Raw genomic sequence first — 288,358 nt, 5'->3', positions numbered from 1 at the left:
GGTTTCTATGGTGTGGTGCGGGTTCCTGTGGTGTGGTGCGGGTTTCTGTGGTGTGGGTCTCTGTGGTGTAGTGTGGGTTTCTATGGTGCGGTGCAGGTTTCTGTGGTGTAGTTCGGGTCTCTGTGGTGTGGTGTGGTGCAGTGGGCTCCAACCTTTCCTCCTTTCCAACTCCAGGCTTGCAGGCAGGCCCCATCCCACTAGGCCTCCTTCCTCCAGCCTCACATCTTCCACCTGACTGCTCACACTCCACTCCCCACTCCTACTACTCAGCAGGATCTTACACTACTAAGGGAGTCCCAGCCCCTTGTCAAGCCTTCTGTTGGGGATTGGCTGAAGTCTCTGAAGAGTGCAGCCTGGCTGGCTCCTCAGATCTGCCCACTTCCTCCAAGACCCTCTTCCAAAAGGTTCAAAACAGGGATATTCCAGAGGGGCTGCCTGCAGAATCTCTCAGCCCTGACCACAATCTGACCCCTCTGGCTATGACACCATTAGGGTGTAGCTCCCCCTGGCTGTACTAGGAGGGCGCTACAATGTATAATGTTGTGTCTCAAAAGTCTCACTTCACTATAATTGTTGTATGTCTATATGAGCTAGAAGGAATCACTCTCCTGTGGTCGACTCTAAACATTAGAGCTCCCCCTAGCTGCAGCCTGGTAATGACATTGCTAGGAGGTCTGTTCAGTTACCTGCTCCATACTTCCCATCTTTAAATTATAATACAATAGAATATATTATATCTCCTGACATTTAGGGGTCTATTGATAAACCCTTTGTCTATCAGTGCGCTCAGTGACAAAGCATGTACATTCCTTCTGTATAAATGGGGAACAATTTAAAATGATTTTTGACCTAAAACGGAAAATGTTGCCTTTTGTTAGAATTTCTATGAGGAAGATCATATTCTCATCGTTTCCCCGGGTTGAACCATGGGAGTTATTATACCAAATAATAGACAAGGGTCATTTTCAGGTCTCAAGTCCCGCAAGGGACACACTTTTCCCCAACTGAAGTATTTAGTTCTGTGTATAGAGAAGGAATGGAAGCCGGGACCCCTCAGTGCAGGAACAAGGGGGGGGGGGTGATTACAAACACCAAATAATCCCGTGGTGGTCCCCACATCCTCTAGTCTAGCTGAGATGTCATTGTTCTGCCAACGAGAAGGATGAACAAGATGAAGAGACACGGTATATGGAAGTATTCTCTACGTTTCTGCAGACACAGCGGCCATTATTCCAAGCTGAGGGATTCTGGGAGAGCTCGGGAATAAACGTCACAATGGAAGAGTTTCTGTCCTCCAATGTAATGAGGACAAGAGAAGTCCCACATCATGGATTATAGTAGGAATGACAACTCTACAAAGCCGCACACCTTCCTCCATGTCTATGGATCCATCTAGGGATCTTCTCATGATTCTCATATCTATAGATGACTGGCTGACATGGCTGGATGATTGCTGGTCATATTAGTTCATCTATTCTCTAAGTGGGGCGGTATCTATTGGGCCAGTCCCTTTTACAAACCACACATAATATCGCCCTTCAAAGTGAAAACAGAAACTATTTGCACAAAATCAAAGAGTAGAAATATTTTCCGGTGGATCCCCTCTACCCAGACCCCATATGTAGACATAGAACAACAAGCTGTGTTCCCTCTCGTGCCGCACTCCTCCAACCACCCAAACCCACACAGAAGCCAAGGGAAATAATGAGAGGAAAGTTCCCCCCTAGTTTGGGGCGGAGTTCTCCTTCCCTCCTGTTGGGGGATGGGAGAAGGATGGACTGAAGACAGAGAGACGCTTCGGGGTCACCACTGTTCTGTAGAGCCTTGAAATGAAGGACATCAACTTCAGAAGTTCTTGTTGTCTGTGTAAAGTTCCCCGATAACGAGATCTGGGCTCTCCCGGCTTCTAGCTCTGTAACCCGCTATATCAATATCAGGAAACGCAACTCCGACACCCAAGAAGGGCTGAAGTTGTGTCCTTCATTTCCAGGATCTACTGACCACTCTGCACCCCGACATTTACTGCACTTCATCCATGTCTTTGGGGGCCTCTCATCTCCTTATCAACTGTTTCTTCCATGATGAAGATCAGCCATGGAGTATATCTGAGGTGTATATCAGGGTGTGCTTCTTCCCCACATGAGAGCTGGGATGTCCAGCAACATTCATCTAGAAGACATTTCCCGCACTCAAAGCACTAATACACCTCCAGGGTTGTGTGGGACCCCTGATGTACAGGAAGACAGGACTTCAGTGAGGAACATTTCCCTCACTCAGGACAGGAAAGTGGCTGCTTCCCCGTGTGAGATCTCTGATGTTTGGAAAGATGCGACTTCCATGAAAAACATTTCCCGCACTTAGGACAGGAATACAGCTGCTCCCCCGTGTGAGATCTCTAATGTCTATAAAGGTGGGATATCTGTGAAAAACATTTCCTGCACTCCAGCCAGAAATATGGCTTCTCCCCTGTGTGAGATCTCTGATGTGTGTGAAGGCTAGACTTCACTGAAAAACATTTTCCGCACTCAGAACAGGAATTTCTGTGTGAGATCTCTGAGTGTGTGACATTTCTGATGTGTGTAAAGATTGAACTTCCATGAAAAACATTTCCCGCACTCAGGACAAGAATACATCATCTACCCTGTGCGAGACTTCTTCTCCGTGTGAGATCTCTGATGGTTGGAAAGACTGGACTTCAGTGAAAAACATTTCCCACAGTCAGGACAGGAAAGTGGCTTCTCCTCCGTGTGTGATCTCTGATGAATGGAAAGACTGGTCTTAGCTGAAAAACATTTCCCACACTCAGGACAGGAATATGGCTTCTCCCCCGTGTGAGATCTTTGATGTCTGGAAAAATTGTACTTCTGTGAAAAACATTTCCCGCACTCAGGACAAGAATACATCATCTCCCCTGTGTGAGATTTCTGATGATTGCAAAGAAGAAACTTCTGTGAAAAACATTTCCCGCACTCAGAACAGGAATAAGGCTTCTCTCCTGTGTGAGATTTCTGATGTGTGTGAAGACTGTACTTGACTGAAAAACATTTCCCGCACTGAGGACAGGAATACGGCTTCTCCCCTGTGTGAGATCTCTGATGCGTGTGAAGACTGTACTTGAAGGAAAAACATTTCCCGCACTCAGGACAAGAATACGGCTTCTCCCCTGTGTGAGATCTCTGATGTTTTGAAAAATTGGATTTTGTTAAAAAACATTTCCCGCACTCAGGACAGGAATACGGCTTCTCCCCTGTGTGAGATCTCTGATGTGTGTGAAGACTGAACTTGTCTGAAAAACATTTCCCACAATCTAGACAGGAATAAGGCTTCTCCCCTGTGTGAGATCTCTGATGTATGTGAAGACTGGACTTGACTGAAAAACATTTCCCACACTCAGGACAGGAATACGGCTTTTCCCTTGTGTGAGATCTCTGATGTGTGTGAAGATGGGACTTGCCTGAAAAACATTTCCCACACTCTAGACAGGAATAAGGCTTCTCCCCTGTGTGAGATCTCTGATGTGTGTGAAGATGGGACTTGCCTGAAAAACATTTCCCACACTCAAGACAGGAATACGGCTTCTCCCCTGTGTGAGATCTCTGATGTGTGTGAAGACTGGACTTGACTGAAAAACATTTCCCACACTCAGGACAGGAATACGGCTTCTCCCCTGTGTGAGATCTCTGATGTATGTAAAGATGTGACTTCTGTGTAAAACATTTCCCGCACTCAGGACAGGGATATGGAATCTCCCCTGTGTGAGATCTCTGATGTCTGGAAAGATGATACTTATCTGAAAAACATTTCCTGCACTCAGGACAGGAATACAGCTTCTCCCCCGTGTGAGATCTCTGATGTCTGGAAAGATGATACTTATCTGAAAAACATTTCCCACACTCAAGACAGGAATACGGCTTCTTCCCTGTGTGAGATCTTTGATGTGTGAAAAGACTGGACTTCACTGAAAAACATTTCCCACACTTAGTACAGGAATACGGCTTCTCGCCCATGTGAGATCTCTGATGTTTGTAAAGATGGGACTTCTGTGAAAAACATTTCCCGCACTCAGGACAGGAATACGGATTCTCCCCCCGTGTGAGATCTCTGATGTGTGGAAAGACTGGATTTCTGTGAAAAACATTTCCCGCACTCAGGACAGGAATACGGCTTCTCCCCCGTGTGAGATCTTTTATGCCTATTAAGAAGGGATAAATAATGGAAACCTTTCCCGCACTCAGAACAGGAGAAGATCTTCCCTGTTGGAAGGCCGGCCCGGTCCCGCACAGTCTGAGGTTCCTCAGGATATGAGGAATCCGATGGTCCATCTACACTGGGTGGTGCCGGATGGACATTGGAGGGAGCCGGGTTTTCTCCTGGTCTATACTGTGTGATGTCCTCATCTTCTACTTTCCAGTCTGGAGACAAAGTGAGACAATCCTCTGAGGTTTTCCTCATCTCCCGGCCATGGACTAAAATACAAAGACAAAAAGGATTACTAGACAGGAGATGATTGGTTCCCCCAAACCAGGACTCCGCCCACATCAGGCAGCTCTATCACTCATCGCCATCTTCCCAACACAAGAAGTACTGCACTTCCTTATTTAGTCCATGATTTAGTCATGAAGAACAGCGGGGCTGAGCCCCACCAGAGGTCAGAGAGTGAGGATGGGGGGAGAACAACCAAGATGAAGACTGGACTGATCCTGAAGACCACCATCATTGGGGTATTGACTCCTCCCATATTATCACTTTCTGTTTAAGGGTCCAAAGTTGGAGGATGTTATCACATTATTATCACCATGTAAAAGTCTGTGCTCCAATCACATCATCCGATATAAAATGTCCAGCTGGGAGGAAATGGGTGTAACAAAAGAGAATCCATATTATGTGTATATAAAGCAGTGGGGGGAGGGGGGAGAGCAAAAGTCAGGACTATGTAATGTACAACATAGAGTATATAGTGCAGGGGTCAGGAGTATGTAATGTACAACATAGAGTATATAGTGCAGGGGTCAGGAGTATGTAATGTACAACATAGAGTATATAGTGCAGGGGTCAGGAGTATGTAATGTACAACATAGAGTATATAGTGCAGGGGTCAGGAGTATTAATGTACAACATGAGTATATAGTGCAGGGGTCAGGAGTATGTAATGTACAACACAGAGTATATAGTGCAGGGGTCAGGAGTATGTAATGTACAACACAGAGTATATAGTGCAGGGGTCAGGAGGATGTAATGTACAACATAGAGTATATAGTGCAGGGGTCAGGAGTATGTAATGTACAACATAGAGTATATAGTGCAGGGGTCAGGAGGATGGAATGTACAACATAGAGTATATAGTGCAGGGGTCAGGAGTATGTAATGTACAACATAGAGTATATAGTGCAGAAGTCAGGAGTATGCAATGTACAACATGGAGTATATAGTGCAGGGGTCAGGAGTATTAATGTACAACATGAGTATATAGTGCAGGGGTCAGGAGTATGTAATGTACAACACAGAGTATATAGTGCAGGGGTCAGGAGGATGTAATGTACAACATAGAGTATATAGTGCAGGGGTCAGGAGTATGTAATGTACAACATAGAGTATATAGTGCAGGGGTCAGGAGTATGTAATGTACAACATGGAGTATATAGTGCAGGGGTCAGGAGTATTAATGTACAACATGAGTATATAGTGCAGGGGTCAGGAGGATGTAATGTACAACATAGAGTATATAGTGCAGGGGTCAGGAGTATGTAATGTACAACATAGAGTATATAGTGCAGGGGTCAGGAGGATGTAATGTACAAGTTATATAGTATAAGGGTCAGGACTCACAGTATTAGTATTCTGTAATCAGCGGAAGCTTAAATGTTTACTGTAGACAACATGTAGAGGTGAGCTGGGATTAAACCATCATGAAACAGGTTAGATTGGAGGTGAGCAAATCCTTGGACAGAGGGGTGGCGGTGGACGTGGTATACTTGGACAGAGAAATCTGAATGTAAATGGATAGAAAACTGGCTAAAAGATCGTATTCAGAGAGTAGTGGTTAATTATTCATTCTCTGAATGGTCTGGGGGTGTCAGTGGTGTACCCCAAGGTTCAGTGTTATTAGTGGGGTACCCCAAGGTTTAGTGTGATTAGTGGGGTACCCAAAAGTTCAGTGTGATTAATGGGGTACCCCAAGGCTCAGTAATATTAGTGGGGTACCCCAGGGTTCAGTATTATTAGTGGGGTACCCCAGGGTTCAGTGTTATTAGTGGTGTACCCCAAGGTTTAGTGTTATTAGTGGGGGGGACCCCAAGGTTCAGTGTTATTAGTGGGATACCCCAAGGTTCAGTGTCATTAGTGGGGGACCCCAACGTTCATTGTTATTAGTGGTGTACCCCAAGGTTCAGTGTTATTAGTGGGGTACACCAGCAGTGTTATTAGTGGTGTACCCCAAGGTTCAGTGTTATTAGTGGTGTACCCCAAGGATCAGTGTTATTAGTGGGGTACCCCAAGGTTCAGTGTTATTAGTGGGGTACCCCAAGGTTCAGTGTTATTAGTGGGGTACCCCAAGGTTCAGTGTCATTAGTGGGGGAAAAATAGAAAAACAGCGCAAAACATAGACCTCTAAATAAAATCAATATGCAAAGTGCAAACAATAAAAAACAAAAAACAATTTAAATGGTGCAGTCCATCAAATTCTTATATAAATAGTGAAATCCATCAGAATAAACTAAAGTTCAAAAATATTCAAAAATATATGTGCAAAAAAGAAAAAAATCTTTTCAAATTCTTCTTGTAAAGAAACTTCCACCTTCCACCCGTGAAAACCAATATCAAATGCACTCACCAGATATAGGTGAATAAAACGCCTTTTAGGAATTTTATGGGATCCTACACCCTCTTTCGTATCCACTCTATAGGAATCCTCCCCTCCAGCATAGGCTCCACCATCCGACCAGGGAGAAAAAAATCTCAGATAGTGTGATATTGTAAGACACCATTCATAAGTGAAATCAAGGATTAAGGCCACTCACATTAAATTCACTTTAAAAAGGCATATTTATTAGGACAAGCTTCTCTCCAGATGAACAGTAGATGCAAGGCAACCTCTCACAGAATCTCACATCACAGTTCCAGGTTCCAGCAGAAGCCCCACAGAGACCACACATGTATAAATCCCACAAAGATGGCCGCTGGAACGCACCGCTCAGCGTGCGCTCCACTCACCGGAAGTGACGTCGGACGTGCGAAGTAAAAACCGGAAATGCGTCAACGCGTTTCGCCCCTCCCATAGGGCGTTCTCAAGACCAAGGTCTTGAGAACGCCCTATGGGAGGGGCGAAACGCGTTGACGCATTTCCGGTTTTTACTTCGCACGTCCGACGTCACTTCCGGTGAGTGGAGCGCACGCTGAGCGGTGCGTTCCAGCGGCCATCTTTGTGGGATTTATACATGTGTGGTCTCTGTGGGGCTTCTGCTGGAACCTGGAACTGTGATGTGAGATTCTGTGAGAGGTTGCCTTGCATCTACTGTTCATCTGGAGAGAAGCTTGTCCTAATAAATATGCCTTTTTAAAGTGAATTTAATGTGAGTGGCCTTAATCCTTGATTTCACTTATGAATGGTGTCTTACAATATCACACTATCTGAGATTTTTTTCTCCCTGGTCGGATGGTGGAGCCTATGCTGGAGGGGAGGATTCCTATAGAGTGGATACGAAAGAGGGTGTAGGATCCCATAAAATTCCTAAAAGGCGTTTTATTCACCTATATCTGGTGAGTGCATTTGATATTGGTTTTCACGGGTGGAAGGTGGAAGTTTCTTTACAAAAAGAATTTGAAAAGATTTTTTTCTTTTTTGCACATATATTTTTGAATATTTTTGAACTTTAGTTTATTCTGATGGATTTCACTATTTATATAAGAATTTGATGGACTGCACCATTTAAATTGTTTTTTGTTTTTTATTGTTTGCACTTTGCATATTGATTTTATTTAGAGGTCTATGTTTTGCGCTGTTTTTCTATTTTTCATATATTTGTGTTGTTCACATTGCACAGCAGCAGGACATTACCTGTAGTAGAGTGTTTCACTAGGCGCAGGAAGATATCTTATATCATTAGTGGGGGACCCCAACGTTCATTGTTATTAGTGGGGGACCCCAACGTTCATTGTTATTAGTGGTGTACCCCAAGGTTCAGTGTTATTAGTGGGGTACACCAGCAGTGTTATTAGTGGTGTACCCCAAGGTTCAGTGTTATTAGTGGTGTACCCCAAGGATCAGTGTTATTAGTGGGGTACCCCAAGGTTCAGTGTTATTAGTGGGGTACCCCAAGGTTCAGTGTTATTAGTGGGGTATTCCAAGGTTCAGTGTTATTAGTGGGGTATCCCAAGGGTCAGTGTTATTAGTGGGGTACCCCAGCGTTCAGTGTTATTAGTGGGGTACCCCAGCGTTCAGTGTTATTAGTGGTGTACCCCAGGGTTCAGTGTTATTAGTGGGATACCCCAAGGTTCAGTGTTATTAGTGGGGTACCCCAAGGTTCAGTGTTATTAGTGGGGTACCCCAGGGTTCAGTGTTATTAGTGGGGTACCCCAAGGTTCAGTGTCATTAGTGGGGGACCCCAACGTTCATTATTATTAGTGGGGTACCCCAAGGTTCAGTGTTATTAGTGGGGTACCCCAAGGTTCAGTGTTATTAGTGGTGTACCCCAGCGTTCAGTGTTATTAGTGGGGTACCCCACCGTTCAGTGTTATTAGTGGGGTACCCCAAGGTTCAGTGTGATTAGTGGGGTACCCCAAGGTTCAGTGTTATTAGTGGGGTACCCCAAGCCTTAGTGTTATTAGTGGGGTACTCCAAGGTTCAGTGTTATTAGTGGGGTACCCCAGGGTTCAGTATTATTAGTGGGGTACCCCAAGGGTCAGTGTTATTAGTGGGGTACCCCAAGGTTCAGTGTTGGGACCCTTACTTATTAATATATATATAAACAATATGGGGTGTGAGATTATAAACCCCATTCCAGTCTTTGCAGATGACACCAAGCTGTGCCGGGGAATAACGTCCTTACAGGATGTCTCCAACTTACAAGCCGACCTCAATGCTCTGTGTAATTGGGGGACTATGGGGCCAATGAGGGCTAATGGTGATAAATGTAAGGTCCTGCACTTGGGGGCTAAGAATATGCACCATACATACTAGGGGGGTACAACTGGGGGGGGCAATGGTGGAGAAGGATCTGGGGGGTCAATGGTGGAGAAGGATCTGGGGGGGGGGCCAATGGTGAAGGATCTGGGGGGGAGTCAATGGTGGAAAGGATTTGGGGGTCAATGGCGGAGAAGGATCTGGGGGGGTCAAAGAACATTGGGGAATTGGAGAAAGTACAAAGAAAGGCAACCAAACTGGCATGGAGGAGATCAGCTATGAGGAGAGATTAGAGGTACTGAATGTATTCTCTACAGAGAAGAGGAGATTAAGGGGGATATGATCTCCATGTATAATACATAAGGGGGATACATAAGGGGGATATGATCTCCATGTATAATACATAAGGGGGATACATAAGGGGGATATGATCTCCATGTATAATACATAAGGGGGGATATGATCTCCATGTATAATACATAAGGGGGGGGATATGATCACCATGTATAATACATAAGGGGGGATATGATCTCCATGTATAATACATAAGGGGGGATATGATCTCCATGTATAATACATAAAGGGGGATATGATCTCCATGTATAATACATAAGGGGGATATGATCTCCATGTATAATACATAAGGGGGGGGATATGATCTCCATGTATAATACATAAGGGGGATATGATCTCCATGTATAATACATAAGGGGGATATCATCTCCATGTATAATACATAAGGGGGATATGATCTCCATGTATAATACATAAGGGGGATATCATCTCCATGTATAATACATAAGGGGGATACATAAGGGGGATATGATCTCCATGTATAATACATAAGGGGGATACATAAGGGGGATATGATCTCCATGTATAATACATAAGGGGGGATATGATCTCCATGTATAATACATAAGGGGGGGGATATGATCACCATGTATAATACATAAGGGGGGATATGATCTCCATGTATAATACATAAGGGGGGATATGATCTCCATGTATAATACATAAGGGGGGATATGATCTCCATGTATAATACATAAGGGGGGATATGATCTCCATGTATAATACATAAGGGGGGATATGATCTCCATGTATAATACATAAGGGGGGGGATATGATCTCCATGTATAATACATAAGGGGGATATGATCTCCATGTATAATACATAAGGGGGATATGATCTCCATGTATAATACATAAGGGGGATATCATCTCCATGTATAATACATAAGGGGGATATCATCTCCATGTATAATACATAAGGGGGGATATGATCTCCATGTATAATACATAAGGGGGGATATGATCTCCATGTATAATACATAAGGGGGATATGATCTCCATGTATAATACATAAGGGGGGATAAGATCTCCATGTATAATACATAAGGGGGATATGATCTCCATGTATAATACATAAGGGGGATATGATCTCCATGTATAATACATAAGGGGGATATGATCTCCATGTATAATACATAAGGGGGGATATGATCTCCATGTATAATACATAAGGGGGGATATGATCTCCATGTATAATACATAAGGGGGGGATATGATCTCCATGTATAATACATAAGGGGGATATGATCTCCATGTATAATACATAAGGGGGGATATGATCTCCATGTATAATACATAAGGGGAGATATGATCACCATGTATAATACATAAGGGGGGGGGATATGATCTCCATGTATAATACACAAGGGGGATATGATCTCCATGTATAATACACAAGGGGGATATGATCTCCATGTATAATACATAAGGGGGGATATGATCTCCATGTATAATACATAAGGGGGGATATGATCTCCATGTATAATACATAAGGGGGGATATGATCTCCATGTATAATACATAAGGGGGGATATGATCTCCATGTATAATACATAAGGGGGATATGATCTCCATGTATAATACATAAGGGGGATATGATCTCCATGTATAATACATAAGGGGGATATGATCTCCATGTATAATACATAAGGGGGGATATGATCTCCATGTATAATACATAAGGGGGGGATATGATCTCCATGTATAATACATAAGGGGAGATTTGATCACCATGTATAATACATAAGGGGGGGGGATATGATCTCCATGTATAATACACAAGGGGGATATGATCTCCATGTATAATACACAAGGGGGATATGATCTCCATGTATAATACATAAGGGGGGATATGATCTCCATGTATAATACATAAGGGGGGATATGATCTCCATGTATAATACATAAGGGGGGATATGATCTCCATGTATAATACATAAGGGGGGATATGATCTCCATGTATAATACATAAGGGGGATATGATCTCCATGTATAATACATAAGGGGGATATGATCTCCATGTATAATACATAAGGGGGGGATATGATCTCCATGTATAATACATAAGGGGGGGATATGATCTCCATGTATAATACATAAGGGGGGGATATGATCTCCATGTGTAATACATAAGGGGGAGATATGATCTCCATGTATAATACATAAGGGTGATATGATCACTATGTATAATACATAAGGGGGGATATGATCACCATGTATAATACATAAGGGGGGATATGATCTCCATGTATAATACATAAGGGGGGGGGGGATATGATCTCCATGTATAATACATAAGGGGGATATGATCTCCATGTATAATACATAAGGGGGGATATGATCTCCATGTATAATACATAAGGGGGGGATATGATCTCCATGTATAATACATAAGGGGAGATTTGATCACCATGTATAATACATAAGGGGGGGGGATATGATCTCCATGTATAATACACAAGGGGGATATGATCTCCATGTATAATACACAAGGGGGATATGATCTCCATGTATAATACATAAGGGGGGATATGATCTCCATGTATAATACATAAGGGGGGATATGATCTCCATGTATAATACATAAGGGGGGATATGATCTCCATGTATAATACATAAGGGGGGATATGATCTCCATGTATAATACATAAGGGGGGATATGATCTCCATGTATAATACATAAGGGGGATATGATCTCCATGTATAATACATAAGAGGGATATGATCTCCATGTATAATACATAAGGGGGGATATGATCTCCATGTATAATACATAAGGGGGGGATATGATCTCCATGTACAATACATAAGGGGGATATGATCTCCATGTATAATACATAAGGGGGGATATGATCACCATGTATAATACATAAGGGGGATATGATCTCCATGTATAATACATAAGGGGGGATATGATCTCCATGTATAATACATAAGGGGGATATGATCTCCATGTATAATACATAAGGGGGATATGATCTCCATGTATAATACATAAGGGGGATATCATCTCCATGTATAATACATAAGGGGGGATATGATCTCCATGTATAATACATAAGGGGGGATATGATCTCCATGTATAATACATAAGGGGGATATGATCTCCATGTATAATACATAAGGGGGGATATGATCTCCATGTATAATACATAAGGGGGGATATGATCTCCATGTATAATACATAAGGGGGGATATGATCTCCATGTATAATACATAAGGGGGATATGATCTCCATGTATAATACATAAGGGGGGATATGATCTCCATGTATAATACATAAGGGGAGATATGATCACCATGTATAATACATAAGGGGGGGGGGATATGATCTCCATGTATAATACACAAGGGGGATATGATCTCCATGTATAATACATAAGGGGGGATATGATCTCCATGTATAATACATAAGGGGGGATATGATCTCCATGTATAATACATAAGGGGGGATATGATCTCCATGTATAATACATAAGGGGGGATATGATCTCCATGTATAATACATAAGGGGGATATGATCTCCATGTATAATACATAAGGGGGATATGATCTCCATGTATAATACATAAGGGGGATATGATCTCCATGTATAATACATAAGGGGGGATATGATCTCCATGTATAATACATAAGGGGGGGATATGATCTCCATGTATAATACATAAGGGGAGATTTGATCACCATGTATAATACATAAGGGGGGGGGATATGATCTCCATGTATAATACACAAGGGGGATATGATCTCCATGTATAATACACAAGGGGGATATGATCTCCATGTATAATACATAAGGGGGGATATGATCTCCATGTATAATACATAAGGGGGGATATGATCTCCATGTATAATACATAAGGGGGGATATGATCTCCATGTATAATACATAAGGAGGAATATGATCACCATGTATAATACATAAGGGGGATATGATCTCCATGTATAATACATAAGGGGGGATATGATCTCCATGTATAATACATAAGGGGGATATGATCTCCATGTATAATACATAAGGGGGATATGATCTCCATGTATAATACATAAGGGGGATATGATCTCCATGTATAATACATAAGGGGGGATATGATCTCCATGTATAATACATAAGGGGGGGATATGATCTCCATGTATAATACATAAGGGGGGGATATGATCTCCATGTGTAATACATAAGGGGGAGATATGATCTCCATGTATAATACATAAGGGTGATATGATCACTATGTATAATACATAAGGGGGGATATGATCACCATGTATAATACATAAGGGGGGATATGATCTCCATGTATAATACATAAGGGGGGGGGGATATGATCTCCATGTACAATACATAAGGGGGATATGATCTCCATGTATAATACATAAGGGGGGATATGATCACCATGTATAATACATAAGGGGGATATGATCTCCATGTATAATACATAAGGGGGATATGATCTCCATGTATAATACATAAGGGGGATATGATCTCCATGTATAATACATAAGGAGGGATATGATCTCCGTGTATAATACATAAGGGGGATATGATCTCCATGTATAATACATAAGGGGGATATGATCTCCATGTATAATACATAAGGGGGAAATATGATCTCCATGTATAATACATAAGGGGGGGATATGATCTCCATGTATAATACATAAGGGGGGATATGATCTCCATGTATAATACATAAGGGGGAGATGTGCTCTCCATGTATAATACATAAGGGGGGTATGCTCTCCATGTATAATACATAAGGGGGGGTATGATCTCCATGTATAATACATAAGGGGGGATATGCTCACCATGTATAATACATAAGGGGGATATGATCTCCATGTATAATACATAAGGGGGGATATGATCTCCATGTATAATACATAAGGGGGGATATGATCTCCATGTATAATACATAAGGGGGGATATGATCACCATGTATAATACATAAGGGGGATATGATCTCCATGTATAATACATAAGGGGGGATATGATCTCCATGTATAATACATAAGGGGGATATGATCTCCATGTATAATACATAAGGGGGGATATGATCTCCATGTATAATACATAAGGGGGGGATATGATCTCCATGTATAATACATAAGGGGGATATGATCTCCATGTATAATACATAAGGGGGGATATGATCTCCATGTATAATACATAAGGGGGGATATGATCACCATGTATAATACATAAGGGGGGATATGATCACCATGTATAATACATAAGGGGGATATGATCTCCATGTATAATACATAAGGGGGATATGATCTCCATGTATAATACATAAGGGGGGATATGATCTCCATGTATAATACATAAGGGGGGATATGATCTCCATGTATAATACATAAGGGGGGATATGATCTCCATGTATAATACATAAGGGGGGGATATGATCTCCATGTATAATACATAAGGGGGATATGATCTCCATGTATAATACATAAGGGGGATATGATCTCCATGTATAATACATAAGGGGGGGATGTGATCTCCATGTATAATACATAAGGGGGGGATATGATCTCCATGTATAATACATAAGGGGGGATATGATCTCCATGTATAATACATAAGGGGGTATATGATCTCCATTTATAATACATAAGGGGGGGATATGATCTCCATTTATAATACATAAGGGGTATATGATCTCCATGTATAATACATAAGGGGGGGATATGATCTCCATGTATAATACATAAGGGGGGATATGATCTCCATGTATAATACATAAGGGGGGATATGATCTCCATGTATGATACATAAGGGGGGATATGATCGCCATGTATGATACATAAGGGGGGATATGATCTCCATGTATAATACATAAGGGGGGATATGATCTCCATGTATAATACATAAGAGGGGATATGATCTCCATGTATAATACATAAGGGGGGATATGATCTCCATGTATAATACATAAGGGGGGATATGATCTCCATGTATAATACATAAGGGGGGATATGATCTCCATGTATAATACATAAGGGGGATATGATCTCCATGTATAATACATAAGAGGGGATATGATCTCCATGTATAATACATAAGGGGGGATATGATCTCCATGTATAATACATAAGGGGGATATGATCTCCATGTATAATACATAAGGGGGGATATGATCTCCATGTATAATACATAAGGGGGATATGATCTCCATGTATAATACATAAGGGGGATATGATCTCCATGTATAATACATAAGGGGGATATGATCTCCATGTATAATACATAAGGGGGGGATATGATCTCCATGTATAATACATAAGGGGGGATATGATCTCCATGTATAATACATAAGGGGGGATATGATCTCCATGTATAATACATAAGGGGGGATATGATCTCCATGTATAATACATAAGGGGGGATATGATCTCCATGTATAATACATAAGGGGGGATATGATCTCCATGTATAATACATAAGGGGGGATATGATCTCCATGTATAATACATAAGGGGGGGGGGATATGATCTCCATGTACAATACATAAGGGGGATATGATCTCCATGTATAATACATAAGGGGGGATATGATCTCCATGTATAATACATAAGGGGGATATGATCTCAATGTATAATACATAAGGGGGGATATGATCTCCATGTATAATACATAAGGGGGATATGATCTCCATGTATAATACATAAGGGGGGATATGATCTCCATGTATAATACATAAGGGGGATATGATCTCCATGTATAATACATAAGGGGGGATATGATCTCCATGTATAATACATAAGGGGGGATATGATCTCCATGTATAATACATAAGGGGGGATATGATCTCCATGTATAATACATAAGGGGGGATATGATCTCCATGTATAATACATAAGGGGGATATGATCTCCATGTACAATACATAAGGGGGGGATAAGATCTCCATGTATAATACATAAGGGGGGATATGATCTCCATGTATAATACATAAGGGGGGATATGATCTCCATGTATAATACATAAGGGGGGGGGGATATGATCTCCATGTACAATACATAAGGGGGATATGATCTCCATGTATAATACATAAGGGGGGATATGATCTCCATGTATAATACATAAGGGGGATATGATCTCAATGTATAATACATAAGGGGGGATATGATCTCCATGTATAATACATAAGGGGGATATGATCTCCATGTATAATACATAAGGGGGGATATGATCTCCATGTATAATACATAAGGGGGATATGATCTCCATGTATAATACATAAGGGGGGATATGATCTCCATGTATAATACATAAGGGGGGATATGATCTCCATGTATAATACATAAGGGGGGATATGATCTCCATGTATAATACATAAGGGGGGATATGATCTCCATGTATAATACATAAGGGGGATATGATCTCCATGTACAATACATAAGGGGGGGTATGATCTCCATGTATAATACATAAGGGGGGGATATGATCTCCATGTATAATACATAAGGGGGGATATGATCTCCATGTATAATACATAAGGGGGGATATGATCTCCATGTATAATACATAAGGGGGATATGATCTCCATGTATAATACATAAGGGGGGATATGATCTCCATGTATAATACATAAGGGGGGGATATGATCTCCATGTATAATACATAAGGGGGATATGATCTCCATGTATAATACATAAGGGGGGATATGATCTCCATGTATAATACATAAGGGGGGATGTGATCTCCATGTATAATACATAAGGGGGGATATGATCTCCATGTATAATACATAAGGGGGATATGATCTCCATGTATAATACATAAGGGGGGATATGATCTCCATGTATAATACATAAGGGGGATATGATCTCCATGTATAATACATAAGGGGGGATATGATCACCATGTATAATACATAAGGGGGATATGATCTCCACGTATAATACATAAGGGGGGATATGATCTCCATGTATAATACATAAGGGGGGATATGATCTCCATGTATAATACATAAGGGGGGGATATGATCTCCATGTATAATACATAAGGGGGGATATGATCTCCATGTATAATACATAAGGGGGATATGATCTCCATGTATAATACATAAGGGGGGATATGATCTCCACGTATAATACATAAGGGGGGATATGATCTCCATGTATAATACATAAGGGGGGATATGATCTCCATGTATAATACATAAGGGGGGATATGATCTCCATGTATAATACATAAGGGGGGATATGATCTCCATGTATAATACATAAGGGGGGGATATGATCTCCATGTATAATACATAAGGGGGGATATGATCTCCATGTATAATACATAAGGGGGATATGATCTCCATGTATAATACATAAGGGGGGATATGATCTCCATGTATAATACATAAGGGGGGATATGATCTCCATGTATAATACATAAGGGGAGATTGCTGTAGGAAAGTCCTGGATTCTTTCTTGGATACACAGAATATAACTGGATATAACATTTATAGGGAAAGTTGATCCAGGAAATATCCGATTGCCTCTCGGGGGGATCAGGAAGGAATTGTTTCCCCTGCAGGAGCAGATTGGATCGTGCTTTGCTGGGTTTTTGCCTTCTGGTGGATCAGCTGTGGGTGTCGGATTATAACTTTTATTTTTAATGGTTCAACTAGATGGACTGTCTTTTTTCAGCCAGACTAACTATGTAACTATGTAGGTCCCACACCGCTGCCTCCCATCTCCTGAGACTGCACTCAGTGACTTGGGTCTGAGACACTACAGACATATCCCTCCACCCGGCACAGCCAGCAGATAACAGAGAAGGTCCCCTGGAGGAGTCAGGCACAAGGCAGGAGACCCCAGTCACATGTCCTGGGTGCCTACATTATGCAATGCTTAGAGTAAAAATCAACATTTTGCTGCCAGCTGAACCCCAGAACCTCCATAAATCCAGTCTAGATACATAAATTGTGTCTGCAGCACAGAGAAGGAAGATTATCCGAGAGAAATCCAGGAATACAGGACGGGGAACACAGCTCAGGAAAGTGACCAGGGGATTACAGGCTGATATCACCCAGTCCCCGCCCTACTCTGGACCAATCAGTGAGCAGTATGGGTGGAGGAATGGATTTAGTGTTCATGACCCACCTGTGCTGATCTCTGTAGGAGTGTCCTCCTCTATAAATGTCCCCGTTATTCCATCCTCCTCCATAGACTGCTGATCATCCCTCACATACGCCTCTTCTTCTTCTGCTTTCACCTCAAATTCTATATCGATTGGATCTCCACTCTAAATCAAGGAAATGAGAGAAAATGTCATCTTTAATTTATAAGCAAACATTAAAAAAATCCACAAATTGTCTCCATGAGTCCATGTTCTAGATCCTCAATCCCACCAACCTTGCAATGGTGAGGGATGGTGTGATCTTCCTGTGTGGCATCCTGGGAATACAGAGGACGGGGACATCTCTCTGGTGGGTTCCTGTAGCTGGATGACTCCACCATGATATCCTGGTACAGATCTTTGTGTTCCTTTAGAAGCTCTGACTCCTCCATCCCCCCGTCCTCATCCTCATCCTCTTTTATCTCTTCTTTAACCTCAACTTTAGGATCTCTCAGGTTTCCACTCTGAATATATAATAAAAATGACATCAATGGTAACAATGCAGATAATGTACAGATCCTAATGATACTATCAGTGATTGTTCCTCATCTACCTGATGATGGTGAGGGATGGTGTGACCTTCCTGTGTGGAATCCCGGGAATACAGAGGATGGGGACATCTCTCTGGTGGGTTCCCATGACTGGATCCATCTGTAGGAAACACACACACTGACTGAATCCATTGTTTCTATGTGTTTATCAGATGATGGGGGATCTAGGTGGATCCTCCGTACTGCTCTCTCCTTTACAATAAAGTCTCCTCTTACCCGGTGATGTGAGGGGCGGCTGATTGTCCATCATGACGTCCTTGTAGAGATCCTTGTGTCCTTCTAACTATTGATGTGTATCATCATCTGCTGGAGATAAAAGATGTCACAGTGACTATGGAGATAGAGGACGGACATGACTATGGAGGAAGAGGACGGACATGATGGGGGTTACTGGGTGTAAATAGAACATAACATCTTATTACCGTTTTATGACTGTGGCCTGTGTCTTGTCTGTGTTTGAGAATCATCCCCCCTATTCATGTGATCCTTATCAGTTCCTTATTGGGGCGGAGATGAGTGCTCATTTGGCCATCTCCCTATAAATTTAGATCAGCTGATGGGGGGAGATCACTGATGGGGGGGCACAGTCACTGAGGGGGGGGGGGGGCTGCTTTTCAGTGAGTGCTGCGTTGATGGAGTGCTAAAAAGCAGTTGAACTAAAGCAGAACTCAAGCAGCAGGAAGATATAACAAGAAACTCTCCTGCATGCTGGACAGACTGCAAGCAAACACCCCGGGAAACATCTCCTACAAGTCTGAGTGCCACTCTGTGTACCTTTCATATGTCCCCTCTACTCCTCCTTTTCATATTACTTTCCTGTTTTCACAAAATCTCACTTCTTTACCCCTCTGCTCCACCCCAAAACTTGTACATCTCCCCCTCACTGCTACCATCTCCCTACTACTGCTCTCATCACCTCCTGCTGATACTTCACTCTCCTGCTGACCCAAACACCAGGACTGGAAGGCATGTGCGCTCGTGTACATCCCGCTCCCATCTTACTTTCCTCACCCTCCTTCTCCTAACCTCTGGGGATATCTCCCCAAACCCTGGTCCTCCACTATCTCACCCCCACACCAGGCACCCTCCTTCTCCTAACCTCTGGGGATAGCTCCCCAAACCCTGGTCCTCCACTATCTCACCCCCACACCAGGCACCCTCCTTCTTCTCCTAACCTCTGGGGATAGCTCCCCAAACCCTGGTCCTCCACTATCTCACCCCCACACCAGGCACCCTCCTTCTTCTCCTAACCTCTGGGGGGGTATCTCCCCAAACCCTGGTCCTCCACTATCTCACCCCCACACAAGGCACCCTCTTTCCTCCAGGAATAGCCGCAATCGCCTCCATTTAATATCAGTCCCTGTGCTCCCAAAAACCACCCTCCCTTTTTCATGTGTGCTCTGGAATGCCCGCTCTGTCTGTAATAATCTCACCTCTGTCCATGACCTTTTTGTCTCCCGCTCCCTTAACCTACTAGCAATTACAGAAACCTGACTCCAAGCAGCAGATTCTGCTTCCACCCAGCACTTCCCTATGGAGGCCTCCTCTGGATCCACTCACCCAGACCCAGTGGTCAGAAAGGTGGTGGGGTTGGTTTGCTTCTATCCCCACTGAGCACCTTTCAAGTCCCCCCTAACCCTCCCTCTCTATCCTTCTCTTCTTCCCAGACTCACTGCATCCGGCTGTTTTCTCCCATTTCTCTGAGGATTGCAGTGATCTATCGGCCTCCTGGACCCGTGTCCCGCTTTCTTGATGATTTCTCCGCCTGGCTACCCTACTTTCTCTACTCTGAGCTACCCGCTATCATTCTCAGAGATTTTAACATCCCTGTTAATGCCAACAACCCGGCTACATCCCAACTCTTCAACATAACCTCATCTTTTGCATTAGCACAATGTATACCGTCCTCCACTCACTCTGATGGGAATACATTAGACCTTGTTTTCTCCCATCTTTGCACTCCCTACAACCTCACAAACACCCCCTTTCCTCTGTCTGATCACAATCTCATCACCTTCACAGTCTCCTCGTCTTCAAACACCTATCCCTCCAAGCAGCCAACAATTACCCGCAGAAACCTTCACAACTTGAACCCGGCTCCTTTCCACTCTGCAACTGACCAACTCTATGACAGAATCTCTCCCCTGTCCTGCCCTGACCTGGCCACTGCTGTCTACAACAGTTCACTGTCATCCACACTGGACTCACTTGCTCCTCTAACAACACGAAGCCTCAGGCCCCGACCATTACATCCGTGGCAGACTGACCACACCAGACATCTTAAGTGACATAGTTGTGCGCTGGAGCGATTGTGGCATAAAACCAAATCCCGGGCAAGCATTCCCCCGATATAAATCTGCTTTCTTCACATACAATTCCTCCCTCCATGCTGCCAAACAAGACGACTTTGTCACTCTCATCAATAGCTTGTCATCCAGTCCTCGTCGTCTCTTCTCTACTTTTAACTCTCTACTTTCTCCACCTCCACCCAGTGCCTCACTCACCACTCACGAGATTGCAAATCATTTCAAAAACAAGATTGACGCAATTCGTAGGGGCATCTCCACTGCACAGACATCCATCCCACTTAGCATACCTTATACTAAACCTCCCTCAACACTTTCCTCTTCTGACCTCGCTACTACTGAAGAGGTCACTAAGGTTTTCTCAGAAGCAAGTCTCACCACCTGCCCCCTGGATCCTGTCCCCTCACAACTACTACGGTCACCCTCTTCTTCCATCCTATGCTCCCTCACTCACATCTTCAATCTCTCCCTCTCTAATGGTGCCTTCCCCTCCCCTCTAAAGCATGCGCACATCACTCCCATACTTAAAAAGCCCTCCCTGGACCCCACCAACCTGAACAACTTAAGACCCATCTCCCTGCTGCCATTTACCTCTAAACTCCTAGAACGCTTAGTCTACAATCGCCTGAGCTCCTCCCACCTCACCGACAACAACCTTCTTCACCCTTTACAGTCTGGCTTTCACTCACTACACTCCACTGAAACTGCCCTACTAAACCTCACTAATGATCTACTAACTGCTAAAACCAATGACCACTACTCCGTACTCATCCCAACCAATGGCCACTACTCTATACTTGTCTCAACCAATGGCCACTACTCCGTACTAATCCCAACCAATGGCTCCTACTCCGTACTCATCCCAACCAATGGCCACTACTCCGTACTAATCCCAACCAATGGCTCCTACTCCGTACTCATCCCAACCAATGGCCACTACTCCGTACTCATCCCAACCAATGGCCACTACTCCGTACTCATCGCAACCAATGGCCACTACTCCGTACTCATCCCAACCAATGGCCACTACTCCATACTCATCCCAACCAATGGCCACTACTCCGTACTCATCCCAGCCAATGGCCACTACTCCATACTCATCCCAACCAATGGCCACTACTCCATACTCATCCCAACCAATGGCCACTACTCCGTACTCTTACTTCTTGACCTCTCTGCGGCTTTTGATATGGTTGACCATCCCCTCCTCAAAAAAAAACACCACTCTTGGCCTCAGAGACTCTGCTCTCTCCTGGTTCTCCTCCTACCTATCACAGCGCTCCTTCAGTGTTACCTATAACTCTGCCTCCTCCTCTTTACTCCCTCTCTCTGTAGGGGTCCCTCAAGGTTCTGTCCTTCGGCCCCTTCTCTTCTCCATCTACACCTCCTCCCTTAGTCACTTGATAAACTCCCACAGCTTTAAGTACCATCTCTATGCTGATGACACACAAATCTATCTTTCTACCCCTCACCTCACCCCTTCAGTCTCCTCCTCACCTCACCCCTTCAGTCTCTTCTCACATTACTAACCTACTAAGTGACATATCGGCATGGATGTCACTCCACTTCCTCAAACTCAATCTATCCAAAACTGAGCTCTTAGCCCGTGCCCCCTCCCCCGACTTTTCCATCAAGATCAATAATACAACCATCAGTCCCTCCCCTCATGCCAGGGTACTAGGTGTAATCCTAGACTACCATCTGTCCTTTCAGTCCCAAATCCAATCACTGTCCAAATCTTGTAGACTTCACCTCCGTAACATCTCGAATATACGCCCGTTCCTAACCTCGGAAACCACTAAGCAACTTAGTCACTCCCTGGTTATATCTCGCCTTGACTATTGTAACTCCCTCCTCATTGGCCGACCTCATCGCAGGCTATCCTCTCTTCAGTCTATCATGAATGCTGCTGCCAGACTCATCCACCTTACTAACCGTTCTGTATCTGCCACCCCTCTCTGCCAATCCCTCAAATGGGCTACATTCAGGGTCCTCCATCCCTCTCTGCCAATCCCTCCACTGGGCTCCATTCAGTGTCCTCCACCCCTCTCTGCCAATCCCTCCACTGGACTCCATTCAGTATCCTCCAACCCTCTCTGCTAATCCCTCCACTGGCCTCCACTCAGTGTCCTCCCCCCTCTCTGCCAATCTCTCCACTGGCCTCCACTCAGTGTACTCCACCCCTCTCTGCCAATCTCTCCACTGGCCTCCATTCAGTGTCCTCCACCTCTCTCTGCCAATCCCTCCACTGGCCTCCACTCAGTGTCCTCCACCCCTCTCTGCCAATCTCTCCACTGGCCTCCATTCAGTGTCCTCCACCCCTCTCTGCCAATCCCTCCACTGGCCTCCATTCAGTGTCCTCCCCCCTCTCTGCCAATCCCTCCACTGGCCTCCACTCAGTGTCCTCCACCCCTCTCTGCCAATCCCTCCACTGGCTTCCCATTGCCCAACGGATAAAATTCAAAACATTAACAATAACGTATAAAGCCATTTATAACTCCGCCCCAAATTATATCACCAATCTTGTCTCCAAATATCACCCAAACCATCCTCTCTGCTCCTCGAATAACCTCCTGCTCTCTAGCTCCCTTGTCTCCTCCTCCCATGCTCATCTCCAGGACTTCTCCAGAGCTTACCCCATCCTCTGGAACTCTCTACCCCAATTTATCAGACTATCGCCTACTCTGCTCACTTTTTGGTGATCTCTGAAAACCTATCTCTTCAGGGAAGCCTATCCTGGCTTCAGCTAATAATGGAAACTTCTACTCTTCCAACCAGTCCATCCCCCACAGTTACTACCTTTTATAGCACTAGCCCCTCCCTCGTACATTATAAGCTCCCAGGATCAGGCCCTCCTATCCCTCTTGTATTGAACTGTATTGTCTCCCATTATATTGTAAAGTGCTGAGCAAATAGTTGGTGCCATAAATTCTGTATAATAATAATTACCTCCTCTACTGCCACGTCCAACAACATCTCTGATCTCCTTCACATCAAATGTAACTTCTTATCTTTATTCCAGATCACTTCCTGTCTGTTCCTGACATCACTTCCTGTCTGTATTCCATAGAGAAGTCCTGTCTGAAAAGTAGAAATGAGATCACCATCTTGTGGAGTTCAGAGGAACTGCAGCCCCGAGAAATGTTCCCTAATAACCATTCCTGCATTGTATCTACCTTACAGAGATACCAGGAAAGTGCCAAAATAACTAAAAAAAATAAGAAACAATAAACCTAACTCTTATGCAACCAACTGTTTAAAAAAGATATTTTACTACAAATAGAAAAGTCTTAAAAACACAGAACACAAGATAAAAAATAAGGTATACATAATAAAACAGAGAACTCTAAAATCAGACACACTACCCAGAATGTCCAATCCTCCATATCAGAGACCAAGACAGACTACCCAGAATGTCCATCCTTCATATCAGAGAGAGAGACAGACTGCCCAGAAGGTCCTGTCCTTCATATCAGAGAGACAGACTACCCAGAATGTCCCGTCCTACATATCAGAGGAGACAGACAGACTACCCAGAATTTCCCATCCTTCATATCAGAGACAGACTACCCAGAATGTCCCATCCTTCATATCAGAGAGAGACAGACTACCCAGAATGTACCTTCTTTCCTATCAGAGACTGGGACAGACTACCCAGAATGTCCCATCCTTCATATCAAAGACCGAGACAGACTACCCAGAATGTCCCGTCCTTCATATCATAGAACAAGACAGACTACCCAGAATGTCCCATCCTTCAAATCAGAGACCGAGACAGTCTACCCAGAATGTCCCATCCTTCATATCAGAGACCGAGACAGACTACCCAGAATGTCCCATCCTTCATATCAGAGAGAGAAAGATCACCCAGAATGGCCCATCCTTAATATCAGAGAGAGAGAGACAGACTTCCAAGAATGTCCCATCCTTCATATCAGAGACCTAGAAAGACTACCAAGAATGTCCCGTCATTAATATCAGAGAGGGAGAGAGGAGGAGGGACAGACTACCCAGAATGTCCCGTCTTTCATATCAGAGAGAGACAAACTACACAAATGTCCCATCCTTCATATCAGAGAGAGAGAGAGAAAGACTAGACAGAATGTCCCTTCTTTCACATCAGAGACCAAGAGAGACTACACAGAATGTACCGTCCTTCATATCAAAGAGAGAGAGACAGACCACCCAGAATATCCCATCCTTCATATCAGAGAGAGAGACATACTACCAAGAATGTCCCAATCTTCATATCAGAGACCTAGAGAGACTACCCAGAATGTCCCATCCTTCCTATCAGAGACAGGGAGACAGACTACCCAGAACGTTCCGTCCATCATATCAGAGAGAGACAGACTACCCAGAATGTCCCATCCTTCATATCAGAGAGAGAAAGACTACCCAGTATCTCCAGTTCTTCATATAAGAGAGAGTCAGACTACCCAGAATGTCCCGTCCTTCATATCAGAGAGAGAGAGACTACTCAGAATGTCCCTTCCTTCATATCAGAGACAAAGAGACAAACTACCCAGAATGTCACGTTCTTTATATCAGAGAGAGAAACACTTCTCAGAATGTTCCCTCCATCTAATCAGAGAGAGAGACTACCCACAATGTCCTATCCTTCATATCAAAGAGAGAGAGAAAGACTAGACAGAACGTCCCGTCCTTCCTATCAGAAACAGACTACCCAGAATGTCCCGTCCTTCATATCAGAGAGAGACAGATTACCCAGAATTTCCCGTCCTTCATATCAGAGAGACAGACTACCCAGAAGGTCCCTTCATATCAGAGACCAAGACAGACTACCCAGAATGTCCCATGCTTCATATCAGAGAGAGAAAGAATACCCAGAATGTCCCATCATTCATATCAGAGAGAGACAGACTACCCAGAATGTCCCTTCCTATCAGAGAGAGAAACTACCCAGAATGTCCCATCCTTCCTATAAGAGACCGAGAAAAACTACCCAGAATGTCCCATCCTTCATAGCAAAAACCGAGACAGACTACCCAGAATGTCCAATACTTCATATCAGAGAGACACAGATTACCCAGAATTTCCCGTCCTTCATATTAGAGACAGACTACCCAGAATGTCCCTTCCTTCATATCAGAGACCGATACAGACTACCCAAAATGTCCCGTCCTTGATATCAGAGAGAGACAGACAACCCAGAATGTCCCACCCTTCATATCAGAGAGAGACAGACTACCCAGAATGTCCCGTCCTTCATATCAGAGAGAGACAGACTACCCAGAATGTCCCATCCTTCCTATCAGAGAGAGACAGACTACCCAGAATGTCCCATCCTTCATATCAGAGACCAAGACAGAAAAAACAGAATGTCCCGTCCTTCCAATCAGAGAGAAACAGACTACCCAAAATGTCCTGTCCTTAATATCAGAGACCAAGACAGACTACCAAAAATGTCCCATCCTTCATATCAAAAAGACAGAAAAGCCAGAGAGAGACAGACTACCCAAAATGTCCTGTCCTTCATATCAAATAGAGAGAGAGAGACAGAATACCCAGAATGTCCCATCGTTCATAAATGAGAGAGACAGACTACCCAGAATATCCCTTCCTTCGTATCAGAGAGAGACAGACAACCCAGAATGTCCCATCATTCATATCAGAAACCAAGAGAGACTACCCAGAATGTCCCGTCCTTCATTTCAGAGAAAGAAAGACAGACAGACAGACTACCCAGAATGTCCCGTTCATATGAGAGAACAAGACAGAATACCAAGAATGTCCCGTCATTCATATAAGAAGACCGAGACAGACTACCCAGAATGTCCCATCCTTCATATCAGAGAGAGACAGACTCCCCAAAATGTCTCATATTTCATATCAGAGAGACAGACAGCCTACCCAGAATGTCCCATCCTTCATATCAGAGAGAGAGAGAAAGACTAGACAGAATGTCCATTCTTTCATATCAGAGACCATGAGAGACTACACAGAATGTACCGCCCTTCTTATCAAAGAGAAAGAGAGAGACTACCCAGAACGTCCCGTCCTTCCGATCAGAGAGAGACAGACTATACAGAATGTCTCATTCTTCATATCAGAGTCAGAGAGAGACAGACTACCCAGAATGTCCAATCCTTCATATCAGAGACCAAGACAGAAAACCCAGAATGTCCCATCCTTCCAATCAGAGCGAAACAGACTACCCAAAATGTCCTGTCCTTAATATCAAAGACCAAGACAGACTACCAAGAATGTCCCATCCTTCATATCAGAGAAAGAGAGACAGACTACCAAGAATGTATCATTCTTCATGTCAGAGAGTGACAGACTATCCAGAATATCCTGTCCTTCCTATCAGAGAGAGACAGACTACCCAGAATATCCTGTCCTTCACATCAGAGAGCGACAGACTACCCAGAATGTCCCTTCCTTCCTATCATAGAGCGCGAGAGACAGACTACCCAGAATGTCCAGTCCTTCATATCAGAGAAAGAAAGACTACCCAGAATGTCCCATCCTTCATATCAGAGACCAAGACAGAAAAAACAGAATGTCCCGTCCTTCCAATCAGAGAGAAACAGACTACCCAAAATGTCCTGTCCTTAATATCAGAGACCAAGACAGACTACCAAAAATGTCCCATCCTTCATATCAAAAAGACAGAAAAGCCAGAGAGAGACAGACTACCCAAAATGTCCTGTCCTTCATATCAAATAGAGAGAGACAGAATACCCAGAATGTCCCATCGTTCATAAATGAGAGAGACAGACTACCCAGAATATCCCTTCCTTCGTATCAGAGAGAGACAGACAACCCAGAATGTCCCATCATTCATATCAGAAACCAAGAGAGACTACCCAGAATGTCCCGTCCTTCATTTCAGAGAAAGAGAGACAGACAGACAGACTACCCAGAATGTCCCGTTCTTCATATGAGAGAACAAGACAGAATACCAAGAATGTCCCGTCATTCATATAAGAAGACCGAGACAGACTACCCAGAATGTCCCATCCTTCATATCAGAGAGAGACAGACTCCCCAAAATGTCTCATATTTCATATCAGAGAGACAGACAGCCTACCCAGAATGTCCCGTCCTTCATATCAGAGAGAGAGAGAAAGACTAGACAGAATGTCCATTCTTTCATATCAGAGACCATGAGAGACTACACAGAATGTACCGCCCTTCTTATCAAAGAGAAAGAGAGAGACTACCCAGAACGTCCCGTCCTTCCGATCAGAGAGAGACAGACTATACAGAATGTCTCATTCTTCATATCAGAGTCAGAGAGAGACAGACTACCCAGAATGTCCAATCCTTCATATCAGAGACCAAGACAGAAAACCCAGAATGTCCCATCCTTCCAATCAGAGCGAAACAGACTACCCAAAATGTCCTGTCCTTAATAACAAAGACCAGGAAAGACTACCCAGAAAGTCTCATCCTTCATATCAGAGAAAGAGAGACAGACTACCAAGAATGTATCATTCTTCATGTCAGAGAGTGACAGACTATCCAGAATATCCTGTCCTTCCTATCAGAGAGAGACAGACTACCCAGAATATCCTGTCCTTCACATCAGAGAGCGACAGACTACCCAGAATGTCCCTTCCTTCCTATCATAGAGCGCGAGAGACAGACTACCCAGAATGTCCAGTCCTTCATATCAGAGAAAGAAAGACTACCCAGAATGTCCCGTCCTTAAAATCAGAAAGAAAGACTACCCAGAATGTCCCGTCCTTCATATCAGAGACCGAGACAGACTACCCAGAATGTCCCATCCTTCATATCAGTGAAAGAGACAGACTATCCAGAATGTCCCATCCTTCATATCAGAGAGAAAGAGAGAGAGACAGACTATCCGGAATGTCCCGTCTATCATATCAGAGAGAGACAGACAACCCAGAATGTCCCATCCTTCCATTCAGAGACAGAGACAGAGACAGACTACCCAGAATATCCCATTCTTCATATGAGAGAACGAGACAGACTACCCAGAATGTCCCATCCTTCATATCAGAGAGAGACAGACTGCCCAAAATGTCCCGTTTTTCATATCAGAGACCGAGATAGACATCACAGAATTTCCAGTCCTTCAAATCAGAGAGAGACAGACTACCCAGAATGTCCCGTCCTTCATATCAGTGACCGAGACAGACTACCCAGAATGTCCCGTCCTTCATATCAGAGAGAGAGAGATAGACTACCCAGAATATCACGTTCTTCATATGAGAGAACGAGACAGAATACCCAGAATGTCCTGTCCTTCATATTAGAGACCGAGACAGACTACCCAGAATGTCCCGTCCTTCATATCAGAGAGAGACAGACTCCCCAAAATGTCCCATCTTTCATATCAGTGAGAGAGACACAGACTACCCAGAATGTCCCGTCCTTCATATCAGAGAGAAACAGACTACCCAGAATGTCCCATCATTCATAACAGAGACCGAGACAGACTACCCAGAATGTCCTGTCCTTCATATCAGAGAGAGAGACAGACTACACAGAATGTATGGTCCTTCCTATCAGAGAGAGAGAGACAGACTACCCAGAATGTCCCATCATTCATATCAGAGACCGAGACAGACTACCCAGAGTGTCCCGTCCTTCATATCAGAGAGAGAGACTACCCAGAATGTCCCGTCCTTCATATCAGAGAGACAGACTACCAAGAATGTCTCATCTTTCATATCAGAGAGAGACAGACTACCCAGAATGTCCCGTCCTTCATATCAGAGAGAGACAGACTACCCAGAATGTCCCGTCCTTCATATCAGAGAGAGACAGACTACCCAGAATGTCCCGTCCTTCATATCAGAGAGAGACAGACTCCCCAAAATGTCCCATCTTTCATATCAGTGAGAGAGACACAGACTACCCAGAATGTCCCGTCCTTCATATCAGAGAGAAACAGACTACCCAGAATGTCCCATCATTCATAACAGAGACCGAGACAGACTACCCAGAATGTCCCGTCCTCCATATCAGAGAGAGACAGACTACTCAGAATGTCCCGTCCTTCATATCAGAGAGAGACAGACAACCCAGAATGTCCCATCATTCATAACAGAGACCGAGACAGACTACCCAGAATGTCCTGTCCTTCATATCAGAGAGAGAGACAGACTACACAGAATGTATGGTCCTTCCTATCAGAGAGAGAGAGACAGACTACCCAGAATGTCCCATCATTCATATCAGAGACCGAGACAGACTACCCAGAGTGTCCCGTCCTTCATATCAGAGAGAGAGACTACCCAGAATGTCCCATCCTTCATATCAGAGAGACAGACTACCCAGAATGTCCCGTCCTTCATATCAGAGAGAGACAAACTACCCAGAATGTCCCATCATTCATAACAGAGACCGAGAGAGACTACCCAGAATGTCCCATCCTTCATATCAGAGAGAGAGACAGACTACACAGAATGCATGGTCCTTCATATCAGAGAGAGAGAGACAGACTACCCAGAATGTCCCATCATTCATATCAGAGAGAGAGACAGACTACCCAGAGTGTCACGTCTTTCATATCAGAGAGAGACAGACTACCCAAAATTTACCATCCTTCATATCAGAGAGAAAGACTACCCAGAATGTCCCATCCATCATATCAGAGACCGAGACAGACTACCCAGAATTTCCCATCCTTCATATCAGAGATCGAGACAGACTACCCAGAATGTCCCATCATTCATAACAGAGACCGAGACAGACTACCCAGAATGTCCTGTCCTTCATATCAGAGAGAGAGACAGACTACACAGAATGTATGGTCCTTCCTATCAGAGAGAGAGAGACAGACTACCCAGAATGTCCCATCATTCATATCAGAGACCGAGACAGACTACCCAGAGTGTCCCGTCCTTCATATCAGAGAGAGAGACTACCCAGAATGTCCCATCCTTCATATCAGAGAGACAGACTACCCAGAATGTCCCGTCCTTCATATCAGAGAGAGACAAACTACCCAGAATGTCCCATCATTCATAACAGAGACCGAGAGAGACTACCCAGAATGTCCCATCCTTCATATCAGAGAGAGAGACAGACTACACAGAATGCATGGTCCTTCATATCAGAGAGAGAGAGACAGACTACCCAGAATGTCCCATCATTCATATCAGAGAGAGAGACAGACTACCCAGAGTGTCACGTCTTTCATATCAGAGAGAGACAGACTACCCAAAATTTACCATCCTTCATATCAGAGAGAAAGACTACCCAGAATGTCCCATCCATCATATCAGAGACCGAGACAGACTACCCAGAATGTCCCATCCTTCATATCAGAGAGAGACAGACTACCCAGAATGTCCCATACTTCATAGCAGCGAGAGAGGGACAGACGAAACAGAATATCCGTTCTTTCATATTAGAGACCGAGAAAGAGACTGCACAGAATGTACCGTCCTTCACATCAAAGAGAAAGAAACAGACCACCCAGAATGCCCCATCCTTCATATCAGAAAGAGAGACAGACTACCAAGAATGTCCCATCCTTCATATCAGAGACCTAGACAGACTACCCAGAATTTCCCATCCCTCATATCAGAGAGACAGACTACCCAGAATGTCCCGTCCTTCATATTAGAGAAAGAGAGAGAAAAAGACTCCCCAAAATGTCAAATCCTTCCTATCAGAGAGAGAGACAGACTACCCAGAATGTCCCGTCCTTCATATCAGAGAGAGTCAGACTACCCAGAATGTCCCATCCTTCATATCAGAGACCAAGACAGACTACCCAGAATGTCCCATCCTTCATATCAGAGAGAGACAGACTACCCAGAATGTCCCGTCCTTCATATTAGAGAAAGAGAGAGAAAAAGACTCCCCAAAATGTCAAATCCTTCCTATCAGAAGAGAGAGACAGACTACCCAGAATGTCCCGTCCTTCATATCAGAGAGAGTCAGACTACCCAGAATGTCCCATCCTTCATATCAGAGACCAAGACAGACTACCCAGAATGTCCCATACTTCATAGCAGCGAGAGAGGGACAGACGAAACAGAATATCCGTTCTTTCATATTAGAGACCGAGAAAGAGACTGCACAGAATGTACCGTCCTTCACATCAAAGAGAAAGAAACAGACCACCCAGAATGCCCCATCCTTCATATCAGAAAGAGAGACAGACTACCAAGAATGTCCCATCCTTCATATCAGAGACCTAGACAGACTACCCAGAATGTCCCATCCTTCATATCAGAGAGAGAGAGACAGACTACCCAGAATATACTGTCTATCATATAAGAGAGAGACAGACTACTCAGAATGTCCTGTCCATCATATCAGAGACAGTGAGATATAATACCCAGAGTGTCCCGTCCATCATATCAGAGAGAAACAGACTACCGAGAATGTCCCATCCTGCTTGTCAGAGAAAGGGACAGACTACCAAGAACATCCGGTCCTTCATATACCAGAGAGACAGACTACCCAGAATGTCCCGTCCTTCATATCAGAGAGAGACAGACTACCCAGAATGTCCCGTCCTTCATATCAGAGAGAGACAGACTACCCAGAATGTCCCGTCCTTCCTATCAGAGAGAGACAGACTACCCAGAATGTCCTGTCCTTGATATATGAGAGAGAGACAGACTACCCAGAATTTCCCATCCTTCATATCAGAGATCGAGACAGACTACCCAGAATGTCCCATCCTTCATATCAGAGAGAGACAGACTACCCAGAATGTCCCATACTTCATAGCAGCGAGAGAGGGACAGACGAAACAGAATATCCGTTCTTTCATATTAGAGACCGAGAAAGAGACTGCACAGAATGTACCGTCCTTCACATCAAAGAGAAAGAAACAGACCACCCAGAATGCCCCATCCTTCATATCAGAAAGAGAGACAGACTACCAAGAATGTCCCATCCTTCATATCAGAGACCTAGACAGACTACCCAGAATTTCCCATCCCTCATATCAGAGAGACAGACTACCCAGAATGTCCCGTCCTTCATATTAGAGAAAGAGAGAGAAAAAGACTCCCCAAAATGTCAAATCCTTCCTATCAGAGAGAGAGACAGACTACCCAGAATGTCCCGTCCTTCATATCAGAGAGAGTCAGACTACCCAGAATGTCCCATCCTTCATATCAGAGACCAAGACAGACTACCCAGAATGTCCCGTCCTTCATATCAGAGACCAAGACAGACTACCCAGAATGTCCCGTCCTTCATATCAGAGAGAGACAGACTACCCAGAATGTCCCATACTTCATAGCAGCGAGAGAGGGACAGACGAAACAGAATATCCGTTCTTTCATATTAGAGACCGAGAAAGAGACTGCACAGAATGTACCGTCCTTCACATCAAAGAGAAAGAAACAGACCACCCAGAATGCCCCATCCTTCATATCAGAAAGAGAGACAGACTACCAAGAATGTCCCATCCTTCATATCAGAGACCTAGACAGACTACCCAGAATGTCCCATCCTTCATATCAGAGAGAGAGAGACAGACTACCCAGAATATACTGTCTATCATATAAGAGAGAGACAGACTACTCAGAATGTCCTGTCCATCATATCAGAGACAGTGAGATATAATACCCAGAGTGTCCCGTCCATCATATCAGAGAGAAACAGACTACCGAGAATGTCCCATCCTGCTTGTCAGAGAAAGGGACAGACTACCAAGAACGTCCGGTCCTTCATATACCAGAGAGACAGACTACCCAGAATGTCCCGTCCTTCATATCAGAGAGAGACAGACTACCCAGAATATCCCGTCCATATCAGAGAGAGATAAAGACTACCAAGAATGTCCCGTCCTTCATATCAGAGACCTAGACAGACTACCAAGAATGTCCCGTCCTTCATATCAGAGAGAGACAGACTGCCCAGAATGTCCCATCATTCATATCAGTGACTGAGAGAGACTACCTAGAATGTCCTTTCTTTCATAACAGAGAGAGAGAGACAGACTATCCAGAATGTCCCATCCTTCATATCAGAGACCGAGACAGACTACCCAGAGTATCCAGTCTTTCATATCAAAGAGAGACAGACTAACCAGAATGTCCCATCCTTCATATCAGAGAGAGAGAGACAGACTACCCAGTATATCCTTTCCTTCATATCAGAGATCAAGACAGATTACCCAGAATGTACCGTCCTTCATATCAGAGAGAGACAGACTACCCAGAATGTCCCATCCTTCATATCAGAGAGAGAGAGAGACAGACTAGACAGAATGTCCCTTCTTTCATATCAAAGAGAAAGACTACCCAGAATGTCCCATCCTTCATATCAGAGAGAGACAGACTACCCAGAATTTCCCATCCTTCATATCAGAGAGGCAGACTACACAGAATGTCCTGTCATTCATATCAGAAAGAGAGAGAAAGACTACACAGAATGTCTCTAACTTCATATCAGAGACCAAGACAGACTACACAGAATGTCCCGTCCTTCCTTTCAGAAGCAGAGAGACAGACTACCCAGAATGTCCCATCCTTCATATCAGAGATAGAGAAACATACTAGATAGAATGACCCTTCTTTCATATCAGAGACCGAGAGAGACAACACAGAATGTACCGTCCTTCGTATCAAAGAGAAAGAGAGAGGCTACCCAGAATGTCCCATCCCTCCTATTAGAGAGAGAGACAGACTACCCAGAATGTCCCATCCCTCAAATCAGAGTCTGAGACAGACTACCCAGAATGTCCCGTTCTTCATATCAGAGAGAGAGACAGACTACCCAGAATGTCCCATCCTTCATATCAGAGATTGAGATAGACTACCCAGAATGTCCCATCCTTCCTGTCAGGGAGAGAGACAGACTACCCAGAATGTCCCGTCCTTCATATCAGAGAAAGACAGACTAAACAGAATGTCCCGTCCTTCATATCAGAGAGAGACAGACTAAACAGAATGTCTCGTCCTTCATATCAAAGACCGAGATAAACTACCCAGAACGTCCCATCCTTCATATCAGAGAGAGTCAGACCACTCAGAATGTCCAATCCTTCATATCAGAGACCAAGACAGACTACCCAGAATGTCCCGTCCTTCATATCAGAGACCGAGACAGACTACCCAGAATGTCCAATCCTTCATATCAGAGACCAAGACAGACTACCCAGAATGTCCCATCCTTCCTATCAGAGAGAGAAAGACTACCCAGAATGTCCCGTCCTTCATATCAGAGACCGAGACAGACTACCCAGAGTATCCAGTCTTTCATATCAAAGAGAGACAGACTAACCAGAATGTCCCGTCCTTCATATCAGAGAGACAGATTACCCAGAATGTCCCATCCATCATATCAGAGACCAAGACAGACTACGCAGAATGTCCCATCCTTCATTTCAGAGAGAGAGAGACAGACTACCCAATATATCCCTTCCTTCATATCAGAGAGAGAGAGAGACAGACTAGACAGAATGTCCCTTCTTTCATATCAGAGAACGAGAGAGACTACACAGAATGTACCGTCCTTCATATCAAAGAGAAAGACTACCCAGAATGTCCCATCCTTCATATCAGAGAGAGACAGACTACCCAGAATGTCCCGTCCTTCATATCAGAGACCGAGACAGACTACCCAGAATGTCCCGTCCTTCATATCAGAGACCGAGACAGACTACCCAGAATGTCCCGTCCTTCATATCAGAGACCGAGACAGACTACCCAGAATGTCCCGTCCTTCATATCAGAGAGAGACAGACTACCCAGAATGTCCCGTCCTTCATATCAGAGAGGCAGACTACACAGAATGTCCCGTCCTTCATATCAGAGAGAGAGAGAAAGACTACACAGAATGTCTCTAACTTCATATCAGAGACCAAGACAGACTACACAGAATGTCCCATCCTTCATATCAGAGATAGAGAAACATACTAGATAGAATGACCCTTCTTTCATATCAGAGACCGAGAGAGACAACACAGAATGTACCGTCCTTCGTATCAAAGATAAAGAGAGAGGCTACCCAGAATGTCCCGTCCCTCCTATTAGAGAGAGAGACAGACTACCCAGAATGTCCCATCCCTCGAATCAGAGTCTGAGACAGACTACCCAGAATGTCCCGTTCTTCATATCAGAGAGAGAGAGACAGACTACACAGAATGTACCGTCCTTCGTATCAAAGAGAAAGACTACCCAGAATGTCCCGTCCTTCATATCAGAGAGAGAGACAGACTACCCAGAATGTCCCGTCCTTCATATCAGAGAGAGAGACAGACTACACAGAATGTACCGTCCTTCGTATCAAAGAGAAAGACTACCCAGAATGTCCCATCCTTCCTTTCAGAAGCAGAGAGACAGACTATCCAGAATGTCCCATCCTACATATCAGAGAGAGACATACTACCAAGAATTTCCTGTCCTTCATAACAGACAGGCAGACTACACAGAATGTCCTGTCATTCATATCAGAGAGAGAGAGAGACAGACTACACAGAATTTCCCTACCTTCATACCAGAGACCAAGACAGACTACGCAGAATGTCCCATCCTTCATATCAGAGATTGAGACAGACTAGACAGAGACCGAGAGAGATCCTTCATATCAGAGACCAAGAGAGACTACACAGAATGTACCATCCTTCCTATCAGAGAGAGAGAGAGAGAGAGACAGACTACCCAGAATGTCCCATCCTTCATATCAGAAAGAGACAGACTACCCAGAATGTCCCGTCCTTCATATCAGCGAGAGAGAAAGACTACCCAGAATGCCCCGTCCTTCATATCAGTAAGAGAGAAAGACTACCCAGAATGCCCCGTCCTTCATATCAGAGAGAGAGACAGACTACCAAGAATGTCCCATTCTTCATATCAGAGATCGAGATAGACTACCCAGAATGTCCCGTCCTTCATATCAGAGAGACAGACTACCCAGAATGTCCCATCCTTCCTATCAGAGACAGAGAGACAGACTAGACAGAATGTCCCGTCCTTCATATCAGAGAGAGACAGACTACCCAGAATGTCCCGTCCTTCATATCAGAGAGAGACAGACTACCCAGAATGTCCCATTCTTCATATCTGAGACCGAGACACACTACCCAGAATGTCCCGTCCTTCATTTCAGAGAGAGACAGACTACCCAGAATGTCCCATCCTTCTTATCAGAGATCGAGACAGACTACCCAGAATGTCCCGTCCTTCATTTCAGAGAGAGACAGACTACCCACAATGTCCCGTCCTTCATATCAGAGAGAGTCAGACTACCCAGAATGTCCCGTCCTTCATATCAGAGACCAAGACAGACTACCCAGAATGTCCAATCCTTCATATCAGAGACCAAGACAGACTACCCAGAATTTCCCGTCCTTCCTATCAGAGAGAGACAGAAAAACTGCCCGGAATATCCCATCCTTCTTATCAGAGAGAAACAGACTACGCAAAATGTCCCGTCCTTAATAACAGAGACCAAGACAGACTACCAGGAATGTCTCATCCTTCATATCAAAGAGACAGGGAGAGGCAGACTACCCAGAATGTCCCATCCTTCATATCAGAGACAGAGAGACAAACTACCCAGAATGTCCCATCCTTCCTATTAGAGAGAGACAGACTACCCAGAATGTCCCGTCCTTCATATCAGAGAGAGTCAGACTACCCAGAATGTTACGTATTTTAATATCAGAGAGAGAGACAGAGACTGACTACCCAGAATGTACCATCCTTCGTATCAGAGACAGAGAGATAGACTACGCAGAGTGTCCCGTCCTTCATATCAGAGAGTGACAGATTACCCAGAATGTCCCATCCTGCATGTCAGAGAAAGGGACAGACTACCCAGAATGTCCCGTCCTTCATATACCAGAGACAGACTACCCAGAATGTCCCGTCCTTCCTATCAGAGACAGACAGACTACGCAGTATGTCCCATCCTTCAAATGAGAGAGAGACAGACTACCCAGTATGTTGCGAACTTCATATGAGAGAGAGACAGACTATCCAGAATGTCCCGTCCTTCATATGAGAGCTATAGACTACCCAGAATGTCTCATCCTTCATATCAGAGAGAGACTACCAAAAATTTCCCATTCTTCATATCAGAGAGAGAGAGAGACTACCCCAAATGTCCGATCCTTCATATCAGAGAGAGAGACAGACTATACAGAATGTCTCATCCTTCATATCAGAGACCGAGGCAGACTACCTAGAATGTCCTGTCCTTCAAATCAGAGAGAGAGAAAAAGACTACACAGAATGTCCTTTCCTTCATATCAGAGAGAGAGAGACAGACTAGACAGAATGACCCATCATTCATATCAGAGAGAGAGAGAGAGAGAGAGAGAAAACTACCCAGAATGTACAGTCCTTCCTATCATAGACCTAGACCGACTACCCGGAATGTCCCATCTTTCATATCAGAGACTGAGACATACTACCCAGAATAACCTATCTCAGAGAGAGAGACTACCCAGACTGTCCCTCCATATCAGAGAGAGACAGACTACCCAGAATGTCCAATCCTTCATATCAGAGAGAGAGACAGACTACCCGGAATGTCCCGTCCTTCATGTCAGAGACCACGACAGACTACCCAAGATGTCCTGTCCTTCTTATCAGAGACAGACTACCCAGAATATCCCATCCTTCGTATCAGAGACAGACTACCCAGAATATCCCATCCTTCCTATCAGAGAGAAAAAGACTACCCAGAATGTCCCGTCCTTCCTATCAGAAAGAGACAGATTACCCAGAATGTCTTGTCCTTCATATCAGAGACTGAGACAGCCTACCCAAAATGTTCCATCCTTCATATCACAGAGAGAGAGACAGACTACCCAGAATGTCCCATCCTTCATATCAGACACCAAGACAGACTACCCAGAACGTCCCATCCTTCATATCACAGAGAGAAAGAGACACACTACCCAGAATCTTTCATCCTTCATATTCTAGAGAGACAGACTACCCAGAATGTCCCATCCTTCATATCAGAGAGAGACAGACTACCCAGAATGTCCCGTCCTTCATAACAGAGAGAGACAAACTACCCAGAATGTCCTGTCCTTCATATCAGAGACCGAGATAAACTACCCAGAATGTCCAGTCCTTCATATCAGAGAGATAGACAAACTATCCAGAATGTCCCATCCTTCATATCAGAGAGAGAGACAGACTACCCAGAATGTCCCGTCCTTCATGAGAGAGAGAGAGAGAGAGAGAGAGAGAGAGAGAGAGAGAGAGAGAGAGAGAGAGAGAGAGAGAGAGAGAGAGAGAGAGAGAGAGAGAGAGAGAGAGAGAGAGAGAGAGAGAGAGAGAGAGAGAGAGAGAGAGAGAGAGAGAGAGACTACCCAGAATGTCTCGTCTTTCATATCAGAGACCAATACAGACTACCCAGAATAAATGAATATAAATTGTGTAGCGCTAATACTCATTAAGCTAATACACTACAGCTAGTAAATAAAGACAACAATGATAAAATAAATATACATATATCAAATGAAATGCTCCTTATGACCTTGGGGAATATGTCATAACGTTATAGGTGACACTTAGAATAAAATAAAAGGAGCCGGGGAATCACACAGTGCACATAAATCCACATCAATGAATGACAAAGTAGAGATAACAGTCACTAGTGCAAATGTAGCACACTCAGCATGTGGTAAAATGTGATAAATCAGTCCACTTTGCACACAAGTGAAAAAAACTATTCATAGACGTGAAGGTGCCATAAGCGCGATGGATCCCAAAATGGTCTGAGTGCCCCCTCACCTCCTTGCAGTGACCACAAGGGCCAGTAAAACTTGTAGTAACCACCAAACGATATCCCAGGGATCACCTTCCCATTTGGACTTTAATGGGTGTTAAGCCCAGGATACAACCAGACCTTCTCCTGCACTCCACCGTTCTGCCAATACCTCACGTCCTCTTACGTTCCATTCAGAGACACAAATAGATACGCTCCATAGTGAAATATTGTCACTTTATTTGATAATAATTAAAAATGCCCACTCACATGTTTGCAGGTATCATAAGCATAAAACGCTGGCTGTCAAGATAACATGTGGCTTCATGGAGTAAATATATTGCGTGCACCAGAAGTGACGTCACCGCATCCTGGAACTGACAACAGGCATAGCAACGCGTTACGTCACGAGTAACACGTGACTTCATCAGGGTGTCCCGTCCTTCATATCACAGAGAGACAGACTACCTAGAATGTCCCGTCCTTCATATCAGAGAGAGAGACAGACTACCCAGAATGTCCCATCCTTCATATCAGAGACCGAGACAGACTAACCAGAATGTCCAATCCTTTATATCAGAGACCGAGACAGACTACCCAGAATGTCCCATCCTTCATATCAGAGACCAAGACAGACTACCCAGAATGTCCCATCCTTTATATCAGGGACCGAGACAGACTACCCAGAATGTACCGTCCTTCATATCAGAGAGACAGACAACCTGGAATGTCCCATCCTTCATATCAGAGACCAAGACAGACTACCCAGAATGTCCCATCCTTCATATAAGAGACCGAGAAAGACTACCCAGAATGTCCCGTCCTTCATATCAGAGAGACAGACAACCCGGAATGTCCCATCCTTCATAACAGAGACCGAGACAGACTACCCAGAATGTCCCATCCTTCATATCAGAGACCGAGACAGACTACCCAGAATGTCCCGTCCTTCCCATCTGAGAGAGACAGACTACCCAAAATGTCCCATCCTTCATATCAGAGACAGACTACCCAGAATGTCCCATCCTTCATATCAGAGACAGACTACCCGGAATGTCCCATCCTTCATGTCAGAGACCGAGACAGACTACCCAAAATGTCCCATCCTTCATATCAGAGACAGACTACCCAGAATGTCCCATCCTTCATATCAGAGACAGAGACAGACTACCCAGAATATCCTGTCCTTCATATCAGAGAGGATAAACTACCCGGGAATGTCCCATCCTTCATATCAGAGAGAGACAGACTACCCAGAATGTCTCATCCTTCATATCAGAGACCAAGACAGACTACCCAGAATGTCCCATCCTTCATATCAGAGAGACAGACTACCCGGAATGTCCCATCCTTCATGTCAGAGACCGAGACAGACTACCCAGAATGTCCCATCCTTCATATCTGAGAAACAGAATGTCCCATCCTTCATATCAGAGAGAGACAGACTACCCAGAATGTCCCGTCCTTCATATCGGAGAGAGAAAGACTACCCAGAATGTCCCGTCCTTCATATTGGAGACCAAGACAGACTTCCTGGAATATCCTGTTTTTCATATCAGAGAGCGAAAGACTACCCAGAAAGTCCCATCCTTCATATCAGAGAGAGACAGACTATCCAGAATATTCCATCCTTCATAACCGAGACAGCCTTCCCAGAATGTTCCATCCTTCATACCAGGAACTGAGACAGACTACCCAGAATGTCCCGTCCTTCATATCACAGAGAGAGACAGACTACCCAGAATGTCCCATCCTTCATATCAGACCAGTCCTAGGTTGTTAATATGGGTCACATATATGTGTATACCAAACCTGCCAATAACCTCAGTACAGTATATATGTGCATATGTTAAAGCCAAAAGCAGAATCATTGTTGTAATTTATGTCTTTGAATGTTATATGACATTTATATATTCATTGTGTTAGCAGAAGCAGAAAAGGAAAATATGCCTTTAAGAGTCAGTATATGGGTGAGCCAATCACAGCCACCCTCACACTGTACAGAGTCTTAACCAATCCCAGCCAGTTTCACATTTGTGCCTGTGTAAAACTCCCTGCTAGATAGTTCTAGAGTCACTTGCTCATCAGACAGAAGAGGAAACAGACAAGTTCCAGTCAGAGAAGCTCTATGGAAGCAGAGAAGGCTAAATAGGTATTTAATGCACTTGTGCGTTCCTCTGTTGTTTAACAGTGCAAGTAGATCTGTGTGTACAATCTGTTGTATGTGTTGTATGTTACTTGTAGTTCCACCGAGATAAGCTATCGAATCAACCCAGTGTAAAGTAAATACGAATCAAGTCACTGTAGAGTAATAGAAATATACAGAACAAAATAAGTTATCGATATAATCCACCGAATCGAACCACTGTAATATGAAAGAAATAAGCTACTGTATGATAAATGAAACAAGCCATTGTAAGCAGTTATATGAAGAAGATTGAAGTTATTAAAGAAGTTAACTAAAGTATTCGGTGTGCTCTTTAAACCTACTGCATCCATAGAGCGGCATTGGAGGAATTACAGAGTAAAGTCAGCCCAATCAAATAAAAGAAACAGCAATTGCATAATGTTCCTAATTCCACAGCGCACTAGGCACTTTATAGTGCTGCGCCTGCCACAGTGGAACTATTACCCTCAGAGGTCAAGCAACAGCGCTCCTCAACTTGCACAGTAAAGAGTACACTAGAGAAACAGAACGCCAGCATATACCGCCACGCGGAGACACCTCAGCGGAACAACAGTACAGGCCATAGCACGCGCATTAGTCAGACTGCAGCCGACACTTAAAGTGGCATACCGGCAAAGGCAAGACAGTCAGAGAAAGAGCGCCAAACCTCCTGCACCCCTAGAGAGAAAGATTCATGGGGGAGCCAGAGTGCAGAGCTAAAGTGTCCGCACCGCTATTCATCAAGAGACCACGTGTTGCATCCAGAGAGTTCACGCAGAGCATTGCAAAGTCACCGCAGAGCATCGCAAAGTCACCGCAGAGCATCGCAAGTCACCGCAGAGCATTGCAAAGTCACCGCATCAAGAAAAGAAAAGTCTCCTTTAAGACTGACGTTTGTTTCTGCAACCTTCAGATCACAGTATCCTGCTTTCCAATTAAGGTCAGAGCTTTCCTTTATTACTTACTTATGCACATAGGTTTCTGCAAGAGACATTTTTGTGCTCAAGAGAATACAGACTTTTATTAAAAATAAAGAGAGAAAGGAGAGAGAGACAGTTATAGTATATGATGTATTTAAAGTGAAAGTCATTTATTGCCTGTGTTTTGGTGCTATTACATGTAAAGTGAAAGTCATTTATTCTTGCATTTGGTAGTATTGCATTTAAAGTGACAGGTCCTTATTATTCATATTAATTGTATAGCATTCAGAAATGGCTGAGCCTAGCATTGCCACCCCATTGTTAGCGGATCAAATGGTTGATCTAGTAGAAGGTGAAGAGCAAGAGAACCCGTCTGAATCTGAAAGGTGCAACGTAACGGTAGTTTCACCCCAAACAAATATAGCTGAAACAGGTGAACTAAGACGTTCATCACGGGACAGAAAACCGACCCAAAAGGTGCAAAAAAATTTGGAGCAAGAGGCAGCACTAAAATGAAAAAAGTTTGTCCGAATGTATGAGAGGTGGAAAGCATACATCATAGACATTTGCAGAAAGCTAAAACAAGAAAGCATAAAGGAGAATTTGAGTGAAATAATAGAGACGGTAAAAGATTCTGAGTCAGAGCTTATGACAGCATGGCCCTGATTTACTATTGGGCGTGGGCGCATTTCCATGGGCGAACGTCTAATTTTTACAAGCGACCGTCTACTTTTACCTCGCAACGAGATTTACTATTGAGCAGCGTCCATAACTAGACGCCCAATTGAATTTACTAATGAGACACACGCCCGGAATCAGACTCACAAAGCAGACTTGCTAAGAGGCACGTCTAACACCATGAAAAATCACTGCAGAGACGTTCACTTAGAAATTTGGTTTGCCAAATATCAGGACTTCACTTTAAACAATATCTGCCATTTCAAAAAAAATTAAGAATGTGTTAAAAATAATTTTTTTTAAAGCAAATCAACACAGTAAAAAAACTAGACGCCCGTGCAGCTTATTTGGCCGATATAACTGAGCATGTACAGAACACATTTTAGACGTCCTCTGTGGGCGCTTGCTTTTTAGCCACTGCTCAATAGTAAATCTCAGTGTGGATTCCTCTGACAGCCGGCACTCGGTCACGTCTCCTGTGTGTGGAGTCCTCTGACAGCCGGCACTCGGTCACGTCTCCTGTGTGTGGAGTCCTCTGACAGCTGGCACTCGGTCACGTCTCCTGTGTGTGGAGTCCTCTGACAGCCGGCACTCGGTCACGTCTCCTGTGTGTGGAGTCCTCTGACAGCCGGCACTCGGTCACGTCTCCTGTGTGTGGATTCCTCTGACAGCCGGCACTCGGTCGTGTCTCCTGTGTGTGGAGTCCTCTGACAGCCGGCACTCGGTCACGTCTCCTGTGTGTGGAGTCCTCTGACAGCCGGCACTCGGTCACGTCTCCTGTGTGTGGAGTCCTCTGACAGCCGGCACTCGGTCACGTCTCCTGTGTGTGGAGTCCTCTGACAGCCGGCACTCGGTCACGTCTCCTGTGTGTGGATTCCTCTGACAGCCGGCACTCGGTCACGTCTCCTGTGTGTGGAGTCCTCTGACAGCCGGCACTCGGTCGCGTCTATTGTGTTTAATAAACAGCACTCGGCATATCTTCATGTAATCTAATTAGATTTCCTTAGTTCTAGAGATTCTATTTTTGTTTCTTATCCTTTATAATTATTTCTGTAATGATTTTACTTATTTCGAAGGTCTAGATAATATTTATTTTGACAGCTGAATGTAAAAATAAAGGTCCGCAATAACAAAACAAAAACAGCGTGGGTCCCCCCTCTCATCCATACCAAGCCCTTCAGGTCTGGTATGGATATTAAGGGGGAACTCCATGCTGAAATTTAAAACAAAAAACAGCGTGGGTCCCCCTCAATATCCATACCAGACCCTTATCCGAGCATGCAGCCTGGCAGGTCAGGAAAGGGGGGAGTGCCCCCCCTCCTGAACCATAGCAGGCCATATGCCCTCAACATGGGGGGGTGCTTTGGGGCAGGGGGGCTCCCCCCCAAAGCACCTTGTCCCCATGTTGATGGGGACAAGGGCCACCTCCCCACAACCCTGGCCGGTGGTTGTGGGGATCTGCGGGCAGGGGGCTTATCAGAATCTGGAAGCCCCCTTTAACAAGGGGGCCCCCAGATCCCACCCCCCCCCTACGTGAATGAGTCTGCGGTACATGGTCCCGCCACTCATTCACAAAAAAACAAAGTGTGGTGTAAAAAAAACACAGTACAGGGTCTTTGACAAGTTGTTTATTAAAACAATGTCCCCCGAAGTAGATCCAAAAAAGTTCCATTTCCGTCGGAGGCTTCCAGCCGTCTGAAAAAAAGGCTCACTGACAGCTCTTATATAGGTATGGGGCGGGGCCAGCCGGGGACATCATCCGAGTGACCCGCCCCATGTCACATGCTTGCTGTCCCCAGCTGGTCCCGCCCCTTACCTATATAAGAACTGTCAGCCTGTCTCCTGCATACAGCTAGTTAGCCTCAGTGGAGAGGCAGGGTGACAGTTCTTAAATAGGTAAGGGGCGGGGCCAGCCGGGGACATCATCCAAGAAACCCCGCCACATGTGACATCAATGATGTTACATGGGGTGGGGTTTCTCGGATGATGTCCCCGGTTGGCCCCGCCCCTAACCTATTTAAGAGCTGTCAGCGATACTTTTTTTCGGACGGCTGGAAGCCTCCGACGGGAACGGAACTTTTTTTTTTTCTTTTTTCTGTTTGTGCCGCCGCCGTGATTGATGTTGGATCTACTTCGGGGGACATTGTTTTAATAAAGGACTTGTCAAAGACCCTGTACTGTGTTTTTTTACACCACACTTTGTTTTTTTGTGAATGAGTCACGGGACCATGTACCGCAGACTCATTCATCTGGGGGCCCCCTTGTTAAAGGGGGCTTCCAGATTCTGATAAGCCCCCCGCCCGCAGACCCCCACAACCACCGGCCAGGGTTGTGAGGAAGAGGCACTTGCCCCCCTGCCCCAAAGCACCCCCCTATGTTGAGGGCATGTGGCCTGGTATGGTTCAGGAGGGGGGGGCGCTCGCTCGTCCCCCCCCCTTTCCTGACCTGCCGGGCTGCATGCTCGGATAAGGGTCTGGTATGGATATTGAGGGGGACCCACGCTGTTTTTTTTTTAATTTTCGGCGTAGAGTTACGCCTTAACATCCATACCAGACCCGATGGGCTTGGTATGGATGGGAGGGGGGACCCCACACTGTTTTTTTTATTATTTGTTTATTCACGGAAATAATTTAAAATTCAGCTGTCAGTGGGAAACCCGGATGACAGCTGAAACATTCCTTCTGTCCCTGCAGAGAGCTCCGCTATTATATTTGACATTAAAAAGTATAGAGACTGCAACATTGTATCCATTTGTATCCATTCCGGATATAGATGTTTTTATTCGGATACATATAGATTCAATGTTGCAACCTTTATACTTTTTAATGTCAAATATAATAGCGCAGCTCTCTGCAGGGACAGAAGTAATTACTTCGCTATTATATTTGCCGGCCGTAGACGGGGCGAAACTCAGACAATTTTTTTTACCATTGGTGGTAACGTCGGCCCATTGAACAACCGATTTTTCATTTTTTTTTTTTTAAACGGACAGTTTTTGCCCCATCTATGGCCTGCATTTTCTTTTTCTTCTTTTTCTTATTCTTTTTTTAATTCTTCTTTTTCATTTTCTTCTTCTTCATTTTCTTCTTTTTCTTGCAGGTCATGGCTCATGCGCAGATTTTTTATCTGTAAAAAGATCAGCCAATTTGCCGATCATTGCCGCTAAAATCGGCCGATCTGCAAAATCGGCGGATTTTTATCCAAATTTACCAATTAAAAAAAGTGGCAAAATCCAAAAAAATGGCTGACCAATTAACCCAATAACGGCCCGAAAATCAGCCGATTTTTTTTTCGGACGATTTTAGACCCATTTAAAGCAGGCCATAGATGGGTCTAAAATCGACCGATTTTTCTGCCGAAAAAAAAATTGAACGATTTTCGGGCCGTTAGTGGGTTAATTGGTCAGCCGTTTTTCGGGACTTTGGCACATTTTTTTTATCAGTAAATTTGGAAAAAAAAAATTTCCAACTGTACTGATAAACAAAATATGCCATAATCCCGAAAAATGGCTGATCAATTAACCCACTAACGGAAGAGGCCCTTGTCCCCATTAACATGGGGACAAGGTGCTTTGGGGACGAGCCCCCCTGCCCCAAAACACCCCCCTATGTTGAGGGCATGTGGCCTGGTATGGTTCAGGAGGGGGGGCACTCACTCGTCCCCCCCCCCCTTTCCTGACCTGCCGGGCTGCATGCTCAGATAAGGGTCTGGTATGGATTTTGGGGGGATCCCCATGCTGTTTTTTATTTAATTTTGGCCTGGAGTTCCCCCTTAATATCCATACCAGACCTGAAGGGCTTGGTGTGGATGGGAGGGGGGACCCCACGCCATTTTTTATTTATTATGGTGCTGGTTTTTAAATGTAATTCTCCCTTTTTTTTCTTCACTATAGCTCAGAAATTCACCTGTCACTTCCCCTCCCCCCCAGCTAAAAGAGAAAGTTTTCTTGGAATTTATATCCCTAAAGGAAACAATGTTTACTTTGAGTTTATTAAAAGATACAAAGTTTTCTGTAACTTCGGGGAAAGTGACTTCTAAGCTTGTGAACTATAGTGAAGAAAAAAAAAAGGCGGCATTTGCATTTGAAAATCAGCGCCGACATACACTTGTATTGCGAAAAAAATGATTAACAATTGTGTAAACCGAGGCATTATTTTCAATGGATTTTCATTTGTAAACCGAAAATTACGTTAACCAAGTTGTTGGTACACCGAGGTACGCCTGTATTAGTATTGCAATCCTTTGTATTGGGATACATAGAACCAACATACATCTGAATTGGCAACATAGCACAACATTTGTGTCACATTGGAGATATCTGGCTAGTTACACTGACCTTTCCCAGGGACTTAGGGTTGATTCACAGCACAGAAATACAGGCTGGATTAGTGTTCAACAGCTCCGTGGATTAGTGGTTAGCACTACTGTCTCACAATGCTAGGGTTGTTGGTTTGAAACCCAACCACAGCAATGAATTTGCATGATCTCTGTGTGACTACCCTAACATACATGTGCTGGTGGCAGCATCTTTGCTCTGTTTAAATGATCCCTAGAATGTGAATTAGAATGAGGCCTTGTCTGTTCAAACACCTTTAAAGTATCACCTTATGTGAATGTCAAAGGATGGGATGAGATAAGGGCCTGGACTAATGATTGATTGGATAATGCTGGTTTTCACTCCACCTCCTTTTGGGAAAGTTTGTTAAACCATGAGAAGAGTGAGCGAAAGAAATGGATTAAAAAAAAAAATAATGGCATGGAGTCCCCCCCCCAAATGCACCTATAAAGTAGCACCTTATGTGAATGTCAAAGGATGGGATGAGATAAGGGCCTGGACTAATGCTGGTTTTCACTCCACCTCCTTTTGGGAAAGTTTGTTAAACCATGAGAAGAGTGAGCGAAAGAAATGGATTAAAAAAAATAAATAATGGCATGGAGTCCCCCCCCAAATCCATAACAGACCCTTATCTGAGCATGCAGACACCACATGCCTTCAAAGATTTATTTCCTTTGTTGAATTGCCTGCTTGGTTCACACTAGATGTGATTTGAAATTGTGCTTTTTGTTGGCAATTTCACCGTGTTTTCTGTAGATTTACCAATGAGTTATTGCGTTTTCAATTGTGTTTTGCATTGCGATTTCTATTGTAGTCTATATGTGAAATCGCTACAAAATGCTGAAAAAGTTAGACGAGAACTACTTTTGAAATTGTGCTGCAGCAAATTGCTTACGTTAAGACACTCACATCCACATTCATTAGATCCGATATCAGGTACAATTTCAATTCCCAAATCGCACCTGAAATCGTGCACCCTGGATGCGACTTGGCATGCGATTTGCATTGCATGCGACTTGCAAATCATATGCCAAGTCGCACCCTATTGTCTGCTATTAGAGCAGTCACATGGGTGCGTTTCCGACACTGATTTCTATAGTAGTACATGTACTACTTTTGTGGCGATTTGCATAGATATCTGTGTCAGATCTTGCAAATCGTAAGGAAATCAGCATCTTCACTGTACGTCGCACAATTTCTAAATCGGCTTTGATGTGACCGCGGTGTAAGGCCTTTTTATGTTTGATTTCCTGAGTGTTTTTCCAATTTATGGAAAATCCCACATACTAGCAAAAGTGAATTGACATTTTCAGTATTGCATGCGAGATGTGGTCATGTGACTGCCTTAACTCATGCGATAATCTGGAGTGAATTGTGCCCATAGGGCCAAGAAATATTACCAATAGGGTTCCCTTTCACATTCCTGTTCAATGTTCTGTTGTATGCTGCACAGGTACACGTCACTGTGGCTTTCTTCCTGACTCTGATTTGTGGGGCCTGTATACCAAGGGTTAACGCAGGTGGGAAGAGGATTCATCAGGTGCAAACACTTTCTATGACCAAATGAATGACAGTGGTGGGTGTGGCCTACCTTATATATAGAGATGCAGTTGGGGATGATTTTTGCCTTGTACAGGCACATTATTTCTGCAAGTCCTTGTCTGTGGTGGTTTGGGGAGGAAGAGATATTGTGGTGAATTGCCCCAGGCCACACTCACGCTGTGTTTGGGGGGGGGAGATATTGTGGTGAATTGCCCCAGGCCACACTCACGCTGTGTTTGGGGGGGAAGAGATATTGTGGTGAATTGCCCCAGGCCACACTCATGCTGTGTTTTGATGTGGGCTGTAAATGTTTTGCATGTTCTTCCTTCTAAGGTGTGTTTGTGTGTTATTGTACAATGATTGTGTGTTTATTACCTTTGCATTGTAATCCTAACACATGTCCATTGCTCTGCTCTTCCAAGTTTGCTTTATTTAGAATGAAATGCAGTTTTCAGACAAACATGGTGAGAAATGTATGTGTGGCGGATTTGGGGAGGTGGGAGGTGTTTTATTTTGGCATGTATGTATTTTTATATTGATATTTTGATCTGCAGCTTGTTTTGTGAATAAGCCCAAGTGATTAATATTAACCGTTTGTTTCCTGCTGTATCCTGTGAAAGCACAGTTCATTAGAAGTATAATCTTTTAGATTGTAAGGTCTTATGAGCAGGACTGTTCTATTTTAGCAACATCAATCCTGCTTTTTTTTTTTTTTTCTTCACCAAGAAATTGAATGTACCTACTTGTTGTTGCTGTCCAAATAAATGTGGAATGTGTATTTGATCATGTAACGGAAGCGTAGGCAGGACAGAGCACACGGAGAAGATGGGGAACACACAAAACTTTATTGAAGCAACAAATTGACAGACACTCAATGGGGAAATGGCAGGGAGGGTGATGTGTGCGCAAACCAGGGACGATCCCAGGCACGGGGGGTCTTCAGCGACAGGCAGGCAATCTCCCCCCTAGGCTTGGGGCCTCAGCCGAGCTCCCTCCGTGACTGGACAGCGGATTGGAGACTCGGGCAACAGGTGGCAACCTACCACTGGGCAGGGGCCTCGGGCAACAGGCGGCAACCTACCACTGGGCAGGGGCCTCGGGCAACAGGCGGCAATCTACCCCTGGGCAGGGGTCTCGGGCAACAGGTGGCAACCTACCACTGGGCAGGGGCCTCTGGCAACAGGCGGCAACCTACCACTGGGCAGGGGCCTCGGGCAACAGGCGGCAATCTACCACTGGGCAGGGGCCTCGGGCAACAGGCGTCAATCTACCCCTGGACAGGGGCTCGGGCAACAGACGGCAATCTACCCCTGGACAGGGGCTCGGGCAACAGGTGGCAACCTACCACTGGGCAGGGGCCTCGGGGACTCAACGGGACTCTAGCTGTGGAGACTGGCCACAGCACAGCTCCCACCCAGCTGTCTAGGGTCATTGGGTTCACGGGGACTCAACGGGTAGCGATGGCTCAAGCACTCGGGCACCACAGGTAGCTATACTCCGGGCATGCCATCAGGACATGGGTGGTCAGTGCACACACAGCAGAAACAGTTCAGGACACGAGTGGTCGGTGCATGCAGCGGGGACAGTTCAGAACACGGGTGGTCAGTGTGCACAGCAGGCACAGTTCAGGACACAGGTGGTCAGTGCACACACAGCGGAGACAGTTCAGGACACGAGTGGTCGGTGCACACACCGGGGACAGTTCAGAACACGGGTTGTCGGTGCACACAGCAGGGACAGTTCAGGACATGGGTGGTCGGTGCACACACTGGGGACAGTTCAGAACACAGGTGGTCAGTGCACACAACAGGGACAGTTCAGGACACGGGTGGTCGGTGCACACACTGGGGACAGTTCAGAACACAGGTGGTCAGTGCGCACAACAGGGACAGTTCAGGACACAGATGGTCAGTGCACACAACGGGGACAGTTCAGGACACAGGTGGTCAGTGCGCAATTCAGGGACAGTTCAGAACACGGGTGGTCGGTGCCCACAGCGGGGACAGTTCAGAACACGGGTGGTCGGTGCACACAGCGGGTACAGTTCAGGACACGGGTGGTCAGTGCACACAACAGGGACAGTTCAGGACACGGGTGGTCAGTGCACACAACAGGGACAGTTCAGGACACGGGTGGTCAGTGCACACAACGGGGACAGTTCAGGACACGGGTGGCCGGTGCACACAGCATTGACAGTTCAGGACACTCACGGTAAGCAGCTTGCAGACCCTCAGCGGCAGGCGGCTTCAGACAGGAATGACCAGCGGTCAGCGTTCTAGGGACAACCAGTGATCAGCAGACAGCAGCAGCTCCCAGGGCACTCAGCAGCAGACAGCCTCCAGGGACACGCAGCCACGGACAGTGTGCAGGCTCCCTCAGCAGCAGCTCCCAGGGCACTCAGCAGCAGACAGGGTGGAAGGGTGCTCAGTAGACAGGCTTACAGACTGGCAGGGTCTCAGCTGTGGGGTTTGACCTTTGAGGAGAAGGCTCATGCAGATCTGTGGAGACTCCCAACCCTGGGGTATTGTAGAGGGCTACAGTCCTGACCTTTTGGGGTCTGCAGAGTGCACAGTGGGGATGGCTGGGGAGGCACGGTCCCCCTCACCCGAGCCTCCCAACATCTTTCTGGGAGCAAGATGGTTATAGCCGCATGGCCAGGAACAGAAAGAGAGGGGCTACTTCCTGTATGAGAGTTTTGAAAATCAAGTGGGATGCGGCTAGGTTGCCTCGGCAACGGCCGGCCCAGCAGATTTCAGAATGTGCCAGGGGGAAGGGAGGGGTGAAGGGATATGGCGGGGGATGGGAGAGGCACTGGCAGTCTGTGACAGATCAATAAACATTTGGACTATGTATTTTTTGTGGGATTATTTCATGGTCTAATTGAATGTAGCACAGTGGCTAAGTTATAATGAAATATACACAGCATGAAACTTGCACATTTCCTAATTGGCAGAAGAACAGGACGCAGGTAACATTCATCCACTTTCTAGTCATTAGGCAAAATCATAATTGATTGATCAATATTCCTGGCACTGACACAACCCAGAAAATTGATCTCCATTTTTTTAACGTTCATAAATGTCAAGGAGCTAATCTAAGGGCAGAAACTCAGCCATGTACTAGGCCCAATGAACCTAACAGCATGTCTTTTGAGTGTTGGCAGAAACACATCCATACAGGGAAAGCATGCAAACTGGGATGCAGCCACGACCCAAGTGCTGTAAGTTCTGAGCTCTAACCACTAAACTACTGTGGGAGACACAGTTTGAGATACAATGTAGAATAGTTACATTGTTTAAAAATTATAAAGCGAGCGCTGGTCACTGATATACTAAAATGGTATTACACAAGATAAATATAACCACGGACAGTAGTGCATGAACTCATGAAAGGTCATCCACCCCTGTGACAGTCTACTACACTATTGAGCACCTTTCTGGCTCCTGTGGCTGAGCCAATTCCTCCCCAGGACCATTTGGGCACCCACCCTGATGGATGGATGGATGGATGGATGGAGCTGGATGACTAACCCATAGCTGCCAGCATACCGCTGCACCCCCAGATGTGTGATGTGTATAACCCATGCACATTAATACTTTTGTTCTGGTGAGTGTAGACCAGTCCCAAGGGTGGTTTACCTTTCACGAGTTCATGCACTACTGTCCGTCACGGAGAGACCACACGTGCCATTCATAGGCCCTCTCTGAGTTGGTACTCTCACACCAAGGACATTCCATTATTCAGGAATGATTAGATGAACTTATTTTAGCACCATTTACAATATTACATCATTGTTGCAATTCTTTGCACTTTTTGGTTTTTACATGCGTTCATTATTGATCACATGCATTTATAGCGCTGCACTTGTCTATAACATAGAATAGTTACGTGATTAAAGAGAATGAAGATATATAATTATATTGGGAACTTAGAACTAGACATTCCCAATTATTTCAGATATAAGTGTGAAAATGTATAACATCTGAAAATAGAATGTATGACATTCATTAGTAAATGCATCAGTTGTCTCATCATTTTGGAGAAACAGCAAAAAACAAAATATATAGGTGTACTAATTATGTTACATTCTAAGTATTCTCTCTTGCTAACAGGAAAACGCCAACTGTACAAAGCCCACGCTTGTGCGCCATCTAGCGAACATATCCGGTATTGCACCTAAAATTGTGCCAGACGCGATTCCACATTTACTAATAGTAAAGTAGACGTTCGTCAATGAGATTGCTAGACGCCGCTCAGGAGACTGACAGGTCCTCATTGATTTAATTGACTCTGCCTGAATGGTCAGCGTCTGCTGGTAGACTCACGTCTTAGTAAATCAGGGCCCTGATGTCTCATTACAGAGAACCCGTCACCATAAAATCCTATAGGGAGATAATGGTCAATTATGTGATAGCAATAAAGATAAGTGAAAACAATGAAACTTACACAAAAACACTTAAACCCCGAACCAAAATCTTTGAATCCCCTCTTACATACAACCAAAACATGGCTTGCACCACACACATTACATCACGCCATGCATGGCAGAGTGAGAGCAATCATTCTCCATCCATTATTCAGGGTCACCTCTACACCGAGGACCAGGAAAGGCATTTATAGCGCCCCCTATGGGCCATTATTGAAGTTTTGTCATCAGCACACACAATTCTAGGGCTGGACACGTTGGGTATCTATTTACTCGGCACAACCTCATTATTTACAGAAATAACTAAGTAACAAATGTCATCTTTGTGCTCTAAGATTACAGTGAATGTATTTTTACTGAAATGTAACATTGATGAACTATTGATTTAATATCATGTGACATAAAGATTGTACCTACCACCATTTTATTCTGCAGGTCCTCTGATTTCAGAAATATATGTTTGGGGGTTTAACTAATCTTCAGGCCTAAAATGTGGATTGTAATATATCTGCTACATACTTCCCATCTCCTGACTTCTTGAAAAACACGGCATAGCAATCCCCCCCCCCCCCCCGGGAAAGTTCTTGTACGCCCCTTCTGTGTAATGGGGGATTAACCAAATGTCCTCGGGAGATTGCTGAGCTGATCAAACATTTTACATCGATTTAACATGGAAATTGTTGTGTTTGTTCACTAGTGTGATACGTGTCCTGTGTGTGATCTGTGTCCTCTGTGTGATACGTGTCCTCTGTGTGATCTGTGTCCTCTGTGTGATCTGTGTCCTGTGTGCGATCCGTGTCCTGTGTGCGATCCGTGTCCTGTGTGTGATCTGTGTCCTGTGTGTGATCCGTGCTGCTCATACTAATGGGGCTGATTTCTCTTTCTGCTTTACAAAGAGAATAAATTGCCAGATTTCTGCTCTGTGTACAGAGTCCTGTGTTGTTAGTAAACACAGAGCCCTTTACTGGAATTCACTGAGCCGATCAGCAGGTTTTTATATAAAAATCAGACCTCTAAGTGTTTGTGAAATCTCCCACCACAAAATGTACTCAGCCAATGACAGGGCAGGACTCCATTTTTATTCTTCTCCTGATATCAATGGCCAACCCGGTCCCACACTTCATCCACGTCTTTGGGGGCCTCTGATCTCCTTATGAACTGTTCCTTCCATGATGAAGGTCAGCCATGGAGTATATCTGAGGTGTATATCGGGGTGTGCTTCTTCCCCACATGAGAGCTGGGATGTCCAGCAACATTCATCTAGAAGACATTTCCCGCACTCAAGGCACTAATACACCTCCAGGGTTGTGTGGGACCCCTGATGTACAGGAAGACAGGACTTCAGTGAGGAACATTTCCCTCACTCAGGACAGGAGAGAGGCTTCTCCCCGTGTGAGATCTCTGATGTTTGTGAAGACTGAACTTCCATGAAAAACATTTTTCACACTCAGGACAGGAATACGGCTTCTCCCCCGTGTGAGATCTTTGATGTGTGTACAGATGGGACTTCTGTGAAAAACATTTCCCGCACTCAGAACAGGAATACGGCCTCTCACCCGTGTGAGATCTCTGATGTGTGTAAAGATTGGACCTCCGTGAAAAACATTTTCCGCACTCAGGACAGGAATATGGCTTTTCACCTGTGTGAGATTTCTGATGTCTGTAAAGATCAGACGTCTGTGAAAAACATTTCCCGCACTCAGGACAGGAATATGGCTTCTGCCCCATGTGAAATCTCTGATGTATGTAAAGCTTGAATTTATCTGAAAAACATTTCCCGCACTCAGAACAAGAATATGAATTTTCCCCTGTGTGAAATCTATGATGTGTATACAGAGATGACTTCTGTGAAAAACATTTCCCGCACACAGGACAGGAATATGGCTTCTCCCCTGTGTGAGATCTTTTATGCACTGTAAGACCGGATTGAAAGGAGAAACATTTCCCACACTCAGGACAGGAATATGGCTTTTCAGCTGTGTGAAATCTCTGATGTGTGTAAAGATGGGACTTCTCTGAAAAACATTTCCCACACTCAGGACAGGAAAATGGCTTCTCCCCTGTGTGAGATCTCTGATGTGTGGAAAGATTTGACTTCCTTGAAAAACATTTCCCACACTCAAGACAGGAATGTGGCTTCTCACCTGTGTGAGATCTCTGATGTGTGGAAAGATGAGACTTCTGTGAAAAACATTTCCCACAATCAGGACAAGAATACAGCTTCTCCCCCGTGTGAGATCTCTGATGTTTGTGCAGACTGAACTTCTCTGAAAAACATTTCCCACACTCAGGACAGGAATATGGCTTTTCGCCCGTGTGAGATCTCTGATGCTTGAAAAGCTGGGACTTCTGTGAAAAACATTTCCCACACTCAGGACAGGAATACGGCTTCTCCCCCGTGTGAGATCTCTGATGAGTGTAAAGACTGGACTTCTGTGAAAAACATTTCCCGCACTCAGGACAGGAATATGGCTTCTCCCCTGTGTGAGTTCTTTTATGAACATTAAGATTGCATTTATAATAGAAACCCTTCCCGCACTCAGGACAGGAATACGGCTTCTCTCCTGTGTGACATCTTTTATGCCTATTAACAAGGGATTTATAACAGAAACATTTCCCGCACTCAGTACAGGAGAACCTCTTCCCTGTTGGAAGGCCGGCCCGGTCCCGCACAGTCTGAGGTTCCTCAGGATACGAGGAATCCGATGGTCCATCTACACTGGGTGGTGCCGGATGGACATTGGAGGGAGCCGGGTTTTCTCCTGGACTATACTGTGTGATGTCCTCATCTTCTACTTTCCAGTCTGGAGACAAAGTGAGACAATCCTCGGAGGTTTTCCTCATCTCCCGGCCATGGACTAAAATGCAAAGACAAAGAGGATTACTAGACAGGAGCTGATTGGTTCCCCCAAACCAGGACTCCGCCCACATCAGGCAGCTTGGTCTCTGAGGAGCTTACAATTCTACCCTCAAGGGAACTAGGAAATGGCTCCTCTGACCTCCTACCAGGTCATTTCTTTATTCATGGACCTTAGTCAGAGAGTGAGGAAACAACCAGAACTGTCTTTTATAGGAGGGACAGTGATGAGGGGATTATAGGATGAGGGTCCCCACCCCCTCTATCACTCATCGCCATCTTCCCAACACAAGAAGTACTGCACTTCCTTATTTACTCCATGATTTAGTCATGAAGAACAGCGGGGCTGAGCCCCACCAGAGGTCAGAGAGTGAGGATGGGGGGAGAACAACCAAGATGAAGACTGGACTGATCCTGAAGACCACCATCATTGGGGTATTGACTCCTCCCTCATTATCACTTTCTGTTTAAGGGTCCAAAGTTGGAGGATGTTATCACATTATTATCACCATGTAAAAGTCTGTGCTCCAATCACATCATCCCATATAAAATGTCCAGCTGGGAAAAAATGGGTGTAAAAGAAGTAACGCCGATGTAATGTACAACTTATCATAAAGGATACAAATGTTAGGACTATACAGTATCAGAATGATGTAATGTACAACATAGAGTATATAGTATAAGGGTCAGGACTCATAATATTGGTATTCAGTAATCAGTGGAAGATTAAATGTTTACTGTAGACAAGTTGCAGAGATCCCACACCGCTGCCTCCCATCTCCTGAGACTGCACTCAGTGACTTGGGTCTGAGACACTACAGACATATCCCTCCACCCGGCACAGCCAGCAGACCACAGAGCAAGGAACCCTGGGAGAAATGTTCTGTCAGAGATCTTACTAGACCCGGACATGGGATAGAATACCCAAATCACACACCCCAGGTGCCCAGATCTAGTAAAGTCTATAGTGAAAATCCACATTTTGCTGCCAGCTGAACCCCAGAACCTCCATAAATCCAGTCTAGATACATAAATTGTGTCTGCAGCACAGAGAAGGAAGATTATCCGAGAGAAATCCAGGAATACAGGACGGGGAACACAGCTCAGGAAAGTGACCAGGGGATTACAGGCTGATATCACCCAGTCCCCGCCCTACTCTGGACCAATCAGTGAGCAGTATGGGTGGAGGAATGGATTTAGTGTTCATGACCCACCTGTGCTGATCTCTGTAGGAGTGTCCTCCTCTATAAATGTCCCCGTTATTCCATCCTCCTCCATAGACTGCTGATCATCCCTCACATACGCCTCTTCTTCTTCTGCTTTCACCTCAAATTCTATATCGATTGGATCTCCACTCTAAATCAAGGAAATGAGAGAAAATATCATCTGTAAAATGTAAGATTTATGATTGTGACATCACACACAAAATCCACACATTGTCTTCATGAGTTCATGTTCTAGATGATCCATCCCACCAACCTTGTAATAGTGAGGGATGGTGTGACCTTCCTGTGTGGAATCCCGGGAATACAGAGGACGGGGACATCTCTCTGGTGGGTTCCTGGTATTAGGTGGCTCCATCATATCCTTGTGTCCTTCTGAAAACTCCTCCATCACTCCATACTCCTCATCCTCCTCTTTATACTCTTCTTTAACATCAATATTCTCATCCCCGAGGATTCCACTCTGAAAGATATAATAAAACATTCATTGTAACAAACATGCTGTGTATAAATCACAACTACCAATAATTGTCATCATCTACCTGATGATGGTGAGGGATGGTGTGACCTTCCTGTGTGGAATCCCGGGAATACAGAGGACGGGGACATCTCTCTGGTGGGTTACTGTAGCTGGATGACTCCACCATGGTGTCCTGGTACAGATATTTGTGTTCTTTTAGAAGCTCTGACTCCTCCATCCCCCCATCCTCATCCTCCTCCTCTTTTATCTCTTCTTTAGCCTCAACTTTAGGATCTCTCAGGTTTCCACTCTGAATATATAATAAAAATGACATCAATGGTAACAATGCAGGTAATGTACAGATCCTAATGATACTATCAGTGATTGTTCCTCATCTACCTGATGATGGTGAGGGATGATGTGACCTTCCTGTGTGGAATCCCGGGAATACAGAGGACGGGGACATCTCTCTGGTGGGTTCCCATGACTGGATCCATCTGTAGGAAACACACACACTGACTGAATCCATTGTTTCTATGTGTTTATCAGATGATGGGGGATCTAGGTGGATCCTCCGTACTGCTCTCTCCTTTACAATAAAGTCTCCTCTTACCCGGTGATGTGAGGGGCGGCTGATTGTCCATCATGACGTCCTTGTAGAGATCCTTGTGTCCTTCTAAATACTCCCACTCCTCCATGGAGAAATAGACAGTGACACCCTGACACCTTATAGGAACCTGACACACACAATGATACAGTCACCATCCAGACACATCCCTTGTCTGTTACTGGAGAATGTCCCAGAATTCCCGGCACCGCTCACCTCTCCTGTCAGCAGCTCAGTGATCTCTCTGGTGACTTCTAGAATCTTCTTCTTCTTTCTCTCTTCTATCAGGGAGGGAGGTGGAGGCAATGTGATGTCATATGATCTCCAGACTTCACAGGAGGAAAACTCTACATCTGAACACAAATAGTCACATCAAATGATATTCCCAGAATCCTCCTCACCTCTCCATTCAGGTCTCCATTTTATTAAAGCCCCACTTCAGGCTGAGGTATAATTCCCCCCCACAGGACCCCCACACTACGCAGGGTATAAGGAATTCTGACGTCATTATACACAACACAGGATCTACAGTTCTGTTTTGCTTATGAGGATGCCAAGGGACCCCCACATCCTAAGACCATAGAATAAAAAGAAAGGAGCCAAATGGAGGGACATTGGGAGGAGGAGCTGTGAGGTCAGTGTGATGTCATAGGATTCTCTGACTCTGGATGGAGGGACATTGGGAGGAGGAGCTGTGAGGTCAGTGTGATGTCATAGGATTCTCTGACTCTGGATGGAGGGACATTGGGAGGAGGAGCTGTGAGGTCAGTGTGATGTCATAGGATTCTCTGACTCTGGATGGAGGGACATTGGGAGGAGGAGCTGTGAGGTCAGTGTGATGTCATAGGATTCTCCATTCCCCGCCACTTATAAAAGTGGTATAATCCATTAGTATAGACTGATGAGGTGAGAAGGTGACACATCTCCACAATGAGGAGAATGTTCCGGCCCCAGAAGTGGGGGATGTTCTGCCCCTGAAGGGGTTAATCTGGGTTCCCACACTATATATGTGTGTATCATCATCTGCTGGAGATAAAAGACGTCACAGTGACTATGGAGGAAGAGGATGGACATGACTATGGAGGAAGAGGACGGACGTGACTATGGAGGAAGAGGACGGACGTGACTATGGAGGAAGAGGACGGACGTGACTATGGAGGAAGAGAACGGACGTGACTATGGAGGAAGAGGACGGACGTGACTATGGAGGAAGAGGACGGACATGACTATGGAGGAAGAGGAAAGACGTGACTAAGGAGGAAGAGGACGGACATGACTATGGAGGAAGAGGATGGACATGACTATGGAGGAAGAGGATGAACATGATGGGGGGTTACTGGGTGTAAATAGGAAATAACATCTTATTACCTCTTCTGCTGCCACTTTCAGCAACGTCTCCTCTCTGCTTCCTCCCAACTCAGCTCTCACCCGGAACTTCCTGTCTGTACCTGACATCACTTCCTGTCTTCCATAGAGACTTCCTGTCTGGGTAGAAGTGAGATCCCCACCTTGTGGAGCTCAGAGGAACTGCAGCCCCGAGAAGCGTCTGGTAGTGTGGCCCCGGCCTTGTGCTGGGTGTGTATGGACTGTAGATCCTTGTGTAGGGGAGGAAATGACTCCTATCTGTGACTGCTGTAACCTGCTGACCGGCATCTCCTGTGAAATCTGACACTTGCACTGGATACACACAAGGCAGTCAGGGATTTCAGCCCCTCCCTTCTCCTCTCAGACCTTAATACAGAGAGAGCCAATCAGAAGAGGTATTAAAGGAGCCAATGACAGGGACTTTCTCAAGCAGGAGGTGCAGCTGCAAAGCATTGTGGAATATGCAGTCCTGAACAGAAATGGCCTGATAGGCTGGTATGAGGGATGGAACTACAGAGACCAGCATGCTTAGTGAGAGCAGAGTGAAGGACTCCATCTTGTTTTTCCTGAGGGGAGGCAGTCTGCATGTGGCAGGAGACAGTCTGGACCTGGCAGAGAAGTGCTCAGGGTCAGTTCACTCCATGTTTAGGTATCTGCATCAGTCAGGGAACATCCAACCTGAGAGATGTGGCCTACAGTACAGTGCCTACACCGACAGTGTGAAGGGCTCATCGTGAGGTGAACACAGGAGCCGGTCATTTCCAGGACCATGGTTTGGGTCTTAGTCCCAGGATCTGGTGAGAGGGATTTTGCCCCCTGGCAGATGACAGGAACACGGCACACAGAGACATGACACTTCTCCCATACTCACCAGGCACTGGGTTGTGTAGATGGTCCTGCTATACAGACACAGTGTTTGCTTTGCTATACAAATCCTGCCACGGGATTACAATGATACTTTACCATAGGAGTGTAAGTGCACCAATGAAAGTGTCTCGCTGAAGACCCCAACATTCATCCTGTTACCAAGAGACTGAAGTTACTGGTGCCATACGGGCACGCGCATGCGTATTCAGGCCTCTATATTGCATGGTGTGGGAGGGAATAGCTCTACCTTGGAAAGTAGCTATGAAGCATCAGTTGGGCGCAGTGTTTGCCTATTGGGCTTGTGGTGTCGGGGGTTAGAAGGGAGAAGTCTGACACCACAGAGAGTCATCCTTCTGCTCTCCTCCTGCTTGGACATCATAGAGCTGAGTTTATGTAAAGGGGTTTAGACCCACTTTGAGGGCGCCATGTAAGTGTTTCCTCTGCTCTTGGGGTTATTCACGGTTGGAATCCCCTGAAAGCAGCCTGAGTGTAAAAGTGAGTTATATTGCTTCCGGTCTCAGGATTTGCTGTTCTCTTGATTCACCGAACGTATACCTGTTGTTCATGTTTATTACTTCCCATAGAGGTCTTACAGTAAAGCTGATCTCTGTGTTTATTATACCGTGTGTGCTTTTCATTGGTCCTTGTACTTCACTATTGTCAGGGGTGTCAGTTGGGGCTGAGACAGTTCTTGGGGTTGGGAGGCAGAGTGCTGGAGTGAACAAACTTACCCCCTTTGGGGGGATCGTTACACTGATAGAGGGGTCACCTCCACTCCCACCAAGGGGGACAGAAATATATGACTGCCTAGTCCAGCCTTCCTCAGCCAGGGGTCCTCCAAAGGGTTCTCGGGGCTCCTTCAGCAATGAACAATTCCTGTGTGAATCTGTCAGATTACAAGTCCCCATTATCTGGGTAAGGGGGTGTCAATCATCGCACGTCGCTGACATTTACAGATCTAGAGAAGAGTTTTAAATTGCCAACAAATTACATTTCCCTCCCAGATTCCTATTTACACTCAGCCGATGCGGGGCCGCTGCATTTTTCAAAGTCCTGCTTGTCACATTTTTAGTGCAGGTTTGGTGTGGTAAAAAAAAAGCCACACAAAAAACGCACCTCCCCATTGAAATCAATGGAAAACATGGCAAACCACATCAAAAATGCACCTGCCTTGTGTTTTTGGTGCAGTTTGTGAGTCACATGCATTGCCTGTACTTGTTGGGGGGTCAAAGAACAGCCTCATTCACTTCAATGGGTCACATTCAGCAGGAGATACACCCATCAAAAGTGACATCTTGGGGATAATTCCTGCTGTGACTGCGAAGACAACCATCACTACTGGGATATGTGTAGATGCTGCCCACTGCCTCTGCAGATATAGGGGGCAGTAAAAGTTCAGCTCAACTGTGAGGTCTAACAATATAAAGGAAAACTCTGCTTCAAAACTAAATAAGTGTGGGGTTCCCCTTTAATATCCATACCAGACCCTCATCCAGCATTAGGAGAAGTATGAAGATGAAGGGGAACTCCACTTAAAAATGAACTAATGATAACAAGGTGTTATCTTATTGACAAATGGTGGGTCCCCCATATACCCCAGTAACGGTTGGCTCCCCCGAACTCCATTGTAATGGTGGGTTCCCCCACACACCCCAGCAATGGTGCCCCCCCGCGCACACACCCTGGTAATGGTGAGCCCTCCCGCACACACCCAGGTTATGGTGGATTCCTCCATACACATAAGTAATGGTAGGTCCCCCTGCATATCCCAGCAATGGGGGTTTTCCCCACAAACCCTGGTAAAGGTAGGTCCCCCCACACACCTATGCCATGGGCCCATTAGCACACCTAGGATTGACACGGGGTGATGCCAGTTAGAGGGGTGGGAGATTAGTGAACATTCTCTCCTGGATCCCCCCTTCCTTTCATTGAACATTTACTCCTGGATTTCCACTTCCCATGGTGAACATTCACTCCTGGATTTCTCCCTCCTGGAGTGAGCATTCGTTCATGGATCTCCCCTTCCTTCAGTGAATGTTCACTCCTGGATCCCCCTTCCTTCAGTTAACATTGACTGGTGGATATCAGAGGATGGGGAGACGTCAGAGGTCCATCAGCTTCATCAGATGACAGGGGAGTCATCAGAGGTCCATCAGATTCATCAGATGACAGGAGAGACATCAGAAGTCCATCAGCTTCATCTGAGAATGGGGAGACATCAAAATGTCCATCAGCTTCATTGTAAAACAAGGGAGACATCAGAGGTCCATCAGCTTCATCAGATGACAGGAGAGACATTATAGGTCAATCAGCTTCATCTGAGAACAGGGGAGATATCAAAATGTCCATCAGCTTCATTGTAGAACAAGGGAGACATCAGAGGTCCATCAGCTTTATCAGAGGACAGGGGAGTCATCAGTGGTCCATCAGCTTTATCAGAGGACAGGGGAGTCATCAGAGGTCTATCAGCTTCATCAGAGGACAGGGGAGTCATCAGAGGTCCATCAGCTTTATCAGAGGACAGGGGAGTCATCAGAGGTCCATCAGCTTTATCAGAGGACAGGGGAGTCATCAGAGGTCCATCAGCTTCATCAGAGGACAGGGGAGACATCAGAGGTCCGTCAGCTTTATCAGAGGACAGGGGAGTCATCAGAGGTCCATCAGCTTCATCAGAGGACAGGGGAGTCATCAGAGGTCCATCAGCTTTATCAGAGGACAGGGGAGACATCAGAGGTCCATCAGCTTTATCAGAGGACAGGGGAGTCATCAGAGGTCCATCAGCTTCATCAGAGGATAGGCACACATCAGAGGTCCATCAGCCTCATTGGAGATGGGAGACATCAGAGGTCCATTAGCTTCATCAGAGGACAGAGGAGAAATCAAAGGTCTATCAGCTTCATCAGAGGACAGGGGAGACATCAGAGGTCCATCAGCCTCATTGGAGACAGGGGAGACATCAGAGGTCCATTAGCTTTATCAGAGGACAGAGGAGAAATCAGAGGTCTATCAGCTTCATCAGAGGACAGGGGAGACATCAGAGGTCCATCAGCTTCATCGTAGGACAAGGGAGACATCAGAGTTCCATCAGCTTTATTGGAGGACAGGGGAGTCATCAGAGGTCCATCAACTTCATCAGAGGACTGGGGAGACATCAGAGGTCCATCAGCTTCATCGTAGGACAAGGAAAACATCTGAGGTCCATCAGCTTTATTGGATGACAGAGGAGTCATCAGAGGCTGTCACAGATCCCACCCACATGCACACGGCCACAGTGACTAGCTAACAGAGGCGTGCACATCTGGCCGTGACTTGGTGTAAAGAGGGAATGAGGGGGACTTATTTTGTCACAGCCCGCACTACCTCTTCTCTCATATTAGGACCCGTGCAGTTTATGTTGTCTATATGGAGGAGGTGTAGGGTTGGATTCATCCTAGGCTCTAAGTGTTCCCCCTTGACCAACATCGTTTTTAATCCAAGTCTCCCAGATAGTCTGGCCATTGGTCGAGTGCCTCCTTGGGCTGAGGTTAATCTATTCCAATTGCAACATTTGGTCAATCCCGTAATTCACAACCTTAAATCCTTCCCTGACATTCAAAAAGCTGCTCGCATTCCACCCCATCAGTATTTTGTTTATCTACAGATACAACACATTTTTGCCTCCAAAGCCTCTTCTCTGACTCTTGAACAACCTACCCCTTTAGAGCATATCTGCCTCCAAGGCCCACACCACCGGGACATCATTTCCGCTACGTATACATTGCTTGTAGATGTCGCCCTTTTTCTATTGATTCTCCCCTTTATATGTGTAAATGGTCCCGTTTCCTTCAATGTGATATTGGGTTGGATCAATGGAGTAGGATTTGGGGGGCCTCTTCTAAATCTTCTGTGTGTGTAATGTGTACAGAAAATCCTTCTAAGACCCCGATGTTTTGGTATCGGACCCCTGAGGTTCTCCATGATCGTAACCTGAATGTTTCTTCTGTTTGCTGGTGTTGTGGGACGGAAACTGACACTCTTTTCTACATTTTTTGGGATTGCCGGTCCATTGCGCCCTTTTGGAGGAGGTCCTTACCCCATTGTGGTTACTTTTCCTGGCTCCTGTCCCTTTTGAGCCCATTTACTTTCTGTTGGGTCTACCTTTTCGGGTCTCTCTAAATGTGCGAGGAAACTTTCCACCTACATGAGGGCAGCCAGGAGAACCATTCCCATGCATTGGCTGTCTTCTATGTCCCCCATGTTACCGGCACTGATGAAGGTCAGAGCAGAAATGAGAAAGTTGGAGTACCTACCTGCTTTACACCCTGCTACTGTCCCTGCGCTGGAGGCAGTTCAGGACCCACGGGACACCTATGACACCGATCTGTCTGCTCCGATCGTTTGTGATTGATGGCCATGTCACTGTTTTGTATTGACATTGTATGTTCTTATGTACCTCTCATCGATGAGCTGCTTTATCAGCCTTCTCTCCCTCTCTGCTTTTATTTTACATTTACCTTTGTGACTGCTTGTTGTAATGCGTCACATAGAGATGGGTGCTAATAGGCTGCAGGAGATCCGCTGAGACATAGAGAGGGAAATGGGTGCTAATAGGCTGCAGGAGATCCGCTGAGACATAGAGAGGGAAATGGGAGCTAATAGGCTGCAGGAGATCCGCTGAGACATAGAAAGGGAAATGGGTGCTAATAGGCTGCAGGAGATCTGCTGAGATATAGAGAGGGAAATGGGTGCTAATAGGCTGCAAGAGATCTGCTGAGATATAGAGAGGGAAATGGGTGCTAATAGGCTGCAGGAGATCCGCTGAGACATAGAGAGGGAAATGGGAGCTAATAGGCTGCAGGAGATCCGCTGAGACATAGAGAGGGAAATGGGTGCTAATAGGCTGCAGGAGATCCGCTGAGACATAGAGAGGGAAATGGGTGCTAATAGGCTGCAGGAGATCCGCTGAGACATAGAAAGGGAAATGGGTGCTAATAGGCTGCAGGAGATCTGCTGAGATATAGAGAGGGAAATGGGTGCTAATAGGCTGCAAGAGATCTGCTGAGATATAGAGAGGGAAATGGGTGCTAATAGGCTGCAGGAGATCCGCTGAGACATAGAGAGGGAAATGGGAGCTAATAGGCTGCAGGAGATCCGCTGAGACATAGAGAGGGAAATGGGTGCTAATAGGCTGCAGGAGATCCGCTGAGACATAGAAAGGGAAATGGGTGATAATAGGCTGCAGGAGATCTGCTGAGACATAGACAGGAAATGGGAGCTGATAGGCTGCAGGAGATCTGCTGAGACATAGAAAGGGAAATGGGTGCTAATAGGCTGCAGGAGATCTGCTGAGACATAGAGAGGTAAATGGGAGCTAATAGGCTGCAGGAGATCCTCTGAAACAATGAAATGTGTATGAAATGGATGGATGTGCAGACACTCCCAGAAGATGATGTCATTATGAGTGGATTGATATATATTTTTGCATTGTCCCCCCCAGAAGGATCAGGTTTGGCGGGATCGCTCTCATTAGCTATACATTTGTATTTTGTGTTCTGTGTTTGTAAGACTTTTCTATATGTAATAAGAGATGTTTGTTGAACAGTTGGTTACATAAGAGTTACATTTATTTCTTCTTCCTTTATTCAGTAATGTTTCATCTCCCGTAGTATCCCTGTAAGGTACATATTATACAGGAAGGGGGATTATGGGATGGATCTCGGGGCTGCAGTTCCTCTGAACTCCACAAGGTGGGGATCTCAGCTATACTCACACAGGAAGTCTCTATGGAATACAGACAGGAAGTGATGTCAGGCACAGACAGGAAGTGATGTCAGGCACAGACAGGAAGTGATGTCAGGTACAGACAGGAAGTTCCAGAAGAGAGGAGAGGCGGGAAGAAGTATAGAGGAGACGGTGGTGGAAGTGGCAGCAGAGGAGGTAATAAGATGTTATTTCCTATTTACAACAAATGTATATAAATCTGAGGCTCTTTTAGGAATGTTGGGGGGTTTAAGCAATGAAAGGGGCTTTATAGCAACTTAAATGTGTAATATGTGTAACATTGCGCTGTTTATCTCCTCCTCCCCTCCCCCGCCTGTCTCCAGCACCGCACCCGGGGACTAGCAGGGAGGGGAGAGACCTTGCAGTGTAATGAGAACCGATTGGCTGCTCCTCAGGAAAGGGGAGTGTCCGGCTTATCCTTTCTCCCTTTCACTCCCAGAGCCGTTTTGGCATTTTTGCACATTTAAAAAATCACTTTATCCTGAAGATGACACAAAACCCCCAAATATCGATTTTCTGAAAGTAGAGACTTTAGAGAATAAAATAGTGTCAGTTCTAATTTTTATGTCACAAAATATTATTACAAAGTCTAGGAAATGCCAAATTTCAGTAATAAATTATTATTATTATTATATGGAGTTTATATAGCGCCAAAGGGTTTGCTCAGCGCTGTACAATAGAGGGGGGGGGGGGGCAATACATGAAACAGAACAGCAACTACAAACAGCACACGAGGGGTAAGAGGGCCCTACTCTTAGGAGCTTACAATCTAGGAGGGAGGGGGTAGTGGTACAGGAGGAAGTGGCTGTGGGGGATGGAGTGGTAGGAGGAATGAAGAACGGCTGTTAGGTGAGGGTGGGGTAGGCTTCCCTGAAGAGGTGGGTTTTCAGAGAGCGCCTGAAGGTGAAGAGGGAAGGTGACAGTCTGATGGATTGGGGTAGTGAGTTCCAGAGGATGGGGGAGGACCTGGAGAAGTCTTGCAGACGTGTGTGGGAGGAATTCTGAAGGACCCTCTGCACACTGGTATATACTTCAGAATTTCTAGTGTTAATGTGGTTACACCCCTTTAGCACCTGATGGATAAATGCATGCACTAGCTGTATGGATTTGAGCACAGGGATCTCTTGTTTGGTGTGTGGGAGGAGGAGACCAGGGGGCAAGACAGAAGGAGGTCCTGTGAAGAGCGAAGGGTACGGGTAGGGTGGTACCTGGGAATCAGGTCGGTGAGGTAGTTAGGGGCAGTGTTGTGAATGACTTTGTAGGTCAGAGTGAGTAGTTTGAATTTGATGCGTTGGGCAACCGGGAGCCAGTGGAGGGATAGGCAGAGGGGGGTGGCAGAGGTGGAGCGGGTGGTGAGGTGGATGAGTCTAGCCCAGCAATGGGCAAACTACGGCCCGCGGGCCGTATACAGCCCGGCGGACCTTTTAATCCTGCCCGCGGATGTGGCTGTCAGGATGTGTGTAGGCGGGGCAGCGTGACGAACGTGAGGGGAGCTAGGCTCCTCTCACAGTCCGCCCTGAAGACCGGAACGGCGCGGGAACACGGCGAGAGGAACGCACGGAGCAAAGGTAAGTGAATTGACACAGGGGGGACTTGGCTTACTACTTGGGGGGGAATAGTACTGTAAGGGATAAATTACTATGGGGGATGAATTACTATATGGGGGATGAATTACTATGGGGGATAAAATAATATGGGGGATGAATTACTATATGGGGGGTGAATTACTATATGGGGGATGAAATAATATGGGGAATGAATTACTATATGGGGGATGAATTACTATATGGGGGATGAATTACTATATGGGGGATGAAATACTATGGGGGATGAATTACTATATGGGGGATGAATTACTATGGGGGATGAAATAATATGGGGAATGAATTACTATAGGGGGGATGAATTACTATAGGGGGGATGAATTACTATAGGGGGGATGAATTACTATATGGGGGATGAAATAATATGGGGAATGAATTACTATAGGGGGGATGAATTACTATATGGGGGATGAATTACTATATGGGGGATGAATTACTATATGGGGGATGAATTACTATGGAGGGTGAATTACTCTGGGGGATGAATTACTCTGGGGGATGAATTACTATGGGGGATGAATTACTATAGGGGGGATGAATTACTATGGGGGATGAATTACTATATGGGGGATGAATTACTATATGGGGGATGAATTACTATATGGGGGATGAATTACTATATGGGGGATGAATTACTATGGGGGATGAATTACTCTGGGGGATGAATTACTATGGGGGATGAATTACTATGGGGGATGAATTACTATAGGGGGGATGAATTACTATAGGGGGGATGAATTACTATATGGGGGATGAATTGCTATATGGGGGGTGAATTACTATATGGGGGGTGAATTACTATATGGGGGGTGAATTACTATATGGGGGATGAATTACTATGGGGAATGAATTACTATAGGGGGGATGAATTACTATATGGGGGATGAATTACTATATGGGGGATGCATTACTATGGAGGGTGAATTACTCTGGGGGGTGAATTACTCTGGGGGGTGAATTACTCTGGGGGATGAATTACTATGGGGGATGAATTACTATGGGGGATGAATTACTATGGGGGATGAATTACTATAGGGGGGATGAATTACTATATGGGGGATTAATTACTATGGGGGAATATTACTATACTTACTATGGATGACACATACACATCATTCATCTACTCTTGGTCCGGTCCCCGGGTCCAATATATGAACCCATTGCGGCCTTCAAGTCAAAAAGTTTGCCCACCCCTGGTCTAGACGCTGAGTTCAGGATGGTCTGAAGCAGGGAGAGTTTGCACTGGGGTAGGCCGGTGAGGAGGGAGTTGCAGTAGTCCAGGCGTGAGATAATCAGGGAGTGTACGAGTAGTTTGGTGGTGTCTGGGGTAAGGAAGGTACGTATCTTGGCGATGTTGCGGCGGTGGAGCCTGCATGTGTTTGTAAGTGATTTGACATGAGGTTGGAAGGAAAGGTTTGAGTCCAGAATGACGCCAAGGACTTTGGCTTGCGGGGTGGGATTGATGGTGGTGTTGTTGGTGATGATGGATAGGATGGGGGGGGGTGAGGGCAGGGGGGAAGACGAGGAGCTCGGTTCTGGAGAGGTTAATCTTGAGGAAATGGAGCGACATCCAGTCTGAGATGTCATTTAGGAGGTGATTGATGCGGGCAGAGAATGTGGGGGTGAGGTGGGGGGGTTGAGAGGTAAATTTGAGTGTCATCAGCGTGGAGGTGGTAGTTTAAGCCGTGTAAGTGTATGAGTTTGCCAAGGGAGGAGGTGTAGATGGAGAATAGAAGGGGTCCAAGGACAGAGTCTTGGGGGACCCCAACAGAGAGGGAGGGGGAGGTGGCACTGTTGTAGGAAACGCTGAAGGAGCGTCGGGATAGGTAAGAGGAGAACCAGGAGAGAGCGGTGTCTCTGATGCCAAGGGAGAGTAGTTTATTAAGGAGGAGGGGGTGGTCGACTGTGTCGAAGGCCGCAGAGAGGTCCAGGAGGAGGAGGACAGAGTAGTCGCCTTTGGCTTTGGCGGTTGGTAGGTCGTTAGTGATTTTGAGGAGGGCGGTTTCGGTGGAGTGTAGGGGACGGAAGCCGGACTGTAGTGGATCAAGGAGGTTGTTGTCAGTTAGGTGGGTGCTTAGGTGATCGTAGATTAGGCGCTCAAGGAGCTTGGAAGTGAGTGGCAACAGGGAGATGGGTCTGAGGTTGTTTGGGTCAGTGGGGTCCAGGGAGGGCTTTTTGAGTATGGGGGTGATGTGCGCATGCTTTAGGGGGGAGGGGAATGTGCCAGTAGTGAGGGAGAGATTGAAGATATGGGTGAGGGAGCGGATGAGGGAAGAGGGGGGTGACCGGAGGAGTTGAGAGGGGATAGGATCCAGGGGGCAGGTAGTGAGGCGGGCTTCTGAGAAGACCCTGGTGACTTCCTCAGTGGTAGCAGGGCTGAAGGAGTACAGTGCTGGGGGGGTTACGGTAAGCGGGGCCTTGGGTGTGGTGGGGGGCAGTGTGGTTGCGAGGTCAGGGGAGGGGAGAGAAGAGGGGGTGATAGGGGGGAGGTTAGGTGGGGAGGTAGATTGCAAGTTGACTATGTCCTTACGGATTGAGTCAATCTTGTTGTGGAAATGGGTGGTAATCTCGTGGGCGGTGAGTGAGGTACTGAGTGGAGGGGGGGGGGGGGAGAGCAGGGAGTTGAAGGTGGAGAAGAGTCAGCGAGGGCAGGTGGAGAGGGTGTTGATCAGGTTTACAAAGTAGGCCTGCTTGGCGGCGTGGAGGGAGGAGGTGTAAGTGAGGAAGGCAGATTTGTAGAGGGAGAATGCATGAGGGGACCTGGTTTTGCGCCATAGTCTCTCCAGCGCGTGACGGCGATGTTTGAGGCATTTAGTGCGGTCGTTCTGTCATGGTTGAAGCGGTCTAGGTTTGATGTTGCGTGTGGTAAGGGGTGCCAGAGAGTCTAGGGCAGCTGACAGTGAGTCGTCGTATGTGGTGGTGGCTAGGTCAGGACATGACAGTGGAAGGATGCTGTCGTGTAGGTGGTCGGCAGCCAAGTGGAGGGGGGCCGGGTTCAGGTTGCGGCTGGTGATGGTTTGGCGCTTTTGGGGGGGAGTTGGGGGAAGGGGAGACGGAGAACGTGAGGAGGTGGTGGTCGGAGAGAGGGAAGGCGGTGTTAGTGAACTGGTTGAGGGTACAGAGGTGGGAGAAGACGAGGTCCAGGGTGTTCCCATCGATGTGGGTGGAGGATTGAGTGTATTGTGTGAGTGCGAAGGAGGATACACTTAAGTTAATTTCAGGGCACAAAAAAGCAATAAATGACCCATTTATTTGTAAAAATATAAAAGCCGAGGTTGCAGCGAGTAAATAGATATCCAACATGTCAGACCTTAAGTTGACATGTTGGATACCTTTTGCCATGCATATATGTGGGGGTGCCTTAAAATTTTTCAAGGGGAGGAGTTATGTACTTGGGTGTAACTTTAATTCTTTACAATTAAAGAAAAACATTTTACTTAAGGGGACAAAGTCATCTATGTGATGACTTTTGATGAGAGGTTCTCTTTATTGAGACATCCAGGGTCTAAAAGACCCCCAATGTCTCCCCTGTACTCCATTGGATGTAATGTAGAGCACATCGCACCGCATTATATTCTTTGCCATCCTCGATGGTCGGGAAATCTGTCATAAAGTCACTTCTGGGTCAGGACAAGAAGGGAGTGAACATCTCCTCCATCCCCTCTACCCTCCGGGACCCACTGAACCGGGTCCACAAATGGGCAAGCAGAGCCAGGGAAGCATAGTAGGTACAGGAGAAGTTCACACACACGGGGTGGCAGAGGCTGGCACCTGAAAGGAGAGCCCTGCAGCTTGCCCTCAGCAGGGATAAAGATTAAAAACAATACTTGCCAGGTGGGGCTACAATACCTCTGGTGGGGCTCAGCCCCGCTGTTCTTCATGACTAAATCATGGAGTAAATAAGGAAGTGCAGTACTTCTTGTGTTGGGAAGATGACGATGAGTGATAGAGGGGGTGGGGACCCTCGTCCTATAATCCCCTCATCACTGTCCCTCCTATAAAAGACAGTTCTGGTTGTTTCTTCACTCTCTGACCTCTGGTGGGGCTCAGCCCCGCTGTTCTTCATGACTAAATCATGGAGTAAATAAGGAAGTGCAGTACTTCTTGTGTTGGGTAGATGGCGATGAGTGAAAGAGGGGGTGGCAGCTCCCTCAGGCCTCTGCAAAGCCTCCTCCGTCCTCCGGCACAGTGAGTACCTGCTCTCCTATTCCCCACTCTGACAGCCATGCAGAGGTTCCTGAACCCCCAGAACCATCGCTGAAAGAAATATTCACAGCAGTCCACACTTATGGCACATCGCTCACACAGCTTACTGTGGAATATAAACGCATGAAAGAGGACATTTTATTTATCCGCCATGATATGCACAAGATGACAGAGAGGGCGACCACCATTGAAGGCAGGGTGAGCACATTGGAGGATGAACTCCCTCCATTGTAACAACATGTACATTCTAACACCATGAAAACATCTGAGCACCTGGCCAGATCAGAGGACCTGGAGAATCACCTACATAGGAGCAACCTTCACCTGGTAGGCTTGCCTGAGAAAGCTGAGGGAAAGAATCCTGTGGGATTTATTGAGACTTGGTTACTGAATACATTCGGCAAAGATGACCTAACACCTTTTTGCTCAGTGGAAAGAGCCCATAGGGTCCCACCCCGTCCCCCTCCACCGGGGGCCCCTGACAGACCTTGTCTATTGAAACATTTACATTACAAGGATAGAGATGTCATCCTCCATCTTGCTAGACAACCACCTGCCATGGAAATACAAGGTGCAAAAATATCTATATTTCCAGATTTCTCAGCTGAAATCCAGCGTAAGTGAGCCAGATCTACTGATGTTAAATGCCGCCTACGTGTGATCCAAGTGTCTTACTCCATGCTTTATCCTGCGAAGCTACGAGTCAGAACAGATGGCTCCGAACAATTCTATGACTCCCCTGCAGCAGCAGCTACCTGGCTGGATAGGAATGAAAGGTGCTTATGTCCAGCTCCAGTATGACTTATCCATTGCCCGGCATTCACAACTCAAATTTCTCCTTGTCTCTCCCTTAGTATGAAAGCGGAGTTCAGGGATGAGTAGATTGCCTGTTTTGCTTTAGTAACAGATGACTCTCATGGCTACACCCTTTGGAATGTCAGATATAGTCCCTTTGCTTTCCCCTTCTGCTACCCTGCGGGGCGTTTTTGAGTTGACTCAGGTTTGCCCATGTTTGGGCCTAAGTTGGTATTTTTTCTATTTTTTTCACTTGCTATGCTGTCTCTGGACCGGAAAACATCCTACGCCAATTATCGCCTACTGGAGTGTGAGAGGAGATCCATCGTCTCTGGGTGTTCCCTATAATTGTATATATCGTGCTGATGATATCTCACCAAACACTTCCTTGGGACATGGAACACTACCCCGGAGGAATCACACTCCTAGTCTTCATAACCTCCTTCATAACTATGAGTAATCAAAAGGATATTGTCCTTTCTTGGAATGTCCGTGGCCTGCATGACCCAAAGAAGAGAACGTCTGTCTCCACATTCCTCAGCCATCAAAACCCTTCCATTGTATGCCTTCAGGAGACTCACATGACTTTGGATACTCTTCATCTTTTGAAACGCTCTGAGTTCCCCCTTCAGTTCCATGCTGCACACTCTCAGTACTCTAGGGGCATGAGTATAATGGTTGCCAGAAGAGTACTGTGACGGAGGAAAGGCAGGACAGAACACACGGAGTGGATGACAGACGCACAAAGCTTTATTGAGACAAACAGATGGCAGTCCTTCAATACGTTGGGTGGCAGAGAGGGTGGATTTGCCACTCAATGGTAACGAGGGTCCCCACCCACTTATAGTCCACTAGGAGAGCCAAGGGGGTGTCCGACACAGGAGAGGGGTGCGAGGAGTCACCACCGTAACAGTCCAGGTAACAGTGGGGAAGCAGGTACTCACGGAGAACAAGGGGTTCAGTCCAGGCAGGGGATAGATCCAGGCAGATTCACGGGGACAGCAGAAGATCCCTCCACAGTGCAGGGATTGCAGGCAACACAGACAGTCCAGGAGATGAGGAAGAGGACGGGGGATGAGAGGAGCTGGAGCTCAGCACAGCCTTACCTCACACACACAGCCAGGAGAACACACACTGGTTTTCTTGCTCTCTCTTTAAGTATTGAGCTGGTAACCGGATACTTCCTGTCGGGTTACCATGGCAATGGGTCCTGTCCAGAGAGTTCAGGAATTTGGCATAAGGGGGAAGGGAGGAGGGGTCCAGAGTAATTTAATTAGGCCATTAGGCCAGTGACACAGGGGACAATTGGAACAATACAGAGCAGGACTCTGAGGGCATGTGATACAAGGCATTAATAAGGGGATTAATAATTGGCCGGCTCCCATACCGCGACAAGTACCTTTCATAGTTATCTCATCCAAAATAGATCCGTTGGGTCGTTATATATTTCTGTTATACAATTGGGACTCTCATTTATGTGTTCTTGCAAATATGTATGTACCTCCACCATTTCATATGGAGACGGTGAGATGTCTGTTTCAATTTATAGCCACCCATCCACAAACACCATTATTGGTAATGGGGGACATTAACACAGTTTTGGATACTTCCTTAGATCTCTTAAAAAAATTCTCCCCACTTGGCCCTAGACAAATCACTCCTTTTGTCCACCACATGAAGGAAATTGGATTCTGGGACTTATGGCGATCCCTCCACCCACTAGATGCTCAATTTTCATGTCACTCAAGCTCCCACTCCTTGCTATCCTGCATAGATTTGGCATTGGGTTCCAATCTGATTCTACCATATACACCTCAGGTGACCTCTTTAGCCAGGAGCCTATCTGATTATTCCCCAATGCGTATATCCTTGTCCCTGAAAAGGTCCTCTACATTTACATTGGGGAAGCTCAATCCATTCTGGATAACTCTCTTCACTGACTTAATACATAAACAATTACAGGGCTTTCTACTTGGATACAGACATTCAACATCTCCTATGATTGTTTGGGATGCTTTGAAAGCATATATTAGAGACACGTATATCAAAGACATTTCCAGAATGAAGACTAACTCCAGACAATGGGAGGTTGAGGCCGGCCAATCTGTAACTAAGGCAGAACAAGCCTATCTTAGCAATACCAACCCTGATACAGAGAGGTGGTGCTTGCGGCACAACAGGTTTTGCGCACTGTCCAACTTCAGCATGCTGAAAATAAACATTTTTTACTTCTCAAGCCTTGAGGAGGCGGAAAAGACAGGTCATATTCTCACAATCATTGCAAAACTCAGTGACCATCTTCTCATATCTCTTCTTTAAAACTGTCCTCGACTCAATTGGTCACAGATACCCCCTCCATCTTACAAGGCTTTAGATCTTTTCATGAAACGCTCTACTCTCCCAAAGTGCCTTCAGATGACTCTAGCATGCGGGAGTTTTTAACACTTCCTCAACTTACTATTCAACAAAGGCAAAAGCTTAATACACCTCTCACTCCTGAAGACTTGCAGATGGCTGGAGCTTCATACTCCAATTCCAAGGCTCCCGGCAGAGATGGGCTGCCCATGGAAATTTACAAATAATTGGGGGAATACTTTTACCTGAACTACTTAAAATACTCCAGGTGGCATTGGAACAGAACTCCCTCCCCATGTATGAGGCAATAATAGTCGTACTTTTGAAGCCGGGGAGGGACCCAACCTTAGCAGAATCCTACCGGCCCATATCACTATTGACCTCAGACTTCATAAGTATTACTGAAGTACTGGTGACCAGACTGACTAGGGTTATCTCTACGCTTATTCACCCGGATCAGTCGGGTTTCATTCAGATCTACAGCAATCAATAGTCATAGGCTTTATCTTAACCTTCAAATCCCTTCTGATAATATGGGTGACGGCGATTTTGTCTCCCGATGCTGCTAAGTAGAGATGAGCGAATTATTCAAAAATTCGATTCGGCTGATTCGCCGAATTTGAGGAAGAAATTCGATTCGATGCGAATTAATTCGCTATGAATTTAACTTATTAAAAGGGTTTCTAGGCTTCAGAGAGCCTTTAAATTAGTGCAGAACACTGTACCTTTAATTTAAATGCCCTTGGAGATGAGGAAGGAGAAGGAGAAGGATGAGAAGAAGGAGAAGGATGAGAAGAAGGAGAAGAGGAAGGAGAAGGATGAGAAGAAGGAGAAGGATGAGAAGAAGGAGAAGGATGAGAAGAAGGAGAAGGATGAGAAGAAGGAGAAGGATGAGGAGAAGGATGAGAAGAAGGAGAAGGATGAGAAGAAGGAGAAGGATGAGAAGAAGGATGAGAAGAAGGAGAAGGATGAGAAGATGAAGAAGGATGAGAAGAAGGAGAAGGAGAAGGATGAGAAGAAGGAGAAGGATGAGAAGAAGGAGAAGGATGAGAAGATGAAGAAGGATGAGAAGAAGGAGAAGGAGAAGGATGAGAAGAAGGAGAAGGATGAGAAGAAGGAGAAGGAGAAGGATGAGAAGAAGGAGAAGGATGAGAAGAAGGAGAAGGATGAGAAGAAGGAGAAGGATGAGAAGAAGGAGAAGGAAACAAATAGATACAATGTTTCAACCGCTGTATGGAGTGAATGTCACAGAACTGTCAGAAATAGCGGAGCTCTGCAGATACACTTTTTGCCGGCTTGGAATTCTTCTTATTTTCATCCTACTTCTTCTTCTTCATCCTCATCCTCAGAAGAAGAGGATGAGGATGAAGAGGAAGAAGAAGAAGAAGTAGGATGAAAATAAGAAGAATTCCAAGCCGGCAAAAAGTGTATCTGCAGAGCTCCTCTATTCTGCAGATACACTTAGAGGAGCTCTGCAGATACACTTTTTGCCGGCTTGGAATTCTTCTTATTTTCATCCTACTTCTTCTTCATCCTCATCCTCCTTCTTCTGAGGATGAGGATGAAGAAGAAGAAGTAGGATGAAAATAAGAAGAATTCCAAACCGGCAAAAAGTGTATCTGCAGAGCTCCGCTAAGTGTATCTGCAGAGCTCCTCTATTTCTGACAGTTCTCTGACTTTCACATTTACAGCGGTTGAAACATTGTATCTGTTTCCGAATAAAAACATCTGTATCCTAAATGGAAACAAATAGATACAATGTTTCAACCGCTGTACATGTGAAGGAACTGTCAGAGAACTGTCAGAAATAGCGGAGCTCTCTGCAGGGACACTTTTGCCGGCTGATCGGGAAAAATCCGATTCGCGCACTCGAAGTAGGCTAATATTCGGATTCGACGCGAATCAAATTTTTCCTGAAATTCGAATCGAATTCCACTTCGCCTGGTTCGATTCGCTCATCTCTACTGCTAAGGTGTTTGGCAGTGTAGAATGGAGATACCTTTGGCAAGTCCTTGTGAAATGTAACCCTGGGGGACACTTTCATTTTGTGGATTCAATTATTCTATTGTGCCCATTCGGGTTAACAATGCCCTGTCCATCTCATTCACACTAGGCAGAGGGACACGGCAGGGCTGTCCTCTCTCCCCGCTGTTATTCGCTATAGTAATAGAACCTCTGGTGGCTGCCATTGGAGAGGATCCAGGTATATGGTTTTTGTAGAGGAGAGCAGATGGAGAAAGTAGCGTTCTATGACGATGACACCCTTCTGTTTTTGGGTGATACATTTGCGTGTCATTGACACACCTAATGACATTAATCAGTGAATTTGTCTCTGTCAAGAGAACCAGAGAGCACACAGAGACAGATTGCACGGAACCCAACGTGCTTTTATTGGGGAGGTTTTTGGGGCGCAGACAACAGTTCCTTTAGTCCACAGATCCACACCAGACACAGCAACACAATACAGTTCTCTGGAAGGCAATATGGAACAACAGGGGTATTGTAATCCACAGGGTTAGTCCACACAGGAGGATCCAGACAGAGAAGGGTTAAGTCCAGGCAGGTTCACGGAGAACAAGGGGTTAAGTCCAGGCAGGGGATAGATCCAGGCAGGTTCACGGACAGCAGAAGATCACTCCACAGTGCAGGGATTCCAGGCAGCACAGACAGTCCAGGAGATGAGGAGGAGGACGGGGGATTTTCGGATGAGAGAAGCTGGCCCTCAGCCAGCCTTCCCTCACACCCGCAGCCAGAAGAACACAATGGGGGTTTTCCTGCTCACCCTTAAGTATAGAGCTGGTAACCGGATACTTCCTATCGGGTTACCATGGTGACGGGCCCTGTCTCTCAGGTCTCCAGACCTGCCCAGGAATTCATGCATGAGGGGGAAGGGAGGAGATGGCCTGTTTGTGGATTCCTCCAGCAGGAGGCCAGGCTGCAAGCCAGGGGGGTGAGGGGCTGCTGAGGTCTGCCTGTGTCAGGGACAAAGAGGACTAGAAGTCCCAGCATGGATGGGACAGAAGTTTGGCAGCCAGCAAACCTGGAGGATGGGGAAGGAAGGACCAGCTCCGTGACAGTCTCCTTCTCCGGCTTCTCAATAAATTGGGATAAGTCCACCCTTCTCCCACTGGACACCCTTACACATCCCATACCACCTGAAGCTGCGCAGATTGAAATAGTGGCCTCCTTTATATATCTGGGTATTATCATTCACCCCACTCTATCAAATATACAGATCTAAACTGACTTCCTCTCATTAAAACATTTCAACAGAAAACAACTAGCTGGACTAAACTCCCTCGATCCGTGGTAGGGAGGTGTAACTTCATCAGAATGATCTGGGCCCCTCAATGACTTTATATTCTGCACAACGTCCCTGTTTGGATTCCTATACGGATCTTCAGAAGATTTGATATGGTGTTTGGCTCCTTAATCTGGTGGATGCCACGCCTTGGATTGAACTAGAAACTCTACAGGAGGCTAAATATATGGGAGGCCCTGAGGTTCCCAATCCTTCTCTTTATTATATTATGGCCCAGTTACAACACTTTCCAGCCTGGCGGGACAATCCACACCCAGACCCGGTCAGTTCACTTCTTCTAGGGATTGTGTCCACAGATCATTTAGTGGAATGCCTGGAAGCAGGTGAGTTCAAAGCCCTAGCACAGTTCCCCACTCTAGCACTGATTGACAGAATTTGCAGCAAGGCCAAATATTATTTCCAATCTCAAAGTTTTACCACATTCATACGTATCCTTAATAACCAAAACTACTCGGAGCTTCTTAAACTGGAGGGGGTGATCTCAGTGGAAAGAGTGTCTTGAGTGGGGGAGGGGTGACAACACTAAGGGAGAGAGTGTCCTCAGAAGGGAAAGGTTGTCCCCAGTGCAGGAAAGGAGGGGAAGGGGTGTCTTCAGAGGAGGAAAAAAGAGGAATGGAGTATCTTCAGTGGAGAGGGTGTCTTTAGTGGGGGAGGGGTGTCCTCTATGGGGGGAGAAAGGGGGTGTTCTTAGTGGAGGACGGGAAGGGTTTTTTGGGTAAATGACACCAGATCAAAGTCCTCCTGAGAAGTTCCTAAAAAGACAGCTGTCTTGTCTATGTAAAAAGATAGCTTTAGCTGAATCTTAGAAAGCACAGCGTATTCTGAGGGGGCTAGGAGGTAAACTGGCCCCAGCTTTGTTTGTGGACAGGGAGGAGTCTAATGGTCTGTTTGTGGACAGGGAGGAGTCCAGTGGTCTGTTTACACAAGTCCTAAACAAAAGCTCCATTGTTCTCTGAGTTTCTTTTCTCCAGAAGGAAGAACCTGCTCTGGCTGTACAGATCACACAGGTGGAGTCTACACTGCAGTCTGCATTGTCAGCCGAGCAGCTGAAGGAGTCCAACATCTAACCATCTACTAATCAGGCGTACTCTTGGAGCACCACCTACACAAGACTCACCTCGTCCATCTAGACTGCTCACTAGAGCTTCTTCTACAGCCTCTGACCCATCACTTCCCTCCTCTGCTGGAGGCACTTTATTAGGATCTATAGAGGGACAACATCGACCTCGTTTTGTACTTCGGGATCAAGGAAACAGCAGAGATCCGGCCACAGGGGAGGTAGGAAACATCAACGCTGCAACAAGGGATCTCCCACTCATCCAACCACCCCAACAGATGATTCATCATCAACAGAAATAGACGGAATTGTCACCTTCTCCTCAGCTGGACTGACATCGGGTAAGATGGACCTTCTGGGGAAAGGTTTGGGCTTTAGCCCTAAAGGTATCATGAAGAAGTTTTTGTTGGCACAGGACTTGTATAGATGTTTTAGGAATATTAGATTGAAGGGACATTATTCTTGGAGAGGCGATATTGAGGGATCATCTGTAGTCACATCACTGAGTAGGTCTGTCTGAGGTTTACAGACAAAATGGAAGTTTCCACCACCCACTACATATGCAGCAGCAGAAATGTTTCTTCATTTGGAGGATAAAGATGGTGACGTATGACAGTCTATAATCAGGAACTTTGGGGTCATATCCTAAAAATGGGACCATTGAGGAGAAAGGTGCATTGCCATCATTAGCAGCAAGGGGAGATATAACACTGAAGCCAGCTGATAAGGGGGGATGGGTGGTCATTATGGACACAGCATGTGATGACAATGAGACACTGGAGAGTGCAAAGTCTGGTGCAGCTCTGCATAGGAACCAATCAGCTTCCAGGTTTATGGTCAAAGCTTAACTGAACAAGCTGAAGTCAGAACCTGATTGGCCCCCATGCACAGCTGCCCCAGATTTTGCACACTCCAGTTTTAGTAAATCAGCCCCATTGTGTCCATCTGAGATGGTTTGTGGCAGATCCCGGGTTGTGAGTTCCATTCAGTACAATGTCTTTGGGTTCTCTTGCTAGTTGACTGCCCCCTTGTTAGTTGAGGTGTTTGTAGTCATAGAGGTGTTGGGTCATGATGGAATGATGTTGTGTCAGGTGAATGGTAGGCTCTGACCTGGTTTTATCTGCCAGCTCTGTGTTGATTCGCTGAGTTTTCTATTGTTTGTTATGTCCATCCTTGGAATTAGGGAGGACAGTATGATGTTGGAGTGAGGACATTTTTGTTGTGCGGTCTCTGTTAGTTGTAATAGTTTATTCTCAGAGGCTTCCTTTTGTCCCTGGAGGATGTTTGGGTCGGTGTGTATGATGATACGTTTGGGTCGGTGTGTATGATGATACGTTTGGATCGGTGTGTATGATGATATGTTTGGGTCGGTGTGTATGATGATATGTTTGGGTCGGTGTGTATGATGATATGTTTGGGTCGGTGTGTATGATGATACGTTTGGGTCGGTGTGTATGATGATATGTTTGGGTCGGTGTGTATGATGATATGTTTGGGTCGGTGTGTATGATGATATGTTTGGGTCGGTGTGTATGATGATATGTTTGGGTCGGTGTGTATGATGATATGTTTGGGTCGGTGTGTATGATGATATGTTTGGGGTCGGTGTGTATGATGATACGTTTGGGTCGGTGTGTATGATGATACGTTTGGGTCGGTGTGTATGATGATATGTTTGGGTCGGTGTGTATGATGATATGTTTGGGTCGGTGTGTATGATGATATGTTTGGGTCGGTGTGTATGATGATACGTTTGGGTCGGTGTGTATGATGATATGTTTGGGTCTGTGTATGATGATATGTTTGGGTCGGTGTGTATGATGATATGTTTGGGTCGGTGTGTATGATGATATGTTTGGGTCTGTGTGTATGATGATATGTTTGGGTCGGTGTGTATGATGATATGTTTGGGTCGGTGTGTATATTGATATGTTTGGGTCGGTGTGTATATTGATATGTTTGGGTCGGTGTGTATGATGATATGTTTGGGTCGGTGTGTATGATGATACGTTTGGGTCGGTGTGTATGATGATATGTTTGGGTCGGTGTGTATGATGATATGTTTGGGTCGGTGTGTATGATGATACGTTTGGGTCGGTGTGTATGATGATATGTTTGGGTCTGTGTGTATGATGATATGTTTGGGTCGGTGTGTATGATGATATGTTTGGGTCGGTGTGTATATTGATATGTTTGGGTCGGTGTGTATATTGATATGTTTGGGTCGGTGTGTATGATGATATGTTTGGGTCGGTGTGTATGATGATATGTTTGGGTCGGTGTGTATGATGATATGTTTGGGTCGGTGTGTATGATGATATGTTTGGGTCGGTGTGTATGATGATACGTTTGGGTCGGTGTGTATGATGATATGTTTGGGTCGGTGTGTATGATGATATGTTTGGGTCGGTGTGTATGATGATATGTTTGGGTCGGTGTGTATGATGATATGTTTGGGTCGGTGTGTATGATGATACGTTTGGGTCGGTGTGTATGATGATACGTTTGGGTCGGTGTGTATGATGATATGTTTGGGTCGGTGTGTATGATGATATGTTTGGGTCGGTGTGTATGATGATATGTTTGGGTCGGTGTGTATGATGATATGTTTGGGTCGGTGTGTATGATGATATGTTTGGGTCGGTGTGTATGATGATATGTTTGGGTCGGTGTGTATGATGATATGTTTGGGTCGGTGTGTATGATATGTTTGGGTCGGTGTGTATGATGATATGTTTGGGTCGGTGTGTATGATGATATGTTTGGGTCGGTGTGTATGATGATATGTTTGGGTCGGTGTGTATGATGATATGTTTGGGTCGGTGTGTATGATGATATGTTTGGGTCGGTGTGTATGATGATATGTTTGGGTCGGTGTGTATGATGATATGTTTGGGTCGGTGTGTATGATGATATGTTTGGGTCGGTGTGTATGATGATATGTTTGGGTCGGTGTGTATGATGATATGTTTGGGGTCGGTGTGTATGATGATACGTTTGGGTCGGTGTGTATGATGATACGTTTGGGTCGGTGTGTATGATGATATGTTTGGGTCGGTGTGTATGATGATATGTTTGGGTCGGTGTGTATGATGATATGTTTGGGTCGGTGTGTATGATGATATGTTTGGGTCGGTGTGTATGATGATATGTTTGGGGTCGGTGTGTATGATGATACGTTTGGGTCGGTGTGTATGATGATACGTTTGGGTCGGTGTGTATGATGATATGTTTGGGTCGGTGTGTATGATGATATGTTTGGGTCGGTGTGTATGATGATATGTTTGGGTCGGTGTGTATGATGATATGTTTGGGTCGGTGTGTATGATGATATGTTTGGGTCGGTGTGTATGATGATATGTTTGGGTCGGTGTGTATGATGATATGTTTGGGTCGGTGTGTATGATGATATGTTTGGGTCGGTGTGTATGATGATATGTTTGGGGTCGGTGTGTATGATGATATGTTTGGGTCGGTGTGTATGATGATATGTTTGGGGTTGGTGAAATACGGATCATTGATGACTCCTATCGCTTGTTCAGTTGTTGGACTTGAATTTTGTTGTCTTGTTCCTGGGAAGAGCCGTTTGGTGTTTAGATATTTCCCATTGGAGTCTATTATTAACAAAAACAATCCGGAGTTTGTTGGCTGTTCTTGTGGTTTGATGATTGTTTGTTTGTAGGGATGGGCTTCATGTTCGAGTTGAACCTAAGTTTGATTTGAACATGGGCCGTTCATGTGTTCGGCAAACACAAACAGTACGGGTGTTCAGTGAGCTGTTTGCCCACCATGCCCCACAATGCACTGCGCCCTGACAATGCATTGTGATTGGACAAAGCAATACACCTAACCACAAATCAGGTGTAATACTTTGACCAATCACAGTGTGTGGTGATATCACAATGGGGTGGGGTATATAAAAACTGTTGTCATGGCCCCAGCTGTCAGACATCCGGGAGCCAGTGTCGCAAGCAGAGCTTTTTTCCCCCTTTTTTGGGTAGCGGTGGTGGCGGCTTCGTGATTGATGTTGGATCTACTTTGGGGGACATTTTTTTTAAATGTTTATTTTTAATAAAGGACTGGTCAAAGACTTTGTCCTATCACTTTTTGCACTACAATTTTTTTTGTGAATGGGTAGCAGTATCATATACCGCCAACTCATTCAAATAGGCGGGGGGCTGGGATCTTGGGGTCCCCTTGTTAAAAGGGGCTTTCAGATTCCAATAAGCCCCCCAGGCTACAGACCCCCACAACCACAGGACACGGTTGTGGGAAAGAGGCCCTTGTCCCCATCAATATGTGGACAAGGTGCTGTGGGGGGCTCCTGACCCAAGGCACCCCTCCATGCTGAGGGCATGTATCCTGGTATGGTTCAGGAAGGGGGGCACTCACCACCCCTTTCCTGACCTGCCGGGCTGCATACTCAGATAAGGGTCTGGTATGAATTTTGGGGGGACCCCATGCCATTTTTAACCAATAGCCATCCGGCCAATAGCCATTTGGTGGCCAGGAAAAGGCTGTAGATTTCCGGGTGGAAGCCATTTGGCGTCCTCCCGCACATGCACAGTTTTCACACTTGCAGAGCGCGCAGCAGTGCGATCTGTCACCGGCCGTGTACCTCGAACATTGCCGATGACAGATCTGTGTACCAGCCCTCATTGCTGGTACCATGTGACCTGCTGTGACCAATCACAGCAGGTCACATGACAATTGTATACAATGGATGGCTTCATTCATGCCATCCATTGTATACTAGTGTGTCTAGCTGTGAATGGTCACAGCGATCACATGCACATGTCATGTGATTATCTGTGGCCAAATCACAGCTAAGCACAAAAAAAAAAAACCCTAAATGAATCGATGTCATTCAGGTAAATGCTGGCTTATAGCAAAGTAATTCTTTGCTATAAGAAAATTGTGTAACAAAAAAAAATACTGATCACTTCCCCAAAGTAGTACAATGTTACTATGGTAACATTATACTACTATGGACATAGTGAAAATAAAAAAAAATTAAAAAAGAAAAAAAGTAATAAAAAATTAAAAATAATAATAATAAAAAAAAAATATATATATTTTTTTCATACTGTCACCAGTCAGTGTCCCTGATCACCGCCATGCCAGTTATATAATGACGCTGTACTGCACTGGTGACAGTATATAAAAACATTGTGAAAATAATTTTTTTACATTTTTTCATTTTCCGAAAAATTCTGACAAAAAAAATACAACGTCACAAAACTCGCCATGCCTCTTATGAAGTACGTTGGACTGTCTACTCTGCAAAAAGGGGTCATTTGGGGGGATATCTGTACTGTCCTTATATTTGGGGGATATCTGTACTGTCCTGACATTTGGAGGATATCTGTACCATCATGACATTTGGGGGATATCTGTCCTGTCCTGACATTTGGGGGATATCTGTACTGTCCTGACATTTGGGGGATATCTATACTGTCCTGACATTTGGGGGATATCTGTACTGTCCTGACATTTGGGGGATATCTGTGCCGTTCTGACATTTGGGGGATATCTGTACCATCCTGACATTTGGGGGGATATCTGTACTGTCCTGACATTTGGGGGATATCTGTACTGTCCTGACATTTGGGGGATATCTGTCCTGTCCTGACATTTGGGGGATATCTGCACTGTCCTGACTTTTGAGGGATATCTGTACCGTCCTGACATTTGGGGGATATCTGTACCGTCCTGACATTTGGGGGGATATCTGTACCGTTCTGACATTTGGGGGATATCTGTAACGTTCTGACATTTGGGGGATATCTGTACTGTCCTGACATTTGGGGGATATCTGTACCGTCCTGACATTTGGGAGATATCTGTACTGTCCTGACATTTGGGGGATATCTGTACCGTCCTGACATTTGGGGGATATCTGTACCGTCCTGACATTTGGGGGATATCTGTACTGTCCTGACATTTGGGGGATGTCTGTACTGTGCTGACATTTGGGGGATATCTGTACTGTCCTGACATTTGGGGGATATTTGTCCTGTCCTGACATTTGGGGGATATCTGTGCTGTCCTGACATTTGGGAGATATCTGTACTGTTCTGACATTTGGGGGATATCTGTACTGTTCTGACATTTGGGGGATATCTGTACTGTCCTGACATTTGGAGGATATCTGTACCATCATGACATTTGGGGGATATCTGTCCTGTCCTGACATTTGGGGGATATCTGTACTGTCCTGATATTTGGGGGATATCTATACTGTCCTGACATTTGGGGGATATCTGTACTGTCCTGACATTTGGGGGATATCTGTACTGTCCTGACATTTGGGGGATATCTGTACTCTCCTGACATTTGGGGGATATCTGTGCCGTTCTGACATTTGGGGGATATCTGTACCATCCTGACATTTGGGGGGATATCTGTACTGTCCTGACATTTGGGGGATATCTGTACTGTCCTGACATTTGGGGGATATCTGCACTGTCCTGACTTTTGAGGGATATCTGTACCGTCCTGACATTTGGGGGATATCTGTACCGTCCTGACATTTGGGGGGATATCTGTACCGTTCTGACATTTGGGGGATATCTGTACTGTCCTGACATTTGGGGGATATCTGTACTGTCCTGACATTTGGGGGATATCTGTACTGTCCTGACATTTGGGGGATATCTGTACCGTCCTGACATTTGGGGGATATCTGTACTGTTCTGAAATTTGGGGGATATCTGTCCTGTCCTGACATTTGGGGGATATCTGTACCGTCCTGACATTTGGGGGATATCTGTGCTGTCCTGACATTTGGGAGATATCTGTACCGTCCTGACATTTGGGGGATATCTGTACCGTCCTGACATTTGGGGGATATCTGTACCGTCCTGACATTTGGGGGATATCTGTACCGTCCTGACATTTGGGGGATATCTGTACCGTCCTGACATTTGGGGGATATCTGTACTGTCCTGACATTTGGGGGATGTCTGTACTGTGCTGACATTTGGGGGATATCTGTACTGTCCTGACATTTGGGGGATATCTGTACTGTCCTGACATTTGGGGGATATCTGTCCTGTCCTGACATTTGGGGGATATCTGTGCTGTCCTGACATTTGGGAGATATCTGTACTGTCCTAAAATTTGGGGGATATCTGTACTGTCCTGACATTTGGGGGATATCTGTACTGTCCTGACATTTGGGGGATATCTGTCCTGTCCTGACATTTGGGGGATATCTGTGCTGTCCTGACATTTGGGAGATATCTGTACCGTCCTGACATTTGGGGGATATCTGTACCGTTCTGACATTTGGGGGATATCTGTACCGTCCTGACATTTGGGGGATATCTGTACCGTCCTGACATTTGGGGGATATCTGTACCGTCCTGACATTTGGGGGATATCTGTACTGTCCTGACATTTGGGGGATATCTGTACTGTCCTGACATTTGGGGGATGTCTGTACCGTGCTGACATTTGGGGGATATCTGTACCGTCCTGACATTTGGGGGATATCTGTACTCTCCTGACATTTGGGGGATATCTGTACTGTCCTGACATTTGGGGGATGTCTGTACTGTGCTGACATTTGGGGGATATCTGTACTGTCCTGACATTTGGGGGATATCTGTCCTGTCCTGACATTTGGGGGATATCTGTACTGTCCTGACATTTGGGGGATATCTGTACTGTCCTGACATTTGGGGGATGTCTGTACTGTGCTGACATTTGGGGGATATCTGTACTGTCCTGACATTTGGGGGATATCTGTCCTGTCCTGACATTTGGGGGATATCTGTGCCGTCCTGACATTTGGGGGATATCTGTACCGTCCTGACATTTGGGGGATATCTGTACCGTCCTGACATTTGGGGGATATCTGTACCGTCCTGACATTTGGGGGATATCTGTACTGTCCTGACATTTGGGGGATATCTGTCCTGTCCTGACATTTGGGGGATATCTGTACTCTCCTGACATTTGGGGGATATCTGTACTGTCCTGACATTTGGGGGATATCTGTACTGTTCTGACATTCTTGGTCCTCAAGAAATTAGATTGGCTGTCAGTACTTCAGGATTGATCAATATTCAATATATACCATAGTTTGTAAACTCTATAACTTTCCTAAAAAATAAATAATACATCCTAATTTGGGTTATTTTCACCAAAGACATGTAGCAGAATACATCTCGGCCTAAATTTATGAAGAACAATTATTTATTTGCAAACTTTTATAACAGAAACAAAGAAATGTGTTTTTTCAAAATGTTTGGTTGTTTTTCGTTAATTTAGCAAAAAAATAAAAACCGCAGCAGTGATTAAATACCACCAGAAGAAAGCTCTAGTTGTGTGAAGAAAATGATAACATTTTAGTTTGGGTACAATGTTGTATGACCGCGCAATTGTCATTCAAAGTGTGAGAGCGCTGAGACCTGAAAATTGGCCTGGGCAGGAAGGGGGGAAAAGTGCCCGGTAAAAAAAATTGTCATGGAAGGTTTCTCTCAAAATCCATACCAGTCTCGATGGGCTTGTTTTTTGTTTTTTTTTTTAATTGCTGGGCAGTGCTGACAATTCTTTTGACATTCAGCTGTCGGCAGGAAACCCCACTGACACCAGGAACATGAATGAATGTCTCACTACTAAAATACCGCGTGACTTCATCACATAACTCATGCCGGATATTAGTAACTGAGCGGTATCTTCATACTCAGATGTGGTAAGACACCTCTCAGTCCTTCGTGTTCGACATTCACTGTAGAACATTCTGTAGGTTCGGATGTTTGACCGCGACCTGAACAGGGGGGTGTTCGGCCATCACTATTTGTGGTCTCAGGATTAGTAGAGTTGTCTTGGCTATTGCTGGTCTTTGTCTTGTTACATTTCGGAAGCTGATTGGTCTCACCGGTCTGTTGTTCCTTGATGGGTACTTTGTATAAATCATCCTCTTTGATTCTCTTTCCTGATTGTTGAGCTCCATTTGTATCTTTGGTGTCATTATCTCTTCCCTCAGTTGAGGGTTTTCTTGGTGTAATTGTTACATTTTAGACTGAATTTCTAGGATAGATCTGTGGGGTATTTTTAGTGTTTTTAGCTCCTCTCTCAGCTTCTCATTTACATTTTCTCACTTGTCTTTGAAGTTTTTCTTTTAATTGAACAAAGTCTCTCCCTAGCTGAGACTAAGCTTGTAATTTTTGGATCCTTAGATGCACTTTCTGAACGAACCTGCAAATCGAATCCAAGCATTCTGGTTATCAACTCATACTCCCACCAGGCATGGATTGAGCAGGTGAACCCCATAATAATACATGAAAACCTAACTTCTCCTAGGAGACTTATGGCTCTCTGGCAGAACTGGCTGGATACTCCGGTACTCACTCCCCATACTTCATTTGTCATAGGTTTTTATAGGTTTAACTTTTTTAGGCCTCTAAAAATGGACCCGGCCAACTGTACCCTACTAAATGGTGACTACATTGGAGGCCGATACTTGGTGTATGATCCTGTAGACACAGGCCTACTTGAACGGAGTCAGCTATCTATGTCTGTACTGGAGAGAGTTACTTGCCATGTACAGGTGAATTGTTCTACGTTGCTTCTTATTTCTCTTTTCATTTGTTTATAGAAAGTAAAAGTGACACCAGAGACAAAGCAAGTTATTGTTCTGTATGATCTGTAACATTGCCACAACTGCTAGTACATGAGAATGTATGACTCCATTGTCTGGGCTGAATGTTGGATATACTGTGTGCACTTAAAAAAAAATGTCTTAAATACTATTTAATTTAATAAAAAAATATAATACACACATATATATACACACAATGATGTACATATGCTTTCTATATATATCTGGATCTGGCTCTCTAGGTTATTTCATGTGGCCCTTGCACCTCTCCTGCAGGTACCCCCTTGTCTCCTCCCCCACCTTGTCTCAGCAGTCGGCAGCAGAGAAGAGAATGGAACTCCTCTGCTAAATCCTGCACCTCTCAGTGAAGCTGCAGCATCCCCTCATCTTCACCTCCCTTGGTCTCAGCATTCAGCAGACTCTGGTAATTGACTCCACTCCTCCTCTGGTCCTCCTCCAGACCCTGCACTTTCTGCTTTCCAGCTCTGCCCCCAAAGGAGGTGCACGGTGATGTTAGGGTGGGTGTGGGGTTCTTGGCATCTGATGTAATGGGGGGGTGAGGTGCTCTGGAGATCTAGTCTTACAGTTACAACTGGCCTTTTGAGGACAACCATAATGATGACACAGCCTGCGATGATATATAAGATATATTTATTAATGATCATTAAAAATAAAAACCAACTTTAGCCCTTTTATATAGAATTCTGATTTTTATTTTTATTTTTTTTGTACAGGTGGATTGATGAGCCACGTTTTTGGTCATGCTGGTCTTCATGAATACAACTCAGTCACATGGAAAACCAAACGTCTGGGTGTTGTAATTGACTGAAAGTTTTTATTGCAGTTCACTGGAGGAGTCACACAGGACACAAGTCATATCCGTGTTCTACATGTCATAAGTGCTTTGGGTCCTCTTCAACACTGATCCAACCTCAGAGGATAACAAGAGAAAAGACATTTCAGTGTTCTGGAAGTGACAATTGCTTTACAGTAAAGTCCAACCCATGTATACATAAGAGGAGTCATTTCAAGCTATTTCTTGTTTGGAACGTGACAAAGATTTTACAATGGAGGCAAAACATATCGCACACCAGAAGGTTCACACTGGAGAGAAGCCATATCAGTGTTCTGAATGTGACAAAGCTTTTACATGTATGTCACATCTTATCAGACACCAGAGGATGCACACTGGAGAGAAGCCATATCAGTGTTCTGAATGTGACAAAGCGTTTACAAGGAAGTCATATCTTATCAGACACCAGAGGATTCACACTGGAGAGAAGTCATATCAGTGTTCTGAATGTGACAAAGCTTTTACATGGAAGTCACAGCTTATCATACACCAGAGGATTCACACTGGAGAGAAGTCATATCAGTGTTCTGAATGTGAAAAAGCTTTTACATGTATGTCACATCTTATCATACACCAGAGGAGGCACACTGGAGAGAAGCCATATCAATGTTCTGAATGTGACACAGCTTTTACACATAAGTCATATCTTATCATACACCAGAGGAGGCACACTGGAGAGAAGCCATATCAATGTTCTGAATGTGACAAAACTTTTACATGGAAGTCAAATCTTATCATACACCAGAGGATTCACACTGGAGAGAAACCACATCAGTGTTCTGAATGTGACAAAGCTTTTACAAAGAGGTCACATCTTATCAGACACAAGAGGATTCACACTGGAGAGAAGTCATATCAGTGTTCTGAATGTGAAAAAGCTTTTACACAGAAGTCAACCCTTATCATACACCAGAGGAGGCACACTGGAGAGAAACCACATCAGTGTTCTGAATGTGACAAAGCTTTTTTAACTAAGCGCGAGCTTATCATACACCAGAGGGTTCACACTGGAGAGAAGTCATATCAGTGTTCTGAATGTGACAAAGCTTACACACAGAAGTCATATCTTATCACACACCAGAGGATTCACACTGGAGAGAAGTCATATCAGTGTTGTGAATGTGACAAAGCTTTTACACATAAGTCAGATCTTATCACACACCAGAGGATCCACACTGGAGAGAAACCACATCAGTGTCCTGAATGTGACAAAGCTTTTACACAGACGTCAGCTCTTATAGCACACCAGAGGGTGCACACTGGAGAGAAGCCATATCAATGTTCTGAATGTGGCAAAGCTTTTACATGGAAGTCATATCTTATCATACACCAGAGGATCCACACTGGAGAGAAACCATATCAATGTTCTGAATGTGACAAAGCTTTTACACAGAAGTCAGATCTCATAGCACACCAAAGGGTCCACACTGGAGAGAAGCCATATCAATGTTCAGAATGTGACAAAGCTTTTACAGGTAATGCCGGGCTAATCTATCACCAGAGGATTCACAAGCTTGAGCTGCATAAAGGAAACTCCAGAAGAAGGGGCAATATTAAAGACGTTGCAGCTGTCCCATTAGGCTCACAGGCCCAATGTATTCCCACAAACTAGGGAAGACATGATGCTACTTTAAAAAAAAAAAAAAAACTTTGAACAAACAGGACTCTAATGATCGGATGCATTGGGTTTAGTGCTTATGTCCATCAGAAATACACCTAGAAGGCCTGTGAATATTTTACCTTTGGACATTTTTAAAGATAAGCAGCAATGACTGAACTGTATTCCTCATCATTCTCATCTTTATCCTTTTTTATGGAGCATTGACTGAACATGTAATGCATTTTCATCATTCACTAACTGAGCTATGTTCCCGTGTGTTTTCTTCATTGCCAGAATCTGACCAACCAATACATGACCAACAATGCCTCAGTACCAGAGTCTAGGATGGGGTCCAATGGCTTTAGGTTATGTTGCCCCTCCCCCTCATATCTGTAAGGGTAAGCCTCAATTTCTCCCAATACTCCCCTGGCCTTTCAGTGAGAAGAAACATTTTCTCTGGATTGGAGATGCTTTATGCAGTGAGCCCTTCATAGATGGGGAATCTAAGATAAGTAAGTTGAAATTGTGTACTGGAGTCATGGATCAGATAACCAATGACACCATTGATGTTATAAGCAGAGCTGACAGCAGAAGTGGCTCCACCATCTAGGGTGGTGTCACAGAACTGCTTGGCAGCTTACTATCTCTTGGAAGACCAAAGTGGAGTCTACAAACTGATGTCAGATGGAGAGTGTTGTACATTTATATTAGATAATGAGGATCTCAGAAGGGGATATCTACACAAGGTAAAGGAGTTCCAACAGGAACCTGGGTGGGAGGAGGTGGGATCCAATGTTTTGGATGGGTTTAGTTGGAACCTGGTTGAGTAATATGGTGGGTTTGCTTCTTAAGCCATTAGTTGCTACCATAGATTTGATTTTGAAATGTTATATATTGCTGTATTTTCTTTCACTGCCAGAGTTTATTTTGCTTTTTTTAAAGTTAAATTCACATTTTAGGCCTTATGATTAGATAAAACCCCAAACATTTATTTTACTTTCTGAAAGCAGAGACTCTGGAGAATATAATGGTGGTAGTTGCCATTTTTTATGCCCCAGAACATTAGCACAGCTGTTTATCAAATACATATTTCCTGTAAAAAACACTAAAGATAATGTTAGTGCACAAAGAACACAATATATGACCCAATTTGTTTGGTGAAATATAAAATATGGGGTTGGCATCAAGTATATAGATACCAAACATGTCAAACTTTACAAATTGTGCGTACTTGTGAAATGGTGACAAACTTCAGTACCAAAAATTGTTCAAAGGTGACGCTTTAAGAGCCTTTATAGGTTATCAGTTCAGATAGTTATCCGTGAACGATGGCCTCAGAATGATTGTTCTCACTCTCACTTGTGCAATGATATGTAAAATGTGTCGTGTGATTTGTTTTGTGGGTTTTTATTTTTATAGTGTTACTTTAATTTTTTTCAACTCTTTTGCACTTAGCATGACTTCTATCAGAAGGGGGGTTGGTACAAATTTGTGGTCACAGGTCCTCTTTAAAGAGACATCAGAACATTATTAGACCCCCAATGTCACCTCTGTACCCCAAAAAAGATGGTCAAGCACAGATCATGCCTAATCAGCTCCTTCCCAAACCATAGTGACTGGAGAATGACAGCACTGAAACCAGAAATGACATAATCTCCCACCTCCCACATCCATTCACTGAAGGGGAGATCAGAGATCAGATGTTTGCTGATCTCCTTCTGCTCTCACCACTGACACCCACCATGCCTGTCTTGGGCTTGCAGGAAGGACAGCTGAGCCCGGTATACATGGTGGGGGGAGGACCTTCAGTGCGGCTGAATCACTTCCACCAGAAATCTGACAGTTGGCCTAACAAATGTAGACAACCCCCGGGTGCTGTAGCTATAAGGCCGTGCTGCTGCTGATGGAAACCTTACGTTGGCCGGAGTGAAAGGGTTCCACTAATGTCCATCTGCCAAATCTATATCTGAGGAGACCATAGAAGCTGCATTAGAAAGAAATGTGAGCATGGCTTCAGTCAGGCGATGGTCCTGGTGGTCATGGTCTTGTTCTCCTTCAGGTCCTCTCACCTTGTAGATGGTGACATGGACTTGTGTGGGAATGAGCAGGAGGGGCTCGGGGTTCTCTTGTACCCAATCAGCTTGTTGTGGATAAAAGATGAAAGTGTCTTCTGGGAATTTACAGGGATTTGGATGTTTAGAGGGATACATAAGTGGGCGTGGCTTGTGTTAATGAGGGGTGTGTCATATGTTAATCAGTTTTTTAGAATAGATTATATAAATGGTATAAATAAATCAACAATTTATCTCTTTTCTTCTGTTGTTAAAGTGTCACATTTAATAAAGTTGAATTATAATTTCACCGCACAATACCGTGGTCTGGGTTCTTCTACAACACATCCACCCAAACATGTCCTCTTCCAGTTATAGGGGTCTGGTGGAATGGGACACCAGCTGATGGTATCTCTTAGGCCCCTTGTACATGGGGGGTCCAGCCCCTGTGGGTGCAATGCTGGCATTATAATACACCTGGTAGGCACAGGTACAGCGTCCAGCCCCACTGCCTGCAGCCTGTCAAAGTCTACACTACAGCTGGACGGGGCTCAATGCTGCACCACGTTTACCTCGTGTTTAGGGCGCTCCGTGTTCAGGGAGAAATGACCGCCATCCTGATCAGACAAAGCATAAAGAAGATGTAGGCAGGTGCAGTCTGCTTCTTCTACTGTAGGGGGCACCCAACCAGGGGGACATCCCAGCCTGGAGAGGGAGTCGGGGGACACTTGGTTTCTCTGTGGTTTCCCGCTTCCTGGATACTGTGTGGAATGAAGGGGTCAATGGAGACCTGGAGACATTTTTAATTCTTTTGATTACATGTTTTAAAAATAATTTATACCTTAAAATTACTTAAAACCCCCAAATATTATATTTATTTCTTCACAACAGCAGACACACTAGAGGATAAATTGTTAGTAGTTCTGATGTTTTATGATTTTTATTATTTTACACAATATTAGTGCAATGATTTATGAAAGGTACAATTTCAGTTAAAAATACAGTAAAGTGAATTTCTGGGACATAAATGTCATTTATTATCTGAGGTTTCAGTAAAATATAAAAGATACATTTCCCCGCACTGAATATAATGGGATCCCACATAACAGTCGCTGTTCATATTCAGAATTCCTTTCTTACAATGGGATCTTGTGTCCGGATAAAATCTTTTATAGATCCCTTGTGACATTGTGTTCTCATTGTAAAATCATAGATTTGTAAATCTGTCGCTGATATTTATAATGGTTTTGTCCAGAAAAAGAATGGAGTGATGTGGAGAGATGGAAACATATGTATAGATGAGAGATTGGTCTGTTGACTCCCCAGAGCTCCTTTCCATGAGAGATGTTTGTTCCCCCCCCAGAACTGAACAATGGTATGTTCCTGAATGGCCAGGCTGCTGGTTTGTTGAATCCAGAGTCTACATACAAGATGCCTCCACAGTGTACATTGATGGGGCTGGGAAGGCTGGTACATGTTGTTCATTTGCTCCGGGTGCAGGAGATAGGACAGAATCCCATTGTTGCCGGGTGTCCTCGCTTTCCTCAATTCTGTACTCACTTCATTTACAAAAGCAAACTATGTGAGTGGAGAAGGTGATTGTATCCGGCTGGAGCTCAGACCTGACAGGGACTCGGGATTTTGGGCCTCTTACGTCTAAGACAAATATAGTCTGAGTTGGAGAGAAGATAAAATATCATTTCTTCTCAGAGACATTCTGAGGGGTTTTCCACAATTTGTAATTGCTGACAATTCTTTTGTGGACATTCAGCTGTCAGTGGGGAAACCTGCCGACAGATGAGGAGTCATCGGTTAGGGGTGTGACCGCCTGATTTCCAGCCAATCATTAACAACCAGATATATTTCACACAGAATTCAGATCAGTCCATCAATTGTCAGCAGATGAGAATTCCAGAGAAAGCTCCACCCTCATTCCTTCTCCACCAATCAAGGATCTCACTCCAGTTAGCCAGTCACCATAGGCATGATTTCCTTGACATCCATCATTGGTGTCAGTAAGATAAAAAAAAACATTGTTGCTGTCAGTGAGATAAAATAAGCCCCATTGTTGGTGTCAGTGAGATAAAATAAGCCCCATTGTTGGTGTCCGTGAGATAAAATAAACCCCATTGTTGGTGTCAGTAAGATAAAAAAAAAGCTCATTGTTGGTGTCAGTGAGATAAAATAAGCTCACTGTTGGTGTCAGTGAGATAAAAAAAAAGCTCCATTGTTGGTGTCAGTGAGATAAAAAAAGCCCCATTGTTGGTGTCAGTGAGAATAAAGTGTACCCCCAGCCCAGCATTGGTGGTCAGTGGTGGTACTTACCTGATCCCACCCTCCCGCTACCTCTCTGCTGATGTCATTATTATACTTTCACTGTAGGAAAGCAGATGCCGGCTCCAAGCAGTCGGGTATAATTGCAGTGCCTGGTGATGGAACCCAGAGAGTGTTCCGGAGTCGTCACCTCACTGCCACTCTGATGTGTCCTGGAACCTGCCAGACAAGATCATTGTAGAACACTTTGAAACAACAAGAAGGTTCAAACTATGAGACATTTCTTGGAGCTGCAGTTCCTCTGAGCTCCACCAGGTGGTGAGCACCCGTCTACCCAGACAGGAAGTGATGTCAGGTACAGATGGAAAGTAATGTCAGGTACAGACAGGAAGTGATGTCAGGTACAGATGGGAAATAATGTCGGGTACAGATGGGAAGTGGTGTCGGGTACAGACAGGAAATGATGTCTGGTAGAGGCAGGAAGTGGTGTCAGGTACACATGGGAAGTGATGTCAGGTACATACAGGAAGTGATGCCAGGTACACATGGGAAGTGATGTCAGGTACATACAGGAAGTAATGTCAGGTACATACAGGAAGTCAGGTACAGATGGGAAGTGATGTCAGGTACAAATGGGAAGTGATGTCAGGTACAGACAGAAAGTGATGCCAGGTACAGATGGGAAGTGATGTCAGGTACACATGGGAAGTGATGTCAGGTACAGACGGGAAGTGATGTCAGGTACAGACGGGAAATTATGTCAGGTACAGACGGGAAGTGATGCCAGGTACAGATGGGAAGTGATGTCAGGTATAGACAGGAAGTGATGTCAGGTACAGATAGGAAGCTCTGGGTGAGAGGTGAGTCAGGAGGAAGTAGAGAGGAGACATTGCTGTGTCTCCAAGCAGACAGAAGATGTCAGTAATGAGGCTCCACCTGATGCTGGCTGCTGGGAAGGTATATAATCCCCCCGTAGTTTTCATCAGTGCCTCAGTGTTCTGCCTGTGAGCCGCTTCCCTGCTGGATCCTGTGTCCTGTATCTTGTATACTTTCCCCTGATTCTGGTTTTCTTGCATCCTGTTCCCCCATCTCTGCTCCCCTGATTCCCAGTCCTGCCCGCTGTATGTCAGCTTCCCTCCATTGTACACAGTGTATTATAGTCAGGTTGTTGGCTGTCACATTTGTCACTTTTGCTTTGTTTATGGTCTGTGGGTGTCGGAGGGTGTCGTGTCCATTAGTAAATGAGACTTAAAGTGATTGTAAAGGCAACATTTTTTTTCTTTTAAAACAAACATGTCATACTTACTGCTGTGTGTGATGGGTTTGCACAGAGCAGCCTCGATCCTCCTCTTCTCGGGTCCCCCACAGGTGCTCCTGGCCCCTTCCTCCTGTTGAGTGCCCCCACATCAAGCAGCTTGTTATGGGAGTGATTTAGTCCAGACTAAGTGTCCGATGATTATCTGTTCCTGTCCTAATTAATCATGCTAGCTCTTTAGTGCGCACACATGAAGAAAGCCACACTGACACACGTTTAGTCTGTGGTGATCTCCTCTTAGGTGTTATCTTGGAAAGAAAATATTTTTGTTCTTCAAGTTCACTCGATGGGAGGGGTTGCTGAGCAGCCATTTTTTGAGCAAGGATTTCTTAAAGTACCACAAAGCCCAGCAGGGAAAAGATATACACACAACATATATATATATATTCATACAAAGCATTTAGAAAAATAAAAAGTATAAAAGTAGATATGTATAGAAAAATGTAAATATTCAACAGGAAACCAAATAGGCATTTTACCATATCCATCACAGGGGCATCCAAGCAGGCTCGAGAGCGAGCCACTGCTCTGTGTCCACAGAGTCCCCTCTCTCTCCTCCTTGGCTCACTGGATGTGATTGACAGCATCAGGAGCCAATGGCCCCTGCTCCTGTCTCAGCCAATGAGGAGGGAGCATGCCCAGACTGCTGTAGATCTTGTGCATATCGCTAGATTGGGATGGGGCTCAGGTGAGTATTGGGGGGGCTGCTGCACAGAGAAGGGTATTTACCTTCATATATAGAATGCATGGAGGTAACAAACCTCCTGACTTTACACCCCCTGTAATCACACTCCTCCTACTCATCTTATTCCACATTTCTTAGGTATAGCCCACCGATCTGGTCATCCCTTCTGTCACTGGATACCTGCATTCCTTACAAGGGTTTATATTCTTCACCAGTGTACTCTGTATACCGGGCTGTATACCACAAAATCCTGACCATTGTACAGCAGTATATGACATACTCCTGACCACTGCACTCTGTACACAGGCCTAAGATATAATCCTGACCACTGCGCTCTGTACACAGGCCTAAGATATACTCCTGACCACTACACTCTGTACACAGGCCTAAGATATACTCCTGACCACTACACTCTGTACACAGAGCTGTATATCGTATACTCCTGACCCCTGCACTCTGTACTCTGCGATGTAAATAACATACTCCTTACCAATACATTCTGTATTCTGGGATGGAAATCACATACTCCTGACCGCTACACTCTGTACTCTGGGATGGAAATCACATACTCCTGACCGCTACATTCTGTACTCTGGGATGGAAATCACATACTCCTGACCACTGCACTCTGTACTCTGGGATGGAAATCACATACTCCTGACCACTACACTCTGTATTCTGGGATGGAAATCACATACTCCTGACCACTACACTCTGTATTCTGGGATGGGAATCACATACTCCTGACCACTACACTCTGTACTCTGGGATGGAAATCACATACTCCTGACCACTACACTCTGTACTCTGGGATGTAAATCACATACTCCTGACCACTACACTCTGTACTCTGGGGTGTAAATCACATACTCCTGACCACTACACTCTGTACTCTGGGATGGAAATCACATACTCCTGACCACTACACTCTGTACTCTGGGATGTATATCACATACTCCTGACCACTACACTCTGTACTCTGGGATGTATATCACATACTCCTGACCACTGCACGTTGTTTGCAGGGCTGTATGAAGTAGTCTCCTGACCCCTGCACTCTGGGCCATTATTCATGGTGAACCAGAGACTGGATGACCTGTAAAGTCTTGTAAAGTGTCTCCTGTGAGAAATGTTTGGGCCCCAAAGATCCCCATCGTGGCCCCGACACACACAATTCTTTTCACTCAATAAATTCTTTATTATAGTTTTACTTCTAACAAGATTGTAATCATAGAATCAGGAAATAACAAAGGAAGGAATCCGATTGGTCAGGAAGATCCCTTGTCTGGAATGTGGGGGCGGAGTCATTATTATTGGTGTACAATACAATACACAACGTGTTCCATTATTATAACAAAGTATTGTAGAAAAGATCCCAACATGTGACATGGCTGAATGAATGCTGGTCATATTAGTTCATCTATTCTCTAAGTGGGGTGGTATCTATTGGGCCAATCCCTTTTACAAACCACACATAATATCGCCCTTCAAAGTGAAAACAGAAACGATTTGCACAAAATCAAAGAGTAGAAATATTTTCCGGTGGATCCCCTCTACCCAGACCCCATATGTAGACATAGAACAACAAGCTGTGTTCCCTCTCGTGCTGCACTCCTCCAACCACCCAAACCCACACAGAAGCAAAGGGAAATAATGAAAGTTCCACCCTAGTTTGGGTCGGAGTTCTCCTTCCCTCCTGTTGGGGGATGGGAGAAGGATGGACTGAAGACAGAGAGACGCTTCGGGGTCACCACTGTTCTGTAGAGCCTTGAAATGAAGGACATCAACTTCAGAAGTTCTTGTTGTCTGTGTAAAGTTCCCCGATAACGAGATCTGGGCTCTCCCGGCTTCTAGCTCTGTAACCCGCTATATCATTATCAGGAAACGCAACTCCGACACCCAAGAAGGGCTGAAGTTGTGTCCTTCATTTCCAGGATCTACTGACCACTCTGCACCCCGACATTTACTGCACTTCATCCATGTCTTTGGGGGCCTCTCATCTCCTTATGAACTGTTTCTTCCATGATGAAGATCAGCCATGGAGTATATCTGAGGTGTATATCAGGGTGTGCTTCTTCCCCACATGAGAGCTGGGATGTCCAGCAACATTCATCTAGAAGACATTTCCCGCACTCAAGGCACTAATATACCTCCAGGGTTGTGTGGGACCCCTGATGTACAGGAAGACCGGACTTCAGTGAGGAACATTTCCCTCACTCAGGACAGGAAAGTGGCTTCTCTCTGTATGAGATCTCTGATGTCTGTAAAGATCAGACTTTTGTGAAAAACATTTCCCGCACTCAGAACAGGAATACGGCTTCTCACCTGTGTGAGATCTTTGATGTGTGTAAAGATTGAACTTCCGTGAAAAACATTTCCCACACTCAGGACAAGAATAAGGTTTCTCCCTCGTGTGACATTTCTGATGTGTGTAAAGACTGGACTTCTGTGAAAAACATTTCCCGTACTCAGGACAGGAAAATGGCTTCTCCCCCGTGTGACATCTTTGATGTTTGCAAAGATATGACTTCTCTGAAAAACATTTCCCGCACTCAGGACAGGGATACGGTTTCTCCCCCATGTGCAATCTCTGATGTGTGCAAAGATGGGACTTCTGTGAAAAACATTTCCCGCACTCAGGACAGGAATACGGCTTCTCCCCCGTGTGAGACCTCTGATGTATGGAAAGATAAGACTTACATGAAAAACATTTCCCGCACTCAGGACAGGAAATCAGCTTCTCCCCTGTGTGAGATCTTTTATGCACATTAAGATGGAATTTAAAACGGAAACATTTCCCGCACTCAGGACAGGAATACGGCTTTTCCTCTGTGTGAGACATTTTATGCCTATTAACAAGGAATTTTGAATGGAAACATTTCCCACACTCAGTACAGGAGAAGCTTTTCCCTGTTGGAAGGCTGGCCCGGTCCCGCACAGTCTGAGGTTCCTCAGGATACGAGGAATACAATGGTCCATCTACACTGGGTGGTGCCGGATGGACATTGGAGGGAGCCGGGTTTTCTCCTGGACTATACTGTGTGATGTCCTCATCTTCTACTTTCCAGTCTGGAGACAAAGTGAGACAATCCTCAGAGGTTTTCCTCATCTCCCGGCCATGGACTAAAATACAAAGACAAAGAGGTTTACTAGACAGGAGCTGATTGGTTCCCTCAAACCAGGACTCCGCCCACATCAGGCAGCTTGGTCTCTGAGGAGCTTACAATTCCACCCTCAAGGGAACTAGGAAATGGCTCCTCTGATCTCCTACCAGGTCATTTCTTTATTCATGGACCTCAGTCAGAGAGTGAGGAAACAACCAGAACTGTCTTTTATAGGAGGGACAGTGATGAGGGGATTATAGGACGAGGGTCCCCACCCCCTCTATCAGGGGTCAGGAGTATGTAATGTATAACACAGAGTACATAGTGCAGGAGTCAGGAGTATGTCATGTACAACATAGAGTACATAGTGCAGGGGTCAGGAGTATGTAATGTACAACATAGAGTATATAGTGCAGGGGTCAGGAGGATGTAATGTACAACATAGAGTATATAGTGCAGGGGTCAGGAGGATGTAATGTACAACATAGAGTACATAGTGCAGGGGTCAGGAGTATGTAATGTACAACATAGAGTATATAGTGCAGGGGTCAGGAGGATGTAATGTACAACATAGAGTATATAGTGCAGGGGTCAGGAGGATGTAATGTACAACATAGAGTACATAGTGCAGGGGTCAGGAGTATGTAATGTACAACATAGGGTATATAGTGCAGGGGTCAGGAGTATGTAATGTACAACATAGGGTATATAGTGCAGGGGTCAGGAGTATGTAATGTACAACATAGAGTACATATTGCAGGGGTCAGGAGGATGTAATGTACAACATAGAGTATATAGTGCAGGGGTCAGGAGGATGTAATGTACATAAGAGTATATAGTGCAGTGGTCAGGAGGATGTAATGTACAACAGAGTATATAGTGCAGTGGTCAGGAGTAGAGATGAGCGAATCGAACCAGGCGAACCGGAATTCGATACGAATTTCAGGAAAAATTCGATTTGCGGCGAATCTGAACATTTGCCTACTTCGGGTGCGCGAATCGGATTTTTCCCGATCAGCCGGCAAAAGTGTCCCTGCAGTGAGCTCCGCTATTTCTGACAGTTCTCTGACAGAAGGAACACATGTAAAGCGGTTGAAACATTGTATCTATTAGTTTCCATTTAGGATACAGATGTTTCAACCGCTGTACATGTGAAGGAGCTGTCAGAGAACTGTCAGAAATAGAGGAGCTCTGCAGATACACTTTTTGCCGGCTTGGAATTATTCTTATTTTCATCCTACTTCTTCTTCATCCTCAGAAGAAGAAGAAGAGGATAAGGATGAAGAGGAAGAAGAAGAAGAAGTAGGATGAAAATAAGAATAATTCCAAGCCGGCAAAAAGTGTATCTGCAGAGCTCCTCTAAGTGTATTTGCAGAATGTCATTTATGGAAAAAAATAGATACAATGTTTCAACCGCTGTATGGAGTGAATGTCCCATAACTGTCAGAAATAGACAGAAACTGTCACAGAACTGTCCTTCTTCTCATCTTTCTCCTTCTTCTCATCCTTCTTCTCATCCTTCTTCTCATCCTTCTCCTTCTTCTCATCCTTCTTCTCATCCTTCTTCTCATCCTTCTTCTCATCCTTCTCCTTCTTCTCCTCCTTCTCATCCTTCTCCTTCTTCTCATCCTTCTTCTCATCCTTCTCCTTCTTCTCATCCTTCTCCTTCTTCTCATCCTTCTTCTCATCCTTCTCCTTCTTCTCATCATTCTCCTTCTTCTCATCCTTCTTCTCATCCTTCTCCTTCTTCTCATCCTTCTTCTCATCCTTCTCCTTCTTCTCATCCTTCTCCTTCTTCTCATCCTTCTTCTCATCCTTCTCCTTCTTCTCATCCTTCTTCTCATCCTTCTCCTTCTTCTCATCCTTCTCCTTCTTCTCATCCTTCTCCTTCTCCTTCTCATCCTTCTCCTTCTCCTTCTTCTCATCCTTCTCCTTCTCCATCTTCTCATCCTTCTCCTTCTCCATCTTCTCATCCTTCTCCTTCTTCTCCTTCTCCTTCTTCTCATCCTTCTCCTTCTCCTTCTTCTCATCCTTCTCCTTCTCCTTCTTCTCATCCTTCTCCTTCTTCTCATCCTTCTTCTTCTCATCCTTCTCCTTCCTCATCTCCAAGGGCATTTAAATTAAAGGTACAGTGTTCTGCACTAATATAAAGGCTCTCTGAAGCCTAGAAACCCTTTTAATAAGTTAATTTCGTAGCGAATAAATTCGCATCAAATCGAATTTCTTCCTGAAATTCGCCAAATCAGCCGAATCGAATTTTTGAATACTTCGCTCATCTCTAGTCAGGAGGATGTAATGTACAACAGAGTATATAGTGCAGTGGTCAGGAGGATGTAATGTACAACATAGAGTATATAGTGCAGGGGTCAGGAGGATGTAATGTACAACATAGAGTATATAGTGCAGGGGTCAGGAGTATGTAATGTACAACATAGAGTACATAGTGCAGGGGTCAGGAGTATGTAATGTACAACAGAGAGTATATAGTGCAGGGGTCAGGAGGATGTAATGTACAACATAGATAGTGCAGGGGGCAGGAGTATGTAATGTACAACATAGAGTATATAGCGCAGTGGTCAGGAGTATGTAATGTACAACATAGAGTATATAGTGCAGGGGTCAGGAGTATGTAATGTACAACATGGAGTATATAGTGCAGGGGTCAGGAGTATGTAATGTACAACATAGAGTATATAGTGCAGGGGTCAGGAGTATGTAATGTACAACATAGAGTATATAGTGCAGGGGTCAGGAGTATGTAATGTACAACATAGAGTATATAGTGCAGGGGTCAGGACTATGGAATGTACAACATAGAGTATATAGTGCAGGGGTCAGGAGTATGTAATGTACAACATAGAGTATATAGTGCAGGGGTCAGGAGGATGTAATGTACAACATAGAGTATATAGTGCAGGGGTCAGGAGTATGTAATGTACAACATAGAGTATATAGTGCAGGGGTCAGGAGTATGTAATGTACAACAGAGTATATAGTGCAGGGGTCAGGACTCTAACATACAACAAATATGTATAGTATAGAGGTCAGTACTATGTAATGTGCAATATGAATGTAGAACCCCTCTGACACCCCAAAGGCAGGATGGCACCTCCAAAGGTCAGGGGTGCTCACCCCAGGGCCAAGTCCATGGGTAAAATACGGGAACTGAGAAAGGATATTGGCCACCAGTCACTATTGTCTTCTTAAAACTTTATTTAGAAGGGTTGGGGAGGTGAGGGTTAGGGGACCCAGATATCATGACAGATCACTGACAGACTCTGCAGATCAATGCCCAGCCTCACAGTATCTGAACCTTTAAGCCGACTGAATGACTCTGTAAACACGTTCCCAAATGTCAGTGCGTCCTCCAAGTGAGACCCGGGTCCTTCTGAGAGACCAGTCTTCTTCATGGCTCTCTCCTCCCCTGGGCCTCCTCCTTGGCACAGCTTCCTCCAGACCAGACAGGACAGCTTCAGGACCACTTCACACATTAGGTCCCAAAACAGGCTATTGGGCCTAACAGCAGAGCTCCATCCAGCAGCACCTCCCTAGACCTCAGCCCATGGAAAGAGCACATGGCCTGGCCCAAATATTTATTTCCTGCCCCAGCATGCTCCAGGGGCATAAACCTCCTACTGGATTGGCTGAAGAAAATATAAATGTTAACTTAATCCATATGAAACACAAAGAAAACATTTATTATATTCCAGCTTACCGATTCTGAGATGTGATGGCTGCATTAGTTTTCTTCTATATTCATCTGGTGATCTAACCAGTAAATCTGTTTTATAAAAACTCTACAGCAGAATGTATCAGTTCCAGGGATGAGGCAGACCACTTACCATGAGGCAGACCACTTACCATGAGGCAGACCACTTACCACTAACAGGGGGCTTACAATGAGCAGCTTTTATTTATTCATGTGAAACTTTTATCCCAAAAGGAAAAAAAAACTGTTTGATGTAACTGATTATGAAGTGTGATCTGGAGTTTGGCTTCAATTAGTTGCTGTTTTTATATCTGCTAATACATCTAACACTCCCCTCCCCCCAGACTGACCATGCTGCTGTCTCCACAGTGGGGGCGCTCTAATACAGAAGGTGTGTTACTGGCCAGATCACCAGGTGAAAACAGAGGGAAAAAAGCCAAAGAAAAAGAATGCAGCCGCCACACCCAATGATTGGTAAGCAGCAATATGGGACATTTGTGGTCTAATATCCCTTTAGTTTGGTTGGTGAAATCTCATCCTATGTCCAGTGATAGCAGTGACATCTACTGGCCACAGTGAGACATCACAAGACAACCTAAACTTAGGGAGAAACCAAGTGAAGAACTATACAATCAGCCTGAGCCAAGTACAGCCCAGCCACAAACTAAACCCACATAGTACCTCTATTCAGGACAAGGGGGCCACACTAATAAATAGTGTAAGGATCACATCAAATTGGTGTTTAGTAATCAGAGATCACTTACAGTGGTTGTAACCCTCAGACATGGAATATGGACAAAGCATATCCCTCTACAGTGTGTACTTGTCTCAGTCCAGAGCACGAAGTGTCATTTCTGTCTGCTGTCTCCTTCCTATACAATCAGCATGAGTCACTTCTGACAAGTCTTCCTGACACCAAGAGAAAAAGTATGATAAGGGAGGAACTCCAGCTCACAGCCTGTGATTGACAGCCTCAGCTATGTTCCTGTGTGAAGGGGGTGTGTCCCTTCCCTCCAATCATCTCTCAGAGCTCACTTTACTGAGCTCTGCAGAATGTGACCAGCTCTCTGCTCCTTTTTTTCTGACTTCTTTGACAAGCTGTATAAATTCTGGACTTTGAACAGATGTAGAGAAGAGAGGGCTGAAGATAAAAAGGTACAACGTATGTAGGAGGATTTGTTTCATCTCTGTGTATCACCTGAGGCCAGTCACTTCACTGGGTATATGGAAAGTTTATAACCACACTGCTGCCTCCCATCTCCTGAGACTGCACTCAGTGACTTGGGTCTGATACTATACAGACATATCCCTCCACCCGGCACAGCCAGCAGATAACAGAGAAGGTCCCCTGGAAGAGTCAGGCACAAGGCAGGAGACCCCAGTCACATGTCATGGGTGCCTACATTATGCAATGCTTATAGGAAAAATCAACATTTTGCTGCCAGCTGAACCCCAGAACCTCCATAAATCCAGTCTAGATACATAAATTGTGTCTGCAGCACAGAGAAGGAAGATTATCCGAGAGAAATCCAGGAATACAGGACGGGGAACACAGCTCAGGAAAGTGACCAGGGGATTACAGGCTGATATCACCCAGTCCCCGCCCTACTCTGGACCAATCAGTGAGCAGTATGGGTGGAGGAATGGATTTAGTGTTCATGACCCACCTGTGCTGATCTCTGTAGGAGTGTCCTCCTCTATAAATGTCCCCGTTATTCCATCCTCCTCCATAGACTGCTGATCATCCCTCACATACGCCTCTTCTTCTTCTGCTTTCACCTCAACTTTTATATACATCAGATCTTCACCCTAAACCAAGAGAATGAGAGAAGAGGTCATCTGTAAGACATGAGCTTCAATATTGTGGCATCACAATAAAAAATCCACACATTGTGTCCACAAGTCCATGTTCTAGAAGCTCCGTCCCTCTAAAGTGTCTTCTTATCGGTGATGGGAAGGGTGGGGGGTGATGTGTCCTTCTAAATACTCCCACTCCTCCATGGAGAAATAGACAGTGACACCCTGACACCTTATAGGAACCTGACACACACAATGATACAGTCACCATCCAGACACATCCCTTGTCTGTTACTGGAGAATGTCCCAGAATTCCCAGCACCGCTCACCTCTCCTGTCAGCAGCTCCATCATCTTCTTGGTGACTTCTAGAATCTTCTGCATGTTGTGTCTCTCAGGGTTTAGGGAGTCACTGTGATGGTCATATGGTCACCTGACTTCAGAAGAGGAAATCTCTGTATTGAGGAATCAATAGGAATATCATGTTAGACTCCCAGAATCCTCCTCACCTCTCCAGTCAGGTCCGTGTTTTATTAATAGAGATGAGAGTGATGTCATGTGACCTCCCAGAATCCTCCTCACCTCTCTGGTCAGGTCTGTGTTTTATTAATAGAGATAAGAGTGATGTCATGTGTCCTCCCAGAATCCTCCTCACCTCTCCGGTCAGCAGGTAGATGATCTCCAGGGTGAGGTTTAGTATCTTCTCAGTCATGTGACTCCAGTCCTCCTCCATCCTCATTGGTGCCATCATGTGATCTATACAGGTCTCCTTGTAGACGGATAACTTTGGGAAATGAAATTAAGAATGATTTGGATGGTATTGGTCACACAATAATAGGATGTGGATGTGAGGGGGGAATAGGAGGGTTGCTGGACATTGAAGAACTACCACCCCCATGGGAAGATGCTTATTTGGGACTGTTTAGTATTTGCTACATTTTGGAGGTCCCGGGACCCTCTTGACCTGCAGGATCAGAAATCCCCTTTAATCTGTTGGGTTTGTTTGGTCTCCGAACTGGTTTTGATGAGTTTTAGATCTGCAGACAAGGAATGATAAATCTGATCCTTCCTATGACTTGTTTGCTCTGAGGCAGTGCTGTGAGGTCAATGTCGGCTCATCATGAGGTCCAGGAAGGGAACTTGCTGACTATTGGCTGGAGTTGCTGGATAATCAGGACAATTGGCAGAACTCCGGCTGCAAGGCTCCAATCTCCAGCAGCCTGCTGACTGACAGGAGTGATGTCACTGTCACTCTCTGCAGTAAGAGAAGGGATTGGATGGGATAGCAGGAAGATGGTGCTGGTGGAGTAGAGAGCTGTGGGGGAGGAGTCTGTTCTCTTCCCTCCAATGACAGCGCAGCGTAGGTAGGAGGATGGCAGGGGGGAGGATCTTGTTTTTTTTTATTGCCAAGTATACTGTAGTACACAGAACATTGTACAGAGTGGTGGTGGGTTCCTGGGGCTCTGAACTCCAGCCCCGGGTACTGCCAGAGCCTGTGTCATGGGAGGTATTGGAGTGTCTCCTGAAGATGTTCAGCACTGACCCCTGACTACCTTTTAGTTGATAATTCACCAACAGACCTCCTCTAAGAACGAGTTCCCACCAAGGGGTGAAAGTCTTCCCTTCTTCATTCCACTTGGTATCTTGGAAAATGTTATTTGACCAGTGAGATAAGAAGGTGAAGGTTTCTTTCCTATCCTGGTAGGAGTTTTGTAAGGAGGTCTGGAAAGTAAGTGCAGGTGGGAGGACAATCAGAGACCAAGAGCCCCCCTCCCTACCTCAGAGTCCCCCTGAGCCCAACAACCTTCTCTTCCCTCAGAGACATGCTACTTGCCAACCCTATCAACCCAGATTTCACCATCTACTCTACACCCTCAGGGGTCCCAAAGTCTCTCATCCTCAGTACCCCCTTGGAGGCCCCTCAACTCCCCTTCATCCCTCACACCCCTCATTTTTTTCCTCCAACACCAATGATTGAATATATTTTTCATGGCAGGCTGGGGAATGTTTTCTTCCTGGTAGAGAAGAAAAATCAGTCCGGCCGCACATCTGATAAAATCACCTTTATTTGGACATATTCAAACCAGACCCTCCACAATGTACAAAAGAGGGAACATAGCACTTCAGTGGTGATTACTCTTCATTCATTTGAAATGTATTCTTCCTCCTTCCCAGCAATGTAAGGGGCTCTATGCTCCATACTCCTGACCCCGGCACTCCATCATTGTGTTGGCTGCATAGTGTAATGATTGCCCATTGGCTGCCTGTGTAGTGTCATCATTGCCCTTTGTAGGCCATGTATGGTCAGGATGGTCCTTGTCTTGTCTATTTATTGTCAGTGCTGTTTGTTTAGAGGACCATATTACTAGAATTTATCTCCACAATGAGGAGAATGTTCCGGCCCCGGAAGTGGGGGAATGTTCTGCCCCTGAAGGGGTTCATCTGGGTTCCCACACTATATATGTGTGTATCATCATCTGCTGGAGATAAAAGACGTCACAGTGACTATGGAGGAAGAGGACGGACATGACTACGGAGGAAGAGGACGGACGTGACTATGGAGGAAGAGGACAGACATGACTATGGAGGAAGAGGACGGACGTGACTATGGAGGAAGAGGACGGACGTGACTATGGAGGAAGAGGACGGACAGGACTATGGAGGAAGAGGACGGACATGACTATGGAGGAAGAGGATGGACGTGACTATGGAGGAAGAGGACAGACATAATGAGAGGGGATTACTGGGTGTAAATATGAAATAACATCTTATTACCTCCTCTGCTGCCACTTCCACCAACGTCTCCTCTTATTTCTGCAACATGTAACTTCCTGTCTTTATTGCAGATCACTTCCTGTCTGTACCTGACATCACTTCCTGTCTGTACCTGACATCACTTCCTGTCTGTATTCCATAGAGACTTCCTGTCTGGGTTTAAGTGAGATCACCACCTTGTGGAGTTCAGTAGAACTGCAGCCCCCCAAAATGTCTCATAATAACAATTCCTGTATAATATATACCTTACAGGTCTACCACAGAAGATCAGAAGAACAGAAGAAAAAATAAATCTAGATCATTTGCAGCCAACTGTTTAATAAAGATATTTTACTACATAAATAAAAGTCTTAAAGACACGGAATACAAGTTAGAAAAAAAGGTAAAGGTGAAACAGATCCCTCCGAAATGTATCTTTTTGTTGAAGAAAATGCAAAACTACATCCTAAAGTATAAAAATAAATATCAATCCACTCATAATGAAGATGTTAGACATAAATGACAAGGATGTAATGGTCACAGAGGAATGGTGGTGGAGATCTCTCAAAGTAAGAACACTTCCTTGAATGGTTCTATAAAGAATGAATCCTGGAGGGAATAAAGCTGTAAAGCAATAAATAATATATAAACTGGGCCATCCACTTCATCCATAAAGACATTGTGATTGAAGATCTTCTAGATCACATAGAAGGAGGACTCATCCATGATTTCATACATTTGTTTGGAAGGATAGAACAATCCTCAGAAGGGAACATGTAGGATGACAGGAAAGGCTCCTGACTGGTGAGATCCTCCAAACATAATGATGACATCCATGAACTGGAGCGAGCTCGTTGGGGTGATAAAGCCAATCTGGAAACACTGTGTAGACGTTCTCCAAGAACTCAGCACACTCCAGGTGTGGAGAAAGTCTCCAGGTGGGTTTAGCCTGTCATTTATCATAGATACAAACACACTGTAACCGGGATGGATCACTCTGCCATTTGCTTTCTTTTTTAGTCTGCTGGCATAGCTGTGTCCAAATTCGATAGATCTGTACCTATGATCCGCTGTGCTTTATTTCTCCTCCCGAGACCGACACTTCCTATACTCCATCCTACAGCCATCATACTACACTGCAGTGTGGATGGGAAGAATACTCTCCATGATGCAATGATAGAAACTGACCAGAATTCCTGGACACCATAACACCAATCATCTGAATGTGGAACTCTTTGGCGTAATCCTCTTTGGACATACTGCAAAAAGTTCTGCAATGCCTTCTCTTCTCACCTTGGAACTCCTATCTGAAGATATCAGCCTGTAAACTTGTACACAAAGGGCATTTACTCTGTCAAAGATCTGCTGAACAACACTTACATAAGAACGTTTCAGGATCCCAGCCTCACTTATTTTCCGGACCAGAAAGACTTCTACAAATTCCTCAGAATTAGACATATGCTACCTCACCTGCACTGGTGTGAGAACACTCAGCCCATGGGCCTCATAACACTCTTCAACAGCTCTACACCTTCCAGCTCCCATCTCTCTACCTTCTACCACCTACTCCAAAAACAAACTCATACAACCAAACTCCCAATGATGGGATTCTGGAAATCGGAACTTTAATTCTCTATCCTTTGAAAAAAAAAAAAAACTATATTTTCTCATTTCTGTTATAAAAAATATCCAATAAACTCAAATTTTGTCATAAATTTAGGCCAACATGTATTTTGCTATATGTCTTTGGTAAAAAAAATCCCAATTACTGCATATTAATTGCTTTGTGTGAAAGTTATATCATCTACAAACAATCTATGGGATGGATACTGGAATTTACACAGCTTTTACTTTCTGACTGCCATCACATTTTTTGAGGTGCTAAAATACCAGGATAATACAAACACCCTCAAATGACCCCTTTTTAGAAAGAAGACAGCCTAAGCTATCTGCTGAGAGGCATGTTGAGTCCATGGAAGATTTATTTTTTTTCTAAAAGTTTTTTTTTTACACAAAATTGTCACTTTAATGACATATTGCTCACACAAGCCATGAGTAAATGTGGAATTACACCCCAAATACATTCTGCTACTTCTACCGAGTATGGGGGTACCACATGTGAGATGTTTTGGGAGCCTAACTACATACGGGAATGTAACGGAAGCGTAGGCAGGACAGAACCCACGAAGAAGATGGGAAACACACAAAGCTTTATTGAACTCTGAAAGACACTCAATCAGGACAGTTCATGGCACTCCGTGACATGCAGCTTGTAGGGACACCCACGGTAAGCGGGCTCACGGGGACTCAAGGGGACCTTGGCTTTGGCGTCTGGCCTCAACACAGTGTACTAGGGACAACAGGCTCACGGGGACCCAATGGGACTTTAGCTGTGGAGTCTGGCGTAGCACAGCTCCCACCCAGCTTTCTAGGGACATCGGGCTCACGGGGACTCAACAGGACTCCAACTGTGGAGTCTGGCCTAGCACAGCTCCCACCCAGCTTTCTATGGACATAGGGCTCACGGGGACTCAACGGGACTCCAACTGTGGAGTCTGGCCTAGCACAGTTCCCACCCAGCTTTCTAGGGACATCGGGCTCATGGGGACTCAACGGGTAGCGATGGCTCAAGCACTCAGGGGCATCACAGTTAGCTATACTCTGGGCACGCCATGGGACGGTTCAAGTAAGGGTAGTCTAGGCGTGTAGTAGGGGCAGTTCATGACCCGGGTGTCTGTGCGCACAACAGTGACAGTTCAGGACACAGGTGGTCAGTGCGCACAACAGGGACAGTTTAGGACACGGGTGGTCGGTGCACACAACAGAGACAGTTCAGGACACGGGTAGTTTGTGCGCACAACAGGGACAGTTCAGGACACGGGTGGTCAGTGCACACAACAGGGACAGTTCATGGCTTCTAGGGACACTTACGATAGGTGTCTTGCAGGTGCTCAACAGCAGGCGGCTTGCAGAGGGATAGGCGACTTGCAGATGCTCAGCAGCAGGCAGCTTCCAGGGAACAAAGCGGTCAGCAGGCAGTATAGCTTCCCAGGGGCCCAACGATCAGCAGACAGGATGGCTTCCCAGGGGCCCGATGATCAGCAGATGGGATGGCTTCCCAGGGACCCAGTTATCTGCAGACAGGACAGCTTCCCAGGGACCCTCAGCAACAGACGGCGGCCCTCACAGTGGCCAGCTTCTCCAGTGCCCAGCAGTCAGCAGCAGGGGTCCTCGTAGCAGCCAGGAACAGTAGCAGGAGTCATGGCCATGGGGTCTGACCTTTGAGGAGGGGGCTCATGCAGAGCGCTCAGCAGGGATGCCTGCAGAGGCCCGGGCCCCGCCCGGACCTCCCACAACCGCAGTGGCCCAAGGGACAGCAGCAGGAGTCATAGCCGTGGGGTCTGACCTGTGGTGAGGGGGCTCATGCAGAGCACACAGTGGGGATGCCTGCAGAGGCCCGGGCCCCACCCAGACCTCCCATGACCACGGTGGTCCCAGGGACAGCAGCGGGAGGAAGAGAGCAAGCCTGGTCTCAAGCTGGCCTTTTAAAAGCTGTGTGGGATGCTTCCAGGTTGCCCCGGCAATGGCCAGCCCAACGCCGTGTTGCCGGGCAATGAGGCACACCCCTTGACAGGGGCCACACTCTTGAGAGCTTTTGTCTGTCTGAGAGTGCAGTCGCGGGAAACTCTCGTGCCCTGCACTGCACTCACCAGGGGTGTGCAGCGCCGGGTTAGCGGCCCCGCACCAGAATCCCTCAGTGGGGTGTCACTTCTCTCTGTCTATATGTCCATAGAGGTGTGAGGTCCGCCACAGGGGTCACTTCCTTCTCATCCTGCGCAGCCTGCCTTCACAGGCTGCGTGAGGATGTGAGGAGGTGACGAGGGGCAGGGGGGTGAGGTGACCCCCCTCATCCTGTGCAGCCCATCTTCAAAGGCTGCAACAGGATGAGGAGAGGGTGAGGGGACACGGGAAAGACACAGGCACCGGGGGGGTTTGGACAAGGAGCAGGCACTCCATAACAGGGAGCCTGAAATCCAATGATCCCTTTGAAAGCCTGAAGGTGCATAACTTCCTCATTTCACTTCCTCACTACCTATCAGTTTCGGGGGCCCTGAAATACCAGGATAGCACCAACCCCCCAAATCACAGGTCTGATATACAGGTTTGACCCCATATCTGGCCAGCTTATTGGGGAGAAATAGTTTGAATGCAAGGTGGCCTAAAAAATTAATGAGGGACTCATCAACACAGATTTTTTTGGTGGGGAGTATAGATATCTGCACATTTTTGGTTAAGGTGATTTACAAGGGGACAAATTTTGTAGAGCCGGTCAAATTCAGGGTCACCCCAAGGATGACAGAGTGTATTGTCATTGAAATGCGTAAATCGCATTATATTCTCATATCTATGCCTGGCCATGGCAGCAGAGAACACGGCATATGATGAATCGGGTCTGTCGACAAATACAACCGCAATTAATTTTTCTTATTAATGCCCATATGGAGGCTTAGGCCCAAAAAAAACTTAAATTCAGAAACTGTAATAGGTTTCCATGCGAACAGTCTGGCAAGGTTTGAATTTGGGTTGGTGGTGATAAACTGTTGTGCATATAAAATGCTTTGATCCACAATCAATGCATAGAGCTCTTCCGTGAAAAACAGCTCCAAAAAATCAAGGGGAGGAGTTAAATTTGCTGTTTCCACCTGAATTCTGGGTTGGGCAGTGAATTGGGGAAGTACGGGTGCTGCAGAATTTGTGGGCTGCCAATCAGGATTTGCAAGCACATCCGGAAGGATACTAGGGGCTCTACGGGCCTGTGTGCAAATTTTTGGTGGCAGCGGGACACTACTTGTGCTCACCACCCCACCAGCTTGTACTGCACTTATGGGACTCGCCATGTCACCAAGTGATACTGCAGTGCTGGTATGTGAAAGACCAGGATGTACTAGGCAGCTGGTGCTCGCCAGTTCACCAAAAGGTAGTGCGGCACTAGTACTGGCACTCTGCTGCATATGAGAGTCATCATGCGTTTGTATCACCTCAGAACCTGAGAAACGGGGTTGGGTACACCTGACCTTAGCAGGGACCTCTTCTCCGTCATCTGAGTGATCTGTCAGGGTGCCGCTGCTGTCTACAGATTCGTATTCTGAGCCTGATTCTGTCAGGGAGTCTTCCCTTTCGCTCTCACCTGACATGCTCAGAATCCTGTAGGCCTCGTCACTAGAGTACCTTTGCTTGGACATTTTGGCCACTAAATTTATAGGTACCTAGTGCGACTCACGGGAAAAAGAGCGCCTGGCTGTCAGGGACTGCTTGAACCGCTACGGAAAATTTACCGGCAAGTGCTAACAGAGATCAGGCCTGATTCTGCCAACACTGTGGTTTTGTGTGTAATATATCAAGTGACAGTTATCTACTGACACTGCACTTGCTGGGGCAGAAGGGGGGGCGTAGGGGATAAAGGCAGGTGCTGGCAGGTGTTGGAGCTGATCCCGCTAACACTGCATTTTTGGGGATACTATAGTAGTGTGAACGCTGGTATAGCGCTAATCTGATCAAAGATATTGATCCGCTCAGACACTATACTAGCAATGGAGGTTTAGAGTGCAAGTGAGCGTGTTCCTGGCAATAAAGGGGTCAAATGTGATTACTGGTGTACTAGCGGCAATCTGACGCTATCTGGGAGGGGCGCTAACTGACACTAATGCTATCTGAAGTCACCAGTGACACTAATACAGTGATCAGTAAAAAGCTGTTCACTGTAATCAATGACACTGGTGACAGGGCAGTGAAGGGGTAACTGGGGGGCCGATCAGGGGGTTAAATGTGACCTAGGTGTGTTCTAACTGTGGGTATGTGCTGTTTTACTTACAATTTGTATGTCTTCTCTCTCTGGGAAGGAATGTGTCCAGGCAGAGAAGAATGACATCATATCCTGTCCTCTGTAACTGTCAACAAAGGACAGGATAGGACAGGGACCGATCATCCGATTTCAGCCGGACATCACTGGCTGAAACTGAATGATTGATCCCTCGGGGATCAAATGGTGACAGCCGCGAGTTGGCGGGGGCGTGCGTACACCCCCCCTGCCCGAGAAAAACCTTGGGAGTGTGGAGCACGTTTAAAAAAAAAGCCGTGCCACCCTGCCACCATTTTAATGCAGTGGCTGTTCGGCAAGATGTTAGGGGACGTTTATCGGGGCTGCAGTTCCTCTAAACTCCACAAGATGGGGATCTCATTTCTACTACCCAGACAGGACTTCTCTATGGAATACAGATAGGAAGTGATGTCAGGTACAGTCAGGAAGTGATGTCAGGAACAGACAGGAAGTCATCTGGAATAAAGACAGGAAGTTCCATATGGTGTGAAGCAGATCGGAGACATTGGTGGATTTGGCAGCAGAGGAGGTAATAAGATGTTATGTTCTATTTACACCCAGTAACCCCCCCGTCATGTCCGTCCTCTTCCTCCATTGTCACTGTAATGTTTTTTTATCTCCAGCAGATGATGATACACACATGTTGATGATACACATCAATATTTAGAAGGACACAAGGATCTCTACAAGGACGTCATGATGGACAATCAGCCGCCCCTCACATCACCGGGTAAGAGGAGACTTTATTGTAAAGGAGAGAGCAGTACGGAGGATCCACCTAGATCCCCCATCATCTGATAAACACATAGAAACAATGGATTCAGTCAGTGTGTGTGTTTCCTACAGATGGATCCAGTCATGGGAACCCACCAGAGAGATGTCCCCGTCCTCTGTATTCCCGGGATTCCACACAGGAAGGTCACACCATCCCTCACCATCATCAGGTAGATGATTGACAATTATTGGTAGTTGTGATTTATACACAGCATGTTTGTTACAATGAATGTTTTATTATATCTTTCAGAGTGGAATCCTCGGGGATGATAATATTGATGTTAAAGAAGAGTATAAAGAGGAGGATGAGGAGTATGGAGTGATGGAGGAGTTTTCAGAAGGACACAAGGATATGATGGAGCCACCTAATACCAGGAACCCACCAGAGAGATGTCCCCGTCCTCTGTATTCCCGGGATTCCACACAGGAAGGTCACACCATCACTCACTATTACAAGGTTGGTGGGACGGAGCATCTAGAACATGGACTTGTGGAGACAATGTGTGGAGTTTTTTATGTGACCTTACATTTTACAGATGATATTTTCTCTCATTTCCTTGATTTAGAGTGGAGATCCAATCGATATAGAATTTGAGGTGAAAGCAGAAGAAGAAGAGGCGTATGTGAGGGATGATCAGCAGTCTATGGAGGAGGATGGAATAACGGGGACATTTATAGAGGAGGACACTCCTACAGAGATCAGCACAGGTGGGTCATTTATTATTATTATTATTATACAGGATTTATGGCACCAACAGTTTGCTCAGCGCTTTACAATATAATGGGAGACAATACAGCAACAATACAGTTCAATACAAGAGGGTTAAGAGGGCCCTGATCCTTGGAGCTTACAATCTAGGAAGGAGGGGCTAGTGGTACAAAAGGTAGTAACTGTGGGGGATGGACTGGTTGGAAGAGTAGAAGATTCCAGTATTAGCTGAGGGCAGGATAGGCTTCCCTGAAGAGAGAGGTTTTTCGGACATTGCTGAAAGTGGGCAGAGTAGGTGATAGTGTGATAAATTGGGGTAGAGAGTTCCACAGGATGGGGGAAGCTCTGGAGAAGTCCTTGAGACGAGTATGGGAGGAGGAGACAAGGGAGCTAGAGAGCAGGGGGTCTTTCGAGGAGTGGAAAGTACGGTTTGGGTGATATTTGGAGACAAGATTGCTGATGTAATTTGGGGCAGAGTTATAAATAGCTTTATAAGTTATTGTTAATGTTTTGAATTTTATCCGTTGGGCAATGGGAAGCCAGTGGAGGGATTGGCAGGGAGGGGTGGAAGACACTGAATGGAGGCCAGTGGAGGGATTGGCAGAGAGGGGTGGAAGACACTGAATGGAGGCCAGTGGAGGGATTAGCAGGGAGGGGTGGAGGACACTGAATGGAGGCCAGTGGAGGGATTAGCAGGGAGGGGTGGAGGACACTGAATGGAGGTCAGTGGAGGGATTAGCAGGGAGGGATGGAGGACAGTGGAGGGATTGGCAGAGAGGGGTGGAGGACACTGAGTGGAGGCCAGTGGAGGGATTGGCAGAGAGGGGGTGGAGGACACTGAATGGAGGTCAGTGGAGGGATTGGCAGAGAGGGGTGGAGGACACTGAATGGAGGACAGTGGAGGGATTGGCAGAGAGGGGTGGAGGACACTGAGTGGAGGCCAGTGGAGGGATTGGCAGAGAGGGGTGGAGGACACTGAATGGAGGCCAGTGGAGGGATTAGCAGGGAGGGGTGGAGGACACTGAATGGAGGCCAGTGGAGGGATTAGCAGGGAGGGGTGGAGGACACTGAATGGAGGTCAGTGGAGGGATTAGCAGGGAGGGATGGAGGCCAGTGGAGGGATTGGCAGAGAGGGGTGGAGGACACTGAATGGAGGTCAGTGGAGGGATTGGCAGAGAGGGGTGGAGGACACTGAATGGAGGACAGTGGAGGGATTGGCAGAGAGGGGTGGAGGACACTGAGTGGAGGCCAGTGGAGGGATTGGCAGAGAGGGGTGGAGGACACTGAATGGAGGCCAGTGGAGGGATTAGCAGGGAGGGGTGGAGGACACTGAATGGAGGCCAGTGGAGGGATTAGCAGGGAGGGGTGGAGGACACTGAATGGAGGTCAGTGGAGGGATTAGCAGGGAGGGATGGAGGACAGTGGAGGGATTGGCAGAGAGGGGTGGAGGACACTGAGTGGAGGCCAGTGGAGGGATTGGCAGAGAGGGGTGGAGGACACTGAATGGAGGTCAGTGGAGGGATTGGCAGAGAGGGGTGGAGGACACTGAATGGAGGACAGTGGAGGGATTGGCAGAGAGGGGTGGAGGACACTGAGTGGAGGCCAGTGGAGGGATTGGCAGAGAGGGGTGGAGGACACTGAATGGAGGCCAGTGGAGGGATTAGCAGGGAGGGGTGGAGGACACTGAATGGAGGCCAGTGGAGGGATTAGCAGGGAGGGGTGGAGGACACTGAATGGAGGTCAGTGGAGGGATTAGCAGGGAGGGATGGAGGCCAGTGGAGGGATTGGCAGAGAGGGGTGGAGGACACTGAATGGAGGTCAGTGGAGGGATTGGCAGAGAGGGGTGGAGGACACTGAATGGAGGACAGTGGAGGGATTGGCAGAGAGGTGTGGAGGACACTGAGTGGAGGCCAGTGGAGGGATTGGCAGAGAGGGGTGGAGGACACTGAATGGAGGCCAGTGGAGGGATTAGCAGGGAGGGGTGGAGGACACTGAATGGAGGCCAGTGGAGGGATTAGCAGGGAGGGGTGGAGGACACTGAATGGAGGTCAGTGGAGGGATTAGCAGGGAGGGATGGAGGACAGTGGAGGGATTGGCAGAGAGGGGTGGAGGACACTGAGTGGAGGCCAGTGGAGGGATTGGCAGAGAGGGGTGGAGGACACTGAATGGAGGTCAGTGGAGGGATTGGCAGAGAGGGGTGGAGGACACTGAATGGAGGACAGTGGAGGGATTGGCAGAGAGGGGTGGAGGACACTGAGTGGAGGCCAGTGGAGGGATTGGCAGAGAGGGGTGCAGATACAGAACGGTTAGTAAGGTGGATGAGTCTGGCAGCAACATTCATGATAGACTGAAGAGGGGATAGCCTGCGATGAGGTCGGCCAAAGAGGAGGGAGTTACAATAGTCAAGGCGAGATATAACAAGGGAGTGAATAAGTTGCTTAGTGGTTTCCGAGGTTAGGAACGGGCGTATCTTGGAGATGTTGTGGAGGTGAAGTCTACAAGATTTGGACAGTGAATGGATCTGTGGCTGAAAGGACAGATGGGAGTCTAGGATTACACCTAGTACCCTGGCATGAGGGGAGGGACTGATGGTCGTGTTATTGATCTTGATGGAAAAGTCGGGGGGGGGGGGGGGGCATGGGCTGGAGGGAATAGTAAGAGCTCAGTTTTGGAAAGATTGAGTTTGAGGAAGTGGAGTGACATCCATGCCGATATGTCACTTAGTAGGTGAGTAATACAGGAGGAGACTGAAGGGGTGAGGTGAGGAGGAGACTGAAGGGGTGAGGTGAGGAGGAGACTGAAGGGGTGAGGTGAGGAGTAGAAAGAGAGATTTGTGTGTCGTCAGCATAGAGATGGTACTTAAAGCCATGGGAGTTTATCAAGTGACCAAGGGAGGAGGTGTAGATGGAGAAGAGCAGGGGCCCAAGGACGGAACTTTGAGGGACCCCTACAGAGAGAGGGAGTGAGGAGGAGGAGCCAGAGTTATTGGTAACACAGAAGGAGCGCTGCAATAGGTAGGAGGAGAACCAGGAGAGAGCGGAGTTTGGAAGGCCAAGAGAGTGGAGTTTTTTGAGGAAGAGTGGATGGTCAACCATATTAACCTCCCTAGCGGTCTGATTATTTCAGATTTTTGGTGCTGAAAGCGGTACCATTTTTTTGCATGGAAATATGTAGTTTTTTTATTGTAGGCTGTAATATTTAGGAATAACTCACTGAAATCTGTCCGAACAAGAGTCTATTAAACATCCCGGGTATGATAAAATTTGAAACACAAAATCATAAATTATAATTTAATAAAAAATCATAAAAAACAATAATATAATAATAATACATTTAATTCAATAATATAATCAAACCGAAAACACTGAAATATGAAATATAGCGCCAAGTTCGCACATCACTGAGCAAAGTCGCAAAATCGTTTTCAGTGTCTGATGACGAATTTCCCCCACGAATCATTATCACTCAATTCTGCAAGTGGTTCTGATTTACTATCGCTGTTCTCTAGCCGCTCTAAACTGCTTTTGACCTAAAGGGACACTTTTTGGACGCCATGGACGTTTCTCAGTTTCCAGGCAGAAAGAACAGACAAAATGCAGGCAGGGCGCCGGACAAATCACTCGGGACAAAATGTATGTGAAATTGGTTGAGGCAGCAATGTTTTACTATGTAAAATGTAAAAAAAAAAAAAATGACATTTTAAAATTTTTAAATTTCCCACCGCCGGCGGTGCCCGTACGTCCGACGTCACAGGGACAGGACACAGAAGCCGGATGCCGGCATCGGCCGGAGGAGATGGCCGGGGACGCTGCAGGGGACACATCGTGGGAGCGCTGGGTAAGGTAAGTGAAGAACACATCCCGGAGCAGTGCCGCATGGTATTCCCGAGTGTAGCTCGGGGTTACCGCTATTGGTACTGAAATGTTACCCCGAGCTACACTCGGGAATACCGCCAAGGAGGTTAAAAGCTGCAGAGAGGTCAAGTAATAGGAGTATGGAATAGTGGCCATTGGTTGGGATGAGTACGGAGTAGTGACCATTGGTTTTAGCAATTAGTAGATCATTAGTGAGGTTTAGTAGGGCAGTTTCAGTGGAGTGGAGTGAGCGAAAGTCAGACTGTAAAGGGTGAAGAAGGTTGTTGTCAGTGAGGTCGGAGCTCAGGTGATGTATTATACATGGAGATCATATCCCCCCTTATGTATTATACATGGAGATCATATCCCCCTTATGTATTATACATGGAGATCATATCCCCCCTTATGTATTATACATGGTGATCATATCCCCCTTATGTATTATATACGGAGGTCATATCCCCCCTTATGTATTATACATGGAGATCATATCCCCCCTTATGTATTATACATGGAGATCATATCCCCCCTTATGTATTATACATGGAGATCATATCCCCCTTATGTATTATACATGGAGATCATATCCCCCTTATGTATTATACATGGAGATCATATCCCCCCTTATGTATTATACATGGAGATCATATCCCCCCTTATGTATTATACATGGAGATCATATCCCCCCTTATGTATTATACATGGAGATCATATCCCCCCCTTATGTATTATACATGGAGATCATATCCCCCCTTATGTATTATACATGGAGATCATATCCCCCCTTATGTATTATACATGGAGATCATATCCCCCCTTATGTATTATACATGGAGATCATATCCCCCCTTATGTATTATACATGGTGATCATATCCCCCCCCTATGTATTATACATGGAGATCATATCCCCCCCTTATGTATTATACATGGAGATCATACCCCCCCTTATGTATTATACATGGAGATCATATCCCCCTTATGTATTATACATGGAGATCATACCCCCCCTTATGTATTATACGTGGAGATCATATCCCTCCTTATGTATTATACGTGGAGATCATATCCCTCCTTATGTATTATACGTGGAGATCATATCCCCCCTTATGTATTATACGTGGAGATCATATCCCCCCTTATGTATTATACATGGAGATCATATCCCCCTTATGTATTATACATGGAGATCATATCCCCCCTTATGTATTATACATGGTGATCATATCCCCCCTTATGTATTATACACGGAGATCATATCCCCCCTTATGTATTATTGTATTATACACGGAGATCATATCCCCCTTATGTATTATACACGGAGATCATATCCCCCCCTTATGTATTATTGTATTATACACGGAGATCATATCCCCCTTATGTATTATACACGGAGATCATATCCCCCCCTTATGTATTATACATGGTGATCATATCCCCCTTATGTATTATACATGGAGATCATATCCCCTCTTATGTATTATACACGGAGATCATATCCCCCCCTTATGTATTATACATGGAGATCATATCCCCTCTTATGTATTATACATGGAGATCATATCCCCCTTATGCATTATACATGGAGATCATATCCCCCCTTATGTATTATACATGGAGATCATATCCCCCCTTATGTATTATACATGGAGATCATATCCCCCCTTATGTATTATACATGGAGATCATATCCCCCTTATGTATTATACATGGAGATCATATCCCCCCTTATGTATTATACATGGAGATCATATCCCCCCTTATGTATTATACATGGAGATCATATCCCCCCTTATGTATTATACATGGAGATCATATCCCCCCTTATGTATTATACATGGAGATCATATCCCCCCCTTATGTATTATACATGGAGATCATATCCCCCCTTATGTATTATACATGGAGATCATATCCCCCCTTATGTATTATACATGGAGATCATATCCCCCCTTATGTATTATACATGGAGATCATATCCCCCCTTATGTATTATACATGGTGATCATATCCCCCCCCTATGTATTATACATGGAGATCATATCCCCCCCTTATGTATTATACATGGAGATCATACCCCCCCTTATGTATTATACATGGAGATCATATCCCCCTTATGTATTATACATGGAGATCATACCCCCCCTTATGTATTATACGTGGAGATCATATCCCTCCTTATGTATTATACGTGGAGATCATATCCCCCCTTATGTATTATACGTGGAGATCATATCCCCCCTTATGTATTATACGTGGAGATCATATCCCCCTTATGTATTATACGTGGAGATCATATCCCCCCTTATGTATTATACATGGTGATCATATCCCCCCTTATGTATTATACACGGAGATCATATCCCCCCTTATGTATTATTGTATTATACACGGAGATCATATCCCCCTTATGTATTATACACGGAGATCATATCCCCCCCTTATGTATTATTGTATTATACACGGAGATCATATCCCCCTTATGTATTATACACGGAGATCATATCCCCCCCTTATGTATTATACATGGTGATCATATCCCCCTTATGTATTATACATGGAGATCATATCCCCTCTTATGTATTATACACGGAGATCATATCCCCCCCTTATGTATTATACATGGAGATCATATCCCCTCTTATGTATTATACATGGAGATCATATCCCCCTTATGTATTATACATGGAGATCATATCCCCCCTTATGTATTATACATGGAGATCATATCCCCCCTTATGTATTATACATGGAGATCATATCCCCCCTTATGTATTATACATGGAGATCATATCCCCCCTTATGTATTATACATGGAGATCATATCCCCCCCTTATGTATTATACATGGAGATCATACCCCCCCTTATGTATTATACGTGGAGATCATACCCCCCCTTATGTATTATACGTGGAGATCATATCCCCCCTTATGTATTATACGTGGAGATCATATCCCCCCTTATGTATTATACGTGGAGATCATATCCCCCTTATGTATTATACATGGAGATCATATCCCCCCCTTTATGTATTATACATGGAGATCATATCCCCCTTATGTATTATACATGGAGATCATATCCCCCCTTATGTATTATATATGGAGATCATATCCCCCCTTATGTATTATACATGGAGATCATATCCCCCCTTATGTATTATACATGGAGATCATATCCCCCCTTATGTATTGTACATGGAGATCATATCTCCCCTTATGTATTATACATGGTGATCATATCCCCCCTTATGTATTATACATAGAGATCATATCCCCCCTTATGTATTATACATGGAGATCATATCCCCCCTTATGTATTATACATGGAGATCATATCCCCCCTTATGTATTATACATGGAGATCATATCCCCCCTTATGTATTATACATGGAGATCATATCCCCCCTTATGTATTATACATGGAGATCATATCCCCCCTTATGTATTATACATGGAGATCATATCCCCCTTATGTATTATACACGGAGATCATATCCCCCCTTATGTATTATACACGGAGATCATATCCCCCTTATGTATTATACACGGAGATCATATCCCCCTTATGTATTATACACGGAGATCATATCCCCCCCTTATGTATTATACACGGAGATCATATCCCCCCTTATGTATTATACACGGAGATCATATCCCCCCTTATGTATTATACACGGAGATCATATCCCCCCTTATGTATTATACATGGAGATCATATCCCCCCCTTATGTATTATACATGGAGATCATATCCCCCCTTATGTATTTTACATGGAGATCATATCCCCCCTTATGTATTATACATGGAGATCATATCCCCCCTTATGTATTATACACGGAGATCATATCCCCCCTTATGTATTATACATGGAGATCATATCCCCCCTTATGTATTATACATGGAGATCATATCCCCCCCTTATGTATTATACATGGAGATCATATCCCCCCTTATGTATTATACATGGAGATCATATCCCCCTTGGGATTTTTAATATCAGACCCTATATTGTTTATAAATATATTATTAAGTCGGGGTCCCAACACTGAACCTTGGGGTACCCCACTAACCCCTTTCATACTGGGCACTTTTTCCCCCTTCCTGCCCAGGACATTTTTCAGGTTTCAGCGCTCTCACACTTTGCATGACAACTGTGCGATCATACAACATTGTACCCAAAGTAAAAATTGGGGGATATCTGTACTGTCCTGACATTTGGGGGATATCTGTACTGTCCTGACATTTGGGGGATATCTGTACCGTTCTGACATTTGGGGGATATCTGTACCGTCCTGACATTTGGGGGATATCTGTACCGTCCTGACATTTGGGGGATATCTGTACCGTCCTGACATTTGGGGGATATCTGTACCGTTCTGACATTTGGGGGATATCTGTACTGTCCTTACATTTGGGGGATAGCTGTACCGTCCTGACATTTGGGGGATATCTGTACCATTCTGACATTTGGGGGATATCTGTACCGTCCTGACATTTGGGGGATATCTGTACCGTCCTGACATTTGGGGGATATCTGTACCGTCCTGACATTTGGGGGATAGCTGTACCGTCCTGACATTTGGGGGATAGCTGTACCGTCCTGACATTTGGGGGATATCTGTCCTGTCCTGACATTTGGGGGATATCTGTCCTGTCCTGACATTTGGGGGATATCTGTCCTGTCCTGACATTTGGGGGATAGCTGTACCGTCCTGACATTTGGGGGATATCTGTACTGTTCTGACATTTGGGGGATATCTGTACCGTCCTGACATTTGGGGGATATCTGTACCGTCCTGACATTTGGGGGATATCTGTACCGTCCTGACATTTGGGGGATATCTGTCCCGTCCTGACATTTGGGGGGATATCTGTCCTGTCCTGACATTTGGGGGGATATCTGTCCTGTCCTGACATTTGGGGGATATCTGTACTGTCCTGACAATCTTAGACCTCTAGAAATTAGATTGGTCGTCAGTACTTCAGGATCGATCAATTTTCAGATATCTCCCATAATTTGTGAACTCTATAACTTCCCTACAGACTAAATCATAAATCCTAATTTGGGTTATTTTCACCAAAGACATGTAGCAGAATACATCTCGGCCTAAATTTATGAAGAACAATTATTTATTTGCAAACTTTATAACAGAAACAAAGAAAAACGTGGGTTTTTTTTTTCAAAGTTTTTGTTCTTTTGGGAAGAAAATTAAGCCATCCATTGTATACAACTGTCATGTGACCTACACTATATACTCTATGTTGTACATTACATACTCCTGACCCCTGCACTATATACTCTATGTTGTACATTACATACTCCTGACCCCTGCACTATATACTCTATGTTGTACATTACATACTCCTGACCCCTGCACTGTATACTCTATGTTGTACATTACATACTCCTGACCCCTGCACTATATACTCTATGTTGTACATTACATACTCCTGACCCCTGCACTATATACTCTATGTTGTACATTACATAGTCCTGACCCCTGCACTATATACTCTATGTTGTACATTACATACTCCTGACCCCTGCACTATATACTCTATGTTGTACATTACATACTCCTGACTTCTGCTCTCCCCCTCCCCCCACTTCTATATATACACATAATATGGATTCTCTTTTGTTCCCCCCATTTCCTCCCAGCTGGACATTTTATATCGGATGATGTGATTGGAGCACAGACTTTTACATGGTGATAATAATGTGATAACATCCTCCAACTTTGGACCCTTAAACAGAAAGTGATAATGAGGGAGGAGTCAATACCCCAATGATGGTGGTCTTCAGGATCAGTCCAGTCTTCATCTTGGTTGTTCTCCCCCCATCCTCACTCTCTGACCTCTGGTAGGGCTCAGCCCCGCTGTTCTTCATGACTAAATAAGGAAGTGCAGTACTTCTTGTGTTGGGAAGATGGCGATGAGTGATAGAGGGGGTGGGGACCCTCGTCCTATAATCCCCTCATCACTGTCCCTCCTATAAAAGACAGTTCTGGTTGTTTCCTCACTCTCTGACTAAGGTCCATGAATAAAGAAATGACCTGGTAGGAGACCAGAGGAGCCATTTCCTAGTTCCCTTGAGGGTGGAATTGTAAGCTCCTCAGAGTCCAAACGGCCTGATGTGGGCGGAGTCCTGGTTTGGGGGAACCAATCAGCTCCTGTCTAGTAATCCTCTTTGTCTTTGTATTTTAGTCCATGGCCGGGAGATGAGGAAAACCTCCGAGGATTGTCTCACTTTGTCTCCAGACTGGAAAGTAGAAGATGAGGACATCACACAGTATAGTCCAGGAGAAAACCCGGCTCCCTCCAATGTCCATCCGGCACCACCCAGTGTAGATGGACCATCGGATTCCTCGTATCCTGAGGAACCTCAGACTGTGCGGGACCGGGCCGGCCTTCCAACAGGGAAGAGCTTCTCCTGTACTGAGTGCGGGAAGGGTTTCTGTTCTAAATCCGGTCTTAATGTGCATAAAAGATCTCACACGGGAGAGAAGCCGTATTCCTGTGCTGAGTGTGGGAAATGTTTTTCAGACAAGTCTAATTTGTACAGGCATCAGAAATCTCACACGGGGGAGAAACCATATTCCTGTCCTGAATGTGGGAAATGTTTTTCAGAGAAGTCCAGTCTGCACAAACATCAGAGATCTCACACAGGGGAGAAGCCGTATTCCTGTCCCGAGTGTGGGAAATGTTATTCATTGAAGTCCAGTCTGCACACACATCAGAGATTTCACACGGGAAATGTTTTTCACTGAAGCGTATTCTTTACATCCATCAGAGATCTCACACGGGGGAGAAACCGTATTCTTGTCCTGAGTGCGGGAAATGTTTTTCAGAGAAGTCCCATCTTTACAGACATCAGAGATTTCACACGGGGGAAAAGCCGTATTCCTGTCCTGAGTGTGGGAAATGTTATTCATTGAAGTCCAGTCTGCACACACATCAGAGATTTCACACGGGGGAAAAGCCATATTCCTGTCCTGAGTGCGGGAAATGTTTTTCACAGAAGTCCCATCTTTATAGTCATAAGAGATGTCACACAGGAGAGAAGCCGTATTTCTGTCCTGAGTGCGGGAAATGTTTTTCAGATAAGTCCAGTCTTTCCAAACATCAGAGATCTCACACAGGGGAGAAGCTGTATTCCTGTCCTGAGTGAGGGAAATGTTCCTCACTGAAGTCCTATGTTTCTGTACATCTTGGGTCCTACACAACCCTGAAGGTGTATTAGTGCCTTGAGTGCGGGAAATGTCTTCTAGATGAATGTTGCTGGACATCCCAGCTCTCATGTGGGGATGAAGCACCCCCTGATATACACCTCAGATATACTCCATGGCTGATCTTCATCATGGAAGAAACTGTTCATAAGGAGATCAGAGGTCCCCAAAGACATGGATGAAGTGTGGGGCCGGGTTGGCCATTGATGGCAGGAGAATAATAAAAATGAAGTCCTGACCTAGAGCACTGGGCTGACTTCTCATTGGGGTGCAGCCTATATACTAGAGATGATCTGCACCTAAATGTAAGGGGATCTGCTGTGCTGGGGGAGGGGTTTATGGGAAGGCTAGAGGAGTATATAAACTAGGATGGAGGGGGGAGGGAGAATTTGATTATAACGGGGTAGACAGATCAGACAGGTCAGTACTTATTGGGGGGTGGAATGGGGAAAGATGGGGGGAGGGCTATGGCAGATGATAAGAAGGTTCCCATGTTACAAACAACCAGTGGAATTGGTACCATTTGTATGGAAATAAAAAATACACAAAATCCATGTGAACAAGGTGTCAGTGAATGAACAAGGCGTCGGTGAATGGACAAGGTGTCAGTGAGTGAACAAGGTGGCAGTGATTGGACAAGGTGTCGGTGAATGAACAAGGTGTCGGTGAATGAACAAGGCGTCGGTGAATGAACAAGGTGTCAGTGAATGGACAAGGTGTCAGTGAATGAAAGTGTTTGTTCCCCAATGCCAGAAGTGTGCCCAGCACAATAGGTGAGTTGGAAGGTTTGGTGCATGAAGAGAACTAGGATTGAATTGGTATTGCTGAATCTTGGCTTCATTCATCACATGACTGGGCCATTCATATTCCTGGCTAGGTTCTCTTTCGGAGAGACGGGGGGAATAGGAAAGGTGGTGGTGTCTGTCTCTATGTGAGAAGTGATCTCAGAGCGAGTGTGAAAGAGGACCTAGTTGATGGAGAGTGTGATGAGGCTGAAGTATAATGGGTGGAACTGCACATGGGGGGCGGTACTACAAAGGTCATCATTGGAGTTTGTTATAGGCCTCCCAGTGTTAATGAGGTGGAGACTCAGCTCCTCCCACAGATGGAAAGGGCTGCAAGGGCTGGGACAGTGATAATAATGGGGGGTGGTAACGACCCGGAAAGTGACTGGAGTAATGGTACTGCGGGTGTAAACACAAAACAACCCCTCCTGCCCTCTATGGCCCAGAACAAGGGTGGATAGATGGACCCGAACTTGAAGAAATTCCCCACCAAGGCATCAAAGGTTGTGCGGCTCTAAACAAGGCTGGGGAAGCCCCACCAATACTGGAAAGTGAAACAAAAAGCGCACCAACCTTGCGCATTACCTCAGTAAAATGTGATTTTATTGGATGTGAAAATATCCTCACAGAGAAGTATAACAAGCGTGTAAAGTCCTTAGTGAGACTTGACCAATCAGAGACCAGCGCGAGTCTAAACACGAGGGAAGTTTCTCAGAGTCAGGCTGACGCGTTTCGAAGGGAGTCCCTTCTTCATCAGAGCTGACTTGGCAATGACAATCCTCTTCTATATATACCCTGGGACAGAGGTTGGACCCTCCCACTTGGGTTGGGCAGTCCCGGGAAAGGAGGCGGGACAAAGGTGACATCACAACATGCTCACACAAGTAACAATACATTACACATCAAGAGGTACTGTATAGTAAGAGACATTAGAAACATTCACCGGCATTAAAGCTGTAAGAAACGCAGGGCAGTGTAATATATACATGAGGAGGTCATATAGTCTGTGTATATATATATATCCCCATATAATAAATAATGACATATTGGGAATGCTGCATTGGGGTTCATGGGGGTAATATTGTTGGATCAGCAGAATGTATAATGAGAGATGAGTTAGTAAAGGCAGCACACTGTACACACGTGACACATAATGACACACATGGATCCTCTTCATGGTCCTACCTGTTAACCCCTCCCAGCCAGTGTCATTAGTCCAGTGACAGTGTATGGGATTATCACTGATCACTCCACTAGGGGACGGCCCACAGTACATATACTGCCACAAAGCGGCCCCTGTGCGCAGGATCATGTTTATAACCGTCATCCTGTTTACTTGCTAGGGGGCGCGCGGCATGCAACCGTCCTATCTGCGGCACCGATCATGGCCACGGGTGTCAATCAGCGGGTCCTGGAGGGTGATTACTCGCAGGAGGCTGGTGATTGCCGGCAAACACTCACAGGCAGGAAGGCTGCATTGTTATCAATGCAGCTGTCCTCCCTGTCAGTTTCCAGCACACTGTTTTGGAGAGCAGCTTTCAGTTTTCCGGATCAGTGTGTTCCTGTGAAGCACACCTCTCCCCGCCCACTAGTAAAACACTCCCCTCACACAGGTAACCCTTTGATTGCCTAAACATGTTAACCCCTTCCTCCCCAGTGCCATTAGTACAGTGTCAGTGTTTTTTTTTTGCACTGATCACTGTATTGGTGTCACTGGGGATGTCAGTGATCCCAAGTCAGTTCCCCCCCCAGTGTCAGAATGTCCATTGCAGTCCCGCCATAAGTCGCTGATTGCAGCTATTAGTATAAAAATTTTAAAAATCCCAGTATCTATACCGCCATTTGTAAACGCTATAACTTTCACGTAAACCAATTAATTTACACGTATTGGGATTTTTTTTTAGCAAAGACACAGAGCAGAATACATTTTGGACGAAATTTATAACAAAATTTGATTTTTAAATTTTTTTACTAGACATGTTTTATAGCAAAAAGTCCAAAATATTGTTTTTTTTCTCAAAATTGTCAGACCTTTTTTTTCATAGTGCAAAAAATAAAAACACAGGCAATAAAATACCACCAAAATAAAGCTCAATTTGTCGGGAATAAATTACGTAAATTTCATTTTGGTGCAGCGTTGCATGACTGCGCAATTGTCAGTTAAAGAAATGCAGCGCCGTAACAAACCGATTCCTGACCGCCCTTTAGCAGAAATACTGCTACAGGCAGCACAGGTGTGCAAAAAGTCACATATATATACATGATTCGCGCTTCCGTGGTTTTCACACCCCTGCCAGATGGCATCAGATTGCCCGTCAGTACACCAGTCATCACATTTAACCCCTTGATTGCCAGGAAGACGCTCATACACAATAAACCTCCATTGCTAATATGGTGTCTGAATGGATCTATATATGATCAGGTCAGCACTATATCAGCGTTCACATTAGTATAGTGTCCCCAAAAACGCAGCATTAGCGGGATCAGCCCCGGCACCTGCCAGCACCTGGATTTAGCCCCTACGCTTACCCCTCCTCCTCCAGCAAGTGCAGTGTTAGTAGGTCACCGTCACTGATACATTGTACACAAAACCGCAATGTTCGCAAAATCAGGCCTGATCTCTGTTATCACTTGCCGGTAAAATTTGATGACTCTCATATGCAGCAGAGTGCCAGTACTAGTGCCACGCTACCTTTTGGTGAACTGGCGAGCACCAGCAGCCTAGTACATCCTGGTCTTTCACATACCAGCACTGCAGTATGACTTGGTGATGTGGCGAGTCTCATAAGTGCAGTACAAGCTGGTGTGGTGGCGAACACAAGTATTGTCCCGCAGCCACCAGGAATTCACACACAGACCTAGAGTCCCAAGTATCCTTCCAGATGTGCTTGCAAATCCCGATTGGCAGCCCACAAATTCTGAAGCACCTGTACTTCCCCCTTTTACTGCCCAACCCAGAATTCAGGTGGAAACAGCGAATTTAACTCCTCCCCTTGATTTTTTGGAGCTGTTTTTCACGGAATATCTGTATGCATTGATTGTGGATCAAAGCAATTTATATGCACAACAATTTATCGCCGCCAACCCAAATTCAAACCTTGCCAGACCATTCGCATGGAAACCCATTACGGTTTCCGAATTAAATTTTTTTTTGGTCCTAACCCTCAACATGGGCATTACTAAAAGAAATGAATTGCAGTTGTATTGGTCCACAGACCCGATTCATCATATGCCGTGTTCTCTGCTGCCATGGCCAGGCATAGATATGAGAGTATAATGTGTTTTATGCATTTCAATGACAATACACTCTGTCATCCTCGGGGTGACTCTGAATTTGACCGGCTCTACAAAATTTGGCCCCTCATAAATCACCTCAACCAAAAATTTGCAGATGTCTATACTCCCCAGCAAAACATCTGCGTTGATGAGTCTCTCATTCATTTTTCTGGCTGCCTTGCATTCAAACAATTCTCCCCAGCAAGCGTGCCAGATATGGGGTCAAGATGTAGAAGACCTGTGAGAGGACAACAGGCTATACTTATAAGTTTTGAATTTATGAGGGAAAAGATAGTTACGTGGAGCCCCCCGGATGCCCAGACTACATGGGGAGCAGTGGCAAGATAGTTTGGGACTTGGTGTCATCCTTTTTCCATATGGGGTACCACTTATACGTGGACAATTTTTATTCAAGTGTGCCACTATTTAGACATTTGTACAATCTTGGAATTGGGGCATGTGGCACCGTGTGACCTAATGTGTGCCCACCATTAGAAGTGGGTGGATTCAGGGTGGTATATTCTAATGCTGGGCATACCACACACTTTTTCTGCCAGAGATTTCTTCTTTTTTTTATTCAGCCCACACTCTACATACAAAAAAAAAAGAACATATCATATATACCCAACAAGGACCAGCGACGTACTTGTACATCACTGTACTTTGAATGGTTATACCAGGAAAATGCCTACAGCTGCAGGCCTCATCCAGGTATCACTTTTTCACCCAGCGATTGGTTTTCATGTAAAAGCAATCCTAGTGGCTAAGTAGCTGCAGCATTTCTTTAACAAACAGCAGGATATGATGCCCCCCTCCCCCGCTGCCTTCCACGGCAGTCCCGTGCCATCGTGGGAACGTGAGAATGCAGCCGGTGTTTCTGCCAGCTGACCATAGAGCTGATTGGAGACCAGAATGGTGCCAATAATCTCTATAGTCTAAAAAATCGGAAGCTATGAGCATTTCATTACTTCAGTTTTGCAGGATATAAACAGCACCATTTGTAAATTGGGAAAGCAGCTGATCACACCGATTTTGGTGAGATTAGATAATGTAAGGGCAGAGGAGATATCCAGAGTCTGATAGATCCCAGATTTCTCAAAAAAGAATCTATGACAATGCCCATTGAGGTTATAGGGGATATTTACATTCCCTGTGATAGCATTAAAAGTGATAAAAAAAAATGAAAGGGACAGTGTAAATATAATTAAAAAAATCAAAATAACTTACAAAAAAAAGTACCCTCTTCCCCTCCCCCCGCACACATGTGCACCTGTGTTCACGAGCATTGACCCTGTGCCAGTATGTAAACAGCGGTTGCACCATGAATGTGAGGTATCACCACGAACGTCAGATGAAGGGCAGTAATTCTAACATTAGACCTCCTCTGTAAATCTAAAATGGTAGCTTGTAAAGGTTTTTAAAGCATTGCCTATGGATATTAAAAATGTATGCAGTTTGTCGCCATTGCACTGGGCATGTGCAGTTTTAAATCATGTCATGTTTGGTATCTATTTACTCAGCATATCATCATCTTTTATATTTTACCAAATAATTGTACAATATATTGTGTTTTTATGCATTAAAAGTAAAAAAACTGTATTTAAAAAAAAAAATTGTGTTTGAAAAATTGCTGCACAAGTACAATGTGACATAAAAAAATTCAGTACTATGTGACATAAAAAATTGCAGCCCCCACCATTTTATTCACTAGGGTGATTGACAAACAAACTTTTTTTTTTTTACACAAAATTGCACTTAAATGATTTATTGCTCACACATGCCATGGTTATATGTGGAATTACTCCCCAAAATACATTCTGCTACTTCTCCCGAGTATGGGGGTACCACATGTGAGACATTTTGGCAGTCTAGCCAAGTACAGGACCCCAAAATCCAATAAGCACCTTCTGGCTTTTAAAGGGCTTTATTTCCTCATTACACTTCCTGACTACCTATCACAGTTTCGGAGACCCTGAAATGCCAGGATAACACCTAACCCCCCAAATGACCCCTTTTTGGAAAGTAGACACCCCAAGGAATTTGATAAGAAGCATGGTAAGTATTTTGCAGATCTCGTTTGTTGCCACATGTTTTTGGAAAATGAATAAAAAAAACAAAAACATATGTTTTCTTTTTTAATATTTTATTTTAAACCTTGTGAGAAAAAATGAGATCTGCAAAATACTCCCCATGCCTCTTTTTTAGATTCCTTGGGGTGTCTACTTTCTAAAAAGGGGTAATTTGGGGGGTTTGCTGCTATCCTGGCATTTCAGGGCCTCCGAAACTGTGATAGGTAGTGAGGAAGTGTAATGAGGAAGTTACGCACCTTCAGGCTTTCAAAGTGGTCATTGGATTTTAGGCTCCTGTATGTGGCTAGGCTCCCAAAACATCTCACACATGTGGTACCCCCATACTCGGTAGAAGTAGCAGAATGTATTTTGGGGTGTAATTTCACATATACCCATGGCTTGTGTGAGAAATATACAATTTAAATGACAACTTTGGGTTTAAAAAAATGTAATTTTCCAAAAACTTGTGGAAAACAAAATCTTCCATGGACTCAATATGCCTCTCAGCAGATAGCTTAGGGTGTCTACTTTCCAAAAAGGGGTCATTTGGGGGTGTTTGTACTATCCTGGTATTTTATCACCTCAAGAAATGTGATGGGCAGTCAGAAAGTGAAAGCTGTAAATTCCATTATCTATACCATAGTTTGTAGACGCTATAACTTTCACAAAAAGCAATCAATATACACTTATTGGGATTATTTTTAACCAAAAACATGGAGCAGAATACATTTTGGCCCAAATTTATGATGAAATTTTGTTTTTTTTATATTTATTTATGACAGAAATGAGAAAATGTTTTTTTAAAAAAAAAAGTCAAATTTTTTTTTGTTGATAGCACCGAAAATAAAAAGCGCAGAGGTGATCAAATACCACTGAAAGAAAGCTCTATTTGTGTGAAAAAAAGGACGTAAATTTCATTTATTTACCATATTTCATGACCGTGCAATTGTCAGTTAAACTAGTGCAGCGCTGTACAGCAAACAAATGGCGTAAATTGCAGTATCTATACCATAGTTTGTAGACGCTATAACTATCACACAAAGCTATCAATATACACTTATTGGGATTATTTTTAACCAAAAACATGGAGCAGAATATTTTAGTATTTTTTAATATTTTTATGACAGAAATGAGAAAATGTCATTTTTTTAGAAACTTTTTTTGCAAAACTTTTTTTCGTTTATAGCACCAAAAATAAAAAATTGCATAGGTGATCAAATACCACTGAATTTCTATTTGTGTGAAAAAAAGGATGTAAATTTCGTTTGGGTGCAGCATTGCATGACCGCACAATTATCAGTTGAATTAGTGCAGCACCGAGTAGCAAAAAGAGGCGTGGTCATTAAGGGGGCAAATCCTCTGGAGGGCAAGGGGTTAAACATGTCCAGCAAAAAGAAAAGAAAAATCAAATTTTGTCATAAATTTCGGCCAAAATGTATTCTCCTCCTTGTCTTCGCTAAAATAAAATCCCAATCCGTGTAAATGAATCTGTTTATGTGAAAGTTATAACATCTACGAATGGCGGGATAGATACTGGAATTGTATTTTTGTTACTAGTGTGATAGATATTTTGGGCCTACAATAATTTTTACCATCATTGTGAACTTTTGATAGAAGTCTCAGTCTCAGTTCCTGCAACTTCCCGGAACTGCACTTTCTAAGTGGACATTGACTGTATATAAGATTTCCCATGTGTTTTATCACCCCAACACCCCCCATGAAGGTTTCCTGTAGAGGTTTATGGCAATATGGACACCTGGCTGATGTAAGGAATAAGCCCCGGACCCGTCATTCCTAACACCTCCTAGAGAGTATTGTCATCCATCTTCCTGCAGGAACTGAATTCAGAGGAGTCATGATCAGCGATTGTCATCCATCTTCCTGCGGGAACTGAATTCAGAGGAGGTATGATCAGTGACTGTCATCCATCTTCCTGCGGGAACTGAATTCAGAGGAGGTACGATCAACGACAGTCATCCATCTTCCTGCGGGAACTGAATTCAGAGGAGGTATGATCAGCGACTGTCATCCATCTTCCTGCAGGAACTGAATTCAGAGGAGGTATGATCAGCGACAGTCATCCATCTTCCTGCAGGAACTGAATTCAGAGGAGGTATGATCAGCGATTGTCATCTATCTTCCTGCGGGAACTGAATTCAGAGGATGTACGATCAACGACAGTCATCCATCTTCCTGCGGAAACTGAATTCAGAGGAGGTATGATCAGCGACTGTCATCCATCTTCCTGCAGGAACTGAATTCAGAGGAGGTATGATCAGCGACAGTCATCCATCTTCCTGCAGGAACTGAATTCAGAGGAGGTATGATCAGCGATTGTCATCTATCTTCCTGCGGGAACTGAATTCAGAGGAGGTATGATCAGCGATCGTCATCCATCTTCCTGCGGGAACTGAATTCAGAGGAGGTATGATCAGCGACAGTCATCCATCTTCCTGCAGGAACTGAATTCAGAGGAGGTATGATCAGCGATTGTCATCCATCTTCCTGCAGGAACTGAATTCAGAGGAGGAATGATCAGCGATTGTCATCCGTCTTCCTGCAGGAACTGAATTCAGAGGAGGTACGATCAGTGACTGCCATCCATCTTCCTGCGGGAACTGAATTCAGAGGAGGTACGATCAGTGACTGTCATCCATCTTCCTGCGGGAACTGAATTCAGAGGAGGAATGATCAGCGATTGTCATCCATCTTCCTGCGGGAAATGAATTCAGAGGAGGTATGATCAGCGACTGTCATCCATCTTCCTGCAGGAACTGAATTCAGAGGAGGTACGATCAGCGATTGTCATCCGTCTTCCTGCAGGAACTGAATTCAGAGGAGGTATGATCAGTGACTGCCATCCATCTTGCTGCGGGAACTGAATTCAGAGGAGGAATGATCAGCGATTGTCATCCATCTTCCTGCGGGAACTGAATTCAGAGGAGGTACGCTCAGCGACAGTCATCCATCTTCCTGCAGGAACTGAATTCAGAGGAGGTATGATCAGTGACTGCCATCCATCTTCCTGCGGGAACTGAATTCAGAGGAGGAATGATCAGCGACTGTCATCCATCTTCCTGCAGGAACTGAATTCAGAGGAGGAATGATCAGCGATTGTCATCCATCTTCCTGAGGGAACTGAATTCAGAGGAGATATGATCAGCTGGACATTGGCCTATCATACATTCCATCTGATGAGTTACAGATGGCCGATATCTTTCACAAGTCACAGAGCCCCCCATTGAACACAAATGGCAAATACTGGAATGTATTGAAGGGTGTGCCTTTACCTGGAATGGGGGGTATAAAAGTAAGCCATTGCTCTCCTTGTGGCCCCTCTTGGAGCCCAGGTGTCAGGACCCCGGGCTGTCTGTGGAATGTACCTCCATGATTCTATGTGTCTGTCCTGTAGTCCTCTCTATGTACTGGTAATATACTGTATGTTAGACTGTGACATCATTGTTTGTGTGTATCATATCCTTTATATTTTGTTATATTCCATTCATAGCAAGCTTCTTTTCTGTGTAAACCAATCAGATCTTTATTTGTTGCACAGTTGTTATCATTTGGTATAAATATTATTGGTAATAGCCGGATGGGGATTGGCTCAATTCATGTATAGACAAAAGGTTGTGATCACTTATTATATTTACCATCAAGGGAATAAGTGAGGTAATGGAGGTGATCAGAGTACTATAGTGGGACTGCGGCTGGCATTCTGACACTGGGGGGGAGCTGACTTGGTGTCGCTGACATCTCCAGTTACACCAATACAGTGATCAGTGCTAATAAAATGCACTGACACTGTACTAATGGCACTGGGCAGGAAGGGGTAACATGAGGGGCCATCAAAAGGGTTAACTGTGTGTTGTGTGTGTGCTTCACTGTAAGTACACTGCTTTGTATGAGTCTGCTATGCAGAGCCATACAAAGTAGTGTGCAGGAGTTGACAGGGAAGAGGTCTGTGTTCTTTTTACACAGGTCTCTCCCCCGTCGGTAATCACCGGGTGCTGATGAGGAATCACCGGCTGGGACCCAGTGGTTGACAACAAAGGCCATGAATGGCAATGCAGGTAGGGCACACGTGCACGCCCCCTACCCGGAACTGCAAATCCACACATATATACATGATTTTGCACAGCCGTACCGCCCTGTAGCAGTATTTCTGATATAGTGCGGCATTGAAGCTGTTAAAGCATAAAGTTACTCAAACATTTCTTCAAAAAACAGCACAACAGACAGTACTTACTGTCAATATGGAATGCCCCTTGTACTGATGACTTCCTCTTTAGTTGAAGTCTTCCATCCTTCAATCCCCCCGACCTCCACAGTGATAACAGGAAGATAAATATTCAGAATACAATGTCCTGGAAGGGGGGATTCCCCCATCCACCTCACTTGTTTGGATGGAAAAGAGAAAAGACCCTGTCCCATTTGGGGACCAAAGATTCTTAGTGGGGGGAGTGTGTAGTCAGGTGCAGGGTACTAAGAGATGGAGGAGAGGAGACATTACAGAGTCCACAACAGGTTGTTTCATTTCCCCTTATGTTCATGGATAGATCATTGCATCACCTTTCTGCCTCTAGAGCACGGGTGTCAAACTGACGGCCCTCCTACTGTTGCCAAACTACACGTCCCATGAGGCATTGCAAGATTGTCAGTTACAAGCATGACTCCCAAAGGCAAAGGCATGATGGAACTTGTAGTTTTGCAACAGCTGGAGGGCCACCAGTTTGACACCCCTGCTCTAGAGGGAGACCACTCTTACTGACCCTGAAAGCAGAGGATCCTGGGACATGTAGTCCCTCAACCAACCCTTACTGAAGAATGAATCGGCTCAGAGACTACAACTGGCTTGAGAGCCAAAGCAACAGGGGATCCTTGGAGAGTTTATGAACTTACTGTAATTGGTGGTCTCAGGGTCTTGTCCTGGGGGCTCTGGAGAGTTCAGTTGTGTGCTGCCCTTCTGCTAGTTGCTGTGGAGAGAAACAGCGACACGGGAGTTCTACATCCAGCCTTCTAGTGACCGTCCTACGTAAGCAGCAAGCAGTTCAGTGACACAGCATTTTCCAGTGACCATCCTATGTAAGCAGCCAGCAGTTCAGTGACACCGCACCTTCCAGTGACCGTCCTATGTAAGCAGCAACCAGTTCAGTGACACCACACCTTCCTGTGACCATCCTATGTAAGTAGCAAGCAGTTCAGTGACACCGCACCTTCCAGTTACCATCCTATGTAAGCAGCCAGCAGTTCAGTGACACCGCACTTTCCAGTGACCGTCCTACATATGCAGCCAGCAGTTCAGTGACACCGCACCTTCCAGTGGCCATCCTATGATAGCAGCCAGCAGTTCAGTGACACCGCACCTTCCAGTGACCATTCTACGTAAGCAGCCAGCAGTTCAGTGACACCGTATCTTCCAGTGACCATCCTATGTTAGCAGCCAGCAGTTCAGTGACACCGCACCTTCCAGTGACCATTCTACGTAAGCAGCCAGCAGTTCAGTGACACCGCATCTTCCAGTGACCGTCCTACGTAAGCAGCTAGGAGTTCAGTGACACCGCACCTTCCAGTGACCGTCCTACGTACGCAGCCAGTAGTTCAGTGACACCGCATCTTCCAGTGACCGTCCTACGTACGCAGCCAGTAGTTCAGTGACACCGCATCTTCCAGTGACCGTCCTACGTACGCAGCCAGCAGTTCAGTGACACCGCATCTTCCAGTGGCAGGTACCTAGAACCACATTCATCACCAGCGGCCAGAGACACAGGGACATCCATACTGACCACAATCAGTGGTTTCCACTGCAGCCCGCTGTGCATTCTTCACATCATCCTATCTGCTCCAGAGCCTGTTCACCCCCCTTTCCTGCACCACAGTATTATCTTCAGTCATGATTGGTGGAGGGCGATTGTCCAACCTTCACTCTGTGCCTTACATATGGACACCGCTAGAGACACCTTTACCCTCCCCCACTTCCACTCTACTTCTCACATGTGGACACCGCTAGCAGACACCTCTACCCTCCCCCACTTCCGCTCTACTTCTCACACGTGGACACCGCTAGCAGACACCTTTACCCTCCCCCACTCTACTTCTCACACGTGGACACGGCTAGTAGACACCTCTACCCTCCCCCACTTCCGCTCTACTTCTCATACGTGGACACCGCTAGCAGACACCTTTACCCTCCCCCACTTCCTCTCTTTCTCACACGTGGACACTGCTAGCAGACACCTCTACCCCACTTCCTCCAATGAGATCCCATTACTCCATCTTCTCTGCAGATTTGACCCAGTCATTATCATCCCCTATACTCCAACTGTTGAAGGGCCCCATCTATAGCCGGCAGAAGATGAACTCTCCTTGATCTCCATATACTGTATATCCATCGGTAACTCAGAGATGCTCTCACTTTCCATTAGCCAATCCCTGCTCCTCATCCCTCCACACCCGCCCCATATACAGTCCAGGCGTGGCAGTCCCGGGAGTGCAGCTGTAGCTGTGTGAAGCCTGAATGTCCCAGTAGGAGGAGTTCTGCCCGCAGTGTGAGCTGCACTCCTGGAGGACCCTGTTCCAGTCTATGCTGCACCACCCCCAGCTTCATGATTGGCCTTCCTCTGCCTCATTGTCTGATATCAATTGTCCGTGTATTGCTACATGTTGGGGATTTCTGCTACAAATCTGAACTAGGAATAGAGAAAGGTAGAAAAGATGGCGCTCTACTTCCTGCTCTCTGTGCTTTCCATCCCCCATCAACCAATCACAATGTGTCCACAATCACCATGGAAATGATCAGATCAATGAAACGTTTGTCATAGACAGACCATCATGTGCCGATCATATACACAGACATTTGTATCACGGGAAACATACAAGAAGAAACATGTATGGAGAAAGACACGGGAAAGTCCCAATATGTGCATTCACCAATCACGCCTTCATTCCCAGTATACACACAATTCCATTGCTTCCATGTGTACACCATCAGTCACTCTTCTAGAATTGGGACATTTTATTACCACCCACCTCTTCAGTGATCCCCCACCATGCAAGTATTGTCCTCACCTCCAACTGTGGGCCTAATGAGTGCTTGGAACATTTGTCCACAAAGTATGAATAATAGACCTCCAAGTGTTTGTGAAATCTCCCACCACAAATGTACTCAGCCAATCACAGGGCAGGATAAAGAGAAAACAGGAGGCGCAACACCTAGCGCATTATCCAAGGTTTATTGTAAGGACTACAAAATAAAAACACTTCCAGACGAAGCATGTATCTAAAAAGCATGGATGGCCACAACGGCAGGTAAGGTGTCCTCACTGTCAGGGCGGTCAAATGCCTGATGCGTTTCGGGGACGAATCCCTTTCCTCAGAGCTAATGACCAACCTCTGATGCAGATGTGTGATGAATGGAAAGTGGGAGCCTTGCTGGTGATGCCTGAATCACAGGGCAGGACTCCATTTTTCTTCTCCTGCCATCAATGGCCGACCTGGTCCCACACTTCATCCATGTCTTTGGGGACCTCTGATCTCCTTATGAACTGTTTCTTCCATGATGAAGATCAGCCATGGAGTATATCTGAGGTGTATATCAGGGGGTGCTTCTTCCCCACATGAGAGCTGGGATGTCCAGCAACATTCATCTAGAAGACATTTCCCGCACTCAAGGCACTAATACACCTCAAGGGTTGTGTGGGACCCCTGATGTACAGGAAGACAGGACTTCAGTGAGGAACATTTACCTCACTCAGGACAGGAAAGTGGCTTCTCCCCCATGTGAGATCTCTGATGTTTATAAAGATGGGATGTCTGTGAAAAACATTTCCCGCACTGAAGACAAAAATATGGTTTCTCCCCTGTGTGAGATCTCTGATGTGTGGAAAGATGGGACTTCTGTGAAAAACATTTCCCGCACTCATGACAGGAATACGGCTTCTCCCCCATGTGGGATCTCTGATGTGTGGAAAGATTGGACTTGTCTGAAAAACATTTCCCGCACTCAGGACAGGAATACGGCTTCTCCCCCGTGTGAGATCTCTGATGCTTGTTAAGATTGGACTTGTCGAAAAAACATTTCCCGCACTCAGGACAGGAATACGGCTTCTTCCCCGTGTGAGATCTCTGATGTTTATAAAGATGGGACTTAACTGAAAAACATTTCCCACACTCAGGACAGGAATACGGCTTCTCCCCTGTGTGCAAACTCTGATGTGTGTAAAGACTGGACGTCTCTGAAAAACATTTCCCACACTCAGGACAGGAATACGGCTTCTCGCCTGTGTGAGACCTTTCATGTTTGACAAGATCTGTTTTTTGTGCAAAACATTTCCCACACTCAGGACAGGAATATGGCTTCTCCCCCATGTGAGATCTCTGATGCCTGGAAAGACTGAACTTCAATGAAAAACATTTCCCACACTCAGGACAGGAATACGGCTTCTCCCCTGTGTGCAAACTCTGATGTGTGTAAAGATGGGACTTCCGTGCAAAACGTTTCCCACACTCAGGACAAGAATACGGCTTCTCCCCTGTGTGAGATCTCTGATGTTTGTAAAGACTGGACGTCTGTGAAAAACATCTCCCGCACTCAGGACAGGAATATGGCTTCTCCCCGGTGTGAGATCTCTGATGTGTGTAAAGATAGGACATGTCTGAGAAACATTTCCCACACTCTGGACAGGAATATGGCTTTTCTCCTGTGTGAGATCTCTGGTGTGTGTAAAGATGGGACTTGTCTGAGAAACGTTTCCCACACTCAGGACAGGAATGTGGCTTCTCCCCTGTGTGAAATCTTTGATGTCTGTAAAGGCCGGAAATATGTGGAAAACATTTCCCACACTCTGGACAGGAATACGGCTTCTCCCCAGTGTGAGATCTCTGATGTTTGTAAAGACTGGACTTCTGTGAAAAACATCTCCCGCACTCAGGGCAGGAATATGGCTTATTCCCGGTGTGAGATCTCTGATGTGTGTCAAGGTTGCGCTTATGTGAAAAACATTTCCCGCACTCAGGACAGGAATACAACTTCTCTCCCGTGTGAGATCTGTAATGTGTGTCAAGATGTGACTTATGTGAAAAACATTTCCCGCACTCAGGACAGGAATACGGCTTCTCCCCTGTGTGAGATCTCTGATGTGTGTTAAGATTGCCCTTATGTGAAAAACATTTCCCGCACTCAGGACAAGAATATGGTTTTTCCCCCGTGTGAGATCTTTTATGAATATTTAGATGGGATTTAAAATGGAAACCCTTCCCACACTCAGTACAGGAGAAGCTCTTCCCTGTTGGAAGGCCGGCCCGGTCCCGCACAGTCTGAGGTTCCTCAGGATACGAGGAATCCGATGGTCCATCTACACTGGGTGGTGCCGGATGGACATTGGAGGGAGCCGGGTTTTCTCCTGGACTATACTGTGTGATGTCCTCATCTTCTACTTTCCAGTCTGGAGACAAAGTGAGACAATCCTCGGAGGTTTTCCTCATCTCCCGGCCATGGACTAAAATACAAAGACAAAGAGGATTACTAGACAGGAGCTGATTGGTTCTCCCAAACCAGGACTCCACCCACATCAGGCAGCTTGGTCTCTGAGGAGCTTACAATTCCAGCCTCAAGGGAACTAGGAAATGGCTCCTCTGATCTCCTACCAGGTCATTTCTTTATTCATGGACCTTAGTCAGAGAGTGAGGAAACAACCAGAACTGTCTTTTATAGGAGGGACAGTGATGAGGGGATTATAGGACGAGGGTCCCCACCCCCTCTATCACTCATCGCCATCTTCCCAACACAAGAAGTACTGCACTTCCTTATTTAGTCCATGATTTAGTCATGAAGAACAGCGGGGCTGAGCCCCACCAGAGGTCAGAGAGTGAGGATGGGGGAAGAACAACCAAGATGGAGACTGGACTGATCCTGAAGTCAGGAGTATGTAATGTACAATATAAATTATACAGTGTAAGGGTCAGGACTCATAATATTGGTATTCAGTAATCAGTGGAATATTAAATGTTTACTGTAGACAAGTTGCAGAGATCCCACACCGCTGCCTCCCATCTCCTGAGACTGCACTCAGTGACTTGGGTCTGAGACACTACAGACATATCCCTCCACCCAGAACAGCCAGCAGACCACAGAGCAAGGAACCCTGGGAGAAATGTTCTGTCAGAGATCTTACTAGACCCGGATATGGGGGAGAAGACATTAGACACACACCCCAGGTGCCTAGGTCTAGTAATGTTTACAGTGAAAATCCACATTTTGCTGCCAGCAGAACCCCAGAACCTCCATAAATCCAGTCTAGATACATAAATTGTGTCTGCAGCACAGAGAAGGAAGATTATCCGAGAGAAATCCAGGAATACAGGACGGGGAACACAGCTCAGGAAAGTGACCAGGGGATTACAGGCTGATATCACCCAGTCCCCGCCCTACTCTGGACCAATCAGTGAGCAGTATGGGTGGAGGAATGGATTTAGTGTTCATGACCCACCTGTGCTGATCTCTGTAGGAGTGTCCTCCTCTATAAATGTCCCCGTTATTCCATCCTCCTCCATAGACTGCTGATCATCCCTCACATACGCCTCTTCTTCTTCTGCTTTCACCTCAAATTCTATATCGATTGGATCTCCACTCTAAATCAAGAAAATGAGAGAAAATATCATCTGTAAAATGTAAGGTCACATAAACATCCACACATTGTCTCCACAAGTCCATGTTCTAGATTCTCCATCCCACCAACCTTGTAATGGTGAGGGATGGTGTGACCTTCCTGTGTGGAATCCCGGGAATACAGAGGACGGGGACATCTCTCTGGTGGGTTCCTGGTATTAGGTGGCTCCATCATATCCTTGTGTCCTTCTGAAAACTCCTCCATCACTCCATACTCCTCATCCTCCTCTTTATACTCTTCTTTAACCTCAACTTTAGGATCTCTCAGGTTTCCACTCTGAATATATAATAAAAATGACATCAATGGTAACAATGCAGATAATGTACAGATCCTAATGATACTATCAGTGATTGTTCCTCATCTACCTGATGATGGTGAGGGATGGTGTGACCTTCCTGTGTGGAATCCCGGGAATACAGAGGACGGGGACATCTCTCTGGTGGGTTCCCATGACTGGATCCATCTGTAGGAAACACACACACTGACTGAATCCATTGTTTCTATGTGTTTATCAGATGATGGGGGATCTAGGTGGATCCTCCGTACTGCTCTCTCCTTTACAATAAAGTCTCCTCTTACCCGGTGATGTGAGGGGCGGCTGATTGTCCATCATGACGTCCTTGTAGAGATCCTTGTGTCCTTCTAAATACTCCCACTCCTCCATGGAGAAATAGACAGTGACACCCTGACACCTTATAGGAACCTGACACACACAATGATACAGTCACCATCCAGACACATCCCTTGTCTGTTACTGGAGAATGTCCCAGAATTCCCGGCACCGCTCACCTCTCCTGTCAGCAGCTCAGTGATCTCTCTGGTGACTTCTAGAATCTTCTTCTTCTTTCTCTCTTCTATCAGGGAGGGAGGTGGAGGCAATGTGATGTCATATGATCTCCAGACTTCACAGGAGGAAAACTCTACATCTGAACACAAATAGTCACATCAAATGATATTCCCAGAATCCTCCTCACCTCTCCATTCAGGTCTCCATTTTATTAAAGCCCCACTTCAGGCTGAGGTATAATTCCCCCCCACAGGACCCCCACACTACGCAGGTAAAGGAATTCTGACGTCATAACATAACGCAGGATCTACAGTTCTGTTCTGCTTTTAAAAAAAAGGCACCAAATGGAGGGACATTGGGAGGAGGAGCTGTGAGGTCAGTGTGATGTCATAGGATTCTCTGACTCTGGATGGAGGGACATTGGGAGGAGGAGCTGTGAGGTCAGTGTGATGTCATAGGATTCTCTGACTCTGGATGGAGGGATATTGGAAGGAGGAGGAGCTGTGAGGTCAGTGTGATGTCATAGGATTCTCTGACTCCAGATGGAGGGACATTGGGAGGAGGAGCTGTGAGGTCAGTGTGATGTCATAGGATTCTCTGACTCTGGATGGAGGGGCATTGGGAGGAGGAGCTGTGAGGTCAGTGTGATGTCATAGGATTCTCCATCCCCCGCAACTAATAAAAGTGGTATAATCCATTAGTATAGACTGATGAGGTGAGAAGGTGACACATCTCCACAATGAGGGGAATGTTCCGGCCCCGGAAGTGGGGGAATGTTCTGCCCCTGAAGGGGTTCATCTGGGTTCCCACACTATATATGTGTGTATCATCATCTGCTGGAGATAAAAGATGTCACAGTGACTATGGAGGAAGAGGACGGACATGACTATGGAGGAAAAGGACGGACGTGACTATGGAGGAAGAGGACGGACATGACTATGGAGGAAGAGGACGGACCTGACTGTGGAGGAAGAGGACGGACGTGACTATGGAGGAAGAGGACAGACGTGACTATGGAGGAAGAGGACGGACGTGACTATGGAGGAAAAGGACGGACGTGACTATGGAGGAAGGACATGAAGGGGGGTTACTGGGTATAAATAGGAAATCTAGATTGTAAGCTCCCAGGATCAGGCCCTCTTAACCCTCTTGTATTGATCTGTATTGTTGCTGTATTGTCTCCCATTATAATGTAAAGTGCTGAGCAAACTGTTGGCGCCATAAATCCTGTATAATGATAATAATAACTTCTTATTACCTCCTCTGCTGCCACTTCCACCAACGTCTCCTCTCTGCTTCCTCCTGCCTCACATCTTACCCGGAACTTCCTGTGTGTACATTACATCACTTCCTTACTGTGACTAACTTCACTTCCTGTCTGTACCTGACATCACTTCCTGTCTGTACCTGACATCACTTCCTGTCTTCCATAGAGACTTCCTGTCTGGGTAGAAGTGAGATCCCCACCTTGTGGAGCTCAGGGGAACTGCAGCCCCGAGAAGCGTCTGGTAGTGTGACCCCGGCCTTGTGCTGGGTGTGTATGGACTGTAGATCCTTATAGAGGGGTCACCTCCACTTCCACCAAGGGGGACAGAAATATATGACTGCCTAGTCCAGCCTTTCTCAGTCAGGGTTCCCCCAAAGGTTTCTCGGGGCTCCTTCAGCAATGAACAATTCCTGTGTGAATCTGTCAGATTACAAGTCCCCATTATCTGGGTAAGGGGGTGTCAATCATCGCACGTCGCTGACATTTATAAATCTAGAGCAGAGTATGAAATGTTCTGCAGATGACATTTCCCTCCCGGATTCCTTCCCCCAGACCCCACAGTACATAGCGCCCCCTCCTGTATTGTGGGGGGACTCTGGAAATGAAGTTTTATCGGCAGCTCAATGTGTGTCATTATCGGTCACTCTGCTGTCACCCCATCCGGTGTTCTCCCAGGTTTGTGTTAGTAGAAGAACATCATGTGACGTGTATTCCTGGAACTCTTCACACTCAGCCGATGCGGGGCCGCTGCATTTTTCAAAGTCCTGCTTAATGCATTTTTGCTGCAGGTTTGGGGTGGTAAGAAAACGCTCCAAGAACGCCCCTCCCCATTGAAATCAAAGGAAAACATGGCAAAACGCATCAACAATGCCCCCACGGTGAAGGTTTGGTGCAGATTTTGAGTCACATGATCTTTAAGAAGTGCAATGCAAACACGGTAAAAACATGGCAGAAATGCAGCAAAAAGTCATACGTGTCCCGTGATCAGTGTGGGAGGAGCCTTCATGTCACTTTTGTTGCAGCACATTCTACAGTGGAAATGGAAACAATTCATAACCCCTCCCCCACCGCAACAAAACGCATCCCAGACTCCTACACACTGCAAAACCAGCTCTGGCAGTGAGAGGGTTAATGTGGGCTAGATGGGATCACTCTGCTGGGGTGACATTAGAGCTCCCCCTAGCTGCAGCCTGGTAATAACATTGCTGGGAGGTCTCTTCATTTCTCTGCTCCATACTTCCCGTCTTTATATCTGAATTCCATCTTTATATGAGCAGAAAATGAATGGAATAGTAAATCTAATCATAATCCCGCCCCAGAGTACTGCTCACCAAGTCCCGCCCCCACAGAGTACTGCTCACCAAGTCCCGCCCCCACAGAGTACTGCTCACCAAGTCCTGCCCCCACAGAGTACTGCTCACCAAGTCCCGCCCCCACAGAGTACTGCTCACCAAGTCCCGCCCCCACAGAGTACTGCTCACCAAGTCCCGCCTCCACAGAGTACTGCTCACCAAGTCCCACCCCCACAGAGTACTACTCACTAAGTCCTTCCCCCACAGAGTACTGCTCACCAAGTCCCGCCCCCACAGAGTACTGCTCACCAAGTCCTGCCCCCATAGAGTACTGCTCACCAAGTCCCGCCCCACAGAGTACTGCTCACCAAGTCCCGCCCCCACAGAGTACTGCTCACCAAGTCCCGCCCCCACAGAGTCTTGTTCTCCCAAGTCCAACTCCCACAGAGTACAGACACATAGAAAGGGAAATGGGTGCTAATAGGCTGCGGGAGATCCGCTGAGACATAGAAAGGGAAATGGGTGCTAATAGGCTGCGGGAGATCCGCTGAGACATAGAAAGGGAAATGGGCTTTAATAGGCTGCAGGGGATCCGCTGAGACGTAGAGAGGGAAATGGGTGCTAATAGGCTGCGGGAGATCCACTGAGACATAGAGAGGGAAATGGGAGCTAATAGGCTGCGGGAGATCCGCTGAGACATAGAGAGGGAAATGGGCGCTAATGGGCTGCGGGAGATCCGCTGAGACATAGAGAGGGAAATGGGAGCTAATGGGCTGCAGGAGATCCGCTGAGACATAGAAAGGGAAATGGGCGCTAATGGGTTGCGGGAGATCCGCTGAGACATAGAGAGGGAAATGGGAGCTAATGGGCTGCGGGAGATCCGCTGAGACATAGAGAGGGAAATGGGAGCTAATGGGTTGCGGGAGATCCGCTGAGACATAGAGAGGGAAATGGGAGCTAATGGGCTGCGGGAGATCCACTGAGACATAGAGAGGGAAATGGGTGCTAATAGGCTGCAGGAGATCCGCTGACACATAGAGAGGGAAATGGGAGCTAATAGGCTGCAGGAGATCCGCTGAGACATAGAAAGGGAAATGGGAGCTAATAGGCTGCAGGAGATCTGCAGAGACATAGAGAGGGAAATGGGTGCTAATAGGCTGCGGGAGATCCGCCGAGACATAGAAAGGGAAATGGGAGCTAATAGGCTGCGGGAGATCCGCTGAGACATAGAGAGGGAAATGGGTGCTAATAGGCTGCAGGAGATCCGCTGAGACATAGAAAGGGAAATGGGAGCTAATAGGCTGCAGGAGATCTGCTGAGACATTTAGAGGGAAATGGGAGCTAATAGGCTGCAGGAGATCCGCTGAGACATAGAAAGGGAAATGGGTGCTAATAGGCTGCAGGACATCCGCCGAGACATAGAAAGGGAAATGGGTGCTAATAGGCTGCAGGAGATCCGCTGACACATAGAGAGGGAAATGGGAGCTAATAGGCTGCAGGAGATCCGCTGAGACATAGAAAGGGAAATGGGAGCTAATAGGCTGCAGGAGATCTGCAGAGACATAGAGAGGGAAATGGGTGCTAATAGGCTGCGGGAGATCCGCCGAGACATAGAAAGGGAAATGGGAGCTAATAGGCTGCGGGAGATCTGCTGAGACGTAGAGAGGGAAATGGGAGCTAATAGGCTGTAGGAGATCCGCTGAGACGTAGAAAGGGAAATGGGAGCTAATAGGCTGCAGGAGATCCGCTGAGACGTAGAGAGGGAAATGGGAGCTAATAGGCTGCAGGAGATCTGCTGAGACAATGAAATGTGTATGAAATGGATGGATGTGCAGACACTCCCAGAAGATGATGTCATTATGAGTGGATTGATATATATTTTTGCATTGTCCCCCCCAGAAGGATCAGGTTTGGCGGGATCGCTCTCATTAGCTATACATTTGTATTTTGTGTTCTGTGTTTGTAAGACTTTTCTATATGTAATAAGAGATGTTTGTTGAACAGTTGGTTACATAAGAGTTACATTTATTTCTTCTTCCTTTATTCAGTAATGTTTCATCTCCCGTAGTATCCCTGTAAGGTACATATTATACAGGAAGGGGGATTATGGGATGGATCTCGGGGCTGCAGTTCCTCTGAACTCCACAAGGTGCTGATCTCACCTATACTCACACAGGAAGTCTCTATGGAATACAGACAAGAAGTGATGTCAGACACAGACAGGAAGTGATGTCAGACACAGACAGGAAGTGATGTCAGGTACAGACAGGAAGCAGAGAGGAGACATTGGTGGAAGTGGCAGCAGAGGAGGTAATAAGATGTTATGTTTTATTTACACCCAGTAACCCCCGTCATGTCTCTCCTCTTCCTCCATAGTCACGTCCGTCCTCTTCCTCCATAGTCACGTCCGTCCTCTTCCTCCTTAGTCACGTCCGTCCTCTTCCTCCATAGTCACGTCCGTCCTCTTCCTCCATAGTCAGGTCCGTCCTCTGCCTCCATAGTCACGTCCGTCCTCTTCCTCCATAGTCACGTCCGTCCTCTTCCTCCATAGTCACATCCGTCCTCTTTCTCCATAGTCACGTCCGTCCTCTTCCTCCATAGTCACATCTGTCCTCTTCCTCCATAGTCACGTCTGTCCTCTTCCTCCTTAGTCACGTCCGTCCTCTTCCCCCATAGTCACGTCTGTCCTCTTCCTCCATAGTCACGTCCGTCCTCTTCATAGTCACGTCCGTCCTCTTCCTCCATAGTCACATCTGTCCTCTTCCTCCATAGTCACGTCTGTCCTCTTCCTCCATAGTCACGTCCGTCCTCTTCCTCCATAGTCACGTCCGTCTTCTTCCTCCATTGTCACGTCCATCCTCTTCCTCCATAGTCACGTCCGTCCTCTTCCTCCATAGTCACATCTGTCCTCTTCCTCCATAGTCACGTCCGTCCTCTTCCTCCATAGTCACGTCCATCCTCTTCCTCCATAGTCACGTCCGTCCTCTTCCTCCATAGTCATGTCCGTCCTCTTCCTCCACAGTCACGTCCGGCCTCTTCCTCCATGGTCACGTCCGTCCTCTTACTCCATAGTCACGTCCGTCCTCTTCCTCCATAGTCACATCTGTCCTCTTCCTCCATAGTCACGTCTGTCCTCTTCCTCCATAGTCACGTCCGTCCTCTTCCTCCATAGTCACGTCCGTCTTCTTCCTCCATTGTCACGTCCATCCTCTTCCTCCATAGTCACGTCCGTCCTCTTCCTCCATAGTCACATCTGTCCTCTTCCTCCATAGTCACGTCCGTCCTCTTCCTCCATAGTCACGTCCATCCTCTTCCTCCATAGTCACGTCCGTCCTCTTCCTCCATAGTCATGTCCGTCCTCTTCCTCCACAGTCACGTCCGGCCTCTTCCTCCATGGTCACGTCCGTCCTCTTACTCCATAGTCACGTCCGTCCTCTTCCTCCATAGTCACGTCTGCCCTCTTCCTCCACGGTCACGTCCGTTCTCTTCCTCCATAGTCATGTCCATCCTCCATAGTCACTGTGACGTCTTTTATCTCCAGCAGATGATGATACACACATATATAGTGTGGGAACCCAGATGAACCCCTTCAGGGGCAGAACATTCCCCCACTTCCGGGGCCGGAACATTCTCCTCATTGTGGAGATAAATTCTAGTAATATGGTCCTCTAAACAAACAGCACTGACAATAAATAGAGAAGACAAGGACCATCCTGACCATACATGGCCTACAAAGGGCAATGATGACACTACACAGGCAGCCAATGGGCAATCATTACACTATGCAGCCAACACAATGATGGAGTGCCGGGGTCAGGAGTATGGAGCATAGAGCCCCTTACATTGCTGCTCAGGAGGAAGGAAACATTCCTTTGTAACAGAAAATGTATATAAATCTGAGGCTCTTTTAGGAATGTCCGGGGGGGTTAAAGAATGAAAGGGGCTTTATAGCGACTAAAACATTTAATATGTGTAACATTGTTCTGTTTATCTCCTCCTCCCCTCCCCCGCCTGTCTCCAGCACTGCACCCGGGGACTAGCAGGGAGGGGAGACACCTTGCAGTGTAATGAGAACTGATTGGCTGCTCCTTGGGAAAGGGGAGTGTCCTGCTTATCCTTTCTCCCTTTCACTCCCAGAGCCATTTTTGCATTTTTTGCACATTTAAAAAATAATTTTAGCCCTAAAGATGACACAAAACCCCCAAAATATCGATTTTCTGAAAGTAGAGACTTTAGAGAATAAAATAGCGGTAGTTCTAATTTTTTATATCACAAAATATTATCACAAAGTCTAGGAAATGCCAAATTTCTGTAAAAAATACACTTAAGTTAATTTCAGGGCACAAAAAAAAGCAATAAATGACCCATTTATGTGTAAAAATATAAAAGCCGAGGTTGCAGCGAGTAAATAGATATCCAACATGTCAAACCTTAAGTTGTGTGTGCTGAAATGGTGACAACCTTTAGTCCCGGTATTATCTATAGGTGACACATTTATAGCCCCTTCTAGGTCATCAGTATAGAGTACGGAGGAGGTCTGCTCCTAGAATTATCCTCTCATTCTGGTGTGACCGGCGATATGTAACGTGTATCACAATCAATGTTATCACGTGTAGGCGCTCCAGCGTGTGCTCTTACGTTTGGGCGTACATATATGTGGGGGTGGGAGGCCTTAAAATTTTTTAAGGGGAGGAGTTATATACTTGGGTGTAACTTTAATTGTTTACAATTAAAAAAAAAAACATTTTTACTTAAGGGGACAAAGTCCTCTATGTGATGACGTTTGATGACAGGTTCTCTTTATTGAGACATCCAGGGTCTAAAAGACCCCCAATGTCTCCCCTGTACTCCATTGGATGTAATGTAGAGCACATCGCACCGCATTACATTCTTTGCCGGCCTCGATGGTCGGGAAATCTGTCATAACGTCACTTCTGGGTCAGGACAAGAAGGGAGTGAACATGTCCGCTCTCCTCCATCCCCTCTACCCTCCGACACCCGCTGACCCGGGCCCACAGATGGGCAAGCAGAGCCGGGGAAGCATAGTAGGTACAGGGGAGGTTCACACACACGGGGTGGCAGAGGCTGGCACCTGAAAGGAGAGCCCTGTGGCTTGCCCTCAGCAGGGATAAAGATTAAACACAATACTTGCCCGGCACCCAGAACTACATATCCCGGGCGTCGGGTGATGTAAAGTGACCATCCCTGCATGATGAGCCGACATTGACCTCACAGCACTGCCTCAGAGCAAACTAGTCATAGGAAGGATCAGATTTATCATTCCTTGTCTGCAGATCTAAAACTCATCAAAACCAGTTCAGAGACCAAACAAACCCAACAGAGAAAAGGGGCCCCGGACCCCAAAATTGTAGTAAACACTAAACAGTCCAAACAAAATGTCTTCCCATGGGGGGAGTAGTTCTTCAATGTCCAGCAACCCTCCTATTCCCCCCTCACATCCACATCCTATTATTGTGTGACCAATACCATCCAAATCATTCTTACTTTCATTTCCCAAAGTTATCCGTCTACAAGGAGACCTGTATAGATCACATGATGGCACCAATGAGGATGGAGGAGGACCAGAGTCACATGACTGAGAAGATACTAAACCTCACCCTGGAGATCATCTACCTGCTGACCGGAGAGGTGAGGAGGATTCTGGGAGGTCACATGACATCACTCTTATCTCTATTAATAAAACACAGACCTGACCGGAGAGGTGAGGAGGATTCTGGGAGGTCACATGACATCACTCTTATCTCTATTAATAAAACACAGACCTGACCGGAGAGGTGAGGAGGATTCTGGGAGGTCACATGACATCACTCTTATCTCTATTAATAAAACACAGACCTGACCGGAGAGGTGAGGAGGATTCTGGGAGGTCACATGACATCACTCTTATCTCTATTAATAAAACACAGACCTGACCGGAGAGGTGAGGAGGATTCTGGGAGGTCACATGACATCACTCATATCTATTAATAAATCACAGACCTGACCGGAGAGGTGAGGAGGATTCTGGGAGGTCACATGACATCACTCTCATCTCTATTAATAAAACACAGACCTGACCGGAGAGGTGAGGAGGATTCTGGGAGGTCACATGACATCACTCTTATCTCTATTAATAAAACACAGACCTGACCGGAGAGGTGAGGAGGATTCTGGGAGTCTAACATGATATTGCTATTGGTTTCTCAATACAGAGATTTCGTCTTCTGAAGTCAGGTGATCATATGACCATCACAGTGCCTCCATGTGACTCCCTAAACCCTGAGAGACACAACATGCAGAAGATTCTAGAAGTCACCAAGAAGATGATGGAGCTGCTGACAGGAGAGGTGAGCGGTGCCGGGAATTCTGGGATATTATCCAATCACTGATAGTATCATTAGGATCTGTACATTATCTGCATTGTTACCATTGATGTCATTTTTATTATATATTCAGAGTGGAAACCTGAGAGATCCTAAAGTTGAGGTTAAAGAAGAGATAAAAGAGGAGGAGGATGAGGATGGGGGGATGGAGGAGTCAGAGCTTCTAAAAGAACACAAAGATCTGTACCAGGACACCATGGTGGAGTCATCCAGCTACAGGAACCCACCAGAGAGATGTCCCCGTCCTCTGTATTCCCGGGATTCCACACAGGAAGGTCACACCATCCCTCACTATTACAAGGTTGGTGGGATGGAGCATCTAGAACATGGACTTGTGGAGACAATGTGTGGATTTTATATGTGATGTCACAATCATAAATCTTACATTTTACAGATGATATTTTCTCTCATTTCCTTGATTTAGAGTGGAGATCCAATCGATATAGAATTTGAGGTGAAAGCAGAAGAAGAAGAGGCGTATGTGAGGGATGATCAGCAGTCTATGGAGGAGGATGGAATAACGGGGACATTTATAGAGGAGGACACTCCTACAGAGATCAGCACAGGTGGGTCATGAACACTAAATCCATTCCTCCACCCATACTGCTCACTGATTGGTCCAGAGTAGGGCGGGGACTGGGTGATATCAGCCTGTAAAACACAATTTATGTAACTAGACTGGATTTTTGGAGATTCTGGGGTTCAGCTGGCTGCAAAATGTTAAGTTTTCACCATTAGCATTAACCTAGGCACCTGGGACATGTACTTTGGGTCTCCGGCCCCATATCTGGTTCTAGCAAGATCTCTGACAGAACATTTCTCCCAGGGTTCCTTGCTCTATTATCTGCTGGCTGTGCCGGGTGGAGGGATATGTCTGTAGTGTCTCAGACCCAAGTCACTGAGTGCAGTCTCAGGAGATGGGAGGCAGCGGTGTGGGATCTCTGCAACTTGTCTACAGTAAACATTTAATCTTCCAATGATTACTGAATACCGATATTATGAGTCCTGACCCTTACACTGTATAATTTATATTTTACATTACATACTCCTGACCCCTGCACTATATACTCTATGTTGTACATTACATACTCCTGACCCCTGCACTATATACTCTATGTTGTACATTACATACTCCTGACCCCTGCACTATATACTCTATGTTGTACATTACATACTCCTGACCCCTGCACTATATACTCTATGTTGTACATTACATACTCCTGACCTCTGCACTATATACTCTATCTTGTACATTACATACTCCTGACCCCTGCACTATATACTCTATCTTGTACATTACATACTCCTGACCCCTGCACTATATACTCTATGTTGTACATTACATACTCCTGACCCCTGCACTATATACTCTGTTGTACATGACATACTCCTGACCCCTGCACTATGTACTCTATGTTGTACATTACATACTCCTGACCCCTGCACTATATACTCTATGTTGTACATTACATACTCCTGACCCCTGCACTATATACTCTATGTTGTACTTTACATACTCCTGACCCCTGCACTATATACTCTATGTTGTACATTACATACTCCTGACCCCTGCACTATATACTCTGTTGTACATTACATACTCCTGACCTCTGCACTATATACTCTATGTTGTACATTACATACTCCTGACCCCTGCACTATATACTCTATGTTGTACATTGCATCCTCCTGACCCCTGCACTATATACTATATGTTGTACATTACATACTCCTGACCCCTGCACTATATACTCTATGTTGTACATTACATACTCCTGACCCCTGCACTATATACTCTGTTGTACATGACATACTCCTGACCCCTGCACTATGTACTCTATGTTGTGCATTACATACTCCTGACCCCTGCACTATATACTCTGTTGTACATTACATACTCCTGACCTCTGCACTATATACTCTGTTGTACATTACATACTCCTGACCCCTGCACTATATACTCTGTGTTGTACATTCCATAGTCCTGATTTCTGCTCCCCCCACTGCTATATATACACATAATATGGATTCTCATTGTTCCCCCCCCATTTCCTACCAGCTGGACATTTTATATCGGATGATGTGATTGGAGCACAGACTTTTACATGGTGATAATAATGTGATAACATCCTCCAACGTTGGGCCCTTAAACAGAAAGTGATAATGAGGGAGGAGTCAATACCCCAATGATGGTGGTCTTCAGGATCAGTCCAGTCTTCATCTTGGTTGTTCTCCCCCATCCTCACTCTCTGACCTCTGGTGGGGCTCAGCCCCGCTGTTCTTCATGACTAAATCATGGACTAAATAAGGAAGTGTAGTACTTCTTCTGTTGGGAAGATGGTGATGAGTGATAGAGGGGGTGGGGACCCTCGTCCTATAATCCCCTCATCACTGTCCCTCCTATAAAAGACAGTTCTGGTTGTTTCCTCACTCTCTGACTAAGGTCTATGAATAAAGAAATGACCTGGTAGGAGATCAGAGGAGCCATTTCCTAGTTCCCTTGAGGGTGGAATTGTAAGCTCCTCAGAGACCAAGCTGCCTGATGTGGGCGGAGTCCTGGTTTGGGGGATCCAATCAGCTCCTGTCTAGTAATCCTCTTTGTCTTTGTATTTTAGTCCATGGCCGGGAGATGAGGAAAACCTCCGAGGATTGTCTCACTTTGTCTCCAGACTGGAAAGTAGAAGATGAGGACATCACACAGTATAGTCCAGGAGAAAACCCGGCTCCCTCCAATGTCCATCCGGCACCACCCAGTGTAGATGGACCATCGGATTCCTCATATCCTGCGGAACCTCAGACTGTGCGGGACCGGGCCGGCCTTCCAACAGGGAATAGCTTCTCCTGCATTGAGTGTGGGAAGAGATTGCAATCTAAATCTGGTCTTAATGTGCATGAAAGATCTCACACGGGGGAGAAGCCTTATTCCTGTCCTGAGTGCGGGAAATGTTTTTCAGACAAGTCCAATCTTTACAAACATCAGAGATCTCATACGGGGGAAAAGCCATATTCCTGTTCTGAGTGTGGGAAATGTTTTTCAGTGAAGTCCAGTCTTTTCACACATCAGAGATCTCACACGGGGAACAAGCCGTATTCCTGTACTAAGTGTGGGAAATGTTTTTCAGTGAAGTCCAGTCTTTTCACACATCACAGATCTCACACAGGGGACAAGCCATATTCCTGTCTCGAGTGTGGGAAATGTTTTTCCCAGACGTCCCATCTTTACAGACATCAGAGATCTCACACGGGGGAGAAGCCGTATTCCTGTCCTGAGTTCGGGAAATGTTTTTCAGATAAGTATCATCTTTCCAGACATCAGAGGTCTCACACGGGGGAGATTCCATATCCCTGTCCTGGGTGCGGGAAATGTTTTTCACAGAAGTCTGAACTGTACATACATCAGAGATCTCACACGGGGGAGAAGTTGTATTCCTGTTCTGAGTGTGGGGAATTTTTTTCCACAGAAGTCACATCTTTACATACATCAGAGATCTCACACAGGGGAGAAGCCGTATTCCTGTCCTGAGTGCGGGAAATGTTTTTCAGTTAAGTCCCATCTTAACACACATCAGAGATCTCACACAGGGGACAAGCCACTTTCCTGTTCTGAGTGCGGGAAATGTTTTTCAGATAAGTCCAATCTTTACATACATCAGAGGTCTCACACGGGGAGAAGCCATATTCCTGCCCTGAATGTGGGAAATGTTTTTCGCAGAAGTCCCATCTTTCCAGACATCAGAGATTTTACACAGGGAGAAGCCACTTTCCTGTCCTGAGTGAGGGAAATGTACCTCACTGAAGTCCTATCTTCCTGTACATCAGAGGTCCCACACAACCCTGGAGGTGTATTAGTGCCTTGAGTGTGGGAAATGTTGCTGGACATCCCAGTTTTCATGTGGGGAAGAAGCACACCCTGATATACACCTCAGATATACTCCATGGCTGATCTTCATCATGGAAGGTACATTAGACCAGGAGATCAGAGGCCCCTAGAGATGTAGAAGAAGCAGGAGATCATAGGTCCCCAGAGAAATGGATGAAGTGGTGGAAGAAGCAGTAGACCAGAAGATCAGAGGCCCCCAGAGACATGGATAAAGTGGTGGAAGAAGCAGTAGACCAGGAGATCAAAGGTCCCCAGAGACATAGATGAAGTGGTGGAAGAAGCAGGAGATCATAGGTCTCCAGAGACATGGATGAAGTTGTGGAAGAAGCAGTAGACCAGGAGATCAGAGGCCCCCAGAGACATGGATGAAGTGGTGGAAGAAGCAGTAGACCAGGAGATCAGAGACATGGATGAAGTGGTGAAAGAAGCAGGAGATCAGAGGTCTCCAGAGACATGGATGAAGTGGTGAAAGAAGCAGGAGATCAGAGGCCTCCAGAGACATGGATGAAGTGGTGGAAGAAGCAGGAGATTAGAGGCCCCCAGAGACATGGATGAAGTGGTGGAAGAAGCAGTAGACCAGGAGATCAGAGGCCCCCAGAGACATGGATGAAGTGGTGGAAGAAGCAGTAGACCAGGAGATCAGAGGTCCCCAGAGACATGGATGAAGTGGTGAAAGAAGCAGGAGATCAGAGGCCCCCAGAGACATGGATGAAGTGGTGGAAGAAGCAGTAGACCAGGAGATCAGAGGCCCCCAGAGACATGGATGAAGTGGTCACAATACAATAGTACGATGGAAATCTATCAATCTCTTATGTTTCACCACAAATTGAAAAAATAAAGCAAGTGTGAAGCCAAAAACAATGAATTGTGTGGTTCTCTGATGAGGGAAATGACAGATGTGGATGCCACGACACTTCTTCATGATGAAGCACACAGCACATCAGGGTACAACACTGGGGGGCTTCCCAGAATCCTATGACCCCCAATTCAGAGGGATCACCCAGCACTTGTCTATCAATCCAAGATCTCCAGCTTTCCTCCAACCCCCATCTCAGACGATGGCAGTGCTTCGTCCCATCAGATCGCTGTGCAGATAGACTGTGATATAGTAGAAAAGACACTCTCCATGGTGTCATCAAACACCAATTAATACATTTTGACTGAAATTTATGATGAAATTTGTTTTTTTATTGTTTAATAGTAAAAAGTCCAAAATATTTTTTTTTCTCAATTGTCTCGTGACACTCAGGATCATTAATCAGGAATTAATAATTGGCCGGGGCCCCTATACCGTGATGGGGTAAATCCTCAGAAGGTGGAGGGGTTAATGTGGTAAATGGCTTGGTCAGGAAGGGGGGTACATCCTCAGAAGGGGGAGGGGTTAATATGGTAAATGACCTCGTCAGAAAAAAGGGGTACATCCTCAGAAGGGGGAGGGGTTAATATGGTAAATGGCCTGGTCAGGAAAGGGGGGTACATCCTCAGAAGGGGTTAATATGGTAAATGGCCTGGTCAGGAAAGGGGGGTACATCCTCAGAAGGGGGAGGGGTTAATATGGTAAATGGCATGGTCAGGAAGGGGGGTAAATCCTCTGGAAGGGGAGGGGTTGATGTGGTAAATGACCTGGTCAGGAAGGGGGGGGGGTTAATCCTCTGGAGGGGTTAATGTGGTAAATGGCCTGGTCAGGAAGGGGGGGGGGGGTTAATCCTCTGGAGGGGTTAATGTGGTAAATGGCCTGGTCAGGAAGGGGGGGGGTAAATCCTCTGGAGGGGGAGGGGTTAATGTGGTAAATGGACTTAAAATGAAAAGATGACAATCAAGCTATCATATAAACAACTCGCTTTCCAGAATCCAAGATGGCGGCAGTGGGATCACGTATGTGTAGGGTCATGTGTTCCATGTTTGCCCCGGAGAGGAAGAGTCGTAGTCTGTACACGGAGTCCTAGCGTGGTTTATTTCCTTCTCATGGATGAAGTGTGGGACCGGGTCGGAGTATATTTTGTGGTGGGAGATTTCACAAACACTTAGAGTTCTGTTCATAAAACAATGAGCTGAATGAATGTGAGCCGTGTTCACCCAGCTGGGACGGGTTTTGGCCATGTTTTATTTCACATCATCATTGGCTCCATCTAGTGGCCATATTATTGTATTGCACTATTTTTACATCAGGAGGTATTTCAGGGAAGATACAGCATTATGGCCACTAGATGGAGCTGACGATTATAGGAAATCACTTTAACCTCTTAAGGTGGAACTTCACTCTCCCAATCAGCATTGACTATTTCTAGTCCTTACACTGCTAGCATCGGTATATAGATAGGAAAGTAGATCATATTTACTTGTTTTGAATGTTTTTTTTTTACATATTGTTACTCACTTCCTGGTTTCCTGCCTAGGAAAATGATGTCATACACCCCAACAGTCTTCGGAAGGGGAGGGAGGGTTCTCCGCTCAGCCAATGCCTAAGCTAAGGGCTGATGGATTCCAGGAAGTAAATGCTACAGGAATCATCTGCCCTTACTCAAGATGGCTACTGACAGAAATGCTGGGGTGATGTTTTTCAAAATGATTTCTCAGCAAAATAAATCCTGAAGACACGGAGGGATGGATGGATGGGGGAGTTTGCTTTGAATATTACCAATGAATTAAATAGTATTTTTGGTGTGTGGTGTTCAGATGAAGTGCAGATCCACTTTAACCGCTTGTCAACTGCGTATAACTGAATGACGGCTACAGCATGGTTGTCCAGTCCTGGGAGGGCAACATATGATGTCCTCACAGAGACGCACCCTTGGGGCGTGCACCCGGTGATCTCTGCGTCCTACGGACACAGCTGATCATGTGATGTGGTAAAAAGCCAATCACAGCGGCCTTTTAGCACGTGATCAGCTGTGTCCAATGACAGCAGATCACCGGGAAATGCAGTTGCTGGTTATTGGCTGCACTTTCCTCACACTGTCACAGCATGAGGAAAGTACTGGCAATAACTGGCAATTGTCAGAGGAGGGATCGGCACCGATCATCAGTAGTGCCTACCAGCTGTGCCCAGCAGTGCCTAGTAGTGTCATCCACCTGTGCCCAGCAGAGCCACCCATCAGTGCTGCCCAGTAGTACCACCCATCAGTACCCATCAGTCAGTGTCGCCTATCAGTGCCCATCATTGTTGCATATCAGTGCCGCCCATCAGTGCCGCCTATCAGTGCAGCCTTATCAACGCACATCAGTGGAGGAGAAAACTTACCTGTTTATAAAATTTTATAATAGAAACAAAGAAAACGTTTTTCAAATGTTTTGCTCTTTTTTTGTTTATATCGCAAAAAATAAAACACCCAGCAGCAATTAAATACCACCAAAAGAAATCTCTATCTGTCTCAAAAAATGATAACAATTTCATATGTGTACAGTGTTGCATGACCGCTCAATTGTCATTCAAAGTGCAACAGCGCTGAAAGCTGAAAATTGGCCTGAGCAGGAAGGGGGTAGAAGTGCCCAGTAGGGAGGGGTTATTTTTTGCTATTTGGCACTACGCTACTTGGTAATTGCTCAGTCATGCAACAATTTGTGCAAATTATATATATAGAATTTGTTTCACATAAATAGAGCTTTGTTTTGGTGTTATTTGATGCCCACTGAGGTTTTTATTTTTTATTATATAAATGAAAAAAATGAACATTTAAGAAAAAACCCCCCAATATTTTCTATTATAAAACATCCAAAAGGAAAAAAAATGTTTCCTTATAAATTTCAGCCAAAATGTATTCTGCTACGTCTTTGGTAAAAATAAATCCTAGTTTTTTTGAAGTTGGCAGTTTTGGTCCCAATTTTTGGGAAAATAAAGAAATTAAATATTTTTTCACGTTTTTTTCTACAAACTCACCAGCGCAGTACAGCGTCATCACGTGACTGATGTGGTGGTGATCAGGGACCTGACTGGTGTCAGTACGATAAAAAACAGAACCAAAAAAACCAATAAAAACATTTAAAATTTTTTTTACTTTTTTTCCCTCCGAGTAGTGTCCATAGCAGCACTGCACTACTCTAGGGGGATCAGGGATTCTCTTTACAATGATGATCACCGTGTCAGCAATGCTTTATACAGAGTGTCATTCATGACAGCTGTGATTACTAGTGATCTGTGATTGGCTACCACTACATCACATAGTAGAGGGTGCTGTGATTGGCCCAGGTACCATGTGATAGCTGTGGGCCAATCACAGCTCACTAGTATCAGAATGAGATTCATTCATACCATGTTTGGTGACATTGTGATCCTGATATTAGCACAATGCTGTATCCAGGGTACACTTCAGTACAGAATCATTATCTTCGGATTATTATACAGGATCTATAGAGTGACAACAGTCTGCGCAGCGCTTTACAACATGATGGAAGACAGTACAGCTACAATACAATTTGGTACAGGAGGAATCAGGGGGCCGGCTCGTGGGAGCTTACAATCTAAGAGGGAGGGTGAAGTGATACAAAGGTCATAACTGGGCAATGGGCCGATGGAGGAACTAAAACACAGTGTATTCATTGGAAGCAGGAGAGGCTTCTTTACAGAGAAGGATTTCAGGGATCCTCTAAAGGTGGATAAAGTAGGAGATAGTCGGACAGATTGGGGTAGGGAGTACCATAGGATGGGAGAGGCTCAGGAGAAGTCCTGGAGGTGGGCATGGGAGGCAGAGAGCAGGAGGTCCTGAGAGGACCGAAGAGAGTGGTTTGATTGGTATTTTGAGACCAGGTTGGTGATGTAGCTGGGGGCAGAGTTGTGGATGGTTTTGTAAGTTGTTAGTATTTTGAATTTGATTCATTGGGTGAGCGGAAGCCAGTGGAGATGACAATTCAGCAGAAGAGGCCATAGAGGAAGGGGAAGGGGAGGGGGTGGAGCAGACAGATGTGGCAGAATCACCACCAGGTTTTTGGAGGCATGGTGGTGGAACAAGCTCCAGAACTGAACCCTGTCCTGCATCCTTCCCAGCTGCTAGCAGAGTCACCCAGTGTGCCGTGACGGATATGTAACATCCCTGACTGTGCCTGCTGGACCACGTGTCAGTAATGTGGACCTTGCTGCTGACCACCTTGTCCAACAAGGCCAAAACATGACCTTCCACATGATGGTACAGAGCTGGAATGGCCTTGCATGAAACAAATTGTCTTTTCGGAACCTGTCACTGTGATACAGAACATTCTGCAAATTCCCGGAAGGGGGAAGAGTCCACCAGATGGAAAGGCAGCAGTTGTAAGGCAGCAATTTGGCCAGGATAGAATGTGGATGGGTGGGACAGTCTATTCTTTCATGGTTCAGCAAATGGGGTAGTGAAATGTTCCTGCTGAAATGAACAGGTGGTGTCCTGCTGTCAGATGGGCCACCCACTGCTGTACCATCACTCCTCTCAGTGGAGGCTGTTGAGAAGACCTGACGTTTTACAGTAGAGATCCCAGATGAGGAGCAAGGAGAAGTCTGCACTTTTTCGGGTCTTTCAGGTGCTGTTACCAGCGGGCTGCATGGCAGCTCATCATACGTCTTGTCAATCATGTGGTGCCCAAGTGGCTGGTGTTTTGGCCACGCTTGGTCTGCTTCAGTCAAAGACTGCAAACAGCAATGCTGCACATGTGTTGAAGAAAGCCCACACCAGAGAACTTGTGGAAGTCTGCATGGAGTCAGCAGCGCCCCCTACCTGTGGAGCTCTGTCGTGTGATGCCATTGGTTGGCTGCCCTTATGCCTGTCCCTGGAGGACATCCTGCCTTGTTGGAGTTCTGCCTCCTCCTCACTGTCCTCCTCTGTTCTCTCCGGCACCCAAGTATGGTCAGTGACCTCATCATCCCCTTCCTCCTCATCAATGGAGCCAACTTGGCAGTGTGCTGTGGCTGGGGGAACAGGACTGACAATTTCTTTTCCCTCACTGGCGCCCCCTCTCTCTAGGCTCACGTCACTCCTTTCCTCATCCTGAGAACCAACATCACAGCATTCAGATTGCTGCACATCCTCCAGCAGCATGGGACTGACACTATGATCCAATCATTCTGGTGACTCCTCCATGCATGATGGTGGGGCTACAGAAGGAGCAGCTGTGGTGGACAAGGAGCCGGAGGAAAAGGACACTTTGGCAGCTGTGGTGGAAGGCAAAATAGTATGAGCCTGGGTGAAAGAGGATGAGGATGACTCAGGTTTGACTCGAACCGTCAGCCCATCCCTACTCAAAATATTATTCTCTGCGGATCTACTGCTTCCACTTTACACCTACTTCATTGATCTTGAGGTGTTTGACAGTAAATTAAGAATACTGAACAATGTGCAAATCCATATACAACAAAGTGCTTTGTGCTCAAGATGCAGTTCCCTGCAGATCTACTGCTTCCACTTTACACCGACTTCATGTAGCACTACCTCAGAAGGAGCTGAATGTTGCCCCTGGTTCCCCTTTGCTTTGCCCCACAGCAAGGCAAACACACACACTTCTGCTCGTTGTCTCCAATGACCAGTTTAGGGGATGTTTTGTGTTTGGAGTTTATTGTAGAACTGGGGATAGGGATGGGGAATGTAGTCGGATCCTCCAGAATCAGAACTCTTCACACTGAGGACATCTAGCTGATCTCTTAGTAGAACACTTGTGAAGTCTCGGCTGACAGTAGATAGCAGACTTCTCAGTAACAAATAGCAGCAAGTAGTTGTAGGAGAGCGAAGTCCCATTAGCAGTAGCAATACTTGGACAAGCTCTGCAGAACACTAGGCAGGGCTCCCTTTCTCAGACCCAGGCTGACTATCAAGCACCAGAGGGGTAACAAGCACACAGAGCCCCCCAGATCTCTCAGAGTTTGCACTCACAGGTCCAAGGACAGAATGGTTGCCTCCTTCCAATCTTCCAAGCCACTCTCTCCAGTGACACCAGACAGAGCTTTGGCAGACAGCTCCCCTCAGTCAGCTTACTGTAGAATCAGGGCCACTCTCTCTAACTTCAGGCCCTCAGGTCACCCACCCGAGGCCACATAACAGCAAGTGCCAGGCGAGGCAGCCTGCCTCCAACCTGGCTGGTGCAATCCTCTCCGAGGAAAGACACTGAACCCATGTGCTCTCAGAGTATAAATACCACTCCCAGCATGCAATGGGGCCACCCTCCCCTGCAATTGGCCAGGACTGTATCCATATTCATGCTGGTCATTTGTCTAGCCAATTCCCATGTTCTGGAAGACTCTCATAGCTTCCTGAAGGCGGGCAGAAATCAGACAAACTCCAACAGAACCAGAGCAGCATGAGCAGACCTGACTAATCAATCACAGCTCTCTGTAAACCAGAATACCCGACTGAATTTACCTGACAGCCTCTCTGGTGAGCAGAGAAACACAGCTATGCTTTACCTGACTACACATCCTAGACCTGACCAGGAGGGGGCGCTACATTCATGAAGTGGTGTAAAGTGGAAGCGGTGGACTTGCAGAGAACACTATACTGAGCACACAATATTGTCCGTCTCCATGGATTTGCACAGGATTTGAGATGATTTCCTGTAGCAGCAAATCTGATGAGATGAATGAAGTAGATGCAAAGTGGAAGCGGTGGACTTGCAGAGAACACTATACTGAGCACACAATATTGTCTGTCTCCATGGATTTGCACAGGATTTGAGATGATTTCCTATAGCAGCAAATCTGATGAGATGAATGAAGTGGGTGTAAAGTGGAAGCAGTGGATCTGCAGGGAGCAGCATCTTGAGCACAAAGCACTTTATTTTGTGGATGGATTTGCACACAGTTCAGTTTCCTTCATTTATTGATAAACCCCATAAGACCAATGAAGTGGGTGTAAAGTGGAAGCAGTGGATGTGCAGAGAATAGGATTTGGAGCCCCGAGCTCTTTATCTCTGAATGTCTCCACATATTTGTAGTGTATTTGTGATGATTTCTGTGCACACACAATAGGACAGCGCTGTGACACATAATGCTCTTCTAGATGACAGGGAATCCTTCCCTTTGTTACAGCAGCAGTCCGCTAGAAGGTTTTTGTAGGTTTGGAGTTGTTACACATAGCGCGGGTTTTATCCATTTATAGTGATGACATCATTGCCCAAATCTGGGGGTCACCAGCCATTTCCACCCTTTACTCCCAGCTGGGGGGCTTTGTATCCATATACCAGATGTTCTACAGGACTAAATCTGCAATCAATGTTACTGCAAAATCAAAGGGGCCAAAACCCCTCCCCCGAGGAGTCATATATTTCTGTCCCCCTTGGTGGGAGTGGAGGTGACCCCTCTATAAGGATCTACAGTCCATACACACCCAGCACAAGGCCGGGGTCACACTACCAGACGCTTCTCGGGGCTGCAGTTCCTCTGAGCTCCACAAGGTGGGGATCTCACTTCTACCCAGACAGGAAGTCTCTATGGAAGACAGACAGGAAGTGATGTCAGGTACAGACAGGAAGTTCCATGTGGTACGAAGTACAATGGAGACATTGCTGGAAGTGGTAGCAGGGAAGGTAATAAGATGTTATTTCCTATTTATACACAGTAACCCCCCATCATGTCTTTCCTCTTCCTCCATAGTTATGTCCGTCCTCTTCCTCCATAGTCATGTCCGTCCTCTTCCTCCATAGTCATTGTGACGTCTTTTATCTCCAGCAGATGATGATACACACATATATAGTGTGGGAACCCAGATGAACCCCTTCAGGGGGAGGAGTTGATGATAATATATTTGCCCCCAAAGCTGGCCTACATGGTTCAGTTTTATCGTTCAGCCAGCGGGATGACCATAAAACCTGAAGTGATTCCCCCATCCACACATTGGAGGTGGATGGGGGAATCCTCCCCGCTGCACTCTTGTATTCTGACAATGGGGGGACTCCGCTCTCAGAATACATGGATCAGCACTTCAGCTATTGGCTGCAGCCGCTGGGGGAGTGGCTTTTATCCGGCAGTGTCCACACATGGATGGAAATGTGAGCGATCCCTGCTGAACCAGCTGAATTTCCATGGATCTATGGTCACCTTCAGTGACTTCCCCCCTCCCCCTCATCTCCTTCATGATGGAAGTCATGCTGAGATCATCTCCCATTGGCTGAGCAATATTCTCATTTGTTCACTCTTAGGATAGGTGGGACGCACCCAGGAACAATGATGTGGTTTATACGGGAGCCTCATATAGAGGACCCCTCAAATCTCCCCATCCAAATGTCCCACCATCCAGAGTCTATATGTCCTATGACATCACACTGACCTCACAGCTCCTCCTCCCAATTTTCCTCCATCCAGAGTCAGAGAATCCTATGACATCACAATGACCTCACAGCTCCTCCTCCCAATGTCCCTCCATCCGGAGTCAGAGAATCCTATGACATCACACTGACCTCACAGCTCCTCCTCCCAATGTCCCTCCATCCGGAGTCAGAGAATCCTATGACATCACACTGACCTCACAGCTCCTCTCCCCAATGTCCCTCCATCTGGCATTTCTCTGATGCTCTTAGGATGTGGGGCCCCTTGGTATCCTCACATGTAAAGTGGGACTGTTGGTCCTGCGTTGTATGTAATGACATCAGAATGCTGCAACAAGCCTATACCCTGCGTAGTGTGGGGGTCCTGTGGGGGGGAATTATACCTCAGCCTGAAGTGGGGCTTTAATAAAATGGAGACCTGAATGGAGAGGTGAGGAGGATTCTGGGAATATCATTTGATGTGACTCTTTGTGTTCAGATGTAGAGTTTTCCTCCTGTGAAGTCTGGAAATCATATGACATCACATTGCCTCCACCTCCCTCCCTGATAGAAGAGAGAAAGAAGAAGAAGATTCTAGAAGTCACCAGAGAGATCACTGAGCTGCTGACAGGAGAGGTGAGCGGTGCCGGGAATTCTGGGACATTCTCCAGTAACAGACAAGGGATGTGTCTGGATGGTGACTGTATCATTGTGTGTGTCAGGTTCCTATAAGGTGTCAGGGTGTCACTGTCTATTTCTCCATGGAGGAGTGGGAGTATTTAGAAGGACACAAGGATCTCTACAAGGACGTCATGATGGACAATCAGCCGCCCCTCACATCACCGGGTAAGAGGAGACTTTATTGTAAAGGAGAGAGCAGTACGGAGGATCCACCTAGATCCCCCATCATCTGATAAACACATAGAAACAATGGATTCAGTCAGTGTGTGTGTTTCCTACAGATGGATCCAGTCATGGGAACCCACCACAGAGATGTCCCCGTCCTCTGTATTCCCGGGATTCCACACAGGAAGGTCACACCATCCCTCACCATTACAAGGTTGGTAGGATGGAGCATTCAGAAAAAGGACTCGTAGAAGTGATTTTTTTAATGTGATGCCACAATATTGGAGTTCATGTTTTACAGATGAGCTCTTCTATTATTATTTTGTTTTAGGTTGAAGATCTGATAGATATAAAAGTTGAGGTGAAAGCAGAAGAAGAAGAGGCGTATGTGAGGGATGATCAGCAGTCTATGGAGGAGGATGGAATAACGGGGACATTTATAGAGGAGGACACTCCTACAGAGATCAGCACAGGTGGGTCATGAACACTAAATCCATTCCTCCACCCATACTGCTCACTGATTGGTCCAGAGTAGGGCGGGGACTGGGTGATATCAGCCTGTAATCCCCTGGTCACTTTCCTGAGCTGTGTTCCCCGTCCTGTATTCCTGGATTTCTCTCGGATAATCTTCCTTCTCTGTGCTGCAGACACAATTTATGTCTCTAGACTGGATTTATGGAGGTTCTGGGGTTCAGCTGGAAGCAAAATGTTCATTTTCACCATAGACATTACTAGACCTGGGCACCTGGGGTGTGTGTCTTGGGTGTTCTCCTCCCCATGTCCGGGTCTAGTAAGATCTCTGACAGAACATTTCTCCCAGGGTTCCTTGCTCTGTGGTCTGCTGGCTGTGCCGGGTGGAGGGATATGTCTGTAGTGTCTCAGACCCAAGTCACTGAGTGCAGTCTCAGGAGATGGGAGGCAGCGGTGTGGGATCTCTGCAACTTGGCTACAGTAAATATTTAAGTTTACATTGAATACAAAGATAACAAGTCCTGACCCTTACACTGTATAATTTATATTGTACATTACATACTCATGACCCCTGCACTATATACTCTGTGTTGTACATTACATACTCCTGACCCCTGCACTATATACTCTATGTTGTACATTACATACTCCTGACCCCTGCACTATATACTCCATGTTGTACATTACATACTCCTGACCCCTGCACTATATACTCTATGTTGTACATTACATCCTCCTGACCCCTGCACTATACAGTTGTGACCAAAATTATTCAACCCCCACTGAAATTGAGTGTTTTGGCCAGTTTGACATTGCTTTTGATCATTCAGTCATCTTGCTTACATTTACATTAAAGAGGCACTTGTAGGTCAGACAAATATAACATAACAGTTATAATGAAATAACCACAAATGTCTTTTCTGTGCTCACAGCATTATCAGTTTTATTCAACCCCCAAGTGACATTCAATCTTAGTACTTAGTACAGCATCCTTTTACAGTTATAACAGCTTTTAAACGTGAAGCATAGCTTGACACAAGTGTCTTGCAGCGATCTACGGGTATCTTCGCCCATTCTTCATGGGCAAAGGCCTCCAGTTCAGTCACATTCTTAGGCTTGCGCACTGCAACTGCTTTCTTTAAGTCCCACCAGAGGTTCTCAATCGGATTTAAGTCTGGTGACTGCGATGGCCACTCCAAAATGTTCCAGCCTTTCCTCTGCAACCATGCTCTAGTGGACTTGGAGGTATGCTTGGGATCATTGTCCTGTTGAAAGGTCCAACGTCTCCCAAGCCTCAGGTGTGTGACGGACTGCATCACGTTTCCATCCAATATCTCCTGGTACTGAAGAGAATTCATGGTACCTTGCACACGCTGAAGCTTCCCTGTACCTGCAGAAGCAAAACAGCCCCAAAGCATGATTGACCCTCCACCATGCTTCACAGTAGGCAAGGTGTTCTTTTCATCATAGGCCTTGTTCTTCCTCCTCCAAACATAGCGTTGATCCATGGGCCCAAACAGTTCTAATTTTGTTTCATCAGTCCACAGAACACTATCCCACAACTTTTGTGGTTTGTCCACATGGCTTTTGGCATACTGCAGTCGACTCTTCTTATTCTTTGGAGACAGCAAGGGGGTACGCCTGGGAGTTCTGGCACGGAGGCCTTCATTACGCAGTGTGCGTCTTATTGTCTGGGCTGAAACTTCTGTACCCACATCTGACAAATCTTTTCTCAGTTCCTCAGCAGTCACACGGGGACTTCTCTCCACTCTACGCTTCAGGTAGCGCACAGCAGTCGAAGTCAGCATCTTCTTTCTGCCACGACCAGGTAGCGTTTCAACAGTGCCCTTTGCCTTGAATTTGCGAATGATGCTTCCTAAGGTGTCTCTTGGTATGTTTAACATCTTTGCAATCTTCTTATAGCCATTGCCCTTCCTGTGAAGAGAAATCACCTCTTCTCTTGTCTTCCTGGACCATTCTCTTGCCTTCACCATGTTTGTAACCACACCAGTAAATGTCTAGAAGGAGCTGAGTATCACAGTCATTTTAAAGCTGCCTAATTGGTGCTTATTATGCTTGATTGCTGCTCGGTGACATCCACAGGTGTTTTCAATACCTGATGGAAAGCACCTGTATGAACCTCTGTTCTTCAGAGTGGTAGTCTTTAAGGGGTTGAATAATTGTGGCAATGAAGAAACCACATAAGAACCATTTACTACTGTATTACATAAACAATTGATGTCATTTTAGTTGCATTTGGGTAGTTACAACGTCCTTGTAGGATTTGATTCTGAATACAATTCCAAATGTACACTATAGTCCCTAAACCCCTTTACAGCATTGGGGGTTGAATAATTTTGGTCACAACTGTATACTCTATGTTGTACATTACATATTCCTGACCCCTGCACTATATACTCTGTTGTACATTACATACTCCTGACCCCTGCACTATATACTCTGTTGTACATTACATACTCCTGACCCCTGCACTATATACTCTATGTTGTACATTCCATACTCCTGACCCCTGCACTATATACTCTATATTGTACATTACATCCTCCTGACCCCTGCACTATATACTCCATGTTGTACATTACATACTCTTGACCCCTGCACTATATACTCTATGTTGTACATTACATACTCCTGACCCCTGCACTATATACTCTATGTTGTACATTACATACTCCTGACCCCTGCACTATATACTCTATGTAGTACATTACATACTCCTGACCCCTGCACTATATACTCTATGTTGTACATTACATACTCCTCACCCCTGCACTATATACTCTATGTTGTACATTACATACTCCTGACCCCTGCACTATATACTCTGTTGTACATTACATACTCCTGACCCCTGCACTATACTGTGGGGAAAATAATTATTTTATCCCCTGCATATTTTGTAAATTTGCCCATTTACAAAGAAATGAAAGGTATATATTTTTTCCATAGGTGTATTTTAAATGATAGAGACAGAATATCAACCAAAAATCCAGAAAAAACACAATACAAATGTTATAAATGGAGTGTAAAATAAGTATTCGATCCCCAAGCAAGACATGACTTGGTACTTGGTGGAGGAACCCTTGTTGGCAATCACAGAGGTCAGACGTTTCTTGTAGTTGGTTCCCAGGTTTGCAGACATCTCAGGAGGGATTTTGGTCCACTCTTCTTTACAGATCTTTTCTAAATCCTGAAGGTTTCTTGGCTGTTGCTTGGCAACTCAAAGTTTCATCTCCCTCCATAAATGTTCTATAGGATGAAGGTCTGGAGACTAGGCCACTCCATGACCATAACATGCTATTTCTTGAGCCGCTCCTTTTGTTGTCTTGGCGGTACGTTTTGGGTCATTGTCATGCTGGAAGACTCATCCATGACCCATCTTTAGTGTTCTGTCTGAGGGAAGAAGGTTCTAATCCAAGATTTCACAATACATGGCCCCGTCTATTGGCCCCTCAATGCAGCAATGTTGGCCTGAACCTTTAGTAGAGAAACAGCCCCAAAGCATAATGTGTCCACCTCCGTGCTTGACTGTAGGGATGGTGTTCTTAGGGTCATAGTCAGCATTTTACTTCCTTCCAACACGATGAGTCAAGTTAATGCTGTAGAGATCAATTCTCATCTCCTCTGACCACAGCACTCTCTCCCAATCCTTCTCTGAATCATTTAGATGTTCATTGGCAGACTTCAGACAGTCCTGTACATGTACCTTCTAGAGGAGTGGGACCTTGCGGGCACTGCAGGATTTCAGTCCAAGGCAGCGGATTGTATTACCAATGGTTTGGTGACTGTGGTCCCAACTGCCTTGAGATCATTCACAAGCTCCTCCCATGTAGTTCTGGGCTGATCCCTCACTTTACTTATGATTATCTTTACCCCATGAGGTGAAATTCTGCATGGAGCTCCATACCAAGGAGGGCAATTGGTGGTTACTTTGTATTTCTTCCATTTGTGAATAATCAATCCAACATTTGTCTCCTCACCAAGCTTCTTGCTGGTGGTCTTGTAGTCCATTCCAGCCTTGTGCAGGTCTACAATCTTGTCCCTGATATCCTTTGACAGCTCTTTGGTCTTGCCCATGGTGGTGCCCAAGAAAGAGATTCTGTGGACAGGTGTCTTTTATACACATAATGAGTTGTCATTAGCAGCACCTTCTTATATTACTGATCTGTGACCACATGAGCACCTAGCCAGTCTGGGGGAGGCAGAATCATTGTTGGTTGGTGGGGGATCAAATACTTGTTTTACTCACTGAACTGCAACTCCATTTATAACATTTGTGTTGTGTTTTTTCTGGATTTTTCTGTCTCTCTCATTTAAAATGCACCTATGATAAAAATGATAGACCCTTCATTTCTCTGTAAGTGGGCAAACCTACAAAATCTGCAGGGGAGCAAATCATTATTGTCTTCACTGTATACTCTGTGTTGTACATTACATTATCTGACTGTATAGTCATAACTTTTGTATCCTGTATAATAAGTTGTACATTACATCGGCCTTACTTCTTTTGCTCCCATTTCCTCCCAGCTGGACATTTTATATCGGATGATGTGATTGGAGCACAGACTTTTACATGGTGATAATAATGTGATAACATCCTCCAACTTTGGACCCTTAAACAGAAAGTGATAATGAGGGAGGAGTCAATACCCCAATGATGGTGGTCTTCAGGATCAGTCCAGTCTTCATCTTGGTTGTTTTCCCCCCATCCTCACTCTCTGACCTCTGGTGGGGCTCAGCCCCGCTGTTCTTCATGACTAAATCATGGACTAAATAAGGAAGTGCAGTACTTCTTGTGTTGGGAAGATGGCGATGAGTGATAGAGGGGGTGGGGACCCTCGTCCTATAATCCCCTCATCACTGTCCCTCCTATAAAAGACAGTTCTGGTTGTTTCCTCACTCTCTGACTAAGGTCCATGAATAAAGAAATGACCTGGTAGGAGATCAGAGGAGCCATTTCCTAGTTCCCTTGAGGGTGGAATTGTAAGCTCCTCAGAGACCAAGCTGCCTGATGTGGGCGGAGTCCTGGTTTGGGGGAACCAATCAGCTCCTGTCTAGTAATCCTCTTTGTCTTTGTATTTTAGTCCATGGCCGGGAGATGAGGAAAACCTCCGAGGATTGTCTCACTTTGTCTCCAGACTGGAAAGTAGAAGATGAGGACATCACACAGTATAGTCCAGGAGAAAACCCGGCTCCCTCCAATGTTCATCCGGCACCACCCAGTGTAGATGGACCATCGGATTCCTCGTATCCTGAGGAACCTCAGACTGTGCGGGACCGGGCCGGCCTTCCAACAGAGAAGAGGTTCTCCTGTACAGAGTGCGGGAAATTTTTCCCTTCTAAATTCCATCTTAATGAGCATAAAAGATCTCACACAGGTGAAAAACCATATTTCTGTCATGTGTGCGGGAAATGTTTTTCACAAAAGTCTAATCTTAAAACGCACCAAAGGCTTCACACAGCTGAGAAGCCATATTCCTGTCCTGAGTGCGGGAAGTGTTTCCATTATAAATCCAAACTTGATGATCATAAAAGATCTCACACAGGAGAGAAGCCACATTCTTGCCCTGAGTGTGGGAAATGTTTTTCAGCTAAGTCCAATCTTTACACACATCAGAGATCTCACACAGGAGAGAAGCCGTATTCATGTCCTGAGTGCGGGAGATGTTTTTCAGAGAAGTCTAATCTTCACAAACATCTGAGATCTCACACAAGGGAAATGCCATTTTCCTGTTTTGAATGTGGGAAATGTTTTTCAGTGAAGTCCAGTCTTCACAGCCATGGGAGAATGCACACTGGGGAGACGCCGTTTTCCTGTTCTGAGTGTGGGAAATGTTTTTCAGTAAAGTCCAGTCTTCACAAACATCTGAGAATGCACACAGGGGAGAATCCGTTTTCTTGTCTTGAGTGCGGGAAATGTTTTTCACAGCAGTCCAGTCTTTGCAGACATCAGAGATCTCACACGGGGAAGATGCCATTTTCCTGTTCTGAGTGTGGGAAATGTTTTGTACAAAAATCAGATCTTGTCAAACATCAGAGGTCTCACACGGGTGAAAAACCATACTCATGTCCTGAGTGCGGGAAATGTTTTTCAGCTAAGTCCAGTATTTATAATCATCAGAGACTGCACAAGGGAATGAAGCCATATTCCTGTTCTGAGTGTGGGAAATGTTTTGCACAAAAATCAAAACTTGTTGTACATCAGAGAAGTCACACAGGGGAAAAGCCGTATTCCTGTCCTGAGTGCGGGAAATGTTTTTCAGACAAGTCTATTCTTTACAGACATCAGAGATCTCACACTGGGGAGAAGCCACTTTCCTGTCCTGAGTGCGGGAAATGTTTTGTATACAAATCAGGACTTGTTATACATCAGAGATGTCACACAGGAGAAAAGCCGTATTCCTGTCCAGTGTGCGGGAAATGTTTTTCAGACAAGTCCAGTTTTTACAGACATCAGAGATCTCACACGGGGAAGAAGCCGTATTCCTCTCCTGAGTGAGGGAAATGTTTTTCAGACAAATCCAGTTTTTACAGACATTAGAGATCTCACACAGGGGAGAAGCCACTTTCCTGTCCTGAGTGAGGGAAATGTTCCTCAATGAAGTCCTGTCTTCCTGTACATCAGGGATCCCACACAACCCAGGAGGTGTATTAGTGCCTTGAGTGCGGGAAATGTCTTCTAGATTAATGTTGCTGGACATCCCAGCTCTCATGTGGGGAAGAAGCACACCCTGATATACACCTCAGATATACTCCATGGCTGATCTTCATCATGGAAGAAACAGTTGATAAGGAGATGAGAGGCCCCCAAAGACATGGATGAAGTGTGGGACCGGGTCGGCCATTGATAGAAGAAGAATAAAAATGGAGTCAATGTTCTAGCAGAAGCTCTCACAAACACTTGGAGGTCTGATGGAGGTGTGGAAGTGTGAGGTCCTGCTACCGTGACAATGACACCGGGTCCTCCTGGCTGCTGTTTGAGAAGCTCCAACATGTATTTTGTGAGCAGAGAAAACTGTTCTAGGTTGTCAATGGATTTGGTAGTTCCGGGTCAGGACCTGGAGCTTGAAGGTTCCAGAGATTCTTGGTGGGGACAAGACCTTCAGTCCCATGTCCAGGCTTTGCTAGATGCCTGCAGCCTGTGTGAGTACATAGGTGGGCAGATCATTATAGGCCAGGTCTTCTGCCATTTGGAGACAAGACCCTGTCAGGAGAGCTGGGGGTTCCTGCTGGAGACTGCATCCCTTGTGAGGTGGGATTCCTTGCCCAAGGACTGGGAAAGTCAGGACAGCTCCAAGAGTCTGGGGGACCTGAAGTGGCTTGTGAGTCCAGGGGGCTGGAGGGAATCCATGGGGGTGGAGGGAGTCCAGAAGTCAATGGAGGAGTGATCAAGCTTGAGGGGGGCTGGGGAACCCTATTTAGAGTCCAGGAGTGGGCCTGTGTAGTGAGGTGCTGTAACCAAGGCTGAGTAATCCTGAAGAAGTCCTAGTCTGGGGACCAGTGTAAAGATTTGTGGTGCTCCTGAAGTGTAGCCAGGTGAGCTAGCATTTTCAGTGATCTGATGTATTGACAAAGCTGGACAATCCCCTGCGTGGGAAACCTTATGGTGTAAAGACTTTCATTTTCCTTCTTAATAAAAGTGGGCTGCCGTGCCGATAAACCGCAAGTCTTGACTGACGTGGACTCACTCACAAACATCTACCACAGGAGCTAACAAACCCCCATATCACAGAGGGATTTCAGGAAAATACTGCATTGAGGCCACTAGATGGAGCTGACCATCATAGGAAATCATTGTGTAAAATAAATGATGGCCACAATGTATCTCGGCGGGGGAAATGCTCCTCACATTTGTCCAACTAACTTTCACTTGCAGTAAGTTTTTATAATTAAAGTTTTGTAGGATACATTGTGCAACTCGTACAAATGTTCAGAAGTAACCAACCCATGAAAACAATTCCAGCGTGCATCCGTAAATCATACCAGAGAATACAAGTGATGGATATAAAGATCAATGAGCGCGGCGTGTTACAAGATCGGGTTTACAGTAACCATACACATTGTAAGAATGGCAACAAGAGGATAATTAGGGAAGGAGAAGAGAATAAAATGAGGGGGAGGGGAAATCTTGAGTTAGTCATAATTTGGGAGACACTCTTGGACTGGGTGTGAGAGTCGGGTCCTGTACAGAGGATAGGCAAGATACCCAGTAACCAAGGCCTCCCAGGTCAGGGGGCCGAGAGAAAAGGAAGAGGGAAGGAAATAGAACAAGGTTCTAAGACAAAAAGAACAGATGGAGGACATTGGGGACCCCCTTAGCAGAAACCTGGGGCCTCAATGCCTATAGCAGTGTGTAGGTGTCAGGGGACATGGGGGGGTGAGTGTAATGTATACACGGGGCCCAGGTTTCTAAGAATTTCTTATTAGACATCTTTCTTGGATGACATCTTTGCTAAGATGGACTTCCACGAGGGGGCCAAGCTCTTGTTTCCAAGTCTTTGTTTTGCCGCTAGTAGAACATTTATAGCCAATTTAAATTGGTAACTTGTGAGGCCTGGGGGGCTTCAAATGCCATCGTACTAAGGGTTCCTGGGAAGGTGGCAGGTTAGTAATGTTTGTATCCATTTTAGTACCTTTTTAGGATCACCCAAAAGAGGACAGAGAGGCAAGTGAGGGGATATGAAGTTGCTGGAATATTTATTAGAGTTCCAGGTGCAGAGTGTGTGACCCATCAAGAGGCTGATAGACGTAGGTCTGGATTTAGGAGGACTCCATGGGAGTGAATGGTGAGAAGTTTGAGAACAGAGAAATGCTTCTAAGTCAGCCCATAAGGAGCCATGTATTGTGGTGTAAAGGGGGGTTAGTGGGGTAATCTGGGCACCAAGAAATATTTAGTAACATTTGGAACACCCAAACTTCCTTGTTCCTTATGTATATACATAGCATGTCTTGGGATTCGTGGCCCTTTGTCTGCTTAGTTGAATTTAAAAAAAAATTTCAGAGTATAGGAGGAGATGGGGATCGGTGGGGGTGGGGATGGGGAAGAGTACGGAATAAGTAAAGGAGTTTTGGTAAAATTGCCACTTATCCATCACTGATCCTCCCTATCCAGGAGAGGTGAAGATGAGTCCAGGACAGAAGTAGGACTCTCAAGTATTTGAAAGTGGGGATGTAGTTGGCCTCATGGAGTGTGTTGTACGAGCGAGGGAGATGAATGCCCAAATAATCCAGGTAGGAGGTGGGCCAAGGAAACCATCATTCTGTTTTACAGAGGAAAGGGAAATGTATGGAGTACAGAGAATAGGACTGGCAGGGAGGTGTTGGGTTGGACCAAAGTAAGTGAAAGATCATTGGCAAACAAACTGACTTTGCCCAGTTCAGGACCGACCACCAAACTTATACTGCGGCAGGGCCGTCCCGCTTCGCCAGAGCATATACAGTACATGTATGCAAGAGCCCACTATCCTGACTATGCTGTCACTTGGTACAGCACAAGCCGATTATCAGGTCCAGGCCAATGATTTCTGGCCTTTACCTGCTGACCACTTGGACCTGCTGATCACCTGTACCCAATCAGAGATCATTCTGTGTCCATATTTATAAACACAGGAACTGGAAAGGTACACTAGTGAAGAGGAGCACAAATAATACAAAGTATTCCCACAAGCAGCTAAAAAAGGTGATCAACAATCAATAAACCAACCTAACAGTGAATTAAACTGAAAAAATGCTGCCCAAACCTAAACACACTCATATAAATGTGCAAAAATGTTAATCAATAAAAATACAGCGCCGTGCTTTCCTTAACGGCTTTAAGTCCGCCCTATAATAGAAATACTGCTACAGGGCGGAGTCCCTGTGCAAAATCGTGTATATATGTATGTGGTTCATGCTCCCACGGTGACCGTGGGCCGGGGGCGTGTGTGCATGCTGTGATTCAGTTCCTGACCGATCAATCATCAGATTCAGGCCAGTGATGTTCGGATCTGATGATCTATCCCTGCCCTATCAGAGATCTTCCTGTACCTGTGTTTCCATTACACAGGTACAGGAAATGATGACATCTTCTCTCTCTGAGCGCATTCTGTCCCAGAGAGAGAAGAAAGCAGATCCACGCAATACACACACACAGTAAAATCACATTTAGGACACATTTAACCCCTTGATTGTCCCCAGTTAACCCCTTCGCTGCCCTGTCACCAGTGTCATTAGTACAGTGTTCAGATTTTTTGCTGATTACTGTATTAGTGTCTCCGGCGACTTCAGATAGCATTAGTGTCAGTTAGCATCCCTCCCAGATAGCGTAAGATTTCCCGTCAGGACACCAGTCATCACATTTAACCCCTTGATTTCCAGGAAGACGCCCATACACAATAAACCTCCATTGCTAGTATAGTGTCTGAACGGATCAATATCTTTGATCAGATCAGCACTATACCAGCATTATCAATAGTATAGCGTCCCCAAAAATGCAGCATTAGCGGGATCAGTCCCGGCACCTGCCAGCACCTGTGTTTAGCCCCTACGCTTACCCTCCCTTCCCCCCCAGCAAGTTCAGTGTCAGTAGGTAACTGTCACTTGATACATTGCACACAAAACCGCAGTGTTGGCAGAATCAGGCATGATCTCTGTTAGTACTTGCAAGCCAGTTTTTTTGTAACAGTTCAAGCAGTCCCTGACAGCCAGGTGCTCTTTTTCCCGGGAGTCGTGCTAGCTACCTATAAATTTAGTGGCCAAAATGTCCAACGAAAGGTATTCTAGTGAAGAGGCCTACAGGATTCTGAGCATGTCAGGTGAGAGTGAAGGGGAAGCCTCACTGACACAATCAGAATATGAACCTGTAGACAGCAGTGGTACCCTGACAGATTGCTCAGACGATGGAGAAGAGGCCCCTGCTAAGGTCAGGTGTACCCGACCCCATTCCCAGGGTGATGAGGTGATACAATTGCCTAATGACTCTCATATGCAGCAAAATGCCAGTACTAGTGCCACGCTACCTTTTGGTGAACTGGCGAGCACCAGCGGCCTAGTACATCCTGGTCTTTCACATACCAGCACTGCAGTATCACTTGGTGATGAGGCAAGTCCCATAAGTGCAGTACAAGCTGGTGAGGTGGTGAGTACAAGTATTGTCCAGCAACCACCAAGAATTCACAGACAGGCCTGTAGAGCCCCTAGAATTCTTCCAGATGTGCTTGCAAATCCTGATTGGCAGCCCACAAATTCTGCAGCACCTGTACTTCCCCCATTCAGTTCCCAACCTGAAATTCAGGTGGAAACAGCAAATTTAACTCCTCCCCTTGATTTTTGGAGATTTTTTTCACAGAGGATCTGTATCAAAGCAATTTACATGCACAACAGTTTATCGCCACCAACCCAAATTCAAACCTTGCCAGACCAGTTACATGAAAACCCATTACGGCTTCTGAATTTAAGTTTTTTTTGCACCTAACCCTCCACATGGGCATTACTAAAAAAAATGAATTGCGGTTGTATTGGTCCTCAGACCCAATTCATCATATGCCGTGTTCTCTGCTGCCATGGCAAGGCATAGATATTAGTATATAATGTGATTTATGCATTTCAATGACAATACACTCTGTTGTCCTCGGGGTGACCCTGAATTTGATCGGCTCCACAAAATTCGGCCCCTCGTAAATCACCTTAACCACAAATTTGCAGATGTCTATACTTCCCAGCAAAAAATCTGCGTTGATGAGTCCCTCATTAATTTTTCTGGCCACCTTGCATTCAAACAATTTCTCACCATCAACCTGGCCAGATATGGGATAAGACCTGTATATCAGACCTGTGATTTGGGGGGGGTGCTATCCTGGTATTTCAGGGCCTCCACAACTGTGATAGGTAGTGAGGAAGTGAAATTAGAAAGTTACACACCTTCAGACTTTCAAAGTGGTCATTGGATTTCAGGCTCCTGTATGTAGCTAGGCTCCCAAAATGTCTCTCACATGTGGTACCCCCATACTTGGTAGACATAGCAGAATGTATTTTGGGGTGTAATTCCACATATACCCATGGCTTATCTGAGCAATATGTCATTTAAGTGACAATTTTGTGTAAAAAAAAAACTTGTGTAAAAAAAAAGGCATTGCACCAAAGAGGATTGCATAAAGAGTTCCACATTCATATGATTGGTGTTTTGGTCTCCAGGAATTCTGGTCAGTTTCTATCATTGCACCATGGAGAGTATTCTTCCCATCCACACTGCAGTGTAGTATGATGGCTGTAGGATGGAGGATAGGAAGTGTCGGTCTCGGGAGGAGAAATAAAGCACAGCGGATCATAGGTACAGATCTATCGAATTTGGACACAGCTATGCCAGCAGACTAAAAAAGAGAGCAAATGGCAGAGTGATCCATCCCGGTTACAGTGTGTTTGTATCTATGATAAATGACAGGCTAAACCCACCTGGAGACTTTCTCCACACCTGGAGTGTGCTGAGTTCTTGGAGAACGTCTACACAGTGTTTCCAGATTGGCTTTATCACCCCAACGAGCTCGCTCCAGTTCATGGATGTCATCATTATGTTTGGAGGATCTCACCAGTCAGGAGCCTTTCCTGTCATCCTACATGTTCCCTTCTGAGGATTGTTCTATCCTTCCAAACAAATGTATGAAATCATGGATGAGTCCTCCTTCTATGTGATCTAGAAGATCTTCAATCACAATGTCTTTATGGATGAAGTGGATGGCCCAGTTTATATATTATTTATTGCTTTACAGCTTTATTCCCTCCAGGATTCATTCTTTATTTATAGAACCATTCAAGGAAGTGTTCTTACTTTGAGAGATCTCCACCACCATTCCTCTGTGACCATTACATCCTTGTCATTTATGTCTAACATCTTCATTATCAGTGGATTGATAGATATTTTTATGCATTAAAACATATTTTTACATTTTCTTCACCAAAAAGATTTGATTTCAGAGGGAATCTGTTTTAATTTGTTTTCTATATGTAATAAAATATCTTTGTTAAAGTGTTGGTTCCATAAGAGCTAGAATGATTTGTTCTTCCTTATCTTGTGTTATATATGAATTTCCCTGGTAGCCGTGTAAGGCAGATATTTTACAGGAATGATTATTTGGGCTCCATTCTCACCAGCATGTTTTTTGGTACTTTCTGTTTTCAGAAACACACAACAGTCCACTTAACATGGTTTCCTATGGGCCATGTTCACATCTAGGCTTTTTTGAACTGCTGTGTTTTTGGAAAGGGTCCGGGACTTTTTAAAAAGCAAAATGCAGCATTATTGCTAAAATAGAGTTCAATGGCTGAAATGTATGGTAGTGTGTTTTTGCATTTTTCTTCTGCCCAGCAAAAAAAAAATTCCACTTTGAAAAAGAAAAAAAAAAGAGCTGAACAAAACGCAAAACACAGTAAATACGCATCACAAACGTATCAACATGCAAGTGTACAATCCAAACACACTTGTTCCTGCATTACAAATGGCTGTGTGTATAAGTGGGTGCTGCAGCGACCATCGGCTGGAACCGAACAGAATCAGCGAGGGAGAATGTCACCAGCACACCGAGGATCACCAATATGGGGCCAAAAGTTTTAATGAACGATCACATACTTACAGCAAGCCAATGTTTCGGAGTCTCGCAGGACCCCTTCATCAGGCATGTGACAAAGGGTCCTGCGAGTCTCCAAAACATTGCCTTGCAGTAACTATGTGATCAATCATTAAAACTTTTGGACCCATATTGGTGATCCTCGGTGTGCTGGAGATATTCTCCCTTACAAACGTATCAAAAACTCAAAATGAACTGCGAAAAGTACTGCAAAACAAGCAAAAAGCCAACTGCAAAGATGTGACTGGAGCCTTATGCAGGTCATAGATGGGTCGAAAATCGGCTGATTTTTCACCCGAAAAAAAAATCGGCCGATTTTCGGATCGTTAGTGGGCTATTTGTTCGGCCGTTTTTCGGTATTTTGGCAGATTTTTTTTATCGGTAAAGTTGGAAAAAAAATCGTCCGATTTTACCGATCGGCCGATTTTCGCGGCAATGATGGGCAAATCGGCCGATTTTTTACCGATAAAAAATCTGCGCATGAGCAGTGACCTGCAAGAGGAAGACAAAAAGAAGAAGAGGATGATGATGAAGAAGAAGAAGAAGAAGAGGATGATGAAGAAGAGATGATGAAGAAGAAGAGATGCTGATGAAGAAGAAGAGGATGATGATGATGATGATGAAGAAGAAGAGGATGATGATGAAGAAGAAGAGGATGATGATGAAGAAGAAGAAGAGGAGTATGATGATGATGAAGAAGAAGAGGATGATGAAGAAGAAGAAGAAGAAGAGGATGATGATGAAGAAGAAGAGGAAGAAGAAGAAGAAGGATGAAAAATAAGAGGAATTCCAGTACGGCAAAAAGTGTCCCTGCAGAGAGCTCCGCTATTTCTTTGACAGTTCTTTGACAGTTCCTTGACATTTACAGCGGTTGCAACATTGTATCTATTTGTTTCCGAATAAAAACATCTGTATCCTAAATGGATATAAATAGATACATTGTTGCAACCGCTATAAATGTCAAAGAACTGTCAAAGAAATAGCGGAGCTCTCTGCAGGGACACTTTTTGCCGGCTGTAGACAGGATGAAAATCGGACGATTTTTTTTACCATTGCTGGCCGCTTGAACGACCGATTTTTCGTTTTTTAAAAGAAAAATCGGCCGTTTTTCTCCCCGTCTATGGCCTGCATTACAGATGTTTCTCAGGGCTGCAGTTCCTCTGAGCTCCACAAGGTGGTGATATCACTTCTGCCCAGACAGGAAGTCTCGATGGAAGACAGGAAGTGATGTCAGGCAGGAAGTTCCAGGTGGTTTTGAAGTAGAAAAGAGACGTTACCAGAAGTGGCAGCAGAGGAGGTAATAAGATGTTATTTCCTATTTACACCCAGTAACCCCATCATGTCCGTCCTCTCCCTCCACAGTCACGTCCGTCCTCTCCCTCCACAGTCACGTCCGTCCTCTCCCTCCACAGTCACGTCCGTCCTCTCCCTCCACAGTCACGTCCCTCCTCTCCCTCCACAGTCGTGTCCGTCCTCTTCCTCCATAGTCGTGTCCGTCCTCTTCCTCCATAGTCGTGTCCGTCCTCTTCCTCCATAGCCGTGTCCGTCCTCTTCCTCCATAGCCAGGTCCGTCCTCTTCCTCCACGGTCACGTCCGTCCTCTTCCTCCACGGTCACGTCCGTCCTCTTCCTCCACGGTCACGTCCGTCCTCTTCCTCCACGGTCACGTCCGTCCTCTTCCTCCACGGTCACGTCCGCCCTCTTCCTCCACGGTCACGTCCGCCCTCTTCCTCCACGGTCACGTCCGTCCTCTTCCTCCACGGTCACGTCCGTCCTCTTCCTCCACGGTCACGTTCGTCCTCTTCCTCCACGGTCACGTCCGTCCTCTTCCTCCACGGTCACGTCCGTCCTCTTCCTCCACGGTCACGTCCGTCCTCTTCCTCCATAATCACTGTGACGTCTTTTATCCCCAGGAGATGATGATACACACATATATAGTGTGGGAACCCAGATGAACCCCTTCAGGGGCAGAACATTCCCCCACTTCCGGGGCCGGAACATTCTCCTCATTGTGGAGATAAATTCTAGTAATATGGTCCTCTAAACAAACAGCACTGACAATAAATAGACAAGACAAGGACCATCCTGACCATACATGGCCTACAAAGGGCAATGATGACACTACACAGGCAGCCAATGGGCAATCATTACACTATGCAGCCAACACAATGATGGAGTGCCGGGGTCAGGAGTATGGAGCATAGAGCCCCTTACATTGCTGCTCAGGAGGAAGGAAACATTCCTTTTTAACAGAAAATGTATATAAATCTGAGGTGCTTTTAGGAATGTCCGGGGGGGTTAAAGAATGAAAGGGGCTTTATAGCGACTAAAACATTTAATATGTGTAACATTCGCTGTTTATCTCCTCTTCCCCTCCCCCCACCTGTCTCCAGCACCGCACCCGGGGACTAGCAGGGAGGGGAGAGACCTTGCAGTGTTATGAGAACTGATTGGCTGCTCCTCAGGAAAGGGGAGTGTCCTGTTTATCCTTTCTCCCTTTCACTCCCAGAGCCATTTTGGCATTTTTTGCACATTTAAAAAATCATTTTATCCTGAAGATGACACAAAACCCCCAAAATATCGATTTTCTGAAAGTAGAGACTTTAGAGAATAAAATAGTGGCAGTTCTAATTTTTATGTCACAAAATATTATCACAAAGTCTAGGAAATGCCAAATTTCATTAAAAAATACACTTAAGTTAATTTCAAGGCACAAAAAAGCAATAAATGACCCATTTATGTGTAAAACCATAAAAGCCGAGGTTGCAGCGAGTAAATAGATATCCAACATGTCAAACCTTAAGTTGTGTGTGCTGAAATGGTGACAACCTTTAGTCCCGGTATTATCTATAGGGGACACATTTATAGCCCCTTCTAGGTCATCAGTATAGAGTACGGAGGAGGTCTGCTCCTAGAATTATCCTCTCATTCTGGTGTGACCGGCGATATGTAACGTGTATCACAATCAATGTTATCACGTGTAGGCCCTCCAGCGTGTGCTCTTACGTTTGGGTGTGCATATATGTGGGGGTGGGGAGGCCTTAAAAATTTTTAAAGGGAGGAGTTATGTACTTAGGTGTAACTTTAATTCTTTACAATTAGGTTCTCTTTATTTAGACATCCAGGGTCTAAAAGACCCCCAATGTCTCCCCTGTACTCCATTGGATGTAATGTAGTGCACATCACACCGCATTACATTCTTTGTCGTCCTCAATGTGTCAGGAATCAGGGTATGACCAGAGGTGTGTGGACTGACACAGGGAAACGCAGGCTTCAGATATGGTATAAACAATATAATTTATTAAGACTAACAATACAAAACGCAGTGCAAACGAACCAAACCACCCACAGATAATACATACAATGCAAGAGTTGTCAGGCAGTCTGGGTCAGTAGCAAACAGGCAAACGGATTACCAGGAACAGGCGGGAGAGTGGTCGGGGTCACAAGCTGGGTTCAGTAACTCACGAGCAGCGCGGTACAGAGGGTCAGGCAGAGAATGGTCAGGGTCACAAGCCAGGGATCAAGCAGGAGAAGTCCGCAGAGGTCAGGATCAGGCAGGGTTGGCAACAAGTCAGACAGGAACAGGAATACAGGATATAAGATTCAGGGGCCCATGGAAAACACACACCACGGCCTTGACTGTGAGTCTGGCCATTCCTTAAATAGAACCCCTGCAATCAGCTTCAGGTGTTTGGCTGATTGCAGGGGTGAGTCTCTGATTGCTGAGATCACCCGCTGGCCAGCCCTGGTACTGCAGCCCACAAGGCAGGTGAGTCCCACCATTATTGGCAAGTCCATTCCTGACAGTACCCCCCCTCAAGGAGCGGCCTCAGGACGCTCCAAACAGTCCTGGCTAGGTAAAATGTTCCACCGCCCGGGTCCGGTAACTGGCGAGATATCAAAGACTGGCACATCGGGCTGGGCACCTGACAGAGGCACATCGGGCTGGACAACTGACAGAGGCACATCCGGCTGGGCACCGGACTGAGGCACATCCGGCTGGGCACCGGACAGAGGCACATCGGGCTGGACACTGGATCACCAGGCGGAGCAGCGGGCACCGGGCCACCAGGCGGAGCAGCAGGCACTGGGCCACCAGGCAGGGCGGCAGGCACCGGGCCCCGAGGTGGAGCGGAAGGCACCGAGTCATCTGGCAAGACAGCAGGCCCTGAGTCACCAGGCACGACAGCGAGCTCTGAGTCAACCGGCACGACAGCGGTGCTCCGGGTAAACTGGCACGACAGCGGGCACCGGGTCATCAGGTACCAGATTGTCTGGCTCGACAGCGGGCACCGGGTCATCTGGCTCAACAGCGGGCATCGGGTCACCAGGTACAACGGGCACCGGCTCATCAGACATTGGATCGTCTTGCTCGACAGCGGGCATTGGGTCACCAGGCACGACAGCGGGCACTGGGTCATCAGGCATCGGGTCATCTGGCTCGACAGTGGGCACCGGGTAATCTGGCATCAGGTCATCTGGCTCGACAGCAAGTACCGGGTCATCAGGCATTGGATCGTCTGGCTCAACAGCGGGCATCGGGTCATCAGGCACGACAGCGGGCATCGGGTCACCAGGCATGAATGCGGGCACTGGGTCATCAGGCATTGGATCGTCTGGCTCGACAGCGGGCACCGGGTCACCAGGCATCAGGTCATCTGGCTTGACAGTGGGCACCGCGCCATCTGGCAAGGCAGTGGGCACCGAGTCACCAGGCATGACAGTGGGCTCTGAGTCAACTGGCACGACAGCGGGCTCTGAGTCAACTGGCAGGATGGTATTGGTTGGAAAGAATTTTCGCCTTTTCCTGGTTTTAGTTACTGGAGCACTGTAAGTAAACGCAGGTCTGTAAATGAATGGAGCAGCTGAAGACAGAGAAGAGCTGGAGGATGGAACAAAGGAGGGAGCAGTTGCTACAGAGGACTTATTTACAGGGTTGAAGAAAGGATAGGTGCAGTGAGTGGGAGCAGGGGACTGGTATGTGGTAGTTAGCAGAGTATACTGGGCCATCACTGGGGGTGCTGTCGGGGATGCAGGAAGAGTGCCTTGAGCAGAGGAATGATGTTGCAAGCTGACTGAGGCTGGGTGTAACAAGTCTGACCATGTCTGCAGTATGGGTTTAACAAAACTCAGCTTACACAAAGCCTGTCTGATCAAAGACTGCACTGCGTTTATGCAATCCATAAGCACGTGTGATGGACATGCTGCATAGTGCTCATGGAAACAATCTGGATCCTCCTCCAACAACCATACCAGTGATTCCACTTGATCCACACTAAATGGGGTAAAAAAGTAATTCCTGCTTTCAGGGGTACAGGACCAAGCCAACTCAGCACAAACCTGGATCAATGGCTGCACCTCAGAGAACTCTGTGCCCTGATCTACTAGGCAATGAGCGATCCGTATACATTCTAGCAGTTGATCCCAGGGATACTCCTTCAGAGTCTGATAAGCATATTCTCTGTCATCAAACACTAGCAGAGATAAATACACAACCTCATCAAGATCCATCCTTCCCAGCAACAAATCAAGATGGCTTCCCTGTGCAACCACTTCTGGTCAGGATTGGCCGTGGTGTAATGTCAGGAATCAGGGTATGACCAGAGGTGTGTGGACTGACACAGGGAAACGCAGGCTTCAGATATGGTATAAACAATATAATTTATTAAGACTAACAATACAAAACGCAGTGCAAAACTAAACATAAACACAGTGCAAGCAAACCAGACCACCCACAGATAAGAATACATACAATGCAAGAGTCGTCAGGCAGGCCGGGTCAGTAGCAAACGGAGTACCAGGAACAGGCGGGAGAGTGGTTGGGGTCACAAGCTGGGTTCAGTAACTCACGGGCAGCATGGTGCAGAGGGTCAGGCAGAGAATGGTCAGGGTCACAAGCCAGGGATCAAACAGGAGAAGTCAGCAGAGGTCAGGATCAGGCAGGGTCGGCAACAAGTCAGACAGGAACAAGAATACAGGATACAAGATACAGGGGCCCATGGAAAAACACACACCACGGCCTTCACTGTGAGTCTGGCCATTCCTTAAATACAACCCCTGTAATCAGCTTCAGGTGTTTGGCTGATTGCAGGGGTGAGTCTCTGATTGCTGAGAGCACCCGCTGGCCAGCCCTGGTACTGCAGCCCACAAGGCAGGTGAGTCCCACCATTATTGGCCAAGTCCATTCCTGACACAATGGTCGGGAAATCTGTCATAACATCACTTCTGGGTCAGGACAAGAAGGGAGTGAACGTGTCCGCTCTCCTCCATCCCCTCTACCCTCCGACACCCACTGAACCGGGCCAACAGATGGGCAAGCAGATCCGGGGAAGCATAGTAGGTACAGGAGAGGTTCACACACACGGGGTGGTAGAGGCTGGCATCTGAAAGGAGAGCCCTGTGGCTTGCCCTCAGCAGGGATAAAGATTAAAAACAATACTTGCCCGGCCCCCAGAACTACATGTCCCGAGCGTCGGGCGATGTAAAGTGACCATCCCTGCATGATGAGCCGACATTGACCTCACAGCACTGCCTCAGAGCAAACTAGTCATAGGAAGGATCAGATTTATCATTCCTTGTCTGCAGATCTAATACTCATCAAAACCAGTTCAGAGACCAAACAAACCCAACAGAGAAAAGGGGCCCCGGACCTCAAAATTGTAGTAAACACTAAACAGTCCAAACAAAATGTCTTCCCATGGGGGGAGTAGTTCTTCAATGTCCAGCAACCCTCCTATTCCCCCCTCACATCCACATCCTATTATTGTGTGACCAATACCATCCAAATCATTCTTACTTTCATTTCCCAAAGTTATCCGTCTACAAGGAGATCTGTATAGATCACATGATGGCACCAATGAGGATGGAGGAGGACCGGAGTCACATGACTGAGAAGATACTAAACCTCACCCTGGAGATCATCTACCTGCTGACCGGAGAGGTGAGGAGGATTCTGGGAGGTCACATGACATCACTCTCATCTCTATTAATAAAACACAGACCTGACCGGAGAGGTGAGGAGGATTCTGGGAGGTCACATGACGTCACTCTCATCTCTATTAATAAAACACAGACCTGACCGGAGAGGTGAGGAGGATTCTGGGAGGTCACATGACGTCACTCTCATCTCTATTAATAAAACACAGACCTGACCGGAGAGGTGAGGAGGATTCTGGGAGGTCACATGACATCACTCTCATCTCTATTAATAAAACACAGACCTGACCGGAGAGGTGAGGAGGATTCTGGGAGGTCACATGACATCACTCTCATCTCTATTAATAAAACACAGACCTGACCGGAGAGGTGAGGAGGATTCTGGGAGGTCACATGACATCACTCTCATCTCTATTAATAAACACAGACCTGACCGGAGAGGTGAGGAGGATTCTGGGAGGTCACATGACATCACTTCTATCTCTATTAATAAACACAGACCTGACCGGAGAGGTGAGGAGGATTCTGGGAGGTCACATGACATCACTTATCTCTATTAATAAAACACAGACCTGATCGGAGAGGTGAGGAGGATTCTGGGAGTCTAACATGATATTCCTATTGGTTCCTCAATACAGAGATTTCCTCTTCTGAAGTCAGGTGATCATATGACCATCACAGTGCCTCCATGTGACTCCCTAAACCCTGAGAGACACAACATGCAGAAGATTCTAGAAGTCACCAAGAAGATGATGGAGCTGCTGACAGGAGAGGTGAGCGGTGCCGGGAATTCTGGGACATTCTCCAGTAACAGACAAGGGATGTGTCTGGATGGTGACTGTATCATTGTGTGTGTCAGGTTCCTATAAGGTGTCAGGGTGTCACTGTCTATTTCTCCATGGAGGAGTGGGAGTATTTAGAAGGACACAAGGATCTCTACAAGGACGTCATGATGGACAATCAGCCGCCCCTCACATCACCGGGTAAGAGGAGACTTTATTGTAAAGGAGAGAGCAGTACGGAGGATCCACCTAGATCCCCCATCATCTGATAAACACATAGAAACAATGGATTCAGTCAGTGTGTGTGTTTCCTACAGATGGATCCAGTCATGGGAACCCACCAGAGAGATGTCCCCGTCCTCTGTATTCCCGGGATTCCACACAGGAAGGTCACACCATCCCTCACCATCATCAGGTAGATGATGACAATTATTGGTAGTTGTGATTTAAACACAGCATGTTTGTTACAATGAATGTTTTATTATATCTTTCAGAGTGGAATCCTCGGGGATGATAATATTGATGTTAAAGAAGAGTATAAAGAGGAGGATGAGGAGTATGGAGTGATGGAGGAGTTTTCAGAAGGACACAAGGATATGATGGAGTCACCTAATACCAGGAACCCACCAGAGAGATGTCCCCGTCCTCTGTATTCCCGGGATTCCACACAGGAAGGTCACACCATCCCTCACTGTTACAAGGTTGGTGGGATGGAGAATCTAGAACATGGACTTGTGGAGACAATGTGTGGATATTTTATGTGACCTTACATTTTACAGATGATATTCTCTCTCATTTCCTTGATTTAGAGTGGAGATCCAATCGATATAGAATTTGAGGTGAAAGCAGAAGAAGAAGAGGCGTATGTGAGGGATGATCAGCAGTCTATGGAGGAGGATGGAATAACGGGGACATTTATAGAGGAGGACACTCCTACAGAGATCAGCACAGGTGGGTCATGAACACTAAATCCATTCCTCCACCCATACTGCTCACTGATTGGTCCAGAGTAGGGCGGGGACTGGGTGATATCAGCCTGTAATCCCCTGGTCACTTTCCTGAGCTGTGTTCCCCGTCCTGTATTCCTGGATTTCTCTCGGATAATCTTCCTTCTCTGTGCTGCAGACACAATTTATGTATCTAGACTGGATTTATGGAGGTTCTGGGGTTCAGCTGGCAGCAAAATGTTGATTTTCACCCTACACAATCCTAGTCCTAGGCCCGTAGGGCATGTGCTTTTGATCTTTTGCACAATGTCCAAGTCTAGTAAGATCTCTGACAGAACAATTCTCCCAGGGTTCCTTGCTCTGTGGTCTGCTGGCTGTGCCGGGTGGAGGGATATGTCTGTATAGTCTCAGGCCCAAGTCACTGAGTGCAGTCTCAGGAGATGGGAGGCAGCGGTGTGGGACCTCTGCAACTTGTCTCGTGTAGACATTTAAAGTGGTTGTAAACCCTCCTGTAATCCCCTCATCACTGTCCCTCCTATAAAAGACAGTTCTGGTTGTTTCCTCACTCTCTGACTGAGGTCCATGAATAAAGAAATGACCTGGTAGGAGATCAGAGGAGCCATTTCCTAGTTCCCTTGAGGGTGGAATTGTAAGCTCCTAAGAGACCAAGCTGCCTGATGTGGGCGGAGTCCTGGTTTGGGGGAACCAATCAGCTCCTGTCTGGTAATCCTCTTTGTGTTTGTATTTTAGTCCATGGCCGGGAGATGAGGAAAACCTCCGAGGATTGTCTCACTTTGTCTCCAGACTGGAAAGTAGAAGATGAGGACATCACACAGTATAGTCCAGGAGAAAACCCGGCTCCCTCCAATGTCCATCCGGCACCACCCAGTGTAGATGGACCATCGGATTCCTCATATCCTGAGGAACCTCAGACTGTGCGGGACCGGGCCGGCCTTCTAACAGAGAAGAGATTCTCCTGTACTGAGTGCGGGAAGGGGTTCCGTTATAAATCCCATCTTAATGTGCATAAAAGATGTCACACAGGGGAGAAGCCGTATTCCTGTCCTGAGTGTGGGAAATGTTTTTCACATAAGGGCAATCTTGACACACATCAGAGATCTCACACGGGGGAGAAGCCGTATTCCTGTCCTGAGTGTGGAAAATGTTTTTCAGTGAAGACCAGTCTTTACAACCATCAGAGATCTCACACGGGGGAGAAGCCGTATTCCTGCCCTGAGTGCGGGAAATGTTTTTCACATAAGTCACATCTTGACACACATCAGAGAACTCACACGGGGGATAAGCCATATTCCTGCCCTGAGTGCGGGAAATGTTTTTCACAGAAGTCCAGTCTTTACAAACATCAGAGATCTCACACAGGGGAGAAATTCTATTCCTGTCCTGAGTGTGGGAAATGTTTTTCACATAAGTCACATCTTGGCACACATCAGAGATCGCACACGGGGGAGAAACCGTATTCCTGTTCTGAGTGCGCAAAATGTTTTTCACAGATGTCCAGTCTCTACAAACATCAGAGATCTCACACGGGGGAGAAGCCGTATTCCTGTCCTGAGTGCAGGAAACGTTTTGCAGAGAAGTCCAATCTTTACAAACATCAGATTTCTCACACGGGGGAGAAGCCATATTCCTGTCCTGAGTGCGGGAAACATTTTGCACAGAAGTACCAACTTTACACACATCAGAGAATGCACACGGGGGAGAAACCGTATTCCTGTCCTGAGTGTGGGAAATGTTTTTCATTTAAGTTCCATCTTTCCAGGCATCAGAGATCTCACACGGGGGAGAAGCCGTATTCCTGTCCTGAGTGCGGGAAACGTTTTGCACAGAAGTACCAACTTTACACACATCAGAGAATGCACACAGGGGAGAAGCCGTATTCCTGTCCTGAGTGTGGGAAATGTTTTTCTGTGAAGTGCCATCTTGTCACACATGAAAGGTCTCACACGGGTGAGAAGCCGTATTCCTGTCTTGAGTGCGGGAAATGTTTTTTAGACAAGTCCAATCTTTACAAACATCAGAGATCTCATACAGGGGGAGAAGCCGTATTTCTGTCCTGAATGTTGGAAATTTGTTTCACAGAAGTCCCATCTTTCCATACATCAGAGATCTCACACGGGGGAGAAGCCGTATTCTTGTCCTGAGTGTGGAAAATGTTTTTCCACAGAAGTCCTATCTTTCTATACATCAGAGATCTCACACGGGGGAGAAGCCGTATTCCTATCCTGAGTGCGGAAAAGTTTTTCACAGAACTAGCTTTACAAACATCAGAGATTGCACACGGGAGAAGCTGCTTTCTACTCCTGAGTGAGGGAAATGTTCCTCACTGAAGTTCTGTCTTCCTGTACATCAGGGGTCCCACACAACCCTGGAGGTGTATTAGTGCCTTGAGTGCGGGAAATGTCTTCTAGATGAATGTTGCTGGACATCCCAGCTCTCATGTGGGGAAGAAGCACACCCTGATATACACCTCAGATATACTCCATGGCTGATCTTCATCATGGAAGAAACAGTTGATAAGGAGATCATAGGTTCCCAAAGACATGGATGAAGTGTGGGACCGGGTTGGCCATTGATGGCAAGAGAAGAAGAAAAATGGAGTCCTGCCCTGTGATTGGCTGAGTACAGTTTGTGGTGGGAGATTTCACAAACACTTGGAGGTCTATTATTCATACTTTGTGGACAAATGTTCCAAGCACTCATTAGGCCCACAGTTGGAGGTGAGGATAATACTTTCATGGTGGGGGATCACTGAAGAGGTGGGTGGTAATAAAATGTCCCAATTCTAGAAGAGTGACTGATGGTGTACACATGGAAGCAATGGAATTGTGTGTATACCGGGAATGAAGGAGTGATTGGTGAATGCACATATTGGGACTTTCCCGTGTCTTTCTCCATACATGTTTCTTGTATGTTTCCCGTGATACAAATGTCTGTGTATATGATCGGCACATGATGGTCTGTCTATGACAAACGTTTCATTGATCTGATCATTTCCATGGTGATTGTGGACACATTGGCCCTGATTTACTAAGACGTGAGTCTACCAGCAGACTCTGACCATTCAGGCAGACTCAGTTAAATCAATGAGGACCTGTCAGTCCTCTGAGCGACGTCTAGCAATCTCATTGATAAACGTCTACTTTACTATTAGTAAATGTGGAATCACGTCTGGCACATTTTTAGGTGCAATACCGGATATGTCCACTAGATGGCGCAGGCTTTGTACCATTGGCGCTTTCCTGTTGGCATAAGAGAATACTTAGAATGTAACATAATTAGTACACCGAGATTAGAATTGTTTTGTTTTGCTGTTTCTCCAAAATGATCGACCAACTAATGCATTTACTAATGAATGTCATACATTCTATTTTCAGATGTTAAACATTTTCACACTTATATCTGAAATAATTGGGAATGTCTAGTTCTAAGTTCCCAATATAATGATATATCTTCCTTCTCTGTAATCATGTAACTATTCTATGTTAAGGTATTACTGCGCATGGGTTATACACATCACACATCTGGGGGTGCAGCGGTATGCTGGCAGCTATGGGCTAGTCATCCAGCTCCATCCATCCATCCATCCATCATGGTGGGTGCCCAATTGTCCTTGGGAGGAATTAGCTCAGCCACAGGAGCCAGAAAGGTTCTTAATAGTGTAGTACACTGTCACAGGGGTGGATGACCTTTCACGTGTTCATGCACTACTGTCCGTCACGGATAAACCACGCGTGCCATTGATAGGCACTCCCTGAGCTGGTACTCTCACACCAAGGACATTCCATTATTCACGAATGATTAGATGAACTTTTTTTTAGCACCATTTACCAGTTTACATCATCATTAATGGGCAGCACAGTGGCTTAATGGTTAGCATGTCTGCCTTGCAGTAAATGGGTCATGGGTTCAATTCCTGACCATGGCACCTCCTGCATGGAATTTGCATGTTCTCCCTGTGCTTGCATGGGTTTCCTCCGAGTACTCCAGTTTCCTCCCACACTCCAAAGACATGCTGGTAGGTGTATTGATTCCTCTCCAAATTGGCCCTAGTGTATGAATGTGAGTTAGGGACCTTAGATTGTATGCTCCTTGAGGGTTAGGGGCAGATGTGAATGTACAATGTATGTGTAAAGCACTGCGTACATTGACAGCACTGTATGTTCTGTCTTGGCATTGGTTGTACTTGTGGAGAGATTCGTTTAGACCCGGTCTGTAAGAATGTGTGCAGCAAGTTGAATGATCGCCTTAACAGATAGTTGACTCAATGAATAACAACTTCAGAGGTGTCTTCCAATGCTTCTTTATGCTTCCAGGTAGCAAAGGTATGAACATAAAGGTGTTTTCATAGGTCCATTTCCAGTGATGTCACACAGCTTCCTCACTTTACAGTGTCTTCATAACCACTAAACAAAAGGGGTGTTACAACAGGAAATGGAGGGTGGAAGCAACCAACTAGTCAGAAACAGCAGGGGTGTGTGGATGATACCAAATAGCATGATAACATAACATGTAATAACAACTGTTAAACAGTAAAGCTGCGTGGCAGCACACTGTAAGAGTACCTGAAATAAATAAATGATTGCACTTTTTGGATTTTCCATGCGTTGATTGATAACATGCATTTATAGCGCTGCACTATTACTGTAACATATTTCTATTCTGGGACTGTTGCCAATACCCTGAGTGCTAGCTGCTACCTTATATCTATACCTAGATTTATATTGATCTTGTGTAATACCATTTTAGTAGTCTATATAATTTGACCAGCGCTCACTTTATCATTATTTGTAAACAATGTAACTATTCTACATTGCAGCTCAAACTCTGTCTCCTACAGTGGCTGAGTGGTTAGAACTCAGAACTTTAAGCCCGTGGGTCATGGGTTCTAATCCCAGTCATGGCTGCATCCCAGTTTGCATGCTTTCTCTGCACGGCTGTGTTTCTGCCAACACTCCAAAGACATGCTGTTAAGGTAATTGGGCCTAGTATATGTAAAAAATCGGTTGTTCAATCAGCTGACTTTACCATCAACAGCAAAAAAATCGTCTGATTTTCGTCCCGTCTACGGCTGGCATTTTTACTTCTGTCCCTTGCAGAGAGCTCTGCTATTATATTTTACATGAAAAGTATTGCGGTTTCCACATTGTATCCATTTCGGATAAAGATGGTTTTATTCAGATACGAATAGATACATTGTTGCAACCGCAAGACTTTTCATGTAAAATATAATAGAGGACTGGAATTCTTCTTCTTCTTCCCAACTTTACCAATAGAAAAAAAAAGTGCCAAAATCCCGATTAAACAGCCTACCAATTACCCCACTAATGGTGCAAAAATTTACCGATTTTTTTTTTTTTGGTCGATTTTCGACCTATCTATGGCCTGCATTACATTGTAAGCTCCTTGACATTTGTGAATGCCCAAAATATGGAGATCAATTTCCAGGGTTCTGTCAGTGCCTGGAATATAGATCAATTAATTAAGATTTTGGCTACTGACTAGAAAGTGGAAAGGGAGTGAATCCTACCTGCGTCCTGTTCTTCTGACAAGTTTGAAATTTTCAATTTTCCTTCTGTTTATATTTCATTACAACTTTATCTTCTCTAAGGCTGCGTTCACACTAGCTTTGTCAGCAGGCATCAGACAGGCATTTGGGAAGCGTTTTTTATGCTTCTCAAACGCCTATGAAAATTCTGCACATGGCAGCACACAGTGCTGTTCACACTGAAGCGTTAGCATTGCGTCATGGCAAAACTGGCGCCTCCTGTTGAGTCAGGAGGAGTTGAAGCCTCGCATTCAAGTCTATGGTGCCGCTCCTCAAATGCCTGGCAGACATTTGTGGTGTGGTTGTGAGGCGTTTTCGGAGCGTCAATACCATTTAACTTCATTACAGGCATTTGTGGCGCAGTTTTAACGCTTGGTAAATGCTTATCACATGCCTCAAAACTGCACATAGGGCATTTGAGGAGCATTAAAACCGCTTCCCAAACACCTGTCCAATGCCATGGGGGCGTATGGCAAGAGTTAGAAATAAAGTCACGTGTGAATGAGCGCTTAAACCTCTCTCCTTATACAACTTGTCCCCCTCCCCCCATCTTCACCTGTTCCCTCCCCCGCCCCCCTGTCATCACCTGTTCCCCTCCCCCCTGTCATCACCTATTCCCGCCCCCCTGTCATCACCTGTTCCCCTCCCCCCCTGTAATCACCTGTTCCCTCCCCCACCCCCCTGTCATCACCTGTTCCCCTCCCCCCTGTCATCACCTATTCCCTCCCCCGCCCCCCCTGTCATCACCTGTTTCCTCCCCCACCCCCCCGTCATCACCTGTTCCCTCCCCCACCCCCTTGTCATCACCTGTTCCATCTGCAAATCTATGTATCCCCGCCCCACTCTTTGTATATAACTATTTATTTCCTGATCTTGTTAATGTGTCTCATTTTCTATCACCTCCAGCTCAGATCTCACATTATTATACGATTGCTGATTGTATCTCACCACTAGTCTGATTGAATTCACAATTCCTGGTCAGTCCCGTTCCCTGACCTATAATAACCTTTAGGGCCAGTTCACACTACATGTGTTTCAGTTGCTTTTTTTGCATCCAAAACGCACAGAAAGGTTATATGGTTGTCAATGTCATAGTTCACATCAGCGCTTGCAGTTCCAGTGCGTTGCAGGTGCTGCCAAAAAAGTCAACCAGGCTGCATTGTTTATGCATAGAATTGTACTGGAACGTGGTAAAACGCCCTGGAACGCACTAAAACGCACATGTCCTTAATTAAATTTTAGAAAGAGAGGGGGGAAATTAACTGGAATGCATAAAAAAATGCACTGGAACACGTCAAAAACGCATCCAAACTGCACTGGAACACACCAAAAACACATCCAAAATGCATTGGAACACACAAAAAACCCATCCAAAATGCAGTGGAACACACCAAAAACACATCCAAAATGCTCTATGGGGACACAGCAGCTGTATGAACACAGGTTGTCATCTGACAGGTGTGAAGGCGTGGGGAAGTGGCCCTGAATGCTCACTGTCTGTGTTCAGGGCTGTACACCTGCACCCATATGCTTATCAAATTATGACCTGCAGCATTTCCATAGTGTAACATAGGTTGCTTGCAAACGGCGACAGACACAAAAACAAACCACTGATTCTCACGCTACAGGCCACAGCACCCATGTGAATGAGCCCCAAGACCTCCATTACACACACAGCTTTATTTATGAACTCAGTACAGTTTTATAATTTAGATTTCACAGGAATATGGTTGGGATTATGTCCATTAATAATGTTTTTAGTGTATTTGTACCATAAATATAATTTGGATATTCTCTCTGGCGGTGGGGGGCTGTCAGGTATGCTGTACGGGGCCCCATGATATCTAACAGTGGCCCTGGGTGTATGCTTGTGTCTATGCCACCTGTATAGTTAGGAAGAACCTTGAACCTCTGCTATGTACCTCAATGGATCTAGGAATTGGACATGTTTTCAACTGAAAATACAACAATTATTAGTAATGTTTCCCCAGCAAATGAGGATCAGCTCCTCGGTGGAGAACAGCGATCTCGCATGTCCAGATGTGGTCTGGAATTCCACAAAAGAACAATTCACAAAACTAAAACATAGACTTGTAAATGACCACTAAACTCTCCTAACTACACTCCCATCCACTAACACTCCCCACTTCCACTTCCGGGTGTGTGCAAACGTCCTTCCGCAAACGTCATGACGTATTTCCGGTATGACAGCTGCTCTAGCGCCTCCTCCAACAGCCGTCTTGGCGTTGATTTATGCACCATAGCAATTTTACATGCGGCTCCATTGTGGATATGACATTCGCAAATATATGTTTGCAGTTCTATTGTGGATTTGGCATCGGTGACTGTATGCTTGCAGCTATACTGTGTATATGACATTGGTGAATGTGTGCTTGCAGCTCTACTGTGTATATGACATTGGTGAATGTGTGCTTGCAGCTATACTGTGTATATGACATTGGTGAATGTGTGCTTGCAGCTCTACTGTGTATATGACATTGGTGAATGTGTGCTTGCAGCTCTACTGTGTATATGACATTGGTGAATGTGTGCTTGCAGCTCTACTGTGTATATGACATTGGTGAATGTGTGCTTGCAGCTCTACTGTGTATATGACATTGGTGAATGGGTGCTTGCAGCTCTACTGTGTATATGACATTGGTGAATGTGTGCTTACAGCTATACTGTGTATATGACTTTGGTGAATGTGAGCTTGCAGCTATACTGTGTATATGACATTGGTGAATGTATGCTTGTAGCTTTACTGTGTATATGACATTGGTGAATGTGTGCTTGCAGCTATACTGTGTATATGACATTGGTGAATGTAGGCTTGCACTATACTGTGTATATGACATTGGCGAATATATATTTGCCAGTAAAAGCCCAAAGTCAACATAAATTGGAGGCCCAATTTATTACTGTTAAGAGGATTGTAGAAAAAGAATAGCTAGCTGCACATTGAACACGACCTATTCATTGGTACAGAACATGATCTTGTGGTGCAATAGAGGGCTTTTGGTTTGTTTGGACATACTTGCACATGTGCGCTCTAACAAGGAAGATTTGAGCATATTATATAGCTAACAACAATAAGTATTAGGGGTGCGAGTACATTTATTTATGGTACTTATATAGCGCTGTCAATTTACACAGTGCTTTACATATATATGTTGTAAATTCACATCAGTCCCTAACCCTCAAGGGGTGTACTATCTAAGGTCCCTAACTTACATTCATACATATACTAGGGCCAATTTTGACAGGATCCAATTAACCTACCAGCATGTCTTTAGAGTGTGGAAGGAAACCGGAGTACCCAGAGGAAACCCACACAGACACAGGGAAAACATGCAAACTCCAGGCAGGAGGTGCCATGGTTGGGATTTGAACCAACAACCCTAGTACTACCAGGCAGAAGTGCTAACAATTTAGCCACTGTGCTACATTCAACTAGAACATGAAATAATCCCCCCCCCCAAAAAAAAAACATATTCCAAATGTTTATTGATCAAATACACATTCCACATTTATTTGGACAGCAACAACAAGTAGGTACATTCAATTTCTTGGTAAAAAAAAAAAAAAAAAAGCAGGATTGATGTTGCTAAAATAGAACGGTCCTGCTCATAAGAGCTTACAATCTAAAAGATTATACTTATAATGAACTGTGCTTTCACAGGTTACAGCAGAAAACAGTTAATATAAATCACGTATTAGGCTTATCTATCCACAAAATAAGCTGCAGATCAAAATATCAATATAAAAATACATACGTGCCAAAATAACACCTCCCACCTCCCCAAATCCCCCACACATACATTTCTCACCATGTTTGTCTGAAAACTGCATTTCAGTCTAAATAAAGCAAACTTGGAAGAGCAGAGCAATGGACATGTGTTAGGATTACAATGCAAAGATAATAAACACACAATCATTATACAATAACACACAAACACACCTTAGAAGGAAGAACATGCAAAACATTTACAGCCCACATCAAAACACAGCGTGAGTGTGGCCTGGGGCAATTCACCACAATATCTCTTCCTCCCCCAAACACAGCGTGAGTGTGGCCTGGGGCAATTCACCACAATATCTCTTCCCCCCCAAACACAGCGCGAGTGTGGCCTGGGGCAAGTCACCACAATATCTCTTCCTCCCCCAAACACAGCGTGAGTGTGACCTGGGGCAATTCACCACAATATCTCTTCCTCCCCCAAACACAGCGTGAGTGTGGCCTGGGGCAATTCACCACAATATCTCTTCCCCCCCCCAAACACAGCGTGAGTGTGGACTGGGGCAAGTCACCACAATATCTCTTCCTCCCCCAAACACAGCGTGAGTGTGGCCTGGGGCAATTCACACAATATCTCTTCCTCCCCCAAACACAGCGTGAGTGTGGCCTGGGGCAATTCACCACAATATCTCTTCCTCCCCAAACCACCACAGACAAGGACTTGCAGAAATAATGTAGCCTGTGCAAGGAAAAAATCAGCCCCAACTGCATCTCTTTATATAAGGTAGGCCACACCCACCACTGTCATTCATTTGGTCAGAGAAAGTGTTTGCACCTGATGAATCCTCTTCCCACCTGCGGTATACAGGCACCACAAATCAGAGTCAGAAAGAAAGCCACAGTGAAGTGTACCTGTGCAGCATACAACATAACATTGAACAGGGATGTGAAGGGAACCCTATTGGCAATATTTCTTGGCCCTATGGGCACAATTCAATCCAGATTATCGCATGAGTTAAGGCAGTCACATGACCACATCTCGCATGCAATACTGAAAATGTCAATTCACTTTTGCTAATATGCGGCATTTCCCATAAATCGGAAAAACACTCAGGAAATCAAACATAAAAAAGGCCTTACACTGTGGTCACATCAAAGCCGATTTGGCATTGTAACCCGTGTGTGTCACCTTGTGTGTCTGTACCCAGGCCAAACATTCCAGGGGAGGGAAACTTCTAATCCAGGGGGCGGAGACTTCTGATCGGGGCCATATGGGGGATTTCTGTTATCATTATGATTTAAAAAGGAGCCAAACAACTCTGTGATTATAAATGGCTTCATATGATCACTATCCCAATAAAAGACAGTTTTTTGGCAGATCAGTCATATTTTCAATATCAATACCAAAATGTCACAATTTCTGCCAGGGTATGCAAACCTTTGAGCACAACTGTGTATATATATATATATATGTCTATATGTATGTGTGTGTATAGTGTGTATATATAATATAATATATAATGCTCAGTACATAATTGCCATAAAATAAATGTAATAAAATGTTGATCACTGAAATTAATAACAAAAGTATGAATACAAATACACCGTGTTCCAAATTATTATGCAAATTATATTTTTGTCATTTCCCTCAATAATTGATGTAAATAACAGTCGGCATAATTCTCAGGTTACAACTATAAGAGTACAATTCACATTTTATTGAACAAACCTCCTAATGATAACAGGATTTTTGTTCCAAATTATTCCGCACAGGAAGTTTCAAAACACTTTATAGGTTGTAAAGAACTGAAAATTGTCATTTGTTGTGTTTGCAGCATATTTACTGAAATCAAAAGCTATTTCAATCCAACTTTTAACAACATTTTAACTTTGTAAACATTTGAAGCGGTCACGTTACATTGTAACATAGGAGCCCTTATCTGATAGCAGATCACAAGTCTGGCATCCATTGAACTTGGGAGTTTTTGGACAGTTTCTGCTTGAATTTGTTTGCAAGATGTCAGAATAGCCTCCCAGAGCTGCTGTTTGGATGTAAACTGCCCCCCACCCTCATAGATCTTTTGCTTGAGGATGCTCCAAAGGTTCTCAATAGGATTGAGGTCAGGGGAGGATGGAGGCCACACCATGACTCTCTCTCCATTTATCCCCATAGCAGCCATTGATGCAGAGGTATTCATTGCAGCATGAGATGGTGCATTGTCATGCATGAAGATGATTTTATTACAGAAAGCAGAGTTCTTCCTTCTGTACCAGGGAAGAAAGTGGTCAGTCATAAACTCCACATACTTTGCAGAGGTCATCTTTACACCTTCGGGGACCCTAAAGGGGCCGACCAGCTCTGTTCCCATGATTCCGGCCCAAAACATGACTCCACCACCACCTTGCTGACGTCACAGCCTTGTTGGAACAGGGTGGCCGTCCACCAACCATCCACTACTCCATCCATCTGGACCATCCAGGGTTGCACGGCACTCATCAGTGAACAGGACTGTTTGAAAATGAGTCTTCATGTATTTTTCTGCCCAATGCAGCCGTTCCTGCTTGTGAGCATTGGTTAGGGGTGGCCGAATAGAAGGTTTATGCACAGTTGCAGGACTCTGGAGGACTCTACACCTTGATTTCCGTGGGACTCCAGAGGCACCAGCAGCTTCAAATATCTGTTTGCTGCTATGTAATGGGATTTTAGCAGCTGCTCTCTTGATCCGATGCATGGATCTGGCAGAAATCTTCCTCAATGTGCCTTTATCTGCACCAACCCGTCTGTGCTCTGAATCAGCCACAAATCTCTTCATAGTGCGATGATCACGCTTAGATTTTCGTGAAATATTGAATGTTTTCATACCTCGTCCAAGGCATCGAACTATTTCACTCTTTTCGGCAGCAGAGATCCTTTTTCTTCCCCATATTGCTTGAAAATGGTTCTCTGCTTAATAATGTGGAACGCCGTCCTTTAGGAGTTTTTCCTTAAATTGGGCTCACCGGTAAATCTAATTATCACAGGTGTCCCAGATTGTTTTCAGTGATCAAAAGAGCCCTGACACACAATGCCATCCATGAGTTACACTGAAAAACAAAAGATTTAATCTTTGTGACACTTAAATGGAATTTGCAGAATAATTTGGAACACGGTGTAGTAATAAATCCATGATTCAGCTTTACCTGTACATTGTGATTAGAGCATATCGATCTTTTGCTGAGTGATTTGCATTAAATCCATGTTATTAGAGCTCTTAAAATGCTTCAGCAACTCTTTAGAACTCTTTCCAAGTGATCAGATGGGTTTAGAGGAATATTATGAGGAAGTATTGTGTTCGATGTGTCAGAATTGTAACAACGGCAGTGGAGAGAGGAACGTCAAACAATCAATCAACAGCAGAGGCTGCTCAGATGGCGGTGGAATGCACGCCGGTATGTAACCACTAATGGGTGCCTGCTCAATGCGTTCCAACCGCCATCTTTACTTGTCACTGGAGGGCATATCACAGGAGGTGCAACCGAGAAGCCTCTGAAACCGCCCATATGTAAATCCGAACAGACGGAGGGCGGCTGCACACAGCCACAGTCTACTGCTCACTGCATCGTCACTTGTGGGATGGAGAGCCCAGGAACCAACACCTCCATCACACAACACAAGGAGGGATGGAGGGGCACAGCGTCAACCTTGCACTAGATGGAAGAGTTTATGGATTATGATCCAAAGGAGGAAGGAAAAAAAGGGGGAAATTATGCAAATAACTTAAAAAATAAAATAAATGATTAACTAACAATTGATGGACCACAACACTGGTAAATGGAATTGATGATGCGACGTACGGTGAAGATGCCGATTTCCTTGCGATTTGAAAAACTTCTGACAGATCTCTATGCAAATCGTCACAAAAGTAGTACATGTACTACTATAGAAATCAGTGTCGGAAACGCACCCATGTGACCGCTCTAATAGCAGACAAGAGGGTGCAACTTGACATACGATTTGCAATCCTCATGTCATGCAAATCACATGCCAAGTCGCACTCAATGTTACTGCTATTAGAGCGTTCATGTTGGTGTGGTTCAAACTTGGTTGGAGCTGCAACAATTTCTAAATAATGAATACACTACTTTTCATGTGATTTGCAGAGAGATCTGTGTCAGATGTGTTGCAGATCACACTTTAAATCAGCATGTCCCCCGACTTTGAAATCATGTGACTTCACTGTAAGTCCCATGATGTGACCGTAGTGTAAGTCGCACCACTTCAAAATCCGCTTTGATGTGACTGTGGAGTTAGCCCCCAGTCACATTGGGTGCAATTTTGCATACAATTTGCAAGTCGCAGGGCATGCAAATCGAATGCCAAGTCACATCCAGAGTGCACAATTTCAGGTGCGATTTGAGAATTGAAATTGTACCGGATATCGGATCTAATGAATGTGGATGTGAGTGTCTTAATGTAAGCGATTTGCTGCAGCACAATTTCAAAAGTAGTTCTTGTCTAACTTTTTCAGCATTTTGTAGCGATTTCACATATAGACTACTATAGAAATCGCAATAACTCATTGGTAAATCTACAGAAAATACGGTGAAAAAAAAGCAAAATTTAAATCACATCTAGTGTGAGCCAAGCAGGCAATCCAACAAAGGAAATAAATCTTTGAAGGCATGAGGTATCTGCATGCTCGGATAAGGATCTGTTGTGGATATGCCGGGGGGGGGGGGGGGGGACTCCATGCCATTATTTTATTTTTAAATCCTTTTCTCTCACTCTTCTCATGGTTTGAAAAACCTTCCCAAAAAGTGGGTGGAGTGTAAACCAGCATTATCCAATCAATCATTAGTCCAGGCCCTTATCTCATCCCATCGTTTGACATTCACATAAGGTGCTGCTTTAAAGGTGTTTGAACAGACAAGGCCTCATTCTGATTCACATTCTCGGGATCATTGAGACAGAAAGCAAAGATGCTGCCACCAGCACATGTATGTTAGTGTAGTCACACGGAGATCATGCAAATTCATTGCTGTGGTTGGGATTCAAACCAAAAAGCTTAGCGTTGTAAGATATGTTGGGGGGTGTGATCTCCGGTATTTGTATGACACCGCCCCTCACATAGTACACTAATAATATGTTGGGGGTGTGATCTCCGGTATTTGTATGACACCCCCCTCACATAGTACACTAATAATATGTTGGGGGGGGCGATCTCCGGTATTTGTATGACACCGCCCCTCACATAGCACACTAATAATATGTTGGGGGGGTGTGATCTCCGGCATTTGTATGACACCGCCCCTCACATAGTACACTAATAATATGTTGCGGGGTGTGATCTCCGGTATTTGTATGACACCGCCCCTCACATAGTACACTAATAATATGTTGGGGGTGTGATCTCCGGTATTTGTATGACACCGCCCCTCACATAGCACACTAATAATATGTTGGGGGGGTGTGATCTCCGGTATTTGTATGACACCGCCCCTCACATAGCACACTAATAATATGTTGGGGGGTGTGATCGCCGGTATTTGTATGACACCGCCCCTCACATAGCACACTAATAATATGTTGGGGGTGTGATCTCCGGTATTTGTATGACACCGCCCCTCACATAGCACACTAATAATATGTTGGGGGGGTGATCTCCGGTATTTGTATGACACCGCCCCTCACATAGTACACTAATAATATGTTGGGGTGTGATCTCCGGTATTTGTATGACACCGCCCCTCACATAGTACACTAATAATATGTTGGGGGGGTGATCTCCAATATTTGTATGACACCGCCCCTCACATAGTACACTAATAATATGTTGGGGGGGTGTGATCTCCGGTATTTGTATGACACCGCCCCTCACATAGCACACTAATAATATGTTGGGGGGTGTGATCGCCGGTATTTGTATGACACCGCCCCTCACATAGCACACTAATAATATGTTGGGGGTGTGATCTCCGGTATTTGTATGACACCGCCCCTCACATAGCACACTAATAATATGTTGGGGGGGTGATCTCCGGTATTTGTATGACACCGCCCCTCACATAGTACACTAATAATATGTTGGGGGGGGGTGATCTCCGGTATTTGTATGACACCGCCCCTCACGTAGTACACTAATAATATGTTGGGGGGTGTGATCTCCGGTATTTGTATGACACCGCCCCTCACGTAGTACACTAATAATATGTTGGGGGGGTGATCTCCGGTATTTGTATGACACCGCCCCTCACGTAGTACACTAATAATATGTTGGGGGGGTGTGATCTCCGGTATTTGTATGACACCGCCCCTCACGTAGTACACTAATAACATGTTGGGGGAGGTGATCTCCGGTAATTGTATGACACCGCCCCTCACATAGTACACTAATAATATGTTGGGGGGGTGATCTCCGGTAATTGTATGACACCACCCCTCACTCTAGTGGCCATAATGAGGTATTACTTCCAAAATGCCTCAAATCAGGAAAAACAGTTCCATACCACATTATGGCCACTAGATGGAGACAATGATCATAGGAAATCCCTGTATGAAAAGACCAACATGTAACATGGCTGAATGAATGCTGGTCATATTAGTCCATCTATTCTCTAAGTGGGGTGGTATCTATTGGGCCAATCTCTTTTACAAACCACACATAATATCGCCCTTCAAAGTGAAAACAGAAATGATTTGCAGAAAATCAAAAAGTAGAAATATTTTCAGGTGGATCCCCTCTACACAGACCCCATATGTAGACATAGAACAACAAGCTGTGTTCCCTCTCGTGCCGCATTCCTCCAACCACCCAAACCCACACAGAAGCCAAGGGAAATAATGAGAGGAAAGTTCCCCCATAGTTTGGGGCGGAGTTCTCCTTCCCTCCTGTTGGGGAATGGGAGAAGGATGGACTGAAGACAGAGAGACGCTTCGGGGTCACCACTGTTCTGTAGAGCCTTGAAATGAAGGACATCAACTTCAGAAGTTCTTGTTGTCTGTGTAAAGTTCCCCGATAACGAGATCTGGGCTCTCCCGGCTTCTAGCTCTGTAACCCGCTATATCATTATCAGGAAACGCAACTCCGACACCCAAGAAGGGCTGAAGTTGTGTCCTTCATTTCCAGGATCTACTGACCACTTTGCACCCCGACATTTACTGCACTTCATCCATGTCTTTGGGGGCCTCTCATCTCCTTATCAACTGTTTCTTCCATGATGAAGATCAGCCATGGAGTATATCTGAGGTGTATATCAGGGTGTGCTTCTTCCCCACATGAGAGCTGGGATGTCCAGCAACATTCATCTAGAAGACATTTCCCACACTCAAGGTACTAATACACCTCCAGAGTTGTGTGGGACCCCTCATGTACAGGAAGACAGGACTTCAGCGAGGAACATTTCCCTCACTCAGGACAGGAAAGTGGCTTCTGCCCCGTGTGAGATCTCTGATGTTTGGAAAGATTGAAGTTACTTGAAAAACATTTCCCACACTCAGGACAGGAATACGGCTTTTCCCCCGTGTGACATCTCTGATGTTTGTAAAGACGGGACTTCTCTGGAAAACCTTTCCCACACTCAGGACAGGAATATGGCTTCTCCCCTGTGTGAGATCTCTGATGTTTGAAAAGATTGGACTGCTGTGAAAAACATTTCCCACACTCAGGACAGGAATATGGCTTCTCCCCCGTATGAGATCTCTGATGTGTGTTAAGATGGAACTTCACTGAAAAACATTTCCCACACTCAGTACAGGAATATGGCTTCTCCCCCGTGTGAGATCTCTGATGTCTGTAAAGACTGGACGTCTCTGAAAAACATTTCCCACACTCAGGACAGGAATACGGCTTCTCCCCTGTGTGAGATCTCTGATGTATGGAAAGAACAGACTTGTCTGAAAAACATTTCCCACACTCAGGACAGGAATATGGCTTCTTCCCCGTGTGAGATCTCTGATGTCTGTAAAGACCGGACTTCTCTGAAAAACATTTCCCGCACTCAGGACAGGAATATGGCTTCTCCCCTGTGTGAGTTATTTTATGCCTATTAAGACCAGATTTATAATGGAAACCCTTCCCACACTCAGTACAGGAGAAGCTCTTCCCTGTTGGAAGGCCGGCCTGGTCCCGCACAGTCTGAGGTTCCTCAGGATACAAGGAATCCGATGGTCCATCTACACTGGGTGGTGCCGGATGGACATCCTCAGAGGTTTTCCTCATCTCCCGGCCATGGACTAAAAGACAAAGAGGATTCTCCCCCGTGTGAGATCTCTGATGTCTGTAAAGACTGGACTTACTTGTAAAACATTTCCCGCACTCAGAACAGGAATATGGCTTCTCCCCCGTATGAGATCGCTGATGTGTGTAAAGATTGGACTTCAGTGAAAAACATTTCCCACACTCAGGACAGGAATACGGCTTCTCCCCTGTGTGAGTTCTCTGGTGTGTGTAAAGTTTGGACTTACTTGTAAAACATTTCCCGCACTCAGGACAAGAATATGCCTTATCCCCCATGTGAGATCTCTGATGTGTGTAAAGACTGGACTTCTCTGAAAAACATTTCCCGCACTCAGGACAGGAATACGGCTTATCCCCCGTGTGAGATTTCTGATGTGTGCACAGATTGGTCTTCATTGAAAAACATTTCCCGCACTCAGGACAGGAATACGGCTTCTCCCCTGTGTGAGATCTTTTGTGCACATTAAGAATGGATTTATAACTGAAACATTTTCCACACTCTGTACAGGAGAACCTCTTCCCTGTTGGAAGGCCGGTCCAGTCCCGCACAGTCTGAGGTTCCTCAGGATACAAGGAATCTGATGGTCCTTCTACATTGGGTGGTGCCGGATGGACATTGGAGGGAGCCGGGTTTTCTCCTGGACTATACTGTGTGATGTCCTCATCTTCTACTTTCCAGTCTGGAGACAAAGTGAGACAATCCTCGGAGGTTTTCCTCATCTCCCAGCCATGGACTAAAATACAAAGACAAAGAGGATTACTAGACAGGAGCTGATTGGTTCCCTCAAACCAGGACTCCGCCCACATCAGGCAGCTTGGTCTCTGAGGAGCTTACAATTCCACCCTCAAGGGAACTAGGAAATGGCTCCTCTGATCTCCTACCAGGTCATTTCTTTATTCATGGACCTTAGTCAGAGAGTGAGGAAACAACCAGAACTGTCTTTTATAGGAGGGACAGTGATGAGGGGATTATAGGACGAGGGTCCCCACCCCCTCTATCATTCATCGCCATCTTCCCAACACAAGAAGTACTGCACTTCCTTATTTAGTCCATGATTTAGTCATGAAGAACAGCGGGGCTGAGCCCCACCAGAGGTCAGAGAGTGAGGATGGGGGGAGAACAATCAAGATGAAGACTGGACTGATCCTGAAGACCACCATCATTGGGGTATTGACTCCTCCCTCATTATCACTTTCTGTTTAAGGGTCCAAAGTTGGAGGATGTTATCACATTATTATCACCATGTAAAAGTCTGTGCTCCAATCACATCATCCGATATAAAATGTCCAGCTGGGAGGAAATGGGGGAACAAAAGAGAATCCATATTATGTGTATATATAGCAGTGGGGGGAGGGGGCAGAAGTCAGGAGTATGTAATGTACAACATAGAGTATATAGTGCAGGGGTCAGGAGTATATAATGTACAACATAGAGTATATAGTGCAGGGGTCAGGAGTATGTAATGTACAACATAGAGTATATAGTGCAGGGGTCAGGAGGATGTAATGTACAACATAGAGTATATAGAGCAGGGGTCAGGAGTATGTAATGTACAACATAGAGTATATAGTGCAGGGGTCAGGAGTATGTAATGTACAACATAGAGTATATAGTGCAGGGGTCAGGAGAATGTAATGTACAACATAGAGTATATAGAGCAGGGGTCAGGAGAATGTAATGTACAACATAGAGTATATAGTGCAGGGGTCAGGAGTATGTAATGTACAACATAGAGTATATAGTGCAGGGGTCAGGAGTATGTAATGTACAACATAGAGTATATAGTGCAGGGGTCAGGAGTATGTAATGTACGACATAGAGTATATAGTGCAGGGGTCAGGAGTATGTAATGTACAACATAGAGTATAAAGTGCAGGGGTCAAGAGTATATAATGTACAACATAGAGTATATAGTGCAGGGGTCAGGAGGATGTAATGTACAACATAGAGTATATAGAGCAGGGGTCAGGAGTATGTAATGTACAACATAGAGTATATAGTGTAGGGGTCAGGAGTATGTAATGTACAACATAGAGTATATAGTGCAGGGGTCAGGAGAATGTAATGTACAACATAGAGTATATAGAGCAGGGGTCAGGAGAATGTAATGTACAACATAGAGTATATAGTGCAGGGGTCAGGAGTATGTAATGTACAACATAGAGTATATAGTGCAGGGGTCAGGAGTATGTAATGTACAACATAGAGTATATAGTGCAGGGGTCAGGAGTATGTAATGTACAACATAGAGTATATAGTGCAGGGGTCAGGAGTATGTAATGTACAACATAGAGTATATAGTGCAGGGGTCAGGAGTATGTAATGTACAACATAGAGTATATAGTGCAGGGGTCAGGAGTATGTAATGTACAACATAGAGTATACAGTGCAGGGGTCAGGAGTATGTAATGTACAACACAGAGTATATAGTGCAGGGGTCAGGAGTATGTAATGTACAACATGGAGTATATAGTGCAGGGGTCAGGAGTATGTAATGTACAAGTTATATAGTATAAGGGTCAGGACTCACAGTATTAGTATTCTGTAATCAGTGGAAGCTTAAATGTTTACTGTAGAAAACATCTAGAGGTGAGATGGGATTAAACCATCATGAAACAGGTTAGATTGGAGGTGAGCAAATCCTTGGACAGAGGGGTGGAGGTGGACGTGGTATACTTGGAGAGAGGGGTGGACGTGGTATACTTGAACAGAGGGGTTGGCGGTGGACGTGGTATACTTGGACAGGGGGGTGGCTGTGGACGTGGTATACTTGGACAGAGAGGTGGCGGTGGACGTGGTATACTTGGACAGAGGGGTGGCGGGGACGTGGTATACATTGACTTAGGGGTGGCGGTGGACGTGGTATACTTGGACAGAGGGGTTGGCGGTGGACGTGGTATACTGGGACAGAGGGATGGCTTTGGACGTGGTATGCTTGGACAGGGGGGTGGCGGTGAACGTGGTATACTTGGACAGAGGGGTGGCTGTGGACGTGGTATACTTGGACAGAGGGGTGGCGGTGGACGTGGTATACTCGGACAGAGGGGTGGCGGTGGACGTGGTATACTCGGACAGAGGGGTGGCGGTGGACGTGGCATACTCGGACAGAGGGGTGGCGGTGGACGTGGTATACTCGGACAGAGGGGTGGCGGTGGACGTGGTATACTCGGACAGAGGGGTGGCGGTGGACGTGGTATACTCGGACAGAGGGGTGGCGGTGGACGTGGCATACTCGGACAGAGGGCTGGCGGTGGTATACTCGGACAGAGGGGTGGCGGTGGACGTGGTACACTTGGACAGAGGGGTGGCGGTGGACGTGGTACACTTGGACAGAGGGGTGGCGGTGGACGTGGTACACTTAGACAGAGGGGTGGCGGTGGACGTGGTACACTTGGACAGAGGGGTGGCGGTGGACGTGGTATACTTGGACAGAGGGGTGGTGGTGGACGTGGTATACTTGGACAGAGGGGTGGCGGTGGACGTGGTATACTTGGACAGAGGGGTGGCGGTGGACGTGGTATACTTGGACAGAGGGGTGGCGGTGGACGTGGTATACTTGGACAGAGGGGTGGCGGTGGACGTGGTATACTTGGACACAGTTCCCCACACACGTCTAATGTGTAAGGTAAATCTACAGGCTGGAAAAATCTGAATGCAATTGGATTGAATACTGGCTAAAATATAGTATTCAGAGAGTAGTGGTTAATGATTCATACTCTGAATGGTCAGGGGGTGTCAGTTGGGTACCCCAAGGTTCAGTATTAGTGGGGTACCCCAAGTTTCAGTGCCGTTAGTGGGGTACCCCAAGAGTCAGTGTCTTCCGTGGTGTACCCTAAGGTTCAGTGTTATTAGTGGGGTACCCCAAGGTTCATTGTTAGTGGGGTACCCCAAGATTCAGTGTCTTCCGTGGGGTACCTTAAGGTTCAGTGTGATTAGTGGAGTACCCCAAGGTTGTGTGATTATTGGGGTACCCCAAGGTTCAGTATTAGTGGGGTACCCCAAGTTTCAGTGCCATCAGTGGGGTACCCCAAGGTTCATTGTTAGTGGGGTACCCCAAGAGTCAGTGTCTTCCATGGTGTACCCTAAGGTTCAGTGTTATTAGTGGGGTACCCCAAGGTTCATTGTTAGTGGGGTACCCCAAGATTCAGTGTCTTCCGTGGGGTACCTTAAGGTTCAGTGTGATTAGTGGAGTACCCCAAGGTTGTGTGATTATTGGGGTACCCCAAGGTTCAGTATCATCAGTGGTGTACCCCAAGGTTCAGTGACATCAGTGGTGTACCCCAAAGGTTCAGTATTAGTAGGGTACCCCAAGGTTCAGTGTTACTAGTGGCTGAAAAGAGAGGAAAGGGGGGAGGATGAGGGAAAATATATTTCAGGATGGTTAGTCCCTTCGCCAACATGGAGGTTGAAACCAAAATGGTTGAACTGCATCCATCTCTGATGCGCACTTTTGCAACAATCCTCACTTCAGTCGATCCTGATTACGGCAGCCAGACTCATTCACCTTACCAACCGCTTAGTTTCCTCCACCCCCCTCTGCCAATCCCTCCACTGGCTTCCGATTGCCCAACGGATCAAATTCAAACTGCTAACACTGACGTACAAAGCTGTCCACCATACTGCCCCGAACTACATCACTGACCTAATATCCAAGTACCACCCAACACGCACACTCCGCTCCTCACAAGACCTCCTCTCTAGTTCCCAGATCTCCTCCTCCCATGCCCACCTCCAGGACGTCACCCATCCTCTGTAACTCCCTACCCCAATCCATCAGACTATCACCCACTCTCCTCTCCTTTAGGCGCACCCTAAAAACCCACCTCTTTGGGGAGCCTATCCCACCCTCTGCTAACTGCCGATCTCCTCCACTCTTCCTACCACTCCAACCCCCACAGCTTTTCCTCCCGTACCACTATCCCCTCCCTCCTAGATTGTAAGCTCCAAGGAGCAGGGCCCTCAAACCCCTCGTGTTTTGCATTGTATTGGTATTGTTCTGTCACATGTTCTGTCCCCCTTTGTAATGTTTCCATGCTGAGCGAACTATTGGCGCTTTATAAATACTGTATAATAATAATAAATGGGGGATATGATCTCCATGTATAATACATAAGGGGGGATATGATCTCCATGTATAATACATAAGGGGGGATATGATCACCATGTATAATACATAAGGGGGGGATATGATCTCCATGTATAATACATAAGGGGGGATATGATCTCCATGTATAATACATAAGGGGGGATATGATCTCCATGTATAATACATAAGGGGGGATATGATCTCCATGTATAATACATAAGGGGGGATATGATCTCCATGTATAATACATAAGGGGGGATATGATCTCCATGTATAATACATAAGGGGGGATATGATCTCCATGTATAATACATAAGGGGGGGATATGATCTCCATGTATAATACATAAGGGGGGATATGATCTCCATGTATAATACATAAGGGGGGATATGATCTCCATGTATAATACATAAGGGGGGATATGATCTCCATGTATAATACATAAGGGGGGATATGATCTCCATGTATAATACATAAGGGGGGGATATGATCTCCATGTATAATACATAAGGGGGGATATGATCTCCATGTATAATACATAAGGGGGATATGATCTCCATGTATAATACATAAGGAGGATATGATCTCCATGTATAATACATAAGGGGGGATATGATCTCCATGTATAATACATAAGGGGGATATGATCTCCATGTATAATACATAAGGGGGGATATGATCTCCATGTATAATACATAAGGGGGGGATATGATCTCCATGTATAATACATAAGGGGGATATGATCTCCATGTATAATACATAAGGGGGATATGATCTCCATGTATAATACATAAGGGGGATATGATCTCCATGTATAATACATAAGGGGGGATATGATCTCCATGTATAATACATAAGGGGGGGATATGATCTCCATGTATAATACATAAGGGGGATATGATCTCCATGTATAATAATAAATGGGGGATATGATCTCCATGTATAATACATAGGGGGGGATATGATCTCCATGTATAATACATAAGGGGGATATGATCTCCATGTATAATACATAAGGGGGGATATGATCTCCATGTATAATACATAAGGGGGATATGATCTCCATGTATAATACATAAGGGGGGATATGATCTCCATGTATAATACATAAGGGGGATATGATCTCCATGTATAATAATAAATGGGGGATATGATCTCCATGTATAATACATAAGGGGGATATGATCTCCATGTATAATACATAAGGGGGGATATGATCTCCATGTATAATACATAAGGGGGGATATGATCTCCATGTATAATACATAAGGGGGGATATGATCTCCATATATAATACATAAGGGGGGATATGATCTTCATGTATAATACATAAGGGGGGATATGATCTCCATGTATAATACATAAGGGGGGATATGATCTCCATGTATAATACATAAGGGGGGATATGATCTCCATGTATAATACATAAGGGGGATATGATCTCCATGTATAATACATAAGGGGGGATATGATCTCCATGTATAACACATAAGGGGGATATGATCTCCATGTATAATACATAAGGGGGGATATGATCTCCATGTATAATACATAAGGGGGGGATATGATCTCCATGTATAATACATAAGGGGGGATATGATCTCCATGTATAATACATAAGGGGGGGATATGATCTCCATGTATAATACATAAGGGGGGGGATATGATCCCCATGTATAATACATAAGGGGGATATGATCTCCATGTATAATACATAAGGGGGGATATGATCTCCATGTATAATACATAAGGGGGGATATGATCTCCATGTATAATACATAAGGTGGGATATGAGCTCCATGTATAATACATAAGGGGGGGATATGATCACCATGTATAATACATAAGGGGGGAGGATATGATCTCCATGTATAATACATAAGGGGGAGGATATGATCACCATGTATAATACATAAGGGGGGGATATGATCTCCATGTATAATACATAAGGGGGGATATGATCTCCATGTATAATACATAAGGGGGAGGATATGATCTCCATGTATAATACATAAGGGGGATATGATCTCCATGTATAATACATAAGGGGGGGATATGATCTCCATGTATAATACATAAGGGGGGATATGATCTTCATGTATAATACATAAGGGGGGATATGATCTCCATGTATAATACATAAGGGGGGATATGATCTCCATGTATAATACATAAGGGGGATATGATCTCCATGTATAATACATAAGGGGGGATATGATCTCCATGTATAACACATAAGGGGGATATGATCTCCATGTATAATACATAAGGGGGGATATGATCTCCATGTATAATACATAAGGGGGGATATGATCTCCATGTATAATACATAAGGGGGGATATGATCTCCATATATAATACATAAGGGGGGATATGATCTTCATGTATAATACATAAGGGGGGATATGATCTCCATGTATAATACATAAGGGGGGATATGATCTCCATGTATAATACATAAGGGGGATATGATCTCCATGTATAATACATAAGGGGGGATATGATCTCCATGTATAACACATAAGGGGGATATGATCTCCATGTATAATACATAAGGGGGGATATGATCTCCATGTATAATACATAAGGGGGGGATATGATCTCCATGTATAATACATAAGGGGGGATATGATCTCCATGTATAATACATAAGGGGGGGATATGATCTCCATGTATAATACATAAGGGGGGGGATATGATCCCCATGTATAATACATAAGGGGGATATGATCTCCATGTATAATACATAAGGGGGGATATGATCTCCATGTATAATACATAAGGGGGGATATGATCTCCATGTATAATACATAAGGTGGGATATGAGCTCCATGTATAATACATAAGGGGGGGATATGATCACCATGTATAATACATAAGGGGGGAGGATATGATCTCCATGTATAATACATAAGGGGGAGGATATGATCACCATGTATAATACATAAGGGGGGGATATGATCTCCATGTATAATACATAAGGGGGGATATGATCTCCATGTATAATACATAAGGGGGAGGATATGATCTCCATGTATAATACATCAGGGGGATATGATCTCCATGTATAATACATAAGGGGGGGATATGATCTCCATGTATAATACATAAGGGGGGGATATGATCTCCATGTATAATACATAAGGGGGGGATATGATCTCCATGTATAATACATAAGGGGGATATGATCTCCATGTATAATACATAAGGTGGGATATGATCTCCATGTATACTACATAAGGGGGATGTGATCTCCATGTATAATACATAAGGGGGATATGATCTACATGTATAATACATAAGGGGGATGTGATCTCCATGTATAATACATAAGGGGGGATATGATCTCCATGTATAATACATAAGGGGGATATGATCTCCATGTATAATACATAAGGGGGGATATGATCTCCATGTATAATACATAAGGGGGATATGATCACCATGTATAATACCTAAGGGGGGATATGATCTCCATGTATAATACATAAGGGGGGATATGATCTCCATGTATAATACATAAGGGGGGATATGATCACCATGTATAATACATAAGGGGGATATGATCTCCATGTATAATACATAAGGGGGGGATATGATCTCCATGTATACTACATAAGGGGGATATGATCTCCATGTATAATACATAAGGGGGGATATGATCTCCATGTATAATACATAAGGGGGGGATATGATCTCTATTTATAATACATAAGGGGGGATATGATCTCCATGTATAATACATAAGGGGGATATGATCTCCATGTATAATACATAAGGGGGGATATGATCTCCATGGATAATACATAAGGGGGGATATGATCTCCATGTATAATACATAAGGGGGGATATGATCACCATGTATAATACATAAGGGGGGATATGATCTCCATGTATAATACATAAGGGGGGATATGATCTCCATGTATAATACATAAGGGGGATATGATCACCATGTATAATACATAAGGGGGGATATGATCTCCATGTATAATACATAAGGGGGATATGATCTCCATGTATAATACATAAGGGGGGATATGATCACCATGTATAATACATAAGGGGGGATATGATCTCCATGTATAATACATAAGGGGGGATATGATCACCATGTATAATACATAAGGGGGGATATGATCAACATGTATAATACATAAGAGGGGGTATGATCTCCATGTATAATACATAAGGGGGGGATATGATCTCCATGTATACTACATAAGGGGGATATGATCTCCATGTATAATACATAAGGGGGGATATGATCTCCATGTATAATACATAAGGGGGGGATATGATCTCCATGTATAATACATAAGGGGGGATATGATCTCCATGTATAACACATAAGGGGGATATGATCTCCATGTATAATACATAAGGGGGGATATGATCTCCATGTATAATACATAAGGGGGGATATGATCTCCATGTATAATACATAAGGGGGGATATGATCTCCATGTATAATACATAAGGGGGGATATGATCACCATGTATAATACATAAGGGGGGATATGATCTCCATGTATAATACATAAGGGGGGATATGATCTCCATGTATAATACATAAGGGGGATGTGATCTCCATGTATAATACATAAGGGGGATATGATCTCCATGTATAATACATAAGGGGGGATATGATCACCATGTATAATACATAGGGGGGATATGATCACCATGTATAATACATAAGGGGGGGGGGGTATGATCTCCATGTATAATACATAAGGGGGGGATATGATCTCCATGTATACTACATAAGGGGGATATGATCTCCATGTATAATACATAAGGGGGGATATGATCTCCATGTATAATACATAAGGGGGGGATATGATCTCCATGTATAATACATAAGGGGGATATGATCTCCATGTATAATACATAAGGGGGGATATGATCACCATGTATAATACATAAGGGGGGATATGATCTCCATGTATAATACATAAGTGGGGATATGATCACCATGTATAATACATAAGGGGGGATATGATCACCATGTATAATACATAAGGAGGGATATGATCTCCATGTATAATACATAAGGGGGGATATGATCTCCATGTATAATACATAAGGGGGATATGAACTCCATGTATAATACATAAGGGGGATATGATCTCCATGTATAATACATAAGGGGGGGATATGATCTCCATGTATAATACATAAGGGGGATATGATCTCCATGTATAATACATAAGGGGGGATATGATCTCCATGTATAATACATAAGGGGGATATGATCTCCATGTATAATACATAAGGGGGATATGATCTCCATGTATAATACATAAGGGGGGATATGATCTCCATGTATAATACATAAGGGGGATATGATCTCCATGTATAATACATAAGGGGGGATATGATCTCCATGTATAATACATAAGGGGGATATGATCACCATGTATAATACCTAAGGGGGGATATGATCTCCATGTATAATACATAAGGGGGGATATGATCTCCATGTATAATACATAAGGGGGGATATGATCTCCATGTATAATACATAAGGGGGATATGAACTCCATGTATAATACATAAGGGGGATATGATCTCCATGTATAATACATAAGGGGGGGATATGATCTCCATGTATAATACATAAGGGGGATATGATCTCCATGTATAATACATAAGGGGGGATATGATCTCCATGTATAATACATAAGGGGGGGATATGATCTCCATGTATAATACATAAGGGGGGATATGATCTCCATGTATAATACATAAGGGGGGGTATGATCACCATGTATAATACATAAGGGGGGATATGATCTCCATGTATAATACATAAGGGGGATATGATCTCCATGTATAATACATAAGGGGGGATATGATCTCCATGTATAATACATAAGGGGGGATATGATCACCATGTATAATACATAAGGGGGGATATGATCTCCATGTATAATACATAAGGGGGGATATGATCTCCATGTATAATACATAAGGGGGATATGATCACCATGTATAATACATAAGGGGGGATATGATCTCCATGTATAATACATAAGGGGGATATGATCTCCATGTATAATACATAAGGGGGGATATGATCACCATGTATAATACATAAGGGGGGATATGATCACCATGTATAATACATAAGGGGGGATATGATCAACATGTATAATACATAAGGGGGGGTATGATCTCCATGTATAATACATAAGGGGGGGATATGATCTCCATGTATACTACATAAGGGGGATATGATCTCCATGTATAATACATAAGGGGGGATATGATCTCCATGTATAATACATAAGGGGGGGATATGATCTCCATGTATAATACATAAGGGGGGATATGATCTCCATGTATAACACATAAGGGGGATATGATCTCCATGTATAATACATAAGGGGGGATATGATCTCCATGTATAATACATAAGGGGGGATATGATCTCCATGTATAATACATAAGGGGGGATATGATCTCCATGTATAATACATAAGGGGGGATATGATCACCATGTATAATACATAAGGGGGGATATGATCTCCATGTATAATACATAAGGGGGGATATGATCTCCATGTATAATACATAAGGGGGATGTGATCTCCATGTATAATACATAAGGGGGATATGATCTCCATGTATAATACATAAGGGGGGATATGATCACCATGTATAATACATAGGGGGGATATGATCACCATGTATAATACATAAGGGGGGGGGGTATGATCTCCATGTATAATACATAAGGGGGGGATATGATCTCCATGTATACTACATAAGGGGGATATGATCTCCATGTATAATACATAAGGGGGATATGATCTCCATGTATAATACATAAGGGGGGATATGATCTCCATGTATAATACATAAGGGGGGGATATGATCTCCATGTATAATACATAAGGGGGATATGATCTCCATGTATAATACATAAGTGGGGATATGATCACCATGTATAATACATAAGGGCGGATATGATCTCCATGTATAATACATAAGGGGGATATGATCTCCATGTATAATACATAAGGGGGGATATGATCTCCATGTATAATACATAAGGGGGGGATATGATCTCCATGTATAATACATAAGGGGGGATATGATCACCATGTATAATACATAAGGAGGGATATGATCTCCATGTATAATACATAAGGGGGGATATGATCTCCATGTATAATACATAAGGGGGGGATATGATCTCCATGTATAATACATAAGGGGGGGAAATGATCTCCATGTATAATACATAAGGGGGGATATGATCTCCATGTATAATACATAAGGGGGGATATGATCTCCATGTATAATACATAAGGGGATATGATCTCCATGTATAATACATAAGGGGGGATATGATCTCCATGTATAATACATAAGGGGGGGATATGATCTCCATGTATAATACATAAGGGGGATATGATCTCCATGTATAATACATAAGGGGGGATATGATCTCCATGTATAATACATAAGGGGGGATATGATCTCCATGTATAACACATAAGGGGGATATGATCTCCATGTATAATACATAAGGGGGGGATATGATCACCATGTATAATACATAAGGAGGGATATGATCTCCATGTATAATACATAAGGGGGATATGATCTCCATGTATAATACATAAGGGGGATATGATCTCCATGTATAATACATAAGGGGGGATATGATCTCCATGTATAATACATAAGGGGGATATGATCTCCATGTATAATACATAAGGGGGGATATGATCTCCATGTATAATACATAAGGGGGATATGATCTCCATGTATAATATATAAGGGGGATATGATCTCCATGTATAATACATAAGGGGGATATGATCTCCATGTATAATACATAAGGGGGGATATGATCTCCATGTATAATACATAAGGGGGGGGGGATATGATCTCCATGTATAATACATAAGGGGGGGATATGATCTCCATGTATAATACATAAGGGGGGGAAATGATCTCCATGTATAATACATAAGGGGGGATATGATCTCCATGTATAATACATAAGGGGGGATATGATCTCCATGTATAATACATAAGGGGATATGATCTCCATGTATAATACATAAGGGGGGATATGATCTCCATGTATAATACATAAGGGGGATATGATCTCCATGTATAATATATAAGGGGGATATGATCTCCATGTATAATACATAAGGGGGGATATGATCTCCATGTATAATACATAAGGGGGATATGATCTCCATGTATAATACATAAGGGGGGATATGATCTCCATGTATAATACATAAGGGGGGGGGGATATGATCTCCATGTATAATACATAAGGGGGGGATATGATCTCCATGTATAATACATAAGGGGGGGAAATGATCTCCATGTATAATACATAAGGGGGGATATGATCTCCATGTATAATACATAAGGGGGGATATGATCTCCATGTATAATACATAAGGGGGGATATGATCTCCATGTATAATACATAAGGGGGGATATGATCTCCATGTATAATACATAAGGGGGGATATGATCTCCATGTATAATACATAAGGGGGGATATGATCTCCATGTATAATACATAAGGGGGGGATATGATCTCCATGTATAATACATAAGGGGATATGATCTCCATGTATAATACAGAAGGGGGGATATGATCTCCATGTATAATACATAAGGGGGATATGATCACCATGTATAATACATAAGGGGGGGATATGATCTCCATGTATAATACATAAGGGGGGATATGATCTCCATGTATAATACATAAGAGGGATATGATCTCCATGTATAATACATAAGGGGGATATGATCTCCATGTATAATACATAAGGGGGGATATGATCTCCATGTATAATACATAAGGGGGGATATGATTTCCATGTATAATACATAAGGGGGATATGATCTCCATGTATAATACATAAGGGGGGATATGATCTCCATGTATAATACATAAGGGGGGGATATGATCTCCATGTATAATACATAAGGGGGATATGATCTCCATGTATAATACATAAGGGGGATATGATCACCATGTATAATACATAAGGGGGGATATGATCTCCATGTATAATACATAAGGGGGGGATATGATCTCCATGTATAATACATAAGGGGGGATATGATCTCCATGTATAATACATAAGGGGGGATATGATCTCCATGTATAATACATAAGGGGGATATGATCTCCATGTATAATACATAAGGGGGGGATATGATTGCCATGTATAATACATAAGGGGGGATATGATCTCCATGTATAATACATAAGGGGGGGATATGATCTCCATGTATAATACATAAGGGGGGATATGATCTCCATGTATAATACATAAGGGGGATATGATCTCCATGTATAATACATAAGGGGGGATATGATCTCCATGTATAATACATAAGGGGGGGATATGATCTCCATGTATAATACATAAGGGGGATATGATCTCCATGTATAATACATAAGGGGGGGATATGATCTCCATGTATAATACATAAGGGGGGATATGATCTCCATGTATAATACATAAGGGGGGGATATGATCTCCATGTATAATACATAAGGGGGGATATGATCTCCATGTATAATACATAAGGGGGGGATATGATCTCCATGTATAATACATAAGGGGGGATTGCTGTAGGAAAGTCCTGGATTCTTTCTTGGATACACAGAATATAACTGGATATAACATTTATAGGGAAAGTTGATTCCGGGAATATCCGATTGCCTCTCGGGGGGATCAGGAAGTTTTTTTTTCCCCTGCAGGAGGAGATCGGATCGTGCTTTGCTGGGTTTTTGCCTTCTGGTGGATCAACTGTGGGTGTAGGATTATAACTTTTATTTTTATTGGTACAACTAGATGGAATTTCTTTTTTCAGCCAGACTAACTATGTAACTATGTAGATCCCACACCGCTGCCTCCCATCTCCTGAGACTGCACTCAGTGACTTGGGTCTGAGACACTACAGACATATCCCTCCACCCGGCACAGCCAGCAGATAACAGAGAAGGTCCCCTGGAAGAGTCAGGCACAAGGCAGGAGACCCCAGTCACATGTCCTGGGTGCTACATTATGCAATGCTTAGAGTAAAAATCAACATTTTGCTGCCAGCTGAACCCCAGAACCTCCATAAATCCAGTCTAGATACATAAATTGTGTCTGCAGCACAGAGAAGGAAGATTATCCGAGAGAAATCCAGGAATACAGGACGGGGAACACAGCTCAGGAAAGTGACCAGGGGATTACAGGCTGATATCACCCAGTCCCCGCCCTACTCTGGACCAATCAGTGAGCAGTATGGGTGGAGGAATGGATTTAGTGTTCATGACCCACCTGTGCTGATCTCTGTAGGAGTGTCCTCCTCTATAAATGTCCCCGTTATTCCATCCTCCTCCATAGACTGCTGATCATCCCTCACATACGCCTCTTCTTCTTCTGCTTTCACCTCAAATTCTATATCGATTGGATCTCCACTCTAAATCAAGGAAATGAGAGAAAATATCATCTGTAAAATGTAAGATTTATGATTGTGACATCACACACAAAATCCACACATTGTCTCTACAAGTTTATGTTCTAGATGCTCCATCCCACCAACCTTGCAATGGGGAGGGATGGTGTGACCTTCCTGTGTGGAATCCCGGGAATACAGAGGACGGGGACATCTCTCTGGTGAGTTCCTGGTATTAGGTGGCTCCATCATATCCTTGTGTCCTTCTGAAAACTCCTCCATCACTCCATACTCATCCTCCTCTTTATACTCTTCTTTAACATCAATATTCTCATCCCCGAGGATTCCACTCTGAAAGATATAATAAAACATTCATTGTAACAAACATGCTGTGTATAAATCACAACTACCAATAATTGTCATCATCTACCTGATGATGGTGAGGGATGGTGTGACCTTCCTGTGTGGAATCCCGGGAATACAGAGGACGGGGACATCTCTCTGGTGGGTTCCTGTAGCTGGGTGACTCCACCATGGTGTCCTGGTACAGATCTTTGTGTTCTTCTAGAAGCTCTGACTCCTCCATCCCCCCATCCTCATCCTCCTCCTCTTTTATCTCTTCTTTAACCTCAACTTTAGGATCTCTCAGGTTTCCACTCTGAATATATAATAAAAATGACATCAATGGTAACAATGCAGATAATGTACAGATCCTAATGATACTATCAGTGATTGTTCCTCATCTACCTGATGATGGTGAGGGATGGTGTGACCTTCCTGTGTGGAATCCCGGGAATACAGAGGACGGGGACATGTCTCTGGTGGGTTCCCATGACTGGATCCATCTGTAGGAAACACACACACTGACTGAATCCATTGTTTCTATGTGTTTATCAGATGATGGGGGATCTAGGTGGATCCTCCGTACTGCTCTCTCCTTTACAATAAAGTCTCCTCTTACCCGGTGATGTGAGGGGCGGCTGATTGTCCATCATGACGTCCTTGTAGAGATCCTTGTGTCCTTCTAAATACTCCCACTCCTCCATGGAGAAATAGACAGTGACACCCTGACACCTTATAGGAACCTGACACACACAATGATACAGTCACCATCCAGACACATCCCTTGTCTGTTACTGGAGAATGTCCCAGAATTCCCGGCACCGCTCACCTCTCCTGTCAGCAGCTCCATCATCTTCTTGGTGACTTCTAGAATCTTCTGCATGTTGTGTCTCTCAGGGTTTAGGGAGTCACATGGAGGCACTGTGATGGTCATATGATCACCTGACTTCAGAAGAGGAAATCTCTGTATTGAGGAACCAATAGGAATATCATGTTAGATTCCCAGAATCCTCCTCACCTCTCCGGTCAGGTCTGTGTTTTATTAATAGAGATGAGAGTGATGTCATGTGACCTCCCAGAATCCTCCTCACCTCTCTGGTCAGGTCTGTGTTTTATTAATAGAGATAAGAGTGATGTCATGTGACCTCCCAGAATCCTCCTCACCTCTCCGGTCAGGTCTGTGTTTTATTAATAGAGATAAGAGTGATGTCATGTGACCTCCCAGAATCCTCCTCACCTCTCCGGTCAGGTCTGTTTTATTAATAGAGATAAGAGTGATGTCATGTGACCTCCCAGAATCCTCCTCACCTCTCCGGTCAGGTCTGTGTTTTATTAATAGAGATAAGAATGATGTCATGTGACCTCCCAGAATCCTCCTCACCTCTCCGGTCAGCAGGTAGATGATCTCCAGGGTGAGGTTTAGTATCTTCTCAGTCATGTGACTCCGGTCCTCCTCCATCCTCATTGGTGCCATCATGTGATCTATACAGGTCTCCTTGTAGACGGATAACTTTGGGAAATGAAAGTAAGAATTACACTCACCGGCCACTTTATTAGGTCCACCTTGCTAGTGCCAATAATATCTCCCCCCCACCATGACACCACCAGCCTGAACCGTTGATACAAGGCAGGATGGATCCATGCTTTCATGTTGTTTAGGCCAAATTCTGACCCTACCATCTGAATGTCGCAGCAACCAGTCTGCCCATTCTCCTCTGACATCAACAAGGCATTTTCCTCCACACAACTGCCGCTCACTGGGATATTATCCCTTTTTTGGACCATTCACTGGAAAAACTAGAGAATGTTGTGCGGGAAAATCCCAGGACATCAGCAGTTTTTGAAATACTTAGACCAGCCTGCCTGGCAGTAACAACCACACCACATTCAAAGTCACTTAAATCCCCTTTCTTCTCCATTCTGATGCTCAGTTTGAACTTCAGCAAGTTGTCTTTGCCATATCTAGATGCCTAAATGCATTGAGTTGCTGCCATGTGATTGGCTGATTAGCAGTTTGTGTTACCCAGCAATTGAACAGGTGGACCTGATAGGGTGGCCAGTGAGTGTATTTGGATGGTATTGGTCACACAATAATAGGATGTGGATGTGAGGGGGGAATAGGAGGGTTGCTGGACATCTAACCACCTCAATACCGGACACTTCCACCCCCTTCCTGACCAGAACACTTTTCAGATGTCAGTGCTGTCGCAGTTTGGATGACAATTATGCGGTCATATACAGTACTATTCTAGATGCTGCCTAGTCTGTGCAAAAATTGTGTCCCATTCCCAACGTGTCCAACTGCATGAAAATCCATCCAAATTCAATATAAATCCCTCATAAATACTGAATAGAAAAATAAAATCATCAATATTAATAGTTCTTTTATATCAGTTGATGTGCTTGTGCCTCTCCAATCACACTGCGCCAACCGACCGTGCGGAATAAAGTGCCTTGTGCTCCTCCAATCACACTGCGCCAACCGACCGTGCGGAATAAAGTGCCTTGTGCCTCTCCAATCACACTGCGCCAACCAACCGTGCGGAATAAAGTGCCTTGTGCCTCTCCAATCACACTGCGCCAACCAACCGTGCGGAATAAAGTGCCTTGTGCTTCTCCAATCACACTGCACCAACCGACCGTGTGGAATAAAGTGCCTTGTGCCTTTCCAATCACACTGCGCCAACCAACCGTGCGGAATAAAGTGCCTTGTGCCTCTCCAATCACACTGCGCCAACCGACCGTGCGGAATAAAGTGCCTTGTGCTTCTCCAATCACACTGCGCCAACCGACCGTGCGGAATAAAGTGCCTTGTGCTTCTCCAATCACACTGCACCAACCGACCGTGCGGAATAAAGTGCCTTGTGCTTCTCCTTTCATCAAAGTGCAGATCTCGTGCTTCCCTCCAGTGCCCCCCTCCAGTGCTCCCCTCTGGTACTCCCCCTCAGTGCTACCCCTCCAGTGCTGCCCTCCAGTGCTCCCCTCCAGTGCTCTCCTTTCAGTGCTCTCCCTCCCCCACCACAGGATGTGGACTCTTACACTGGAATAAGAGTCCTATGTGCTGTGTCATGGTCCTGGTTAGTCTGGAGCTTGTAGTCCTCCTGGATGATTGTGTACAATTCCCCCCCCAATATATCATACAAGTGATGGTTCATCTCATGATGTATGCAGGGAGGAGATAACAACAATCACCCACATGGTGTCATTCCATTTATTACAAACTTCCTTTACAGCAAACCATATACACTCACATTTGTATATAATATACAAGCAAAATGTCCGACCGAAAGTGTCCCATCCACATGAGTCTCACCATTCGGGAATTACATCACCGCAGCCGTCACTGACGCATTTCCCCTCCTCTAGGGGGCTGTAAGAGGATTGGCTGCTGGTGGTAGATGGTCTTATTTATACTGTGTGTCTCCATATCTCCGAGCCCACTTCCCCTTCCTGTCCTAACCCGGTGTCACCTCCGTTTCCTCCCGTGGCCTTGCGTGGTCATGCAACACTGAACCCAAATGACATTTGTAACATTTTTTAGACAGATAGAGCTTTCTTTTGGTGGTACAGTATTAATTCACCACTGGGGGGGTCATTTATTGCTAAACAAATGAAAAAAGACTAAAAATTTTGAAGAAAAAAAATTTTTTCTTTGTTTGTTATAAAATTTAGCAAAAAAGCTATTTTTCTCCTTCACTGATGGGCACTGAAAAAGCTGCAATGATGAACAGGCACTGATGGGCACTGATATGCTGCACTAATGGGCACTGATATGCTACACTGATGGGGCTGCACTGGTGGGCACTAATAATCAGTAAATGTCCCCTGTCACAGGAAAGCTGGGAATTGTTTTTCCTTTCCTTTCCTCAGACAGTGACAGCGCTGAGGACAGGAAATCCCAATAACCGGCTTTTGTTAACATGTGATCAGCTGTGATTGGATACAGCTGATCACATGGTAAAGAGACAACATCATTGGATCTTTTCCCTGATCAGGGATGTGTTGAGCTCCCCACCAATCACCATGCTGCGTCCCCCTCCACCTGCACAGCAAGAGTGGGAGGACATCATACAACGTCCTTCCAGAAGGAGAGAGGTCCTGTCCGCCGTCATTGTACAATAGGCCGGGTGGGAACCAGTTCAGGACTTCTGTCCTCCTGGGAACACATTTAGTTTGGACTGTTTAGTGTTTGATGCATATTTGAGGTCCCGGGACCCTCTTGTCCTGTCAGATCAGAAATCCCCTTTTCTCTGTTGGGTTTGTTTGGTCTCTGAACTGGTTTTGATGAGTTTTAGATCTGCAGACAAGGAATGATAAATACGATCCTTCCTATGACTTGTTTGCTCTGAGGCAGTGCTGTGAGGTCAATGTCGGGTCATCATGAGGTCCAGGGAGGGGAACTTGATGACTATTGACTAGAGTTGCCTGATAATCAGGATAATTGGAAGAACTCCGACTGCAAGGCTCCAATCTCCGGCAGCCTGCTGACTGACAGGAGTGATGTCACTGTCACTCTCTTCAGTAAGAGAAGGGATTGGATTGGATAGCAGGAGGATGGTGCTGGTGGAGTAGAGAGCTGTGGGGGAGGAGTCTGTTCTCTTCCCTCCAATGGCAGCCCAGTGTGGGTAGGAGGAAAATGGGGGGTTCTCTTGGTTGCCAAGAATTCTCTGGAATCCAGGACATTGTACAGAGTGGTGGTGGGTTCCTGGGGCTCTGAATTCCAGCACCGGGCACTGCCAGAGCCTGTGTCATGGGAGGTATTGAAGTGTCTCCTGAAGATGTTCAGCACTGACCCCTGACTACCTTTTAGGCAATGCTGCAGAAACAGACATCCTCTAAGAAGAGTGCCCACCAAGGGCCCAGAGTCCTTCAACTGCTCTTCCTCCTTAAGGCCCCGAGCTCCACTACCCTTCAGGGGCCCCAAAGTTCCTTATCTGTAGTACCTCCTGAGAGACCCCTCAGCTCCTCTACTTCCCTCAGACCCCTCAGTATTTCCCTCCCTCTGACACCAATGATGGAACATATTCTTCATGGCCGGCTGGGGAATGTTTCCTTCCTCCTGAGCAGCAATGTAAGGGGCTCTATGCTCCATACTCCTGACCCCGGCACTCCATCATTGTGTTGGCTGCATAGTGTAATGATTGCCCATTGGCTGCCTGTGTAGTGTCATCATTGCCCTTTGTAGGCCATGTATGGTCAGGATGGTCCTTGTCTTGTCTATTTATTGTCAGTGCTGTTTGTTTAGAGGACCATATTACTAGAATTTATCTCCACAATGAGGAGAATGTTCCGGCCCCGGAAGTGGGGGAATGTTCTGCCCCTGAAGGGGTTCATCTGGGTTCCCACACTATATATGTGTGTATCATCATCTGCTGGAGATAAAAGATGTCACAGTGACTATGGAGGAAGAGGACGGACATGACTATGGAGGAAGAGGATGGACGTGACTATGGAGGAAGAGGACGGCTATGACTATGGAGGAAGAGGACGGATGTGACTATGGAGGAAGAGGACGGACGTGACTATGGAGGAAGAGGACGGACATAACTATGGAGGAAGAGGACGGACGTGACTATGGAGGAAGAGGATGGATGTGACTATGGAGAAAGGGGACGGACGTGACTATGGAGGAAGAGGATGGATGTGACTATGGAGAAAGGGGACGGACGTGACTATGGAGGAAGGGGACGGACGTGACTATGGAGGAAGGGGACGGACGTGACTACGGAGGAAGGGGACGGACGTGACTACGGAGGAAGAGGACGGACGTGACTACGGAGGAAGAGGACGGACGTGACTATGGAGGAAGAGGACGGACGTGACTATGGAGGAAGAGGACGGACGTGACTACGGAGGAAGAAGACGGACGTGACTATAGAGGAAGAGGACGGACATAACTATGGAGGAAGAGGACGGACATAACTATGGAGGAAGAGGACGGACGTGACTATGGAGGAAGAGGACGGACGTGACTATGGAGGAAGGGGACGGACGTGACTACGGAGGAAGGGGACGGACGTGACTACAGAGGAAGAGGACGGACGTGACTACGGAGGAAGAGGACGGACGTGACTATAGAGGAAGAGGACGGATATAACTATGGAGGAAGAGGACGGACATAACTATGGAGGAAGAGGACGGACATAACTATGGAGGAAGAGGACGGACGTGACTATAGAGGAAGAGGACGGACGTGACTATGGAGGAAGGGGACGGACGTGACTATGGAGGAAGGGGACAGACGTGAATAGGGAGGAAGGGGACTGACGTGACTATGGAGGAAGAGGACTGACGTGACTATGGAGGAAGAGGACTGACGTGACTATGGAGGAAGAGGACGGACGTGACTATGGAGGAAGAGGACGGACGTGACTATGGAGGAAGAGGACAAACGTGACTGTGGAGGAAGAGGACGAACGTGACTGTGGAGGAAGAGGACGGACGTGACTGTGGAGGAAAGGACGGACGTGACTGTGGAGGAAGAGGATGGACATGACTGTGGAGGAAGAGGATGGACATGACGGTGGGTTACTGAGTGTAAATAGAAAGTAACATCTTATTCCCTCCTAGATTGTAAGCTCCGAGGATCAGGGCCCTCAAATCCCTCTTGTATTGATCTGTATTGTCTCCCGTTATATTGTAAAGTGCTGAGCAAACTGTTGGTGCCATAAATCCTGTATAATAATAATAATAACATCTTATTACCTCCTCTGCTGCCATTTTCACCTTCTCCTCTCTACTTCCTGTCTGTACCTGACATCACTTCCTGTCTGAACCTGACATCACTTCCTGTCTTCCATACAGACTTCCTGTCTGGGTAGAAGTGAGATCCCCACCTTGTGGAGCTCAGAGGAACTGCAGCCCCGAGAAGCGTCTGGTAGTGTGACCCCGGCCTTGTGCTGGGTGTGTATGGACTGTAGATCCTTATAGAGGGGTCACCTCCACTCCCACCAAGGGGGACAGAAATATATGACTGCTCGGGGGAGGGGTTTTGGCCCCTTTGATTTTGCAGTAACATTGATTGCAGATTTAGTCCTGTAGAACATCTGGTATATGGATACAAAGCCCCCCAGCTGGGAGTAAAGGGTGGAAATGGCTGGTGACCCCCAGATTTGGGCAATGATGTCATCACTATAAATGGATAAAACCCGCGCTATGTGTAACAACTCCAAACCTACAAAAACCTTCTAGCGGACTGCTGCTGTAACAAAGGGAAGGATTCCCTGTCATCTAGAAGAGCATTATGTGTCACAGCGCTGTCCTATTGTGTGTGCACAGAAATCATCACAAATACACTACAAATATGTGGAGACATTCAGAGATAAAGAGCTCGGGGCTCCAAATCCTATTCTCTGCACATCCACTGCTTCCACTTTACACCCACTTCATTGGTCTTATGGGGTTTATCAATAAATGAAGGAAACTGAACCGTGTGCAAATCCATCCACAACATAAAGTGCTTTGTGCTCAAGATGCTGCTCCCTGCACATCCACTGCTTCCACTTTCCACCCACTTCATTCATCTCATCAGATTTGCTGCTATAGGAAATCATCTCAAATCCTGTGCAAATCCATGGAGACAGACAATATTGTGTGCTCAGTATAGTGTTCTTTGCAAGTCCACCGCTTCCACTTTGCATCTACTTCAATCCACTTATTTTACTCCGAAAATCCACCAATCAGTGAAAAGTTGATAAGGTGTGAAAGTGCTCCGCCCTCCAAACTGTGTCAGCTGTAGTGTAGCCCCGCCTTCTTCCACCTCTTGTACACGGGATGGTGAGGGCGCCCCCTAGTAGTGCTTCCCCCTCACCACACCAATAGGACTCCCAGCTTTTCAGCTCCCAGAGTCAGAAACATCCTTCACACTCTCCTCATCTCCGATGGTAAAGGAACCGGATCCTCCTCGCTCACTCCTGCAAGTCTGCTGCGGGTTCTGTCAGTCTCCCTCCTAGACTCCGCCTCCGACCGCCATTCCAGCAGGAGCTCCGCCTCTAAATACACACTCAGGGAGGAGAGAAAGGGGAACCCGGCATCTTGTGACACCTTTTATTACATGGAAATACGAAAATCAACGGGACTAATGCAATCACATTTACTGCAAAATCAGAGGAGCCAAAACCCCTCCCCCGAGCAGTCAGGCTGCAGGAGATCCGCTGAGACATAGAGAGGGAAATGGGAGCTAATAGGCTGCGGGAGATCCGCTGAAACATAGAGAGGGAAATGGGAGCTAATAGGCTGCAGGAGATCTGCTGAGACATAGAGAGGGAAATGGGAGCTAATAGGCTGAAGGAGATCCGCTGAGACATAGAGAGGGAAATGGGAGCTAATAGGCTGCAGGAGATCCGCTGAGACATAGAAAGGGAAATGGGTGCTAATAGGCTGCAGGAGATCTGCTGAGACATAGAGAGGGAAATGGGCGCTAATAGGCTGCAGGAGATCTGCTAAGACATAGAAAGGGAAATGGGTGCTAATAGGCTGCAGGAGATCTGCTGAGACATAGAGAGGGAAAAGGGCGCTAATAGGCTGCAGGAGATCTGCTGAGACATAGAGAGGGAAATGGGTGCATTTTAGGCTGCAGGAGATCTGCTGAGACATAGAGAGGGAAATGGAAGCTAATAGGCTGCAGGAGATCTGCTGAGACATAGAGAGGGAAATGGGCGCTAATAGGCTGCAGGAGATCTGCTGAGACATAGAGAAGAAAATGGGAGCTAATAGGCTGCAGGAGATCCACTGAGACATAGAGAGGGAAATGGGAGCTAATAGGCTGCAGGAGATCCGCTGAGACATAGAAAGGGAAATGGGTGCTAATAGGCTGCAGGAGATCTGCTGACACATAGAGAGGGAAATGGGAGCTAATAGGCTGCAGGAGATCCGCTGAGTCATAGAGAGGGAAATGGGTGCTAATAGGCTGCAGGAGATCTGCCGAGACATAGAGAGGGAAATGGGTGCTAATAGGCTGCAGGAGATCTGCTGAGACGTAGAAAGGGAAATGGACACTAATAGGCTGCAGGAGATCTGCTGAGACATAGGGAAATGGGAGCTAATAGGCTGCAGGAGATCCGCTGAGACATAGAGATGGAAATGGGTGCTAATAGGCTGCAGGAGATCTGCCGAGACATAGAGAGGGAAATGGGCGCTAATAGGCTGCAGAGGATCTGCTGAGACAATGAAATGGATGGATGTGCAGACACTCCCAGAAGATGATGTCATTATGAGTGGATTGATATATATTTTTGCATTGTCCCCCCCAGAAGGATCAGGTTTGGCGGGATCGCTCTCATTAGCTATACATTTGTATTTTGTGTTCTGTGTTTGTAAGACTTTTCTATATGTAATAAGAGATGTTTGTTGAACAGTTGGTTACATAAGAGTTACATTTATTTCTTCTTCCTTTATTCAGTAATGTTTCATCTCCCGTAGTATCCCTGTAAGGCAGTGTTTTTCAACCTTTTTTGTGCAAAGGCACACTTTTTTCATGAAAAAAATCACGAGGCACACCACCATTAGAAAATGTTAAAAAAATTTACCTCTGTGCCTATATTGACTATATATAAAGTAATTCTCTTGAATAGGAATCAAACACAAAGAAATTATTTTATAATTACTTTATTATGAAATAATAAAGTATTTTATAATTGGACCCGGGGGCCGGACCAAGAGTAGATGAATGATGTGTATGTGTCATCCATAGTAAGTATAGTAATATTCCCCCATAGTAAGCATAGTAATTAATCCCCCATATAGTAATTCATCCTCCATATAGTAATTCATCCCTCATATAGTATTTCATCCCCCCATATAGTATTTCATCCCCCCATATAGTATTTCATCCCCCCATATAGTATTTCATCCCTCATATAGTAATTCATCCCTCATATAGTATTTCATCCCTCATATAGTATTTCATCCCTCATATAGTATTTCATCCCCCATATAGTATTTCATCCCCCCATATAGTATTTCATCCCCTCATATAGTATTTCATCCCTCATATAGTATTTCATCCCCCCATATAGTATTTCATCCCTCATACAGTAATTCATCCCTCATATAGTAATTCATCCCCCATATAGTATTTCATCCCTCATATAGTATTTCATCCCCCCATATAGTATTTCATCCCTCATATAGTAATTCATCCCCCCATATAGTATTTCATCCCCCCATATAGTATTTCATCCCCCCATATAGTATTTCATCCCTCATATAGTAATTCATCCCTGATATAGTAATTCATCCCCCATATAGTATTTCATCCCCCCATATAGTATTTCATCCCTCATAAAGTAATTCATCCCTCATATAGTATTTCATCCCCCATATAGTAATTCATCCCTGATATAGTAATTCATCCCCCTATATAGTATTTCATCCCCCCATATAGTATTTCATCCCTCATATAGTAATTCATCCCTGATATAGTAATTCATCCCCCTATATAGTATTTCATCCCCCCATATAGTATTTCATCCCTCATAAAGTAATTCATCCCTCATATAGTATTTCATCCCCCACAGTACTATTCCCCCCCCCCCCCTTCTAGTAAGCCAAGTCCCCCGTGTCAATTCACTTACCTTTTGCGTTCCTCTCGCTGTCTTCCCGCGCCGTTCGGGTCTTCAGGGCGGACTGTGAGAGGAGCCTAGCTCCCCTCCCCTCACGTTCGGCACGCTGCCCCGCCTACACACATCCTGACAGCCACATCCGCAAGCCGGATTAAAAGGTCCGCGCGGACTTTTGGGGCTGCCAACCGAGAGGAGGCAGGGGAGCGGCCGACCGAGAGGAGGGAGGGGAGCAGGCGCCCGGCACACAGAAGAGCCGCATTAGACTGGGTAAAGAGCCGCATGTGGCTCGCGAGCCGCGGCTTGCCGACCACTGAATCATTAGATTCTAATGATTGGTCTATTTGTGAGCCGAAGCCACATGTTACAGATGAAATTGGAATTTTTCCCACGGCACACCAGAGAATATCTCACGGCACACTAGTGTGCCGCGGCACAGTGGTTGAAAAACGCTGCTGTAAGGTACATATTATACAGGAAGGGGGATTATGGGATGGATCTCGGGGCTGCAGTTCCTCTGAACTCCACAAGGTGGGGATCTCACCTATACTCACACAGGAAGTCTCTATGGAATGCAGACAGGAAGTGATGTCAGGTACAGACAGGAAGTCTCTATGGAATGCAGACAGGAAGTGATGTCAGGTACAGACAGGAAGTGATGTCAGGTACAGACAGGAAGTTCCAGATGAGAGGCGAGGCGGGAAGAAGTATAGAGGAGACGTTGGTGGAAGTGGCAGCAGAGGAGGTAATAAGATGTTATTTCCTATTTACAACAAATGTATATAAATCTGAGGCTCTTTTAGGAATGTTGGGGGTTTAAACAATGAAAGGGGCTTTATAGCAACTCAAATGTGTAATATGTGTAACATTGTTCTGTTTATCTCCTCCTCCCCTCCCCCGCCTGTCTCCAGCACTGCATTCCAGGACTAGCAGGGAGGGGAGAGACCTTGCAGTGTAATGAGAACTGATTGGCTGCTCCTCAGGAAAGGGGAGTGTCTGGCTTATCCTTTCACTCCCAGAGCCATTTTTGCATTTTTTGCACATTTAAAAAAATCACTTTATCTTGAAGATGACACAAAACCCCCAAAATATCGATTTTCTGAAAGTAGAGACTTTAGAGAATAAAATAGCGGCAGTTCTATTTTTTTATGTCACAAAATATTATCACAAAGTCTAGGAAATGCCAAATTTCAGTAAAAAATACACTTAAGCTGATTTCAGGGCACAAAAAGCAATAAATGACCCATTTATGTGTAAAATATAAAAGCCGAGGTTGCAGCGAGTAAATAGATATCCAACATGTCAAACCTTAAGTTGTGTGTGCTGAAATGGTGACAACCTTTAGTCCCCGGTATTATCTATAGGGGACACATTTATAGCCCCTTCTAGGTCATCAGTATAGAGTACGGAGGAGGTCTGCTCCTAGAATTATCCTCTCATTCTGGTGTGACCGGCGATATGTAACGTGTATCACAATCAATGTTATCACGTGTAGGCGCTCCAGCGTGTGCTCTTACATTTGGGTGCGCATATATGTGGGGGTGGGGGGGCCTCAAAATGTTTTAAAGGGAGGAGTTATGTACTTGGGTGTAACTTTAATTGTTTACAATTAAAAAAAACATTTTTACTTAAGGGGACAAAGTCCTCTATGAGATGACTTTTGATGACAGGTTCTCTTTATTGAGACATCCAGGGTCTAAAAGACCCCCAATGTCTCCCCTGTACTCCATTGGATGTAATGTAGAGCACATCGCACCGCATTACATTCTTTGCCGGCCTTGATGGTCGGGAAATCTGTCATAAAGTCACTTCTGGGTCAGGACAAGAAGGGAGTGAACGTGTCCGCTCTCCTCCGCCCCCTCTACCCTCCGACACCCGCTGACCCGGACCCACAGATGGGCAAGCAGAGCCGGGGAAGCATAGTAGGTACAGGAGAGGTTCACACACACGGGGTGGCAGAGGCTGGCACCTGAAAGGAGAGCCCTGCGGCTTGCCCTCAGCAGGGATAAAGATTAAACACAATACTTGCCCGGCCCCCAGAACTACATATCCCGGGCGTCGGGTGATGTAAAGTGACCATCCCTGCATGATGAGCCGACATTGACCTCACAGCACTGCCTCAGAGCAAACTAGTCATAGGAAGGATCAGATTTATCATTCCTTGTCTGCAGATCTAATACTCATCAAAACCAGTTCAGGGACCAAACAAACCCAACAGAGAAAAGGGGCCCCGACCTCAAAATTGTAGTAAACACTAAACATTCCAAACAAAATGTCTTCCCATGGGGGGAGTAGTTCTTCAATGTCCAGCAACCCTCCTATTCCCCCCTCACATCAACATCCTATTATTGTGTGACCAATACCATCCAAATCATTCTTACTTTCATTTCCCAAAGTTATCCGTCTACAAGGAGACCTGTATAGATCACATGATGGCACCAATGAGGATGGAGGAGGACCGGAGTCACATGACTGAGAAGATACTAAACCTCACCCTGGAGATCATCTACCTGCTGACCGGAGAGGTGAGGAGGGTTCTGGGAGGTCACATGACATCACTCTTATCTCTATTAATAAAACACAGACCTGACCGGAGAGGTGAGGAGGATTCTGGGAGGTCACATGACATCACTCTTATCTCTATTAATAAAACACAGACCTGACCGGAGAGGTGAGGAGGATTCTGGGAGGTCACATGACATCACTCTTATCTCTATTAATAAAACACAGACCTGACCGGAGAGGTGAGGAGGATTCTGGGAGGTCACATGATATCACTCTTATCTCTATTAATAAAACACAGACCTGACCGGAGAGGTGAGGAGGATTCTGGGAGGTCACATGACATCACTCTTATCTCTATTAATAAAACACAGACCTGACCGGAGAGGTGAGGAGGATTCTGGGAGTCTAACATGATATTCCTATTGGTTCCTCAATACAGAGATTTCCTCTTCTGAAGTCAGGTGATCATATGACCATCACAGTGCCTCCATGTGACTCCCTAAACCCTGAGAGACACAACATGCAGAAGATTCTAGAAGTCACCAAGAAGATGATGGAGCTGCTGACAGGAGAGGTGAGCGGTGCCGGGAATTCTGGGACATTCTCCAGTAACAGACAAGGGATGTGTCTGGATGGTGACTGTATCATTGTGTGTGTCAGGTTCCTATAAGGTGTCAGGGTGTCACTGTCTATTTCTCCATGGAGGAGTGGGAGTATTTAGAAGGACACAAGGATCTCTACAAGGACGTCATGATGGACAATCAGCCGCCCCTCACATCACCGGGTAAGAGGAGACTTTATTGTAAAGGAGAGAGCAGTATGGAGGATCCACCTAGATCCCCCATCATCTGATAAACACATAGAAACAATGGATTCAGTCAGTGTGTGTGTTTCCTACAGATGGATCCAGTCATGGGAACCCACCAGAGAGATGTCCCCGTCCTCTGTATTCCCGGGATTCCACACAGGAAGGTCACACCATCCCTCACCATCATCAGGTAGATGATGACAATTATTGGTAGTTGTGATTTATACACAGCATGTTTGTTACAATGAATGTTTTATTATATCTTTCAGAGTGGAATCCTCGGGGATGATAATATTGATGTTAAAGAAGAGTATAAAGAGGAGGATGAGGAGTATGGAGTGATGGAGGAGTTTTCAGAAGGACACAAGGATATGATGGAGCCACCTAATACCAGGAACCCCCCAGAGAGATGTCCCCGTCCTCTGTATTCCCGGGATTCCACACAGGAAGGTCACACCATCCCTCACTATTACAAGGTTGGTGGGATGGAGAATCTAGAACATGGATTCATAAAGACAATGTGTGGATATTTTATATGATCTTACATTTTACAGATGATATTTTCTCTCATTTCCTTGATTTAGAGTGGAGATCCAATCGATATAGAATTTGAGGTGAAAGCAGAAGAAGAAGAGGCGTATGTGAGGGATGATCAGCAGTCTATGGAGGAGGATGGAATAACGGGGACATTTATAGAGGAGGACACTCCTACAGAGATCAGCACAGGTGGGTCATGAACACTAAATCCATTCCTCCACCCATACTGCTCACTGATTGGTCCAGAGTAGGGCGGGGACTGGGTGATATCAGCCTGTAATCCCCTGGTCACTTTCCTGAGCTGTGTTCCCCGTCCTGTATTCCTGGATTTCTCTCGGATAATCTTCCTTCTCTGTGCTGCAGACACAATTTATGTATCTAGACTGGATTTATGGAGGTTCTGGGGTTCAGCTGGAAGCAAAATGTTGATTTTTACTCTAAGCATTGCATAATGTAGGCACCCAGGACATGTGACTGGGGTCTCCTGCCTTGTGCCTGACTCTTCCAGGCCCTTCAAGGTCCTTCTCTGTTATCTGCTGGCTGTGCCGGGTGGAGGGATATGTCTGTAGTGTCTCAGACCCAAGTCACTGAGTGCAGTCTCAGGAGATAAGAGACAAGCAACCCTTTAAGGACCTTTGATTAATGAATAACAATATTATGAGTCCTGACCCCTGCACTATATACTCTATGTTGTACATTACATACTCCTGACCCCTGCACTATATACTCTATGTTGTACATTACATACTCCTGACCCCTGCACTATATACTCTATGTTGTACATTACATACTCCTGACCCCTGCACTATATACTCTATGTTGTACATTACATACTCCTGACCCCTGCACTATATACTCCATGTTGTACATTACATACTCCTGACCCCTGCACTATATACTCTATGTTGTACATTACATACTCCTGACCCCTGCACTATATACTCTGTGTTGTACATTACATACTCCTGACCCCTGCACTATATACTCTGTTGTACATTACATACTCCTGACCCCTGCACTATATATTCGATGTAAATAACATCATTCTGATACTATATAGTCCCGGGGTGTTAAAATTTTTGAAATAATGACTTGTCCACGGAATAAATTGGTCTCCAATCTACTTGTCCCTCATGACAATCTACTTGTCCAAATAAAAATAAAATGTAACCCAAACCGTATTAGGAATGTCGGGATTATACAATCAGAAGGGGCTTTATGGTGACTTAAAGGTGTAATATTTTTACCATTGTGCTGTATATCTCCTCCTCCCCCCTACCTGTCTCCAGCCCCGCCCCTGAGGACTAGCAGGGAGGAGAGAGACATTGTAGTGTAATGAGCACCGATTGGCTGCTCCTCAGGAAAGGGGAGTGTCTGGCTTATCCTCTATCCCTTTCACTCCCAGAGCCATTTTTGTGTTTTTTCTTCTCAAGTTTAAAAAATTATTTATGACCTGAAGATGACACAAACCCCCCAAATATGAGATAATATATATTACCGCAACAGTTCAGTAAAAAATACAAGTAAGTTTTTTTAGGGCACAAAAAAGCAATAAATGACCTATATTTTGTAAAATATAAAGGATGAGATCGCAGCGAGTAAATAGATATCCAGCGTGTCAGACCTGAAATTTGTGCGCACTCGTGAAATGGCGAACTTCAGTGCCCTATATTATCTATAGGTGACCCTTTCAAAGCCCCTCACAGGTCATCAGTATAGAGTACGGAGGAGGTCTGGTGCTAGAATTATCCTCTCATTCTGGCGTGTGCGGCGATATGTAACGTGTATGGCAATCAACGTTTTCATGTGTAGGCGCTCCAGCATGTGCTTTTACATTTGTACATGCGTATATGTGGGGGGGGGGCTCAGTTTTTCTTTTGAGGGGATGTTATGTGCTTGGCGGTACCTTTTAATATTTTACCATTAAAAAAAATTACTTTGATGACAGGTTCTCTTTTTTGAGACATCCACGGTCTAAAAAACCTCCAGTGTCTCCCCTGTACTCCCCTGGATGTAATGCACTGCACACCGCACTGCATTGCATTCTTTGCCGGCCTCTATGGCTGGGAAATCTCAACCGGCACCCAGAATTGACATAATGGGGTTAAATTACTAAAGCTGGAGAGTGCAAAATCAGACTCACTTCTGCATAGAAACCAATCGGCTTCTAACCTCAGCTTGTTCAATTAAGTTTTGGCAATACAACCTGGAAGCTGATTGGCTTCTGTGCAGAATTGAGTCTGATTTTTGCACTCTCCAGCTTTAGTAAATAAACCCCAATGTGACTTCTGGGTCAGGACAAGGAGGGGGAAAGACGTGTCTGATTTCCCCCCCCAGCCAATGGCAGTGAACTGGCCCTGGGCTAGCAGATGGGCAAGTGGAGCCTGGGAGACAGTAGATGGGGAAGGTTCATGCGGGGGGTGGGAGGCTAGTATTATAGGCTGTGTGGAAGTTATTGGCGGCAGCGCTGCCGCCAAAATACTTTCACCTGACAGGTGAGCCCTGCTGCTTGCCCACAGCAGGGCTAAGGGTTCAACAAAACTACCTGCCCGGTGCCTGGAACTACATATCCCAGCATTGGGCGATACAATTTCAACATCCCTGTAGTCTTATCTGTTGTATTTTATACAATATGTTGTACGTTACCTCCTCCTGACCCCTGCACTATATACTCTATGTTGTACATTACATACTCCTGACCCCTGCACTATATACTCTGTTGTACATTACATACTCCTGACCCCTGCACTATATACTCTATGTTGTACATTACATCCTCCTGACCCCTGCACTATATACTCTATGTTGTACATTACATACTCCTGACCCCTGCACTATATACTCTATGTTGTACATTACATCCTCCTGACCCCTGCACTATATACTCTATGTTGTACATTACATACTCCTGACCCCTGCACTATATACTCCCTGTTGTACATTACATCCTCCTGACCCCTGCACTATATACTCTGTTGTACATTACATACTCCTGACCCCTGCACTATATACTCTATGTTGTACATTACATCCTCCTGACCCCTGCACTATATACTCTATGTTGTACATTACATACTCCTGACCCCTGCACTATATACTCTATGTTGTACATTACATCCTCCTGACCCCTGCACTATATACTCTATGTTGTACATTACATCCTCCTAACCCCTGCACTATATACTCTGCTGTACATTACATACTCCTGACCCCTGCACTATATATTCTATGTTGTACATTACATACTCCTGACCCCTGCACTATATACACTATGTTGTACATTACATCCTCCTGACCCCTGCACTATATACTCTGTTGTACATTACATACTCCTGACCCCTGCACTATATACTCTATGTTGTACATTACATACTCCTGACCCCTGCACTTTATACTCTGTTGTACATTACATACTCCTGACCCCTGCACTTTATACTCTGCTGTAAATTACATACTCCTGACCCCTGCACTATATACTCTATGTTGTACATTACATACTCCTGACCCCTGCACTATATACTCTATGTTGTACATTACATACTCCTGACCCCTGCACTATATACTCTATGTTGTACATTACATCCTCCTGACCCCTGCACTATATACTCTATGTTGTACATTACATCCTCCTGACCCCTGCACTATATACTCTGCTGTACATTACATCCTCCTGACCCCTGCACTATATACTCTGTTGTACATTACATACTCCTGACCCCTGCACTATATACTCTGTTGTACATTACATACTCCTGACCCCTGCACTATATACTCTGTTGTACATTACATACGCCTGACCCCTGCACTATATACTCTATGTTGTACATTACATACTCCTGACCCCTGCACTATATACTCTATGTTGTACATTACATACTCCTGACCCCTGCACTATATACTCTATGTTGTACATTACATACTCCTGACCCCTGCACTATATACTCTATGTTGTACATTACATACTCCTGACCCCTGCACTTTATACTCTGCTGTACATTACATACTCCTGACCCCTGCACTTTATACTCTGCTGTACATTACATACTCCTGACCCCTGCACTATATACTCTATATTGTACATTACATACTCCTGACCCCTGCACTATATACTCTGTGTTGTACATTACATACTCCTGACCCCTGCACTATATACTCTGTGTTGTACATTACATACTCCTGACCCCTGCACTATATACTCTATGTTGTACATTACATACTCCTCACCCCTGCACTATATACTCTATGTTGTACATTACATACTCCTGACCCCTGCACTATATACTCCATGTTGTACATTACATACTCCTGACCCCTGCACTATATACTCTATGTTGTACATTCCATAGTCCTGACTTCTGCTCTCCCCCCTCCCCCCACTGCTATATATACACATAATATAGATTCTTTTGTTCCCCCCATTTCCTCCCAGCTGGACATTTTATATCGGATGATGTGATTGGAGCACAGACTTTTACATGGTGATAATAATGTGATAACATCCTCCAACTTTGGACCCTTAAACAGAAAGTGATAATGAGGGAGGAGTCAATACCCCAATGATGGTGGTCTTCAGGATCAGTCCAGTCTTCATCTTGGCTGTTCTCCCCCCATCCTCACTCTCTGACCTCTGGTGGGGCTCAGCCCCGCTGTTCTTCATGACTAAATCATGGACTAAATAAGGAAGTGCAGTACTTCTTGTGTTGGGAAGATGGCGATGAGTGATAGAGGGGGTTGGGACCCTCGTCCTATAATCCCCTCATCACTGTCCCTCCTATAAAAGACAGTTCTGGTTGTTTCCTCCCTTTCTAAGGTCCATGAATAAAGAAATGACCTGGTAGGAGATCAGAGGAGCCATTTCCTAGTTCCCTTGAGGGTGGAATTGTAAGCTCCCCAGAGACCAAGCTGCCTGATGTGGGCGGAGTCCTGGTTTGGGGGAACCAATCAGCTCCTGTCTAGTAATCCTCTTTGTCTTTGTATTTTAGTCCATGGCCGGGAGATGAGGAAAACCTCCGAGGATTGTCTCACTTTGTCTCCAGACTGGAAAGTAGAAGATGAGGACATCACACAGTATAGTCCAGGAGAAAACCCGGCTCCCTCCAATGTCCATCTGGCACCACCCAGTGTAGATGGACCATCAGATTCCTCGTATCCTGAGGAACCTCAGACTGTGCGGGACCGGGCCGGCCTTCCAACAGGGAAGAGGTTCTGTTCTAAATCCAAACTTAATGTGCATGAAAGATCTCACACGGGAGAGAAGCCGTATTCCTGTCCTGAGTGCGGGAAATGTTTTTCACAGAATTCCTATCTTCACACACATCAGAGATTTCACACAGGGGAGAACTCATATTCCTGTCCTGAGTGTGGAAAATGCTTTTCAATCAAGTCCAATCTTAACACACATAAAAGATCTCACACAGGGGAGAAGCCGTATGCCTGTTCTGAGTGTGGAAAATGTTTTTCATTTAAGTCCAGACTTCATCTACATCAGAGATCTCACACGGGGGAAAAGCCATATTTCTGTCCTGAGTGCGGGAAATGTTTTTCACAACTGTCCTATCTTCACACACATCAGAGATTTCACACTGGGGAGAAGTCATATTCCTGTCCTGAGTGTGGAAAATGTTTTTCAATCAAGTCCAATCTTAACACACATAAAAGATCTCACACAGGGGAGAAGCCGTATTCCTGTCCTGAGTGTGGAAAATGTTTTTCAGAGATGTTCATTCTTCATAAACATCAGAGATCTCACACAGGGGAGAAGCCGTATTCTTGTCCTGAGTGTGGGAAATGTTTTTCACAGAAGTTCAGTCTTCATCGACATCAGAGATCTCATACGGGGGAGAAGCCATATTCTTGTCCTGAGTGTGGGAAATGTTTTTCCCTGAAGTTCAATCTTCATGATCATCAGAGATCTCACACTGGGGAGAAGCCGTATTCTTGTCCTGAGTGTGGGAAATGTTTCTCACAGAAGTCCAGTCTTCACAGACATCAGAGATCTCACACAGGAGAAAAGCCATATTCCTGTCCTGAGTGTGGGAAATGTTTTTCACAGAAATCCTATCTTCACACACATCAAAGATCTCACACGGGGGAGAAGCCGTATTCTTGTTCTGAGTGTGGAAAAGGTTTTTTAGAGATGTCCTGTCTTCATAAACATCAGAGATCTCATGCAGGGGAGAAATCACTTTCCTGTCCTGAGTGAGGGAAATGTTCCTCACTGAAGTCCTGTCTTCCTGTACATCAGGGGTCCCACACAACCCTGGAGGTGTATTAGTGCCTTGAGTGCGGGAAATGTCTTCTAGATGAATGTTGCTGGACATCCCAGCTCTCATGTGGAGAAGAAGCACACCCTGATATACACCTCAGATATACTCCATGGCTGATCTTCATCATGGAAGAAACAGTTCATAAGGAGATGAGAGGCCCCCAAAGACACAGATGAAGTGTGGGACCGGGTTGGCCATTGATAGCAGGGGAAGAATAAAAATGTAGTCCTGACCTAGAGCACTGAGCTGACTTTTCATTGGGGTGCAGCCTACAGTGCAGGAAATGTGTATTTGATCCCCTCTGATGATGAATGTTTGCCCCTCACAATGAAATGATCGGTCTAACAATGGAATGTTCGGTGTAACACTGAGAGACAGAATACAACAACAAATTCAGCAGAAATGCGTCTAACAAATGATGACGGATCTGCATGTTCATGAGGGAAAGAAGGATTTGATCCCCTATCATTCAGCAGGATTTCTGGCTACCAGGTGTCTTTCATACAGGTAACAAGCTGAGATTAGAAGCAGTCTCTTAAAGGGAGTGCTGCTAATCTCATTGTGTTACCTGTATAAAAGACACCTGTCCACAGGAGCAATCAAACCATCAGATTCCAAACTCTCCACCATGGCAAAGACCAAAGAGCTGTCCAAGGATGTCAGGGACAAGATGGTAGACCTACACAAGGCTGGACTGGGCTACCAAACTATGGCCAAGCAGCTTGGTGAGAAGGTGACAACAGTTGGTGCAATCATTCACAAATGGAAGAAACACAAAACAAGTGTCAGTCTCCCTAGGTCTGGTGCACCATGCAAGATCTCGCCTCGTGGAGTGTCAATGATCATGAGAACAGTGAGGAATCATCCCAGAACTACACGTGAGGATCTTGTCAATGATCTCCAGGCAGCTGGGACCACAGTCACCAAGAAAACAATTGGTAACACACTACGCCGACAAGGACTGAAATCCTGCAGTGCCCGCAAGGTCCCTCTGCTCAAGAAAGCCCATGTCCAGGCCCGGCTGAAGTCTGCCACTGAACATCTGAATGATGCAGAGGAGGACTGGTGGGAAGTGTTGTGATCAGATGAGACCAAAATCCAGCTCTTTGGCATCAACTCAACTCGCCGTGTTTGGAGGAGGAGGAATGCTGCCTATGACCCCAAGAACACCATCCCAACTGTGAAACATGGTAGTGAAAACATTCTGCTTTGGGGGTGTTTTTCTGCTAAGGGGACAGGGCAATGTACCGTTTAATCTTGGGTGAGAACCATCTTCCTTCAGCCAAGGCATTGAAAGTGGGTCGTGGATGGGTGTTCCAGCATGATAATGACCCGAAATACACGGCCAAGGCAACAAAGAAGTGGCTCAAGAAGAAGCACATTAAGGTCCTGGAGTGGCCTAGCCAGTCTCCACACCTTCATCTGATTGAAAATCTGTGGAGGGAGCTGAAAGTTTGAGTTGCCAAACGTCAGCCACCAAACCTTAATGACTTGGAGAGGATCTGTCAAGAAGAGTGGGCCAAAATCCCTCCTGAGATGTGTGTGAACCTGGGGGCCAACTCCAGGAAACGTCTTACCTCTGTGATTGCCAACAAGGGATTTGCCACTAAGTACTAAGTCATGTTTTGTGAAGGGGATCAAATCCTTATTTCCCTCATGAACATGCAGATCAGTCATTTGTTAGACATGCGTTTCTGCCGAATTTGTTGTTGCTATTCTGTCTCTCAGTGTTACACCGAACATTCGATTTAGACCGATCATTTCTGTGTGAGGGGCAAACATTCAACATCAGCAGGGGAGCAAATACGCATTTCCTTCACTGTATGTCTACATATGGGGTCTGGGTAGAGGGGAATCACCGGAAAATATTTCTACTCTTTGATTTTGTGCAAATTGTTTCTGTTTTCACTTTGAAGGGCGATATTATGTGTGGTTTGTAAAAGGGATTGGCCCAATAGATACCACCCCACTTAGAGAATAGATGAACTAATATGACCAGCATTCATTCAGCCATGTCACATTTTTGTCTTTTCATACAGGGATTTCCTATGATCATTGGCTCCATCTAGTGGCCATAATGTATTGAACTGTTTTTGCTGATTGAGGCATTTTGGAGCCTCACTATGGCCACTAGATGGAGCTGACGATTATAGGAAATCAGTGTTTATTAAAATATGGCCAGAATTTGTCATGGCTGGACACATGCTTGTCTCTCTCCCCCAACGTATTTTTTGTTTGCTATGTTAGGGGTGGAGTCATACAAATGCTGGAGATCACACTCATACTTTTATGAGCACAGTAGTTATTAATGAACATACATTGAATTAAACCTCAGGATTAAACCAACCATTGATTTTAAACAAAAAAACCCTATTTGTCCTTTAGATGGCGCTAGAATCAGTAATTAGCTCCACCTACTATATGAAAGGATTAATAGTTCACTCACTTTTGCTCTGTGCCTACTAACTGGTTTGTTGTACATACAAGATGTTCCTGTGGGATGTGAATGCTGGTATCTATGCACACATTTCTTGTTTATAGAAATCACAGAGGTCACTATCCTGTTGTATTTTTGTTATGACGCGCCATGGAGTAGTTTACTGAAATCTCTATTCTGTATTCTGATTGGTGCTTTATGGAAACTGCCTGAAATATGCCGCATTCTCATTTATTACTTAAAGCTTGATGAATAATAATGAAGTCACATTTTGCATCACACATCTAGATGTCTGACTTGCATTATTCCCAAAGTACTTTGAACAGGATGTTTGTATGGAGGAGGAGGCCGGCATAAATTGATGTTCCTGACAGAAGTGGTGTCAGAAGTGGGATAGGATCGGCCATCGGAGGTAAGTGAGCATTTTTTGTCTTCCTTTGCCCTGATTGCCCCCTATCTCCACCAAGCCTCTGTGCTGCGGTAGCACGAGCAATTGTCTGCTGGAGCTTTGGGAGCTCGCGGGGTTAAACAGAACCTAGGTTGATGTATAAGAAATGTGTGTATGTCCTCCATACAATCATACAGAGCAGTGTGTTCAGTGATTATGTACGCTTGTAACTAGAGAAACTGTTCAGTAGATGTATTCTAAGTCTCTGTAGGACTGTGAGACGTCCCATCTACTCAGCGAGGAGATTTCTCCATTGACCTGGGATAGGTGAAAGCATGGTGACAGTCTGAAGGAGTCACAATAGGGGTGTACCTGTCCAGGTGATTTTCAGCCTTGAAGCACTTGTGCAGTTGAGAAGAATTTTGTTGGAGCTCTATGTGAGTTCAGTCCAGCTTCACCCGGCACAAAGAGTCATCACCGGGACAGAAACACATAGGCCAGCTCACATAATATTGCTTCTTTGCTTTGCAGTGATGATGGGAAACTCCCAAGGTAAGGGGAAGTACCCAGACCCGCCGGAGCCACCGTGTAAAGTATTCAGAGGAAGAAAACTGTTAAAGAAATTTACTAAGGAAGACGGATCAGCTCTAGAAAAATCCCAACTACCAGCTAATGAGACATGAAAAGAGTATTTGTCACCTTGGGATTGTTATGTTGTCCCATGAATGGACAGCCTGGCGGGGTGGAGTTCAACCATGGGGAGTGCCAGTCCTTTTCTCAGAGATGGGGACAATGATGACTTTCACATGGATATGATAAAGGGGATATGTTTAGGGGATAAAACTGACTTTCCCTATTTTGGTCCAGATCCTGAGTGGGATATGAAATATATGAGAGGGAGCATTGAATTGGTTGAAGTATGGCCCAGGATATAAGTACCCGACACCAATCCCTTCTGCCCCAGTAGCTAAACACAGTAATAATCCTTTTTTTGCCACTTCTTTGATGCCTGCCACTGCGCTTCCTGATTATATTCAGCTGTATCCTCAGCTCCCTAAGGATGAGGATTATTTGTTGTCTCGGAGGAGAAATGCATTACACTCTGTCCCAGCCCAAGAGCTCCCACCATCTCACACCAATGAAAGAGGCCATTTGGCAGTGATCTGTGGTGCGTGGAAGATTCTTCAGGTCAGGTTGAAGTTTATCAATGTGTGAAATGAATAAAGAGTGGAAAGAAACAAAAATTACATTGGGAAGGACATTAGACCAGATGCAGCAAACTGGCTGCTCTGCTGCCCAGGACCAAGAAAAAAAATGAAAGGTAGTAAGAAATCGATTGAAATGAGGCGGACAGACATCCATGGTAAAAGAGCAGACAGTACAGGAGAGGGACGTATCAAGATTCAAAAGGAGATGTAGAGGTGAGTCAGCAGGAGCAGGATAATTCAGAAGAATTTGGTAAGTATTATTATAGGTCCAGAAAAGACGCTGAAGACGAGGGAGCCACCCAAGCTTACCCTTACATCATTGTGGGATGTGATGTGATCAAATGGAAATTAATGATGTTAATGACATTATAAAGGGTTGTCCTGATCCTCGGAAAAACCCCACTGCTGCCATAAACTACTTGAAAAGAGCAACGTAGGGGCAGCAATGTTCACAACAGGACATGAAGATAATCATCGATGGAATTTTGGGATATGATATGGAATCAGGTTGAGATTGGACCAACGTGCCTACTATATATGAGCTTCATGAGCCGTTTGAACCAACAGTGTACTATGAGTGGAGAACGTCCGTAGGACAGAAACAGATGTGGAAGGAGTTAATCGCAGAAATGAAGTTGTGGAAAGATAAACAGTCACTAGCTACAGCAGTTGCTTGTAAGCAGAGCAGTATGGAATCAACTACGGAGTTCCTAAAAAGATTTAAGAAGGTCTGGAAAGAAGAGGCAGGATGAAATCTGACATCAGAGTTAGGAATTATATATATACAGGCAGTTATGCAGGGATAGAAAATGGGAGTGGAGGCATCTATGGCTATGACATTGGGACATAACACTGTGTTACATAACGTGTAGTGATGTGATAATTACTTTGCCCATTTTCCAGTGTATACTTCTATTATGCAGTGTTTGTTTCGCCCTTTTCCAATATGGCTGCTATGCTCTCTGGGCACTGAGGATGAGGTCATCAGAGAGAGCACTTGTTGGAAAGAGAGGGGTGTGGATTTCCTGGGGGAGAGAGATAACTTAGACTGTCAGTGTTGCAGCCTCCCCTCACTGAGACATGCAGAAAACACTGTTAATGCTTTAATGTTTCTGTTTGGAAGATACTTTATGTTGGATGGTCACTGAATGTGATTTCTTCAATACATGGACTTTCATATACACTGCTGTGTGGATTACTGTCTATGTGGATGATACATTTCTCAGTTGGGATTTCACTTGTTATCCACAAGCCCCAATTGAGTGGAGGCACTAGTGCTTGTTAGAGATCTTGTCCTGATCACACAGATTATAAGGTTTCTGCTCCTAAATACTATACAGGTGACACCATCATACCCCAGTAGCCGCAAAGAGTGTACAAATAGCACTACATTTGGAGGCACTGCTGAGAGCTATCTTGGATCAGGACATTAAGGAACGACCATGTCACTGTTATTAACAGAAGCTGTGAGGCAGTGAGCCCTAGAAGAGGGACTGCCACCTGAAAGGACATTTGCCATTTGCCATGTGCCTATTACTGTGAGTTCCCACAGACTGCAGGAGGCACTAAAAGCAAATAAAACCTTGCAGTATGCCACTCTTGTGGATAAAAGAGAAGAGGATGAGAGTTGTGAACTGTATACCCATTATCTCTGTCTCAGTGAGGTGGATTTAAATCCAGATAAAGGGCCCTTCTGCATAAATCCCAAAGGGGCTGAAGCAATTGGTTGTGCTGTAGTATTTCCAGTGATTTCACCTCCAGTAAGGAGAGAGTTACCAGCCCTGCCTGTAAAGTGTGAACCATTGAACACAACGACTTCATCAGGAGAGTCTGAAATGTCGCCTGCTACAGCCACCATGCAGGAAACAAATATTGAGTCACTGAAGTCATTGCTCACAATTTACATGCTGATTCTTACAGCAAATGAAAGGCTTTTTCCGGAGTGCTACCTGTCCCTGCTAGTGAAGAAAGCTTTGAAGTGTGGAAAGATTTTGCACAAGTGATAGAGGAATGGATATGCACAGAGGAAAAGAAAAACAGCGCATCATGGAAAGCTTAAGACCACCAGCATCCATTATTGTCAGAGCTTACAAGGACACACATGTGAGTACCAGTGCTCAAGAATATATTGATATTTTGACAGATGCTTATGGACGGCACCGTGACCCGGATCAGATGCAGATTGCTGATTGTAAACAGACAAAGCATAAAGAGGGAGAGGATGTTTCTGTGTTTGTGAGGAGGCTAGAAGTGCTTCTAGGAAGATTGCTCACTGAAAAGGTCATCTCTCCTGCAGATGTTGATAAATTAAGGACTGCTCAAATCATAAAGGGGCTTCTGCCGCATCACCCAATGTCACCGGCCCTAAGAGTTGTTTTGAGAGAGAGAAACTTTACTGAAACTATGAGTGAAGTAAAGAAACAGGAGGCTGATATCCTTTTTAGTACCCCTTCTAAAAGCAAAGTTCATCAGAGTTCTTGGGGTGAGCACAAAAATGAGACTGTTGCTAAAAACAAAGAAGTTGGTAGACTTCCACAGCCTAGAGCTCTATCTGCTGATAAAACCTCCATTGATAAGCCTCTCTTCCACATTGAATGTTTCCGCTGTGGACAAACAGGCCACACAGTTCATCAGTGTCTACAGATTGCTGATAGTTCTGAAATTCATAGTAAAGCTGGACAAATGTATAAAAGAAAACAGAGAAAATCAAGAAAACAAATGTTCACTAAACTGCCTGGAGTAAGTCGCAGATGTACTTTCAGTTTGTTAATGATATACCCAATACTGCTCTGTTTGACACCGGCTCTCAGGTGACTATTATCTACAGACCCTTCTATCAGCAACACTTAAGCCACCTCCCATTGAAACCTATGGACACTATACCTGTTTATGGTGTGGGAGAAAATCCTGTTTTTATGGATGGTTGTTTAGAAGTTGAGCTTCGCATTCCTGGTGTGACAGCTGATGAGGATCCCCCACTTAAAGTCATTGCCTATGTGAGCCCTCCACCCGGGGGTAGCGAGTCTGCTCCTATGATTGTGGGTTCCAATGTTGAAGCCGTTGAGGCTGCTTTCATAAGATTTCTTCAGCCACAACAGGATACTCCTCTACCTTCACTGCCTGTTGCTCCAGAACTTCAAAATATCTGCCAAACTTTTGCTCCTGATCTTCCTGGAGGATGTGTGGGGAATCCATGGCATCCCATAGAGCTTCCAGCCGGGGGAGTGAGAGTGTTGCGGGTTTATGTGGAAATTTCACCGGGTGCAAACGGTAGCTTTTTCCTGCTAGAGACTGATCTGAAAGAGGCTGCAAAGAATGGCTGGGAGATAGTCTTTCCTTTCTCGTACTATCATTTAAAATGTCCAAGAGTGGATGCTGTTACTGTTTGGAATGTTATCACATACCCAGTTATAATACCAGCCTGGCAGGAGGTAGCCTATTGTTACCCAGTGGAAACCATTAGCTCTTACCCTGCCAAGGTCGAGGAGAAAGAAACCAAATTAGACTTTCACCTTAATGATGCTGATAGTCCTGCAGAGCACAAACAAGCACTAGAAGAGCAGCTAATGGAATACAATGACGTTTTCTCTACTGATGACATGGATGTCGGGTGAGCTAAAAGTATTTAACGCAGTATTTGCCTAACAGATAGCACCCCCTTTAGAGAAAGATCCAGGCGCATACCTCCTAAAGATCTGGATGATGTTCAAGAGTGCTTGCACAAAATTAAAGATCAAAACATCATTGTTGAGTCTAAAAGCCCGTATGCATCCCCAATAGTGATGGTCAGAAAGAAAAATGATGGAGTGCGAATATGTGTTGATTACAGGACTCTAAATCGGCGAACGGTTCCAGATTAATACACGCTACCTCACATTGAGGAAGCTCTTGATGCCCTGCAAGGCAGCAAATGGTTCACAGTAATGGACTTAAGATCCGGGTATTACCAAGTACCAATGAGTGAGGAAGATCAAGAAAAGACAGCTTTTATTTGCCCCCTGGGGTTTTCCAGTTTGCTAGAATGCCTCAGGGAATTAGTGGTGCACCTGCAACTTTCCAGCGTCTAATGGATCGGACACTGGGAGACCTTTGTCCCACTCAATGTATTGTCTACCTAGATGACATAATTGTTTTTGGCTCTACCCTGGAGGAGCATGATCAGAGACTTTTTAAAGTGCTTGATCGTTTGAGGAGAGTAAGTCTTACAAATGTAAGTTTGCCCATTCTTCAGTAAACTTTGTGGGCCACATCGTATCTGCATAAGGGGTAGCAACTGATCCTGCTAAAGTGGAGGCTGTGGTAACCTGGCTCCATCCCACAAATCTGACAGAACTGAGGTCCTTCTTGGGGTTTTGTGGCTATTATAGCCGCTTCATTAGAGACTATTCCAAGACTGATCGGCCTCTTAATGACTTGCTTAAAGAGACACCTGGTATTGACACAACCAGCAAAACTCCTTTCAGTGAGAGGTGAACTTCTGCTTGTGAGGAAACTTTTCTACAGCTTAAAAAAGCCTTACAGAAGCACCAGTGTTGCTTATGTAGACCCACAAAAGCCATACGTTCTGCATGTAGATGCCAGCTATGATGGGTTAGGTGGAGTCCTCCATCAGGAGTACCCAGGAGGTCTAAGGCCTGTTGCTTATATCAGTCACAGTCTAAGCCCAGCAGAAACTAATTATCCTGTTCACAAACTGGAATTTCTTGCCCTGAAGTGGGCTATTGTTGAAAAGCTGCATGATTACTTGTATGGGGCTCAGTTTGAGGTGAGAACTAATAATAACCCCCTCACTTATGTCTTGACTACAGCCAAGCTGGATGCCACTGGTCATAGGTGGCTTGCTGCCTTGTCTAATTACCAATTCACTCTCAAGTACAAGCCAGGACCCAAAAATATTGGGGCTGATGCTCTCTCCAGAAATCCTGGATTGCCAATGAACTTAGAAAAAAGTGAATGGGAGGAAGTACCTGGGCCTGCTGTGGCTGCCTACTGTGCTACAGCTGCTGTACAAGGAGACAATATTGTTTTCTCTGACTTACGAGTTGTTGACTCATTGGGAGCTGGTGAAGAGTGTATCCCAGACATGTATTACTGCCCCACTGCTCTAGGGGTACCAGAAAACATCCAGCTGCAAAAGAAAGATATGATTCTTCTACAAATGAGGGATCCAGTAATCAGACATGTTAGAGAGTCTGTTTTCTGCAAAGATCCTAATTACATGAGAAAAACCTTACCTGAGCAGAGTAGCTACTATCTGAAGGAATGGGATGAACTCAAAATATTCAATGGACTTTTGTATAGGGTACATTTGTTCCATGATCATCCTGGAAGGAGACAGCTAGTGCTCCCTCAAGTCTACAGAAAATCTGTTTTGAGAAGTTTGCATGACCAACATGGGCATCTAGGAGTTGAAAAAACATATGGATTAATCCGAAACCGTTTCTTTTGGCCACGAATGAGGGAAGCTGTTATGGACTATTGCCGCTGTTGTGTGAGATGTCTGCAATGGAAAACGCTGCCTACTCGAGCTGCTCCTATAGAACACTTGAAAAGTTCTGGTCCAATGGATTTAGTGTGCATGGACTTTTTGTGTATTGATAATGACAGCAGTGGTGTGGGAAATGTTTTGATTGTGACTGATCACTACACTCGATATGCTCAAGCCTATCCCACCAAAGATCAAAAAGCAGTAACTGTGGCCAAAGTGTTGTGGGAGAAGTTTTTTGTTCATTATGGACTGCCAAATCGACTTCACTCTGACCAGGGACGGGACTTTGAAAGTCGCCTAATTAAAGAGCTGTTAACATTGCTTAACATGGACAAGAGCCGAACCACGCCTTATCATCCAGAGGGTGATGCTCTCCCTGAGTGTTTCAATCGTACCTTGTTGAATATGTTGGGTACCCTCCCTAATGGTGCTAAACAAACCTGGAGCCGACATGTTGGAGCTATGGTACATGCCTAGAATTGTACCAGACATGAGTCAACTGGTTTCTCTCCTTATTTTCTCATGTCCTAGATTGTAAGCTTGAAAGAGCAGGGCCCTCGAACCCCTTGTGTATTGTATTGTTACTGTCTTGTCTCATGTTCTGTCCCCCTTGCTACTGTACAGCGCTGAGCATACCCTTTGGCGCTATATAAATACTGTATAATAATAATAATGTTTGGGAGAGAAGCCTGTCTGCCTATTGACATTCAGTTGCATGTGTCTACCGATGGACTGGAACATAGAAATCACTACCAGTATGTGGCACAACTCACACATAGTTTACAAGAGGCCTATCGAATTTCTGAGGAAAATGCTGCAAAAATAAATGCTGCCAATAAAAGACACTTAGATGCCAAAGTTCATTACAAAGACTTACAACCTGGTGATAAAGTGCTTCTACACAATTTGGGACCCTCAGCCAAACATAAGTTAGCTGATCGCTGGAGAAATGAGTTGTTTGAAGTTATAGAAAAACTGCCTAGAATTCCAGTCTACCTGATTTGAAGACCTGAGGATCAGATCAAAGCCTGGCATAGGAATCACTTGCTTCCAGTACCACAAGTTGCTACTGAGGATGAGGAGCCACAACCTGATATTGCTACAGATTCTAATGATGTGCCTTGTGCAGACAGTGGAGGACAGTGTGATGACAATGACTGGTTTACACCTCCACCAGAGTCTCCTGTACAGGCTCCTTCACCTATTACTAATGGGGGTCTTCCTCAGAGGGGAGGTCTGAACCCAACTACTCCTGCTTTTGAACCAACAGCCCAAACCTTTGTGCCTACAGTTCCAGGCATGATTGGAGCACCAAGTTTTCCCACTAGTGCAGTCCCAGATTTATCTGGACTAATGCCTGAGGGCTTGAGGAGATCCTGTGTGAGGACCTCCACCAATGTTTACTTATGACACCTTGGGAAGACCCTGCTGTGCTGTACAGAACTATGCTGTACAACCTCATGTTCTGATGGACATTACAGCCCATTCTAGACTGGTTAGCATGATGCCTATTTGTTACTAACCATGTTTTCTTTGCAGCTAATCTCTGTAATAGATTGCTTCTGGAGAAGTGGTCTGCAGAAGGCGACAATAATGTGAACTTGCTATATTTTGTTGTTTATTTATGTGTACAGTGAGGAACAGAAGTATTTGAACCCCCTGCGATTTTGCAAGTTCTCCCACTTAGAAATCATGGAGGGGTCTGACATTCACATTGTAGGTGCATTCCCACTCTGAGAGACAGAATTAAAAAAAAAAATTCAGGAAATCCCATTGTAAGATTTGTAAAGAATGTATTTGTCTCGCACTGCTGAACAGAAGTATTTGAACACCTAAGAAACAGCAAGAATTCTGTCTCTCAAAGACCTGTTACTGCGCCTTTAAAAAGTCCACCTCTACTCCACTCATTCATCTAACTTAGTAGCACCTGTCTGAGCTCTTTAACCACTTGCCGACCGCGCATAGCCGAATGACGGCTTCACCGCGGCCGGCCAGTTCTGAGTGGACGTCATATGACGTCCTCCCAGAACGCGCTCTCCTGCGCGCCCCAGGGGGCGCGCACCCGGCGATCTCCGTGATCGCTGTGTCCTACGGACACAGCTGATCACGAGATGTGGTGAAAGGCCGATCCCACCGGCCTTTTACCACGTGATCAGCGGTGTCCAATGACACGCTGATCACAGGAAAATGCAAGTGCCGGTTCTCGGCTGCACTTTCCTCACGCTGTCAGATCGTGAGGAAAGTACTGCCGAGAACCGGCAGTTGTCAGAGCGGGGATCGGCACCGATCATCAGGGCACTGATGATCAGTGCCCTGATGATCGGTGCCCAGCAGTGACCCCCGCAATTTCCGATCAGCTGTGCGCCCACTAGCCCCGCCCACCCATTCCCAGCAGTGCCCCCACCTGTGCCCAGCAGTGCCCCCACCTGTGCCACTCTGCAGTGCCACCTACCTGTGCCCAGCAGTGCCACATACATGTGCCCAGCAGTGCCACCCACCTGTGCCCACCCACCTGTGCCCACCAGTGCCACCCACCTGTGCCCACCAGTGCCACCCACCTGTGCCCACCCACCAGTGCCACCCACCAGTGCTGCCAGTCAGTGCCACCAGTCAGTGCCCAGGGGTTGTGCCAGTCAGTGCCGCCAGTCAGTGCCCAGAAGTGATGCCAGTCAGTGCCGTCTATCAGTACCCATCATCAGTGTCACCTATCAGTGCCGCCTATCAGTGCTGCATATCAGTGCCACCTATCCGTGACCCCTAATTAGTGCTGTCTATCAGTGCCGCCTATCCGTGCCACCTCATTAGTACTGCCTATCAGTGCCCTTTAGTGCTGCCTATCAGTGCCCATCAGTGCCGCCTATCAGTGCCCATCAGTGCCGCCTATCAGTGCCGCCTCATCAACGCAAATCAGTGAAGGAGAAAAAATACCTGTTTGAAAAATTTTTTAAAAGAAACAAACTTTTTTTTTTTTTTTAATTTTTTGCACTTTTTTTAATTTATAGCGCAAAAAGTAAAGCGCCCAGTGGCGATTAAATACCACCAAAAGAAAGCTCTATTTGTGAGAAAAAAATGATCAAAATTTCATATGGGTACAATGTTGCATGACCGCGCAATTGTCAATCAAAGTGCGGCAGCGCTGAAAGCTGAAAATTGGCCTGGTAAGGAAGGGGGTATAAGTGCCTGGTAGGCAAGTGGTTAAAGACACCTGTCCACCCCACAGTCAGTCAGACGCCAACTACTACCATGGGCAAGACCATAGAGCTATAAAAAAAACCAGGGACAAAATTGTGGACCTCCAGAAGGCTGGAAAGGGCTACGGGGCAATTGCCAAGCAGCTTGGTGAAAATAGATCAACCGTTGGAGCAATTGTTAGAAAATGGAAGAGGCTAAAGATGACTGTCAGTCTCCCTCGGACTGGGGCTCCATGCAAGATGTCACCTCGTGGGGTATCACTGATGATAAGAAAGGTGAGGAATCAGCCCAGAACTACAAGGGAGGAGCTGGTCAATGACATGAAGAGAGCTGGGACCACAGTTTCACAGGTCACTGTCGGTAGAACACTACGTCGTCATGGTTTCAAATCATGCATTGCACAGAAGGTTCCCCTGCTCAAGTCATCACATGTCCAGGCCCGTCTGAAGTTTGCCAATGACCATCTGGATGATCCAGAGGAGGCATGGGAGAAAGTCATGTGGTCAAATGAAACCAAAGTAGAACTTTTTGGTCTAAACTTCACTCGTCGTGTTTGGAGGAAAAAGTATGAGTTGCATCCCAAGAACACATCCCTACTGTGAAGCATGGGGGTGGTAACATCATGCTTTGGGGGTGCTTTTCTGCGAAGGGGACAGGATGACTGCACTGTATTAAGGAGAGGATGAATGGGGCCATTTATTGTGAGATTTTCAGCAACAACCTCCTTGCTTCAGTCAGAGCATTGAAGACGGGTCGTGGCTGGGTCTTCCAACATGACAACGACCCAAAGCACACAGCCAGGAGAACCAAGGAGTGGCTCCGTAAGAAGCATATCAAGGTTCTGGAGTGGCCTAGCCAGTCTCCACACCTAAATCCAATAGAACATCTTTGGAGGGAGCTGAAACTCCATGTTGCTTAGCGACAGCCCCGAAACCTGACAGATCTAGAGGAGATCCGTGTGGAGGAGTCGGCCAAAATCCCTGTTGCAGTGCAAACCTGGCCAAGGACTACAGGAAACGTCTGACCTCTGTAATTGCAGACAAAGGCTTCTGTACCAAATATTAACACGGATCTTCTCAGGGGTTCAAATACTTCTGTTCAGCAGTGCAAGACAAATACATTCTTTACAAATCATATAATGGGATTTCCTGAATTCTGTCTCAGAGTGGGAATGCACCTACAATGTGAATGTCAGACCCTCCATGATGGAGAAGTGGGAGAACTTGCAAAATCACAGGGGGTTCAAATTCTTCTGTTCCTCACTGTATATCCATGCTGGGTTGGAAGGATTTTCAGCAGGGGGAGAATGTAGTGATGTGATAATTTCTTTGCCCATCTTCCATTGTATACTTCTATTATGCCCTTTTCCAATATGGCTGCTATGCTCTCTGGGGACTAAGGATGAGGTCATCAGAGAGGGGTGTGGATTTTCCTGAGAGAGAGAGCTCAGACTGTCAGTGTTGCAGCCTCCCCTCACTGAGAAATGCAGAAAACACTGTTAATGCTTTAATGTTCCTGTTTGAAAGATACTTTATGTTGGATGGTCACTGAATGTGATTTCTCCAATACATGGACTTTCATATACAATGCTGTGTGGATTACTGTCTATGTGGATGATACATTTCTCAGTTGGGATTTCACTTGTTATCCACAAGCCCCAATTGAGTGGAGGCGCTAGTGCTTGTTAGAGATCTTGTCCTGATCACACAGATTATATAAAGACTCTACTCCTAATTACTATACAGGTGGCACCATCATACCCCAGTAGCTGCAAAGAGTGTACAAAGAGCGCTACACAAGCATGAACTAAAGCATACCTGATCATAAAGCATACTGAATTCTCATTTTCCCCGATGTACCCAATTATGGATAGGCCAGATCTGTGTGCCCAGATAGGACCTCCCAGTGGCTATTCTATGGACAAGGTACACTTTTCTGTATGCCTGATCTTTATTGAGCTGCAATAGTCAATACGCTGCAATGGGCAGAAGTATTTGGACACAAACCACATGAGCTCAAGTATCCAAACGTGAATGTTCCTTCATAGCAAGCCTCCATGATGTACTGTATGGGCCTGGCCCACTCCAAATGAATGCATTGTTCTGGTAGGTCCTCCTATGACAGACTTTAGCTACACGTGGAGGACATTGCACTGACTTTTCATCACATTGCATATTATCTGGCCATCTGAAGTCTCAGGAATGGAATCAAGAGGATCTGAAACTTTTTTCAGGAACAAATAATTAGTCTTTATTTGACTAAACACAAAAAAAAGGTAAGATATGGCTGCCAGCTCTCAATTTTTGACCAAAACACAAACTGCCTCCACTGTTTGCCAGCACATGACTCCTGAAAATATGAGGACTCCGATATCCAGTGAAAGTTCATTCAGGAACAATAACCAATTGTGCCCCCCCAAAAGCAGCGTAGAGGAAAGGGATGGTCAAGTTGCTGTGCTGCTCCCAAACCACCTCTGGCATGCCAGGGTCTTTATGCAGGTCCTCGATGCCAGTTCTTGCCTGGGGCCACAAAATATCCACTGGCCACAAGTGAAGGTGAGTGGAGGACGTGAAGGTGGTAAAAGATACATTTCCCCGCACTGAATATAATGAGATCCCACATAACAGTCGCTGTTCATATTCAGAATTCCTTTCTTACAATGGGATCTTGTGTCCGGATAAAATCTTTTATAGATCCCTTGTGACATTGTGTTCTCATTGTAAAATCCTAGATTTGTAAATCTGTCGCTGATATTTATAATGGTTTTGTCCAGAAAAAGAATGGAGTGATGTGGATAGATGGAAACATATGTATAGATGAAAGATTGGTCTGTTGACTCCCCAGAGCTCCTTTCCATGAGAGATGTTTGTTCCCCCCCCAGAGCTGAACAATGGTACGTTCCTGAATGGCCAGGCTGCTGGTTTGTTGAATCCAGAGTCTACATACAAGATGCCTCCACAGTGTACATTGATGGAGCTGGGAAGGCTGGTACATGTTGTTCATTTGCTCCGGGTGCAGGAGATAGGACAGAATCCCATTGTTGCCGGGTGTCCTCGCTTTCCTCAATTCTGTACTCACTTCATTCACTACTTCACTCACTTCACAAAAGCAAACTATGTGAGTGGAGAAGGTGATTGTATCCGGCTGGAGCTCAGACCTGACAGGGACTCGGGATTTTGGGCCTCTTACATCTAAGACAAATATAGTCTGAGTTGGAGAGAAGATAAAATATCATTTCTTCTCAGAGACATTCTGAGGGGTTTTCCACAATTTGTAATTGCTGACAATTCTTTTGTGGACATTCAGCTGTCAGTGGGGAAACCTGCCGACAGATGAGGAGTCATCGGTTAGGGGTGTGACCGCCTGATTTCCAGCCAATCATTAACAACCAGATACATTTCACACAGAATTCAGATCAGTCCATCAATTGTCAACAGATGAGAATTCTAGAGAATTCAGAGAAAGCTCCACCCTCTTTCCTCTACACCAATCATGGATCTCCAGTTACCCAGTCAACGTGGGCATGATTTAATTGACATCCATCACTGGTGTCAGTGAGATAAAATAAGCCCCATCATTGGTGTCAGTGAGATAAAATAAGCCCCATTGTTGATGTCAGTGAGATAAAATAAGCCCCATTGTTGGTGTCAGTGAGAATAAAGTGTACCCCCAGCCCAGCATTGGTGGTCAGTGGTGGTACTTACCTGATCCCACCCTCCCACTACCTCTCTGCTGATGTCACAATTATACTTTCACTGTAGGAAAGGAGATGCCGGCTCCCAGCAGTCGGGTATAATTGCAGTGCCTGGTGATGGAACCCAGAGAGTGTTCCGGAGTCGTCACCTCACTGCCACTCTGAAGAGTCCTGGAACCTGCCAGACATGGAAAGGATCATTGGAGAACATTTGGAAACAACAACAAGGTTCAAACTATGAGACATTTCTTGGAGCTGCAGTTCCTCTGAGCTTCACCAGGTGATGACCTTCCTTCTACCCAGACAGGAAGTGATGTCAGGTATAGATGGGAAGTGATGTCAGGTATAGACGGGGCTGTATATGATATATTCATGGCCACTGCGCTCTGTACACAGACCTAAAATATAAATCTGACCACTGCACTCTGTACACAGGGCTGTATATGACATGTTCCTGACCTCTACACTCTATGATGGGCTGTACATGACATGTTCCAAACCACTGCACTCCTTTTGCTGAGCCATGTATGACATGTTCCTGACCAATGACCACTTCTAAATGCTGGGCTGTATAAGACATGATCTTACCCACTGTGCGCTGTACATGACATACTACATCTAACTACTTCACTCTGTATGAGGACTGTATATCATATACTCCTGACCACTACACTCTGTACTCTGGGATGTAAATCACATACTGCTGACCACTACCCTCTGTACTCTGGGATGGAAATCACATACTCCTGACCACTACACTCTGTACTCTGGGATGTAAATCACATACTCCTGACCACTACACTTTGTACTCTGGGATGGAAATCACATACTCCTGACCACTACATTCTGTACTCTGGGATGTAAATCACATACTCCTGACCACTACACTTTGTACTCTGGGATGGAAATCACATACTCCTGACCACTACACTCTGCAATGTAAATCACATACTCCTGACCACTACACTCTGTACTCTGGGATGTAAATCACATACTCCTGACCACTACATTCTGTACTCTGGGATGTAAATCACATACTCCTGACCACTACATTCTGTACTCTGGGATGTAAATCACATACTCCTGACCACTACATTCTGTACTCTGGGATGTAAATCACATACTCCTGATCACTACATTCTGTACTCTGGGATGTAAATCACATACTCCTGACCACTACATTCTGTACTCTGCGATGTAAATCACATACTCCTGACCACTACACTCTGTACTCTGGGATGTAAATCACATACTCCTGACCACTACATTCTGTACTCTGGGATGGAAATCACATACTCCTGACAACTACACTCTGTGCTCTGGGATGTAAATCATATACTCCTGACCACTACACTCTGTACTCTGCGATGTAAATCACATACTCCTGACCACTACACTCTGTGATGTAAATCACATACTCCTGACCACTACACTCTGTACTCTGGGATGTAAATCACATACTCCTGACCACTACACTCTGTACTCTGGGATGTAAATCACATACTCCTGACCACTACACTCTGTACTCTGGGATGTAAATCACATACTCCTGACCACTGCACTTTGTACTCTGGGATGGAAATCACATACTCCTGACCACTGCACTCTGTACTCTGGGATGGAAATCACATACTCCTGACCACTATGCTATGCACTCTGGGATGTAACTCCTGACCACTGCACGTTGTTTGCAGGGCTGTATGAAGTAGTCTCCTGACCCCTGCACTCTGGGCCATTATTCATGGTGAACCAGAGACTGGATGACCTGTAAAGGCTTGTAAAGTGACTCCTGTGAGAAATGTTTGGGCCCCAAAGATCCCCATCGTGGCCCCGACACACACAATTCTTTTCACTTTTCACACAACAAAGGAAGGAATCCGATTGGTCAGGAAGATCCCTTGTCTGGAATGTGGGGGCGGAGTCATTATTATTGGTGTACAATACAATACACAACGTGTTCCATTATTATAACAAAGTATTGTAGAAAAGATCCCAACATGTGACTTGGCTGAATGAATGCTGGTAATAGTAGTTCATCTATTCTCTAAGTGGGGCGGTATCTATTGGGCCAATCCCTTTTACAAACCACACATAATATCGGCCTTCAAAGTGAAAACAGAAACGATTTGCACAAAATCAAAGAGTAGAAATATTTTCCGGTGGATCCCCTCTACCCAGACCCCATATGTAGACATAGAACAACAAGCTGTGTTCCCTCTCGTGCCGCACTCCTCCAACCACCCAAACCCACACAGAAGCCAAGGGAAATAATGAGAGGAAAGTTCCCCCCTAGTTTGGGGCGGAGTTCTCCTTCCCTCCTGTTGGGGGATGGGAGAAGGATGGACTGAAGACAGAGAGACGCTTCGGGGTCACCACTGTTCTGTAGAGCCTTGAAATGAAGGACATCAACTTCAGAAGTTCTTGTTGTCTGTGTAAAGTTCCCCGATAACGAGATCTGGGCTCTCCCGGCTTCTAGCTCTGTAACCCGCTATATCATTATCAGGAAACGCAACTCCGACACCCAAGAAGGGCTGAAGTTGTGTCCTTCATTTCCAGGATCTACTGACCACTCTGCACCCCGACATTTACTGCACTTCATCCATGTCTTTGGGGGCCTCTCATCTCCTTATCAACTGTTTCTTCCATGATGAAGATCAGCCATGGGGTATATCTGAGGTGTATATCAGGGTGTGCTTCTTCCCACATGAGAGCTGGGATGTCCAGCAACATTCATCTAGAAGACATTTCCCGCACTCAAGGCACTAATACACCTCCAGGGTTGTGTGGGATCCCTGATGTACAGGAAGACAGGACTTCAGTGAGGAACAATCACCTCACTCAGGACAGGAAAGTGGATTCTGCCCCGTGTGAGATCTCTGATGTTTGTAAAAATTAGACTTCCTTGTAAAACATTTCCTGCACTCAGGACAGGAATACGGCTTTTCCTCCTTGTGAGATCTTTTATGCACATTAAGACGGGATTTAGAACTGAAACATTTCCCGCACTCAGGACAGGAATACGGCTTCTCCCCTGTGTGAGATCTCTGATGTCTGTAAAGATTGGACTTCTCTGAAAAACATTTCCCGCACTCAGGACAGGAATACGGCTTTTCCCCTGTGTGAGATCTCTGATGTTTGTAAAGACTGGACTTCACTGAAAAACATTTCCCGCACTCAGGACAGGAATACGGCTTTTCCCCTGTGTGAGATCTCTGATGTGTGTAAAGACTGGACTTAACTGAAAAACATTTACCGCACTCAGGACAGGAATACAGCTTTTCCCCTGTGTGACATCTCCGATGTGTGTAAAGATTGGACTTCTCTGAAAAACATTTCCCGCACTCTAGACAGGAATACGGCTTCTCCCCTGTGTGAGATCTCTGATGTGTGTAAAGATCGGACTTCTCTGAAAAACATTTCCCGCACTCTAGACAGGAATACGGCTTCTCCCCTGTGTGAGATCTCTGATGTTTGTAAAGACTGGACTTAACTGAAAAACATTTCCCGCACTCAGGACAGGAATACGGCTTTTCCCCTGTGTGACATCTCCGATGTGTGTAAAGATTGAACTTCTCTGAAAAACATTTCCCGCACTCTAGACAGGAATACGGCTTCTCCCCTGTGTGAGATCTCTGATGTTTGTAAAGACTGGACTTCACTGAAAAACATTTACCGCACTCAGGACAGGAATACGGCTTTTCCTCCTTGTGAGATCTTTTATGCACATTAAGATGGGATATAGAACTGAAACATTTCCCGCACTCAGGACAAGAATACGGCTTCTCCCCTGTGTGAGATCTCTGATGTCTGTAAAGATTGGACTTCTCTGGAAAACATTTCCCGCACTCAGGACAGGAATACGGCTTTTCCCCCGTGTGAGATCTCTGATGTTTGTAAAGACTGGACTTCACTGAAAAACATTTCCCGCACTCAGTACAGGAATACGGCTTCTCCCCTGTGTGAGATCTCTGATGTCTGTAAAGATTGGACTTCTCTGGAAAACATTTCCCGCACTCAGTACAGGAATACGGCTTCTCCACCGTGTGAGATCTTTCATGCACATTAAGACTGAATTTATAACTGAAACATTTCCCGCACTCAGTACAGGAGAAGCTCTTCCCTGTTGGAAGGCCGGCCCAGTCCCGCACAGTCTGAGATTCCTCAGGATACGAGGAATCCGATGGTCCATCTACACTGGGTGGTGCCGGATGGACATTGGAGGGAGCCGGGTTTTCTCCTGGACTATACTGTGTGATGTCCTCATCTTCTACTTTCCAGTCTGGAGACAAAGTGAGACAATCCTCTGAGGTTTTCCTCATCTCCCGGCCATGGACTAAAATACAAAGACAAAGAGGATTACTAGACAGGAGCTGATTGGTTCCCCCAAACCAGGACTCCGCCCACATCAGGCAGCTTGGTCTCTGAGGAGCTTACAATTCCACCCTCAAGGGAACTAGGAAATGGCTCCTCTGATCTCCTACCAGGTCATTTCTTTATTCATGGACCTTAGTCAGAGAGTGAGGAAACAACCAGAACTGTCTTTTATAGGAGGGACAGTGATGAGGGGATTATAGGACGAGGGTCCCCACCCCCTCTATCACTCATCGCCATCTTCCCAACACAAGAAGTACTGCACTTCCTTATTTACTCCATGATTTAGTCATAAAGAACAGCGGGGCTGAGCCCCACCAGAGGTCAGAGAGTGAGGATGGGGGGAGAACAACCAAGATGAAGACTGGACTGATCCTGAAGACCACCATCATTGGGATATTGACTCCTCCCTCATTATCACTTTCTGTTTAAGGGTCCAAAGTTGGAGGATGTTATCACATTATTATCACCATGTAAAAGTCTGTGCTCCAATCACATCATCCGATATAAAATGTCCAGCTGGGAGGAAATGGGGGGAACAAACGAGAATCCATACTATGTGTATATATAGCAGTGGGGGGAGGGGGAGAGCAGAAGTCAGGAGTATGTAATGTACAACATAGAGAATATAGTGCAGGGGTCAGGAGTATGTAATGTACAATATAGAGTATATAGTGCAGGGGTCAGGAGTATGTAATGTACAACATAGAGTATATAGTGCAGGGGTCAGGAGTATGTAATGTACAACATAGAGTATATAGTGCAGGGGTCAGGAGTATGTAATGTACAACAGAGTATATAGTGCAGGGGTCAGGAGTATGTAATGTACAATATAAATTATATAGTGTAAGGGTCAGGACTCATAATATTGGTATTCAGTAATTAAAGGTCCTTAAAGGCTTGCTTGTCTCCCATCTCCTGAGACTGCACTCAGTGACTTGGGTCTGAGACACTACAGACATATCCCTCCACCCGGCACAGCCAGCAGATAACAGAGAAGGTCCCCTGGAGGAGTCAGGCACAAGGCAGGAGACCCCAGTCACATGTCCTGGGTGCCTACATTATGCAATGCTTAGAGTAAAAATGAACATTTTTCTGCCAGCTGAACCCCAGAACCTCCATAAATCCAGTCTAGATACATAAATTGTGTCTGCAGCACAGAGAAGGAAGATTATCCGAGAGAAATCCAGGAATACAGGACGGGGAACACAGCTCAGGAAAGTGACCAGGGGATTACAGGCTGATATCACCCAGTCCCCACCCTACTCTGGACCAATCAGTGAGCAGTATGGGTGGAGGAATGGATTTAGTGTTCATGACCCACCTGTGCTGATCTCTGTAGGAGTGTCCTCCTCTATAAATGTCCCCGTTATTCCATCCTCCTCCATAGACTGCTGATCATCCCTCACATACGCCTCTTCTTCTTCTGCTTTCACCTCAAATTCTATATCGATTGGATCTCCACTCTAAATCAAGGAAATGAGAGAAAATATCATCTGTAAAATGTAAGGTCACAGAAAATATCCACACATTGTCTCCATGAATTCATGTTCTAGATGCTCCATCCCACCAACCTTGCAATGGGGAGGGATGGTGTGACCTTCCTGTGTGGAATCCCGGGAATACAGAGGACGGGGACATCTCTCTGGTGGGTTCCTGGTATTAGGTGGCTCCATCATATCCTTGTGTCCTTCTAAAAACTCCTCCATCACTCCATACTCCTCATCCTCCTCTTTATACTCTTCTTTAACATCAATATTATCATCCCCGAGGATTCCACTCTGAAAGATATAATAAAACATTCATTGTAACAAACATGCTGTGTATAAATCACAACTACCAATAATTGTCATCATCTACCTGATGATGGTGAGGGATGGTGTGACCTTCCTGTGTGGAATCCCGGGAATACAGAGGACGGGGACATCTCTCTGGTGGGTTCCCATGACTGGATCCATCTGTAGGAAACACACACACTGACTGAATCCATTGTTTCTATGTGTTTATCAGATGATGGGGGATCTAGGTGGATCCTCCGTACTGCTCTCTCCTTTACAATAAAGTCTCCTCTTACCCGGTGATGTGAGGGGCGGCTGATTGTCCATCATGACGTCCTTGTAGAGATCCTTGTGTCCTTCTAAATACTCCCACTCCTCCATGGAGAAATAGACAGTGACACCCTGACACCTTATAGGAACCTGACACACACAATGATACAGTCACCATCCAGACACATCCCTTGTCTGTTACTGGAGAATGTCCCAGAATTCCCGGCACCGCTCACCTCTCCTGTCAGCAGCTCAGTGATCTCTCTGGTGACTTCTAGAATCTTCTTCTTCTTTCTCTCTTCTATCAGGGAGGGAGGTGGAGGCAATGTGATGTCATATGATCTCCAGACTTCACAGGAGGAAAACTCTACATCTGAACACAAATAGTCACATCAAATGATATTCCCAGAATCCTCCTCACCTCTCCATTCAGGTCTCCATTTTATTAAAGCCCCACTTCAGGCTGAGGTATAATTCCCCCCACAGGACCCCCACACTACGCAGGGTATAGGCTTGTTGCAGCATTCTGATGTCATTACATACAACGCAGGACCAACAGTCCCACTTTACATGTGAGGATCCCAAGGGGCCCCCACATCCTAAGAGCATCAGAAAAAATCAGATGGAGGGACATTGGGAGGAGGAGCTGTGAGGTCAGTGTGATGTCATAGGATTCTCTGACTCTGGATGGAAGGACATTGGGAGGAGGGGCTGTGAGGTCAGTGTGATGTCATAGGATTCTCTGACTCTGGATGGAAGGACATTGGGAGGAGGGGCTGTGAGGTCAGTGTGATGTCATAGGATTCTCTGACTCTGGATGGAGGGACATTGGGAGGAGGAGCTGTGAGGTCAGTCTGATGTCATAGGATTCTCTGACTCTGGATGGGGGGACATTGGGAGGAGGAGCTGTGAGGTCATTGTGATGTCATAGGATTCTCTGACTCTGGATGGAGGGACATTGGGAGGAGGAGCTGTGAGGTCGGTGTGATGTCATAGGATTCTCTGACTCTGGATGAAGGGACATTGGGGGGAGGAGCTGTGAGGTCAGTGTGATGTCATAGGACATATAGACTCTGGATGGAGGGACATTTGGATGGGGAGATTTGAGGGGTCCTCTATATGAGACTCCCATGCAAACCAAATCATAGTTCCTGGGTGCGTCCTACCTCTCCTAAACCGAAGAGTGAACTTTGACCTTTACCATCCAGAAATCTGTCCGGAATCTGTGGCAGTAAGCTGTCATGTGATCAGGTGACGTGCGGAGGAACGGAGTGTAAATAGCAGACAATTGTCTCCAGAGCCCCTAATGGTGGGGATGGATTTGGCGGCGTGCTGGTGCCAAGTTTCCTCCCCCCAGGGTCACTGCAGGTGTGGAGAAAAGCTGTGTAAGAGGATATGGAGGAGAGATGAGGAGGAGATCCAGGAATCAGGAGAAAGGTCAGGGCAAGCAACAGATGAGCGCATCCAAGAGACCAAGCTGGGGTCACTACACAGAAAATCAATCCAAGGAAACAACAGGCAGGACGAGGAATAGCAAGAAGGAGCTGAGAGACAAATGAGAATATTGCTCAGCCAATGGGAGATGATCTCAGCATGACTTCCATCATGAAGGAGATGAGGGGGAGGGGAGGAAGTCACTGAAGGTGACCATAGATCCATGGAAATTCAGCTGGTTCAGCAGGGATCGCTCACATTTCCATCCATGTGTGGCCACTGCCGGATAAAAGCCACTCCCCCAGCGGCTATAGCCAATAGCTTCAGTGCTGATCCGTGTATTCTGAGAGCGGAGGAGTCCCCCCATTGTCAGAATACAAGAGTGCAGCGGGGAGGATTCCCTCATCCACCTCCAATGTTTGGATGGGGGAATCACTTCAGCTTTTTATGGTCATCCCGCTGGCTGAACGATAAAACTGAACCATGTAGGCCAGCTTTGGGGGCAAATATATTATCATCAACTCCTCCCCCTGAAGGGGTTCATCTACATATTACCTCCTCTGCCGCCAGATCCAGGAATGTCTCCTCTCTACTTCCTCATTCATGGAACTTCCTGTCTGTACCTGACATCACTTCCTGTCTGTACCTAACCTCACTTCCTGTCTGTACATGACATCACTTCCTGTCTGTCTTCCATAGAGACTTCCTGTCTGGGTAGAGATGAGATCACCACCTTGTGGAGCTCAGAGGAACTGCAGCCCCGAGAAGCGTCTGGTAGTGTGACCCCGGTGTAGGGGCAAGATGAGTTCCCCCATGAAGATGTGTGTCTCTGATGCATCTGCGCATGTCACGGTTTTTGGCAGCAGCAGATGATCGCCGATCACCATCCATAGCACAGAACTGCCACATCTAAGAAATTAAATATTATTAAATTTTATGATTATTATAATTATGAATTAACTAGTTAACAAAAGTAAGAAATTGCCATGAAGGGTTAATTCAAGAAGGTCGGATGCAGCAGTTTAGTAATCGATTGATTGTGACTGAAACTGTAACATGTGCAGATGTGTCCGGGACACACATCTTCATGGGGGACTCATCTTGCCGCTACACCGGCCTTGTGCTGGGTGTGTATGGACTGTAGATCCTTATAGAGGGGTCACCTCCACTCCCACCAAGGGGGACAGAAATATATGACTCCTCGGGGGAGGGGTTTTGGCCCCTTTGATTTTGCAGTAACATTGATTGCAGATTTAGTCCTGTAGAACATCTGGTATATGGATACAAAGCCCCCCAGCTGGGAGTAAAGGGTGGAAATGGCTGGTGACCCCCAGATTTGGGCAATGATGTCATCACTATAAATGGATAAAACCCGCGCTATGTGTAACAACTCCAAACCTACAAAAACCTTCTAGCGGACTGCTGCTGTAACAAAGGGAAGGATTCCCTGTCATCTAGAAGAGCATTATGTGTCACAGCGCTGTCCTATTGTGTGTGCACAGAAATCATCACAAATACACTACAAATATGTGGAGACATTCAGAGATAAAGAGCTCGGGGCTCCAAATCCTATTCTCTGCACATCCACTGCTTCCACTTTACACCCACTTCATTGGTCCTATGGGGTTTATCAATAAATGAAGGAAACTGAACCGTGTGCAAATCATCCACAACATAAAGTGCTTTGTGCTCAAGATGCTGCTCCCTGCACATCCACTGCTTCCACTTTACACCACTTCATTCATCTCATCAGATTTGCTGCTATAGGAAATCATTTAAAATGATCATAAAAACAATTCTGCAGCTAATTGGCCACTAGGATTACTTTTACATGAAAGCCGCCCACCAGCTAATAAACCAGCACTAGAATGATGCCTGTAGCTGCAAGCATCCTCCCGGTATAACCACTCCAAGTCCAGCGACGTTCCAGTACATTGCTGGTCCATGTTGGACATATATGTACCAGCAGAGAACACGGACATACGATGAATCGGGTCTGCGGACCAATATGACTGCAATTCATTCTTTTCTGTAATGTCCATGTAGAGGGTTCAGCCCAAACAAATGTTTTAATTTCATAAACGGTGATAGAGTTCCATGTGAATTGTGTGACAAGAGCTGAATTTGGGTGTCGCCATGTATTGTGGTGTATAAATTGCCTTGGCCCACAATTGGTACAAATCTTCTGTGAAGAACAGTGGAGGGGCTGAACACTAGTGCTGGCAGTGACCGGGCCGATCCGGCTAACACTGAGTATTGGGGACATTATACAAAGCCGGCACTAGTATAGTTCTGTTCATCATCAATATATTGATCCGTACAAACACTATACTAGTAATGGCGGTGATCAGCGACCTATAGCGTGAGTGCGACAGTGTGCGGCCAATCTAACGCCAGCTGACCCTGGCTGGGAGGGGCTTACTGACCCTGACACTATGTGATGTCACTAGTGGCAGGAATACAGAGATCAGTGATACATTCTATATACTGACACTGTACTAATGGCACTGGCTGGGTGACGGGGCCATCAAAGGGTTAAATGTGCTAATCTAACATGTGTGTGTACAATGTAGTGGTGCTTTTACTCGGTGCCGTGTTCTCTCTTCTCTCCCTGGACTGACCGGGAGGGGCAGTGGGGGGGCGCAGGCGCATTGACACCCCAAAACAGGAAGTGATGCAGATTACGCCACTTTGCCAAGAGCTGCTGCTCGCCCACAAAATGCGGGTAAGTGGTTGGCAAGTAGTTTAAAAAAAAACCTTAAAAACATTTTAAAACAAAATTCTCAATATGGTATTTAACTTTTTTTTAATACTTGTATCAGAATAGTAGGATGTTACCATAGTAACCATTGTACTACTGTGGGGGGAGGGGGGTGATCAGGGATTTTTTTTCCACACTTTTCTTTGCTGTAGAAATAATGGTCATTTCTCCTGCAGTGCAAAGCTTGCTGTCAGAACCGAACTCATTCATCAACTGTCATCAGTGAGTTAGATTTTTGACAGCTCAAGATAGTGATCTGTGATTGGCTCATAGGATGCTGTGATTGGCCCCATGTATCATGTGACAGCTGTGGGCCAATCACAGCTCACTAGGAGGAGAAGCAGAGCTGTTATGAATGAGATTGATTCATAACAACTGCTTACATTGTGATCACCTAGAGATCACATGATCACCGGGTCACAATCACTGGGATCTTCATTCTGCTGTATCCACCAGACACAGCAGTCGGGGGTGGGGGAGCGCTGTGTGCCGGCTCGGGTGTGTGATGTGCCTCCTGTGTTAGTACAGCCAGAGTGACTACACGTACATTGCTTTGCCTATAGCTGCCGCCTGGCCACAGTACATTGCGGGTGGGAAGCGGGTAATCTAGGACTAAGGATTCCAAGCTCACTCCTTGGGCCATGATATCATCCAGGCAAGAAATGTAAGTTCTGTGTTCCAATTATGAGGTGACAACAGCATAGAGTGCTTTCAGGATAATGGACAAAGGTAGACAAGCATTGCATGCTGTTGTTGTGTGAAGCAAGTCTGTCTCCTTTTTTATTACAGATAATACATTTTGTTTGGCTTTTTCTACATTGTTCCCCGATCCTGACATTCGTGGCCTCCTGGGCTGGATGTGCCGCTGGATCCAGGCCCTGGAGCAAGCCCTGGAGGTGGAACCAGACGAGGACCAGCCCAGCCTTGGAGCCTATTTCAGGCAGCAATTTTAGTTTAGTTACAATTTTTTATGATGTTTTATAGTTTTCTATTGATTGTTGGTAATAAATGTTCTATTTCTCTTGGACAGTGCCCTGTGTTGTGGCCTTCTTCAGCCTTTGCAGGTCGGCCATCTTCTTCATTGCAGTTGGAGCTGATCTGCATGTCCCTAAAGCATTGCAGGACTCTGCTAGCTCCAGCTGCACTGGACAATCTTGCTTACCTGGAATTTCTGGTAATGTCCAAACGAAGTCTTTTCTGGCAAGTCCAGCTTTAGGACTGTAGCAGATAGGATTGCATGTTTCCGAGAGGTAAACCAGCTCCTTCCATCCTAAGCTGGGATACATAAAGATTGAAGTTGTCTGCTTGCTGTCTGCAGCTACTCCCAATCTTGGTTTGCTTCCTCTTGTGAAATGCTGCAACAGTTTACACAGAACACTCCATTCACGTTACATTGTTCACGTTTGGAGTAGCTCTTCATTCCATCCAGGGACTTCTACATAGCTTGGTGGAGTGTAGTTGTGCAGACTGCCAAAAGGGGGTGCAGCCAAGTAGACAATGTGTGGGGGGATCCTGTGGCCCAACTCTGTCAAGATGTTTCCCATCACCTCATCTCTAGTTGGAGTTGGCATTACACAGAAGTCACATGACTTGAAAGCTGCTCTTGGAAGGACTATCAGTTATGGATGAGACCAGTTACATGCAATGTCCCCCAGAAAAGAAGGGGCCCTAATGGCCAAATTGTCTATCTGCTCCACACATACCACTTGGATCCAACTTGTTCCTCATTCACATGTCAGTGTTTTGACAACAAGAGGTGGGGAGGGAATGAAGTGAGGAACAAGTGTCCACTGGGCACATAAATTCCATAGGCACACACGTCTAGAATCAGGCAGCTAAAGATCCTATGCTCCCCAACCAATCTCGGGACAAGATGTTACACGGGGTGTAAAGCAAACTTAGTCTGGGTCCAGTTAGTCCAGCATAATGATAGTCCAAACAACAGAAGGCCTTCTTCTTATTCTCCCAACTTTTCTGTGTCTCTAGCATTCCTTGGCAGGCTTACTGTGTGTAAGTTGTGTCCTGGTGTCACGCCTGGTGTCCTGGATATTACACACTTCTTGTATAGTGTGTGTCAATGAAGTAGCACAGGGAACATATTTGGACAGCAGTGTCAGTCTCTGGGGAGGTGAATGTTCCATGCAGGAGTCTTGGCAAAAATCAGCACCCCAAAAAGACAAAAGCTAGCCGACACTTAGAAAACAAGCTGCAATATTGTGTGTTCCCATATTGGGGAACGTTAGCCTTGCCCACAGAGTCCACTGATAATTCTAAGCTCCCTTGGGGCAGCCAAATGGTTAGCAGATAATGGCCAACCGCTACATGTGCCAGAGAACTTGTGTGATGGGGAACAGCTAAAACTATTTGCAGGACAGACCACCAGGTGAAAACAGCAGAAAGGCCAAAGAGTCTAACCCCCAATGCCTCTGGAAGGGTCACCTTTTAGTTTTCTTTCTGAAGTGCTGCTTTTTTATTTGGAATTATTGGTAGCCATACTCAGAAAAGCCCCTGTGTTGGATTCCCTACATGACCAAGCCACCATTATTACCCCAAATGCATTTCTGACAATTTGAAAGACACGTTCTGCTACTTTCCAAATAATGTTTATTACAAAAAAAACATACAAAATGAATGGGGAGGAGGAGGCTGCTGCTGCAGAGGGGGTGGGTGTGACGGTTGGGGGGTACAGTGTGTGGGGGGGCTGGGAAAGAGTGGTGGGGATGGAGTGCTGGGGGAGAGGTTGAATGGGGGGAATGGAAGACAGGGAGAATGTGGGGAGGGGCATTTGAGGGCTGAGGAGAGTGGACAGGATGTGGAAGGTAAGGGTGGAAATGGGATTGAGAGGAGGGGTGTGTAGAAACAAGGGGAGGGGGTGTGAAAGTGGGGGTGTGGTCAAGGGGAGTGTGAGGAAGGTGCAGAAGAGGGATCCATGGGGAGGGAGCCAAACTGGTCTTCGGGTGGGGTTTCTTGAGGGGGCTGCTCCAGAATGAGTAGTTCCAGAATCGGCACCTCCAAGGCTTGTTCCCCTGCTGCTTCCCAGGCACTTTCTACAGGGAAACTCTGTGGCAACCTTGGCATTTGCCCCAAACAACTACTGCACAGGGATTGGGAGCCTCTGGCCGAAGGTGCATTTTGTTCAGCCCCTGCTTGACATAAGGCCCGGATATCATGACTAAGGTCCTGCAGCGCTGTAGTCTGATCCCTGACCGCGGTGACAAGTCCAAGCAGGGCTTCATGTTGGAGCCCCAGTAACCTTTCTATATTACTGGATGCATTAGAAAGCCTCCTTTGCTCCCATAATCTCTCCATGTAGAACAGCCTTTCCCCAAGCTTGAGAAGGGGGCCGGGTCCAGGTGGATGGGGTGCCGATCCAGCTGCATCCAATGTTGGCTGCAAGGAGAAACAAACAAAAAATGAAAGAGTGTTTAACACACAGCACAAGGGTACAGTAGGACAGGGGGCTCGTCTGACACCAAACACTAGATCATGTTCTTGTCCCACCCCTAGGACCAGGTATTGGTGAATGCCTTTCCCTGACACATTACACTGGATGAACATTTGACTGAAATGAATGGTTTGGCATCTTTCCCCAGACTGATACCTTCCTGCTGATTTGTCACATGCACATCACTCCCTCCAGCTCCTGACTAAGCAAGGATCCGAAAAAAGTAAGTTACACATCACGTTGCCAAGTCCTGCCCAGCCAGGAACGGAGTTATACTCTAAATGGGTGACTCATTAGGGAGAACATCTTTAGCATCTCTTACAGGAGGTTCAGGCAACTCAGGTGGAGGTGACAGCATTTCACACAAGTTTGGAGTGCCTGAACTTCCCTGCACCACAAAACAAAAAAAAATGCATGACATTTCCCAAATACACATGCAACATGCATTTGTACATCCCCCATCCCATTACAGCAGTTCCCGTACCCCAACATCAGATGCAGATTCCTCTCCCACTCCAACAGCTGGGGCCTCCAGGGGCAAAAGATGATCTGCAAATAGAGTTCAAGATGATGATTAGTAACAGATACTAGTTGGGCTGTGTGTATGATGTGACATTTGTGACCAAGGTTTGAGGGATTGCTCATTGGTATGTTCTTCACCCAAGTTTATCCAGACAAATAGAACACTGGCAGCCACAGCCCAGGAGACTGGTAGGGAGTAGAAAGAGGCATGGTAAGGCTCAGGAGCAGGGGCCACAAGAATGATGGGCCACCTTTCCTGCCAAACAAGGAGGCAGATGTTAGGATGGATCCATTATGCCCATAAGCTACTGCAGCCATTTTGACCATGGGCTTCAAACATTAAAGCAAAAGATATAACATTTGTTGTCAAGGCAACATTCCAAAAAGGATTCAATAGGTTATAGAAGGGTCACCCAGGGCAAAAAATGGGTCAAATCAAATATAAATGTTCCCCAAAATATTTCCAAAGCCAGAGAAATGTGTAAATGCACCCAAAAGAATTGTTGATATAACTGTTGATCTGAAGAGACCAAGAGCAATGCATCCAAAACTCCTTTAATCACTTTTAAACTGCAGGTCTCCTGCAAACTCAATGTGAAAAAGAAAATAATGGACTCATGTGGCAGTCTCAGAGTATCTGAAAAGATTAAACAGCCTTTCCAGATGATTGGAAACTGTTTGAGCTACAAAGGGCGGGACTACTCAATATTGAACCCTACGGACTAAGACTGGGATGCCATTCAAGTTCATGTGTGTGGAAAGGAAGTCATCCCAGCAGTGTTGGCAATATAGTGTATTTGTCAATGAACTACAGATTAGTCTTTATTTAGCTTTTTGGGCTTTAGATGACTTCAATTCCAAGATTCTCGGTGGATAGGTCTGGCAAAGGAATAGATCTTCCTGCTAGTCATGTGATGTGCCAAAATGAAGCAGTCTAATTTATTGGCCCAAAGTTTACATGAGAGGCCCAAAGCATTAGTTAGATTCCATTTTTTTTGTGGGGAGGAGCACTTTAAAATGATTTGCCCCTGGGGATTCCTTTTTCAAGAATTAGAAAATTGACATTTTTGTGTGATTTTATTTGGGATCTGGCTGGGTTTTTGGACTCCGGGAAAATGGCCCCAAGAATACTCAGTCTTGGTATGTATTTGATTTGGCCTTTACATTTTGAGCAATGGGAAAATGGTTGCCGTCACTTGGAACTTGACAATTGGGTGAGTAGCTACATTTCTTGATGTTGACCTGAAGTTTTACTATGCTGAAGTCCCAGATCACATGCTTCTGGTAGATCCCTACCTGCCATATCTGCTACTGGTTCCTGGCTTGCTCACTTCCTGGTGGGGTGATCCTGAGAACTGCGACCTGGTGCTAACACCAGCAAAATCCATCTCCACCATTAGGAGCTCTGGTGATACCAGTTAGTACTTAGACCCCGCACCTCAGGTGAGCCTGCGTCATTCCCAGGGGGACCTGCCTGTGTACCTATCCTGCTGGTTTCAGGTAAGCCTTACACTGCCGGTCTTTGAGCCTGACCCCTGATCGTGACAACGGAAATAGATCGTATCCATAGAGCTCTGGTCTTTGATCCTGACCCCGGATCGTGACAACGGAAATAGATCGTATCCATAGAGCTCTGGTCCCTGTAAAACTGGATGGACCTCCTCAAGACATAATCATTAAACCCCATTTTTTTAAATTAAGGAGGCGGTGATGCGATACGCCAGGGAACATCCAGATTTGGAAATCCATGGGCACAAGATTCAAGTCTTTGCAGATATTTCTCAAGGTACTATCCTGAAATGGAGGAAGTTCAAGCCGTTGCTTTCATCTTTAATTCAAAGGGACATTCGTTATCAATGGAAATATCCATTTTGCTTACAATTTACTTACAATGGCAAATCCTACGCCTTTTCTACATTTTCTGAAGGAGAGAAACTTGTTGAATCTGGGCTTTATTTACCTTAGCCCCTCCCCACAGAACCAGCCCAGGGTTGACGGCCCTCCTCCCCCGCTTTCACCTCTGTGGTCCCCCTTTTCAAGGAAGAAGAAACCTGCTACTCCACGTTAGGTCCCTTGAGGAACCTGCTGGCTACTAGTTGATTTCTATCGGGCGGGGACCTCTACATGGTCTTGTTATGGGACATTGGCCTCCGCCCTTGTTCTTCTTTGAATTGTTATTGCAAATATTATGTTTTTTAATTTTATTGCTTTTTACCTGTTTATTGGCTAATTTGCATATACAGTTGCAAGAAAAAGTATGTGAACCCCTTGGGATTACGTGGAGTTTTGCATGAATTGGGCATAAAATGTGCTCTGAACGTCATCTAAGTCACAACAATAGAAGAACACAGTCTGCTGAACATAATACTACACAAACATTAGATGTTGCCATGGTTTATTTGCACATAACATGTAAACATTCACAGTGCAGGGAGGAAAAAGTATGTGAGGCCCTAGCTTAATGACTTCTCCCAGAGCTAATTGGAGCCAGGAGTGAGCCAACCTTGACTCCAATCAGTGTGATGATATTGGATGTGTTGCTGACAGCTGTCCTGCCCTTAAAAAACACACACCTGTTTTGGGTTTACTGGTTTCAAGAAGCACTGTCTGATGTGAACCATGCCTCGCAGAAAAGAGCTCTCAGAAGACCTACCATCAAGAATTGTTGACTTGCATGAAGCTGGAAAAGGTTACAAAAGTATCTCCAAAAGCCTTGATGTTCATGTGTCCACGGTAAGACAGACTGTCTAAAAATGGAGAAAGTTTAGCACTGTTGCTACTCTCCCTAGGCGTGGTCCTCCTGTAAAAATGACTGCAACAGCAGAGCGCACAATGCTGCATGAGGTAAAGAAGAATCCCAGAGTGTCAGCTAAAGACCTACAGAAATCTCTGGCACATGCTAACATTTTTGTTGACACATCTACAATAAGGAAAACATTAAACAAGAATGGAGTACATGGGAGGACACCACGGAGGAAGCCATTGCTGGTCAAAAAGAAGATTGCAGCACGTTTGAAGTTTGTAAAAGAGCACCTGGATGTTCCACAGCACTACTGGCAAAATATACTGTGGACAGATGAAACCAAGATTGAGGTGTTTGGGAAGAACAGGCAACACTATGTGTGGAGAAAAAAAGGCACAGCACACCAACATCAAAACCTCATCCCCACTGTGAAACATGGCGGAGGGAGCATCATGGTTTGGGGCTGCTTTGCTGCCTCAGGGCCTGTATGGATTGTTGTCATTGATGGGAAAATGAATTCCAGAGTTTATCAAGACATTTTGCAGGAAAATGTACGACCATCTGTCCGCCAACTGAAGCTCCACAGTGGATGGGTGATGCAACAGGACAATGACCCAAAGCATACAAGTCATTCAACAAAACAATGGCTGCAACAGCACAGAATACGCCTTCTGGAGTGGCCCAGTCAGAGTCCTGACCTCAACCCGATTGAAATGCTGTGGCATGACCTTAAGAGAGCGATTCACACCAGACATCCCAAGAATATTGCTACACTGAAACAGTTTTGTGAAGAGGAGTGGTCCAAAATTACTCCAGATCATTGTGCAGGTCTGATCTGCAACTACAGGAAACGTTTAGTTGAGGTTATTGCTGCCAAAGGAGGGTCAACCAGTTATTAAGTCCAAAGGTTCACATACTTTTTCCTCCCTGCACTGTGAATGTTTACATGTTATGTGCAATTAAACCATGACAACGTCTAATGTTTGTGTAGTATTATGTTCAGCAGACTGTGTTCTTCTATTGTTGTGACTTAGATGACGTTCAGAGCACATTTTATGCCCAATTCATGCAAAACTCCACATAATCCCAAGGGGTTCACATACTTTTTCTTGCAACTGTATGTCAGGTATTCTATTTCTCTGGGGTTAGGAACCTTTCTTATACATGTCTTTTACAGACCCCATGGTGCCGGGAAGCGTCTATGTGCTCTTCCAAATTGAGAGACTGTCCCCACTGCTATGCTTTGGTGGAGACTCTTCCATTCCTTGACCTTGTGTCTGGGTTATTTGGTGTTTTACTGTTTTATGCTGCATATCGTTGTTTTACCACTTGAACTGACGATAGCCATTTTCTGGGCTCGGTGTCTTTTGTCTCTCCCCTATTTCTTCCTTTTTTTCCTCACTTTTTTAAATTGTTTTTCTTTGAGGGTCATCTCGGGAATTTTTATTTGGTCCTGGATTCTCGATCTGGGGGGATGTGTGGGTCTCCCCATCGCTGTCTTGCATTTTTCTATGTCCACCTTAAAACCTAATAGTGGCGTTGTTCCCTTACTCTCCGATAGTGTGCAGGTTTGGGATTCCCCTCTAAGCAACTCAAGGTTTTTTCTCATTATCTTCGCTGACTCTTCTCCACCTTCAACTCTCTACTCTCACCACCCCCACCTCCACCCAGCACCTCACTCACCGCCCTTGAGATTGCCAATCACTTCAAAAAGAAGATTGACACAATTCGCAAGGACATCACCACAACTCACACATCCTCTCAACCCGTCCCCTCTCACACAGCTACCCCCTCATCCCCCCTCTCCCTCGACATAACCTGCAGGGACTTCATCACTGCTCAAACTCCCTCCAACCCCGTTCCCCCTCACTCAGCTACCCCCTCATCACCCCTCTCCCATGGCCCCACCACTGCTCTGACCTCCACTTCCACCCCACCCTGCATTCCTCATACTGAAGCCCCCCCCAACACTTCACACCTTTGACCTTACTAACATCGAGGAAGTCTCCAAGATCCTCTCTGATGCCCGCCTCACCACCTGCCCCCTCGACCCTATCCCCTCACAACTGCTACGACCTCCCTCCCCCTCCATCCTACGCTCCCTCACCCACATCTTTAATCTCTCCCTCTCCTCAGGCACTTTCCCCTCCCCTCTGAAACATGCACACATCACCCCCATACTTAAAAAGCCCTCCCTGGACCCCAATGACCTGAACAACCTCAGACCCATCTCCCTGCTCCCATTTACATCCAAACTCCTCGAGCGCCTAGTCTACACCCGCCTATGCTCTCACCTCAACGACAACCACCTCCTCGATCCCCTAGAGTCCGGCTTCCGTCCCCTACACTCCAACGAAACTGCCTTACTCAAACTCTCCAACGACCTGCTAACCGCCAAAGCTAATGGCCACTATTCAGTGCTCCTACTCCTTGACCTCTCTGCGGCCTTCCACACAGTCCACCACCCCCTCCTCCTCAAAAAACTACACTCCCTCGGCCTCAGAGATTCTGCTCTCTCCTGGCTCTCATCCTACCTGTCACAACGCTCTTTCAGCGATACCTATAATGCTACCACCTCCCCCTCACTCCCCCTCTCTGTTGAGGTCCCTCAAGGCTCCGTCCTCGGGCCCCTTCTCTTCTCCATCTACACCTCCTCTCTTGGCCAACTCATACACTCTCACGGCTTCAACTGCCACCTCTATGCCGACGACACACAAATCTATCTCTCAACCCCCCACCTCACCTCCTCAGTCTCCGCCCGAATCACACACCTACTGAGCAACATATCAGACTGGATGTCGCTCCACTTCCTTAAACTGAACCTCTCCAAAACCGAGTTTCTTGTCTTCCCCCCAGCCTGGACCCCACCCCCATTGACTTCTCCATCACATCCAACAATGCCAATATCAAACCCGCCCCGCAGGCCAGAGTACTTGGTGTCATTCTGGACTCCAACTTATCCTTCCAGCCCCAAGTCCAATCATTAACAAACTCATGCAGACTCCACCTCTGCAACATTGCCAATATACGTGCGTTCCTAACCCCAGAAACCACTAAACAGCTCATCCACTCCCTCATCATATCACGACTCGACTACTGCAACTCCCTCCTCACTGGCCTGCCTCGCCGCTGGCTATCCCCGCTTCAGTCCATCCTGAATACGGCTGCCAGACTCATTCACCTTTCCAACCACTCCATCTCCGCCACCCCCCTCTGCCAATCCCTCCACTGGCTTCTGATTGCGCAACGGATCAAATTCAAAATCCTAACACTGACGTACAAAGCTGTCCACCATACTGCCCCAAACTACATCACTGACCTAATATCCAAGTGCCACCCAACACGCACACTCCGCTTCTCACAAGACCTCCTCTCTAGTTCCCTGATAACCAGCAATTGTCAGAGGAGGGATCAGCAGCGATCATCAGGGCACTGATGATCAGTGACCTGATGATCAGTGTCAAGCAGTGCCAGTCACCTTTGCCCTGCAGTTCTGCCCACAAGTGCCCAGCAGTGCCAGCCACCTGTGCCCATCAGTGCCCACCATTGCCGCCCAGCAGTGCCACCCATCAGTGCTCAGCAGTGTCGTCAGTCAGTGCCACCCATCAGTGCCACCTCAGTGCCTATGAGTGCTGCCTATCAGTGCCCAACATTGTTGCATATCAGTGCATCATCATCAGTGCTGCCTATAAGTGCTGCCTATCTGTGCCACCTCATCAGTGCCCATCAGTGCTGTCCATCAGTGCTGCCTATCATTGCTGCACATCAGTGCTGCCTATCAGTGCAGTCTCAGAAGCACACATCAGTGAAGGAGAAAAATTAACTGTTTGCAAAAATTTATAATAGAAAAAAAAAAAACTTTTTTTTCAAAATTTTTTCTAAATTTTTGTTTATAGCTCAAAAAATAAAACCCCCAGCGGTGAGTAAATACCATCAAAAGAAAACTCTATTCGTTTGAAAAAAATGGTAGAAGTTTAATATGGGTACAGTGTTGCATGACCGCGCAATTGTCATTCAAAATGTGACAACGCTGAAAGCTGAAAATTGTCCTGGACAGGAAGGGGATAGAACTGCCCGGTAGGCGAGGGGTTAAGTGTCTTACTTCTATGCTGTTAGCAGCGAGAATCACTATTGCTGAATATTAGAAGAGATCAATTATTCCGCTTCAATATGTTCACAACAAATGAGATTGGATCCTGATTAACGACAGACTCACCTGTGTTTTACATCATAATACCAACATGTGTGATAAAACATGGGATCCGTGGACTCCATACATCTCCGTGCCCTAGTACTTCCTGATTTGGCTCTCCTCTCTTCTCCTTCCCTCCTCTCCTCCCCTCCCCTTCCCTCTTCTCTTCTCTCCTCTTCCCTCCCCACTACCCTCTCCTCTCCCCTGCACTCCCCTCTCTCCTCCTCTCCCTTCCCCTCTCCTCTCTCCTCTCCTCTCCCCTGCCCTCCCCTCACCTCTCCCCTCTCTTCCCCTCACCTCTCCCCTCCATTCCCCTCACCTCTCCCCTCCCCTCCTCTCCCCTCCCCTCACCACACCCCTCCCCTCTCCTCCTCTCACTTCACCTCTCCCCTCCCCTCCCATCCCTTCCCCTCCCCTCCCCTCTCCTCTCCTCTCCTCTCCCCTCCCCTCTCCTCTCCTCTCCCCTTCCCTCTCCCCTCCCTTCACCTCCCCTCTCCTCTCCTCTCCACTTCCCTCTCCCCTCCCCTCTACTCCCCTCTCTTCTCCTCCTCCTCCCCTCTACTCTCCTCCTCCTCTCCTCCCCTTTTCCCTCCCCCTTCTCTCCTCTTCTCTCCGTCTCCTCTCACCGGCCCTGCCCTCCCCTCTCGCCTCCCTCCCCTCCCCTCTCCCTTCTCCTCTCCCCTCCCCTCCCCCTACCCTCTCCTCCTCCTCTCCTCTCCACCTCCTCCCCTCCCCTCCTCTCTTCTCTTCTCTTCTCTCCTCTCATTACTGTTACCCTCTTTTCTTCCTTTCTGCTGTCTCTTTTATTTCCCATGTTCTGGTGCTAGTGTAGTTCCATGTTGTATGTGTTGTGCACTATGTGTGGTGTGTATGATGAATGCTCTGTGTGATCCATATGTCTCCTATTATTGCTTCCCCTGTACAAGGTGGACTTAATGCTGGGAATGTTCTATGTGACGTCTCCAGTCATTATTGCACACATTTCCTGCTTCCCTGCGGGATGTCTGTTGTTTATTCATCCGCCTGTTTGTTGGGGATATTTCATAACTTATTTTATAACCAGACACTTGTCTATTATATTTTCTGTAACTTGAAAAATTTAGAAAATTTTTTTCGGAAAATAGTTGGTTGCAAAAGAGCTAGATTTATTTTTTCTCAGTTTTTCTTAGATATTTTTGATCTTTCATGGAAACCACAGGAACGGTTATTTTAATGTTTCTCGGGGCTGCAGTTCCTCTGAACTCCACAAGGTGGTGATCTCACTTCTACCCAGAAAGGAAGTTATTGTAGAACAGAGGCAGGAAGTGATGTCAGGTATAGACAGGAAGTGATGTCAGGCACAGACAGGAAGTGATGTCAGGTACAGACAGGAAGTCATCTGCAATAAAGACAAGAAGTTCCGTACCATACGAAGCAGCGAGGAGACAGTGGTCGAAGTAGCAGCAGAGGAGGTAATAAGATGTTATTTTCTATTTACACCTAGTAACCCCCCATCATGTCCATCCTCTTCCTCCATAGTCACGTCCGTCCTCTTCCTCCATAGTCACGTCCGTCCTCTTCCTCCATAGTCACGTCCGTCCTCTTCCTCCATAGTCACGTCTGTCCTCTTCCTCCATAGTCACGTCCGTCCTCTTCCTCCATAGTCACTGTGACATCTTTTATCTCCAGCAGATGATGATACACACATATATAGTGTGGGAACCCAGATGAAACCCTTCAGGGGCAGAACATTCCCCCACTTCCGGGGCCGGAACATTCTCCTCATTGTGGAGATAAATTCTAGTAATATGGTCCTCTAAACAAACAGCACTGACAATAAATAGACAAGACAAGGACCATCCTGACCATACATGGCCTACAAAGGGCAATGATGACACTACACAGGCAGCCAATGGGCAATCATTACACTATGCAGCCAACACAATGATGGAGTGCCGGGGTCAGGAGTATGGAGCATAGAGCCCCTTACATTGCTGCTCAGGAGGAAGAAAACATTCCCCAGCCGGCCATGAAGAATATGTTCCATCATTGGTGTCAGAGGGAGGGAAATACTGAGGGGTCTGAGGGAAGTAGAGGAGCTGAGGGGTCTCTCAGGGGTTACTGAGGATGAGGGACTTTAGGTCCCCTAAGGGGTAGTGGAGCTCAAGGGTTTTGAGGGGGGAGAGTAGCTGAAGGAATCTGGTAGGATAGGGTTGGCGGGGAGCAGGGCTCTGAGGGAAGAGAAGGTTGTAGAGCTCAGGGGAACTCTGAGGTAGGGAGGGGGGCTCTTGGTCTCTGATTGTCCTCTTACCTGCACTTACTTTCCAGACCTTCTTACAGAACTCCTACCAGGAAAGGAAGACAACCTTCACCTTCTTACCATCTCACTGGTCAAATAATGTATTCCAAGATACCAAGTGGAATGAAGGACAGTCCTTCACCCCTTGGTGGGAACTTATTCTTAGAGGAGGATTGTTGGTGTATTATCGACTAAAAGGTAGTCAGGGGTCAGTGCTGAACATCTTCTGGAGACATTCCAATTCCTTCCCATGACACAGGCTCTGGCAGTGCCAGGTGCTGGAATTCAGAGCCCCAGGAACCCACCACCACTCTGTAAAATGTCCTGGATGCTACAGTATACTTGGTAACCAAACCTGTCCCCCTCCTGTCCTCCTTCTACCCATACTAGGCTGTCATTGGAGGGAAGAGAACAGGCTCCTCCCCCACAGCTCTCTACTCCACCAGCAACATCCTCCTGCTATCCCATCCAAGCTCTTCTTTTACTGCACAGAGTGACAGTGACATCACTCCTGTCAGTCAGCAGGCTGCCAGAGATTGGAGCCTTGCAGCCGGAGTTCTGCCAATTATCCTGATTATCCAGCAACTCCGGCCAAAAGTCAGTAAGTTCCCCTTCCTGGACATCATGATAAGCTGACATTGACCTCACAGCACTGCCTCAGAGCAAACAGGTCATAGGAAGGATCATATTTATCATTCCTTGTCTGCAGATCTAAAACTCATCAAAACCAGTTCAGAGACCAAACAAACCCAACAGAGAAAAGGGGATTTCTGATCTGGCAGGACAAGAGGGTCCTGGGACCTCAAATATGCATCAAACACTAAACAGTCCAAACTAAATATCTTCCCATGGGGGGAGTAGTTCTTCACTGTCCAGCAACCCTCCTATTCCCCCCTCACATCCACATCCTATTATTGTGTGGCCAATACCATCCAAATCATTCTTACTTTCATTTCCCAAAGTTATCCGTCTACAAGGAGACCTGTATAGATCACATGATGGCACCAATGAGGATGGAGGAGGACCGGAGTCACATGACTGAGAAGATACTAAACCTCACCCTGGAGATCATCTACCTGCTGACCGGAGAGGTGAGGAGGATTCTGGGAGGTCACATGACATCACTCTTATCTCTATTAATAAAACACAGACCTGACCGGAGAGGTGAGGAGGATTCTGGGAGTCTAACATGATATTCCTATTGGTTCCACAATATAGAGAGTTCCTCTTCTGAAGTCAGGTGATCATATGACCATCACAGAGCCTCCATGTGACTCCCTAAACCCTGAGAGACACAACATGCAGAAGATTCTAGAAGTCACCAAGAAGATGATGGAGCTGCTGACTGGAGAGGTGAGCGGTGCCGGGAATTCTGGGATATTCTCCAGTAACAGACAAGGGATGTGTCTGGATGGTGACTGTATCATTGTGTGTGTCAGGTTCCTATAAGGTGTCAGGGTGTCACTGTCTATTTCTCCATGGAGGAGTGGGAGTATTTAGAAGGACACAAGGATCTCTACAAGGACGTCATGATGGACAATCAGCCGCCCCTCACATCACCGGGTAAGAGGAGACTTTATTGTAAAGGAGAGAGCAGTACGGAGGATCCACCTAGATCCCCCATCATCTGATAAACACATAGAAACAATGGATTCAGTCAGTGTGTGTGTTTCCTACAGATGGATCCAGTCATGGGAACCCACCAGAGAGATGTCCCCGTCCTTTGTATTCCCGGGATTCCACACAGGAAGGTCACACCATCCCTCACTATTACAAGGTGGGTGGGATGGAGCATCTAGAACATGGACTTGTGGAGACAATGTGTGGAGTTTTTTTTATGTGACCTTATATTTTACAGATGATATTTTCTCTCATTTCCTTGATTTAGAGTGGAGATCCAATCGATATAGAATTTGAGGTGAAAGCAGAAGAAGAAGAGGCGTATGTGAGGGATGATCAGCAGTCTATGGAGGAGGATGGAATAACGGGGACATTTATAGAGGAGGACACTCCTACAGAGATCAGCACAGGTGGGTCATGAAC

The 288,358-nt window shown here is 45.4% G+C and overlaps 6 protein-coding genes, 1 long non-coding RNA gene and 2 pseudogenes across 7 annotated transcripts in view; 5 read left to right on the top strand and 4 right to left on the bottom strand.

The window, feature by feature from the left end:
• The window catches only part of LOC149461855 (uncharacterized), a 58,131-nt gene extending 1,027 nt beyond the window's left edge, over positions 1 to 57,104 (bottom strand). Inside the window, exons 1-2 of the mRNA XM_089677655.1 lie at positions 55,616 to 57,104; positions 1 to 3,751 (exon numbers count right to left, since the gene is read on the bottom strand). The exon at positions 1 to 3,751 is cut by the window's left edge and continues 1,027 nt beyond it. Coding sequence (XP_089533781.1) covers positions 2,637 to 3,751; positions 55,616 to 57,092 — 2,592 coding nt within the window. The 5' untranslated portion in view covers positions 57,093 to 57,104 and the 3' untranslated portion in view covers positions 1 to 2,636. The remainder of the gene's footprint in view (positions 3,752 to 55,615) is intronic.
• A 1,330-nt stretch (positions 57,105 to 58,434) lies between these two features.
• Positions 58,435 to 63,544, bottom strand: LOC149461854 (uncharacterized). The gene is made up of 4 exons (XM_089677720.1): positions 63,481 to 63,544; positions 59,101 to 59,198; positions 58,784 to 59,011; positions 58,435 to 58,704 (listed from the first exon to the last, which is right to left on the bottom strand). Exons 1-4 carry the CDS (start codon positions 63,542 to 63,544, stop codon positions 58,435 to 58,437), a joined length of 660 nt encoding a protein of 219 aa, XP_089533846.1.
• Positions 63,545 to 90,997: 27,453 nt separating this feature from the next.
• Positions 90,998 to 95,071, top strand: LOC149461853 (uncharacterized). Its single transcript, XM_089677631.1, has one exon. The coding sequence runs from the start codon at positions 91,317 to 91,319 to the stop codon at positions 92,712 to 92,714; it is 1,398 nt and encodes a 465-aa protein (XP_089533757.1). The 5' UTR covers positions 90,998 to 91,316; the 3' UTR covers positions 92,715 to 95,071.
• Positions 95,072 to 100,129: 5,058 nt separating this feature from the next.
• On the bottom strand, positions 100,130 to 102,313 carry LOC149461852 (uncharacterized). Its single transcript, XM_089677640.1, has one exon. It carries the CDS (start codon positions 102,221 to 102,223, stop codon positions 101,222 to 101,224), a length of 1,002 nt encoding a protein of 333 aa, XP_089533766.1. The 5' UTR covers positions 102,224 to 102,313; the 3' UTR covers positions 100,130 to 101,221.
• Positions 102,314 to 128,308: 25,995 nt separating this feature from the next.
• On the top strand, positions 128,309 to 176,358 carry LOC149461851 (uncharacterized; annotated as a pseudogene).
• Positions 176,359 to 176,767: 409 nt separating this feature from the next.
• On the top strand, positions 176,768 to 196,654 carry LOC149461850 (uncharacterized; annotated as a pseudogene).
• Positions 196,655 to 207,322: 10,668 nt separating this feature from the next.
• Positions 207,323 to 266,850, bottom strand: LOC149461848 (uncharacterized). The gene is made up of 2 exons (XM_089677650.1): positions 265,459 to 266,850; positions 207,323 to 210,075 (listed from the first exon to the last, which is right to left on the bottom strand). Exons 1-2 carry the CDS (start codon positions 266,838 to 266,840, stop codon positions 208,731 to 208,733), a joined length of 2,727 nt encoding a protein of 908 aa, XP_089533776.1. The 5' UTR covers positions 266,841 to 266,850; the 3' UTR covers positions 207,323 to 208,730.
• On the top strand, positions 244,835 to 246,377 carry LOC149461849 (uncharacterized). Its single transcript, XM_089677635.1, has one exon. It carries the CDS (start codon positions 244,845 to 244,847, stop codon positions 246,048 to 246,050), a length of 1,206 nt encoding a protein of 401 aa, XP_089533761.1. The 5' UTR covers positions 244,835 to 244,844; the 3' UTR covers positions 246,051 to 246,377.
• Positions 266,851 to 285,113: 18,263 nt separating the features above from the next.
• Positions 285,114 to 287,661, top strand: LOC149461847 (uncharacterized). The gene is made up of 3 exons (XR_016312751.1): positions 285,114 to 285,488; positions 287,278 to 287,406; positions 287,534 to 287,661. It is a non-coding gene; the product is annotated as an uncharacterized LOC149461847 (long non-coding RNA).
• Positions 287,662 to 288,358: the final 697 nt, after the last annotated feature.

Source organism: Staurois parvus, unplaced genomic scaffold (assembly GCF_062004578.1).
Source record: "Staurois parvus isolate SC_StPar_1 unplaced genomic scaffold, SC_StPar_1.0 ptg000191l, whole genome shotgun sequence".
Taxonomy (NCBI): Eukaryota; Metazoa; Chordata; class Amphibia; order Anura; family Ranidae; genus Staurois; species Staurois parvus.
Note: the sequence above shows the minus strand (reverse complement) of the source record. Positions and strands in the feature narration are given on the sequence as shown.

What these genes read in the sequence shown, in the direction of transcription:
- LOC149461853 (XM_089677631.1), top strand. Translation starts at nt 91,317, where the DNA reads ATGGAGGCAAAACATATCGCACACCAGAAGGTTCACACTGGAGAGAAG.
- LOC149461852 (XM_089677640.1), bottom strand. Translation starts at nt 102,223, where the DNA reads ATGTGGGCGGAGTCCTGGTTTGAGGGAACCAATCAGCTCCTGTCTAGT.
- LOC149461848 (XM_089677650.1), bottom strand. Translation starts at nt 266,840, where the DNA reads ATGAGGAAAACCTCAGAGGATTGTCTCACTTTGTCTCCAGACTGGAAA. An exon ending in TCTCACAAGGAGGAAAAGCC is followed by an intron (nt 210,076 to 265,458) that starts GTATTCCTGTCC and finishes AACAGGGAAGAG; the next exon opens with GTTCTCCTGTACAGAGTGTG.
- LOC149461854 (XM_089677720.1), bottom strand. Translation starts at nt 63,544, where the DNA reads ATGCTCACTCCAGGAGGGAGAAATCCAGGAGTGAATGTTCACCATGGG. An exon ending in TGGGAAGTGGAAATCCAGGA is followed by an intron (nt 59,199 to 63,480) that starts GTAAATGTTCAA and finishes TGTTTCCTACAG; the next exon opens with ATGGATCCAGTCATGGGAAC. An exon ending in CCATCCCTCACCATCATCAG is followed by an intron (nt 58,705 to 58,783) that starts GTAGATGATGAC and finishes TATATCTTTCAG; the next exon opens with AGTGGAATCCTCGGGGATGA.
- LOC149461849 (XM_089677635.1), top strand. Translation starts at nt 244,845, where the DNA reads ATGAGGAAAACCTCCGAGGATTGTCTCACTTTGTCTCCAGACTGGAAA.